Source organism: Poeciliopsis prolifica, unplaced genomic scaffold (assembly GCF_027474105.1).
Source record: "Poeciliopsis prolifica strain line A6 unplaced genomic scaffold, Auburn_PproV2 SCAFFOLD008, whole genome shotgun sequence".
NCBI classification, from domain to species: Eukaryota; Metazoa; Chordata; class Actinopteri; order Cyprinodontiformes; family Poeciliidae; genus Poeciliopsis; species Poeciliopsis prolifica.
The window spans coordinates 686,207-896,034 of record NW_026562383.1 but is presented as its reverse complement, the minus strand read 5'-3'; the positions used below and the strand labels follow the sequence as shown (position 1 = coordinate 896,034).

The 209,828-nt window shown below is 39.2% G+C and overlaps 10 protein-coding genes across 27 annotated transcripts; 7 read left to right on the top strand and 3 right to left on the bottom strand.

The window, feature by feature from the left end:
- Positions 1–6,880: 6,880 nt before the first annotated feature.
- On the bottom strand, positions 6,881–8,835 carry LOC129361613 (growth/differentiation factor 15). Its single transcript, XM_055032565.1, has 2 exons — positions 8,436–8,835; positions 6,881–8,004 (listed from the first exon to the last, which is right to left on the bottom strand). The coding sequence occupies exons 1-2, from the start codon at positions 8,833–8,835 to the stop codon at positions 7,247–7,249; spliced, it is 1,158 nt and encodes a 385-aa protein (XP_054888540.1). The 3' UTR covers positions 6,881–7,246.
- Positions 8,836–17,148: 8,313 nt separating this feature from the next.
- On the top strand, positions 17,149–55,507 carry mast3a (microtubule associated serine/threonine kinase 3a). 10 transcript variants are annotated; one of them, XM_055032540.1, is made up of 28 exons: positions 17,149–17,473; positions 19,516–19,547; positions 25,878–25,966; positions 26,452–26,524; positions 27,878–27,898; positions 28,071–28,152; positions 32,761–32,918; positions 36,078–36,153; positions 36,311–36,520; positions 38,516–38,617; positions 39,549–39,681; positions 41,226–41,314; positions 41,483–41,571; positions 41,697–41,905; positions 42,305–42,443; positions 42,621–42,753; positions 42,851–43,016; positions 43,339–43,440; positions 44,344–44,466; positions 46,299–46,408; positions 46,514–46,695; positions 49,078–49,199; positions 49,277–49,462; positions 49,816–50,039; positions 50,836–50,958; positions 51,735–51,871; positions 51,950–52,134; positions 52,917–55,507. In XM_055032540.1, exons 1-28 carry the CDS (start codon positions 17,414–17,416, stop codon positions 53,705–53,707), a joined length of 4,146 nt encoding a protein of 1,381 aa, XP_054888515.1. In that variant the 5' UTR covers positions 17,149–17,413; the 3' UTR covers positions 53,708–55,507. The 10 variants fall into 10 exon arrangements, with proteins under 10 accessions (XP_054888515.1, XP_054888516.1, XP_054888524.1 ...); XM_055032541.1 differs by having other exon boundaries at positions 49,274–49,462; positions 51,956–52,134; XM_055032539.1 differs by having other exon boundaries at positions 17,150–17,473; positions 49,274–49,462.
- A 1,559-nt stretch (positions 55,508–57,066) lies between these two features.
- On the top strand, positions 57,067–97,683 carry pik3r2 (phosphoinositide-3-kinase, regulatory subunit 2 (beta)). The gene is made up of 16 exons (XM_055032715.1): positions 57,067–57,412; positions 65,957–66,766; positions 77,072–77,164; positions 78,423–78,491; positions 78,810–78,959; positions 83,917–84,127; positions 84,247–84,332; positions 84,420–84,522; positions 85,137–85,235; positions 85,311–85,491; positions 85,590–85,709; positions 86,846–86,988; positions 87,069–87,245; positions 87,342–87,413; positions 87,501–87,671; positions 88,068–97,683. The coding sequence occupies exons 2-16, from the start codon at positions 66,448–66,450 to the stop codon at positions 88,261–88,263; spliced, it is 2,190 nt and encodes a 729-aa protein (XP_054888690.1). The 5' UTR covers positions 57,067–57,412; positions 65,957–66,447; the 3' UTR covers positions 88,264–97,683.
- A 758-nt stretch (positions 97,684–98,441) lies between these two features.
- On the top strand, positions 98,442–103,126 carry ifi30a (IFI30 lysosomal thiol reductase a). The gene is made up of 7 exons (XM_055033872.1): positions 98,442–98,664; positions 100,430–100,618; positions 100,702–100,776; positions 101,845–101,931; positions 102,018–102,170; positions 102,750–102,818; positions 102,909–103,126. Exons 1-7 carry the CDS (start codon positions 98,530–98,532, stop codon positions 102,975–102,977), a joined length of 777 nt encoding a protein of 258 aa, XP_054889847.1. The 5' UTR covers positions 98,442–98,529; the 3' UTR covers positions 102,978–103,126.
- Positions 103,127–104,223: 1,097 nt separating this feature from the next.
- pde4ca (phosphodiesterase 4C, cAMP-specific a) lies at positions 104,224–158,219 on the top strand. 7 transcript variants are annotated; one of them, XM_055032875.1, is made up of 17 exons: positions 104,224–104,282; positions 105,363–105,586; positions 142,697–142,888; positions 145,087–145,131; positions 146,049–146,085; positions 146,727–146,800; positions 146,898–146,950; positions 148,973–149,085; positions 151,373–151,466; positions 152,876–153,042; positions 153,136–153,234; positions 153,366–153,530; positions 153,615–153,714; positions 153,807–153,961; positions 154,042–154,164; positions 154,858–155,040; positions 155,113–158,219. In XM_055032875.1, the coding sequence occupies exons 1-17, from the start codon at positions 104,244–104,246 to the stop codon at positions 155,596–155,598; spliced, it is 2,349 nt and encodes a 782-aa protein (XP_054888850.1). In that variant the 5' UTR covers positions 104,224–104,243; the 3' UTR covers positions 155,599–158,219. The 7 variants fall into 7 exon arrangements, with proteins under 7 accessions (XP_054888850.1, XP_054888851.1, XP_054888856.1 ...); XM_055032876.1 differs by lacking the exon at positions 145,087–145,131; XM_055032881.1 differs by lacking the exons at positions 104,224–104,282; positions 105,363–105,586 and adding an exon at positions 114,479–114,547.
- Positions 158,220–159,223: 1,004 nt separating this feature from the next.
- LOC129361733 (ras-related protein Rab-3A-like) lies at positions 159,224–172,180 on the top strand. Of its 2 annotated transcripts, none has more exons than XM_055032771.1 (5): positions 159,224–159,373; positions 161,030–161,254; positions 165,267–165,385; positions 166,198–166,322; positions 167,565–172,180. In XM_055032771.1, the coding sequence occupies exons 2-5, from the start codon at positions 161,030–161,032 to the stop codon at positions 167,753–167,755; spliced, it is 660 nt and encodes a 219-aa protein (XP_054888746.1). In that variant the 5' UTR covers positions 159,224–159,373; the 3' UTR covers positions 167,756–172,180. The 2 variants fall into 2 exon arrangements, with proteins under 2 accessions (XP_054888746.1, XP_054888744.1); XM_055032769.1 differs by having other exon boundaries at positions 159,233–159,289.
- Positions 172,181–174,929: 2,749 nt separating this feature from the next.
- On the bottom strand, positions 174,930–176,555 carry LOC129361732 (transcription factor JunD-like). The gene has a single exon (XM_055032768.1). The coding sequence runs from the start codon at positions 176,325–176,327 to the stop codon at positions 175,482–175,484; it is 846 nt and encodes a 281-aa protein (XP_054888743.1). The 5' UTR covers positions 176,328–176,555; the 3' UTR covers positions 174,930–175,481.
- Positions 176,556–176,568: 13 nt separating this feature from the next.
- On the top strand, positions 176,569–185,767 carry LOC129361731 (uncharacterized). Its single transcript, XM_055032767.1, has 8 exons — positions 176,569–177,679; positions 180,109–180,243; positions 182,421–182,565; positions 182,638–182,733; positions 183,376–183,520; positions 183,610–183,755; positions 184,080–184,219; positions 185,253–185,767. Exons 2-8 carry the CDS (start codon positions 180,144–180,146, stop codon positions 185,399–185,401), a joined length of 921 nt encoding a protein of 306 aa, XP_054888742.1. The 5' UTR covers positions 176,569–177,679; positions 180,109–180,143; the 3' UTR covers positions 185,402–185,767.
- A 1,431-nt stretch (positions 185,768–187,198) lies between these two features.
- Positions 187,199–192,120, top strand: LOC129362344 (actin-related protein 2/3 complex subunit 5-like). Its single transcript, XM_055033836.1, has 4 exons — positions 187,199–187,474; positions 187,997–188,068; positions 188,734–188,910; positions 191,547–192,120. The coding sequence occupies exons 1-4, from the start codon at positions 187,334–187,336 to the stop codon at positions 191,607–191,609; spliced, it is 453 nt and encodes a 150-aa protein (XP_054889811.1). The 5' UTR covers positions 187,199–187,333; the 3' UTR covers positions 191,610–192,120.
- Positions 192,121–194,391: 2,271 nt separating this feature from the next.
- Positions 194,392–208,797, bottom strand: rnf2 (ring finger protein 2). Of its 2 annotated transcripts, none has more exons than XM_055033366.1 (9): positions 208,726–208,797; positions 204,903–204,999; positions 202,387–202,547; positions 199,133–199,215; positions 198,416–198,566; positions 198,243–198,342; positions 197,953–198,125; positions 197,672–197,861; positions 194,392–197,078 (listed from the first exon to the last, which is right to left on the bottom strand). In XM_055033366.1, the coding sequence occupies exons 2-9, from the start codon at positions 204,987–204,989 to the stop codon at positions 196,977–196,979; spliced, it is 1,047 nt and encodes a 348-aa protein (XP_054889341.1). In that variant the 5' UTR covers positions 204,990–204,999; positions 208,726–208,797; the 3' UTR covers positions 194,392–196,976. The 2 variants fall into 2 exon arrangements, with proteins under 2 accessions (XP_054889341.1, XP_054889342.1); XM_055033367.1 differs by having other exon boundaries at positions 198,416–198,548.
- Between the last annotated feature and the right edge of the window lie 1,031 nt (positions 208,798–209,828).

Here is a 209,828-nt window from a genome sequence, read left to right as displayed (position 1 = left end):
TTACATTTGATGAAACCAATGAACGTTTGGGAAATCTCTTTAGGTCAGATGAGACCAAAGTAAAGCACCAGGTCTGGACCAGCAGCACAGACTGCTCAGACACCATCAGGGTGTAGTGCTGAGGATCTACTCTGCGGACACTGAGTTGAGCATGAACGGCAAAAAATACCAAAGTATAAAACAATCACATTTAATGCAGTCATACATCTAATTTATGCCAGTTCAGCACACCAGAAATGGAAACATGCACATAAGGGCTTCACAATATTTACCAAATGTAGAATTTCTTACAATATCTACACAAAATCAATGGTGCAAAGAACTGCTTGAACTACAGTAAATGTAAAAAACACTTTTGCAAAAACGCTGTGGCTGACATTTTCAACCCAGGATGTGTTTGCTGCTCTACTGCACAGCTTGTCACTTTCCAAGTCACCATGCATGGAGGAACCTTATCTCGAAATTCCCTCTAGATGCAAATCTTCTACAAAAACATGTCTTCATAAGCTATTCTTTGCATAAAAAGAACAGAAAGATACATATTGTGGCATCATTATCAAACTAAGTCGTCTTGCAGTATTTTATGTCATGGAGTCTTTGGAAACCAAATACATTCTCAGATCTTTTTCCAATGTGGAGAGCTGCTGTATCTCTGCCACATTATGATGAAATGCTTTAAGGCTGACTGCAGGGGGAGACAAAGATCCTTGTGAACTCAGCAGCTGTTGTTGCGCTGCTTATTCTGTTTCTTCTCCAGTATTTCCACACTTTAACCTTGAACAGTTAGTACTGGTGATTGTGCTTTTTTGGAATGGCAATCTAGGGTTTGGTTTGCTCGTAGTTTGATCAGAGTTTAACATATCAGTTAAAACAAGAAAAAGAAATTTGTAATTTTACTTTGGAATTGTGATGTTTTTCTTGAGAAAAAATAGGAGACAATTTTAACCTATTTAGGTTATTAATGCAAACTCAAGCAGTCTGGTCATTAGAAATTGTTCCCTGTCTTCAACATCTGCAGCAAATGGTTATAGTTAGAGCATTTTCAACAGAACAGAAACTAATCAATTTTACCACACTCCATGCTTTGACTCAGCCAGCACTGACCAAAATACAAAATAGTATAACTGACAGGAAAGTCCTCACAGATTTGCTAATTGTCATATTTTCCTTTTTTATTCTTAAAGGAACTTGTGGCCAGTGAAGTTTCGGGGCAGTTCAAGATGCTGCATGAGGAAACACAGAAAGAGAAACAAAGGTTGTGTTCAGCCAGTCTCTGATCACAGTTATGCTTATGTTTGTTGCTTTGGAAATCACTTTCTGTGATCTCAGGCATCTGTGTTTATGTTAAGGTGACCCTAAAACTGGGGGATGCCAGCATCTGGATCTGGATACACTGAAATAGTAGACAGAATAAACATTTGATGAACCTTTAAAGATGACAATACTGTTCTTTGTTTTAAAATGAGAAATGCCACATAAGCAAATTAAGGGTAAAATTTCCAATATTTCACTCATCATCTGATGCACAGTTTGCTAATAAAAACTTAGCACCTGTCAGCAACAGTTTATTTTCAGCCATAGCCTTAACAGGAAATCTGTTTTTTGCTGTTTCACCCACTTCCATGATTTCAGTAAAAGGGAACTTTAATGTTGCAACTTTGAGGTCTTTTAGAAAGAAATAGCTCAAAGTTTAGTTTCACTTATTACACGGACCTCGACCTGTGAAGCTGGAACTTGTCCCCGCAAGGTCAGAGTTTTTTCATGATCTTACCAGAAATGTCTTTCACTTATCTGACATATTTTCATTACTTGGAAAGAAAATTTGTACTTTTGTTTGCCATTCCACTTTTGTGGGGTTTTTGTTTGGTCAACAAGAGACTGAAACTTACCTAACAGAAGACGTCTGGGTATATTTTTAATTTTTTTAACCCACTTAAATGTTATTGAACAAGTTCTGTTTATGGGATTTTTTGGTTTAATGGATCAGGTAATAATCAGGAGTTTTGGTTCAAAACACCTGATTTGAACCAAACATATGTTGTTTCATAGAGATGCAATGACAGGCATCTCTGTATCAAAACTGTTACTTTCCACAGGGTATCAGTTTTACTTGAATAGCTAATTAATAATTATAATAATAATTTTTGCCCCGATAAATAAAATCATCTTCTGGAATCAGCTTTTTGTAAGTACCGTAGTCATCGTATCTGCTGTATAACCTTGTTTGTTTATCTGAAACATTTAAATGTGACATAAAAGGAAATTAGAAGAAATCTTCAAGGGACAAATAGGTTTTCTCAGTGATTAATATAAAAGGAATAAATTCTGATTTATTTTTTATGTTTCCATGGAAGCTGTGACTCTTACAAGTCTTCTGAACCCTAACCCTAAGCCTTACTTTGGTTATATTTACATTTATTCAGTAATGGTCTAATAACTCAATCTGCATGAAAAGGTAAATTGAGGAAAACGTTGCATATCAATGAAAACAAAGTCTGACGTTGCAAATTCATCTCAGAATTATGGAACTTTTTTCTTTCTTTTTTTTTTTTAATAATAACAGGGACTTAAAAGACCAAATATTTTTTCCATATCAAACTTGCTTTCAAATTTCTGCCTCTTGACATTAGCCAAAAAGTCATCAGATTTAAACATCCTTTAGCTCTTGCAAGAAATTGTTTTGAAATGCCAATTATTGTCAATGTAGCACAATGTGGTTACTTTTATTATTCCAGATCATGGAAGCGAACAGCACCTGGTTCCAAGAGAACTGCACTGACGCCTGTTTGCATCCCAGGTCCTCCACAGGTGTAGCCGTGGGCCTCTCACTCTTCTTTATCTTCCTTACTATTGTGATTGGAGCGCTTGCCTTCATATACTGGAGTAAAATCAGGACTTTGCTGGAGTCAGTGCAGAGAAGAGACCAGGAGAAGGAGGTTTCTGCTGAAAGCCCACAAATTGATGATAACCAGTACACCAGTATGACCAGAGAACAGCTCCAGGCCCCACCCCAGTCGCCAATCTACGAAAACCTGGGAAAGAAGAAGGCTCCGTTCAACAGACCTGATGCAGAGCAGAGCAGGTAGACTATGTTGTCCATTCTGAAAGATACTGTGAAGTGTGTGCATGAACCAGTTGTGTAACTTTTGAAACTCTCAGACTAGACTCACAGCAGAAAGGAAGCAGATAAAGTGAGTGTGTGTGTGTGTGTGTGTGTGTGTGTGTGTGTGTGTGAGGGGATGTGCATGTGCTTAAAGGTGGGTGTATGGGGTTAATTTCCTTACTTTGGATTGCACAATTTTTATGCAATACATGTAGAAAACTACCTACCTTCCCACATGTATTGATGCATTTCCCACGTGTATTGATGCATTTCAAAGACAACTCTTCTCAGTTATTTAATCATGGCAGCTGATTGCCCAGTCCTGGAGTTTTTTTCCTTCAACGACAAACAGGAAAATCCACTCAGTTTGTGATGTAATGGTGCTTGCGCGTTTTGTGATGAGTTCAACTCTGTTTCTCTAAAGGTTACCTACTCAGAGTGAAGAGGACGTGTACATTCAGTGTGAAGAGATAGATGATGGAATATACAGCAATGACCCAGAGTTTAACCCCAAGCCACCTGAGTCCCTCGATGAAGACGTCTACCTCATGCCTGATTCCTGAAGGGGAGACTTCTGTGTCAATTTGGAGACGTTTATGAACGAATGGATGAATTTATTTTCACTATAGTCATGTACACTGAGATTCTAGTGAGAAAGAGCTTCTGTAAGAAATACAATATAAATACAGCATTATGGGGTATTTATGCTGCTGCGTTTGTTGACTGATTGTAAATAGAAAAGTTTGTGAACCACAATTTTTCTATGAGGTCCTTCCATACATTTTGTTGCCATTTGTAATTGATAGTTGCAGTAGGAACCAGAAGTTTACATACACAGCATAAAAAGGAATGGTCTGTTAAGAAGGGATAACAAATGATGCCTGTACTTTACTCTGATATCCGTTTATTTGTGTTGACATTTATTTTATGGTTGCTCTTCCAAATGCTCTAACTTCATGGCAGTATTTTTTGTGTATTTTTCTTCTCTCCATGTTGTTTGCAGATGCGCTTAGAGTGAACTCACATATTTTAATACAACAATAATTATCATTTTGAGGTCTTTGTGTCAGGATTCAGGGTCATTTTGGTTTTTCTATGTGTTTGTTTTCCTGCTTTCTTGTTCTATTGTGCTGAATCCCAAGCTGTATCTTTTACTTTGGATCAGCCTATTCTTAGTTGTTGATTTATTTAGGATAGATCTGATGGTTTGGTTTGACTTTACTTGTCGTAGTTTAATAAAAGAATAAACAAAGTTATAATGCAGCTTGCATGCTCTCACATTTGTAGTATCATCCAATAATTTACCATCATTGTACTCAGTTATGCTTTAATCACTTTAGATTTATATTCTGCCTATTTCCTACATTCTAAAAATAGAATTTGGGCTGCAGTTCATTCTATGGATTTATTTACAGTAATCTCACTTAATTTGTTGGGGTTTAGTGATGGAAACTTACTCTTTTGTGTTGAATTAACTTAAAAGTTACAAGATTTTAACTTAAAAATTTTCACTTTGATGCCACTTGAAACAATTAAATTCAATGCTGTGTTCATAGACGCCATGACACAAGCTTCACCAGGGACAGATCTTGAACACTCCAATCAATCAGTGCATCAAGTTCAGTTCTTTATTCAAAGTAGTTTGAATTTTTTTTTTTGCCTAATTAAACCCAGCAGATTCCATCAAATTATTGACCTGCAGCATTCACTCCTCCTGGACAAACATGAACCAACAGCAGACAATTGCATGCATTGAATTGTTGCCTTTACAGTAATCCCTCATACCGAGTGTGTATGTAGTGAAGTGGAGAAAAGTCCCCTTTAACAGGACAAAACCTCCAGCAGAACCAGAACCAGAAACTGGCTCAGTGCTACTCTCTATCTGCCACAACTGACATGGGCGTTCAATGTTAATGAAAAGTTAAAAGTTAATAACAGGGAGTTGATTTAGCTTCATGCAAATGATACACAACATGCAGGACCAATAGATGAAGTTAAACTCTGTTTGTGTTCCTCTCTGTCAACATAATGGTACCTGAAAACTTAACATTTACTCAGATGGTGCTTATTAAAATGAATTTCAGAAACTCTGGGCAAGAGACATTTTACTGTTTTAATTTTACTTTATGCTATTTCAGTTTCAGTCATACCAGGAAGCAGGAGGAGCCTGATGTCTTTTTACATTGCATATAGAAGAAGTTTTGAATTATTAAGATGCAACAGCGCTTAATAATGAAAAAATAAATATATAAAAGAAGAACTTTTTATTTTAAGGCATATAAAAATACAGAACAGACTGAGAGTTTCTGTTTTTGCTTTAGCTTTGCTTCTTGCTATGCAGAAACAAATGCGTGCATCAGGTTTTTTTTTTGTGAGACCTGCTGCTTACACGCACATTGTGACATGTAGCCTTTTATCCTAACTTCAATAAGATAAAATGTACTGTTCCTCTTTTAGGTCAGCTGGTATTTCTAAAGTATTACATATCTTTTTGCTGTTGTTCTGACTGTTTTTAAGACTTTAAGCCAGACTATGTTAAAAATGGTGAGACTGAACCTGTCCTGCTAACAAACTGACCATGGAGTAAAAAATTAGAGAATTTTAGTGGTTTTCTAAGTTCAACTGGAACATGAACATATTTCTGATTTCTAAATTCAATGGAATGCAGTACAACTACAATAAATGTGAAACATTTAATCACCATGAGAACAGGACTGGGATTTTATTAATAATTAATTTTATCTATACATTCGGCCATGGCTGACCCTTTGAGGACATTCATGATCTTGATGTGACCTAACATGAAAATGAGTTTGACTACGACTTCAGACTACGACTGGAACCCTAACATTGGTGAAAATGAGAAAGACTGTTGATCTGATCCACTTGAGTAATTTGGGTGATATTTGGCTGATATAATCACCCAAGCAGTTCAGGCTCTTAAAGTGCAGACCTTTTTGTTCTTCCAAATTGTGTGGATGTGTAAGAAGTTATCATTACAACATAAGGCAACAGAATAGAAAGCTGTACATGACTGGGCAGAGGAGCAAATTAAACTGAGGTCTGATATATTTAGTGCCTGTTGGTGATCATCTGTTTGTTTATTTAGTTGTTCAAGGTTATTAGGTATCCTTATCTTTCAGTGCAATGACTTCATCAAAACAGTCGCGGGTCGGTGACCCTCACCTGGACTACGTACTCATTAAAAGAGGCCAGGTTATTACACTGTAAACTTTTCTTTTTCTTTCTGCTACTGCGACTGACTCATATCAAGGTGCCCTCTTTATTGTATTCAACTTTGTTCTCTAGTAACACATCTCTGGCCTTCAATTGTGCAATTGAGATTTCTGTTGGGGATTTCAGTTATTGTTAAACATTATCTGAGCAGCACAGAAAGAAAATAACTGAAGGAAGATTTGATAATATGCCATAAAAATATTGTACAGGTCTATCTCCTGATATGCCAGCTTGGACCAAATTGCTCAGCTGCTTCCTTTTAAATTAATGAATCAAGGCGACGCTTGGCAACCCTTCAAGGCCATTTGAGTGAGTAAGACCTTATCTGGTCTGAAGCTCCCAGCCCCTCCCTGACTTTACTAACCTGAAGAGGTTTATTGTTTACTTCCTAAAACATGTCAGGATGTTGATTTTTTGTTTTAATCTATCAGATCTTCATAGTCATAAATTCAAGAAAAACAGTTCAGTTTTGTTTTGTTTTTTAATTTAAGTTTTATTCATTTTCAATTGTAGAAATATATAAGACAACACTCAGAATATCAAAGTCCTATCAAAAACAAAAACAATCAAAAACAATGCAGCTCAGAGCATCTGGTGTAACGGAGCACAACAATGATATAATGAAACAAATAATAAATAAACAAACATTAAATAAATACCTGTTTTTTCATTTATAGTGAATAAATGTACTTTTAATCAAGTCAAGAATTTAATTCATGAAATCCACCTTTTTATGAACTAACCTACGTCACACAAGATATTCTTCTTGTTTAATTTGAAGCCATAATCCCTAGAAGAGCATCCATGGATGGATGGATGGATGGATGGATGGATGGATGGATGGATGGATGGATGGATGGATGGATGGAGTCTAAAGGGATTGAAACAGTCTGTTGCATGTTCTGCTCAGGCACAGTGACATTTGGTGACGATGAGGTCGTTGAACAGAGTCAGCTTCAGCTTCCCTCTGCTGTCGTAGTGCATCAGCACCATGGGCTCGTACGCTGCTGGCACGCAGCAGGGCCGGGGCATCTCTCCCTTGGTGATCTGGTGCAGGCGGGACTTCACCTGTGTGTGCATGCTGGCCGGCTTGTAGTTGTGGGGGCAAGTGCCGTCACAGTAATGCATGGTGTACTCAGTTGGGGCCACCACCCAGTCCGTCCAGCCAATATCTTTGAAGGACACGGTCGCAGACTTCCGGCAGCACCACCCTTGCTCATCACAGTTGTCTTCTTTGTTTGAGCGCCGCCGCCTGCCACCCCGTGCAGGGACAGAGTCCTTTAGGCCCAGTTCCAGAGTCACAGTTGGCTTTAAGTTGGAGGCTTTCCAGGTAAGTGGAGCCATCCCTACATCCACAACCAGTACTTGATAATCTGTCCACAACCCTTTGCTTGCCTCAGGGCTGATGTCCAGGGTCACTCCTGGGATCATTGAATTGCTGTCAGTGTTGGTCCATTCAACAGAGTTTCTTGGCTTCATCCCATTAATTTTAACTTTTATGTACCTTCTAGTTTTAGGGTTGTTACCGAAACCAGAGCCAGATATTTTCAGTTGCGCTTGTGTCAGAGTCAGTTTAGAGTGAATTTTTGGGTTCTTTTGGAAAACAGCTCGATACCAAACAATGTATCGCTGATCACCCTTCTGCAGAACATGCAACGGCTCGACTAAAAAGCAAAAACAGAAGAAGGGTTTAATGACATGACAAAATGGTGACATTCTGACAGAGGAGACACAAACATTTCTAAAATTTAACTCAGAGACATCAGTGGAAACATGTTAACCTTTCACGCTCATGATTTTTAAAAGCTTGGAGGAATGTCTCTGCTTTCTTTCACAGATGTTTGTTCGTACCAAAATGTTTCTATTTATCCAGAAATCTGCAACGACCAACTCTGACATTGAACTTAAAGACAAAAACCCATATCTTTAAACAATCAGCTTTGCTTGAATGACATTGTCGTTTTTCTAAACCTATTAATCATCTACTTCTTTTCTAATTTAGCGTAAACTGCTCTCAAGGACCTTTGACATCAGTCCTGTAAGCATGACAATGACTAAATCAGGTTAAAGTTTATTTGTAATGTCTTGTGTATACCTGGAAAGAGGACAGTGGACGTGTTGGACTGCCAGGTCTCCCTCACTGACTGGCTGGAGTTTCTCCTCATCTCGTTGACTCTTTCCCTGTAGAGCTTGAACATCTTCCTCAGCTCCCTCTGTGAGGCCTTCATGGCAGGCTTTGGCTCTCTGTCCAAACCCAGAGAACCAAGGATCACCTTCTTCACCGCCTCCAGAATCAGAGCCCCCCGGTCATCGACGTTGCCGGTGTCAATCAAGCCTTGGCGCGCGTCATGCTGGGGTACCGCTGAGGTGGGGACCAACAGGAGCAACAAGGTGTAAGAGGCAAGCAGAGCAGGAGTGTGTGACATGAGCATGGTGAGTCTGCTGGCTAGGGTTGATTTATGAGTGCTCCACCACTGTGGAATGGGTTTGTCCATGTTCTGAGAAAAAGATTCTTCACATGCATTATTTATAGTGCTCCAGTGATGCCACGCCCCTAGTTGAATAAGCCGGTCTGTGAATGGCTCAGTGTGGGCCACATGCAGAAATGAGGCAACATTTTGAAGGATTGAGTTATGTGGGATGAGGATAGATCTGGAAACGTTGAATCCATTTGAATTACATTTTGATTACTTAGTTCCTAAAGAATAAATTATTTATTTAGGTTTTAGACATTTTATTTTCTGTAGCTCTGCAGGTTTTATAGAACATGTATTTACTTTTCTTTTTTTTTTCCACTTAAGTGAATTTCATGGTTCTTTGAGTTTTTTTCATTTAATTTAAATTCTGATGCATTTGATAATTACAGTAGAATTACTGATACATTTGAAATTTCTCAGAACTCTGTTGGAATCCATGGAGATGGCACTGAGTGAGAAAATATTGCTGAGTCATCTGATCACAGCACCCAAAAAGATTACCGGCACTGGCGTTGACAGAGTCAGTTGGGCATTACACCATTGTTCCCAAGGTTACACAGGTGAACCTGTGGAGAGCTCTGTGAAGTTAAACTTTTCTGTTTACATGAAAACCCGGCCAGCTGGGCCAGACGGCCCCGACGACTCACAGACAGACTGAGCTGATGTAATCCTCAATCCTGACGGACCAGGTTCAGGTTGTTCAAATGTTTGAAGAGCCTGACATCAAATCAACCCAAAGAGAAAATAACAAATCACAAAAAAAAGGCGGTGCCTCAATCATATTCATTTTCTTCATTTTATCTGAAAGGGGAGCTTTGGTGCTTTGTCACTATTTCTTACATCATCACAGCTGACTTATAATGTTCCTCAAAGATGAAATGGAGAAATATTTCTATATAAAGCACATCTGACTTTTTAGCCCACAACATTCTTGTGTTATCAGTGACAGACAGATCTGCTAAGCTGCTAAATGCAGACTTCAGTGGTGCAGTGGAGCATCTCTCAGTAGTCATCCATAAATATGTGAAACTTAATACAATGAGGTGTGTCTTGTTTTGCGTGGCTCATGTCGTCATTGACCTCGTTTACAGAACTTCAGAAAATTCCCAGAATCTGCTGATAACTGCAGAATTTTTTTTCAAAATGTTTAGAAAAACATAAATATTAACTTGGTTAATATTTTTTTTACCTGGTGGTTAAACTTCCTGTCTATTCGCATCTTGATACCAAACCTCAAGTCAGCCGAGGTGGCTCAGGCATCTGGGCAGGATGCCTCCTGGATGTCTCCCTGGTGAGGTGTTCCGGGCACGGCCCACCGGGAGGAGACCCCGGGGAAGACCCAGGACAAGCTGGAGGGACTATGTCTCTCGGCTGGCCTGGGAACGCCTTGGGATTCCCCCGGAGGAGCTGGAAGAAATAGCCGGGGAGAAGGAAGACTGAGCCTCCCTTCTGAAGCTGCCACCCGTACGACCCAGAAAATGTGGAAGAAATGAGTAATACACTCACCCACAATGACTTCTGTATACACTGTTCTCACCCAATAGCACTCTTACACCAAAGACTGTAAAGAGTGCTATCCCAATATAAATACATGAGTTTAACTAAACAGGGATACATCACCAGCAACACAGACTTCAGACATGTGACAAGTATAAAGCACATTTGCTAAACTGAATGTGCTTTATTTCCTTATGTTCTTATTTTTGAAAGCATACAGTCAAGAAACCATTAATGCCACAGCGGTCTGAGTTCAGTGACATATTGTGCAAGTTTTATGTGCGAAGTAGTTTTGAAAAGGTGAGACAGGAACATATTTATATCAGCTTGTTATGTTTGCTGTCTGTCTAATGTCTGATGTGTTCAAATTAATGGCGATAATAGCAGCAGCCCAATCAGGTAACACTGCTCTTCAACCTGTGATGAGAGTGTGCAAGTAGTTGTTCTATAATTATTTGTGAGAAGTCATTTATTGTCTCACAAGGTCTGGGTGCCAGTAGGTAGCTGCCCAAAACCGGTGCAGAGAGGGGGAATATCTGAGCGGTGAGTCACTGAGGTGATGAAACAGTCATGTGCTCCAGCAGGTGAGCTCGCAGTGTGCGAAAGGTTGACACAAGAAACACGGTTTAGGGTGTCATGTAAGGCTCTCACTTTCCTAACAAGTTCCTCTTTGTGTTTCATGTCATGTAGTGTGAGAGACGGGGGAGGAATTAAAAACCCAGATATGACTTCTTCTCTCATAACGGCAGACAGATTGTCTCTGAGACATTTTTGTCAGACATACCGCATTGTCTTGCCGGATTAGAATATCTTGAATTATTAAATAAAGATTTGATAAGTTTTGTTGTTCAGACCCCTGACAGATCTAGATTTAAAATAATTTTTGGCCAACAAGTTTGTTCTGTCCTGTGGTAAGGTCTGGAAGTCCTGAAGAGAATAAGCTAAAGAATTAGTAGAGGAGCACTTGACCAGCTATTTTCTCTCTTTAGATATGCTGTGTTGCTAAAGGTATTTCCTAATCCACCTTCAAACAAATGGCATCCTGTTCTTAATCCATTGGTGTTTTATATGTCAGCCAATCCTTAGAAGCTCTCACAGATTTAACTCCTCCAAGAAGCCTTTCCACAACTTTAGGAGAAAACATAAGACAATTTTTACAGTAACTCTTCTGAGGTCAGACAATGATTTTGGATTAGAATACCAATATTGATTTGTCTTCTCTAATCTGTACCAAAGATGTTCTGTCAGGTTGAGGTCAGGACTCCAAGCCATTCAGGTTGCTCCACAACTTGTCTCTGTCACCTTGTTTTGAGTACAGTCAAACTGAAACAAGGCAGTACCATCTTTTATATCATCCATGGGTTATAGCAACACACTAGTCTGCAGATACAACATCTCTCAAATGTTTTAGTACGCTGCAGCATTAGGAGCTCTTTTCACTGGAACACAGCTGCACACTATAATCCGCTCTTCACCAAATTTTACACTTGACACAATGAAGTCAGACAACTGCCAAACCCAGACTCCTGCTTTGGATTCCCATTGATTCATCTCTCCAGAAAACAATGTCTCCATGTGAAGTGGAGTGGCAACTTAATTTACAGAATATGATCCAATGCTTGCATTGCACCGGATGATGCAATGCACAAAATGAAAGTCAAATTAAAGGTTTGACATCCCAGCTTTTTTGAAAACATGAGAACGTACTGAGAGCAGCATGAAAGTTGAAATGAATCAGGAAGGAAAACAGAAGAGGTCGACAGAGAACACATGAGGGGTCACAGGCTTTGACAGCAGGGCAGTTTGTTCCCCCTCTGCCCATCCATGGTTGGAGGGACACTGATGTCCACGACGTTGTTGCCTGGAGAATCGTCGTGCACAGATCTGTCTGATATTTGCCTCTGAGATACAATCCGGTAGATTTCTGTGAGAATATTCTTGAATGCTTCTTCTACATTAGTGGAACATGGTTGCAGCCGTTCAGTCAAGAAAACCCAATCTGTGAAGCTTTCTACACAGTGTTCTTGAGCTAACATGAAGGCCACATGAAGTTTGGAGGTTTGTACTTACTGAGTCAGCAGAAAGTAGGAGACATCGACACACTGTGTGTTCCAGCATCCTCTACGTCTATTCTGTGATTATAAGTAGCATACTGCTTCATGGCTGACAAGTTTGTGGAACAAAGTCTAATGGCGCCCTCTTGTGTTTCCAAGGTAGCAAAAGTCTTTCAGTTTGGATCCTGAACTGAACAGAAAAAACTTTTCAGAGTTTCTGGGTTTCTGTCTGATATACTCATGACTCTGTGAGGCCTGACGTTCCTGAGGTGTCTTCAACATGTCTATCTTTCTGATAAGTTCTGATAAGTTTCTAAATAATGACTAAAACATCTCAAAATCTTTCATAAAATGTATATAAGATGTCAGTATTTACACTTAATCTTTTTTCACAACTTCTGTAATTCTGGATATTGTAACTTCTGAATATGCTGAATATTGAGTTCTGAGCCAAATCCTGACTGTTAGTCACCCAATTTTGAGTTCATCCCAGTTTGTCAGACTTTGTTTACCCAGCTGCCTTGTGGAAACTGATCACATGTTCTCAGTGGGGTAAACTCTGCAGGAAGCAGGGTTCCATACTTTTGACAGTTCTCAAATTAGATACTAGATTTCACATGGATTGTTGAAGAATCTAATCCAACTTCTCTCTGAGAAGCTTTCTCATCCTAATGTTTACTCGTGGCAGTTCTGGGCCAACAGGACATGCTCTCTTGGATGATAGATGATAAACAAGATGCTTCTCTTTTGGTATTCCTGTGTCTAATAACACATGAGATCACAGCCCATGGGCAAGACTGGGGTCATGTTCCAAAGTCAAAGATAAATGTTGAGAGAATAAAAATGCACGGCAAAGATTCCTGCAGCGGAGCATAAAGGTACTTAAAGCCACAGAGTGAGCGGGGCAAAAATAGAAAAAGGTTGTGTCATTGTTTCCTCTTCAGACAGAATGCCCATCATATTACTTCCTGCAGAGTCTCCTCTTAAAAAGGAGACAGTGAGGTCTTTAGTTGACATTCCTGGAGGTACTAAAGCATACTTCTATTCTTTCTGTCGGTCTCCTTATTCAATTAATGGAGAAATTTGCACTGCTGATGAGGTTAATAGGTTATTCTGTACCAGGAGAAAAATACACTGAAAATGGAGTTTGTTTTAAAAGTAACTGTTAAAGCCTAAAACCAAAGCCTTCAGATATCTGTTAAAGGAACTAAACAGGAACTCTGTTACTAAAATCTGCATCCAATTCCACAATAAAGTGACTTTATATATCAAAGTTTTGGAATGGCTGAGCCAGAGTCCAGAGAATCTGTGGGATCTGGACAGATCTGTGTATAACAGATGTCCTCGCAGTGTGGAGAAAGATTTGGAAACGTTTCACAGGACAGAGTGGCAGTTATTGCCAAGTCAAGTTAGCATCCTTTGGTAGGAGGCTAATAGCCTCCTACCAAAGATGATGGAGTGAAGAAATTGAAATAAAAATTGGTTCAATCAACTTTTAAAGTGAGCACATGGAGTTGAGTTATTATGTGCTATCATTTTATCTACCCTCTGAGGTGTGTGTGATTCAGTTAAAACACATAAAACAAAATTATTTTTTCTTACATTTTCTTCTGTTTTCAGAATAAACCCTTGCTGTTTGAAGACTGAATTATGATTTTGTTTTCCTTGTTTTGGTGTAGCAGAGACTCACTTTAACAAGAACGTTTGCAGTTTGACTTCAGTGGGATCCTCCCACAGTCCACTTCCTTTAACACCTGAGCTAAAACTGCTTCCCAGCAAAAATGCTTTCAGTGTCCAGACTGGGAAACAACAGCTCTGACATTAATAATGCTAAATAACTTTTGCATTTTTAAGCCAATTCATTGAATTCTTTAAACGTGCCGTCATTATTATAGTTACACTCCACAGACAGCACACTATTTATCTAGCAGTTATGGCACTTTGCAGCTTCATGGAGCCTCATGGAGTTATACACTAAACTGATTTGATGCTGTCATTGTTGTCACTTTTTATGTTTAGCTTCAGAGAAGAACAAAGGAAAGCTCACATCCCTGATGCTAACATATAGGGACACGTGACATCACTGGAGAAGAAACCTGCTATTGTTTTTTATGGAAAAAGCACATTATGGCGCCGCTGGGTGACATGAACGGATCAGGCAGCACCATTCAGCGCGCCTTCAAAGCACAGTTGTTCCATCCTCTGATCGGTATTCTAACAATCCTAGAATTGTTAGATTCTAATATTCTGTTCTTTTCTGATTTAATCTGCAGCATAGCAAATCTATGATAAACCATGTCAATATGCGTATATTCATTTGTCTCAATATCTATCAAAAATATCTTTGAAAAAGAAATGATTTCCCTTCCTTGTTCTTTCAAGACAAGTATTTTTTAAGCATATTTCAAGAATATATATAAATCAATTGAGGAAAACTTCTTTTCTCTAATGGTTATTTCAAAAACCACTGGGAAATGATTAATGCAACAAAACACTTAATTTAGTCCACTAAGGGACTAGCAAGGAACTCATGTCATTGGGATGTCTTGGTAGTTCAGTAACTCATGATGCAAACAAAACATCCACCAAACCAGCCTGACTGGCCATGACTGTCCGGATTCTGACCCTATTCTGGAATGCTTGTTGAGGTTAATGGTTCATTTATTTTCTTTCTCTCTGAATGGATGGTAATGCAGTTCTGGGATATGAGTAATCCACCAATCAGAAGCAAATTTAGGATAAAGTCAGTGATGCGTCACCTTTTAAGGTCAATAAAAATTGATTTCTTTTTAGACAGAGAAATGTCAGCAAATCTCATGAATGGGTTGTTTTTACATGCAAACAAAGAAATATTCGAGCTGTTGAATACTGTCAGTAGCTGGGATGCTCTATGCTGTTTACAGATGTTTTGATAAATCTTTTCAGGTTGACTGTTTTGTATTACAGTTGGATTTATTGGGTTTGTATGAAACTGCATTTCAACCTGACTATGGGGACCAAATCCAGTCCATGTGGGCCGTTGTTCCTGGAGTTTTAGGTGAGTATGTGGAATGATGGAGCACATCCACAACATGGGACCCAACTGTCAAGTACTGCAATTTGTTCTCACTATTAATGTGGCTGAATAAATATTGACTTAATTGGATTGTACATGATTATATGTGAACTGAATACAAGTATAAAATTAACTAAACTGCTGCTCATGGTCCAATGGCCAAATGAGGGGCTTTCAAGTGTGCTTCCCATAAATGAGCAATTATGTTTAATAATTCCACTTTCAAGTTCTGTTGAAATGTTTTTGAGCAGCAATTATAACATTATTTCAAATTCTTTGAATATTTAAATCTATTTAGTTGGAAAAAATGGGGAAGAATTTAACAGCTTGAATCAGTCAGACAAATATTCAGCCTTATAACAGTCAAAATGTAATATTGCTAGGTCATTACTTGTTAATCATTACTGCAGCTTGTGTCCATGCTGGTGTCCTAGAGTGACTGCAGACAATTTCCTGTGTGTGTTTGAAAACACAGCCAATGACTCCCTGACTCCACTGTGTCATTATTGGAATCTTGTTTTCCAGCTGCAACACACAGTGAGATAGTCAGAGAAATGAACATCTCTTCATCATTTATTTTATACTTTCATTGCCATAAAATGATCATGATTATTACTTTATTTCTTGTTATGTAATAAATGATTTTAAAATTAGGAAGTGATGCAATTCCAGAGTGGAAGTATTTAATGTTGTTTGTGAGAGCTGATGACCTCCACTGGGTGTGGAGAAGCAATCTGTGTGCATGGCCCAGACAGAGTCAGTGTGGTTGTTTAGACTGGTTCCCTATTTTAACTGCTTTTGTTCGTAACATATTGAACTCACATGAATGACAATTTAGTAGTTGATAATTTAACTATTAAATGCATCGTAGCCCCGGCCTTCCAAGAAATGCTCACCAAGGTTAAGATTGTTGCTTTCTAAGCCACATCTTCGCTGCGTGGGACGAAACATTCTAGAGATTTTTTAGATTATTTCCAGGCGGACAGATTTTTCCATTCAAAACAATACTTAAGCAATTACCAATGACTAAAGGTTGAACCAGAGTCCTAAAAATAATAGGTAAATAAAAAGAAAAAAAAAACATTTTGTGAGTGATATAAATATATATTACTCACAAATCTAGATAGATAGATAGATAGATAGATAGATAGATAGATAGATAGATAGATAGATAGATAGATAGATAGATAGATAGATAGATAGATAGATAGATAGATAGATAGATAGATAGATAGATAGATAGATAGATAGATAGATAGATAGATAGATAGATAGATAGATAGATAGATAGATAGATAGATAGATAGATAGATAGAGGTGATGTAGTCTGCCAGGCAGGAAACACTTCACTACACACATACAAACAGCAGCCAACATTTTCAGGAGACAACTATATTTTTTTATCTTCTAGTTCTTGGGTGCTCGTGCTCCACCCCTTTCTGATGCCACCCTGGGGCGTGTATATACTCTAATTTATATTGTCAATTGACTTTTGCATTTGTTCTCAGGGGCCCATGGCCCTCCTTAGTGGAGCTACTCATGCAATCTGCTATGAGCAACTGAGTTGGTCCATAGTTAGAGTCTCTGAAATGACAATACTAAAATGTCTAATATGACATGTTTAATGTGAGCCGCATTGGATTCGCACCTCTCCCTTCCCCCTCCCCTACCTGTTGTCTCTGTGTTCTCTTGTTAATTGAGGTCAGCTCCGCTCCGCTCCGCTCCGCCCCCTCTTCCGTTTCCCCTGCTTTTGTTTCATCCATCTGATCAGCTAATTGAAGCGAACACCTTGTTGGCGGTTTAGTGCTGCTGCTCTCCGCCGGGGGATGAAGAGGAGGAGGAGGAGGAAGAGGAAGAGGAGGAAGAGCGGGATATAGTGGCAGCTACTGGTGGTGCTGGAGCCTGAAGCGGCCGAGCAGCAGCAGCATTAACGCGGCTACAGCAGAGTCCGAGCTTCCGGACAGCATGAGCTGACTGACTGACTGACTAAATGTCTTTTTGTTCTTCTCTGATGGATGAGCCGAACATCCTGAGACGCCGCGGGCTGCAGGTAAACACAGCCTCGGATCGATTCGGTTCGGTTGTTTCCAGGCAGACTGAATGGTTTTGGTTCCTATGCTGGGTGTTTGGACTCATCTTTTGTACTCAGTAGTTCAGCAGCTCACTGACAGTCTATCATTAGATGTTTCAGAAATGTTCATTACAGCAGCAGATCATGATTCTCTTCCGGTCATCAGAACAAATGAAGTGAATGAACGGGTTCACAGTCTGATTGGGGTAAACAATGACATGCATCAGACAGGTCTAACATTGTTTTCCTCCTTCATTCTAAAATGTTCCTTGTTGCTTTCGATGCTGTGGTTGCCTTGGTAATTGGGGCACCCCCCCCCCCTCCCAAAGGATCCCTGAAAGAGATTGATTGAAAAATCCCTTTTATCTTTTTGCTGGGTGCCATGTCACTGGGTGCATTCTTGATGGGAATCCTTGTTTCCTATATTCATGTACATGTAGATGATCTATTCTCCAGAGAGAATATGGCTTTGTGATGAAATGCTCTCTAAAACTGGATTTTCCCACCCATTCACTGCATTATATTTAGAGTAGGTGAATGTGGATGGTGGTTTGAGTCCAATCATTGTCTCTATGCAGAAATACCTTCATTTCAATACATTTAGTCACAAAGTAAGATGGCCTCAAGCAGCCATTGCTAAAGTGTCATAACCAGGAAAGTCTCATTTAATGTGTCTGGACTCGCATGCAGTAGCTGTGGAGTATGAAAGATTTGTATTCATGTTACTACTGGCTACAAGGCTCACTTGTTCTGAAAGGAACTGGGTCGTGATATTTACGCTGCAGCAGAAGGAAAACAAGAGGGCGTGACAGAAAGCAGCCATCTGATGAATAAGCCCAACTTTAGCTTTTACTGTCTTTGACTCAAATTCATTTTAAAATGGGTTAATGGATTAAAATATTAGGAAAAAAAAACAAAATTATAAATTCTCATAAAAATGGATTTAAAATGGCGGTAATATAAATGTATTAGAAACTGAGTAATGAAGTGTTTCTGCAGCCAAATAAAATAGAGAGGAATTACTTCCTTTAGCCAGGTTTAAAACCTCCTGCCAAACCAGCATCAGTGTGCAGCTTTTTTTTATTATGCAATGGACTTGATTTCTTTGTTTTGATTAAGGCTGCAAAATGTTAGGAAAACATTCAATGTCATATTATTGTTGTGTCATGATTTAGCATCACAGCTACTAAATTCTATACCATGTATACACACATGGGGCAGGGATGTCTACCCAATCCACTGGATATATAATTACCATGCAATGAAAGTATGAACACATCACATGTCGAATATAACAGCCTATCAGAAACTGCATCAATGCAGTTCATTGTGCAATAAATATTCAATCCAGAGTATACAGCTTCTGGTGAGCTTAGGGGCTACTCATAGATTTGTAACAGCTGTAAGGTTGAAATGAGACAACAGAATGAGTGATATTGTGCCCATGTGCAAAGCAAAGAACAGCAGCAGCTGTAACAACGTCTGCAGCTACAAATGGATCAAAGTCACTGGATGTTTTTTCATGGCCTGTCTAATCGGAGCCAATGTTTTCCAGAAAAATCAGCTGCAGGCAACATCATGTTGAAGATACAACACAACTTTAACTACTTCTAATGATCTGAATACATCTGAACAGCATGCATTCTTAGTCAAACTTAGAGCACATCCCAGACATGTATTGTATGCTCATTGCTCAGGTGCATGTTGGTGATTCATGGAGATGTTGTATGTTATTGTTTTCATCTGGAAATGTCATGCAAGTGAACAATACTAGAGGGGAAAATACTTTTTTTTTTACTTTCCATCCATAACCACACTGCCACTGTAGAACAATCCTGTTAACAAAATGAAACCTGGAGATTATTAATTTAGTGAAGTGCACCACAGCTAAGGTAACGCAGAAAAACATTGAACTCAGAACCACTCGTATTCTTATTTCTATGTCGGCGATGCTATTTTTTTCTTTAGAAGATACTAACTTTTAACTCTTTCATCCTTTTTCTTTTCAATCATTATTCCAGAAAGAGCTGAGCCTTCCACGCAGGGGAAATGTGTAAGTATTGTTGTCTTGCTTCTTCTATACACCCTGTCAGCCTCAACTGCCCTTTCTGCCCCCCTCAAACCAGATCAGCCAGATCACTATAACTGTCAGATTTCTTGTGATCACTCACACCAAGTATTTGTATACTTGACCCTTTGGTGAGGCAGGAAGGTTTGAATGAAAGATCAGGTTGTCTTACTGCCCAAACAGGTTTCTGCGAACGGAGGGAAAAAAAATCTAGAGCAGAACATCTTTGCTTCCTGCAGTTCAGAGATCATTTTATAATAATAAGCTCAGTGTTTTGTTTTTGCTGAAAATCAGTTGCTGGATGTCTAAATCAGATAGATGCAGGCGTATTTGCTCTTGAAATGCAATTACAGTCATCAAAGCTGTGGGTTTTCCCAAGGCTGGTTCTTGTGTCGGAATTCAACTTTGCATGTCAGGATGAGAACAATGACGTATGTAAGCAGCATGAAGGAAGTCACATGTCCATTTGTTGCCAAGCCAGTCAAACCTTGATGTTTGAGCTACCTCTAATCTGAGTAGAGCGTATAACATCAGATTTGTTGCACAGCTCTTCTGACACAATAGAGATATTACAATTGATGACCTAGAACACCATGTTGATTTTTCTATACCGTTTTGTTTGTTGTAACTAGGCCTGAAATGATATCTTTTACTGGATGATAGATTTTCCCAGTTATTATTGCAATAAATTTTAAGTTGTATTATGATAATTGCATAATGATGAAAGTTCACCTTTAAAAGTTTAATATTAATAAACTTTTATTTGGTAAAAACCACTTAACACTAGAACTAGAAGATACTTTACATACCCTGAAACAATAAAGAAAGCAATCAAAAACAATAGATAAAATGGAAATAAAAACCACCTCCCTCAAACTACAAACTTTAGTGGAAGACAATATATTATTTTTACATATGATGCAACTGAAAATTATTTAGCTTTTATTTGTCCCTTTTATAACCTTAGATAAAATTGAGTACGACTGACAACGATGAAAAACTGCCTAGTAAAAAAACCTGCATGTAGTTCAGTTTCAGTATAAATCCAGATGTTCAGAGGTTTTTTCAGCATCACGAAAACAAAAAAACACAGCAGACAGGTCAGGGAGAGAGTTGCGGTGAAGTTTTAATCAGGGTTAAGTTGCAAACCCTATCTCTCGCTTTTGAAAATATCACCAAGCTCTGTTCCATCTAAAGATCCAGTCACCCATTATTTGAAAATGGAAAGAGCATGGAAATATACACAATTTTATGCAGCAGAAAATTAACACTGCACACCTTCCTCATGGTGAATGATGGCAGTGGCAGCATTATGGTGTAGGAATGTTTTTCTTCAGCTGGGGAAGTGAAATCGCTCAAAATAAGACGGGTGGAGCTGAATACATGGCACACAGAAGAAAACATGTCAGAAGCTACAGATACCTGTGCTGTGAGTTGGTTCAGCCTTCAGCAAAACAAAGATCCACATGCTGCCAGAATGGTATTGAAATGGTTTAGATTCCATATTCATTTGCTGAAATGACTGAGTTCGAGCTCAGACATAAATCCAGTTTTTCGTCTTTGACAAGACTTGATTTTGATGTCCCAGACACACTCCATCTAATGTGACTAAATTTACAAGTATTTTTGTAAGGATTGTGTAAAAATAAAAAAATCTGTTTCTAGATACATCAAGCCTTAAAGACTTGCAGTTATAACTGCTGCAAAACATTGTTCTACACAGTACTTAGAGGGACTCAATGCATATACCCCAATTTTCAGATTTGTAATTAATAATGCTAATAATTGATAATAACAGTGCTACATTGCTTTAGACAGTTTTAGTCAGTTGTTTATGACAGAAAACCTAAAAATGCTTTTGGAAATGAATAGTTTAGTAAGAGACTATTTATAATGTGTTTATGTTAAATTTGAGTCTGTTCGAAGCAAAGACGGATGCAATTTTAACAAATAAAAAGTATCTTTCAGTGTTCTTGTACATTTGACAATTTCAAAGCCATAAACCTTTTATATCTATTTTATATCTTTTATATCTATTTTAACCTTTTATATCTTTTAGATATAACCCTTTTATATCTTTTATATCAAAATCAGCCTTCTATCACCTGAAGAACATCTCCAGGATTAGAGGACTAATGACTCAGCCAGATCTAGAGAAACTCATCCATGCGTTTGTCTTTAGTCGCATTGATTATTGCAACAGCATCTTCACAGGCCTGTCCAACAAATCAATCAAACAGCTGCAGTTGATCCAGAACGCTGCTGCTCGCGTTCTCACTAGAACCAGGAAGATAGAGACATAACAGCAGTTTTAAAGTCCCTCCACTGGCTCCCTGTAGCTCAAAGAATAGATTTTAAAATACTGTTGTTAGTTTACAAATCACTGAACGGTTTAGCATCACAATACATCAAAGATCTGCTGTTGTTGTATCAACCTTCCCGACCTCTCAGGTCTTCTGGTTCTAGTTCTGCTCTGGATCCCCAGAACCAACCAAAAGAGGAGAAGCAGCTTTCAGCATCTATGCACCAAAAATTTGGAACAAACTTCCAGAAAACTGTAAAACAGCGGAAACCCTGACTTCCTTCAAATCTCAAGTAAAAACGCACCTGTTTAGAATTGTATTTGAAATGTAATAGCCTATGTATGGATTTGAATTTGTGGATATGTATGTAATCTTTTTTTTTTCCTGTTGTGGGCAACGGCCCGGCGAATACCCGTGGTTAAACGGACGGTGGAGTCCAGCGGTAACAGGCGCTTAAATTCCGTGACAAAGGGAAAAGGGAAGAAAGGGAAAACAAAACAAACAAAAAAAAACCTTGGTATTTTATTCTATGTTGCATGCATTTGTGTTTATGATGTAAAGCACTTTGAAATGCCTTGTAGCTGAAATGTGCTATACAAATAAAATTTGATTGATTGATTGATTGATCTAGCTTTTCACGTTATCGCGACCTCATTTTAGCTATTAGGATCTGTGGGCTCGTCAAACTTGTGTACCATAAAAATACCAAATTACAAAAAATACTGTTTTGCGCGATTAATTTTTTGTTGAATAGTGGTGAATCCAGTTTTTCAAGTAGCTCCTGAAAGCACCACTAGACCCGCCTCCCCGTTCTCCCTGGTCTCGCGCCTGCGCAGTTCAGGGAACGGTGCTGCTGAAGGAAAGTTTGTATCCCTTTCCGAGCTGACGGACCCATTGCTGTATGATGCTGCATTTCTCGGAGGACAGAAACAGCGTTACTGAAATTCTGCTCACGAGAAGAAAACCGAGCGACATGGCCGCTAAGGTCGCTCAGCAGAAGCGAGCTTCCCTGCTGTGGGTCTGGGGTCAGTTTGTCCCTGAGCTGAATGGAGTTTCCGCTGTCGGACTCTGCGTAGTGGCCTAACCACGGCCAGCAACACAGTCACGGGGAGAGACTGTTAAACATGACGCTCCCACTGTAATGAGAGCACACTGATTCTCATATTTCCACTGGCTTAACCACCAATATGTCCGACCAAAGCTACTACTGGACCGTTCTGCCCAGCTACAAAACCAGTTTTGTGACTGGAGCAATGATGAGGAGGTCGAAAAGGTAACGAACGAACGAATGGCTGTTTGGGAATAGAAATACGCGGTGGTCTATGAAGCGCCGCTGCGCCGTATTTACAAGCCAATTGTTGAACGCTTAGCTGATTCACAGCTTGCAACCGCAGCATTTTTACCATTTCTTAAGTGTTTTTCTACATTTATCAAATGAACGTTTATTGGGAGTCGTTCAGTGTCGGTTACATCCGCCCTATATCTTGTTTCCTACGGAGAAACGTGGCCTGTTAGGACGTGTGTGTGGGTGTGTGTGTGTGTTCATTGTCTGCTGCCAGCTGTCGCATAAAGCGAAACCAAGACTGAGAGCTGGTCGATATCCGTCGCTGATGCGGTTGCAGAATGTAGTTTGGCTTTTAATTGTCAGGTAAATGCGATCAACCTTCATCGTCTGGCTCGTAATGCCTGAAGGACCTGCCTGCCTTTGTCAACAAGAGAGGATCCTCTTTGTCATTATCCCTGCTAGATTTCTTCATCTTTGTATTTACTGTCTATTAGATTCCATCATCCAATGCAAATGACTGATTCTATAAACTGCAGGTAATAAATAGAGCTCCCTACTTCAAGGAGACACAAACGTCAAATTTAAAGATACTACCCCTATTTTTCTTTCCAATCTCTCATTTAGATGTAGTGGCTCACCAACATGCCATGGTTTTCTGTTCGTTTTGCTGTTGTGATTTAGAAATCATTATCAATTCAAGAAAAAGTCTGCCTCTGATGACATCACATTAGGCAAATGTTGGGAGTTCCTTATATGTCTAACTGTATTGAACGCAAGAATACTTTGTCACAACGGAAAATTAAATGTCATAACTCGCATCATCCAAGTATCTTCAAAGAGTTGATGTGGATGAAGACGCTGTGGGCAGAAAGGATCTTTGGTAGTAGTCAGTCTTGGAACGTATCTGTAGAGACCTCTGACTGAAGACTGTTGCTGTATGACAGCCATATGCTAATAGCTCAGCATCCAGGCAGCGGAGACTGTATTCCACTGTAATGTCCTGGAGGACATCATCAGATGGCCAGTGCTGCTAATCCACCTTATTTGCTTTTGCTGTTCTTCCTTAAATCTCTGCCTGGATTTACGACCAGAAAGCCTTGCTGAGAGGCGGAGTCTAGAATATGATCCTTACCTGTTATGATTGACAGAAGAGATGATTTGAACTTCCTCCTTCTCTCTCTGCTCTGCATCTACAAAGCTTTCTTTTCAACTCTTCTCGGGTCAAAGTTCAGGTATTATTTGAGCTTTAGAGATGCTAATTAGCTGCTCCTAGCTGTGAAAATAATACAATGAGAGCAGACTCCTTCAATCTGCACAGCATCCAAAACCAGAGGGAATGGTTGTCCAAACATGCAACACGCCAACTAAAAAAAGTCAAACAAAAAGAACAAATCAGAGCTAACACAGCACAGCCACCATGAGCACCATAATTCCAGAACCTTTTTATTGTTCTGTCCTCTTTACCTGCTTGTTTTCACTGATTAAAATGTGATATTTCTATTATAAGACACAGAAACAGTTTGATTAGTACGGCATATGGGAATAGTCATTTCATCAAAGATTTTCAGCAGTAATTTTGAGCCAAGTCATCAAACAATGATGTGATCCACTCTGATTATTGTGAACCCCCCCCCCCCCACCCCATGTTCCTAAAGTATTACTGCTTCACCTTTGTGGACAGTGAGAGTTGTTAAGATGCGCTAAAGTATGGGTTCAGATCTACTGCCAATCGAATCTGAAATCTTACTCATCACCAACATTATTGGCCTTTTGTGAGGATCCCACAGTCCAGTGTTGTGTCCAAATGCAAACAGATCTAGAAGTGCTAGCTGCTAGCTGCTCATGTGGTCTGGGTGTGATACAGCACTGCTACTGCTGCACATTCTTGTCTGTTTCTTTATTAGGACTGACCGTTTATTTTATCTGATAAGAATAAAGTTGGAACAAATCTTAGGGAAACTCAGGCTCCTGATTGGCTCATTTTTCTCCAACCTTTTTGGGGTCGAGGCCACATTAAGTGGCTGAATCTCCCTCGGCATCGACCCAGAAACGTCGGACTCTGTTATCGTCTTGTCGGCTCAGTAGTTTTAGATTGCCACCAGAGTGAAAGAAAGCCAGCATTGCCAGGATAAGGAGCAGAAAGCAACATGGAATTACACCCAGCCTCTTTCCATGAATTATAGCCAAGCTGAAATGAAGACGATTTGGAAGTAAGATGAGGACTAATGTACAGAGCTAATTCACAATTTCTTTGAAGCATTACAAAGCCTGCAGGCAGAGCATGCTGTGGAGTCATGCAGGAAGTGGACAGTCACCTTTGATCTGAAGGTTACTGGGTCAAAATTTTAATGGACTAAATCTGGGTAATTTCAGCTAAAAGAAATACATTTTTGCTACCATATATATTGGTTATTGTTTTTGTTTTTTTCCATTATCCATATATCGAATGTTTCTCAGAAAAATGCCGTTAAAGGCTTCATTGTAGTCCATGAAGAGATAATATGATTATATTGGTTCTCCAGTTATGCATGTCTATAAATGTAATTGCAGGTCTCATAAAAGCGGCTGGTGTTTCCCTTTTCACCATAACCCACTTCAGTTCATAGGTTGACGCCGTTTTATTTTGCAGCGCTGATAAGATGGGTGAGCACCGCGTGCTTCTTGTTGATCATCAGCGGACCATGAGCTAACTTCCTCTGTCCTCCCTGATTCCCTGCTCTCGCTCAGTTCCCGTAACAACAAGAGGAGGAGTTTGGCGGTCGGGACTCCGTCACCCACGCTGTCGCGACCTCTTTCACCTCTTCATCTTGCAACAGGTATTTGTTTATCTACTCTACCCTGTGCGCGTTGATGTTTAACAGTCTGGAATGAATGGATTAAGGCATTGATGTGTGCTGTCGCATACATTCTCCCTAACTTTGTTTTGATTCCATGTGTCATTCTATGTGAATCCTCCTCATGTTGCTTCTGAAAACATGAGGGGTGTTCCCCTTTCTCATTATCTTGTTTTTCATAACTTCCTTGAACACACTTGCTCACAAATGTAGCTGGTTAACTTATGTAAATATGGTTTGAATGCAGCTTTTCTTAGTATCAACAAATATTAAAGCTACAGTGTCCAAGCTGAGATCCTGCCTCACAGAGCTCTTCCCCGCAACTCAGCTCCTTCAGACTAGCTGGTCTGCAATCAGATAGCATTTTTATGACAACTCAAGTTAGCATAGTTACTTGATTATGCACTATGTGCCTGGAAAATAGATAATACTGCCTCTTTAAATAAGATTTGATGTGTCTGTTCCAGCTGGAAGCAGTCCCTCAGAAAGTCCCAGGAATATTTCCACTAGCACGTCTTCCAACTTCCAGTTTGCCCGCAGGTAAATCAGATGCTTTTATTCCAGTTATGCAAATCCACATCACTGCAGCAAGTTTTCTCACAGTTTAAACTGGGAATTGGGAATCAAGCAGTTCATTCAAGAATAAGCCACTGGTAAAATCACCCCTGTGTTTCTTACCAGAGAAAAGCGCTAGCTGGTTGACCAGAAGATATAAAGCCATCACCAATACAGGTTTTCCTTTCTTGGTTGGTGATGGTCTCATGAAAATCTTCCAAAGAAAGTTAGCTGGCTTTCATATCACATGGCTTTGCTTCATTTCTCTTTTACACATGTCTTTTCTTTTTCCTCATCTTCTCAACTTACGGATAATAGCTTTGCACCAATGAGCAGCTGGCAGTGTTTCAGTGGAACTTCACGATTCTGGCAGGACTAGTTTGGAATCAGTCCTGTTTCTTATTAGCAATGAAGTCTGTTAGGCTTGATTGATTTACCTCTAAACTATAGTGTTGCCAACATTGAAGGGTGTGGCTCTTTAACTTCTGACACTGCCAGTGTGTGTGTTTTTCCAAAGTAATATATTTTCAGAATTCTAAATTTGTCCTTCTGTAGTGAGGGGGAAGTTTCAGCCAGCTGAGTGGCAGATTAAATGTCTTCTAGACGCAACCTGCCTCAACGCCAGCTGTTCTGGTTTGTCACACACAAGTTCTGCTGTGATTTTGTTATGCTAGGACTGATTAGCCGAACATGTGCTGGCTTGCCTAAGCGGAGGGGAAAGTCATGTTTTAGTGCAAGAAAAAGAACTAATGAGAGACGCTGTATGTAGTTACATGCATAAGCATAAGTTTCAACAGAAATTGCTGGGAAACTTATTTTAGCATCTAGCTTTGGGTGACCAGTTCAAACATGCAAAAAGCTACTGAGCAAATGGATGAAGCTTTCAGTGATATTTGTCAAATATCTTCAGAAGTTGGATTATGTAAATACCTATGAAGGATGGAAGCAAATGGAATGCACATGAACAATCTGAATTGAGCCAAATGTCTCCACTGTAAAACCTTCAAGCTTATGTCACCTTGGATTAGATCAGTGAGTGAAACTGGGTCACATCCTCAGAGTTCAGAGTAAGGAAAAGTGAGAGGATATGTGCAGAAGATTTATTGAGGGCAGGAAATGCTAAGAATTAATTTTCTGCGTGTGTTTGATGCAGTGTTAAACCATGAGCTAACTGAGTGCTGCAGTGTGACAACAGCTTGGGTGGGTGTTGAGAAGCTGCTACATCAGCCAGCCACTGGCTAAGAGCTGGGACACACTGAACAACACAGTGAATGCCACTACCATGAACACTGTTTAATTTAATTTGTTTGCATCTTCCTCCCTTGTTTATGTCTGTAGCCAGCTGGCCCGCACCGAAAGGTAAGAAAGCAGCGAAGGGTCGGCGCACCAATTGCTGTCTGCACGCAGCCTAAACCTGCATGGAAAGATGGTTTTTCAGAAATGCTTCTAGTTTTTGAAGTGCAGAGCATGAACAGGAAGTGAAGGTTTCTGGTGCGACCACTGAGCTGCTTGTTGTGTTGCTTTTTTTCAGCAGGGCGGATGGGCGACGATGGTCTGTGGCGTCTGTTCCCTCCTCTGGATATTGCACCAACGCCCCCAGTTCATCAGTTTCTGTAAGCTCAGCTCCACACATCACTCTGTGTCTGACACTCTTCATCAGATATTCAACTTATTTAGCCAAACTGCTACCAGGGGAGCATTTAGCTCCTGTTAGTCACACTTATTGCAACAATCAGATAGCTGGGCCATGGTATCTTGTAAACCTCTGGTGCTTATTGGCTGAGCAGTAAATCTCCTCCGATTACTCAGTAGAAAAAGAAATCTACCAAGAAATATTGGCTTATTAACTGTAGAGTACATTTACAGACTAGAGTCTCTCTTTAAGGAATGAAATGATCAATGTTTTTCCTATAAATAGGTCATGGATAGCATTTAAATATCAAAGGTCAGTCATTTAATATGTCACATATTAAATGACATATTAAATGTCTCTATGTACTGATGTCTAAAATTTTGTAATGATCTGAAATTATAGCTGAATGTCAGTTTTCTTTCTGGAAGCTTTTTACAGCTGTTGTACTTAGTTAATTTTCATTCCTTCAAGACATCTCTGGTTGTTGGATAGTAAAGTATAAAATAATATTTGCTTTTTCACTGATCTTTTAAAATTTTTTTATTATTATTATTTTTTCTCATGGAAAAATAATAAATTATTTACAAAAAACCCAACGAGGGCAGATATTTCTGTAGAGCAGATCTGAAATATTCCCAAGACAATGCAGCTTGGGAAGCTGAAATACATAGGCTGAACATTACTTGAGAGACTATTGGGTGGCATCTACAAAGCAGCTGGTGCAGCAGCACCTTTTATTTCTTTTGGTGCTGATTGGCCGAACCCTAAATAATAAAGATAAGCAAGACTAACAAAAGATATTAGCTTCTGTGATGGTGCTGAGACGGTTTCCACTCTGCGTATTTGGGTATATTGAATTATATTTGGTGTTTCAACTGTGAAAATGGGTGGTTATAAACATTTTTGAGATAATCCCAAGTATTTGCAGCTTTTTCAGCATTTTGTAGGTAGATGCAGTCTCTAACCGATGAGAATACTGGGAGAACTAGGACACTAAGCTCTGTTCTTTCAATAATTTCTACTGATCTTCAACAACTTTAAGAAGCTGATGATTTCTTGTCCTGCACTTAAACAGTTTGGACATCGGCATTGTCATGGAAACTGTTAACCAGATGGACTCAGATACTGACCTAAGATAATGTGCCATAAAATGGGATTTACATCAGAATTGGTCAAACTGTGCATTCCAGTGGTTCTTGTGGTTCTTGTGGTTTGGTTCTTGTTGAAACAGGACATTCTTTTTTTCTCCTCATTGTGAAGAATTGACGTTGACAAACATGCTCTGCTGTATATCACACTAAACATTGCAATGGCTGCTGCAATAGTAAGTCACACATTTCTAATTTGTGGAACAATTAAAATATTTATTAATCTTTTTTTCTGCTTGGTAAAAGTGTTTATGAAAATATTTAATTTGAGCGTGTTTGCAAGCACCACTACTGCACACTTCTTTCCAACATTGTGAGACTTTGTGAACGGGACTTGACTTCTTGCCCTATTTCTAATTTTTTTTTCCATCATTTGCCTCCCACTACTGTTTTGTTGGATATTCACTTACCAGCCACTTTATTAGGTATGTTCAGGTTAAAGTTGATTACTTTGGGAACAATACAGCGCTGTTCCCAGCATCAACATTGGTGTTCACTAATGTTTGTTATTAAATAACTCATCAGTTTTGGTCCAGTTTGTAAAACTGGGCCCATATTAATAACCAAAGTTTATTTCTATTGTGGTGCTTCGGTTACTTGAAGATGTTCTTTAAAATGTGTTTGCAAACATTATACTCATCTCTCCATATTTGGCGAGTTATTTTAATACGTTTGGTTTTCTATGAATATAAATAATACATGAAGTTATGTTTTATTTATCTGCAGTATGTGCCGATTTTTTTCATCTGATTAATTGTTAGAATAATTGATTCCTAAAGTAATTAATTGCAGTCTCGCTGATAAATAGTGGTTATTGATCAGATATATCATATTCCCATATATGATATATCTCATATGGGTATCGGTTCAAATAATCAGATCGGTGCATCCCGTCTTGAATATACTCTCTATTTGACACAATGTCTCAGGACATTGTGTCGTGAGACATTTTCTCAGGACACAATGAGACAATGATTTAGTTCCAGAACTACTAAAGAAAGTAGTTCTGGAATCTATTTTCAGTAGTTTTTATTCTGACCCTGGGTCTGGCTTGACACAACTAGATGTGATTCTGCTACTAGAATTTGTTTCAAAGAAGGTGAAACTAACTAAAGCTAACCGGAGGTGAATGATCCTGGTGTCCTCAGTTATTCATCACAGGACATGATGCATCCCTTCAGAGATGACTGGTTCTGCTATCAGCAGCCATCCCAAATGGAAGGAAACAGGAATTACCCCCGTATGTTGGACTGACTGGAATAATCTGAACATGAATGCAGCAAAGTTTCACTCGAAGCTAAAACGTACACCATTTGGTTTTTTTTTTACTCAAACTCAACACACAGCAAATCTCCACAAATTTTTATTCAATAATAAAGACAGCAATTTAGGAAGTGAACTAAATGCCTTTTCCACAATGACCAGAGAGGAAATTCCCATGCTAATCAGTGAAATAACTTGGCTTGTTTAAATTCCCTGCTTGTTTTTCCTGGATGACCTCACAGCAAAGCAGAGACTGCTGAAGATTTCACATTTCTTCTCTCAGCTTTTACCCTGAAGGAAGTAGAACAGGGTGCTGCCCAGACACTCCCATTAGTCATGGTGCGAATAGTTTCTATGGCGATTATCTTGATTGCACATTGGTAGTTTTCTCAGAAACTTCACTAAGTTGTAAGAAAACAATGGCCGTGTCCTGTGTCACTTCTTTAACTCTGCCTGGCCAAGAGCACAGCGTAGCGATGGTGAGGTCAGTCCTTCCCCTCACAGAGCCCCTTTCAGGCTTCCAGTCACTCAGCTCTGGTTCACTGTTGACACGTCTTTAGTTCCCTCCCAGGTCTGATGGCTTCTCCCTCTCATCTTGCTTTTGCACATTTCCTGTCACGTCCTGTCTCTTCTCTTTTTGTGTTGCTTGCTCCAGTTTGTTTTCTCTCTTAAGTGGCAAAACTTCCAGCTTTCCTCTAGCTCCTCTAATGCTGTTGGAACATGAGATGAGGTTTCTCACATATTCCACCCTGCATGTCACATGTTATAGCTCTGGGGGAGAAACATGGCGATGTGTGACTCTGCCTGTGTGGAAGCCTGCTGCAGCAGGAGAGGATCTGTGGTGGCAGAGCAGGAGTTTTTTTGGTCTTGTATTTTTTGCTTTGACATCTTGCCTTTTAGACTTTGTTAATGTAAATGTTTTATTGACCCCTCTCCTGTTGGTCCCTGCTGTGAGAGGGAACTGACTGACCCACCCACCAGGTTACTTCTGCACAGTTAACGATAATCACCCCACTGCTGCCTACTCTGTCACTATATTAAGCAATTTTTCAGACAAAGAAAATAGGTATCGGTCAAGATCAGAATCGGATGGTCAGGGTTTTAGTGATGGTGATCAGCCAGAAAGCTGCAATTGGTGCATCACTAGTCTAGATATGTACGAGGGGCCGCGTTTGCGTAATATTTTTCATATTTGACCGTTTTTTGGAGAGCTTTTTTGTTCTTGTTTTTTATATTTTAAATGACGGAAAAATTTGAAGCTTGTTCTTCATTTTGACAAATTATAATTAACACCCTTGACTAGTGCACATGGGCAGACATTATACACTTCACGCAAAGAGTTAATCGCAGAGGTAACTAAAAATCAATCAATAAAAAAATCCTTTCTGAATATCATCTCATGGACACTGAACTAAATGCGTCTTCCTGACCAGAAACTGACAGCGTGTTGAAGAGTTATGAACAGGACGCTGTGGAGCTTGTCTGGGTCAGAAGTGCAATCCAAACCTTTTGTTAAAATGGTGCCTTTAATTCCAGTCTCTGTTATACACAGAACAGAGAAAATTCAAGAGAATGCAATGTTGTGTTAATCCATTTGTAGTCTAAACAGATTAGCCGGCAGTTTATTCTGAGGAAATAAATAACGATGGAGATGTTCATCAGAGTTGTACTAAAAGTTGCATTAAAAGTCCATTAAAATGGTCAACTTGGCATTATTTGGTAAATAACACTTTTAATGCAAAATTCCATTAAAACATTCATTAAAAGTGTTAGCTTTGCATTATACGTGTCTTTATTTACCAAATGACACTTCATGACAACAATTATAAACATTTATGAAGATTCCTTTATATTCATAACAGGTGTTATCATTTTCATGACAATGTCATGTCAGTCTTATTCACACCCCTTTGAATAAAGTGTGACCTCATTTTTTGATTTGATGTTCATTGCAACAGATTTTCCCTTAATCCTTCAGCCTGATTATATTTGGTTGTTATTGGTGTGCAGAGGCCTTGGGTCTTTGAGATATTATTTAATATTTTATATATATATAATCTGAACACTGAACTTTTACATTTTCTCCTGCCCTGTCTGCTGCTTTTTAAATTTGAAAAATTTTGTTTTTGTTTTTTTGTTTTTTGTAAAAATGACTCTGTTCTTCCCCTGCCACATAGTCCTCATCCTCCCATGAGTTGCTGCACCAGCTGCCCTCTCAGCCCACTCAAGATGACCTTCACGTCCTCTTCAAACATTTGCGGAGCTCGGAGAGCGTGGTGGACGACGAAGGAGCTCACCCAGTGCACCATGTCAGGGTCCGCTCACGCAGCCTCAGGTACTGACTTTCACTTAGAGAGCGACTGTGTTTAACAGCTTTATGGATACCATGATATTTGTAAGAATCCTGTAATCGTTTGACTAGAGAAACCCTGGCACCCACTCCTCATTTGCTCATAAATTTGAGAAGTAAACTCAAGTGTTTGAAAGTGTCAATTTTATTTTATAATATCAATACATCACTGTGTTGCTTTTACAGATAGATCACTGTGACTCACAAAAACCACCTACTGTATTGACATGTGGAACCACTCTGCTACAAAAGCTGTAAAAACTTCAGCATAAAATAGTATAAAAAATAACAGCTATTTTCATTTTTTCTTATTAATAATGTCCCCAACAAAGGAAAAAAAACAAAAAAACAGTAAAGACTTTTTTTTTCTCCCCACAAACAGCAACACAGGTAACTATAAGTAATGCCATAATAAATATGGAAGCTTACAAACATTAACATGGAGCCGAGAATTGGCCATAGGAGCCAGACTGTCTCCACTGCTGAGTTTGAATGAAAGTGGAGCTAAGCTCACAACAATTACAGAGGATGACATAATCCCAGGTGTGAACGGTGACTGTGATTGGTTTCCCTTCTTGTGAGGAGCATAGTGTGTGGCCAATTGCATTTAGGTAAAAGAAAACCAGCAACGGCACAGCAAATTGTAAAGCTATGCTGAGCCAAAATTAATGAGCGGCCACAAGTTTCTGAGAAATGTCATGGAGTGTAAAGTCATAAGTTAACCAAAAATAAAACCTCAAGTAAAGTAAAGAAGACAATCGGCTTGCCCAAGACAGGCCGATGAAGAGGATGGTCAGGGTTGTCTTTAATTTTCTTAATTTTATGAAGAATCCTTCTTTCCATCAACATCTCCAGAGGTTCCCTTGTTATCAGCGGAACTGGAACAGAACCAGCCTTCTTTGTAATGTTGTTGATAATAAGGTCCTTGATTCTGATGCTGCTGCCCCATCAGATGACAGCTTTAGAAATAACACTGATACAAGACCTGCAGCATCTTGCTGCAAATCTAGAAGGATCTTATCTTCTTCAAACGTTCAGTCTGCTCTGTCCTTCTTATAAATGCTTCACTGTTGCATCTGGAATCTAACTTCATGAGTTACAACATTTGATTTTCCTATGGGATTAATAAAGTATTTTTGAATTTGAAGTCTGAAGTGTAGAGAGAGAAAAGGAATGGTGTGAGTACATTGTGGTGCTCCAGGTTAGACACACAGTCTTTCTGTGTCACAAACTGTGGTCTGGCTGTCAGAGAGTCATAGATCATGGTGATTGTTGAGGCCAGCACTTGTGCCTTCTGCAGTTTCTCAAAGAACAGATCAAGCTGAAATGTGTTAAGACAAATGACATAATCCTCACAGAGCTACCTGATTTGTCCAGATGACTATGGGACATCAACTCCAACTCTACAGCGATAAGCAAACTGTAGGGCGATAAGCACATGTCATTATAACTGACATGTGCTTGTCAGTTATAATTGTAATAACTGAAGCTGTGAACTTAAAAATAAATGCTATATATAGCATTTTTACACATTCAAGTAACAGTTAGTTTACTGACACTTGAAAATGTATAACACTGGCTTGAAAATGCCTAAAAAGCATAATATTGCCCACATAACACTGCCCCTGTTATAGAGCTAGTCCTCCTGCCATGCGATATGTCCACTTAGACAGGCTTCTGATGTTATGTAATTACTTTTTGTAATTTAGGGTATTTTAATGTTTCCTTTTTAGATGGAAGATGTAAGTTTTTGTGGATTGAGGTCAGTCATTCTGACTGACTGAATATTGGGACCACAGCAGCGAACTAGATTTCATGACATGGAACTGCTGTAAACAGAGATATGCTGACAATAAGTGCTGCACAATATATGAACTGAATTTCTATAGGAGTTTTCCAGGCTTGTTGACAGCTGTAAGCACAGCACAAAGCTGTCGGATGGCTGAGTCCCGGTCTGCCTCCTGAAGCACAGCCAGCGTCTTCTCCTCAAACATTCCCTTCCTCCCAAAGAGAGAAATGCAGCCCCTATTAAACCAGAGCCTGGTGAAATAATCATTTTGAGTGGCTCTGGAAAAAACTTGTGCTATGTGAGGATTATATACAATGACATTACCATATCACTGAGCAGTGCTGAGACAATCTTTCTAAATAGATCTAGTGGTTGGGAGCTAGGAGATTTTATGGAGGGCGGCTGAGGGTGTTGGCAGCATCTTGTTCTGGTTGTTTTTTTTGTGACACATCCTTCCCTGGGCCGCACACTCGCCGCACATACCCAAAGTTCTCCACACATGCCTGTAGCTGCACATGAGGGAAAAAAACCCCGACAGTTTTGTTGAGCTTTAATGAGACTGAAATCACTAGAGTTGTTCCATACAGCAGCACAGCACAGGTAAATGTCTCTCCTCTAAAATGATCCCAGAGGCTGAACAGAGCCTTCCTACCCCCAAGGTCTCACTTCCCTTAAGGTTAGCTCCTTAAAGCAGCCTCAGATGAAACCAGGCTGCTTTAGCAACTGTTTTCACACAGAAATGGTCAGTGGAATGCCACACACTGATCATCTGAAGTAGGTAAGCAATTCTTCAGAGCTCTTTGGCTCCCTGTTCAGATGTAAACTTGGTTCAGACATGAATTTTAATAACTACAGATTTATTTCAGATTGATCAGTGATTGGAGTCAATGATCTTTCTGAAACACTGGAAACATGAACAGATAGAATAATACTTTGCTCCAATCGGATGCTTGAAGAACGGATTAAAAATAAGTAGATTGGTTGTGTTTAAGGATCAACCAGTAATGTGGAATTTAACAAACTTTTTAAAATTTAGTTAAAAAAATGGAAGAAATCTGGAAGGTCAGACTTGGTTTAAAAAAAAAAGCTGGGGAAATATATTTTATACATCTCTTTGGAACTCAACAAGTGAGAAAAATGAGGGTTCACTGTAAACGTGATGCTGATGAGTACACTTCTGATGCTGGATGTATCAGTAACTTAGACCACAATACAACAGATGAATATTTTTAAACATCTATTTTAGTTGAATATGAATATAAGCGCCTGGTTTGCTGTGTAGAATAAAAATTAAGCATCAGGGATTCTTTCACTAAAAGTTTGATATTTGCTTGTGTTGTCTGGTTTTCATCTAGCCCTGGCCGGACCTGTGGAACATTCGACAATGAAATTGTCATGATGAATCATGTCTACAAAGAGCGCTTTCCCAAGGTGAAGTCATCGTTTCACCTCCAGCCCTGGTTTTCTGCTGGCTTTCTGTTGAAGCTCATCTGTTCAGACCACTTGGAGATGTTTAGTGATTCTTCATGTTTGGTGTTTGTTAAAACATGTACATATTTATATCATGTCTACCATTTTGGTTTCCCAGGCAACAGCTCAGATGGAGGGTCGGCTGTTGGACATCATTTCGGAGTATTCTCCGGACACCGCTCTGCCCCTGGCTGACGGTGTGTTGGGATTCATTCAGCACCAGCTGGTGGAGCTGGCCCGGGACTGTCTGGATAAGTCCCAGGACGGCCTGGTCACATCCAGGTATTTTGTGGAGCTGCAGGAGAAGCTGGAGAAGCTGCTGCATGAGGTGAGTCTTCCTCCCAGAAACTTGCACACTGAAATGTATATAAGACTGAATGCACAGATTACAAAAATCTGGGCTGATATTCATATTCAATATTAACATTGCTGTTATAGTTGACGGCCTTTTGACGGCTTGAAAAAAAATTTACTTCAGCAATGCTTCTCTGCTTTAGCTAAACTCCCCACAATCCTGTGCTGCACCACCATCAGTCACATGACCAAACGAACACTACATGACCAACATCCTCCATTCCAATTCCAGAAACTAATATATATCAGCCATTGATGTTGGTGCTTATATATCTTACATTCTTGTTTCAGATGACATGTGGTGCTGCAGGAGAGAAAGACCTTTGGTAGCTTAGGACTTCCTCTGTGACACTGATACTACGCAGCAGATTAAACTGGGAATGTCTCTGTAATTTGTTCTTGTTGATTCTGGTTGTTGCCCATCCGTCACAAAGTTATCACAGATTTGCCCTCAAAGTGTTTGGTTATGCAAGAGACTGTTGCTTCATTTTCTCAGTAATAATTTAAAGAAGAACATGTTGTCTTTGGTTAAACAGGTTTTATCCTTTGCTGGTGACATTTTTATTTCACTCCACCAAATGTCTCAGCTAGGTAGAGCAGGTTTGATCATTATGTCTGCTTTTGCAGTCAGGTTTTAGGATTAAAAAGGGAAAAGGTGTAAATGACAAGATGAAAGATGAGTGACCTGAAAGAAGGTTTCCATTCATTTCAGAACACTCATATAGCGAACTTCCAAAATATCATAGGGTGAGAATGACCAATTATGAGAAAAATATTCAGACCTTTGAATCTAAGAGTGAATGTCTTTAAAAAATCACCACAATGTTGGGTCATTCAGTGCTTGGAAGCTACAAAACTCTCAACTTTGATTCCATTCATGTATCATATTTAACGTCAAAGATCATGATGACCTCATTAGAAAAGAAACAAATGTGGCGTTGGAAAGGTTGCCAAGAGAAATACTTCTTTTAAAAACAACCTGGATGTTCGACATAAGTTTGCAAAGCCTAAACTACTTCTGAATCCATGTTTGAAGAAAATGCAAGATCACAGTGGATATTAATAATGCATGGCTCTATGGCTAGAAAAAAAAACAAATACCACACACCAACTGACAAACTTGGTGATAAAGGTTTGATGATTTGAGCTTATTTTACCACCACAATCCATTAATCTTCCTGAAGCTAATCCCAGTAGCAGTATGGAGCTAAAGCTGTCTCATAATTCACAGACCAAGATTCACAAATGCAACAGATTCACAAATACACAGAATTAGATCCACGAATGGATCTTGTCCTGTGATCTCCTCTCACAGTCCAAAACCATAACTGTCAGGTTAATTGGTCTTTCCCAAATTCTCCCTAGGTGTGCGTGTGTGTGTGTGTTTGTGTGTGTGTGTGTGTGCGTGTGTGTGTGTGTGCGTGCGTGTGTGTGTGTGTGCGTGTGAGTGTGTGTGTGTGCGTGTGTGTGTGTGTGTACGGTTGTTTGTTTCTATGTTGCCTTGCGACAGACTGGCGACCTGTCCAGGGTGACCCCGCCTCTTGCCTGGAACGCAGCTGGAGACAGACACCAGCAACTCCCAACCCCAATAGTGACAAGGGTGAACAGATGATGGATGGGTGGATGGAAGGATGGATGGATGGATGGATGACCACAGTGTATCAGCTAATCTGAGCTGCCCCATTGAGGATTTCTTTCCTCAATGGTATTATTGTATTAGAAAAAAAATTTGAAAGAGGGTGTATATATTTTCAACTATAAATGATGTATTACTGATTAATAACTTAATGATTTTCTTTCTCTACTTCTGCTGTTTCACGGCTCTTGTTTAAGATGTGAAGGCAGTGTATGTAGAAGTCTAAGCCAGACTGAACTGCCTGTCCTCAGATCAACCGGTCCGTCCCACAGCCTGTATCATTCGGATTAAGTCCCAGTAATAATCCATCATGCTTTGTCCTGTGTTTGTCAGGCTTATGAGCGTTCAGAGAGCGAGGAGGTGACCATCATTATCAAGTTGGTGAAGAAGATTCTCATCGTCATCTCCAGACCTGCCAGGCTGCTGGAGTGTTTGGTAAGAACCACTTACCAAACACAGACTGACTTATAATCATATACTCATGACTAGATGTTATTTACTGTCTTGAAGACCTAAAGATAATATTTCTTGCCTCATCAGCATGTTATGTCAGTGAGTCATGTTTACTGATAACATGCTGTTAGTGTAGTAATGAGCAGTTGAAAGCTTTGTGTTTTACACAGCATGCTGTCAACATGTACCTGATGCTACAGCTGTAGTCGGCCCTAGAGTGGCCCACATGGTTTCTACACATAGAATATTCTTTTAACATAGAATATTCTAGGTCTTGATCGCCATAGATAAAGACAATTGTTAGAAAAAATATTATCAGAAATATCATTTTTCCAACTCCTTCCTATTGTCCTTCAACCCTTCTTGGTTTTTACACTTTCTGTACTTCAAGCTTACCCACTGTAGAAGTATCTGCCATATCTAATCTAATATTCTATCTGCCCTATCTTGAAGAAAGTATGGTTGCTGAACCAGTTTGTTTGGCACAGTCCATTCCTTCTAGATAATTTTTTTTATCTGTTACCAAAACAAGTTTATTTTTGTTATTACTTTATAAATATTATCTTCCAAATCTGGTTTTCTTCTTTGCAATAAAATCAAAACATTTCCAATACAGCATTTTTCTGCTGCACACGCCTGTACTGTGCAACACATGCTTTTTCCTTCAGGTCACCAATGCTGCAGTCTGTTTACATTGATGTAATTCTGATGATAACAGTGCTGCTTTCTTCATGAGAGCGTTGTCTGTTAAAGTACCGCTCAGATCACTGAGGTGGGGAAATGCTTTGCTTCTTATTCCTCCTAACTCCTTGTGTGTCATGTTTTTTTTATTGCAGACTGCAATAAAAGAGTTAAATAAAGCCACTGATGTTTCATACATCATATCTGAATGTTGGGGTTATTTTCTCTGCAGGAGTTTGATCCAGAGGAGTTCTATCAGCGTTTGGAGGCTGCAGAGGGCCAAGCCAAAGTAGGCCAGGGCATTAAGACTGATATTCCCCGATATATCATCAGCCAGCTTGGCCTCACTAGAGATCCACTGGAAGGTGCTGCCGAAATCCCTACTAATTATTAATATATTAATATATGAAACATGATGGTTTCCACTCATATTTTAATGTGAAATGTTAATGTTATTAATGCGGGTGTCTGTTATTCTTAGTGACAAGAAAAGTATGTATTTGTTTAGTCTGGAAGAAAAAAAAAGGAGAAAATTTTCAGAACTTTTTCTTTATTCAGTTTTCTAATAAAGAACATCAGAATTTCTGTGAAAACAGATCTGTGTATATTCATTGATTTAGATTGAAGTATTTTCTATTTTTTTAACACAGCAGAGCAGCTTAGGTCTTTTGTCTTTCTGCAAATCATTGTTTTTATTTTCATGAGAAGCCACAAATATGCACTGTTGACTTGGAGTTTAGACCCTTTTTAGATCATGGTTTTAAACAATTTCTGTTTTATATGGCAAACAAAACAATGTTTCATCAAAACCAACTCTACAAATTGGACTTTAAAAATGTTTAAGTGAAGAATGACCCTGTCCCGATTTGGCAAATAAAGTGGTATAGCTCTAGAAAAGGAGATGATTGAATCTAGTCCACATGCCCAAAAAATAACCCTTTGCCACTCTGCTGGCATGGAAACCAGCATTGGTTCACCAAAAGTGAGCTAATGACTTTTGGAACATAGAGATAATACCTGACCAGGTAAATGTTTTGTCCTGAACTGTGTGGAATGTTTGAAAACCTGCTGGAAAAATTTGAAAAATATGATGTTTTTAAATGGAATCTTTACAGGAACCCTGAATACTTGGTGTGTACTTTTTTAGCTGCCATATTTAGTGCCATTTCTGGCATATTTACTAGCTTCTGAACACCAATAGGTCTTATAGGGACCAAAACTCCGTCCTGGTGGAAAATATCTGGATTAGGCATAAGGGCAGATATTAAAATGAATGGATGTGGGTAGAAATACAAACTTGTGTGTGTACTTGTATATGCCACATATATAAGTGGCATATTTTTTGTTTATTTTAGATCTTTTGTGCTCTTCTTGTTTGCTTTAGAGGTGAGGAGTGAATTATGATTAGGAATAGACTGAAATTGTCAGGATGAGGGAGGAATGTTAGAGTTGAGCATAAGTGTAGTGACTGAAATAAAAAGTCAATACTTGTACTTCTTATTGGTCGCCAGACCAATAGAATACTTGGTCTTCTGAGGACCAACACCTGGTCCTAATGCAGTGGACTCACATGTTCAGGGTATGGGGGCAGGTTTATGGGTATGGGATGAATTAGGTTTTGGATGTAAATGCTGACAGTAAGTGTTAAGTTTAGGGATCAATAAAGTTAATTACAATGCCAAGTCCTAATACTGGGAGAAACAAATGTGTGTGTGTGTGTGTATTAAACACTAAACAACAATATACTACGTTTAAAGCTGAAAGAAAGAAATAGTTTTTTTTATCCACACATTTAATGGCTTTGCATAAAGAGTTGCTTACAGATGTGCATAAATTGCAAATGTCTGCATCCAAATCCTTGTTGTCCTGAATGCAATTAATTGATGCAATTTCTCCTCTGGTCCTGCAGAGATGGTCCATCTGGAGCAGCAAACCAGTCCGTGTCAAAGGTCAGCCAGTAGAGAGTCTGATGACTCTGGAGAGGCAACACCAGTGCAGGTTTGTTGTCGCATTGCAAGCTAAACAAGAACTCTCAGAGTGAATGAGTTGTGATGATGAAATGTATTACATTGTAATCAGTGGTTATAACTAAAATCCTCCAAATGACTGGTTGTTGCTTCAGAGTGACACAGTTGCTCGTGTGTTTTCTTTCCTTTTTGGATGCAGAGGGGTGCAGTTGCCTGCACCCCTCCTCGTCGGAAACCCCTGGAGAGTGACTTTGAGACTATTAAGCTCATTAGCAACGGAGCCTACGGGTGAGCAACACCAGTTTCATCTGAATGTTGTTGGGAAGCTTATTAGTACTTATGTCTTTTCTTCCTGTCTTGTTCTGCATCCTGTCGTCTTTCTACTCTCATCTGTCTCTGTCCCTGCCATATAGGGCCGTATATTTGGTGCGCCACAAAGAAACCCGCCAACGTTTTGCCATGAAGAAGATTAACCGACAAAACCTGATTCTTAGGAACCAAATCCAGCAGGTGTTTGTGGAACGCGACATCCTCACGTTTGCTGAAAATCCGTTTGTGGTCTCCATGTTCTGTTCTTTTGAGACCAGGAGGCACCTATGCATGGTCATGGAGTATGTTGAAGGTAAATGGATACCCAGGACATCTAAAGATGCATACTAACATGAACCTACTGACATTTTGTCACATTTCCTCGACAATTCATTTGATTGTAGAACAACACAGTTCTTTTGTGTTGTTTTGTACCAGTTTTGCTTATTTTAAGACTGATGAAGATATGGCTTGTGGAAAACTTTAAATGGAAATTCCTATGGCTTTCTTCCATCTATAGATTTATTTCTATCAAACTCAACTCTTCCATAAAGTCCAGAGTTGGGCTCTTTAATAGTCCTGTCAATAGATTTTCTTGTGGATGTAACAAGTTGTCTCCAGAGGCATGAAATTAGCATACATTGATTATATTTCACTCAAAATGCTTAAAGGTGTGAAAATATCTGTTTAGCTGACCTGCTTTCTGCTTTAGGTGGAGATTGTGCCAACCTGTTGAAGAACATCGGCCCCCTCCCTGTCGACATGGCCCGGATGTATTTTGCAGAGACCGTTCTTGCCTTGGAGTACCTTCACAACTATGGCATTGTGCACAGAGATCTCAAACCTGACAAGTGAGCTCCCCGACAGCTGTGCAAAACAAACCTTCTCCAACTTGCTCTTGCTTTCACACAATTACTTTCATCTACTTTAGAGCTTTTTTATGTCTAAACTGAAAACTGAGGTTATTTTTAGATGTAAACTTCTCTTAGAGCTCTAACTTATTCCCTGCTTCCTTTCTTCTCTTGTAGTTTGCTGATCACGTCCATGGGCCACATTAAGCTGACGGACTTTGGGCTGTCAAAGATTGGGCTAATGAACATGACGACCAATCTGTATGAGGGACATATTGAAAAAGACACCAGAGAATTCATAGACAAACAGGTGTGGGTTTTGTCTCAAGATTTTTAGTGGTGGTTGTGAAAATGAGCTAACTCGTAGCCCTCCTTTTCTTCCTCCTTTCCTGTCATCATTGTGTCAGGTGTGTGGCACTCCTGAGTATATCGCTCCTGAGGTCATATTGAGGCAGGGTTATGGCAAACCTGTGGACTGGTGGGCCATGGGTGTGATCCTTTATGAGTTTCTGGTTGGCTGTGTGCCTTTCTTTGGAGACACCCCAGAGCAGCTCTTCGGTCAGGTTGTTAACGGTAAGCAGACAGTCAAAGTCAAAATGGTAAATTGCTTTTCCATTAATCACATAATTGCAGCTGATGTTACTGTACCAAAAACGTCTTTAAAATAAGCAAACAACACTTAGCCAGGAGAAGGGCAAGTAAAGCCTGGTTGCCCCCCAGGTTAGGGCACTTAATGTAGTAACATTACTACTCTGTAGTAACATTAACTTTGAGTGACGAGGCTTGCAGTCAAGCATCATTCTTGGCTCCAGAACATTCTTCATAGTGGAGAAAAACACCATGTCCAGTGATTGCTGGACATGGAGCAATCACTGACGTCATCTTCCTGTTTAAGATGACATCATCTGGCCAGAAGGGGAAGACGCTTTGCCAGCTGATGCTCAGGATCTGATCACCCGGCTGCTGAGGCAGAATCCTCTGGAGCGCCTGGGAACAGGTTGGTGGAACATTGAGACTTGTTCTCTCTATGTGCGGAAAGGACATGACACTCTCCCAGACAGCCACATAGTAAAGACTTGAACCTGGCTGATGTGCTAGACAATGAAAATGGATGTGATAGATTCCCCAGCAAAAATAGCTGCAGACCAAATAGATCCTTTTATCTATGCAGATCTGTGTTACCAGATCAATGCAGGTCTGGTAACATGGCATGGAAACAGTTCTGTTTCCGATTTGATTGTAAACTGCTGTTGTCCCCCTCTCCTCGTGTTCATGTCAAGAATAACTCTCACACTCGCTGTAGCCCTTAACATGGAACGTAAGCTCCATGTTGCCTGGTTAAAGGTTAAAGGGGCAGTAATATGTAAAATTGACTTTTTTGAGCTTTACATCATGTTATGTTATTCCCTCATCATAAACATAACTGGAGTGTTGCTTTGATTCTTTCATGTATATTTGAGAAACCCTTTAATCTCCATGACAACTGTGCAAAACGGCTGGGTGGAAGCGATGCTTCTCCTCAGAGCTGGTGTTATGAGCTTCTTCCTCACAGAGCAGCTCCCACTCAGCTCCTTCAGACTACCCAGCAGCAGATAGCAATCTTCTCAGTGCAGTGCTGGTAAAATATTGTTAAAGGATTCATAAAGGAGCCATATTGTGATGACTTCCTGAAGTTGAAGTTTCCAAAAAAGCAGGAGTGTTTAAAGAGAGAGGCCCAATGTCAAGCTGTTAAATTACAAAGTAGAATTTGTAGGATTTTAGAACAACTGAAGGTAACATCGTTGATGCCGCCATAAAGTGACAGAGTGTGCCTGGAAAATATATAATACAGACCTTGTAAGTGTTTTTGGGGCACATTTAACCATTTGAAAGAATAATGACTGGTTTCTTTTTACTCTAGCTGGGACCACGGAGGTGAAGAGTCACATGTTCTTCCTGGGCCTGGACTGGAACGGCCTCCTGAGGCAGAAAGCTGAGTTTGTACCTCAGCTGGAGTCTGAAGAGGACACGAGCTACTTTGACAGTGCGTAGATAATTTCAGAAACACATTTGAACGTGGAGATGTCAAAACAATTTTCAGGCCTGGTAACACAGCATAGATCCAGTTCTGTTTCTGATTCTGGTAAAAATACCTTATGTTCACAGCTACAAACCTTGGTCTTAAGATGGACAGTAATTTTAAATTCAACAATCAAACAAACGCCACATTTAAGTCTAGTTTTCATCACTTCCAAAAACTAGCAAACGTAAATCTATTCTTTCAAGGCAGCAGAATGAAACAGTAATTCATTCCTTCATTTCATCACAGTTGTGATGAAATTAAGCTGACTCCAAATTACTTTGATTTTAAAGTCAGCTGGTGCAAAATGCTACTCCGTCTGCTAAAAGGAACATTTGAGAGAGAACATTACCTCTGACCTGGATTCTCTCCATTGGCTGTTCGTGTATTTTAGAGTTTATTTTTTAACAGAACTCCTTCTGGGTCTGCTGACAAATTTCTCATGGTCATTCCCAGTTGCTCCTGGTCATTCCCAGTTTTATTCCCAGTTGCTCCTGGTCATTCCCAGTTGCTCCTGGTCATTCCCAGTTGCTCCTGGTCATTCCCAGTTGCTCCTGGTCATTCCCAGTTTTATTCCCAGTTGCTCCTGGTCATTCCCAGTTGCTCCTGGTCATTCCCAGTTGCTCCTGGTCATTCCCAGTTGCTCATGGTCATTCCCAGTTGCTCCTGGTCATTCCCAGTTGCTCCTGGTTATTCCCAGTTTTATTCCCAGTTGCTCCTGGTCATTCCCAGTTGCTCCTGGTCATTCCCAGTTGCTCCTGGTCATTCCGAGTTGCTCCTGGTTATTCCCAGTTGCTCCTGGTCATTCCCAGTTGCTCCTGGTTATTCCCAGTTGCTCCTGGTCATTCCCAGTTGCTCCTGGTTATTCCCAGTTTTATTCCCAGTTGCTCCTGGTCATTCCCAGTTGCTCCTGGTTATTCCCAGTTTTATTCCCAGTTGCTCCTGGTTATTCCCAGTTTTATTCCCAGTTGCTCCTGGTTATTCCCAGTTTTATTCCCAGTTGCTCCTGGTTATTCCCAGTTTTATTTCCAGTTGCTCCTGGTTATTCCCAGTTTTATTCCCAGTTGCTCCTGGTTATTCCCAGTTTTATTCCCAGTTGCTCCTGGTTATTCCCAGTTTTATTCCCAGTTGCTCCTGGTTATTCCCAGTTTTATTTCCAGTTGCTCCTGGTTATTCCCAGTTTTATTCCCAGTTGCTCCTGGTCATTCCCAGTTTTATTCCCAGTTGCTCCTGGTTATTCCCAGTTTTATTCCCAGTTGCTCCTGGTTATTCCCAGTTTTATTCCCACTTGCTCCTGGTTATTCCCAGTTTTATTCCCAGTTGCTCCTGGTTATTCCCAGTTTTATTCCCAGTTGCTCCTGGTTATTCCCAGTTGCTCCTGGTCATTCCCAGTTTTATTCCCAGTTGCTCCTGGTTATTCCCAGTTTTATTCCCAGTTGCTCCTGGTCATTCCCAGTAGTGTGAGCTTCTCTGTTTGTTACTCTGAGCTCTGGAACTCTCTGCCTTTGCACATCCATCAGACCCTTCACTCTCCATCTTTAAAACTTGTCTGAAAACTTATTTTGACTCACCGACCTTCAACCAACTGAGACTTGATTTTGCTTCATCTGTATTGGTATTGTTTTTATCTGTTTAACTGTGTTGTTTTATTGTGTTTAATTCATTATTGTGTGCTTAGCTTTGTCACTATTTTTATGCATTTAATTTCTTTATTACTGATGCTCAGAACTTTGTTTCAGTTGTGACTGGTGTTAAAGCTCTTTAGTTGTTGATGATGATGACACTGTATCCTGCAGCACGGTCGGAGCGCTACTGTCACCTGGGCTCAGATGATGATGAAACCAACGATGACGAGTCGTCTCTGGAGCTCAGACAGTTCTCCTCTGTGGCTCACCGTTTCAGCAAGGTACATCTCGCTCTGCTAGAAACGGCTGTGTATCAGTTCCTCTTTATGTAAGGACGAATACACCTATAGGCTGTGACAGATCGCATGTTTGTTTCTGATGTGTAGGTGTACAGCAGCTCGGAGCACCTGTCCACTTCCACCCCATCCAATCAGAGCCTGTCCTCGTCAGAGCGAAGCCACAGCGAGGAGAAGGAAGACCGCTGGGACGGCAGGGGAGTCCTCTCACCGGGAGACGGACACAAGAACTTGGCTGCTGGAGACAGGAGGACAGATGGACCGAGAGGGAGGTGAGTCAGTGAAACCAGTCTGATGTTGAATCAGTCAAACCTCCATATTGGGTCTTAGCTGTAGTTTTATTCTTAAAAGATTCAAAAGTGATGTGCATATTTTTTATAATGTATATATGAACTGAGTAGAACTACAGTCGTATTGGTTTTTAACCACACACATTTTCACATATCAGAATGCTGAGCAGTACTTGGTGTCCTGCTATAAATATGATTTACTTCTGCTGAATATTTCATTTTGGCCTTGAAAGTGATTTAAAACGACAGTTTCTTTCCAAGTCTTCTGTCATTTTCCATTACCCAGAACAAGCATCTGATTCTTTGCTTTTTAAATAAAATTGTTCAGTTTGATCTGTTCATATTAATTGCATTTGAAATATGGATCTAAGCTGGATAGCAGGATCAGACTTTGTCTACACTTCTTTTCCCAACCTAGATAAATGTGTTCCCATATGCAAACCTAGATTGGAAGGGATTTTTTTATACAGACACTTTCCAAAGCAAATTTATCCTTAACTATGACTGCCAGACAGAAAAACAAAAGTGCATAATGACCCACATATTATGGGTCATTCATTATAAATCAATAAAATGATCTCAAGCTGTATGTGGCTCATGACATTTCTGATCAATTTAGAAAATTTTAGAGGAAACTTAAATTAAAAAATAACTTAACCTCTGAAAAGAATCAGTTTAGAAAAAACTAAAAGATCCCTTCAGATTTGTGTACTTTAGCCTTTAAAAACTGGAGAACACTCCAGTTGAGAAGTGAATACTATAAGATGCTTGTTCAGTCGGCTGCAGGTATCGTTTCAGTGCAGGTGTGTTGAGAAGCAAACGTGTTCAGTAATTGTTTTTCTCTGGGTGCAGCTCAATTCAAGATCATCTCATTTTGGCAAACATACCCAGACATGTACCAGAGTGAAAAACTGACCATGTCATCCGAACCATGACAGGGAACCTACAGACTACATGATTGAAAATGATGTTAAAACAGATTTATCTGAATAACCTAGCTGGTCATTCTCTGAGGTTCTAGAAGTATCATTTATTTTATTTTTGTTTGTTTTTTTAACATTTCTTTTCACGTGTCAAAAATACACACAACCTAGAAAAAACTAACTGAATTATTTCAGAAATAGATACTAAACAATACTTAAAACCCTGTCAACAGCAAGAATACAAGATAAGGACAAAAAAGTGTCGGTGGCAGTTATCAATCAACTGATTAAACAACAAATCACAACTGCAGAATTAGAGGCAGATCTCCAACCTTCCATTCATCAGCAAAATTATTGAACAAGTTGTTTCAACATTTAAATAGTTTCCTAATGATGACCAACAGCTCTGATGTCCTTCAGTCTGGTTTCTGTGGTTACCACAGTACTGAGAATGCCCTCATCAAAGTTTCTTTGACATTCACATAAATACAGGCTGTGGAAGAACCACAGTGCTGGTTCTGTTGGACCTCACAGTACTCAGCTGGTTCAAATCTTGCATAAAGAACATGGATTTCTTTGTTTCAATAGGAAACTTCTCATCAAAATGGATAGAAGTCACATGTGGAGAACCTCAAGGCTCAATCCCAGGACTCTTCTTTTTCAATATCTATTTGCTCCCACTCAGGTTATGACAGGAATAAGATTAGCTGCCATCACTATGCAGGTGATAAAACAACTCTACAGGTGACTCTGAACCATCCAATCACTGAATAGATGCTTAGAACAGATAAATGTGTGGATGTGTCATATCTTTCTCCAGCCTAACAAAACTGAAGTTATTATATGTGGATCTAAAGAGGAACAATCTAGAGTCAACACACATCTTCAGCTGGAAAGTAGAGATTAGACTGAAACCTGGGTGTAGTGTTGAACTCTGACATGAAGCTTCAGAGTCACATAAAGGCAGTTACAAAGTCAACCTTCTATCACCAGAACATTTCCAGGTTGAGAGGAATAATGTCTCAGCAAGATCTTGAGAAACTCGTCATCTGTAGTTGCATTGATTACTACAGCAATATCTTCTCAGGTCTGCTTAAAAAAAAATCAATCATCCTGACTGGGACCAGGAAGAAAGAGCACATCACCCAATTCAGCCAATTCTCTAGATTAAACTTTTTTTATTATTGGATCTTTTTCACTGTCCTGTTTTTTCCCTTGTTATTAAATACTTAATTTGATTTAGTATTACTGTTGTTTTAGTCTTTAGCTGTTACATTGTTGTTATGAGCCTCCCAATGCCTTTTGAAATAAAGGATCACTCTCAAAAATTTGATTTCATCTGCTATTTCCATTTCATATTAATTTTTAACAACAATCTTGTACCAAATTCCTCCTGATGTCACTGAAACCGTAACATTTCTGCTTCGCATTGTGTGCGCAGTCTTCGTCCTCGTGCTTCCTCCAGCTCGTCACATTCAGAACGCAGCGGCAGCCCGCTGGTCATGAACAGCACGCAGAGCCTGGACGCAGCGGCTCGCATCGCCATCCCCACTGAGGAGGAAGGTAAAGCTCCTTTCTGTTTTCACCTCTGGCTCATTATTAGAATGTCCGTGCTCATGCCCTGCACCGGCTCCTAGAAGGAATTGTCTCCAACCTGAGGCGGATCCGCCTGCGGAGCAATAGCACGGGGACGCGGCCGTCGTTCCGCAGAGGCACGTCGCGGCGCATCGCCCACCAGCTGGAGACCCCAGAGAAACCCAGGTCCTCTGCTGGAAACGTCCCCAAGTCTGCTTCCATCTCTGGTCTGTCCCTCATCATTACCCCAGGTAGGACCGTCAGGTTGAGACGCTGTACCTACTGCCTGGCAGGGAGGATATGATACCACTGTGTGGAACAACTTCTGCATTCCATTGACCAAATAGTTCCGCAAATTGAAATTACGACAATAAATTTGCTCAATGGAAACGCATCAGTTTTGAAAAACACATTTTTTGCTAAAGAGTTTTTGTCTCTGGGATGAGGTGGTCTAATATAGACAAAGAATATAGACATGGTTTAGCACACACTGTAATGGAAAGATAACTGGTGATAATATAATAGTGCAATCCCTGTTAGAGTGACATAATCATTTCAGATTTTTTTTTTGTTTGTTTGTTTTTTGTTGTTGTTGTGTAACCAGATGACTCAGCTGGTCCTCCTCTAAGTCCCAAATCATCCCTGTCCTTGTCGTCCAACCCGTCCTCCCGGGACTCGTCCCCCAGCCGTGACCTGCCCATCAGCATCAGCTGCCTCCGGCCCCCGGTGGTCATCCACAGCTCTGGCAGGAGGTTTGGCTTTGCGCTGCGAGCCATCAGGGTCTACATGGGGGACAGCGATGTCTACACTGTCCATCACATGGTCTGGGTAGGTGGTTTTGCCAGGACAGTCCTCCTCTGAAGTTTACATGAACTCATCATCAGTGTTGAACACCAGTTATGTTTTGCATTTTTAGTGATGCATTTGAACCATTTTTGTATGGTTACACACAACGTCAGAAAAGACGGGCAATAGAAGAAAAAAAACAATAGTTGAATTTATTCTGGACTTTATCAAATAGAAATTGAATCAAAATGAATCCATTTTGATCAGAATCATAGAAATTCTATCCATTTCAATCTGGTTAGAGTTTCGGGGGATAATTGTTCAGTTGGAACATCCAACTGAACAATATATATATATATATACTACAGATACTGTCGATATATATATATATATATATATATATATATGAGACAAATAGTCTAAAAAAATGGAGCCCCTGTGCTTGCTGCCAGTGCCCCCAGTCCTAATCAGAGTTAGCATCATCACCGATGATGTCAGAGAAACTTCATCAGTGAGTTGTTTCTCATTTATCGGTGTCGTAGCAAACTGTCACCACAACAAATATAAAAAAAAAAACATTTTTAAGTTACGTACTGCAACTTCAATGGAACATTCATACAGTATGTTATAAAATTTTATGTAGATGTTAAAATTTCAAATCAACGACATTGTTTTTTTTCCCCTTTTTTCTGAAAATTAAACTCCGGTGATGCAATAACAGGCAAGCAAAGTGGGCTCTATATTCATGTTTGTTTCATATCATGAGATTTTTTTAGTGTAGGATCCTAACAGAAAGTGACAGACTAATTGTTTCTGTTGTGTTTGGGTTTGAATTCAGTCCGTTGAGGATGGCAGTCCAGCACACGAAGCAGGACTGAGGGCGAGCGACCTCATCACCCACGTCAATGGGGAATCAGTCCAGGGTCTGGTTCACACCGAGGTGGTGGAGCTTCTGCTCAAGGTATGGGAACAACATGAAGCTTTAGAGTGTTTTAGGTGTTATTCCTGCAATAATGCAGCATCCTGTTTACCTGGAACTCTGTTCCAGCTTCATCCTGCTCTGGTTCAAGTCACATTTTATGCATGAAAACCCTAAATGCTATGTTCATAGATAGATGTAGGATTGTGTGCAGCTGATTCAGAACTACCATTTGTGCAAATGAATAATTTATAATTTTACTTGTTAAACATCCAGCAGCCATAACATTTCATGAGGATGTTGTCCTTGGTGAGGAACAGTTGGTTTTTAGCACTTTCATTTTTTACAGAAGCAGCATCTTACTTTGTAAAATGTTTTCTTCCCTTCTGGATATTTGGGTCCAGAGTTTTTATCCTGCCACATTGAAATCTGATTGTTTGCTGCTAGTAAAAGGGTTAATCATTTGCCATCCACCAAAATAATCTCAGCCCTTCTTCTAATTTGTACTTTATTATCATGTTAAACCAACATTGAAGCCTTCTGGTGTAATTTAGATAATAGTAGTGTAATTGTTTAGACACATATTTGCCTTCTGAGATAAAGCTTTGAACTTCCTTCCATTGTTCACCATTAAATTACTGATCTGTTTTATATTTCTGTGTAGGACTGTCCCATCTGCAGGTTTTTGGCCGATCGTCTATTGGCCAAAAACCTGGCCAGTTCCCTTCGTTCCCAGGATTTTAAGTCCCTTAACAAACACAGCTAATAAAGCTGGCCTCCAATCACTGCTTTCTGTTTGCTATGCTCTTTTTGGACAGAGCGGCAACAAGGTGACTCTGCAAACAACTGCGCTGGAGAACACCTCCATCAAGGTGGGCCCAGCCAGGAAGGCCAGCTACAAGGCCAAGATGGTGAGGCGCAGCAAGAAGAGCAAGAAGAAGGACGGGCAGGACAGGTGGGCGACTTCACCTGTTGTCTGGGAAACACTAAACAGTCAGGCTGTTAGCACGCCTTAACTTGTTGTTTCGTCCAGTACTAGGCGTCGCATCTTTAAGAAGCTGTCAAAGCACACGGCTCCGCCTCCGATGCAGAGCAGCCGCAGCTTCTCCTCTGGCTTCCCCCAGTCGTCCAGCGACAGTCTCTCCGGCTCCCCCACACCGAGCCTGTCACCGGGACCCTCCACGCCATGCCGCTCCCCAGCCCCTGACCACTCTGGAGGTGAGAGCTTTAGGCTGCCTTCCCTTTTTATTATTATTTTGCTAAAATCCAACTTTTTACTTCATGCTACTAGTTAAATGCGGCTGTGTAGTCAGACTTCTGTGTGAACGGTTTCCGACCCCAAAGCGACCTGTGTGCACAGATGAAGAACTTAACAGTAGCACTTTGTTTATGGCAGTAAAGGTGACCGCCGCATAACATCTGGATGGATGTTAAAGTTGTTTAGAGCAACAGCATGGTGAGCAGTTAGTCACCAGAGGAAGGAAGCTGGTAAACAGAAAACCCATCTAACAGCTACGGCCTGTAGTGGAGCATTGACTGCAGCTTCTGACCCACTTCTATTTGATGTGGCGGTTGGGATGTGATGCGTTCACTGACTCTGACTCCTTACATCATTTCATTATTATAATTTTCAACAACTGTTTATGTCCAGATTTATCGTCTGACTTCTTCTGGTGCAGAATTATGACGCATATCTCACATCACCGACATAAAAGTCAGAAGGAACGTGACGTGACTATTCAGACTGCAGATTGGACACATAAATCTGATGTAGCTCCACATATGGAAGTGGTTCAGATCAGATTTGGGGTGAAAGTATCGAAATTGGTCCATTCAGCCTGTGGTGAAGAAGTCTGAATTTGGTGATTGGTTTGCTGCGTGAACATCGCCTGAGTCTGCGTGTGTGTGTGTGTGTGTGGGGTGTGTGTGTGTGTGTTGCTGTAGAGGAAACATTTCTGCTAAATCTGATCTTGTTCTTTATTTCTGTCCTTTTTCATCAGATTCCAGTTCATCTCCGAGTTCCAGTTCTCCCAACTCGCCGGTGCCACAGGCGCGCCCCAGCTCCCTCCATGTTCACGGCCGCTACGCCAAAGCCGGGCGCTGCAAGTCCACCAGCAGCATCCCCCCGTCCCCTCTGGCCTGCATCCCCCCCCCCCAGCCGCTCTCCCCTCAGTGCTCTCCATCTTGTCTCCAGAGCCATCCCAAGACCCTGCAGGGCTTCCATGGGAAGACACTGTCCCCCCCCATGGTTGCTCGCCACTCGGTACGCCCACGCAGCGTAGAACCGCCGCGCTCACCCTTACTCAAGAGAGTACAGTCTGCAGAGAAGCTGACGGGAGACAAGACGGGTAAGGGAGGTTACCATGGAGACAGGAAGGCATACAGTACCCGCCGCCACACCATGGAGATGCCACTATCGGAGGGGGAGGGCCTGGAGGACGAAGACGGGGACACCACCACTAGCTTTGTGTGTGTGGGTGAACACGGCCGGCAGGGGCTGAGCCTCGGGGGGCAGAAGGAGGTCCATGACCCGGCCGGCGCGGGTGGGAACCACCAGAGGCTTGCCACCAGTTCGCCTCAGCACCGTGGCGGCAGCCACCATCCCAAGGAAGTCATGAGGAAGCTGGCTCTGTCAGAGCGAAGGGATTCGTTTAAGAAACAGGAGGCAGTGCAGGAATTGAACTTTGACCTGGAGGAGGTGGAGGAGACGCCGAGCCTGAAGCCAGAAGCATTTACAGCATCCTGGATCAACCCGTCTTTGGCGGAATCTAAAGGGAAAGAAGGGTTTTAGTTCTCCCTCAAACGACGCTTCACATGGCCTTGCATGAACCCAGGAAACTGTGACCAAGTCAACAATATTCTATCAGAAGACAAGAAATCCATCCATCCATCCATCCACCCATCCATCCATCCATCCATCCATCCATCCATCCACCCATCCATCCATCCATCCATCCATCCATCACACCACCCATCCATCCATCCATCCATCATCCATCCATCCATCCATCCATCCATCATCCATCCATCCACCCATCCACCCATCCACCCATCCATCCATCCATCCATCCATCCATCCATCCATCCATCCATTCATCCATCCATCCATCCATCCATCCATCCATCCATCCATCCATCCATCCATCCATCAATCACAATCACTGGCCCTGTACAAGACGGACGGACACAGACTGCTAAACTGATTACTTCCTCTCTTAGTTCTCAGATCACTGTGGCACCTGTAACTGATTTAGACTGTAAATATTTTATTTTCATTGAAGAAACTTATTTATGGCCTTCTAGACTTGTTTCTGTTTTTTAAGGCCTTTGATGTTTCAGCCAGACAAGGTTGCTGGGCAGCGCAGTCAGGAAAACAGTTGCTTCTCTTCACATGTTGCACTATAGAACTTCACAACATGCTTTCTGCCTCACATTCAGATCCGTTAATCCTGAGTATTGTGTATGCATCGCCATGCCATGTTGCCAAAGCTAGCTGTAGCCTTAGCATGGTTTTCAGAAGCGATACTATAGTCTGGATAAAGGCTCTTCCTCTGGAGTTGAACCTGCTGCAGCTCTCTGACTGGGAACAAGATGGGATTGTGTGTGTCTGTGCTTCCAGCCTGCTTCTCATGCCTCGACACCATCAACATACATGGCTTAGTTGACTTTTATTGAGTTTTTAGCGTGTTTTTATGAAAAAGAAGTTTACATTTTCTGCCAAGTCGTCCTGGTTTCTGTTCAGTCATAGATGAGTCTTCAGAATTCCACAGGCGGATGAAGGAACAGGTGAACTTTTGTATATTTTGCTATGGAACTATCTTGTTTCAGTGCTAATAATAACCTATGCTATTGACTTGTACTGTATAATGGTGGACCTTATAGCAGCTGTGTTCTAGTGATGTTTTGTGGCCTTGTGAGAGTAAATGGAGTCAGATAAAATCAATCTTCTTCTGCCGTTCAGTTCAGATTTTTGTCACATCTGTTTTTCTACAGTTTTATGTTTAAATGTGTGAAAAGGTTAGTCACCATTCTGAGATATTGATTTCAGATTTAAATTTTTTGTATGTGTGAACACAAGGGACTTGGTTGATTTTTCTTCACCTATCACTTTTTCTTTAAATTCAGAAAATGTTTAGTTAGTCCTGTCTAATAACCTTTTTTTTCATAGTAAAGGGAGATTGAACTTGGATTGGTAAAAGAAGCTGAACTCGGGAGAAAAGTTGCACACGATTCAGGATTAAATAAACTTTTGAATTTTTCACAGTTTAAGAGTAGAAATTGATGAGAAGTTCTTCGGTAGTATTCATTCATGTTCATCCATTTGTATTTGAAGTATTTTATTTTATTTTTTTATCACTTAGTGAATTAGGATCCGCGGAGTCTCCTTGTTCCTGGAACATGTTTATTCACACAAAACTTTTCCACTTCAATGTTTGTGAATTAAATGTGCTCCTCCTAAATCAACTAATAGCAATTGGGAAAGCGTACCACATGGTTGTCTGCTTCAGACTGGTGTGATATTAATTATTCTCGTATTAAAAGTGCTCAAAATAAATTAAATGCAAAGGACTCAAGCCCTGGCCAAAACAAATGTTTTGCCTTGTCGTGTCTTCCTCTTCTGATTATTACTGTGCTTAAATGATGCTTTTGGTTGTGTTCACTTCAAACATTATAACCAGAATGTTAACATGGCTCTGCAGGAGTTTTCTTTTCTAAAGCAACTTTATTTTACAATAAAGTTGCTTTAGAAAAGTAGGAACTCGTTGCTACAATGCCTCCAAAATTGAATGCTATTTTTCCTGATGAATTGACACTTGCCTGACAAGAACACAAGCTAAATAAAATTTTTTCTTAATTATGGAGTGACAACAGAATGGAAACAAAATTTGTACTTCAAAAATGATTATTTCCATGTCCTGTCTGGCAGTGTGGCACACAGAACTGTATGAGGAAGGAGTAGAGGACAGAAAGAAGCACAAAGAACACAAGTCAACACCGCAGCAGAAAGAAAAAAGAACAAAAGAGAAACCACAGCAACACAAATATGCATCTATAAGTTGTATTTAGAGGCAACATAAAGAATCTGGAAAAACATCTGAATTTCTTTTTTCCTTTCACCTCAAGAGGCTTAAATATAGAGCTGAGCACTGAGGTTCAGTGAGCATGTAGCTAAATGACTAATTTGACTGAATACAACATCAACAGTTTGCATTACGTATTTCAGAGTGAAACTTACATCTTATTACACACACAGTGAAGTATGTTGAACTTGTTTCTCATAATGTGCTGATAAAGACCAACAGATTAAACACCCAAATTCAGTGCATCTTTAAATTGAAACATTACCTTAGACTGAAGAAAAGGACATGTCAGTGAAATTCTATGCACTGAATACCTGAGGCTCCTTTTGCATGAATTACTGCATCAATGCAATGTGGTGTAGAGGGAATGTAGGGACTGAAATATGAGAACAAAATGATCTTTAAAATGTTAGAGTAAGCCCACAATGACAAATTTAAAATTCAAGCAAACTTAGAACATGTTTATTCAGACATGCAGTAATATTACCGTTTTGGAATGGATCAGTGAGAGATCAGACATGAATTCATCATAGAATCTGCAATAGGAGTAAGGATCACCTAATGATGAGGGTGATGACAAAGAAGAGCTCCAACTTTAAGAGACTTGCATACCCAACTAAAACCTGTTAAGATCTTTCTGCTTTAGGTTCATTGCAAACATAGACCCCAGATAATGAATATTCTATCCAGTTACAGGAAAACATAAGGGACAATTACCTTGTCAATACCATGGTGGCTTTATTATTAGAAGGGTTTATGAAGCTGCATCTGGCTCTTCTGTTTTGGCCAAGAATAATCCTACTGAAAATATATAGGTGTGATTTGGGGATAAAAACGAAAATCACTTATTTATGATCAAATATATTAACATGTTTGATTTTAATTTCAATTATTTTAATAGTTATAATTGAATACTCACAAAAAAAGAAATCAGTTTTTCTTTTAGACAGGATTAGAAATGAAACATTAAGAAAAGCGAGAAATTGACCAAAGTTTATCAAAAACATACAAACAGTTGCTTGTAGAACGAGGCAGTTCACATTGAAGTTAAATAAAGTACAACTGCAGATTGATTGGCAGGTTCAGGTTTCCGGCTCAGAAGATGAGCTGTCTGAAAACGATCGTTCTTTTCCGCGTGGTTTCGTTCGTTTTCGTTCACAGCTCAGTCGTTCCCACGCACTGTCGTTCCCTGCGCCGTGCTGAGCTGGAAAATGGCTGAGCGCAGGGCCAGGCAGTTATGAAGCGGAGAGGTACGGCGCAGTTCAAAGTTAAATCAGAGCTGTCGCTTGGAGATCCCGACACACCAACAACACAACCGTCTGCAGGGGGGACCCAGCGGGCTTCTCCTCGGAGGCTTCGACTCTGTTAAAGCCCCGCTGCAGGAAAAGCGAGAAGACCCAAAAAAACCATCCGCGGTGAGTTTTTCCTCAACTTATTGCACATTTCCAGTACAGCGGGGAAGGCAGCTGCCAATGTACTGGAAAATGGTGGAAGTTCAGTTTTGTCAGTGTGCCGTGTGGACGTAGAGCCACGCTTCTGTTGTTTGTCAATGCTAAAGTTTGTTTTTCATATTTTTCCCCAATGTTTTTCTTTTTTCTTTTTTGTGTGTTGCTCTGAATTTGTTGCTGGAAAAAGCCTGAACTCGGTCTGTTCGCAGTTCTTGCTGCTCGCGCTTCTCCACAGTGACGCGAGTAGAATGTTGACTTACAGTCAGTAGCTTAATAAAATACTTTAAGTACATTTGAAGTTAAATGTTTAGCTTGTTGAGTTTGTGCATTTCTATAAGCGTGGCACTAATAACCAAATAAATCATTAACCGACTGTAACTAGTTGCTAAAGTTGCCTGTTTAGTGTTTGTTCGTATTTTTCCTCATTTTGCTAACATTCAGTTTTTTGCTCTTTGTTGCGACGGTAAAGTTACATATATGCTAATCCCAGTAAGTCAGCCTGTAGCGCGCGTGCGTGCGCGTGTGCTTGTTTTACACTAAAATGCGTGCACGTACTTGATGCGGGAACATGATGCAGGCCCCGCATCGTACACAACATGATTGTTTCTTGGATATGGTTTCCGTCGAGCAGTAACAGTGACTCTAAGTCGTGCTATTTTTTATTTATTTTTTGCCTAAGGAAACCTGAGCTGTATATAAACCCCTTTATATTTGTCTTAATTACCGAGTCAGCCAGAATGCAACCAAAAAGCTTCACTCTGTTCCCTCTGACTGCTGTCTGTAAAACATGACCTAAGGCCAAACTTAGTTTTGTCTTGATGTTTAAATAACAGAAAATTTAACTTGTTAAATTTTGAAATAATTTCAAATAAAAATGTATTATCTCTTTTGGCAGTGACAGACATTTTTTGCTTCAACATTTTTTTTTCTGTGTATAAATGGGACACTGAAGATTATTTAAAAGTTGCACTGATCAGGATTTGTGGCAGACTGTCAATCTCAATTTTATAAAGTTTTGACCTTCCAATATCAATTTTGTCATATTCTATTTTTTTAAGAACTATAAGAAAAACAATAAACAAATGGCATTAAAATCTTTTTTTCTCTCTCTTTCTGGGCATGAGCACTGAGCAGCTATCTATACGTGAAAAATGTCTGAGACTTGCTCTGAAAAGGGTTTCACAAACAAAGAATTGGTCACAGTGTTTACATTTAGCAATTTTTACCATTTCAGATTAGCGGCTAGCATGATTAGCAATAGTTTTTATATGTATTCCTGATAGAATTTAGATCCTTAACTCTGAGGTGTCCAATATTTCATAAGCGACAAGTAGGCCTGACGTGATAAACGATAAATCAATTAATCGCACAATAAATTAAAACTATCGACCTCATTTTAATTATCGGCTTTTCTTCCGGACTTTTTCTCTTTCTGTTGATGACACAGAGTGAAAACAGGCTCAACTCCGGTGCTCTCCACTGACCCTCCCTTCCTTATTTCCTTAGTGTAAAGTTCAGTACGTACTACACAATCTTCCGATTGTCGGCCCATTTTCAAAACCTGAGAGACCACATATTAGCCAACCGAAATCCTGTGTATAACGGTTCAATCAGGTTCAATCCTGCCTTGTGGAGTCCAACAATGGGCACAAAAATAATGGCTTCAAGTCCAATTAACTCATTTTAAAACCAGGCATTAATCAATGCTTTACTACAATCTACCTGCAAGGCATGTGGCTGGTGTCAGTCCTGACTGAAAGAATATCATTATAACCTATTTCTGTCACGTTAACGAAGAACAGCTGAAAGGTTACCAGGTTTATCAACTGAGGTAGCAAATTCGCTTCAACTACTCCCCTTGTCATTTCTATATTCTTTGCACAAAATGTTGAATAAACGTTAATGTTGTTTCCACACATCATCTCCAATGTCCGCTGGATTTCGGGTTGCACCGTCTCTGCTGTTTGGGATTCCCCTTATTGATTTCCCCTCAGAAAGTACAGAGGCTACTTGTCACATTCAACAGGCTGCATTAAGGCTCCCAGTCGGGGAAAATCCCTGATTTAGATCGGAGCAGCAACAATGATCTACCGTAATACACCACACACTCCAGGATGATTGGTTACGAAATCACAAGCGACAATCTTAGAACACCCAACATTCTAAGATTGTTGCAAGAGGACAATCGGGGTAATGTAGTGTGAACTGTTGCCTCAAGCAGTCGGATGTGCCAGTCTCTGTTGGAGAATCGGAAGGTGCAAAACTCTTGATTATATAAGTAAACAAATAATACTCATAGACGAGTCCTTCACTGCCAGCCACGACGGGTCGGGAGATTTATTATCACTTCTACCACGGATGCATCAATACAAAATCATTGTTCCAAAAAGTATTTTCCCAAAATCTCCTCGTTCCTTATCATCAACCCCTTTTTATAGGGACCGTTATCCCATTGGTCAGCATTGGGAAGTCTTGACCGTGCATGTATTGCTTTGGTTTTACGTCAACATTCTTGCAGCTCTTACTCTGGGTGTTGGACCTTTTTACTAATCTAATGATTACTGAAAGGCAATACAGTATGCAGACTTCATAATCTGCACACTTTTGGTTGAGTGCAGTATTTATTTCCACTTTGGCTTTATGTTGTTTAGTTTTTATTCAAGTACATTTTTTGTTAATGGAGACTGAGAATCCATTTCATTTTTGTTTTTGGTTGTTTTATTTATTTTGTTCATCAGTTCCGGTGTTAAATGGTAAATGGTAAATGGACTGAACTTATATAGCGCTTTTCCAGTCATTTTGACCACTCAAAGCGCTTTACACTAGAGTCACATTCACCCATTCACACACACATTCATACACCGATACGCAGACCGGTAGGCAATTTGGGGTTAAGTGCCTTGCCCAGAGGCACATCGACATATGGCAGGAGAAAGCTGGAATCGCACCTACAACCTTCCGATTGCAAGACGACAACTCTGCCACACAACCACAGTCGCCCTAAGTGTTCTTTTGACAAGAAAGTCTATCTTTGGCAGGAAATCGCATGTATTACTACGTTATATCGATTAAATCAGTTTAAAATGGTCTTCAAACAATATTATCATTTATCACAATAATTTTTGAGGCAATTAATCGCTCAGCAAAATTTATCGACAGGCCTACCCACAAGTTTTACATCTCCACATTTTCAAATTTGAAAAAGATTTTAAAAAATCATATTTGCTGTACTCTGTTCACCCTTTTTGTTTTCTGCTGTACGTCTTGTGCTTTTTAGCAGCCTGGACGTGTTGCAAAAAATATTTTTTATGGCATCTTAATACATTTTATTAACTCACTAACAGTATATGGACATTTTTGACTGAGGCCAACATGTATCCATCACCAAGGGAACATAAGGATAACAAAGCAGCTACCTAATATTTTGCTTATAAAGTTAATGACAGTTTTTAAGTTAGATCATTTGGTGTTAATTACATGCTGTCTTGTATGTTGTGATGCCCAGATTAGTAATATGTAGCAAACTGGTGAGGTTCATCATGGCTGGTAGGCGCTGACTTCTTTGTAGTTGGATGTACAAATATATAAGGCCCAACTATTAAAATTTTGACCTTAATTGAAATGCTTAGTTGCTTTGATACTTCTAATTAAGCTTTAATCAATTCCATGCTATTTAACAAAACAATAGAACACAAAATATTTAATATTAGGTCATATTAGGTTATTTGGCTCTCTTTTATAAATTGAAATTTATGTAAACTCTAACCTTCATTTGCATATGCATATCTGCCTATCCTCCATGTACATCATGAAAATCCTCCATGTTTACCTTCATTTTTCAACATCTGAATGTTTCAGTGGAAATGATTGCCATGGAGACCAGTCCTCCTGGTTGGGTTCTATTCCAAATATATATTTTTATATTTTTCTGATTGTTTTCTGTCTTTTCAGTGTGCATGGGGCTCATCACTGCCCCCTACCAAGGTGGCACGGTATTTTCTGCTTTACCTTGAACCTTGTCTCTTCCCATTTGTGGCCAATCAGAAATTCTAAGATGTCACACACATTCATTAAATTTGTTAAACAGATTGTGGAACTCTCAGTCGAAAATGCTTCATGAAGAGAAAAAACACAGGAAAACTAAAATAAATGCAATTTCATAGTCCAGAAAATACGGAACCTATTTTACTTGTCATTCATGGTGACAGGTGAGTCTCCCTTAAATTTATGTTACTGATGTAGTTGTTTAATGAAGGCCTAAGTGTGTTTATCTGAGATTTTAAAATAAGTCACCTGTTCTTGATATCCTGCTGCTCTTTTTATATTATCTCAAAACAGACAACAGATCACCATCTGTGCGTACTGGAGCAGTTCCTGCAATGCTGGCATTCAGTGGGGTGCACTGAGGTGTTGGTTGGGTGGCTGTCGTTCTGGCACAATACGCCAGAACGACAAACAAGCCTCCAGCCACAAGTTGGTGCTCGAAATGAGCTGTGTAAAAGAAACAGAGCAGACTACACAGACACACTGGTGTACAGAGCTGACAGATGAAGGTAGAGACGAGAGGTTTGTGACATTGAAAAGAAAAATGGCGGCGGCACCAGAAAAATTGCTATCAGAAAAATTCCAGGAGATACGAGAAACTTTCATAACCTTGGGTGTACTGTGAATGTAAAAAGGTATTCACTTTTCATCTCTTCTGATAATCTAAAAAACAAGCAATATTGTTGCAAATTTTGCACAAACTTTTTTTAGGTAAAATACCTTTTTTGAAAATAAAAGAAACGAAGAAGCTGACAAGTAACCAATGTTGACACAGTTTTAAATGTAACTCAGTTTAGTCTAGAAATGAGCATCCCAGTGAATCATTAACATATGTTCTTCTTAGAGATTAAATGTTACAAAATTAGTTAATAAAATGACATTAGAATTTTCTTTAGGACTTAAAACAATAAGCAGAGCTGCAACAACTTAAAACTTAAATTAATTTTAGAAATTCTTTTGATGATCCAGTGATTATATTCAGAGTGCTGGTACCTGCTGGTTCTGCTGGTCCTAAACACCACACAGCATCTGAGATGTGACATTACACTGGTAGTCTCATAAAGGTCTTTTGATCAGAAGAATTCTCCCAACAGCTTTGCTGTATGGTCCATTCATATACATCTGAATGGTATACTGGATTTGTAAAAAAAAAAAAAAAAAAAAAGAGCTACTTTAAGCTTGTCCTTAAAGTAAAAAGAATCAAAACTGAATCTCCAGTCAGTTCTGCAGCAGCCAACTTCACTCCTACAAAATGCTTTTTTCATTTCATATCCATGCATTGTCTCCACCTGCTTATTGTTGCAGGTAGAAGAGCCAGCTGGGGGCTGGTGCCTATCTCCAGCAGTCATTGGGGGCTGCTCCTGTTAACCTAACAGTCTGTGTGACGAAGCTGGAGAACCTGAAGAGAACCTGAAACAGAACTCACAAATGCCTGGGTGAAACATGCAAACTCCACACAGAAAGGCCTCTGGTATTTAATCCAGTTAACTTACTGTAAGTTAACTGTACTGTCGGCTTCATGTCTCATACTAACCAAAATTATGAACAAATGAACATATCAGTCTGTGTCTCAGACTGGTAACATTTTTTATTCTGCACATATTTCCTTGGTTTAGTTTTTGTACCTTTTTAATTAGCGCCTTCCGCCTTGGTTTTTGTGCTTAGAGGATACCATGAAACAGAAAATCATCCAGTGAAAGAGAATAGTTAAATCTCAAGAATATTGTTATTTGAAACAGTTGATCCCTTCAATGAAACACAAAATCCATTTGCTATTCATAACAGCACATTGAAAAAGATTCAAGCTTGGAGTTTATAAAATTATGAGAGTCTGAAAAGCTTTATTTATATTATTCTTAAATTTGATCTCTTACTGATTATTTGTGCAGCATTTTTCACTTTACTGTTACTGCAGACATTGTCTATTTGCCCCTACAGCATGACTCATGAGGATCTCTCCAATCACATGAGTCTTTCCATGTTTTGTTTCACAATACTACTAAATAATACTAAAGTCATGAGCTGTCACCTCAAGTCTTTCAAACCTTGGTTTGAAAGACTTGAAGAAGCTCAGTTTGGGGAAAAAACTGGAGTTCTTTGGCTTGGATGTTTGATCACTGCCTAGAAACATTTTCTAATATTAGAACGTTTTCTTGATTTGCCCCGCTTCTTTGGTGACTGTGGAGCACATGGCCAGACCGTTGACCAATCAGAGTGCAGGACTGGCTTTCCCTCTCTCTAGCAACAGTGAGTTACTTGCTGCCTATTCATTATTTATTTTCCTGTGGTCTCCCTCTGCTGCGTGGACTGTGCTGGTAGGAAAGTGCTCCGTTCGTCTCCTGCTCTGCCGTTTTCCTGCTTTCTGCTGCTCTCCACCCAGACTGAAGGTGTCTAAAAGGGAATGGATCTGCGGATGGCGAGCTGACCAGCTGCTGTACTGACCTGTAATGCAAAACTAAGACACCTGGACCGTAACAAAGTCTTCAACCTCGCAGGACTTGTTTTACTCTGGAACTTACTATTAAACTTATGCTCAGCTATTTCAAAATCTTTGATTTTTTTTTTTTGCCTTCTTCATGCTGCATTTCATTGAACGTAAACAAAACATGGCAACTGGAAAAACAACAGGACTTTTTCTCAGGATGACAGCGAAGGGAGGGGGGACAGTAGGAGGCTGGACTTTTTGCATGTTTTATGGGCTCGGTTTGGGGGGTGAGGAGCAGGTGGAGAGATGAGGCAGAGGAGTTTTGGCTCTGGCTGGGTGGGGGGGGCAGGGGGGTGGTGTGAGGATTGCGGGCTGTGGTTGGGTATGCCAGTGCCACGTGTCTAGCCTGGCACTTCTTGCTTGTCGATCCGGAGGATGTGGGACTGAGAATCTTGCTGAGCCTGCCCAGCTTCTCTCTGAGCAAAAAGTGGGGTGAGTTTGCACGATCCTGCATCTGGGTATCACCCTAACCTTAAACATTCTCTTTCAAATCCAAATATTGAATTATTTATATATGTATTTTCTTATTCGCAAGGCATTTTCAGTAAACGTGCGCACGCATTCGGAATGCCATGGGGAAGAGAGAATAACTAGTCTAAGGTTTAGAAGCATGCACTTCTGGATTCATGCATGCAGACTGGACGTTTAGCTGATTATTTTGTGCACCATCACTGCACATGTTGTCTATTCATGGAGATTTCTGAAACGATGGCATACACCAGGCCTCGCAGACAAGGCCTTCGGGTTGACAGATTTAGCCATTTTGGAAAAGACCCCAAATTTTGTTTTAGCAAATAAACCAAAACAACCGGATGATCGCAGTCACTATTCTGCCACTTCCACTTTTTATTCCTTCTTGTTCCTGCTCCTCAGACATCATTTCATTCTGTTTAGACTTTAATAGGACCGTTGTCCTTGCCAGGTCCACAAACTACAGATGTCGTGCTTAATCTGGAAATGGTAATCTCTCATCTATCTCATAATTTTTGTTTTGAAATGCAATGAGGCACCAGTTCGTACTTAGTCTCATTCTTGGATTGCGAAATAGACTTATGATTGGTCCATATTTCACCAGAGATTCTATAATATTGTTTTCAGTCTGTGATGTTTAGACTGATAATTTCAAAATAATCGCCTTTCATTTATTAGACAGAACAACAAAGAAAAGTCCTCTTATTTATGACAATAAACAACCTATTTAAGCGGTTTTCTTTCGCATGCTAATGAAATGCTGTGTGCATTTCATTAGGCTTTGCAGTTATTTATATTGTGGTTTTCAATTACACATAATACCTGATGATGTATTTGCTGCATTTGTGTATATACATTTTTATACATTAATGACTATTTGTTTTTAACTAGCTTTATCGTGTGTAGAATAAATGTGATAGAGTGTGACTGAAGTGTTTTGACTAAAGCAAACCAAAACAGGTCTGAATCAACTCAGTTACTGCTTTTCTGTCCCATGTAGGAACAACTGTGGCAAAACGTCCTGCCTTTTTAGGAACATTCTGCCTAATTTGTGGTTCATGTCTTTAATTGCATGCTCATAATGCAAAATCCTTCCTTTCACTTCTGTTCGTCAGGCTTGTTGATGTGCATTTTGAAAGAACAATTATTTCATAGTGAAACTTGTTCCTGTGGAAGGTGTTCTGCGGGGGGAGTGAATTTAGCTAAAGCTCCAGTCCAGGATCCAGTCTGCTGTTGGCTATGACGCAGCATCATCATCCGAGCTCTCTTTCCTAAGTGTAGACTGCACAGATGCATGGAGCTGTCGCAGTTCGCCATTTTCATGCATCGCTTTAGCTTCGTTTCACGTAGGTCTGCGCTGCTTTTCTTTGGGTATTTATCGAACAGCATCATCCTTTTACCCGTAACTGTTATTATTTTGTAACATCTTTTTTTATTATTATTTTCAAATTAGCATGACTTGTTTAACTTATTTTTGTTTCTGTTCTTTGTTTCTTGTTTTTGTTATGCAGGTCAGTTATTCCTTCTGCTACATTTCAGCAAACTTAAAGGATTTAAAAGCTCTCTACTCCAAACATTTTTCCTCCAATCCATCTATTTAGAGCGTGGAGATCCACCGACACTGGGCTGTTGGCTTGGCGCAAGCTTTCATCAGAACACAAAACTAGGACCCGTCTCAAGGTTTTTTCTGCTTACAGGAGTATGTTGCCGACGCTCTCCCTCTGCTCCATCATTTGGCTGAACCGCGGTATCAAACTGAGGAAAGTACAGCAGTCCAGCAACACTGGTCAGCTCTGAAGCAGCTGCCACCACAGCCATTACAGCAGCCACCTTATAAACTAGTAAAAATGCTTCTAAGCTTCGGGTGACTTTCCGTCCTTCCTTCAACCCCCCAGCCTAGAAACCACAGCACCAACACCTCCCTTTAGTGACTCAGCAGCAGCTTCAGTTTCTGAGCAGGATTCCATTATCGACAAAAAAAGGAACTCCTCCACTCAACAAAATGGCGACAAATGGTTTCCAATATCGTGTGCTCTACACATTTACCAAGGACCAGGAAGAGGACTTGGACCTGCAGCCAGGGGACCTCCTGACCGTCAGCAAGGCCTCTCTGATGTCAGTGCAGACCTACGAGGAGGGCTTCGAGGAGCACCCGGAGCGTCTAGGCTGGCTTCTAGGATACAACGAACGTACCAAGCAGAGAGGCGACTTTCCAGGGACCTTCGTCAAATTTGTTGGTCCCATCAAAATGGCCCATCCATCAAGTCAACTAAGGTCCCAGCGACCTCTCCCGGCTGCTCCCATCCCAGAACCATCTCACGGTAAGATCTTTCACGTTATTTTAGATGTTAGATTTTAGTCCATTTCTGCTTGATGCCGGTGTTCTGTTGGTTCGACATGCCATGTCAGAATAGCATATCAGAAGTCCAACAGGTTTCTTCATCAGCCAACGAACTGATGTTTGTGAGGAGATATGCTGTTTTGAAGTATGCGTACACTGAACACGTTTACAAGCTACTATATCAGTGTATCTCACTGAAACAAAATAATAAATAACAAATAAGTAATAATTTATAGTTTACACAATGGTTGGTTACCAGGGCCAGTTAGGTTGGGCTAGTTTGAGGAATACATGGAGTAGGGGTGCGCCGATTTATTGACCAGCCTATTTATCAGTATCAATTTCCTTTATTTTGGAAGATCAGTGATCAGCTGATACTTGCATGTGAAGCCGATCTTTTCCACTGATCTTATCTGCCTCATCAAAGTTGTAAAAATGAACTACTGTCATCTTTTGTTCTCTGTGACAGAGGTTTGACTAACAGGCCGGCCCACCAGGTCATGTCTGCACATTTGCGGTTAACAATAGTCATCCCCCTGTTGCCAGCAACTTTCTTGCTATATTTAGAGACATTTCAGATCAAAAAAATCAATATTGGCCAAAATTGGAATCGGTAGGCCAGACTTTTTAAAGATGCAGCTCTAAAGTAGAGAAAAGAGAAGTCTTGTATATGAACAATAACTGATACTTGCTAAATAAGACTTCCAAGGTTTTGAGTATTTTACAAATTTGTTAAGCAAAGAAAAACAAAAAATCACATTTATGTAAGTATTCACAGCCTTTGGTTAATACTTTGTTGACTTAATGTTTCTTAATCGTTGAATCTGGTGCCTCCAGATCATCTCACTGATCTTTTGGCAGCTTGACACCTTCTTCTCTGCACTTCCTCTCCAGCTCCATCAGGTTGGTTGGAGACATAGATCTGTCAGCCATTTTCACATCTCTCTAGAGATGTTCAGTCCAGTTCAAATCTGGCTGCAAAAATCTCAAAACTTTTTTTCACATCGTCATAGTGGTGTTATTGGGGTATTTGTATGTAGAATTTATTTTATTACATCATTTATGTAATATTTCATATTACATAAATGATGTAATATGTTGAATGAGTCTGTAACATAATAAAATGTGGAAAAGTGAGCACTGTGAATCCATATGCACTGTATCTAAAACTTACTGTAGAAAAATTAAAAATGAAAAGAGATTAAAACATATTAAGTTAACTTTCAGAGAGGTAGATGTAAAACACCAGTATTGTGTGACGCATGTCAAAAAGTACGTCCCTGACTCTGTCTCTCATTGATCCAGTGCTTGGCAATTATTCTTGGTTTTGTTCCTTTTTCAAACATCATCAGTTGTAAAGAAACTATCTTATAGTTCAATAATCTGTACATGCATCTGTTGTTGGTGTGCATGTGGAAATGACCCATGTAAAATTACGCAGTACACTGAAAAGCAGAGAAGTTCCAGGGTGTTTTTGCATCTACCCGTCCAGAGATGACACACAGTTCTGCAGTGTTTGCAATGCTAATGCATCGCTGTATTGCTACCATGAAAGAAGAGCAAAAGCTCCAGCAGTTTTATTGTCAAAGAACAGGTTGGGCTAAACCTTAGTGTAGGCAAGTATAACTAAAATATATCATTTAGACAAATGTTTGGTTTTAAAAAACTGTTTAATGTTAATGTTTAATTCAACTGCCTGCTGGTTACTGCATTTCATATTGACCATTTAGTTTTATCCTGGTTTAATTATCCATGGTAAAATTTCTTGAGATCAAATTTTCTCTATTGCAAGAGAATAGTTAGTTACAAAAAACAGTACAATATCAAACTAACCTAATATTATTACTGCTGCAAAGCATGTTTTTGCTACATAGGGTGTCTCCAGGTTCATGGCCTGTGACATTTGAAGGACCTGGCTTACCTTCGATCAGTTCATCAGATTTCTTCCTGTACCACTACTTGAAGAAAGTGTCTTATGAAAACAGTAGGCAGTATGTTTGATTTTGACTCCATCTTCAACTCGAAAAGGTCCAACTAGCTCATCTTTAATAAGACCAGTCCATACCAGCACCCCTCCTACACCTTGCTGGCATCTGATGTGAAGTGTAGCTCTGTGCCCATTACTGGATCAGTTCCTCTCATCTCATCAGTCCATAAAACCTTTGAAAAGTGCTGGTCTTTACCTTAACCATGTATTTGAGATCTGAACATCTTGTCTTTCTGGTAACTCCAGGTAGGTTGCAGTTCTAGAATATGACCGCACTGGAAGATGATGGAGCCTGGTAGCTTCACGTTTTATTCTTAATTCATTTACATCTTTTTTTTCAACACGTCTTGTAATCCTTTTGACTTTGCAGCAAAATGTTTGATGGTTGCCTCAATATCTTCTGAAAGACTTTTTACATATTTGGACCTTTCAGTGACACTTACATTTTTTTGGGCCCCATTTTGCCTGAGGAAAAGAAGCTGCAGCGGGATTATAGAATTCACCAGGAATTACATCTTGCATCAGAGGATGTTTGAGGAGTGGGCCAAAATATTCCTCAAATTTTTCCTTAAACCTTTCTCAGAACATTGTTAGAGACTTTTAAATGACTACAAGAAGCATCTCACTGAATTATTTCAGCAACAGGGGCTGAGACTAGCTTTGCAGGGATAGATTTCTTGATGTTCTCCTCGGTTAGAATACACATTTTGCTTAATTCCTTTGTTTAATGAGTAAAGCAAGATTAATTGTACAAGGTGCTTTTAAATCAGTTTCGTGTCCAGAGATAGGAAATGAAATCAAAATCAAAATGACATTTCTTATCAAAGAAATAAGTATTTAATGAGAAGTTCCAACTTTTTCATAAGACTGTGCCACAGTAGGAAAGCACTCACTTCCAGACTTTCTTTTTTTTTAATTGGCAAATTTGAATCCCCACTCAGACTGTATTGTACTGCCTCCTTTACAGTGTCACATTTTCTTCCATAAAGAGTTTTGCCTTTTTGCCATGCTTAAATGTTTCAGGTCTTTTTAACACATTCTATTATCAGACAAAGATGACTTCAGTCAAATCAAAAACTTATTTGAAAGCTTATGATTTATTTTATTAGACAAAAAATATCACCCCAAATCAACCTAGTCTGGGTCAATAATTTAATAGCCTTGAAAAAACTAGTACGGTTGTGGACAACCAGGACACCAGCAATAGCTGCCATTATGTGGTGATGTTAACTGGCAGTATCTCTCTCATATTTGATGTATTTTGCTTGATAATTTGGATCAAGGCATTTTACAGAATGTAATGTTCATTGCTTGTTTCATAATCGATGACTGTATGATTGTTTTATGATGTAGATTTCTCTGCTTTGTTGCTGAAAATGTGCTATACAACTTGATAGATGTTGTCAGACAGGTAGTTTCTGAAACTTTTTAATTTAGTCTGTGGTCTTACTGCTGAACCTGGTGAACTACATCTTTAACTGTCACCCTCTAATTTCCAGTAGTTTTAGAGGGTACTCCCTTTTGGCTGTGACCGTGGGTTAACCCTTTAATCTTTTCTTACGACACGTCATAAGCCTTATCTCTTTGGAGGCACAGACAACCAAACTACTGAATAATAAAGGGCTAATCCATCTGCTTACTGAAAAGTACTGGACTGTAGAGATCTGGCATTGATTCTGTCCATCCGTGGGGCCAGTCACATTAAACATTAACATGTGTCTTTGGCACCCAAAGTTATTGTGAACTTATCCGCACAAAAATGTCTGTCTCTCCTTTGCCATGAAGTGAGATTTGATTTGAACTGCTTTACATGCCATATGACAGGTGTACCCAGTGGCACTAAGCATGTTGGCTGTGAACTCTGATTTACCTTTGCTTTAACCCTTTGTCTATTCATCATGTTAACGCTAAGGCTATTACTTTAAGCTAATGACCTGTGTTACTCAGAGATCACTTGGCTGACACGCTAAGCTGTCCTGAGACTTTATCGCTTAGTCTATGTCCACTATGTTAGCTATTTACGTACACTGGAAGGATACATCTAGGAACAGTAATTAATATATTCGACTACAGTAAAACTGTGACAAAATCTCACATGCTTACAACTACCTATAACTGTTGTGTTTGAAGTGGAAGAGGTGATGTAGAGGAAACTAAGTAGGTAAAGAAACAGGAGAGAGCAACTCCTACAAAATGACAACTAGAATGGGAGAAAGACCAATTATTTTTTATTTCATTTAGTCCGTCTTTACTTTGACCTGGAAGCAGGACATAAACAATATTCTTACGAGTAGGCTGAATGGAACTGTGTGAAGCTGCTTTTTTGCGCATTCACAGATCTGGTGTTGGAAACATATCAGGTGTCTCACGTTTGCAGAGCTGCTCCACCTCATACACATTCCCCAAGATTCCTCAGTACAGACTGTACTGTTGGAGCTTCCTAGTAGCTGCTGTTTCAATCCAGCAGCCAGCAGGAAATTATTTTGCACACCTTGTAAAAAAGTGTGTTTGGAAAGGTCTTACTGAAGAAATAAATATTTCAAAATTTCATATAATATTTCAAATATTTATGAAGTAATGCTGCAAAATCAATTATTTTTATTGCAAAAAATTACAAATCACAAAATCCTTGCAATGAGGGACTGGAAGTCAACATTTTATGGTCATTTTCTCATGCCTTATGACTGGTCAGAGATCCTGGTCTGTTTTTTTGATTATTTCTTTGCAACATTTATGACGCAGTTCAATAACAACAAAATCTGGCAGTTAATGTAAATTGAACTGTTTGAAATTTAAATTGAACTTGTCTGTAAATTTAACAACAGACGCTCTTTACCTGGCTAAGCATTTCCACCTTTAAGAATGTCCACATTTCTTTGGTCTTAAAAATATTGATCTTTCATCTAAGTTTTATTATTCTAACAGCATCATGACTTTAAACCTTATTTTAATACCATATCAATCCAAAACTCTCTTTGACTTTAAGCTGCATCAGTGGGTGTGATCTGGTTTGTCACCACCATCAGTTTTAGGTGAATTCACCACCTTCCCTTCTATATCTGAATGTATTCCACCTCCCCTGGCCTGTTGCAGTGGATCCAAACAATAGATATGCTTATCATAAACTAAGAAATAAAAAGTAGAAATGTATTTGAAATAAATTCAAATTCTGTAGGTTTGTTATCATGGCTGTTCAGGGAGACATATAAAGATGCAAATAACTACAAATTGTACTAGTTGGATTATATTTTCCAAGGTGGAAAGGGCTGCTCAGATTATATTTTCAGATCTATTCAGATTATATTTGAATATTTCTATGCTTTGTTCGCTGAGTGATATTGTGCTTTATTGTTTATTTCATTATTCCTAATTGGACTTTCTAAATCATTTCAAAGAAGGTTTGTGAGAGGATTTGGGTTTTTTTGTGTGTAAATTTAGTTTTTGTCGCCTTCTCTGCCCTGATTGGTCCCAGCTGTGTCTTTTGTTCCCTGATTACCTCTTGTGTATTTAATCCCACTTGTATCTGTGTTTCACCGCCGGATCCTTGTCGTTGCTGTTGTATGTCGTGTTGTTGTCTTGTAAAATGTACCAGTTGCTACCAGTGTCTGAGCTCCAAGCTTTTTGCTCACGTGAGTTACCTGGACGTTTGTACTCGCTTGAAATATTAATTAAATCATCAAACTCAGTTGCTGCCTCACTTCTCTGCAATAACCGCAAATCATTTGTTGTGGTTTGTTTTTTACATGTTTGATAGTGAACCTATTGTTTTGTCTGTTTCTTTATCATTTATTTTACATTGGCTGTTCTACTCCTAATTGGAGTACTGAACAAGTGAAAGTTGTTTTTCCATGTTTGACCAAACTTAGTGTATTTAAGTGTGAGGTACCAGTGCAGTTACCAAATAAATGTGTAATTCAGTGCATTCATCTCTGTGTTTTAAAAAAAGAAACATTTAAGTCATTCAGAACAGTTTTTCTGTATCAGATCGGTATCAGCTGACACTAAGCTTAAGGTATCAGTATCGGAAGTGAAAAAAGTGGATTGTGCATCCCTACTGCCAACAGGCTTCATTAAGATAATTTGCTGGGTAGAAACCTACCAATTGAGAAGTTGCCCTATAATAAGTGACAATTATGCCATGCAATCATCTTATCTCTCTTTTATAGTTCAGTGATACAGGCATTTTCGATACTTCTCATAGCAACAGATGTTGTAAATTTAACAACCCAACAGTTTGACTCTACAGAAACAGTTTTAGTAACCTAGGGAGAGCTGTTTCCTCTCTTTCTCCCCTCTGTGGCCTCCCTCTAAATGCCTGCTGAAGTGAACCATGCCTTGGCATTTTTGCAAACTCCTCCCTTTGTCCTCCTTCTCGCTGCCTAAAGCCCCCTCTGCCTAACATGTTCCTCTCTTTCTTCTGTCCTCCCAGCTCTCTCCCTGATTCACATACACACAGCCTGTACTGTCTCTGGGCAGCCCATAAACCGTGTTAGCAAGGCAGCGCTCTGAAAGGAGAGGCCTCGTCTCATTCTCCCTGTTCTCCCTGCTCTCCCTGTTCTCCCCACGCTACAGAGAAAACATTTTCAAAGAGCTGATGTAGGAGGCTGAGAGAGGGTCATGAGACAGTAGAGACAGAAAAAAAACAAAGGTTATACAGAGAGGCTTAAAGGGGAAAAGACTAGAGCTACAGTGTCACCCACCTACAGAACCAGATGGATTCAGTTTCCCAGCACACCGCTATATAATTCTTCCTTAGTTCTGTATTTTTAGCATGTCACAGACTGCAAAGGCAGCAGTAAATAAAACCCCTAATTATTGCATACACATAAATATTGTTTATATTTTGGATGAAAATATTTCTAAGAATTGTTGAAATGTCTCCACTTTTACTGTTCACTTACATGAGCAAGCAGCGTTTTAGTGTGCATTAATTGGGAAGCAAGATTCTGATTTGACCCAGCACAAATCTGGAACAAACTTCCAGAAAACTGCAAAACTGAGTTTTAAATCAAGGCTAAAATCCCATGTCTATTAACCGTTTAACAATGTATTTACCAATGTTGCTCTGAGATGTAGCACCTATGATGAGCTCAGCAGACATTCAGTTCCACCAGCTGTTTCGCTAATAGCTGCTGGCTAGTCTGAAGGAGCTGAGAGGAGAATCATAAGGGGAGGGTTTCTCTATGAGGCCAAAGCTCAGAATCTTGGAGGAGTTGCAGTTTTGCGAGGCTGAATGGTTGCCATGGGAGATTAAAGGATCTCTCACACATTGATGAAAGAATCAAAGCAACACTCCAAGTATGTTTTTGATGAGGGAATAAAATCATAACAAAATGTACACAATATCTTGTGTAAATATACCATCATTTTTAATTACTAACTCCATAAATAATCTGATTTTAATTTATTTTTATTTCATTTCCTTTTTAATAGAATCTGAAATTGGGAAATTTATTTTACTATGGGTTTTTAGCAGGATATTGATTTTTTTTTTTTTTGCATATTTGTAATGGAAATGCAGCTACTAACTCTCTCTAAAAGATTATTAAGCCGAGCATTGAGATTTTTTGTAACCCTCTTCTCTGTGTTTGCCACAGTTGTGGAGTCTTTTTCCAATGTCTAAGGGATTTAATGTATTCTGTGGGGTTTTACAGTGTGCCCAGTCATTGTCATGGATTGCCTGTCGACATAGTTGGGATGTACTGAAGACATGGAGTAGTGAAATCTGAGCATCAGCATACACAGTGTTAAAAACTGTCCGTGAACCAGACGCCAACTGGTCTTGTCACCACCTTACATAGAGTCACTGACATGGTTTTAAAATGCTTGGCAGGTTTTATCCTCCTTTCTGTGTTTTACCTATTATTTTCTAAGTCCATGTTCTATAAAAAGCCTGAAAATGTAAACATTCTTAGCTTCTACAGAAACCAAATTTAGCACCTGAATATCATGACTTACAGAGAAATCAAAATTTGAACTCCTAAATGTTTAGATTGATATCAGAAGACAAGCTCAGATATGGTTATTTAAATGCCACGAACAATAAAATTTAATAGGTTAGAATAATGTTCTAATGAGACTCGTATATTAGCTTTTGAATATAAGTCATCACAGTATTGCACATCTATAGAGCAGAACATTTTGTGCAGTCTTTCTGTAAAATAGTTCAAGTTATAACTCATTGGATGGAAAGCAATTGTTGAGTCTCAGTACAGATTCTGAATTAGATTAAGGTTAGGACTTTCCTGGGATGCTTTGGTCTCTAAAGCAGTCAGACTGTAAACTCAGGGTGTTTAAATACAAAAGTTCAAATATAAATACAAAAGTTCCAACTCAAGATTTTTAGAAGTAAAAAGAAAAGTACAATTAGTTGCATTCAGATTTTTAACGTGTTAATATCTATGTAGTTAATAAATCAAAAGTAATGTGTTAAACTTCTGTCCCTACTTAAGTTTGCAGTTAAAAGCAGAGATGATCCAATATTAATATCTGTGTCGGCCCTGATATTGAAAACAATTCTATATTGGGTATTAGTGACTATATGCTAAATCCATAGAGACAAATCTATTCAATCAGTTTCTATGCTTTGTGATCTGGGCAACACCTGCTTTATTATTTATTTTACATTATATTTAGAATTCAGTTGCACTTTTTGAACCATTTGAAAGAAGGTTTGGTGAAGTTTATTTTTTTACATGTTTGACCAAAATAGTCAACCTGTTGTCTATTTTCAATTCTTCATCTTTTATTTGACGTTATTTGTCATACATCTGACTGAACAAATAAAAGTTGTTTTTACATCTTTGATCAAACTTGTGAAACTGTTGATGTATTTAAGTGTTGTAATTCTGTACATTTATGTCTGTGTTGTGGAAAAAGCCTTTTAAGTCAACCAGCAGTTTTTCTGTATCGGCTCGGTATCGGTGTTGATTGATACTAAACCTCAGATATCTGTATTGGTATTGGAAGTGAAAAAAGTGGACCGGTGCATCCCTAGTTAAAAGTGTATGATTCTTTGGTTTCCTGTGTTTTGCTAACATTGAGCAGAAGGTATTATACATCTCGAAGCATATTCTGTGACATGAAGGTGAGAATGAAATGAGGTCTGCTGTGAGGCAGAGGCTGTTCAGAGCAGAGTTTTCAGGGTTAACTGGCCAATATGTATCCAGGCAAAGGGAGCGGCACAAAGAGGTAAAACAAGTGAAAAAGAAAATGAAATGAGAGAGGCCTGAAGGGGGTGAAACAGTGGAGGAAAAAATCTACTGAGAACAAGTGTGCAGGAGAGTGAAAGCAAGATGACGGAGAGATGCTGGAGAACAAGACAGAGACACTCAGGAGGGGCTGAGGGGGGGCTTTTAGAGAGAGAGACAGAAAAAGAGAGAGAGGATGTGGAGGGAATGTGCTGACACGACATTACTCCTCTGAACTCCCCAAATTAATAATCAGCAGCGGTTTAGCCGAGCCAGGAACATTCGTCGGCTGCCAAGCCTCGGCCAGGCCTGAAAATCCAGTGGAACAGCCCACTCCCCCCACATCCCTCCACCCCTTCAGCCCAAACTCCTGAATGGAGCAGGAGGCTTTGGCTGTCCTGACTGGGCCAAGCCGGGCCTGGCACCGGGCTTCTGCTTGTTCAGTAGTTTTAATCCTTTATTGTGCTCCACTCACGCAAAGAGCTGAGGTGAAACCCCGAGCAGGATGGAGCGCTGGGGAAGAGAGACAGAAAGCCAGAGTGGATAAAAGAGAAGAAAGAGGAGAGGGGGAAGAATTGGGAGAGAAATGAGATTTCTCTATATTTTTTCTTCCTCTTTCTTCTTTTCTCCCTGCTGGTGAAAAGGTTTGATTTAGTCCATGGGGAGTTGTGAAGTAGATAAAGTTTTTTTCCACCAACTGCAGTTTTTTCTCTCTTCTTCTCCTGCTCCTTATAGTTAGAACTTGCTTCTTCCATCAGTTTAAGTGCAGCAAGCAAATTAGCTAGTCAAGTAAATTAAATTTCCCTTTGAGATCAATGAAGTAGTTTTGAATTTGAATTTGAAGATTCGATTGTTTGCTTCGTGGACATTAGTTCATTTTAATGCATTGTCATTGTTTTTTTTTTACCATGAAAGGTGCTGATATAAAATCCAGTTTTGTTCAAATGAAATCCAGTGTGTCCACCTCTTTCTTAAGGAGAGAGAGGGGACACAAAACTCTCATCTTTCATCTGTTTTTCTCTACAGGGACATGGTCTGTGGAAGTTGTGATGGTGAGCAGCAGGCTCGTGCAGGCCGAAGTGTAACGAGGTTTGTGTTGTTGTTTCAGCTGTTCCGGTGCCAGACCTCAGCCAACAGTTCACTCCACCAGAGACGGCTCCCCCAGCCCTCATCAACCTCATCCAAGCCATCGAAAACAGAGGTGCATCCACGTCATCCAGTTGTCCATTCATCCTGTGACCAAGGATGAACGGTCACAGGACCGTTCATCCTATGATGATAATGATGTCTTGGCTATTGGTTTTATTGAGGTAGCATTGAGCCTTCTGCTTCTATTGGTGTTGTGTGCTAGCTTTTAGCTTCCTCCTGGAGGCCATAACCGTACTGTGTATTTTGAATATAATTATTTGGGTTTGTTTTTGTTGTTTTTGCCTTGGGGAACAGATGACTCAATGAATTCAGTGATGTTCTCCTGTTAGCTAACTCCTTGATTATGTTGAGGCTTTGTTTACTTCATCCATATTATGTTGGCATTATTATTTTAAAAGGTACCTGACATACATTGACACTATAGTTAAATTATGTTACATAAATCATCAATACACCTCAAACATACTGATCAATGGATATAAGGCAGCTCTAAACAGTCTAGATTAAGTCTAGATTTAAAAGAACTCATTGTTTTGGCTGTTTCGCAGTTTTCTGAAAGTTTGTTCTAGATTTGTGGTGCATAGAAGCTGAATGATGCTTCTCAATATCTGCTCTTGCTCTGCCTTTCCTGAACTGGAAGACCTGAGAGGTCTGGCAGATCTTTATTGTATTCTGATGCTAACACAGTCAGTAATATTATGTTAAATAATATTGCAGCTCTAATAGAACTAAAGCCACAAGCTTCTTACTGTGATTTCTTTCTATAAATATATCTAATGTTTATTCAGTACACTCTTGTTACAAAGCCATTTTACTAGCATTTTGTGCAGATAATTTTGTTATCCCATGTTCCCTGTTGCTCATTCTAGCAGTGGTAAACTGGAATTATTGACATTTAGTAAAAGAATGACAGAAAAGCTGTCTTTGAATGGAAAGCAGAAATAGTAGAGCTGCACTGTCGAACTGCCTCTTCCACACATGCTGTGTGCTTTTCACTCCTACCTGACAGACAGACCTGTCTCCAGGAACTGCCTGATAGATGCAAATTGTCTAAACCAATTCTTTTCATGCTAGTCTGTCAGAAATACTTTCTGGTCTATTAACGTTGTCAAAAGATTTGTTTCTCTCTTGAAGCCCTATTGTGTACACTGCTGCATAACCACCAGAGGGAAAACCACATGTCCTGGTTCCATCTTTTTTAGAAGATAACATGTTAAACTATTCCAATTCAACTCATCTCTTCTTCTTGAGCTGATCTCTCTACTTCTTTCTTTGAACTTCTACTGATGTGCTCCTTCTGTTCTTGTTAGGTCTGGACAGCAAAATATTGTACAGAACAGCAAGCACATCAGACAGCTCAGTGTACACCTTAAGCACTGGTAAGTACAGTGATTGGTTGGAAAATATAGAAATGAATATATGCTTACTGAAATCTCATTTTTGGATTTGGAGGTGCACTGATCGCAGTTTTCTGACCGATCTTTAGAAAGCTTGAGTTGCCAATAGCAACAAAGATTCTAAGTTGCAACAGCAATATGAATATCGTTCACTGCGCAGGAGAGGATGTGACCTGGTGGCCAGGTCATAGAGAGTCAATGAAGATGTCACTGAAGCTCTAAGATTCTGTCTCATGTTTACCAATAGTCAGACATAAACTTCTTTCTATGATAGTTTCACTGACATTTTGTCTGCTTCAGAAGGCGATGCTGCTCAGAATGACGTGGGTTTCCTGTCTGAGAGCATCCTGTGCTACCTGAGAGACCTCCCATCACCTGTCATCCCTGCATGCATCTATCTGCAACTTCAAACTGCAGTCATGCAGCAGCTGCTTCACCAGCAGTCTCTAGGTGGGTCCGACACTGAGTAGACATGCTGTATATGATTCTACTGATGGGAGTTCCAGTGTGAAAAATTCTTTTGGTTTGGAAAACACCATCTTTTTGTAATATACAAGGACTCTTCACTCATTCTGCTCAAATGAGATACATAATTTTATACATCTAATTATCATAACATTTGATGCATAACACATTTTATCTGCTAAAAGTGTTTAGTGATTTTAGTGATTTTTTTTGGATAATAAGCAACACTGTGCAGCATTTGATAAAGTGAATCATGAGATTTTACAGAGGTAAAATCTTTGGAGCGCAGAAGCAAACTTGATCTTAAAGGTGTCGGACAAGGCGGAGACTATGAATGGACTTACTATTTCATGTACATATGTGAAATTGTGCAAAGTCATGAAACAAAGTGGACCGTACCAAAAAGAATCAGCTCCTGTTGAGTTCTCTTCTGACCATCTATGCAATTCTTTTTCCATTTGTACTGAAGAATTTTTTTAACTGTTGCAAACCCACAATATAAGCTTGTTTTACCGCTTTAAAAATATCTTTTCCTGTGTCAAAAAAACAAAAAAAAATATCCAGCAGGTTATTTTTTTTTGTCGTTTGAAAATGCCAAGCTACAGTACAAAACGCTTCTGATTTTTAAAGAATCAATCAATCAATCAAATTTTATTAATATAGCACATTTCAGCAACAAGAATAATAATAGAAACGTACACTTTATTGTAAATTACTTTAACAGCTGGTATACAGATGGAAACGAGTACTTTATTACTCGTCTTGTCTTTAAAAGAATAGGCAACTCAAACTCTGCAGTGGTTTGACAACTGTTTTATAAATTGTTTAAGTAGGAGGTTTAACTTCATCTTGGTGTTCCTCAGGGATCAGATCTTGGGCCGCTTTTCTTCATTATAAAACAGCATCTAAAAGCGCTGGTGATATATACATGCTGGTGATACTTTTTAGATGGTTCTAGTCTCTTATGTGTTTTTAATCAAATAAAGTCAACTTTTGATGTTTATCAGATAAGTCTTGATTAACTTAAACTTGTTTTAAATGTAGATACGTTAAAGATGATGGTGTTTTCTAATGGGTCGTTTGAAAGTAAATATCTTCCAATCATTACTACAGCTGAAGATCTGAAAATGGAAAAAGTGACACTAAAAAGAGATTTTTAACCCTTTAAACTGGCGGTATCTCATCCATCGGACAAATCTAGGTTGTCTGAATTCTCTGCCTTTTTCTCCTCTTTAAACTCTGCTCTTTAAACTCTTTAAAAGTGTCCAGTATGACACTTTTATTGGGCAGCATAGAGGCCCCCATTTGATTGACACCGCATTCAACCAGTAATGTTATGAAATGTCTTTTTCTGAGCCAATAATATCCCGAGAGCGACATGAGCTCATTTTGACATGCCTTTATTCTTTCTGGAATATTTTGACTGGTCAACTCGGAAACTCATTGTACCAAGGGGAGGAGGGGATATATTACTGCTAGAGTGCGGGGGGAAAAGAGGGATAATGGTAATTTCTAATATCAGTAATAATGTGTCGATCCGAGGCAGGCATGTGCAGGGGGGAGGGGGAGTAAAGGGGGTTTGAGCCCACCTTTTATCCTTGATGCTCTGGTGCCCTTTGTGATATTTTTTATTGTTTTAATTTAAAAAAAAATATTTTTAATCTGTACATCAGAAGGCCTGCTTGTGCCCCTCAGTCTAATAATGACTCTCAGTTTCTCTTCCTCCATGTTGTTCAGTCTTCAGGCCCATGGTGAGGAGGAGAGGGGTGGATCAAATCCTCTAACTATAAAATTATGGGCAAGAATATTTTTTAATACACTGGAACAATATTAAAACGAACTAACTATGAAGTGAACACTATAAAAACAAACTAACTATGAAACTAACAATATAAAAACGAACTAACTATGAAGTTAACAATATAAAAACAAACTAACTATGAAACAAACAATATAAAAACAAACTAACTATGAAGTGAACAATATAAAAACAAACTAACTATGAAGTGAACAATATAAAAACAAACTAACTATGAAGTGAACAATATAAAAACAAACTATGAAACTAACAATATAAAAACGAACTAACTATGAAGTGAACAATATAAAAACAAACTAACTATGAAACTAACAATATAAAAACGAACTAACTATGAAATGAACAATATAAAAACAAACTAACTATGAAGTGAACAATATAAAAACAAACTAACTATGAAGTGAACAATATAAAAACAAACTAACTATGAAACTAACAATATAAAAACAAACTAACTATGAAACTAACAATATAAAAACGAACTAACTATGAAGTGAACAATATAAAAACAAACTAACTATGAAGTGAACAATATAAAAACGAACTAACTATGAAGTTAACAATATAAAAACAAACTAACTATGAAACTAACAATATAAAAACGAACTAACTATGAAGTGAACAATATAAAAACAAACTAACTATGAAACTAACAATATAAAAACGAACTAACTATGAAGTGAACAATATAAAAACAAACTAACTATGAAGTGAACAATATAAAAACTAACTATGAAGTGAACAATATAAAAACAAACTAACTATGAAGTGAACAATATAAAAACAAACTAACTATGAAGTGAACAATATAAAAACAAACTAACTATGAAACTAACAATATAAAAACGAACTAACTATGAAGTGAACAATATAAAAACAAACTAACTATGAAACTAACAATATAAAAACGAACTAACTATGAAGTGAACAATATAAAAACAAACTAACTATGAAGTGAACAATATAAAAACAAACTATGAAACTAACAATATAAAAACGAACTAACTATGAAGTGAACAATATAAAAACAAACTAACTATGAAGTGAACAATATAAAAACTAACTATGAAGTGAACAATATAAAAACAAACTAACTATGAAGTGAACAATATAAAAACGAACTAACTATGAAGTGAACAATATAAAAACAAACTAACTATGAAGTGAACAATATAAAAACGAACTAACTATGAAGTGAACAATATAAAAACAAACTAACTATGAAGTGAACAATATAAAAACAAACTAACTATGAAGCGAACAATATAAAAACGAACTATGAAGCAAACAATATAAAAACGAACTAACTACTACATGAGCAATTAAAAAAACACCTACCTAACTAACCAACTAACTAACTGACTAACTAAAAAGTCACCCAACTACTGCAATCAACGGCTCCACAGGTGTGATCTCATCAAACCAGAGCTCTGGCTTGAAATCCTCTCCCATCGAAGTCTTTGCATGAACGAAGACCTCCCTGGGTGTGATTTCAAACCTTGACTTCAGTTCTAATCGATGTACCTGAGAGTCTTTGGCTGACGGCATCTCTGGATAGTTGTCAAGATCTATGATATCTGATACATCATCTGGAGGAATGTAGGCCCTCTACACGTGAGATTTCACACCTGGCCTCCACTTCCAATGAAGGAATCAAGGTTGCTGTCGCCTGGGCCATGATGTGAGAGGTTCCTGGGTTTTCTGTTGGGTTCACTGGAGCAACCCGTGATGATTGTTTCCCAGTGAACTTAGTGAAAAAACCCTGGATCCTTCCTTTCAGGCCTTTGAGCAAAGATCTTTGCTCAACTGGGCGGACAATGGCTTTCTTGGACTCCTTACTCGATGCGTGCAATCTGACAAAAATATCCTTCACCATCACTTTGACTTCGTCAACCATAGCGTTGATTAATTCATCAACTTGATTGCATGCCGTTTCCTCAGAGTTGACTCTCCACCACGTATCAGACAATCAGATGGTTTAGATTGTCAGTGCGTTCTGTTCGGACTTCTCCGCCAACCTTTATGACCTTAGCAAAGGCTTCTGGCAACTTGTGGCCTACGATCGCTTCAGTCTTGCAGTTGTCGATAGGAAGATTCTCCAGAGCGTTCACAACAAACAGCTCCAAGATGTCTTTCAATATCCTGACCAGAACACAGGTGGTGGTCCGTGCGGGGTCCCCGGTTGGCAGACGCAGGTACTCCATCCAAGTTAAGTTGGTAAACAGTGGGTGAACCATACTCCTCAGGACGTTGTCTGTGACTCTCTGGGTCTCAACAATTGGAGAACGCATTCCACTTGCCATACTCGCTGGTTTGAAGAAAGGTTTGCTCTAAAAGTGAGATGAACGGGAACTGATCCAGACTCTGAGACAAACAAGGGTGAACTGAGGTTTAGAGAAGAATGAAGTGCGAATAAACACCCTGATGTTTATGATGTCATAGACATCAAACCCGCCGAATTCTATGTTCTCATGTAATGAGTCACGGTTCCTAGATTTGTGTTAAAAGGTGTGTCCGAATTCTGGGTCTGCATCCGGGTCCTTCGAAGACCGCGAATATCGACGACCTGAAGAGAGGAGCTGTGAACATCTTGAGCCTCTAGCTGGCAAACACAACCAATGTTTTCCTTTAAAGCTAGTCAAGAAAAAGACAATAGGTGGCCTAATATTCCTTTTATTCACTTTATTTCACTTTAAAAATTTCATCCTTTCCATGCAGAAATGGAAAGGATGAAAACCAACCATGTCATTTTATTGCGTAACATTTAACGAGGCAGGCACGAGCGGGGGGGGGGTCAAGGGGGCTTGAGCCCCTGCCCCTTTTATCCCCTGATCTGAGGATTCCTCTGGTCATTATCTTTCATTAGAACCCTCATTAATGACTGTATATTGAAGCACTGACTTACAGACATTTGAAGTTTGTATATCAAGTGTTGTCCTTTTCAGTCATTTTTGGTGATTTTGGTACTGCCACTTAAGGGGTTTATCTTGATGGGATTTTTCTGGTGAAATAAAGGCTTATGATAAAATAATCTTCTGATAGTTTAAAAATCATTTGATCAAGTATATATACACAATAAGTAGCTCTACATAAAGTAATTCAGGTTTACTGAATATCTGGCAGATGGAGCTGTTGCTGGTAGCCATGACAGAGAGGTGAGTCTGGTTCTGGAGAACTCCACGGTGGTCCCGCTCCATCATCGTCTCACCTTGCAGTACCTGCTCACACACCTGACCAAGGTGCTTCAGGCTCAGGCCAGTAACGGCCTGGACACTCACACTCTGGGAAGGATCTTTGGCCCCCTCCTGATTAGGACAAGTGCCTCAGCCCAAGGGTGAGCTCTTTTATCCTGAATTGAAGCTGATCAGTATATTAGATTGGGCCTCTGTGCTACTGTAAGCAAAGCAAAGGAGGTGAGATAGAAGCCACGCTGACTGACTTGTTGACTGTCAGGTATTTATGGGAGGAGGACTTTCCCGTCCTGGTGGTAGAGAGGCTGCTGGTGGAGAGAACTGCACAGCAAGACTTCCCTCCTCCTGGTAAACTCTATCTTTAGCATATTGGAATTAATTGGGATTCCATCAGACTAACCAATTTTCAATGGGAATTTCTGCTTGTTTTTCCAGTTCTTCCAGCGAAACCAACCAAATCAAAAATAGCCCCATCAGATATGACGGACACAAGCAGCCTACTGAACGATGCTGAGTGGTACTGGGGAGATATTTCCAGGTAAGCCAGCCAAACATATATTTATGATGTTATTGGTGAAGTGGAAGGAAATTAAATATTTTGATCTATAAGTTGGTGGTGTTCTTATAAGACTTTTCTATCATTTCCATGGGGCAATATGATAGAGGTTTCTTCTCACCAGGGATAAGAAAACTGGTCAGAGTTGTTGGAACTTGGATTGAGCTGTTATAGGATTCACCTGACTTCGAGGGGCATTATTATGCAAAATTTATACTGTAAAAACTTTGTCAAAGGATGAATAGAGCAGCTATATTGTGATGACTTTATTAAAGTGGAGTTTTGAAAGAGACAGGCCCAAATTTCAAGTGATTTAATGTAAAAGTCAAATTTCTTTTAAGACCTATTTGATATCTACAGCATTTTATAACAACTGGAAGTAACACAGTTACTTGATTGTGCTATAAAATGGCACTATGTCCCTGGAAAACAAAGCCTCACCTTCCAGCTTGGCAACGACATTGAACATACAACCAGAGCTGCAATAGAATGCGTTAGATCAGAGCATGTTCATGGGCTTAGAGTGGCCCAGTCAAAATCCAATCCAATAGAGACTTTGTGGCAGGACTTGAAAACTGATGTTCCCATGTCTGCAGAGAGGAGGTGAATGAGAAACTGCGAGACACTCCAGATGGAACCTTTCTGGTGCGAGACGCTTCCAGCAAACTGGAGGGCGAGTACACTCTGACTCTCAGGTAGAGCTGCAGAGATACACACACATCCAAGGTTCAGTTCCATCCTGTTTACCAGATTTCTGTCTCCCCCTGCAGGAAAGGTGGGAACAACAAACTGATCAAGATTTATCACCAGGAGAGTCGCTATGGCTTCTCAGAGCCTTTGACCTTCCAGTCTGTGGTGGACCTCATCAATCACTACCGCCACGAGTCCCTGGCCCAGTACAACGCCAAATTGGACACCAAGCTGCTCTACCCCATCTCCAAGTTCCAGCAGGTTGGTTCATTTACTGACTGAAGTTTAAAGCACACATTTAGATTTTCAGCATTGAACCACTTTGATTTCATCTTCTTCCTCTGCTTTCTGTTGCTCAGGTGGTTAAGGAGAACAGCATAGAGGAGGTGGGAGAGCAGCTCAAGGTCTACCATGAGCAGTACCAGGAGAAGAGCCGCGAGTACGACTCTCTGTATGAGGAGTACACTCGCACCTCACAGGTAGCACTTGTTCAGTGAACTCCAATGAGTTCCATTGTCATCTGACAGATGCTTACTGAGCTGTTTAGAACATTCTATCCATGTAAAATATTCCCCAAGATATAACACAAAAGAGAAATATTATTCTCTCTGAGTCTGAGGCATGAAACCCTCATTAGTCCAAAATCTGCTGAAACCACCAGAGGGAGCTGGTGTTGGCTCAGTAACAGAGTAGCCAGCAAGATTTCTTTCTGTGTTTTGCTCTTACTTCCAGTTGTAAATATATTATTTTGTACATATATAAATTCTGACCAACAAGATGTTGGTCCGATTCACTCCAAACAAAGGAAAAAAAAGATTTTCCTTATTTACTATAGTGTATTAGTGAATTTAGAGTAAAGAAGTGGCTAATAATGTCAAGCCTAAAGAATCTGTTCCTTAACGGTAACTGGAAGCACTAAATAAAGCGGATAAATTGAAGAGTTGACTGACAAAACACTTTTGCATACAGTGTTATCGAGTGATTGATATCCACAAATACACACCTGTCCAGCTGTTGCATTTGTGCTTTTATAGTTTTTCAGTTTCTCCATGCAAAACAAGCCAAAACTGTCTGCTACCAGTTAATTAACAATCAAAATTTTGCTAATTGTTTCAATTTTTACGTTTTTTTTTTTTTATTTTATTAGCTATATTAACCTATCAAACAAGTGTAACTTTTCTGAGAAATCCATTTAGACTAGCAATTAATTTCTGTGCAGTCATTCAAACACAACAGCAAAGATTTATTTAGTTTATTTGATTACATATGCGCTAAAATTCGGTCACTATAGCAACACACGTTGTAGCAGTTTTCTGTCAGTCATCTGTCAACACCAGGAGAGTTTAGTTTCATTTATAGATTTATAATTGTTCTGACATTTACACTAGGCAACAACAAAACACCATCATTTTCTCCTCATCTTTGATAGTAAACCTTTGTGCTGTATATGTGTGGAATTAAGGGATGGATGAAGACTTAGTGACCAGAGTAACTTTGGTGACTCCAGAACTTTCTCTGGCATTTCAGCTGAAGTCTTGAAATCATTGTGTGGTGGAAAATTTCAATGATTCTAAAATTGTAGCTTTTTGAAATCCTGGTTTGATACTTCCTGCAGGAGCTGCAGATGAAGCGAACAGCTATCGAAGCCTTCAATGAAACCATCAAGATCTTTGAAGAACAGTTTGAGACCCAGGAGAAATACAGCCGAGAGTCTTTGGAGCGATTCCAAAGAGAGGGCAACGAGAAGGAAATTCAAAAGTATGTTCAGACTTGCATTCTTATTCATCCTCATCCAGCTTGTGGTTTTAGGCAGCAATTGTGATATCCTTTCAAATCAGGATTCAGAGCAACTCTGAGCGTTTGAAGTCCCGCGTGAAGGAAATCCACGACAGCAAGCGAAAACTGGAGCAAGACCTGAAGGAGCAGGTATCTGACAACAGAGAGATTGACAAGAAGATGAACAGCCTCAAGCCAGATCTCATGCAGCTTCGCAAGATCAGGGACCAGTACTTAATGTAAGCGCCAGCTTTCTTCTGACCAATGAGGGCGTGCAGGAGACACATATACTGCAGACATGCTCAGCAGTCTCTGGGGGGGTTTCTGTTTTTCAGATGGTTGACACAGAAGGGAACAAGGCAGAAGAAGATCAATGAATGGCTGGACATAAAGATCGATGCTGATGAGTAAGTGATCCAGCTCAGATCTGGCTGCTTAGTGAAACCAGCATCCAGAGCGGCTCTTGAACACTAATGCTTGACTTTTTTGTTCAGCTCCTATTCTCTGGAGGAAGATGACAGCTCACCTCACCATGACGATTGTACCTGGTATGTCGGTGACATCAAGCGCTCCCAGGCAGAGGAAATGTTGAGAGACAAATGTGATGGAACCTTTCTCATCAGGGAAAGCCAATCACAGAAGGGTTCCTATGCCTGTTCAGTTGTGTAAGTTTGTGTTCTTCTAAATAAGAATGTATTTCACATCCTTGATCTGACACTGAGATCCAGTGTACTAGCACATTAAAGTACAAAAAATAATAACAAAATGTGAAACACCTGGGTGGACCTAGCCCCGCCTTCAAGATACAGCTCCTCCTGTAAGATGCTGTTTCCAAGCTTCTGCCTCACAGAGCAGCCCTCCTCCATGACGCCCTTATAGTTAATTATGCTATAAAATGATTCTATGTGCCTGAAAAACACATAATGCTGTCCCTTGAAATACTTCATGCAGAAAAATCTTTTATGAATCTTTTGTATTGGGAACCGAGAAACTGCTTGAGTTTAGTGCTCCTGTACTGCACCGTTACTCTAACCTGGTAATAACTCTGCTCTTCTTTTCAGTGTTGATGGCGAAACAAAGCACTGTGTCATCTACAAGACAGCCACGGGTTATGGATTTGCTGAGCCCTACAATCTGTACTCGTCTCTCCAAGAGCTAGTACTCCACTACAAAAACGTCTCCTTGGCCCAACACAACGACCATCTGAATGTAAATCTAGCTTATCCAGTCTTGGCCCGCTCCCAGAACCTAAAGTAGAACCAGCAGCCCAGATGATCTGTAGATCTACCAGCAGTGGGGCTTCGAGCCTCTGGAGCCCAGGACAGTGTCAACTGTTTCAGAGAAAGTGTGTTTTTGTCTGGAATCTGATGCATCTATAGTTCCCTGACAGAACCCAGTCCATTAAAAACACTCCTCCCAAAAACCACACCACTACTGACACAGAGCCACTGGCTGAGAGGGTAAACGGGAACCTCTAGATTAGCCAGTCACAGCTCTACTGGGTAAAATTTACAAAAGGCCCCAAACATCCACAGGAAGGTAGACTGGACACAGAGATGTTAGAGACAACATGTGTTAAAGGAGAACAAAATAAGCACAAACAAGTATTTTTAAGGCTGCACAAATGAGATGCAAAAAGCATGTAGTGAAACTATTGAAAATATGTAAAGCTTTTTTTTAATACCTTGAGCACAAAGTATCTGTGTTTAAACAAATGTCCTATGTGTAAACTCCAGACTCTCTGGAAACACTGACAAAAGTATGCTTTTTAATTCCATAAAGGAATGGCTAGTCACTTCCCACCTGAAGGTGGCTGAGAGGATCCAGCAGGTTGGGGCTGGGCTGAGGGATTTTAAGGGTTTTACCTTCCAGAAGCACACAGGAATTCTAGTGACCGAAGTGACCACAAGCTTCAGTCACTTTACATTTTAAGGGTTCAAAGGAGAGGCTAGGAATAATATCAATGTGGCTACAGCTTTAAAAGATATACAGGCAGGTATATTTTTATAGACTCATTTATATCCATCTGCTTTGCTGTGTGGTTCTCATTAGGTCTCTCTTTGAACTAATGAGAAAGAAATACCCATTAAACGAGGAATAGGAGCAAATGCATGGTACATATTTGTTATTTTGTCAATGACAGAATATATAGCAACTTTCCTGCAGGTGTGCTGTGTCAGATGCCTCTTCCTTTTTTTTCTCTAATACTGTAGCACACGTAGCTATTGACACTCTGCACTGTTAGTGCTCTTCTTTTGTGTGTAGATTCACTGCGGTACCAGCGCTTGTTGAGTATCAACCTCTTTGATTCTTCGACAGTCGGTACTAAATTAGTTTCCTGTAAAGTTGGAGTAGACTCCCGGTGGTGTGATCCCCTCTCAGACAAACGTTTTCATTTGTTTCTTTGAGGCAGAGTTTTTGATGGTACATCTCTGCTGCATCTGACTGTTCATTTCATCTGATGCTTGATTCAGAGCTGGAGAACATTAATGTATAAAAAAAAGATAAAAGAAGGCAGTAATATATGTTGTGTACAGTATATTTTAGACCCACATGCTTTAGATGTATGTGACTTTGTAGAGTTCCCTAGTGTCCTTTATGTTTTCAGAATATTTGTTGTTTTCTTAGGTTCTGTTTGAGGATTTGGATGATCCTTCAAATGTGAGCCCAGTGAAGGATGTGTTCTCATGTAGCACAACAGGAATAAAAGAACACGTCCTCTTGCCATTCAGCTGAGAGATTACCTGCTATAGCATGTATTGAGATCTTCATTTGTTTTTGTTTCTTTTATTTTTAATCAAACAGATGGTTGAAAATCAGTTGGCATGTAGTGATTACTCCAAGGTGTGTGGTACTCCAAGCACTCTAAATTTTATATTGAGTCCAGATCAGTAGATACTGTTCTGTACTGTGTGCGTTTGGCTCGAGGGACTAATTGTTGTCACTTCCATCCCTTTTAAATCACAGTTGTACAAATACAGAGACATGCAGTTCCTTTTATGGTCAGTGGAGGCACTGCAGAGAGACAAGTTTCAAGGCTGCTTTTAAACTTGATTCTCAAACAGACACAAAGCTTTCATAATTTCTTACACAAATGACTGAGAATGGTAAAGAGAATATGTATGAATATATATTTTTATATCCTGGAGCAGACAAGTCATTTATGATGGAGTGTTTAATACTCTGCTTCATGTGTTTTTGTCGGGGGTTAGAAAAGTTTCCAAAATGTGATCTTCACCAGTTTTCTGCTCCTAACGTCATGTGAAGAGGTGGCATCAGAAGTTGTATGTGAAGACCTTTGCTTCGGACTAGAGCACAGCTCTTTGAGTGTCGCCCCTTACTGAGCTGAATTTAACCTGGGAAGCTCGGATAGAGATGGGTTCATTGTACTATAGAGTCATTTGCACAGTTGTTGGTATGACGTTGATCCCTGAAATGAAAGCAGAGGCGGCAGCCCGGCTTCTGGTTACAGGTTTACAGCCCTGAGGGAGGCGACTACAAGTGCCTTCTGTCATCCTGAGGAGTTTGTGTTCTCCTTGTTGTCACCGTTAGACGGTGCCATCGCCACCATGTTGTTGTGCCACACATTTGCCATATCTAAGGTTAAGGAATATCTGGCAAATGAGCCTAGTTGTTGTCATTGTGTGAATGTGTGTGAATGTGTGTGGGTGTGTGTGTGTGTGTGTGTGTAGTGCACAGAATGACTGGTTTTGCTGTTACATCTGAGATTGTTACATTCTTTGTTTGGTTGCAGCTGTACAGTAGCTTCGTTCTCTGTTGTGTACTAAAGTTTTTGGTTTTTTCTATATCTATCTGCTATATCTGTAATGAAATGTAGATGAGTTAGAAATGAGAACAATATCCATTTTTAGCCTGGTGCAGTTCTTTACTAGCCTCCCAAGTTCCAGCAATATATTTTTTTTCTTGAATATCTTGAAGTGGGTTGTGTGAAGCACATGTGACAGCAAAGGACTGACCTGACGTAGACAAGCAGCAGCAACATCCCAGTTTGAAGAATAAATAAAAATCTTTCTATCCATCAAATATACATCTTATAAGCTCAGCATTGGTGAGAATAAACTGCCTTGCATGCATTTCTTTAAATTTGATCTTTCTATCAACATTTGTCATTCAAAAAAATCAATGATTTAAAAAGACGTTTATTGACTTATTCTTGTTTGACTGAAAATTCTTTACAATCTTCTTCATTTTTCTTCGTCCAAAAATGCTGATTCAAATTTTTTTTCTTAAAATATGAAGATTTCCTTTTCAAGTTATTAGAAAGCTATACTAATGACCTGAGTAAATAAATACATAGATAAAGATTTTTCATTTTGTTAAACTCTGACCTTCTATAGCCAATTAATGCTATTTCTGATTTCTCTTCATTTACTATTAATGTACTACATATATTTTTCTACTTGGAATAACTGACAGTTTGACTGTCTTCACAATAAAATGTTCATTTTTAAATAAAACCAGGATTACCTGCAATAATCAGGTTTGCTTTTGTTTGTGAAGTATAGAAATATATGATATCATCCTTCAGTATGAGCAAAACCCAACTAAAAAGAATTCTACCAAATGAGATTTCTAAGACAAATTGTAGATCTCTAAGTTAATTATTTTTTATCACATAATCAGAATGTAAAAATGGAACATATATTGCCATAAATCATCTTCAAAGTCCTTTGAAAATATGCAGAAAGACAGTAATTTTTTGTTTACTTATTGAATCGTAGTCTGCATGTGATCTGCAATATGATTGCAGATCACATGTTTTCCATGCAGCCTTGCTTACTAGATCTTCTCCCTCCAGCAACAACGTCCACTCTGAAGAGTGTTGTCAGTGCAGTCTGTTAGTGACATGGTGCGCTCTCTGTTCTGGTCACCAGCTGATGTTCCATGCCTCTGCTTAAACATCACCATGTCTTAAGAACTCTTTTGAACTCTTTCAGCTGACATCTCCCAAGGCTGCCTCTGCTGGCACACACACACTGTAACTAGAAGAGCTGGAACAATGCCTTCAAACAAAAAAAGTAGCACCTACTTTCAAAGAAAAAGCATGGATGAAATTCATTTCATACAATCCACCCTGTGTGGACTGGGGGCCACAAAAAGGCCTCATGCTCCAATGGTTTACATTCCCAGAGGTAGAAATCAAAATGTAAGAAGTTTTAGATGTTGTCAGTTCACTAACTCTGCTGGTGCCTCCCAGTTCGATAACAGGTGACAAATCTTTCCTGATTCTCCGTACTGGGATGGTGATTACTGTTGTCTACTGCAGGTATTACAGATAACTTGCTGACTGCTCAGAAGTTCTTTACGCATGAACAGAACCCCCATGATGCATGGAGCCTTCCTCAGCCTTTTACTTTCTAAGCTTTGTGAGCAGAACTTTTGCTTAGTTTAGTTTGATGGACCAACACTTTGTGATTGCACATGTTTACTTCTGCATCACACAGTCCAGCACTCTGAAACTAACACACAGCAGATAGGCTTTATCAATAGCATGTTTTACTTCACAATGTTGTATACAGTATATTTCCAGTATCAGACATTTCTTTTTTTTATATTGGAGCATATAATGTACAGTATGTGCTTTTTGCTGTTCTGCAGTCAGTAGCTGTTTTATAAATATTTTGCTTTTGGCCGATTGCATTATTTTTCCTCAATTCTACCAGGCAAGTTGTGTCAAAGATGTTTTAGTTTTCTAACAAGCTCAAAGGAGAACTGCTGGCTCATTTCTGCAGTTTCTGTTAATGGTAAAAGAATATTTCCTACAGATAGTTGTGTTTTTCTCATGTCATTTACATCAGTTTTATTGTAGCTTCTTCTCATTGTCAGAATTTGGTTCAGATTCTGTATTTCCCTGGGGAATCACTTGCAGTGCTGAGCACCAAGTTACAAAACAACAAAAAGCGCTGATTTGGATGTAATTCAGGAAACATAATACCAGTAGAGTTATTTGTTGGCACATTCAAAATGGTTAAAAATGGCATAAAAGGTGACTTGAAGTTTATTTAATTGTATCTGACTGATTAAGCTTTGTAACACACACAGCTTTTTGTACAATAAAGATGAAATATATTCCTGGAAGCTTCATCAACATCATTTCACAGACTTTCATCTGTTTTATAGATCGCTCCGTTATTAACAGTGTGAGGAACTCTTGCAGCAAACGGGGTGAAATGGGCAGAAACTAGAGATATTTTTGAGTCTTTGTGACAAATATTTTCTTTCAAGACAATTGATACTCATTTTCTCACCTTCATGTTCAAAGCATATCTTATCAAGTATGAAAACTATGAAAAGTATTTGTTGTAGAATTTCAATAACAAGATTTAGTAAAGAGGCTACAGTTAATCACTTAGAAATCCTCCTGTTTTAAAGGACTTCATTCTTCTTTGGTGTGTGTGCTTTAAACAAATCAGAAACACACGCCGATGTGAGCTAATGGTTAGAACTTCTTCAAGGCTGCAGAAACCCAAACCTCACTCCTGTTGGCCCGCCGGTCAGGATGAAGAATCCCTGTGGGAAACGACCCATCAGTCTCACTGATTCCTCATGTTAACAGACATGACCATGTGCACATTAGTGAGTGTAAACACATTAGCTTATACTACTGTTTAGGGGTTTTAGAACATAAGATTTATTGTAATAAATGAACCCTATCAAAAAATAAACCAGCTTTAATGTATTTAAACTGAGAGTGCACCAGTTGATCGCTGATCTTTAAACAGCCCAACCAACTGATTCCGATATTGATTTCTTATTTTTGTCTGGAAAGTCAAAAAATATAATGACGTTTCTACGTTGACAACAGTAGGGTGACTTGTTGACGGCGCTGTGCAGATGTGACCTGGTGGGGGCGCTGTCAGTCAGTCCTCACTGCAGAGCAAAAGGGGGCAGTAGCTGATTTTAAAACTTTTGTGCAGGTAAAGACCAGTGGATAAGATCAGCTTCACATTGCAGATCTCACACAATGGAGGAAAATTGTGCACCCCTGATTTAATTAATAATTTAATTGTTCATGCATAGTTAAGCCATAACACTTATAAAAATATGTACTATATGGCATTGTTGTAAAATTGGTGACTAGTTTTTGATTAGTCACTTGATGCATTTATTTCCCACTGAGATTACACACCAAAATTCATTTTTACTTTTAAAGAGAGATTGAAACAGTTTCAAACTAAATACATCGCTGTGCATCAAACTCCACATTCTGATGGTTGTTTTTGATGATTTGATATTTTGAAACAAAGAAAAATGATTCATCTATGCTATCTTTTTATTCTGATTAAAACTCATTTGAAACGTCTGTAAATCAGAGAGGAGTGTTGTGAGGAAACCAAAGGTCTGGAAAGGACTGGAGGATTCAGCCTTGGTAGTTCTACCCAACAATTGCAACACCCACCAGTATGGTGGTCGGAGCTCCTGTAGGATTTGTTACAACTGTAACAAATATGCATTCTGGGGATGAAGTGAGCTCATGCTTACTTAATAATGCTTCCTGAACAGGCCTGTGTGTTTGGCACAGTCCCGGCTGCTTTGCATTTCTTAAATATCAGAAAAGTGTTTGTCGTTTTCATTTCTTATAGCAAAGAAATTAATTTCTACTGCGTTTAAACGATTCAGTTTTTTTGTGAGTAGAGGCGGTTTGTGAGTGGCGCCATGCTGCGTCTCACCTCTCCAGATGTTTGTGATTGCTGCAGGCCGTGCACTGTAACAAAGAACTCTCTAATTTATAGTAAATTACTGTCAATTTTACTGTATTTATACAGTACAGTTCTGGCAACCACAGCTGCTGATGTTTTACCATGAATTTGAGACGTTTTATTTTTACAGTGTAGTGTCGGGTGAACTCAGCAGGAAGCAATAATGGCGTTAGAGAGAGATGTTTCACGGTGCTTGAATATATTTTTGCTCTCATTAGTTGACTTTAAAAAGAAAGAAAGAAAAAAGCTGATATATTTGTCTATCCATGTGTTGTTTTTTTATACTAGCTGTTAACAGTAAACTTACAGAACCTATAAAGAAAAAAATAAGCTAGCTTGATATTTTTTTTCCTCTATACAGAAAAAACAAATACAAATGTTTACAAGATGTAATTAACCAAATAGTAAACGTGAGCTTGAGAATCGATCTGTCTGTCCCTCCATGTGGCTGTGATAGATTGTTATGTATTACTTTTATTTCATGGTAAACTTGAAGATGTTATGACTAGTTTTTCTCTTTTCTTCTTTAGCTTTGTGAATCCTCTGTTGTTTTCAGAATAATAACTCAGCCGTCTGTTTTCCTCTGCTCTTCACGAGTCCGTTCGCTCTGCCTGCTGACTACTTCAACTCACACTGAACCTTTATGTGCTTGAACTGAACTTGAGACCCTGTTGAATCTCTTGCTGTTTCTGTTGTTCACGATCAGGTAGACTTCACTGCGACACTGCCTGGTGGATTTTTGATAAAGGTCACTACATGGAATTTCAGGAGCTTGTACAGAAATGTTGTGAACAATAAAAGGCGCCACTTGGCGAACATACTTGAGTACAAATCCAGTACAATAATCGTAAATTCAGGAATAACTATCAGCGATCTATTGTTTATGTTTGCACTATAGGGCAAAGGATGTTCAAATGAAAACCTGAATTAGTTTATCTTTTGGTTCCATAGCTCACTCCTTAAGACCAAAATTTAGCCATATAATGTCACTTTGTGTGTAAAAATATGATGACAACTGCACTTTCACTTCCTGTTTTTCTGCCTTTTGCCAGTCTTTATTTTTTAGGACAGGAAAGTTGCTAGTCTGTAGGTTTGAGCCGATGCTCAGTGCTCTGAAACAGTGTGGGTCCTCTTACAGTTCTCCTGATGTAGTTTTTTCACAGATTTAATGATCAAAGATCTGAGTAAATGAAAAAAGAATGCTTCAAATCATTTCATTTGTGTCAAGAAAATAATTGATCCAAAGCAAATTGGGCACATGTGTAAAACCCTAAATCACAAATTCACAGTGATTAGAAAGCATTGTTTGGACAAGTGAGTGGATTTGAATAGCCACAGTGCTGTCAAACCTGTAGAATCAAATCACATGCATAAAATCTGTCTCATAACACAAACTAAATGAATAGATTTTAAACAGCACACATGATCTAAAGAACAGCATCTACAGAACTTCAGGCCTCATTTGGCCCAGTCAGTCAGTCAGTCAGTCAGTCAGTCAGTGTTCCACAGAACTATAGGAGAAAAAGGTGCAGGTAAAAATATACATAAGGATTAGTGGTGACACTTGATTAATTGCTGAGTCTATAATTAATTAATCGCATTTTATTCGAAAACTACATAATGACAAAATAATATTTTCAATTCAAATACCCCTTTGCTGCTAAATCATTGAAGAATAGACATGACCTAAACAACAAAGATGCTTATTGTTTTAATCTGTTCTTCAACCATCAGATTGGAGTAAAGTGTTATTTCGTTTTTTAGTTCCTCAGGAAGTTATAAATGTGACTGTGTGTACACAGACATGAGCATTTGAGACTTTTATGCTAATGCTTCATGTTTTGCAGCTGCACAGTTTGGGCTTGGATAGCTTCACTGATAGGCTAACTCCTTTTAGCACAACTTGAAAACAACAATTGTCTTTTCCAAAATTCCATCATTTATTTGAAGCAGAATTGAACCTCAGTGGTCGTCCTTCTGCTGGCATGCAGGCCATCACTTTATTAGCAGATGCTGCTTGTGCGTCAAATATCCAAGTGTATGCAAAGGTTCCAGATTGGGACTTTTTTGCATGTAAAAATTATTTTAATTAATTTTGTTAATATTTTTAACTCGTTAAAGTTCTAATAAAGATGCACCTGTAATTGGGATTCACTTACCATAATCTGACTGAATTGTGTTCTGTAGTGGGACAGATATTCTTAAGTTATGCAGCTGGACGGTGATCCAAAGCCCATCATCCAGTCCATTCTGAACAGCTAAAATAAAATAGTCAAAATAAGGACCTGACTCTGGTTGTGTTTAACAGTCTGTTCATGCTGGAAAACCCCCCAATGTGTCTGAATGAAAACCAGAGTGTTGCTACCCAAAGGTGGCAAATCATTTGAAGCTGCTTTTTCAATTTACTCAGATTGTCTAATATAAAGAAAAGAGTCTGATGTCCTGAAACGTTGATGCTTTTTCACAGCACTGTTAGTGTTCTGTTGTTACCCGCGGTCAGGAGCAACATTTTCAGCTTCACTTTCAACTCTTATGTTTCTGCTTTGGTTCTAAGGCAACACTGTTCAAATGTGGGTTATCATCAGCAAGATCGAAGACTAATAACACAATAGTAATAATGACACCTACTCATTAGCTTGAAAGACTGATGAATGGAAATGGGTGAAGCAGTCACATGAAGCTACTGTACACCAAAGTGCAATTGAATGCAGAGGGAGAGCTGTTGTTCCAGAGGCCTGTTGCTGCGTTGTGCCAGCCATGATGCAGACAGCTGTTCCTCTCTGCTTGTCCTCCTGTTGGTCTGTTTGAACTCAGATGCAACATTTCCTTCTTTCTCGCTCGTGTACAGCTTGCCACAGACTTGTGTGTCCTCAGACAGGTACTTTTTAAACTGTATGGATCTTTCTGTAGGCTAATGCAATGATTTCAAAAGACAATAAAAGATTTTAAACTGAAACCTGGTTTCTCTGTATTTTCTTTTTCACAACTTATTTATGGTTCCTTATTTGTTATGTATTTATGGTTCTTTAATGAATGCAGCACTAATTTTTTTCCATTAGATACCCTTGAAATTAAAGGTTCATTCTACCAATTTTAGTCCTATTTTGGCAGTGCACAAAAACTGCTCTAATGAAGTCACTTCCTGTTATGGATGTTTTCAAGCTATATTTTCAGACAACACAAACTTTTTCCCAGAGTTTTTGTGAAAGCAATTTAAGCTCAATACAACACTCAAAAGAAAATTTTTGACAAGATTATTGAACATGAATTAGAAATTTTACCAACTGAGTTAGGCAAAGTCCCAAACTTGTTTTTGTGTTGTTTTTTTTAAAGTTTTATGATTGCTCCAGAACGAGGAAGTAAGTTGAGATATAAGCATGTGACAGTGACTTGCATGCTGCACTCACAACTTAAACCTTAAGATGTGATAAGTAGTGAGGATTCAGCTGACTCAGGCAAAATATTAGTTAATCATTCATTTGCGTTCAGTGAAAACAGCCGAGTCATTAAAAGTACATGGACCTCAGGAAGAGTAAACATGCAAGATGACCAAGCTATTCAGAGATGTGGAAATTTGCTTTCTTGGGGAATTCTCACTTCTGCAGAGAAGCAGCAGAGGGGAGGGCAGGCTTGATGATTCTCTGCCAGTTACAGATGACGCTGTGGGCTGCAGCCAATCAGATAATCGAAAGGCTTCAGGAGGAAGCGCCGGAGCTGTATTTAAAGAGGAAAAGTTACAGTTCCACTCAGCCGCAGGTTTGAGTTGTGAACCGTGCGTGGAAGGTTTTGGCCACAGCTGAAGATGCTGCTGCTGCTCGTGCTGCTGTTGGCGGTTGGCGTCGCGGTTCCGGTCGGCGGCGGCTCGGTCCAAACCTCCTCCTGCCTCCAGCCTCCAGCCAAGTGGTGCTCAACTTTAGAATCCGCTGTTCAGTGTGGGGTGAGCTTTCACTTCTTCTCTAAAACTGGTTTTGCTTTTGCCTAAATTCTGCTGCAAAGGACAGAGAGAGAAACACGTGGAACTTTTTTGACTTGGGGACAAATTACCCCACACTGCAGCAACACGAAACCATGACAACCTGTCGGCTTGGTCTGCTAGCTTTTTATGGCTTTAAACATCCAAGTTTCGCCCTGTGGTTTCTGTTCGAGTGCTTGAAGTGTTTATTGTTTTATTCAGATCATGAAGTCAAAGAGGAAGTTCTGAGAAAAATAACCTGAAGGGGAAAATATGGAAAAACGAGGAAGTGAAACAGGGCAGCCTTGCGCATGCGCGTTACAGACAGTCAAGTTTTGAAAAGTTAAGAAATTCTAAACAGAAATGTGTCAAACTCCGAAATGCTGCCATAGTGTCAATGAATGAAACCGGTTCTAACAGGACATCTTGGTTCTGTTCAGAAGCATTCATATTTGATTCCTGTTTGGTTTTTTTAGTTTAAGTTTACATATGTTTATAAAATAGTATGGCAACATCAGGTTGAAGAAGAGAAATGATGCCATACATAAACCATGACAGTGTGAGCCTTTTGCATTTCAGTAAACATCTTTAGAAACTGATGAACATCTCGCATCCAACACCAGCCAAAGGTCTGACTGAATAAAACATCTTTAAGGACCACGTAAAAAGAGACATATTATTCTGTAATAATGACATGATACCTCAAATAAACCAGGTGTTTCTGGAAATTACAAAAAAGGATAAAATAAATACCACATCTTTCGAAGTGACTAAGAATTTCCTTAGTCACTAAGGTTTCAATTCAGCTTATTTTTTGTTGATCTGATGTATTATTTTAATCCTAAACGTCATAGTTTCAATAACTGTCAGAGCAAAATCATCATAATTTTGCTCTTAGGCTTTCTAACATTGATTTGTGTGTAATTAATCTATATAGAGTGTGTCACATGATAATATAGTTCCTGAATTAAAAGGACTTTTTAATAATAATATAATCTAAAGATCTATGCACTCACCGACTCGTTTCTTTCAGCTTATTACCACTAACTTTTTACTAATTTAGTAGCCCCAAAGCTCATGTACTTATTTATAGTTGATTAATATATTTCGATTGATTAATTAAGCATTTTGTATTAATAATTAATAATAAAAACGATGTTTAAACTGGATGTGAAATTTAATTTCTCCCCGTTTTGGTGAGTCGACTCTTACAAAATCTGAGCAATAATGACCCTCGATCAAACCAAAATCATGCAGTGAAATTAGTGTTATTAGTTGTAGTTGTAGGGCTGCACTGATACTGTTAAATATTGGTATGGTGATATCAGGTCTAATAAATTACCTTCAAAACATCAACTTCACTTTTGTAATTCTGATTCTCTCTGTGACCCCTGGCATCTGTGTCAGGTGGGATCATCACCTGACACAGTGATGGGATCATCACTGTGTCACTGTGATCATCACCTGACTCTATCAGGTGATGCCACTGTGTCAGGTGACTAACTCTGCTGCAAGTGAAAGCTTAATCACTGACATTTCCTGAATCTATACAACATGTTCAAATATGTGGAAAATATTATTAGGAATGAACAATCAAAGCCTACATAATTCTCAAATTAAACAGCAGCTGTAATGTGTAGGTTTGATAATCATCAAACCTCGATGATTATAAGCCCAGAGAAGCAAAGCAGGTGCTTGCAGACATTCTCACCCAGATTCAGACTCCTCTGCCTTGGCCGTCCTGCTGCAGGTGTTGAAGCAGTGCCTGGAGTCTGACTTCAGGAGGAGCCATCAGACCGAAGAGCCAGTCCATGTCGGGTTGTACTATGAGAGCCTGTGTCCTGGCTGCAGGATGTTCCTCACTGAGATGCTCTTCCCCACCTACCTGCTGCTCAACAGCATCATGTCTGTTACTCTGGTACCCTATGGAAATGCACAGGTAAGCAGCTGCTTAATAGAAATATTTCATATACATAAAACTTGTCTGTTTTGTGACGGATTTTAATTGTCTCACCACGGCAGGAGATGCCTGTCGCTCAGAAGTACACCTATGAGTGCCAGCATGGGAAACAGGAGTGTTTGGGGAACATGATAGAGGTAATCTCACCGCCATGGAATCTGCTGCAGACAGACAGGGTGTTTTATTAATTTGATTATTTAATATGTAAAGGCCGAGGCTCTGAATGGGGCCACAGGTATCATCAGATTCCTGCACTGTCAGGATATTTTCAATGAGAAGTCAAACACAGCTTAGAGTAATGCAGTGCTGCCCCTCCTGCACATGTTGCTGCGTGTTGCTGTTCAGCTGGCTGAAACAAATTATGTAAACTTTTTCTCACTTACATGATAGCACTACTAATTAAATCAGCTCATTTTACTCCCAGATCAATGAAACGGTTGAATATTGAATCAAAAACATATTTGCTCTACATGAGGCTCCAGTCAGGCTGGGTATTCATGTTTTCAGGATTTATTCTTTTATTTCATTATTTACTTATTTTTACATTTTATAATGGTGTTTTATTTTGTGAGACTTTTATTTAGTAAAGCTACTTTACATCAACTTTATTTTTAATTTCAAATTAAGATAAATAGATAACTGAAATAAAAACAAAAAAATAAAGCTATAGTTAACTAAATATGCACCCCATGAAACATATTAATATTTATTTAGTTTTTTCTTCATATGGACATTTGATAGTGTTTTTATAATTTTTGAACAGCTTTCCATATAACTGCTGCTTTGCCAATTAACATTTTTACATTGAAAATATAAATAACATACATAATGCCATCATATTTTTAAAAATTTATGCTTTTTTTTTTAAACATTTTTTTTTTATTCAATAAATTGAAACAGTTTTATTATCAGGATGAATAATTTTGGTATTCATGATCTTTGGAACATCTGGTATGTTGGTTATTCATTGGTCAGTTTTTTCTCCCAATGTTGAAAAAATCCCAAACAGCTCAGAGATTTATCAGTGAATTGACATTTTGGGAATCACGAGGAAGTGATATGTTTCAGGTTGTTTCTAAAACCGTTATTGGAATATTTTGTAGGAATACAAATAAGGCTTAAAGGTGAACATTGTTACTGGTGCTGTTTCTGTTACTCACCAGAGTTGTGCTTCCCCAATAAATTAGTTCCTCCACTTTCTCTAGACCTGTATAATGAACATGACTGACATGGCGTTCCCAATCATCTTCTGCATGGAGTCCTCTGCTGATGTCATCGGCTCAGCTGAAAGTGTAAGCAGGTTTTTCTGAGTGAATGTTTCTCTTGCTTGGTTGTTTTTGTTCTCGTTTTATCAATAAATTGAATTTCTTGTTTGTAGTGTCTGAAACTCTACGCTCCTGTTCTGAGCATGGACAAAGTGATGAGCTGTGTTAATGGAGACATGGGAATGCAGCTGATGCACCAGAATGCCTTGCAGACCAAGGCGTTGAACCCTCCCCACCAGTATGTGCCCTGGATCACCATCAATGGGGTACGTCTTTCAAAAGTCCAGGATATTATGGATAACTGAAGAAAGTCCATCAGTTCTGAAGCCAGCAGTTTGATGCAACTCAAAGCTTTACCAGATAGATGCTGTCTCTGCCTCAAGGCAGCTGAGAGAAAGAGCTGCTTATTTCTTGCAGAATAGCTCAAGTTCAGTCAGACTGGATGGATGGAAATCGTCTCTGGACAGCAATTTTCAAGTCTTTCCACAGATTCTCAATTGAATTTAGGTCTGGACTTTGACTAGGCCATTCAAACACAAATTTTTGTTTTCACCTTGCAAAGTGTTGAGGCATCTTCTGTTGTTTTGCAGAAGACAACCAGGCACTGACCCAGCAGCCAGTGCCTGGTTGCTCTTCATTATGTCTATTCATCTAACAGCTGCAGGACCCGGGCCTTCCAGGCCTGCTGCAGGGCTGGGTCTGAGGATGTTTAAGAGCTAACCTCTTGCTCTCCACTGGGTTATTGTGGAAAGCTTCTATTTCTTAGTTCTGATTGACTTAGTGGATTAATCTATTTTAAAGCCAGACTCTACAGTTTATTCAAAATTATATTTATTTTTTTACAGGTACATACAGAAGACCTGCAGGACAAGGCCATGTCCTCCCTGTTCACGCTGGTCTGCTCCATGTATAAGGTACAGTTAATGTCTCTGATCTGACTCCTCATCATCTCTTTCCTTACAGTGAATTAACATGTTTTGTTTTTGTTTCTCGGTTACTTTCAGGGGACAAAACCTGCTGCCTGCGGAGGGAGCCAGAAACTACACTACAGAAGTTACTGCCACAATGAATGAAGAAGCAGCTCAATGCTGCACCCTCTAAACTGAAAAACTCTCTGATATTTTTTTTTTTGTATCTTCATTTTGTCTCTAAAAACATGGAAGATTCTGTTCACTTAATTTTTAAAACTTGCACAAATAAATGAAACCTTCTTTCTAAAATATCTGGAATCTGATCTGTTGTTTGACGCTTTTTCACTTACACAAAGCAAATGACTTTTTGGTATCCCACCCTTTTCTCCATGGCCAGTAGGAGGCGCCATTTCATACAAGTCAACTTTAGCCAGCCTGCCTAGAGTAAAACATACATCAAGTTACATTCAAGGTTAAAGGCAAAGAAGTCACTGCTGGTTCTTAAAATAGTGATATAGTTGCTGTCATTCTAAACCACCATAGTCTGCTGCATTACTAAGCTATTAAATGAAGTTTATCTGATCAGAACTGCTTTTGACTTGTGATAACTGGAACATTCAACATATTTGATTTGTATTGATGATTTTGATAATGGGAGTTGATAAAATGAATGTTTTTGCTGGTTTCACAATTGGTGACTATATTGTCTTTATGTCTTCATGATCTAAAGCACAACTTTAGAAAATGTTAAATACATAATGTGACAGATTTTAACATATAATACAAGTACAAAGTAGCATAGAATCCAAAGACAATCAGTTAGAGCTGACATTCTCCTTTGTTTTGTATTTGCTTTTCAAACTGTGCTTCATGTACGTACGCATCAGAAGCAGGCAGGGTCATTAAAGTTCAACACACAAGTAAGCAGAAACTCAAAACTAAGACTAGTGAAAGATAAAGCACAGTTCTGAATATCACCTTGCCTTATGAAACCTTTGTCTGTGAGGAACGTAACCTGTAGGACCAGTGCTTGATATCAAGATCTGGCCTCCATATACACACGAATGAATGATGTCTTGTCATGCAGGTCATGAGGTTTTTCTATGCTTTCTTTTTTTACACAAAATAATCCACTTTTTTTTCTTTTTTTTTAAAAAAAAGAATGTCTGCATGTTGCAGGCCTGATGAAGTCATGGCGTGAGAGCTGCTGCTGTGAAGCACTGAGCCAAAAGTGGTACCATGAGTGTTTATCAGCGGCACAAGCTGACGTCTGAAGAGGCGGGGACAGCGTGACGTGTTGAGTGACAGTCAGAAGACGGATTGGTGCCACAGACGAGCTCCTATCTGATCTTAAATGGGGTTCCTGTATCCTCCTCTTTGGCATTTCCTTCCAAGCTCAACTGTTCCCATGACAGAGTGGCTGAAAGTATGAGAAGAAATAACTCCAGACTTTTCAACGTTACAGAGGTAGGAAAACATTTAAAGACAACTTTTAAATCCATTTGCATATAAAGAGACATACTAGGCTGTTTTGTCTTTTTTTCTGAACTAAAAAGAAACTTAATCTAATAATCTTAACTAAAACAGGATTTTATTTATCCATTTAAGTTGTATTTAAATAGTCATGTGCCATCTGCTCAACTTTCTGCTTTGACAAAAAAATTATTGGTGTCAAAATAGGCAACAGTAATGAGGAATCAAACTCTCTCAACTTAAATGAATAACAATTAAAATCCACAATCGCTTTCTATTTAGCTTCCTGTCATTCTCATCTCATTCAGCAATGGTGAAGAAAGTAAGAAGGCTGTTGACAGTTGTTTATGGAAAGGTGAAACATCCAGGCACATGAAGTGATAGGGTCATGGGACATGGCCAGAAACACAGGCTGTTATCTGCAGGCCCCTGGCACTGACGCGCTAAAACAAAGTTGCCCTGAAAGCTGAATCCTGAGCTCTGGATTTGTTAAGAAGCTCCTATTGTGTCTGAGCCAGGACCGTGGGGGTCTCAGGACCTGCAATCAGATAAGGCTTCCAAAAATAACGCCCGACCGGTATTCTGAAAGGCTCGTCACAAAACCGGCTCTGTTTGCTGCTTACCTTTTGAAACTATTGTAATATGTAAAATACAGTCTTTTCCTGGATTTTCTAAATATTTATATGGAAACACTTCCCAATTCTTTATGAAATCAGGATAATCCTGCAGGTGCTTTTTTTCACATGCTCACAGTTTAATGTAGAATGTTGATTTTTTTTGTTTGCTTGTTTTGTTTTCTAAACTTAAAAATTTAATTTATTGTCTTTAGTCATAAAAAATTGAAACAGCAGAATCAAAGTGAACAGCTGAATGGTGAGTTATTTTCTGAAGCGTTTTCACGATGGAAATTATATTGTTTCTTAAATCGGTTTTCATGGAGCATCTGGTTTCAGTTTGGCATTTAGTGATCAGCCTTAATTCTTTTGATCAAAGCTAGAACTTATAGTTTTGACCAAAGTGACCCTGCAGAATTCCCCCTTCGCCTCTTTCACACGCTTGTCCTGTCCCGTCCAGAGACACTGGGACTCCTCGGAGCCGGCCTCAAGCGTTGAGCTCCTCCAGGATCCTGACGTCAGATATGCTGTGAAGAGGGTCTTCTCAGGCAATGTGCAGCTGCCACGGCTTTCCTGCAGACCCTCTGCGCAGGAGAGGGCACAGGATGGGGCCCCGCCGGAGCCAGCGGCCCCTCCAACACGCAGCATCAGACATTCCAGGAGCCTGGGGACCCTGACCAGCTGGTGAGTTGGTGATTCTCATGTCTCTAACAACATTCTGCTTATTTTTTTTCTGTTCTTTGGATTTATGTGTAAATTTCACAGGCTTATTTTACACAGCGAGACAATCTAATCCTGATTAAGGGAAGTTTTTCTCAATCCAAACTTTACTCATAGTGGAGCGCCTTTCTAAAGTATGTACACCCCTGAAACATATTCACGTTTTCTTCCACGAGAATCAAAGCTTTCAATGTATTTTATTGGGATTTTATGCAATTGTCCAATAGGTGGTGGTGCTACTATCAACTGGAATAATTCAGATTTTTTTTCAGTTGAACACGCAGCATGCAATGGCACTCTGTTTTGAGCTGAAAAATGAATCAATAATTTTTATTAGGAACTGACAGACTATCAGTGATTGAGAGAACGATGAGATTCTGGCAGTTTGAGAGGCAGCTACTCAGAGATCGAAGCAGGGGAATGGCAGCACAGCGCAGCTGCAAGGAGTCGATCACTACGGGGTGAGGCAGAGCCATTACCCCAGCAGCTAGCAATGAACAGCTTCCAGCCATGGCTAACTCCAGGAGCCAAGGTGGAAAAGCTGTTTCCCTATAGTCCAAAAGACTTTTTTTACTCCAAAATGCAGCCACAGTATGTCCAAAAGAAAAACATTAGTGTGATCATTTGCATATTGAGAGTCTACAGAGGCTGATAATCTCCCCACTCGGCTCCTGGATCACTGTGGAAACTTTGTCAAATCCACATGAATTAAATGACAGAAACTAATTTTCTCACTGCATCTTTGAATCGTTTTCTCCAGCTGAAGACTGTTAGACTCTGTCCAATGAGAGCAAGGTATTGTGTAATTGGTGCTTTTAATCAGTTTTCAGTTAATTAAATCCAAGGCTATGGAACACAAAATGTCGCTAAAATAACTCTGTTCTTCTAAAATCTTTCAGAAAATCTTAAAAGTGCATCGAATCACATCTAATCATATCGAATTGTATCGTTTGCCAAATATTGTGATACACATCATATTGTGACCAGACTATTGTATATTGTATTGTATCGTGAGGTTATTGTATCGCTACACCCCTAGTAGTTTTAAACCAGAGTGAATTCAAGACGCGGAAGGTACTGAAAAATGAAATGGAATCGCACTTTATCAGAAGCTGGAATTGGAAACTAACTTCAGCTTTGTGTCCTCTTAAGAGAACAGTTTAAATATTGGGAAAATAAAGACATGATATTGCCAGAAGAGAGTCATGAAATTAAAAAACTTTGATAGAATGACATGTAATGTGACCCGCTCAGTAAATCTGGATCTATATATCAAAGTCTTGGGGCTGAAAATTAGCTTCCGATGTGCTAAATCCTTTAGTATTAACTCATTTGTGTTTGTGTGACAAAAATTATGATTCGACACAAAATAATTAGGGAAACACTGCTTTACAGCAATCCATCAACTGAGCATACATTTAGCGACAGTGGAGAGAGAAAAGCCTCATTTAACAGGAGGAAACCTCCAGCAGAACCAGAGCCAGAACCTGGCTGACTACAGTGGGCTTGAAACAATAGAGCAAAATGCACAAGAATAAAACAAAAAAAGCAATTGAAAAGTGTCTCCTTCATGGTGTCTAATTTTTTTTTAAATCTGATGCCCCTAAGACCAAACTATCGGTAGCCTCCACAGGAAAGCTGGTCAGAGATGGGAGGTAAATACAGGGCAGTCTGTGAAGAAAAGCTCTCAGAGGCAACAGAAGTTCACCTTCCTGGAAGATTATGATGTTAACATTGCATTGTGTTAACGTCCCAGTAAAATATATACTGGAGTTTTGGATATTGTGTATCATTGTGTGAAAAAAGTCCAGAAGTGTGAAATCTTTTGCAACTTTTTATGTGAATTGCTCTTTCGGACAGTGCTGTTGTCTTTCTGAATAATCAAACATTTGAAATAAGAAGATATTGGGCTGAGCACAATAATTATGAAGAACATTCACTGCTGTTCTTAAGATATGGAGAAAAATTAGCCTGAACAGAGTTATGCTCGAGGCATTAATCACTCTTCAAAACAATCATCAGTGGAAAAAAGTAGCCTAAGAAAATTCTGATTATTGCCAAAACACGAGTGAAACTGCTGCTTCCAACCCTCCTGTGGTTTTTGTCCCTCCTCTTTAAAATGTGTGTGTGTGTGTGTGTGTGTGTGTGTGTGTGTGTGTGTGTGTGTGTGCGTGTGTGTGTGTGTGTGTGTGTGTGTGTGTGTGTGTGTGTGTGTGTGTGTGTGTGTGTGTGTGTGTGTGTGTGTGTGTGTGTGTGCGTGTGTGTGTGTGTGGGTGGGTGGACACGTGCCCACTGCTATCTTGTGTTTATGTGCTGCGAGAATGAAACCTGACCTGTTTGATAGCAGGTGATCAGATATAACTCAGTTCTGTGACGAAGGCGATGTCTTATCACTTGACGCTTTCATCAAGCTTTGCTGTTTAATGAGAATCAAACTGAAGCTGAAGAAAACAACTGCAGAGTTGTTTTCTGTCAGAAATTTGGCATTCTCTGTCAGAAATTTCCCAAGCCAGATACAAATCCTCACCAGAACTAAAAGATAAAGAAATCCAATTCTTCTGGTGATCTCAGGTCATTGTGACGTCACAAAGATGAGTCTTTGCTACAACAGAGACACCTCCATCTGTACTCTGCTTCATTCCTTTCTCTTTGACAGGAGCTGATCCCTGCAGGGGGTCATGAACACGGCAGCTGAGTCTCTGCCTCCAGGTCTTTATAAAACAGACAGTCAGCATTTTGTTTGGTTTGAAGTTGGGTGAAGCCATGTTCACAGCATCCGAGAAAGACTCCAAGGGGTTATCAGCCATATGTTGTTCTCTGCTACAAACTATAAGTTTGTAGCAGAGAAGTGTGTAGCAGAGAAGTGTGTATTACAGTCTTATTTAGTGATACTTGGAGGCAATCAGACAATAAATCCCACAGACTGAGGTCCAGGCAGCCACCGGTAGGCATGTAGTAGCGCTGCCTTAGATCTAACTATAGAGTTGTTTGTGAACTAAAAATTCTTTCACTGTTGCTCCGGCTCGCACAGGGCCGCCTTGTGCTCTCTGTATTAAGCTGCTTGAGGAAGTTGGGGTGCCAGAGAAAGTGTTCATGAAGAAGCTGTGAAAAATGTTCCATCCAGAATCTGCCACACATGCCCAAAAAAATCTCTGAAACTTTAACTTTACTATTATATAGACACAATATTATGGATTCAGCTAAAGAGATTGTGTTGCAGGGAGATGGAAATCCAGCAAGTAAACACAATAGTACATCCTTTGAGTTTAGGATTGTTTAATTGGAAATGCATCCATTTAAACTCTATGATCTGTTACCAACCTCCAGTTTTTGTGAAACTTTTAGCAGTCAATATATATTTTATCTGACTGCATTATATTTAAATTACAATAACAATGCAAAATATTTTTTGGAGGCCTTTTGTACCAATTCTGAAGGCCCTTGGCAGGTTAGGCTGCCCCTAGCAATGCACAGAGACTGAACTCTGATTGGTCAGAATGTTGATGATCCACACAGACATGTGGGAAGCAGCACAGCCAAGATAAAAAGAGAATAGACTATTGGAAGTAAATCATAATAATTCAATTGAAAAAAATTATAATTATGTTACAAATATATTGTTATTGATTCTGATAGTGACAGCCTACCAGGGGACCCCAAAGGAATTCACATTTAGTAATTCACCCATTCACACGCACATTCACATTCTATTAATGGATTAAAAGTTTGAAAGAAATTTCAAGGTTTTTCTTATAGCCCTATAATGTTTCAAAAGCTACAGAAACAGACTTTGGAAATGTCTCTGCAACGTAATTTTTGTGGAACAAATGAAAAGCATCAACCCTCGCTCCTAATGTGACATGCTGAAGCTGCGTCTTGATGAACTTGAACAACCCTGTTTCCAAGCCAGAGGCTTTTCGTACGAAGGTTCTCTCTGTTCTCTGCTCCCAAAACTCAGTCGAACTGCAAAGGCCTCACCTCTGCCTACGTTATCCACATGACAGGAATGATAATCTGCCTCAGGGCCTGAATCGCTTTGAGTCCTGGATTATCCTCAGATCAGTTCAAGTTGGGATGGGGAAACAAATTTACATATATATAAAAAAATTCTATTGTTTTATTTGATTCCATTATGGTTTAGTTTTTGTTTGTGCTTATTTATCAGATGTTTACGGTGCTCATTAAATAAAAATGTCTATGGTTGAATATACAATAGTTTCAGAAAAAAACAAAACATTGAGTTTGGAGCTGTATTGCTCCTATGAAGAGATCGCGTTCTGATCATTCAGCTCAGCTGCTCTTTAAAGGGACCTTCCAGCATTTCAGCTTTGCTGAAATAAGAAAGCTTCACTTTGTTTTGTAGAAAAATGTTCAGATGCTACATACAATACAGTTGGAAAACTAATCTCTGTTTCACTAATGTGAAGGTGAGACACACTGTAAAAAAAAAAAAAAGCTACCAGTATTTTACAGTAAATCAGAGATGTTTTTTTATAGATTTTTTTTTCAGGGGCGATATGCACTGCATGTAAGATACTGACTACTCATAAGAAACTGATCCTTTGTGTCCTATATTCTGATATTTATTATTATCTATTCATTTATCCATAAATTGTTTATATGTTCACTATTTCATCTTTTCTTACTACAGTTACCTGCCCATAGCTCAGGTCTATCATTTTATATTTACATATTTACTACAGCACTATAATTTCATATTCTTGTGTTTCTCTTGATATTTTGTTGAGTTGTATTGTAGATAGATCTCTAATTTGTAACCACATTTGTACACTTATATTTTATGAAAAATATGTTCAAGATGTTAGAAAATAATTATTTAAATAACTGCATTTCTCATTTTTTTCCCTATATATTTACTGTAATATGGGAATCTTTAGCAACTTATTGTGAAAACTCTGGCAGGTAGAAATGAATGACATGGTTTATTAGAAACGGTTGAAAGAGGCATGGGATGTTGAAACCGATAGGTACAAACCGAGACTTAGTCATTATGAAACGTCCAGCAACAAACATGTTGGAAGAATTGTCTGCACAATAATCAGCAGATATGCTGATGATTGGTTCCCTCCTGTTGCTTTTTTCTCTCTCTGTCTTGGTTGTTTTTCAATAGTTAGAACTAGTTTGACTTGTCAACTGAGCAACAAAATATTATATTTTTTATTATTTTGCAGATCAACTGTTTGATTGGCTCATTGGCTCAGATTGATTGTTTCCAATCAATCTGTTGCAAAGCAACAAGGGCCATCAGTCTGTTTCACAAGCTCCCTGGACAGATCACTTTAAAAAACGTATTTACAAAACACATTTTCTTTAGGGAGAGTCTTCAGGATTCATTTTAAGAGAAGATAACAGTTCAGTAGATTTAATGTGTTCATATTTTAGTTACACAGCCACTGTTCACAGGTCTGGTAGACCTGCCGCATTTTACCGTTCAAATTCCACACACAATAGATTAGTTGTATTTAAATAAAAAATAAAAAAAACATGTTATAACTGATTTTTGCCTTTTAATTTTAAAAGAAAGCATTTTAAGAAAAAACACGTCACTGTTTGCTCTGACGAAAACATGCAATTTTAAAAAGGACATAATTTCAATTCAAGCAAGGTAAACATTTATATTTATCTTCAAACTTACCTGAAAGGCTTTATGATAACAATCTGTTTTTATCCTTTTTTCTACTTTTATTATAAATTTCCACCAAAAAGAACATGATATGAACGCAAATCAGCATTGTGTTAGTGTAGGAATGGACAATTTGTCAGTTGTGAAACTTTTGGCTCCTGCACATTGCAACAATGTTTCAGCTACAATAAGACAAAATTCACACATATAAACTTTCCTGTATCTCTGTCAGTCCAAAGACTTTGTATAGACTTTGATTGGTTTAGTATTTATGCTGCACCCAGACATTTTCCTAACCCTAACCTTTACCAAAGCTTTATTCACTCTATACCTCAAACCAAACCAGCTGAGTTCAGTACAAATGAAAGAAATATAAATCATGAAAATGACCTCAGATTTCATGAATGGAAACCCTTTGTTGATTAAAATGGTTATACATGTAGTTTATACAAGCATACACAAAAACATAGAGGAACTCTACCTCCCTTGCCTCCTTCACACATACAGACACACCCACACACACTCGCACGCACACACACGCACACACACGCACATGCACACACGCATACACACGCACACGCACACATACACACACGCACTCACACACACATACGCACACGCACACACACCCGCACACGCACACACATACCTTTATTTGTTTTGCTATAGTGAACAGTGAAACAGGTTCCACAGACCCATTGGTTAAAGTTGCTTCATGTTTAGCAATTTCCTTCTGAATTATTTCAAGTTAAAATCAGAATTAAAATTGTGTGATAAAGTAAAGCTTTTCACCTAAACACTATTTTTCTTCCGCTCCTGCTACCAGCTGTTGGTCATAGGTTCAGAGCTGTGTCAGATGTTCCAGCTCCCTAGGTCATCAGCGTTTCCCTCGACAGCGCTGATGTTTGGCTGTGTATCCTTAATCACAGGAGGAGCTTTTCTTACCCCCTTTCCAGAAACAAAGACATCGGGTTTGGATTAAAACGAAGCTGCCTCCGGTCACAGATAGAGAGCGCCATCGTGACAGCACCCATGCTCTCCGTAGCTTTTATCTACCTCTGCTTTTTATAGTCAGAGGCCGTTCATGTGACTCCTCCCGGTGCACTCAGAGCATGTGAAAAGCATGAGGAAATGGCCAGCTTCACAACAAACAGCACCCAGGGGAACAGAGGAAAACCCTGAGCTTGCAAAGATGGGACGAGAGTGAGAAAGGTAGAAGTTGGAATCTGAGTGAGAGTGAGAAAGGTGAGCTAGAGGCAGCAGACTCTTGTATACACTCACAAGGAAGTAATAATGGGACACAGATTGAAGATGATGAGAAATCTGTTCCTTAAGCTTACAACTGACGGAAGCAGGGATGTCAGAGGGTCGGAATGAGGGGAAGAGAAGCAGAAGGAGCTGTCCGCTCATGACTCCCCTCATGGTAAATCAGACGTCCATATTTAGTTAGAGAGGGAAGGCCCATCAGTAATGTAAACACAGCCTGGGGGCGGGAGGCAGAGAGACTACATCAACTCCAACACTGGTGTCCATTGCCCAGTACAGCTGTGATCCTGGTCATTAGGAGGAAGTGAGGAAGACAGAGCCAAACTTAGATTGAACTAGATCATCTGGAAGTTCCTCTGTTGTGTCTTTCTTTTTCCTTTTTTTTTTTTTTTTTCGGGGATTGTTTAGATTTGTTGAGAGCGAGCTTGGGTTAGTGTTAGCCATGAGGTGTGAAGTATACCCTGGACTTTAAAATGAAAAGTCACAGCCATGGGAACCGAAGCCCTGCTGCAACATAAAACCTCACAAAAAGTGCTGTAAGGCAGAAGAACGAGATACATTGTTAGGTTATCTGTACACAGGAAGCAAAGGGTAAAAACGACCTGACAGCTGACTGTCCATCGTCCATCATGAGTGACCTTTGCTCCGAGAGCTCTGAAGAAGAGCTGGCTGAGGTCGATGAGATGCCATGGAAACAGGCGGCAGGCCGGCTACCCATCATCCAGCTGCTTCCGAGGTCCAAAACCTGCTCAGGAGGGGGATCCCCAAAGGTATCACCCAAAGACTCCCCACGCGGATCCCCTCGAAACTCCCCACTGCTCTTCAGAAAGCTGCTCATGAACCGCAGCATCAACCTCCAGAGACGCCGCTTCACGCTGGCTCACACACCCAGGTACAGGTTTCCATAGGGGGCCACATGGCGAGGGGTACAGAGTTCAGCTACCGCAATGGTGCTAGAGGTCATGTTCTTCTGTTTATCTACTTCCATTACTGATATGTGTTGTTAATTTCATGAAATGTAGAATATGAGAAGAATAACTTTAGATTTGCCACACCAGTTCCTAACTGATCTGATCTCTCTTCAGCTCTCTTTTTTTCCCTCTCACTTTTGTTTCTAACCAGTTTATCTCTGATGCAGATTAAGTGTTGTCTAAAGTACACCTGCAGGTTTTACTAGTCTTCTGGGATATCTCAGCCTTGTTTTGTGACAATTCATGATGAGGTCCTCTTTTAAGCCAATCTAAAAGAGGACCTCACTGACCAGAGCAAAGAAAATGTGAAATGTTTGTATTAGAATAGGATGAAACATAAATGTCTGATGTGTTTCTTGTATTGTTGGCAGTGATTGCTTCTTGCACTAGACATGGAAGTTAACTCTTCATAGTCAGAAAAATCCATTCTATTGTGAAAAATAAAATGGCCAGAAGTGTTAATTTATGGATCAGAACAAATACTCTGAATAAACATGCAAGTTTGAGTGCATAAGACAATCTTTAATCTATCAACTCCAAACTCTTGTCCCTCAGTTGTGTTAGGATTGTTATAATGATACTTGATATATATAAGTTGTGAATATTTGCAGGATACCAAAAGAAACATAGAGAATAATAAATCATAATATTGAAAACCCAATTTAATTGAGGAACTTGATCACTAAAGGAAACGCGTTATATAGATAAACTGCACACAGATGAATGTTTGAAGGACTTGTTATTCACATTTGCTCCAGGCAATTAAACAATAACGATACAATCGCGATAGACATGTGATCAATATGAACAAAAGATATATCTGACAGAATTCTGGGGACATCGACAGAGGAAAGTCTTTAAGGCAGTGATATATCGATGTTTTTAGCTGACAGCTCAGTGACAGGAAGCATCTACGGTTATACAGTTCTTCATAGATCCTTATCGCTGGCTTTGGTTACCTAGCAACAACTTGTTGTGTAACCTGCGCAACATCGGACTCAATGCAGACTGGAAGGAGATGCCTAAAGTCAAGCTCGTTGCAACGTAAGTTTTTCAATAATACCCGCGGACGCTCTGACGCTCTGACGCGCACAGGAAACTGCTCGGCAGGAAACTGTTCGGTGCCGTACTGTTTCTGTACGACACCGAGCTGAAAATGTTAGAGTCGTCAAGCAGGACGTGACTGCCGCTCTCTGGTCTGGAGGCCAAGCTAACTCTACAGCAGGGTTAGCTTAGCACCAACAAGCTTATCAGACTCACTGGTATCTATTCGGATAGTTATGAAGGCATTTTGTCAACAGAAATGTAGGCAATGTGTACAGTTGACAATAAAATGTCAACCGTCCGTGGACAATGCGCAGAATACAGAATACTGTGTGTCTGGTAACATAAAACTGTCTGGGAGCAGTTTCATGTTTTACCACATAACTGCTGGACAAAGAGAGAGATCAGGGTGGAGTGGAGGAATAGATTAAGAGGCACTTGTTTGGCAGTATTATTGATATATATATATATAAAAAAAGACCAATCAATATGTATCAATATAAACTGAATCAAAGGATCACGCTCATATTTTAAGCAGGAAATATACCTGCAGCTCTATAGCTTAATTACACACAATTAAGCTGTAGAATTGCTTTTTCTTTTTTATATCTTAAACAAGCATCATAATCCTTGTCTTTGTGCACTCAACATAATAATGATCATCTTAATTTTCCACACATAATTTGGCCTTTCCAACTTTATTATAGTTTTATTTAAAATTTTTTTATTTTTATTACATTTTTTTTGAAGAACTCCATTTTAAAATTAAACCAGCAACAGAAGTGCTGTTTTCGCTGAGTAGATTTTTTAGGACATTGCTCTTAAATAAAAGAGAATTAAACTTTTTACAGTTAGTTACTTTACGAAGACAATGTTCATGTAGGTTTATTGGGTTTTTATGTGACAGACTAAAACTAAATTGTACATCATTGTAGCCTGTAAAAGCCAAATCCTTTTTGTACATTTTACTTTGTCCAAAAGGTCCTTCTCATTCTGTTTGCTGATTGGCCCAGTAGAAAATTTACCGAATGAATCCAAGTGAGTGAGAGAAAACACAGACTGAGTTATGACTTGGCTGTGAATTGAATGGAATAATGTAGGAAGTCAAAGGTCAGGTTAATATAATTGTAACGTAATGTATGTTTTTAAATTTGGCCTACAATTTGGTTTAAAAGTTCTGTTTTCAGCCTCCTTGAGTCAATGCTGTAAAACCTGTTGCAGTCAGTGCTGCAGGGCTTTTGCTGTCTCCACCAGCTTTACACAAAATCACTTGCTTACAATCAGGTTGGTAAAAACTAATAATCAGGTGCTCTCCATTCAAAAATGTACATAAAAATATTTAGGTTAAATTGTCTTTAGCTTGCTCAACTTTTGATTTTGAGATTTATGTGTGACTAATAGTTGACATATTGATTAATTCTCCCACCTGAGCTATGGATTTCTTCAGTTCCTCCATTCACCAGGGGCTCTTGACAACTTCTCTGATTAAAGCCCTCCTGGTCCAGCCTGCTAGCTTTAGGTGGACATAAGTGTTTTTAGGTCTGTGTTATTCTGTCCTCATCCATCTTCAAATAACAGACTGAACATAGTTCTGTGAGAAGTTCCCAGCTTTGTTTTATAACCTAACTCTACTTTAAGCTTCTCCACAACTTATCAGGAAGGCATCAAGATAGCTTCAATACCAAATAGTCAAACCACTTCACCTGGTCTTTCCTACTTTGGAGGACCTCAGCTCCAAAGTAGTTTTTAGTAGTAGTAGGTTAATGTTTTCAAATGCTAAACCTCTCCCTATAACTGAGAAAGCATCGTTCAGCTGCTTGTAGGCACAATTTTATTCATTTGGTTGTTTACCACAGCTTAATGTTATGATTGTTTTTTTGAGCAGGACCAAAATGCAGGCCAGAGGAAGGCAGAATTATAGTGAGAATTATAGTGAGGTGGAAGCTTATTAGGAGGCACAAAGGGAGCTGATCAGGAGAGACATCTGACATAAAGAGGAGGATATGACAGTGACTGAAAAACCTCCATAAAGGATCAAGTGTATATAGACAGGGAATGAGTTATTACCTGTAAAAAGGACAGGAGAGAGTAAATAACTAAATGTGGAACGGCCATGGGCACTGAGGGAAAATATAAAGCTAAGAAAACGTTGATGATAATCCATATGAAACGAGGATTGTTGGAACTTTTACTAAGCAAACACTGAACTTACACTAAACTCTGAAAAACTCAAAGCAAATTCGAACAATCATCCTGACATTAGTTCAGGGCTTTTACATAAATCCATCTGAAAACTGAGCACTGAGGACTTTAGTTCAGCTCTGTCTCTACCACAACAGACCTGAACTCTACCACAACCTCTGCATTGATCTCCACCTCTGTCTTGATCCTGGTCTTAAGCAGGTCTCTGGGATACTTACCCCATAACTTATCTTGTTTCTGAAGATAAACAGCTGGTTACCTGCATTTTTTCACACTTTCATCTAAGGCTGACTTTTCATTCACATCCTTCTCTCGATCCTGTTCACTCTGTGTTCCCACTGCAGAGGGTGTTAGTGAAGCATCCCTCCCACTACCTGACGTCCCTCAGGGTCAGTTTGACACTCGCTCTAAATCCAGCCATAAATCTATGAAATGTGTATGTCTATTATGCAGGGAACTCTTAAAACCCATGAGATTACCGCTGTTAGCAATAATTAGGAGATAGAAACAAGCACCAACCTCTAGAGCACTGCTAGAACAACATGGCTATGAATCAGTGAGTAGCCTGCAAGCACTAGAAAGTACAGGCAAAAAGCCCAAAATAACAATTAAACAGCAGATGAAAAGCAGGAGAAAACCTCTTTATTGCTCTTTGGCACCAAGCTGCTAAATCAAACATTGTTGAAGAAATATGATCAGAATCCTGAAAGCTCATTTTAGAGACAGCTAAAAAAGAAATGATGGTTGAACATCTTGTGGATCTTCAGAACATTCCAATATTCCCTGCTGGTTTATATAAGGAACTGCTTAATTAGTGCTTAGTGCTTTTAGATCTTTTCATCCAGTTAAGTGGTCATAACTCTTGTGTGTGAAGAGTGCAGTGGTCGGCCAGCCTCGCTCTGGGTGATAGCTTCAGTTTTATGAGCCGCAGTAAACCAAGCAAATTAAACATTTACTTGGTTAACAACGTTAAAGCTAGACTTGTATGATGAGCATGGACATACAGTATGTTATTCTAGCTTATTTAGAAAAACATACTAATAAATTAGTATGTTTACTAGTAAACATACTAACTTATGTTTGTACGTAGCATAAGTTAGTATGTTACAGCTACTGTTACTGTATGTACTGATAAGCAGTTAGTATGTTACATCCTGATAAACAGCCAGGTTTCATCCTGGCTGTTTATTAGGACAAACAGGCTGTTAAACCAGGTGTGGTTTAAATACTGCAGTTTCTAACTTTTACATATAAAAAAAAACCAAAACAGGCGTTTTTACATATTTGTTAAAATTATTACGGATGAAAGTTAGATTATCTATGGAAAAATAGCCGTCACCCAGTGTTCCCAGTGTTCCCAGTACTAACAAATAAAAGTGTATTTGTAAAAGTCACATGCTCCAGCTTTATGCAGTCAGTGATGTTCTCTCTGCGGTTCCTTCAAGGCCATCGTGGAAACATTCTGAGCACAGTGAAACTAGTTTTATGCACGTCTTCACTGTTTGTCTGTGTTTGCCTTTGATGGTCACATTCAGGTGGCCAGATGATCAAATGTGTTCGAACTGCACTTGTTGCATTCGTTGAGAAACAGAAGTTAAGCCTGAGAAACAGGCTTGTCTGACCCTAAGAGCAGACGTTTTAGCATCGTAAGTCAAGCCAGCAAGTTCATTCACCTTTTAAACTTGCACTGCGTTTTTGGCCTGATAGACACGTTTTTCTTTGAGAGTTTACTGAACTATTTAAAAACTGTTTCATTAATTTCAGAGTGTCTGTTGAAAATCTAAATATTAGCGCGCCAGAGCTGAGGAGCAGAGGGGATTTCACGGTTGAATCTGGAAAGCCAGATGTTGGCAGCGCAGAGCAGATATTCAACATGACAGGTTTTTATATTACACAGCTCTAAAGTCCGGCCATTTAGGAAGTTTCCTTCTGCACACTCTGTGCAGCAATGTCCCATAATGTCAGGCCTTAGATAAATGAGAGGAGATGAGTTATTACAGGATGACTGGCAAGGAGGAGGAATTAAACAAACATGGAGTCCAGTGGAAAAATAAATGTCGGAGTCAGGTCAGTTTTAAAACATACCCTCAAGGTTATTTTCCCTCAGTGTTAGAAACTGAAGATTGTTTTCAGTTTTATTTTCAGGTCTAACTGATAAAAGTGAAAGTCAGAATTGCATGACTGTTATTTTTATATCATGTTTTTTATATTACAAATACAACCGACATAATAATAATAATACTGATGATGGCATCGGTGCAGATAATCAAATGTTGTGAGAGGAACGATCCCAATGCTATCTTACTGTACTTTTCCTGTGTAGGCAACTATATTCAATTGTGTTGCTATATGTTGCACAGCTCATTATTGTTTAACATTAATAGTTTTCATTCTTTATAACCTTTGGAGCATGAATATGTTCCACTGTGTGAGCTTCTCAGTCTTTCACATTAATGTGGAGGAATTTTAGCCCATTCTTCTTTACAATACTGTTTAAAGAGGACCTACTATGCAAAATTCACCTTTTGCATGCTTTTGTCCTTCCGTTCGGGTCTCTAAGAAAACGAGCCATTAAAAAACGCCTCAATTATTAAGTCACAATCCGCAGGCACTGCCCTGTTACCTAGCAACACAAGACGGGATCTGGGGGAAGCATGTTTGGTCAGCTGGTTTTCCTGCTGTATGCGTAGTACAATAGCTGGAAAAGAGGATGTGTTTTGTTGTTGACTTACCATCCAGAAACCACTAGCTGCATACTTGATGGTTGCTCCACTTCTTCTTATGGGTCTGATTCAGGGTCAAAGATGTACAGTTCTACAATTGCACATCTGCATCCAGCTATTTTCACGTGGATAAAGTGCAACATTAAGTTGGAGGATATTGCTCCAACTGTCACTTTTATTTGCATAAAAGTGACACAATTTTGTGCAAAAATGTAATGAACAGGTTTAAAAAAGCTCATAGACCTTATCCAAACTTGTTTCAAAGGAAGCATAGTAGGTTATGAGTTATGATCTACCAGACAATTATGTTTATTCAGTCTAAGGTTAGACTGAATAAACATAATTGGGCCATTTCAATGCTTTTGTCCTATTTTTTCAGCCCTTCTGTTGTTGATTTGCTGTGTGCTTGGTATTATTGTGCTGCTGAGTAATTCAATTGCTTCAAAGCTTAAACTTTATTAAATTCACGATTAGCTCAATGGCTGCAAAGTGCCCATGTTCTGTTGCAAAACAAGTAGTGGAGGAGTCGTCACTGACTCCTCCTTGACGTAATTTTGTTGATATGATATCTTTAGCTTTTGCCAGACATGACAACATGTGTGATAGTTAGCTATCCCTGCTTTTTCTGTCCAAAGGGCATTGTTTCAGGTGATCTGAAGTTTTTTTTTCCGTATTAAACCATAACTATGCTGAAATGACATGATCTTGTTTCACCTAGGTACCGTGTTTACGCTTACAGACAAAAATCCTGCCGAATACAGCTGTTCACATCTGACTAACAGGCTGTTAATGTCCGTCTATGTGAGCTGTAAAAATGGCTTCGGTTTGAGGTCCCCTTTAAGTTCATTATGATCTGCTAATGTCATTCATATGAAACTGTCTCTACTCTGTTGTAGGATCCAGAAGGAAACAGATTTTTCTGTTTGCCTCAAAGAATAAAACCTTAAAGTTAAAAGAAAATGTACAGCTCTTTTATAAACGCTGAGGTCATATTTTCTCTCTGATAAATTTAGAGCTTTTAACTAAAACCTATCCCTTTTAATATCATTTCTGTATTAGTTTGTAACTTTTTTTGATAATTAAATCAAATTCTGACACAAATAGTAAATGACATTGTCCTACTAAAGTTTTTTTTTTTTCATTCGCAGCCAGTCATTTAAATCCCATGATCCAACATCCTGGTGGATTTCTATGCAAATGCTGACAAGCAGAAATACTTTGTATGAACATAATGCATTTGCTGATTTGTACCACCAGAGGCTGCTGTGGTGTGTGACATATTGGAGCACAGAAGATAGTATTTGATTCTGATATATAGGTTGGTCAATAACTGAGTACTTTGTCTCACTCCTTCCATACACTCAACTAACACATACAAATCTACTTCCTATTTGATTCCTTTCTGTCATAGTTAACATTTTTGTTTTGTATTAATTGAATATTTCTTTTTACCAAAATGGATAAATTGTGTCTTCCTACCTTTGGGTTCTTTAGTTTGGTATTCAAAGCAAGTTGCAGGAGCCATGTTCACATCTGACTAACAGGCTGTTAATGTCCGTCTATGTGAGCTGTAAAAATGGCTTCGGTTTGAGGTCCCCTTTAAGTTCATTATGATCTGCTAGTGTCGTTCATATGAAACTGTCCTTTGTTTGCTTCCCTGTGTGGCCAAACAGGCCAACAAACCCAGAATGTGTTCAGAGAGTGAATTTTGTTTTAAGCACAGTTCTGCCATCAGGAGTTCACATCAACACCTCAGCCACTTCACCAAATTGGACTTTTGGTTTTACATGAAGATTACATTCACATTTGTCCTCATTTTATTGCGTAACATCCGCAATTCAGTGGACTTTAGTTTGGTTTTATGTTGTAAATGAACACAAAGTAAAAGTGAAGTGGAAGAAAATTACCCATGTTTTACAAATAAACATCTGCAAAACGTGGTCTACATTTGTAATCAGCTTCTTAACTCTACCACCCCTAAATAAAATTAAGTTTCAATAATAAAGTTACTAAAAATATTATATGTATTTTAATGTCAACTGTTTTGTGAAGGCCTCAGATGTTCATTGGAGAACCTTAGAGAAGAAATAGCATAAAAATCAAGGAACAATCCCAAGAATCTGCTTTTGTTAAAGAGTAGCAGAGATCTGTTTGAAGTTCACAACTGGCATAAAACTCCCACAACACAAAGGTGTAGAGGGAGGTGGTTAGATGAGGCCAAAATATAGTGTTTTAGAGTACGGGCTACTAATAATGTACACACACTGCACATCACCCTGGACCCACTATGCACAGTGAAGGGAATAGTAACATAATGTGGGGATGCTAATGAAAAGATGGATGGAGCAAAATCCAGGACAATCCTGGGTGAAGACCTGCAGAAGAGTGGACCCTGGAGCTGAGCCTTACAACCCTAAACATCCAACTAGAGCTTTAATGGAATGTTCTAGATTAAAGCATATTATTGTGTAAGAATGACCTAGTCAAAGTCACAACCAAATCCAATTCTAAATCTTTGACAATACTTTGAAATGTTGTCCACATTTGCTTCCCCTCCAATTTTTACTTTTAATCGGAATAGAGCAAAAGCTGGCTTAAGAAATGAAATATTTATGGCAACAAATCAATAATCCGTGGAACCATACTTTGTTGAACTTTGTAAGAGATGTGAAAGATCCTGTTTGACTTTTCTCCGCTTCAAATAACGATCTCCTTTGTGTCAATCTATCACATAAAACCCCAACAAAACATGTTGACGCTTGTTGTTGTAGTGACTTGAAATGTGGAGAAGCTCCATAAGTGTGAAGACTTCTGCAGGGCACTGGATACGACCCCTGCTGCAAGGCACAGCTAGAATTTGTGCTCTTTATCTCTCTGAATACCATCAGCTCACATTTAGTGTCTCACTCCTGACCAGCAGGCGCCCCACCCCTCACCTCCCCCTTCCACAATCTCTCTCTCTGTCGCTCTCGCTCTGTGTGTGTCTCTCTCCGGGGAGACAGAGTTGTTTGTTGTTTTAAGCCCGAGTTTGGTCCCACCACTCTCAGGAGAGACAAGAAGGAGGGCAGAAGCCTGTAATGGCCCGCGCTGACAGGGACTGCATGGGACGGCCCACTCCAGGGAGCATCTGATGGGATTAGAACACTCTTTCCAGTTCATTTTTCCGCACTAAGAATAACTACACTCAGTCCGCTCACGATGTAGCATCACAGAGGCAAGTTTACGATGAGAATGACTGCTTTTTGTCAAGGACCTGACTTTGGCAGAGAAAGAAAACCCAGGGAGCTTTTTTGAAGGATTCCGTTTTGTAAGTTTCCAACGTCATCCAGAAGTATTCAAGCTTGTTTCCTATTAAACAGGAGAGGAAGAGAGAAGAGAAAAAAATCCTTGATCGTGGGGTCTTCTCGTAAGCTAGAATGAGAATGAGATGATAGCTGACACTTCAGACCCTTTACCTTCCCTCCTGAAGTGTTCCGCCTGCTCTTTCTGTGATTTGGGTTTGACAGTCAAGACTTTGTCTTCTTAGGCTTCTCATCATCCACAAGAGTGTACACATGCATTCTGAGGGGATTGAGTCTTCTACAAAAAAAAAATCAAGTGAAGGCACACTTACATCTGGAACTGAAAAGTGAAATCGGACTTTTCCTTTGACGCACCTCCCAGCCTGAACAGGACTGTGGTCATCTTTATTTTTACTCCCACCAACTATGACTGGGGCCCTTGCATTTTGCTGCTTTGCATCTTCAGGTTGCTTTGCATTTGCTGCTCTCGCTTCACATTTTCCTGTACCGTCCTCTCAATGAAACTTGTCTCCTAGTTGCCAAAAGTGTGGACTGAGATCACACTTAGGAATTGGGACTGATTGAAGATCCATGACTCCATGGAGGTACTGGTTACGCCGCAGAGGTTCCGCTTCATTGGCCCCCTCCCAGAGATGCTTCTTCGGTGAATTTCCACGCTCAGCCCAAATCCTCTTGAACCTGCAGCTGACATGATGAACAAAGACGCCCGCTTTTCCCGGAAGACGCATGGCAGCTTCTCCACACGCAGGCACTCCTGTATTGGGTATGTACCCTACTACATATGAGGAGCCTTTTGATAGAAGTCAATGCCAGCAATTATTAAGAAGTGCAATGAGCACTTAGACAATACATGACACAAGAAATCTGTTGTTGTAGAAACAGTAAAATCTTAAGGCTAAATTAAGTCAGCAATTTAATGTCAGTATAAATGAAGCGGTTACGTGAAGAATTGAGAGATTTGTTGGAGAACATCTGTGAACCTGGAGCATCATGAAGACCGAGGAGCCCAGCAGACATGTCAGGGAGGAAGTGATGGAGAAATTTAAAACAATTTCCCAAGATTTGGCCTTTATGGACGACAAGTAAGACAAAATTGTTAAGAGAAAGTTATAAAAAGTCCTGTTGATAGTTTTCTACAAAACAGGTCGGGGACAACTTTATGGATTTGTGAAAGGTCAGATAAGGTGAAATTGAACTTTTTGACAAATGCGAAACAATCTTTGGCACAAAACTGATCCTCAATTCCTTCTTGTGAGGCAGCTTTTTTGTGTGGAGATGCTTTTCTTTAGTAGGAAGGGAAGTTGAGTTGAGGAGAAGATGGATGGTGTCTAAAGAAAGAGCCATTCTGGAAGAAAACCTGTCAGAGGCTGTAAAAGGTCTTCCAACAGGACAGCCACTCTAAATATGCAGCTACAATGGAATGGTTTGGATCAATGCAGATTAATGTTAAAATGATGATTTCAATTTATTGCCTTTGAACATCACAGCCATGGAACGACAGAGGAAAACAAGCCTTTTGCCTAATTATAGATTTTTTTTAACTCATGAATTGTCATGTTTTTAGTTAAATTGCAATGTCTTCTTTCAATGAAGTAAATCAATCCATTGACGTCTTGTTGTGAGACACCACAGCAGATACCTGCTAACAATCTAATGTTCAGGAAGGGAGAATTAGTGTTGTGTTACAGTTACACAGAGAAGCAAATGTGCAGAAATTCCTCATCAGATGTGGTCTAGGAAACAAAGACAGACAAGCACAAATGGTGTGGCAAGTTGCCTAAATGTTAATGCTGATTACACTGACTGACCCAGTGTGTAACATGGTCATCTGAATAATTGACAGTAATCCGGAAAAATCCCTGCAGCACTCGTTGCTACAGACATCTACAGATGATTATAGTGTTTGCATGAATCCATTCTGATTCACATCCCACAAACATGCAACACAGCAGGACTGAAGTGATGACTCTTTAGAAAAATCCTCTAACTGCTCCATAACCTGATAAAGAGTCAGAGTTTGACTCTGAAAGGGCGAGAGAAACATTTCAGTGCAATATGTGGTGAAGCAAACATTTCTGAACCCTGGGCATGAGGCATGTGCCTCACGAGTGTCATCAGAGCTGTGAGCCTTTTGGATCATATGAGGAGATCAAAGCAGGTGATTTTATACCACATCTAGAAATTCAAAAGTGCAGAGATCAACAACACAAGCCTATGTTCTCTTCTTACCTGATTGGTGGATGTTGCATTCAAGCAACATCCAAGCTAGAAAGAAACATGGAATCAAGACTTGATTTTCTGGATCTGTCATTTGTCTTTCGTGCAAGTCATTATTCTTTATTCTTGGATTTATTCTTGAATCCTCATGGTGTCGATAACAGTTGATAATTATTTGTTATAATAGTATTTTTACGAGAAGTTGAACTCTGTTAGAAAAATAGTTTCCTCTGAACTCTAACAAACTGAGTACTCACTCACACACATGTACACACACACCCACATAGACAAAGCTGTGTTTGTGATCAGACTGACACCTCCTCTGCCCAGTTGTACCAACAGTACCAAGACACCATTCATTCCATCCAACTGCCACAATAAATGGCCTTGATATAATACCCCCAACCTTTTTTTACATTTTAAGGTACAACCACAAATTCCAGTGAATAAAACTGTGCAGAGGATGGGAAAAAAGATAATCAAGATGTAACTGCTTTTGTATTCACTCACTTTTAGGTTGCAATTTCATCTGCAGATGTTTGCAGTTTATCTTCAGCAGCCCAAACGTTTTCCCATTTCCTGGGAAAAATAGCTTAAGCCTAATATGATTGGATGGAGAGTGTCTGTGAACATTCTTTTTCAAGTCCGCCCCCCAGATTCTGCATTTAATTGGGGTCTACACTTACATCAATGCACATAGATATATGCACTGATGTAAACCGTTCCATTTCAGCTCCGGCAGCACGTCGAGGGTTTCAGTCCTAATGTGAGATGAACCTTCATCCAAGTCTCATGTCCTGTGCTGTCTCTAACAGATATTCCTCCAAAATAATTCTGTATTAAGCTCCATCCATCTTCCCATCAGTGCTGACCAACTTTCTGTGCCTGGTAAAAAATATCAGTATCCCGCAGCATGATATTGCCATCGCCATGCCGTGTTCAGGGTGATGTGCAGAGTTAGTTTTCCCTCTAACATCTTGTTTTGTATAAAGAAACTTGTAGAGTGGACCACAAAATGAATAGCAGTCATGTTGGCAGGTTCTCCCACCTGAAGTGCGAATCTTTGCTGCGTCCATGTTATGATGGCTTCAGCTCTGTCTTGATAGGTTAAGAGTTGAGCCATGCCCTTTCCTTTCTCAGAGGATGGGTGGAATAGAACTCTGAGATATTTAGTGCTTCAAATATTCCTTTATGACAAAAATATTCTCCCTTAACTCTCTGTTGTGCTTTCTTTGAGGTCTTCACATTAAAGTTTGTTATAAATAAAGATAAAAATAAGCCCACTAAGTAGGTGACTTCAGGGGAAGTTTGAGTGCACTTGATTTTATTTACTGGATTCAGAATGAAGAGGCTGATTACAAATGTGCTGCTGTTTGCATTCTTTTATCGAAAGCTTAAAAACTATGAATCATTTTGATTCTCCTTTTACACTCCTGCACCACTTTGAGTTGGTGCAGGACCTAACAGAATCCATTGAAGTTTGAGGCTATGATGTGACAAAAGGGAAAAAGTTCACCATCAAGGTGAAATGCATTGTTCTGGGTGAGGCTGAGCCTGGCACTCAGCTGAGGGCTATTGGTGTCCGAAATGTAGTCCAGGGGCTATTTGGAGTAGTTTTGCCCTGGATGCTGTGGAGGATCCAGATCCACTTGGGAAACCAGTGGTGTCCAAAGTTGATCTTTAGCAGCTTAAGACCGGTGGTGTCCAAAGTGGGTCCTGTAGGGCCGGCATTCTGCATGTTTTAGTTCTCTCTTTTTATGACCTTTCATGTAAAAATATTATGTTAATTTGTTGCTGAGCAGGTGAAAAGAATCCACAATTAAATGATTTTGCATTTGTACAAAAATAATTTAGACCCTTGTGGGTTTTAATGTACAAACGTTTGTATACCTGTTTTAGACTGTGTCATAGGATGACCGTCAGAGCTGCAGTGGCCGTATCCATTTATCTGAAGTGACAAACGATAGAGAGAGAAAACAGTGTAGTGGAGAAACAGAGGTAATGAGTGAGTGGTAAAATGAGATAATTGAGACAAACTGGGGAAAGGGTGATGATGCAGTGTCATAGTGGGCTGGAGCTCAGATAGGGCAGCTTTCAGGGCAGAGATAAGGAGTGGCTGCAGAGACGGCGCGGCACTGCTGTTACCTTGGAAACAGAAAATAGAGAAGTACAGTCTGGACACAAAACAATAAATTGTGATGTAAAGAACTGAAACAAAAGTGTCAAGTGAGGCCATTTAACCAAAGGGCAGCAATCTCAATGTCAGAGGTCCCAATATAGCTGCCATCCCCCTCCATTGGCAGCATTGTCCCGGTTCAGTCGATTCGGCCTGCGTGGGGCTGCGGCGGGTCGGCTGCTGCGTGCGTCACAGCCCCACTCCCTATTTTAAGCATGACTGATTTCCCCAATTGCCTTCAGAGCCTCATCGATCCATAGCAGTGGGCTGGGACGACGGGTCCAGCTTCAGAACCAGCTTGTTTACTATACTCCATGCTCACTGTGTGAAAAACTCCTGGATTCAAAGATCAGCTTTGTGCACAAGTTATAATAAGTCATTAATTTTAATTGAAGTCTAGAGATGAGAGTCCAGAGGACAGTCCAGTGATCGCCTCTGAGCCATCAGCTCCTGTCTGCAATGGCATCAGGCTGAATATATTCTCACCACCAGAGGGAGAAACTAATCCAGTTATATTCACACACAGGAGAGCATATGGGAGTTATAAAGTAAAGAAACAAACTCAAAATATTCTGATTCTTTTTTATTTTTTAGCAGCTTAAGATTAGATTTTTTTTAAGCATTTGAAATGATTGAAGTCAGTGTGTCACTGCAATTCTTCCTCTGTTTTACGTCTACATCATGTCTCGTCAATTATCTTTATACTGCAGTCTGTAGCATATCTGTACAATTTGTTTAAAGACTCTGGAAGACATTTAAACAGTTTTTTTAACCTTCTTTGAATTCAAATTCAAATTCAAAAATACTTAATTGATCCCCCCAAAAATTAAACGTTGTAACTCATATTAATTCAAATTCTTATAGGTAGTTTTGGCTACAATAGAGCTCTCGTAACAGTTTGTATTGCAGCCAATAGACACAGATGTAATTATCAACCCCTTGACATAATCAGTAACACTTTATTTGACGGATTGTGAATGAGACTGTCATGAACATGAATATTTATGACTGACTCATAAAGTGTCATTCTGTAATAATGACACTTTTAATACAAATTTGACAGAAATGTACAGAGATCTCCTGGATAATCTTGACAGTAACAAATAAATCATGATTTGACATACATTTGTTATAAAAATCTTACTGATTAAACTTTAGCTTTAATAACATACAGCTACATAATTTTTAGAGTTTAATCAGTAATACTTTTACAACAAATTTATGTCAGATCATGATTTCTCGGTTAATGTCAAGTTTATACAGGAGGCCTCTGCACATTGCTGCAGTCATATTTCTTTAATGATTCCTGCTCCTGAAAAACAGCATGATGCTGCCACCACCATGCTTTACTGTAAAGATGGTATTGTTATGGTGATGAGCCATACCTGGTTTCCTCCAAACATGGTGCCTGGCGTACACACTAAAGAGTTCAATCTTTGTCTCGTCAGTCCAGAGAATGTTGTTTCTCCTGGTGTGAGATCCTTCAGGTGCCTTTAGGTAATCTCCAGATGTTGTGAGCATTACATTAAGGAGTGACTTTCATCTGGCTGCTCTGCCTTCTAGGTCTTATTGGTGGATTGCTGCAGAGATGCTTGTCTTTCTGGACGGTTCTCCTCTCTGCAGAGAGGAAGACTGGAGCTCTGATTAAGTAACCAATAGGTTCTTGGTCACCTCCCTGACTAAAGGCCCTTCTTTCCTAAACGGACAACAGCACTAGGATCCCAATTGCTGGTTGCAAAATTCTTCCACTGACCAATTATGGAGGCCATTGAGCTTACTGGAGAGAATTCTCTCTCTCAGGTCTACAAATAATTTCTTTGATTTTATGCTTGGTGTTTGACCAACTGTGGGACCTTCTCGATAGGTGTGTGTCTTTCAAATCAAAACACACACTGCAATCAAATAAATTTACCACAGGTTGACTTCATTTAAGTTGTGGAAAAATCTATTGGACAATCAGTGGAAACAGCTCAATTTTGATCACAACATTAACATTTTTAATAGATTTGCATTAATTTTTATAAGTATGAATATATACAATTGCTATGTTTTTTCACAACAAAATTTGTCTCATAAGAGTGCCACAATTAACCATATTTTAGGATTTGTGACTGGATGTTTTCTTCCACATGAAACAGATTAGACGTTGAAGGAAAAAAAAAATGTTAATTAACAAACCACAAATAAATTATGTATACCCAACAACTCTGACATACACTGCAATACTCCTCAATAACTACAATCCCACTTGCTGGTCAGGAATGCAAACCTTCCTCCATGAAGCCTCCATGAAGAAGATGATGGTGTGAGGCTGCTATGCTAACAACAGGCTAATAAACCCTCAAGTGAAGGGTCATCCAGGATTTATGTCTTGTCATTTTATGAGTTTTAAATGTTTCATGTCAAAGTGTTTTTTTAGGCCTAACTGACCAGGACTTCAGACGTAGACTAACTTAAGTGTAATGTGAAGACACTGAGCAGAACCAAATATTCAGTGCCTGTTTTTCCTTAAATATCACAATGTTTTCCATCATACGGACGCAGACTCATGGAACACTGAGAAACCCTTTGGTGCACAGCCAAGTAAGTGTGTGTTTCAGAGTGGCGGTGCCACAAAGTGTATGCATGTCTGCTTCATTTAACTTAGAATAATGTCATCAAAACATGTTAAGTTCGTCTGTGTGTGAAACCAATTTTGCTTTGTGGAAAAGGTCCAAAGTTTCTACCTCTCCTTTGTCCATCTCCAGTGGGACAGTCAGGGCCAAAGTCACTCACCTTTTCACTCTTCAGTGGCAGATTCTCAGAAGTTATCTAGATTTAGACATGTATAGTAAACAAAATTAGAAATTGCATAATTAATTTCTATTTACTCAAGTTATTTGAAAAGCTTCAGGTTAAAAAGCAATTTTTTTAAGTTACCAAAAATCACTGGACAGGGGTTTTCAAAGTATGAAAGTGCTACCTCCTTCTTGCCCCAACTACCAGTCACAATATTGCTACTATTTTGTGAATTGACATTGTTGAGTTTGTTGAGTTTACCTAATATGCGTAGTGCCATATGAAAAATCCTTCCTGGAATTTGACAGACAACACTGTGGCACTGCAGCATCTTTAGATCTAGAGTATGAAAATCCACACTTTAAATAATCATGATCTTAATTTCTTCTCTTTTGTTGTTGTTTTGTTTTGCCCAGAGTCTGTCTTCGTAAAGCTATGTTTAAGGTTGATTCATTGGACTATGCATGCCACTGCACTCATTGTAACATCTGAGTGGCCATCCAATTTCCCTTGATTTTCATCTCCTTTCAGTTTTCCGACCGGGATTTCTTTCACTTAGTTCAATTTCTCCAGTAGAATTTCAACCACACTGATCAGGGAACAGAAGTTGTGAACAATGGTATTTATTTTCTCTTTGGAAGCAATTAAATGTTCGCATTTGTATTTTCTGCTTTCTGGTATTTTTCTTCTTCATGTAGCAACCCTAAAGAAATCTGGCGCCCCCTAGAGAAGGCATGCTCCACACTGTGAAAACCACAGGCGTAGGACATTATCCAGAGCAAAACAAGACGAACTACACTCAGTCAGTGAATGCTGTTAACAAAGATGCAGTAAGAGAAGAACTAATCCTTGTTCAAGACTAAATAAGAGATGAAATAGTTTGGTTGAATTTATATTGCCATTCAGTCTTCAGAAAGCTCTTTTACTGCAGGTTGTACATCATGTTGTCAGGTCTGATGGTCCCTGCTGATGAGCCTCTTTACAATTCCTTAAATGGAAGTCTTGGCCATGCACCACAGACACAGAAGCTCAGCATCACAACAAAGGATTACAAAAAATATCTAAAGTAGCTTAAACCTTCCTTCATACTGCATGTACTGTTTTGACAGTACATGCATACTGTACTGTCTGTTTCAATGCGGGCACATTCTTCTTTTTCAATTTCAGCTAAAAGAACTCAACAAGTTGTCACATCAAAGGGCCTGAATAATGTGTTAGCTCCATTATTCAGCCATCTGTTTATGAAAGGACAGATCCTTTGGGTGTGGCACCAGGTGAATGATGAGTCCCTGACCTGCAAAGCTGCGTTTGTGTGCTTGGTTTCTGTCAGACCTGGATTTTATTTATTGTCCTTTTCACACCAGTGGCTGATGTTGGCATGGCAACATAATGTGTCTTGCTAAAGTATCCACGCCCCTTTAAACCTTGTCACATTTTGTCAGTGCATTTCTAAGAATTTTATTTGATATTTCTTTCTACATGTTGCCTCAGTCTATTCTTATTACATAAAATCCATTAAAACCTCATTTGTTTGAGGTTGTAATGTGACAAAATGAGAAAAGGTTTAAGGCATATTTATACTTCATGAACTGGGATCGTTGTGGATTCTCCCGTCTCCCGTGGGTCACAGCTTGGCAGGTTGTGTGGACATGTTCTAGGCTGCTGTATGGCTGCACACTGTCACTCTGGAAAAGAGGCCAGATATGAAAAGCAAATTGAATTTAGCTTCAATTGTCATTGCCACAGATATTTTTAAGACATGTTCAATACACTTTCATACTTGTAAAAACCTTTTTTTGGGTTTGAAAATCAATTACTGACCCTCAGTAATCTTTAGAGTCATGGCATCTTTCGTCAGATATGTCCTGTATTTTTGTGAAAAACTCAGAAGGCTGGTCAGATGGGGTTTCAAATGTAGTTTTTACATTCATGGAGTCTGCGGCCGGCAGTGGGGGACAGTATGCTCATGCCTGAGCAAGTCTAGTTGTACATGAAAGTAAATGTGATCGCAGTGACCCGAGTCTTCAGAGGTGCTTATCATAATACCCTATCATACTCCTGTCTTCAATCTCTTTACAGATCTCAGACAAGACTTACTGACACGCACACACGCACACACCCCTACACACACACACACACACACACACACCACATGCACTAACACTAACACACGACACACTCCATCTGGAGAGGATAATATGTCCTCCTTCTGTTTCAGGATCCACAGTGTTTGGGAGAAAGAGAACTGCAGCTAAGACAGGCAGATTCCGCCCCCTTCCTATCCTACACTCCAGCCTCACTCAAAACCTGTTCCATTTGTGTGTGATATACACTTGCTTAGTCACATGCCTATACACACACACATACGCACGCACACACACACACGCACGCACACAAGCATTCACATACACACACACTCTTTCACATATACAAACAGGTTGCACAGATCTGTGCACAATCTAAGGGGTGTGACAGAATATTCCAGCAGAGGACAGGCCTGCGCTAACAGAGAAAGGTCTCGGGTTGTTCTGTGGTTAAAGGTGTAGCAAACAGAGATGAGAGGGAAACATAAGAAGAGAGAGAGAGCAGACAGAAAGTGAGAGAGGGCAGAGTCTGAGCCACATTTAGACTCAGGGCAAAGACAAGATATATATGTGGGGCAGATTGGTGCAGAGTGATAAAAAGCTTTCTCTCAGCCTTTATGGCTATCCAACAAACTCCTGGGAGAGCACGACTCAGAGGAATTTAGTCTCAGGAAAGCAGAAACTCCAAATCTTCGTTTAATCTACGAAGAGACAGATTTTCATCAGCAGATCGGATCGCTCCAGTCGCTCTGGCTCTGTGTCGCTGACACTTTGTCTTAGAGTTGCCTTCCGCTTCTGCCAGGGGGGATGAGAGCCCTGAAGAAGCCGTGGAGAGTCGGACGTCCTGACAGCACAAAGCAGACGAGGGAGTGTTTGGGGTTTTACAGAGATGAGAGCGGCCACAAGCTGAGGAGCACCAAGAGGGGGAGAACAGCAGAACGGCCAAGAAGAGGAGGGTGAGGAAGACTTAAACAGAGTAGTCAAAAGAAAAGATGAGTGTGCCGGCGAACTATGGCTTCTTTTACTCTGTGGAGCGGAGTATATCTGTGCGGACTGGAAACATTCGGGGCTCGCCGTGTGCTGTCAACAGGCCCATAGACATCATGCACAAACGCAGGCGGTAATTAAGAGCTACCTCACTTCCTCTCACTCACTTCTTTTTATCTTCCTTCTTTTTCATCTGGTTTCTGTGATCCGTGTCTGAATAGATGCTCCAGCTGGCTGTGAGAGGTTGCACGTGGTTCTGTTTGTAAAAAAGAAACCTCTTGAGGTCAAAGGTCATTTTCTCTTTAAAAATATCATTTGAAGTGGCTGAGAAACTCATTTATTTCTATATGCCAGTTTCATTAACAGGGACACAAACTTTCTATTTTTTTGTTATGACACTTTCAGAAGTTATGGCCACACTTCTGATAAACTGCTAATAGCAGAGATAATTGTTTGTTTAGCTTTTGCTAACTTTGAAAATGTTTAGCACCCTTATCTTCAGCTAAATCATTTTTCCAGATAAATTCTGAAGCCCTAATTTGCTGAGTTTGTGTTGGATAAAGTTCAACATCTGTGTGGAAGTTTTGGTTATGTTTAGAATACTTCATGTAGTTTGCTGCTTGTTTTAACGCAGGTGAAGACTGTTGACACGGTCGTTGAGTTTCCTTTCCTCATGTTTCCTAACTTTTAATTATATTTCAAACAACAAGTGTACAGGAACAAAATAAAGCACAGACATTAGAAAACAAAATGAATCGTAAATATGTTTGTAAAAGTCAATATTAAGTTGGTACTTGGGGGTTGTAGTCTTATAGTTGTAGGCACATATAATTTTAACTGAAGTTAGCACTTTAGCAACAGTGCAGCCTTAAAAAATATATTTTTAAGAGAGAACGAAATAAGACGCTAGAGGTCTGTTTCCCTAGATTGTTTGACAGATAATGTGCAATAATCTTTGTATTTAATTATGCATGAATAGGAAGGAAGATTTTTTGTGTTTCTAATGTTTTAAAAACTGAATTTCTTACATTTCTTGCCTTCTGTGGGATTCAAACTTTTTTCTACTTTTTCTATAATATCTACAAACTGCTGACTTTTATCAACTGCAAAACTTACAAAAACATCCGTTAATCCTTATCAGATGTTTCACATCAGCATTTCTTAAAATAATTATTTGCCATGTTCCTCTGAAAGACCTGTATGATGGCTTCCAAATTATTCTCTGTTTATTTTTTTATTGCTATTTTAAGAAACATAACATTTTATTTTCTTTTTGTATCATTCCACATTTGTTGCTAATAACACAGAGGAGAGTTAGGAAAAATGCTTGAATAGTGTAAAGAATTTAGCATTTGATTTTACATAAAAATGTGCAGGATCCCTTCTTGTTAGCTGTAATCTGATCTATTGTGTGGTTAAACTTGTGTTTCAATTATATCATTAAACTTGATATACCAAAACAGAATACTGCACAAAAAACTTCAATAAATCCCAAGCAAGTGTAGAGACAGAAACAGAGAAGCTATGCAGCAACAATACTCGCTAAAGAGGGTAGCAACTTATTATTTTATAAGGATTTTCAGCTGGCCTTGCAGTATAAAAATACTTGCTGTTATATAGTTAAAGTTGATGCAACAGTGATTTCTTATCCCAAAGCATTTCATGCCATTAACTTGTTGTTTAAGGCTTGATTAATGATGCCTCCAGGAAGTTATGATGCAGCGATACATTTGCACTCTGTTCCTCTGCCCATTTTCTGAAGCCTCTTCTGTTTATCAGATTTGATGCAGGATGTTGTTTGTTATTTAAAGGTCAGTTGTACCTTCTTTATTTTGAACAACCCAAAGACAAAAACCCTTGCAAAGTCTTTCCCTTGAACAACTCAGACTGTAGAGATTGTTGGATGGGAAAGTCCATTGGCACCATGTTAGGCTGTAACAGATCTTTGGTCATTATGAACACCGTGGTGCCTCAGACAAGTCTAAACATCATACAGAGAACAGCTTCTTTGTTTAGCATGTCTCACAACAATAAATGAAAAAGCAATAAGATTAAAGTAGAATGTTGATCTTCCTGGGTGGACTTCATGCAAGAATCCAGTACAAACTTTACTTTAGAAAACATTGACATTAAGATTTGTTCAGCATATTTTGGTCACACTTTAAAATGAATTGAAGTTCAACAACTAGGTGAAAGTAAGACCATGTTGATGCCAAAAAATCGGTCACAGTGCAGTACTGTTACATGATCCTCCATGTCATTTTGCGAATGCTTTCACCAGCTGTCACTATGCATGACAGCTGGTGCTAGCATGACAGCTGGTGCTAGCACAGCACCAGCTGTCATGCATGGTGGTGGTAGCACCATGCTGTGGGATTGTCCTGTAATAACATTGTACAGAATGGATGAAAAAATGAGGAAGGAGAACTTCATCCAAGTTCTTCAAATACCAAAGAAAAATATTTAGTTTTAACAAAGGCTGTTCACAGAAATGTCCAGTCAAGTTAGCATATGCTGATAAAGTGTGTGGCTCTAGTGCATATCTTAATACAGGATTTTAAACCACCTATTAGTGTGAATGTGTGTATATATTAAAATGTTCGTGTGTAATGTTGAACATTTGTGGATTAGACAACAATGAATTTAGACTTCATTGTGGACCAATTCTGGTTTTTAAAACTAAACTACATGATGTATAAAACAGTTAAAAAGAATCACAGAAAGCCAAAAATAAATGTGCCGCCTGTGCCCACAATGAGCTAATGAATCTGTATAGCATAAAAACCCCTGCTCTAACAGTGATAGTGATGAAGCACAGTATTCTGGGTAGTTTAACCGAAACAAAGAAGCAGTGCTGAGCTCAGCATTGTGAGTGTTTTTTCAATGTATTGAAAAAGAAATGAAATATAGATAATATGTAAGCATATTATTAGTAGACATTGATTAGCATCCATAGCAGTAATATTTATATTGAAACCCGGGAATATGTTGCACTGAATGATTGAATCCAAGCCGTTCCAGGCATTCAGACTGCTTCTGGGCGACTGTGGTTGTGTGGCAGAGTTGTTGTCTTGCAATCGGAAGGTTGTAGGTTCAATTCCAGCTTCCTCCTGCCATATGTCGATGTGCCTCTGGGCAAGGCACTTAACCCCAAATTGCCTACCGGTCTGCGTATCGGTGTATGAATGTGTGCGCGAATGGGTGAATGTGACTTAAGTGTAAAGCGCTTTGAGTGGTCAAAATGACTGGAAAAGCGCTATATAAGTTCGGTCCATTTGCCATTCTGCAAACATTTGTGAATGAATGGGTTAGTCTCAGGAGCTCAGAGGATTCCAGGGACGGGCTTGCTACGAAATCCACTGTGAGCAGTTAGAGAGATTATAACTAAATGGAAGAAATTGGGAATGACCGAAACTCTCCCAATAAGTTGTAAGCCGCATAAAATCACAACATGGGGTCAGCAGATGGTAAGGCAGAGTGCAGAGGTCACCAATTTTCTGCAACGTCAGTACTTCCAGACCTCCAACCTTCTTCAGAAACTTTGCACTAGGAGCTTTCTAGAGTGGATTTCCATAGCTGCTTTGAGAAGTTGGCCATGAGCTCTAAGCTCGGGTGTGAGGAATTCTTAAGTATTTTAAATTCTCAAATAGAACATTCATAAAGACAAGGGTGTGTGAGTATGTTACATGTGAAGATGACTGACTTCCACAGAGTCCTGACCTTAACCCAACAGAACACGTTTAGGATGAATTTGGTGCAGACAGCAAACCAGACCAACATCACTGTCTGACCTCACAAATGCTTTTCTGGGAGAATGGTTAAAATGATTTTGCAGCTTACAAGAAGGACACATTTAGCTGCAGACAATTATGGGTGAAGACAACCAGCCTAATGTGGGCAGAGGGAGTAAAACCTTTATGGACAGCTTGAAAAGGACAAAGATCACATTCACAGGAACATCTATAAGGTTCAAAACTTATAGATCATGCATAGATTCCTTGTCTTGATATCAATAGTTCCTGCTTCTTCAGCCTACTGAGGTTTCCCTTGTTTTTTAATTACAGTTGTTGCATGTTTTGCATTGAGTCTGCAAATTGGATGGCTGGGAATTATGAATGAATAAATGAAAACTTTTTTCTGTGCTCTGGTAGAGCTAAATCAGCTCTTTAGAAAGCTTTACTGGCTGCCCATTAATTCTCGAGTTAAGCTGCAAGTTATTGTTTTTTTTAAATCCGTTATATCCCCAGTGTTTCCCTGAGGTCCAGTGTGCAAAGCGTACCATCAGAACACATCTATTTAAATGGACCATTAGGTGATAACGGCCTTGTGTTACTCCAGAGCTCTGTTATTCTAGCTTTCAGTGTAGAATTGAGTTTTCTTTGATTAGAGGTACAACTGTACACCTGCTTCTCTTTAATTTTGATGATTTCCAATTTATTACAAATATTTTTCATTCTATTTTTTTTTTACATTTTATGTACAATTCTGCTTTATGTCGTTTAGACTTTACTGTGATGCACTTTTGTAATATTTTGACCTGGGAAAACAGCTATATAAATAAAAACAAAATTGGTAGATGAGATTAACTTCACATGTAAGTGTTGGCCGAATATTTACTGATCACCCATAATTGACAAAATTGTGGCTAATTTATCAGTGCACCCCTAACTGGTTACTCTTTGGTATGGCATGTTCACTGACTGGGGGAAACAACTGTTCCCAACTGAGCTTATTATTAATCAGTATAGGTGGACAGATCAGTCCAATGATACAATTAACACAAGCATGGAAAGACTGATATATTAATTTCAGATTCCCTCTTGATTTGTTTTGGGTTTGTATTGTAGTTTCTTTTAGATAAACATATTTCCATGTAAATATTTTTTAATTAATTAATTTATTTTATATTTACATTATGTTTAAATGACTTATAATCTCATACTTAAATATTTTTTGGTAATTTTATATTGTTTATGTTTATATTCATATTTAACTCTTTAAATGGTGTAGCTTGTCAACAAATAAGCAATTTCTTCTTGAGGATCAATAAGATATATTCTGTTCAGGGATGCACAGATTGCAGTTTTCTGGCTGATCACCAATTTCTTTTTGTCTGAAATGTTGCTAAAAATAGCAAGAAAGTCGCTGAGTTGGTAACAGTGGGGCGACTATTGTTCACTGCAAACATGCAGCCCATCGGGCTGGTCTGTTATTCAGACCTCTCTCTGGCTGATCACCGATCGGATCTAAGTTTAGATCTTAGAATATTGAAAGAAATCGGCACCGATAAATCGGTACACCCCTAATTCTATTCTATTCTAGTTCTTGAAAATCACACAGACATTTTGATCTTAAATTGAAGATCAAGTTCTTGCATTTAGATGTTGGCCTCATCAAAACACCTCTGAAATAAATTTTGCCTTTACTAGTTTCTTTTGCTTGTAAAATATGGATAAATATACTATCTTCGTGTGTCGTAAACATACTGGAATTTTTTATAACTGATATAACTAAATCTAAGTAATGATTTCAGTCAGTGTAAAGATTTAGATTACACTGCCAGACCTGAGCTCAGGTCTGTGTCACCTGTAGTAATTCATGTCTCTCCTGAATAAATGACTGAACCAGAAAGGCAAGTTGACTTGGGTGCAACTAATTCTGTCTCTGGCTGTGTCACAGCACAGGCCCGGGAATGATGAATGAAGGTTCAGATGACAGCTTGTCCTGCTTTACAGGCCCGTTTCTCACTCTGCCTGGTAGCTCCAGTATTTTCATGCTCCCCAGATGGATTTGATGTTGCCATGACTGGAAGAGTGTCAAGTATCAGGCTGACAAGCAGCCATCAATCACACTACTCACTGGCCTAGACGCTTTAATAAGAGTGAGAGTGGTACCTCTCACTCTTTTCTGTCTTTTGTTATCAATTGGAATGTCAGCTCAATTTTTTGGGTGGGAAATTAATTAGATCCATGTGTTTGTGTGTCTGGGAGGGATGTGTTGCTGTAGATGCTTTGGGCCAGTTTGACTGGATTCCAGATCCCAGATGCAATAATTATGTTCCACCATGTTTGTTGAATTTCATACAGGTCTCTTTGGTCAAGTATTATGAGGGATCTGTAAGAAGGCAATAGTTTCATTATTTTTGGACCATTAGTCATTGAAATGCACTTTATTTTACTTCCCCCATAGAATAATCTCTTATAGGTTGACTCTGACTGTGCTACAATGTTTGCACCTAAAACTCAAGACAGGACAAACCAAATCCTTGCTCTAGAAGGATCTCTAGTGTTGACTTTATTGAAAGTGTGATGACACTTTATTTATTTGAAGATGTCCTGCAGTTCCATCAAAGGCCAGAAGGGGGATCCTGTCCTAATGGCAAGGTTTGCTGAGCTGACTGAATGCCCAGGTATCTAATTCTACTGAACACTAAACATCATCCACGGGGGTCAGCAAGGAAGTAGTTCATGTTGTTTTTTTGCTGATCATCATGTGCCATGTGTTTTCATTCAGAATGAACAGTGTGCAAATTGAGGCCAATTAGAAAATGAAATGCGGTGCAAAAAGTATTCAGACTCCCTCACTTTTTTCACATTCCAAGATTACTCTAGAGTTTGTTGGAGTATAGTTCTCCTTAAAGAAATATGATGAATTAGCCCAAAATCACAGAGCGTGGTTTGTGACATTTATTCTAATTTGTAAGATGGGTATAAAAGCATTTTGACATAACAGGGACATACTGTGTGTTTTCAGAACTCGATGTAATATTTGATTTCCACTGCTCATCCTGGAGAACCTTTTGAGGACTATTTGGAATCGGACACAAACATCTGAGGCAGTTCATGATCTTATTAGGAGACGTTCATCTTTCTCTGTGGAGGGCATGTCAGAAAGCCTGACTGGATCAGCCTGGAACAGATATGATTAACAAGGTCCGACAAATCCTCACAAGAGCCAATATTCAAAATCATTTTTAATACTTCTGTTAGTATTTAACCAGCAGCTTTGGCAACAGTATGTTGGGTCTGGCTGCTTTCCAATGCCAGAAGCTGCAAGAAGGAAAAAAAGAGATATTTCCATTGTTGGACAGTTTAATTTATTGACACAGTAGATAATAAGAGGTTCCAGCAGCAGATTGGTGGATTATAACTATTATAAACTGTCAAAGGTGGAAAGAACAGAGAGCAAGAAATGATTAACCTGCTGCAAGAACTTTTTGTGCATAGTTTGAGTCTGATTGAGCCTGCATCCGTGGAGCTGCTAGGATGTATACATTTATGTCTTACTGTATAATTTAATTTGTGCCAATATATTTTCTTTATTTTTTATGTGTATTCAATTGTAAGCTTATTTATTTATTGAGCATTTATTTATTCTAATTTTTGGCAGGATTGGTTCTCTACACTGTAGAATCAGTGGAGCTTACCTGAGTATGGTTATTGCTCATGTCTGTCACTAACTGCTCCATTTGGATTAGAATCTCTTAGGAATATTTCTGATGGCAAAAAGGGTCCAATAAAGGAACTAGCAAAGTATTCCTGATAAACTGCTTTATAAATGTAATAATAAAATACCATTGTTAAAAAAGAGCAAAGTGATGCCCACATTAGTTTACATATCATACGTGGTTCTATGTTATCATTTCTATGTGTTGAGCAGATTTTTGATTGAGTGACTCTCCTGCAGCGAGCTCATAGCAGATGGAGGATGCAGAATGCAAAGAGGAAACATTCCAGAGAAATCCCTACAAGCAAGAGATGGGCAACATTTTCAGCCGGGATCTATTTTTAGCTCAGCAGGAGCTTCAAATAGAACCTCCTCCCTGGATATTCATGAATGGAGGGAAGCTTGTACTTGGGGAAGCTTGATGAGTGGGATGGAGGGAGTACGGCTCAGCACTCTACCTGATTCTATTCTATTCTTAGCTTCTCTGCTGCCTCTCTCATCCTGCTCCCCGTTATGGACGGCTAAAAATAGCTGCATGGAAACAGGAGGTTGGTGCAAAAACAAAAATAGAATCTAGTTTCTGATTTGTACATATCTTTATATTGTTGTCTGTCTGAAGACATCATTTGCAAAAAAAAAAAAAATCAAATATTATGATCAGTTCCTGGAGTGACCTTTTTATAAAATACTTTTCTACTCTTACTGGAGTCATTTCTTGGATGACTACTTTAATTTATTACCACTTTGCTTTTACTTATAAGTGAAAATATGTTGAAGTAGTGCTGCTCATACTCGAGTTCAATTTTTGAGAACTTTATCCATCTCTGGAATTAGGTGACTTCTGAAGGCATTCGTTTGCACTGATTTTCATTTCAATGTTTTAGAATGTAGAGGGATGAGGAAACTTTTTAGATATACATTATCAACCATGTCTTCTTTTCCCTGGTCTCCTTCATTACTCTAGGTTGCGACTGGCTGTGTTGGTCTTTCACATAAATGATGACTACACAGGTGAAAGAAATATTTAGAAATTACTGTTAGAAATATCTGTAATTAATTTAAATATTCTAGCTGGATGGATGGGGTTTTCAGCAGGTTCTGCATTACTGCAGAGCTGAAGAGATTGCTCATTAACTACATAAAAAAAATCCACATCCATTAGGATGTCTAATTCAATGTTCTTATGAGGGTAAAACAGCCATGAGCTCGTCTGACTGTTTTCGCAGGACGATGTGTTGGCAAAAATGTCGGTGTGTGTGTGTGCATGTGTGTATGTGTATGTGTCTGTGGGAATATGAGGGGGGGAGGAGGCTGTGGGAAAGCAGGACTTGGGAAGGAGGCAGAGACGTGGTCTGACTGTAAAGACGGCCTAGCTGTGGTGATTTTCTTTGCATGCACCTAGCCTCAGTCTGATCTGGAGGAACTCCACCTTACCCGATCACTGGGTTATTTTTAGACCTCACGTGACTTTATGTCAGTAGCTTTGTACTGATTTTACAAAGTGCTGTTCTGCCTCTTCTACTCATCTCACCTTCATCCATCTAAAACCAAAATCTGATCTTTCTTTTGCAGTGTCAAAAGACTGGGTTATAAAAGCAAAACCATCAACAAATGCATCAAGGTGAAACAAACTGCAGATGGTTCTGCCCAGTTTTTAGTTGTTTTATTTTGTCTGTCATCAGTTGTTGGTTTTTGGTTGTATGATTGTGATGAGAAGCCAGCCATGTTGCTGCCACGCTGTCATCAGAGCTGGAGGCTTTTCTTTGTGGCTCTCATCATCTCCTCATATCAACTTCACTTTAATAAAACAGCTTTTTGTTGCTTTTTTCAGAAGCCATTGATGTTGAAAATAAAGCTGAGCTGATTTTAGCTGACTTCCTGATGGCTCTGTTCGTGGATATTTCACCATCCAATCCCGTTTTCTAATATTTTGGAACGGTAGACATTTTTAACTCCTGCTAGCTCCTGTGTTGTTTTCTGTTGCGTCAGAGGGATCCTTCCTTCTGTTCTACGTATTCTCTTCAGAATATGAATGTGATGAAACCCTGTGAGATGATTATACGTGGGTTATTGTTATAATTACTGGAATCTGTCCATCTGTCCATCTTAACATTTTGACTCCTGGTGCTTATGTTCATGTCTGTCTGTTCTTCTCAAGCTGTTTTCCAAAGGCTGTTGTTGCTGCAATTTAATTTTCCAACTCTCTGATTCTCTGTTCATTTCTGTCTTCATAGTTTTGATGTGGAGAATGGATTATCAGTTCCACGCAACCCCCTGGACGCCCAGAGCAGCTCCAGCTCTGGTCTGGTCCTCCAGGTCAACTATCCTCATAGTCAGAGGCGGGAATCCTTCCTCTACCGCTCTGACTCTGACTTTGACCTTTCACCTAAAGGTCCCTCCAGGAACCTGTCATCAACCAGTGATCTGTAAGTTCTTCTCCTTCGATGAATAACTTGATCTGTTATTTTTCTACAGTAAAATCTGCACTACTCATTGCGTTGTCAAATTTTAAAATATCTTTTTCCTGAGGAACTTCCCTTTCTTTCCTTTTATTGTCTCACTGAGAAAAAACTAAATTATTTGTGTATCTAAAAATCTGAAATCTCCATGATTTTCTATTGGCTCTTCAGCAAAATGTCCTGATGCTGGGATATTAAGATTAATTATTTGAATGAATGTTTTCTTGTTGTAGCATAAATCATGATTTATTGATCCCCAATTTCAGTCTGGGTCATTTGATAATAACCTTTCACTGATCATTTTTCTACTTCTGGGAATGAGGAGTATGCCAATGGGAATTTCTGACCATGCTTCCAAAAGTGCATTTACGAGGTCAGACCCTGATGTTGGACAAGAAGATCTGGTTGGTTTCTGTTCTAATTAATCCTGAAGGTTTTATGTTAGGTTGAGATCAGGACTCTGTGCAGGCCAGTCATGTTCTTCCACATGAAACGGATGCATCCTTGTCCTTGTGGACCTTGGTATGTGCAATGGTATGCGGTGTTGTTGGAGCAAAACAGGGCCATCCAAAATGGGGAATGAAGGAAAAACTCTTGAAAAGGGTTGAAACCATGGTATTAAAGTCTCTTTGCACTGTTCTTGGGTTAATCTGAAGGCTACATAAAATGTCTAGGTCTGTAGTTTTAGATTCTGCAGAACGTTGTTGGCCTCATCAGTACCCATCAGTTACCCTGCTCTGTGATTTTACAAGGTCTATGTTTTTGTGGGGAGTCATCTCAGTTCCTAATCATGTCTTCTTTATTACTATATCCCAAACAATCGACTGTGGAAAATTAAACAATGAGGAAAAAGTCAGTTTGGACTTATTGCACCTGGTATCCCATCACAATACCTGGCTGCAAAACACTGAGCTCCTGAGAGCTACAATTACAGCTTTCAATGGACACGTCTGGTTCTGCTGTTTATTAGTGCTAAGCTAGGCTAGTTTAATATTAGCAATTTTTCTGGCTCTTCAAGTGACTCATTTATAATTTAGTTCATGATATGTTTGGTTCACATTTTTACATAAAAATTCCTTCAGCTTCTTGGATGCATAAATCCCAGAGGGTTGATGGGGGGGGGGACCCCAATCTTGGAAAAATCTAGAATTATATCATTAAAGAAACATTTGCATTTAAATAATATCAATATGAAAAGGCAAAAGAAACAAAAAAAGAAATAAATCTGCTATTTATCTCAGAAAAAAATAATAATTAATTTTTAGCGCCTCCACCATTATTAGGGGAAAAGTGAGGAAATACCTGTTAACTGTAGCTCTGCATCACAAATGAAAACCTGTTCAGGAAGTAAATACTTCCAGCAAAAGACATGTAAACATTTTATTTACTTTCACTGCACAGTGAAAGTAAAAAATCTTTAACAATAAAATCAGACAGATTTTATTGTTAATAAAATCTGTTTTTTGTTAAAGGTAGCAAACATCTCATTCATATTTGCTCTTTAAATTTTAGTTAAATTATAAAAGGTTGAAATGTTAGGGAAGGGCTGAGCAAGTGGACCCAGTTCTGTATATGGGAGACGAGAACAGAAGCGAGAACAGATAGAAAAAGCCATGTCTTTATTTCTCACTGTCTTCAACGTAGAGCCTTTTAAAACCACAAAATGAAATCTGAATATTTTTCTATATAAACTCTTGTGCTTTAAGTGTTATGTTTAAATTATGATACTCCCCATATATTCATTTCTATAAATTTATTTGTTCTCAGTCACATGATGTGCATTACTAGTCATTTTTGGTCCTGCAGCTTGAATTTTAAGTTACATTTCAATGGATCCTCACCAAAACGCAGAAAATTTCTCTTAAGAAATGTTCCTGTTTATGGTCCTCCCCTGTAATGAAATGGTATTTACATCCTTGCTAGCACTTTTTCTTGAACTGCTGAAAATTGACTAGGATTTCAGCTGCTTTCTGTGCAGCTCTCTGTCCTTCACTGAGAGCAGCCTCTTTCTTTTTACATGTTTTAAAGAAAGACTTTTCATCTATGTTATGCTTAGTCTCTCTCAAATCAGGCAATCCCAAGTTCACACTATGATACAGCTTCACATTGGTCCAGGAAGCGGGTCTCAGGTCCCCTCATGCACTCTTGCATATCTGTGTTTAAAGGGAAGAAAGCTTGAAGCACTGGGAGGTCAACTGGTTGTCGTCTCGGTGAGAAGATCAAGCAGAATCAGAAAATCAAACCTGCTCTGTCTCCTAAGTCCCTGCTCTGCTTTCCCTCTAGCCTGACACATCCCAGCTCTGTTCTTTACAACCACCACTAAACTGCAAACTCTGCTGTTGCACTTCCAGTTTTCTTCAGTTTCTTTTAATGTTCGCATGTAACAAAAATATGAATTCCACCTGTTATTACTTACTATTTCAAAATGTGTCCTTCATCCCAATTGTTTCCTTGCCAGCCACTCCTCATGCTTGTTATTTTTGTTCCTTTGCAGATTTAAAAAACAAACAACAGAAGTAATACTTTACACTGAGGCGCACCATGTTTTTTAATTTATTGGCACAGTTGTTTAATGTATTTTAATATTTTAAAGGGGCAATGTTATGTAGAAGCCGACTTTTTTTTAGCTTTACATCATGTTATAATGTTATTCCCTCATCAAAAACATACCTGGAGTGTTGCTTTGATTCTTTTATACATTTTTGAGAAATCCTTTAATCTCCAAGGCAACCATTAAGCTGTGCAAAACTCCTGGGTGGACCTAGCTCCGCCTTCTAGATGCAACTCCTCCTCAGAGCTGCAGTTTCAAAGCTTCCAAGCTTCTGCCTCTCTGAGCAGCCCTCTCCCACAGTGCCCCCTCTCAGGTCCTTCAGACTAGCCAGCAGCTCTGAGCAACACTGGGAAAATTGACAGAAACCCACTTTCACGGCTTTAAATTACAATGGAACTTGTCTTGTGATTCATTTCTAGCATTTTTAACCTAGTCAATGGGTTGTGCTATAAAATGGCACGATGTGCCTGGAAAACACATAAGATTGCCCCTTTAAGTCTTTATAAAATCTTAAAGTGCAGGAATGGTGTATAGTTGCATACATTCTGCTCTTGTGTGCTCTTTTTCTGATTGCAGACACTCAGAAGACATGATTGTCACACCGTTTGCACAGGTGAGTCCACCAAAGCCTTTTAAATACCAGCTTCTAATTGTATTTTTGAAGCCACACACTCCAGCCAGCAGTGATAATGAGATAAAATGATGCAGGCAAAGCCAGCTGGTGTGTGAGCGTTGCAGTGGAACAGCCCTCGGCTCCGGGCCAGGGGGCTGGCTCTGCGACAGAACCAGACCTCCTGCTGGTATTGCCTGACTCTTGCGTGGGACATGCATCATGCTTGTGCTCAGTTTACACTCTGACAGAATGATGAATCGAATACTGCCGGGTGATGCTGTTTCAGATTTGCATGTCAGTCTGTGCGCCCTCCATAAGGGTCACTCCTGGACATGCGATACTCTGCAGGCCTTCTCTTCATGCTGAGTCAGTTGTCAGCTCCTGATAGAAGGACAGTCAGAATGCAGAGGAGAGCTAGTGATGCTATGAAAACATCAGAAGAGGAAAGAGAAATGCCTCTGTGCTGCATGTCAGCTGAGAGGATGAAAGCAATGGCATCAAAGTGAGCCCGGTGATTCAGTACAGGGTCATATTTAATTGTGTAAAACAATAAATTAAATACATAGAGGACAAGGCTAAATCTGTTCTATCAGCAGGGTTACACAGGTCCAGTTTGATTAACTTCCTGTTTCTGTCCTTAGGTCCTCGCCAGCTTGAGGACAGTCCGAAGTAATTTTGCCCTCATAACTGGACAGCAAGACAGAGCAGCCAGCAAGTAGGTGGCCATGGATAGATATCTATGGGTCTGTTTTCTACTGACTTCATGTCACAATCACGCTGAGCTCAGTCGAACTTCTGTGTTTGTTCTGCAGGACGCGCTCCTCAGGAAGCAACCCACCCTCAATGTGTAAGACCAGTCTTGCAGGTTTGTGCCGCTGTCAGAGAGGGTTTGCTGATCAATATCCAATAGTTAACATAGAACTAAATGACTTAGAGCTGGAAGCACCTTCATTATGGAGCTGAACCTGCAGGTTACTGGTATAACATAATAGTGTTTAATAGATTAATAAATGTCACCCTTGATTAGAGCCACAGTGGAGGAAACCCACTGATCAGTGACTGAACCAGAGATATCAATACATTAACAGCACTTACTTTTGTCCTGTAGTAAGAAAGCATGAGCGGTTTAAAAATATAATTCTTGTCCATAAAAACCTTGTCACTCTGTCATATGTGGAATTGAATGTGTTGCATTGAGATTTTATGAAGCTGCTGCATAATTATGAAATGGATAGAAAATTGTCGATAATTTTCTTATTTTTGTATCAACTACAATTCTGAGAAGTGTGCCATACATTTGTATTGAACCCTCTGAGTTAGTACTTTAAATTTGTTCATCTATTTCGCTGCTATGATATAAATTGTAGCACTGATATGACTAGACTTAGACTTACTTTATTGTCATTGCTCAAAAAAACATAAGTAAAATTGGCAATGAAATATCATCGCTTGGCCACCAGAGCACACAGAGAAACACAAGTGTGCCTATAATTACATAATAAACAAATAGTAATGTGTTGCTAAATATATATAACTTAATGTTTTCAAGCAGTCTTGGACAGTTTTAGTGATGGGATTGTTGAGCAATCTGATGGCCAGTGGGAGACGGTTATTTCTGAGTCTGGCTGTTCTGCAGCGAAAGCTACAGAATCTCCTGTCAGATGCTAACCGGACGAGCCCGTCCCTCCATGGTCTCATGGTCTCATGGAGGGATGGGTGGAGTCAGAGAGGATCTGAATTGCTGTGGCTAAGCAGTGTCTGTCTGCAGTGGTATGGATAGGGGGGAATGGAGACCCCATGATCCTCTCCGCTGTCTTCACCACTCCTCACAGAGGCTTCCAGTCTGAGGCCTTGATGGAGACCAGATGGAGATACTGCTGGTCAGCAATGGTTCCTCTGTAGAAGATGGAGAGGAAAGTGCAGGCGCTGCTGTGCCTCTTTTTTTTTTTTTTTACCAGTGAAATGATATGAGGTGTCTAGCTGAGGTTTTTGTAATGTGCCCCCCCCCGTCCAGGAACTTAGTGCTGCTGACAATCTCCACTACTCTGTCGTTAATGAGGAGTGGTGTGTGGTTCAGTCGGGACCTTCTGAAGTCATCAGTGATTTCTTTTGTCTTGTCGACGTTCAGGAGCAGGTTGTTTATTCTGCACCAGTCCACAAGAAGTTGTATTTCTTTTCTATAGTTCACTTCGTTGTTGTCCTGAATTATTCCTATAATTGTTGTGTCATCTGCATATTTTATGATATTATTTGTGTTAAACCTGGGAGAAGAGTCGTGGGTCATCAAGGTAGGCAGGTGGCTCAAGCCTAATCACTTTAATTGTGATCAATCAATTATTAAAGTAATTGTCAACTAAATTAGTAATTGATTAATCATTAACTGGAATATATAGATTCAACAAAAGATTGTTTGTTAAAATAACATGTTTAGAGCAGTAATTAAGCCAAAACTGCACAAAAAGTATACGCATTTTGCATTGAAGTTTCAAAGAAACTTTCTCTATGAAATCTTCTACCCAAAACTCATCAAGTGGCATCTGGTTCACAATCTGGAAAGAAGAAAATCTCATATTAAGCATCTTGTGCATCCAGTTAATCCAAAAATGAGTCACCAGATCAGCCCTGCACTGTATTGATGTTCAGTCCAGCAGAAAGGCCTGATATTTTCGTGTTAGAATGATTTTTGAGTTGTAGATGCATCTTTTGCGACAAGTGATCAAACATTCACTAAACGAATGCTGTTCTTACACTTTAGGTAAGAAAATATTGGTTTTCCTTTTTTAAAAGGGAATTAAATCATTTGTGTATGTGCATCTCTTGATGTATTAATATTGTATAAATAGAAGCTCTTGGTACCTTAATGCCTGTTTGTTCTGATCTGGAACAGAGGAGCCTCACCAGCAGCTGGCCATAGAGACTTTGGATGAGTTGGACTGGTGTCTGGATCAACTAGACACGCTGAAAACTCGAAACTCTGTCAGTGAGATGGCTTCCAACAAGGTAGGTTAACAGAACCCCACCTCTAACTCACGAACAGCCTGCTGGTCTGGACAGGGCCAGAGTGACTAGCTAAACAGAGACACCTGTCAGGAGGTTGAACAGAGTTGGCTGTGCTTGCTTCATGCAGCTAGCTACAGAGCTCACATTCTGTAGAGGAGCTCAGGAAACATGTTTATCTGTTTGCCATTTAAAATAATCAGATTCCAGCTGTGCATTACAATCGGTTGTATCAAAACAATGCAATCATTCTAGAAAAAAAATGATGTGCAGATAAAGTAAACAGATTCATTTCAGATTAAGCTAGGTACATTCAACTCTGTATACGTGTGTACAAGCCATTTTGATGGGACTTGGTGACAGAAGTGGCAGATGGATGGGTCTGTATTTCTGCATCACCATGGCGTGGGACAGGGTGTTCTTCATCTTGACAACAGAACACAACGTTCAAAGAATGATGTCTTCCTCAACAAGTTAAAGGGCATGTTCCGGTCAAGAAAGGATTGCTAAAGTTTTAATCAATGGTACCAATTTTAAAAAGAAATCTGAAAAGATCTCAAAGTGCTTGGTCCTGATTTAATCTCAGAAACTTTCAATACACTTTCAAACAGGCTATGACCTAAATGTGCCTCATCATCAGCCTGCACAGTACGCACACATTTTGCTATATTTCAGATGACTCTAAAATGTAGGGGTTTTTTTGTGGGTATTTTGGTTTCAAATCACAGAAATTAAGAATGGTGTTTTATGGTTTATCAAACCTTTTAACACACACACCCTCTGAACAATTCTTTTACTATAAATGTAACTGGACTATTTTATTTTTTTTATTGTTATTATTTTTTGCATTTAACCACTTATTCCAATTTTCTTTATTAAATTTAACAGATTGTCATGCATCAATCATTACAACAATAAGAACGCAGTAGTCACAGATAACTGAGAGAAAAAGAAGTGCAAGCTGATTTCTCCAAAACCCTACCCACCTAAAAACAAGATAAACAGCCAAAAGAGATACAATCCCTGCAATAGCATCCATTCAGTGTGTCATGTTCCGTGTTTTTCTGTTGTGTTTATTTGAGTTTTCTGTGTCCTGAGTCTCCCCGTTGTCCTGTCTTCCCCTTGATTACTCCCAGGTGTGTCTCGTTCACTTCATTACCCTCAGTGTATTTAGTCCCTCCTGTGTCCTTTGTTCCTGGTTGGGTCCTTGTCAGATTGTCAGTAGCTGTCTGTCGTAAGTCGTCGTTCTTTTGTCTTTGTTTGCCGCCTGTATGACTAGATGCTACCGGTGTGAGCCCTGGCTTCCGCTCAGCCGTGGTGCCTAGCCGCGGACTACTTTGTTGACGTTGTTTTTGTGGACTATTTTCATTAAATATTTTATCATTCACCATACCTGGGTCTCCAGCGCCTGCCTCATCACCTCCAATACACCACTTCATGACACAGTGTTTTCTGCTCGTACTTCCTTTACACTCCATGCACATGGTGCACCTCGCAATCCCTGCTTCCATCTGCCCTACCTACTCCGTGCATCTCCTCTCCAATGATGGCCCATTGATTCCCTAACCTTAGCTGTAGCTGCTGCCCCATTGGCTGCTATTCTTAGACTTTTTTTTTTTTTTTCTGAAGGAGGCAGACACTGGAGTAGGTCTTGCCTCTGTTTACACACGCAGCACAGTGGTTCCTCTGCTTCACATCCCTCTGCATTCTCTTGGCTGCAGCTCCATCCTTTTGTTCTGACATCAGCCTCTATGGTGCTGCTCACAGCTTTGCCAAACTAACTGCTGCACTCTGCTTGAGCTGGATTTGAGCAGGATGTTCTGCTAATCAGAAGGACAAGGAAACTTTTGTCTTTTTTTTTTTTTTTTAATCCGGCTTTTATGCTCAACTTTGTGCTGAGATGCCAGAAGTGAACTCTGTTATCTCTTCGCCATTGATGTTTGCTCAGGTGAGAGGAGGGTGGAGGTGACCCCTTGCACCTGGGTTTAATGTTACTTGTATACAGGCTAAGAAGACACCAGCACCTGCTGGATGAAACATGAGACAGATTTTTCTTAAACATATTCTGTTGATTTTCTGCAAAGTGCATCAATCATTATGCATACCATCTTTGCAACCTTTTGCAAACCTGTCATTATGTTTCTCAGCTGATCACATTGCACAGGTTTTGTTTGTATATTATTTTCCAGAAAAGCCTTTGTTTTAATTCATTACTGAAAAAGTCCAACTGAACCAACTTCACTTTCACTGTTTGATGCGCCTCATGCATGCTTCTTTTGTTTGTTTGTAGTTCAAGAGAATGCTGAACCGAGAGCTCAGTCAGCTGTCAGAGACCAGCCGCTCTGGGAACCAGGTGTCTGAGTTCATCTCCAGCACTTTTCTTGGTAAATAGCTTCTCCTTTTAGGCTGCTCCAGGTAAATGTGTACACTAATCTTTTCTTATGTTTTAATTAAATTCAGTTCAAAGCCACTTTTAAACTGAATTTTCCAAAGGGAAATTAAATGTTGCTGTAACTCATTAATTCAATGTTTTTCAAAGAGTTATGGTAGATGTTGATGGCTGTTGGCAATAAAGATCTTTTATAGCAGTCTGTGTTACAGCGGTTTGAAGAAGTCTGTGACTGAAGACACTGTTTTTCTAAGTTAGTCTTTTAGAGAGGATGGTTAGTGTTGTCCATGATTTTTGCTAAATATAGCAAATTGGTTAAGTCGTCAACAGTGGGGTCACTGGCAGTCAGCTCTCCCTCATGGCAGCAGCTGACTTTCAGATCTTTGCAGAGGAAGATAAGATCAGTTTCACAAGTAAGTATCATTTGATTGCTGAACTCTCAAAGTTCAGGAAATTGGGGTAAATTTATCAGCTGGCTGTTTTATCGGTGGACGTCTAGTAAAACTGTGGTGTTCATTAGTTTTCAGCCTCTTTGAGTCAATGATTTGTAAAACCAGAAATTCACTGAAATTTTCTGCACATTCTTTTTGGCGACATAGCTCAAGCTGGAAGAAAGGCATCTGTGGACATCAATTTAGACTTGGACTTTGATTGGACCATTCTAATCCATTGCAGCTGCATTTTGTGTTAAAATTCTCATTGCTACTAAAAGCAGACTGTTTCACAATCCTGCCCCTCTCTCACTTGCTTCTCACTGCTAGTCAGCTGGTCATAAAAAACAATTATTCTATGCTTTTTACACCTTTTTAACGAAGGTGATTTGGAAATATTTTTGTTTGCAAAAAATGAACAAGGACGGTTATGATGGTTGTATGTTCTGCCTGAAGGTGAACCTTTTCCCCTGTTTCAATCATTTTGCAGCCTCTTGGAGGTTTTCTTCCAGGTGGCTGTCTCTGATGGCCACCTTGTCTTAACCTTTTTCAAGGTTAAGACAAGTTTCCTCTTAGCCTGATGCTGTTGTCATCATGTGTTAAAGAGGCATTGTTTTACTCAACCTGTATTGTTTTCAGAGAACAGGTATATTGAGACTAAACTAATTGACCTCTGAAGAAAAGTGGTCTCTCATTTTTTTTTTTAATTTAAGGGTCTCAGAGTAAAAAGGGCTTACTATTTATACCATACAAAGCTGTATACTCTTTCACTACCTCTTCATAGTTGTATGTCATTTAGTGAATTTCTTTGGATTTTATGTGATTAAAAAAAACAAAATTTGTTTTAGAAATGTGACCAAATATGAGAAAATATATGAGTACATATGAATCTCATAATGCACCGTGACTGCATACTTTCTCATATGATTACTGAGAAATCCCTGGACTAATTGTGTCCAACCTATTTTAACAGAGAAACCAGATGACATGGACATTATGTCTCCTACTACCAAGGAGAAAGATAAAAAGAAGCATCCCATGTCCCAGATCAGTGGAGTCAAGAAGGCCACCCACAGCCTCGTTCCCTCCACCATCCCTCGCTTTGGGGTCAATGTCAGTCAGGAGGAGTTCCTCGCAAAGGTACAAGTTAATCACTTATTGTAAATATGGGGAAAATTCACTGAACCGTGGAGATTGCATGTTCTTTAGTAAAACCTATCTTAACCCTGGCAGGAGCTTGAGGACATTGACAGATGGGGACTCGACATCTTCAAGGTTGCAGAGTACTCTGGAAAACGGCCATTGACAGTCACAATGTACACAATCTTTCAGGTGCCCAAAGTTATGTTTCCTCAGATGATGGCATGGTGTACTAAATCAATGAAATGTCTTTTTACATTTCACCAAATAACCGGCGTCTCTATATCCTCTGAGCCAGTGTCTGTTTTGTTCTGCTTCTGTAGGAGCGTGATTTGCTGAAAACATTCAAGATTCCTGCAGACCATTTTATTAACTTCACGATGACACTGGAGGATCATTACCGCTCTGATGTGGCTTACCATAACAACATCCACGCTGCAGATGTGGTGCAGTCCACGCACGTGCTGCTGTCCACCCCTGCTCTGGAGGTACAGCTGGACAGAAACATGAACAGTAGGATATGTCAAAGCCGAGCTTCATTCATCACTAACTCTCCTGTTTGGCTTTGTAAGGCCGTATTTACTGATCTGGAGATTCTGGCAGCACTGTTTGCCAGCTCCATTCATGATGTGGATCACCCTGGAGTTTCCAACCAGTTTCTCATCAACACCAGTGAGTTTACGTAATTCCACAAAGATAATGCAAGTTTGATTTGGACAAGTTATTCTTCTCATCCTTATCGTTGTCTTTGACGTGTCCATTAGACTCTGAGCTGGCCCTGATGTACAATGATCTGTCAGTGCTGGAGAACCATCACTTGGCCGTGGGTTTTAAGCTTCTGCAAGAAGATAACTGTGACATCTTGCAGAACCTGAGCAAAAAACAAAGACAGTCTCTGCGCAAGATGGTCATCGACATGGTAACGCCAACATCTCAACCTGCTCAGTTTAGAGAGTTTCGCCTCTCAGGTGTATTTTAATCAGATTGATGTGCTTGCAGGTGCTGGCCACTGACATGTCAAAACACATGAACCTGCTAGCTGACTTAAAAACCATGGTGGAGACAAAGAAAGTAACCAATCTGGGTGTTCTCCTGCTAGACAACTATTCAGACCGCATACAGGTGAGAAATGCTTTCTAATAACAGAAGTGAAGAAGAAACAAGGAAAGAAAGAAAATCAGAATGCAGTAATTTCTCTGTGTTTTAAATGTGCATTGTGAAAAATCTCATTAGAAAAGTTTCATGGAAATGGCAAAATTCAACTCCCTTAATGTAGGTGTGCATTAGAATTGTATTTCTTTCTTTATGTCTGCAGACATAAACATCATTGACATGATAGAACAATTACAATTATTCCTGAAAATCTCTCTCTTTTTAATCCATTCTAATTTGCAATGTCTAATTCTTCTTTGTTTTTTTATAGCCAAGCACAACGTCAACATCTGACATAATCATACTTTTTGAAGCCTGGTTGATTCTCTCATAGAAACAAGCCTAACTCAACTGTTTTCTTTGCAACACATTAAAAGTTTTGGATGAAAGACATTTGGATGAAAAACCTGTGTGACTTTATAGGTCCTTTCCAAAGTATTCATGCGTATTCATGCTGGTCTTTTATGTGAGAGATCAACACAAAGCAGTCTGTGATGTTACAATCATGCACTGATCCGTGTTGGGCTGTCCAAGAAAATCCCAATCAAATCCAGAAAAGTGAGGTTGTAATGTCAGAAAATGTAAAAAAAAAAAAGATGAAGATATTTGAATACTTCTCTAAAGTACTGTGTGTATTCAGTCTTCTGCTGTCTTCTTCTACAGGTTCTTCAGAACATGGTGCACTGCGCGGATCTGAGCAATCCCACCAAACCCCTGGAACTGTACCGCAAGTGGACTGACCGCATTATGGTGGAGTTCTTCACTCAGGGCGACAGGGAGAGAGAGAAAGGAATGGAGATCAGCCCCATGTGTGACAAACACAACGCCTCCATAGAGAAGAACCAGGTAGGGGGAGATGCTCCCGCTAGGTCAGAGCACTCAGCCAAGCAGATCATACTGACAGCATGTATTTTCCAGGTGGGCTTCATTGACTACATCGTCCACCCGCTCTGGGAGACGTGGGCTGACCTGGTGCACCCTGATGCTCAGGAGATCTTGGACACGCTGGAGGACAACAGAGAGTGGTACCAGAGCATGATCACTCGCAGCCCCTCGCCCAGCCCCCACGGACAGGGAGGGAGGGGCTCTCTGGAGGAAGCCTCGGCGCCCAGCGAGGGTCCGGGTTCCATGACGACTGAGAAGTTCCAGTTTGCGCTGACTTTAGAGGAAGAGGGTGAGTCTGACACGGAAGGCTCACCAAGAGAGGAGAAGGGTAGCAGGAGCCTAACCAAACACAGCGGTGCGTTTGATTCTGGATCCATACCGACTCGACGGCTCAACAAGATCCTCACCAGTGACTCAGGCAGGACATTTTCTCTGGACTCTGAGAAGGATATGGCAGAAAACAGAGAAACAGACCCAGAAGGCCCTTCTGTGGTCCCACGTTTCAGACTCGGCACATAGCACCAGCCAAAAGCGTCTCCCCTCAGATCTTTTTTGTTTCACTCAGATTGATATCAGTGCCTTGTCCTCTGTTATTGTTCTTCCTTCACTTCAAACGGATGCCAACCTTCTCCAGGTCTCCCCCACCAGGGTGACAGTGTGAAGTTCCTCAAGTGCAGATATTTGTGTGAAAGATGAGGATGGTTCTTTGCACTGAAAAAAACATTGACAGGTTTGAACACTGTTCCATGAAAGACACAAAACAACTTTCCTACCTGTCTGTTGTCTTCTGTGTTTTCAAATAATGAGGATAAGAAGTTAAAAAAAAAACTCTACCAGTCAGTCAAAAGTCTAAAACTAAAGACTGAGGTGTCTTCTGAGAATTTTTGATGAAACTGAGAAAGTGATGAAGCACTATAAAAAGGTCCTTTCATAGATGTTGCCGTGCAGATTAGAAGGAAAGTGCTATTCTGCCTGATTTTTATCAGGAGGTTGTAGCATACTCTTCTCTTATCTCCATTTATTCTCTATTTGAATAGTCAGTAAAAACAGAACAAAGGAATAAAGTTATTACAGTAAAACGACATGTATGCAGACTATGTGTAATATGAACTAAATGTACTATGTTTTCATCGACTACTTCACTGTTACTATACTGGCACACCAACACTTGTTTTTGCTTGAGTTGCAGCATACTTTCTCTTGTGTTCATCAGACAGGTATAATGTTTTTTGGGTCTCCCCCCTTTTTATAATCCTTAAATAGCATAATCCTTAAATATTCATTCAGAATTAAGAAACAAGGCCTGCATCACTGCTGGGCTGTTCAGGAATTACACCCAAAGACTTTCAGGGAGGGCAGATGCTGCCTTCTACTGTTGAAAAAACAGAAATGATTGTCTGGTTCTGAGGCAGGGTTTTCCATTCAAAATCTATCAGGAGTTTTCTTGTACAGTTCTTATTATTTATGTTCCTACAAAATTGTGCATTCAAGATGTTTGACTCAAAATTAGTTTTATGTGGATTTTATTACACTGGTAAAGCCCTGTTAGTGATTTTAAGGGCTTAAGCCAAAAATGACAAATTGTTTCATGACAAAGAGCGATCAGTGCAGGTATCAAGCAGAAACTGCAAAAAAAATTACCAGCTTTGAATACTTTTAGCACCACATTCACATCCGCTTTAGTCAGACAGCAGTTCGATGACTGTGTTTTTAAACGACTCAACAAATAGGATCAATGTAGCTGTAAAAACCCAGGGGGTAACCAAGGGAGAGTTGCCTATGCCACATTTTTCCTCTTTTTTTTCCCTCTCACAGGTCAATATTTTGCTCTTTGGAGGGAAGCAATCAATGCCACCAAACAAGTGCCAAGCAAGTATGACACAAGTAGTACTGTACTTTCCATTTTGCCACCGGCTACTTTCCATCAGCAGCTGATAAAGCTGGTTGATTGTAGTGCTCTGTGTGCCAGCCGGACCGTGATGTCTGTGGTCACTTTGTTCTAACTCCTATTCAGATCACTGAATCTGATGTTGTCTTAAAACAGTCTTTTTTGTGATAAGGTGATTGGGTTGACTTTTTGTTGTTGTTAAATCAGATGCACTTTGAATGGTACTTTTACAGTTGTGCACTTCCATTTCACTTAAACATGTATAACATGACGGTGTTACTGTTTTTGTCTGTTATAGTTGGTGGTTTAATTGCAAGGGCTGGACCACTATAAGTGTTATGGTGTTGATGGTGTCATAGGGACTTCTTTGAAGAACTGTCGTAAAAAAAGAATTGTGTTAAGTTGAAATGTGCAACTTTGTCTGAAGGATTCAAACCACATGAAGAGTTCATTATAGCTTACTTAAGAATTAGGATTGTGTTACATTTGTTTTATTTTATTACCATTTAAAAGAGTAAGTTATGTTTTAATGTTTAAAAAAGCTACTACAAGTTTCTATTGAAGCCTTATTGTAATTTGATACTTTATTTTTCTGGTTAAATATATTCTCTGTCTACAAATCCTAAGCAACGCCAAACCCTCCAACTCTCAAGGGTGCCTTCAACACTAAGGACTATTTAACATCATTTTAACCAGCACACCAATATGCAATGATTACACCTGTCTTCTTTCTGAGTGATTTTGTATTTTCCTCACAGAGATCCATGTGCAATGTATTTTTTTCTGTGCTATTTGTTAGCACAGTGAAGTGAATGGACAATACCTTTATAAAGGCTTATGTGCATTCAAGTTGAATGAGACAAACTGTGACTATTACTCAAATGTTGTTTTCTCTCATTTCTTTTGAATCTGCTAATAGTACAACTTTCTTTTTGCAAAATCATTGCTTTTTCTGCAGAAGTGAGTGTGTGACGGATTTTCTCCTGTTTTCTGAAGCATCTCTGGCCTGTCTTTCTGTTTGCCCTGAGCTCACCATATGGTTTATGATGACCATGCAGTATTTGTGCTTATTAGAGACCTCAGTTTACCATGAAGATAGAAACATACTGTCTGTGACCTGTGTTTATGCACAGATCATAAATGATATGATGAGATGCTGCAGTTTTGACAATCCAAACTCTGCTGTTTAACTCTGGGTGTGTTACTCCTCCTTCCAACTACAACTTCCCAATAAAGACAAAACCTCTTTAAAGACATGCTCTTTTTTACACTAGCAAAGGTGGTCATAGATAAATATGATATATTTATTTATTATATAAATAAATGTCATATTGTATCAACTGAAGTTATCATAGTTACTTGACTGTGCTATAAAATGGCCTTTGACCCAGTCACCAGTTCACCTCTCTTCCTCAGCCCACAAGAGACTAGTCGAGTTGTTTTATTTCTTTGCATTTACAATACCCAGTTTTCTCTGGCACAAACATTTTCAAAAAAAAGAAAAAATAGACTTTGTGCGAGAGTGGCTAACATGAGTAATAGTTTAGTCAAAAGCATTTTCTGCTAAAGTAAAATCTTTACTGTATGTCAGATACACAATGCATATTGATCTGTTTAGCTGACATAAGACTGTGTAGCAGACAGGCGTCAAGGTGTAGAATTAATATCAGTACTGCCATTATGCTGTACTTAGCTAAAAGGTATTCTTGATGGAGGGGTTTATTATTGGTTTTCTTTTTTTCAGATAGAAAAAAAGAAAATCAATAATACTTACACCAGCAAACACTCCTTTGTTCTTATTGACCCTATGAACGTTGAGCTGCTCATCCAGTCGTGCACAAGCTTTGATCCAAGCAAGGCTTTCTTGCTTCTGATTTTGGAAATCTGTGAATTTTACTGCCATAAATACTATCAGGATACCTGACATCACCAGTTCAGAAACCCCACTGACAATAGAGAACCGTTCTGTTTCAATTGTTGATGCGAAAACCGTCTGCAGGCTGCAATGTAGCCTGGCGCTACGTTAACATGTGTTTATTAATGCACGTACTTTAGCTTGTGTTTGTGAGACTGCCACGCACGTGGTAGCCGCGCTACTACGTAAATGGGCATCAGCCAATGAAACGCGGCCACTGTGGTACGGTCCATACTGGAGACTCCTGCATAAACGGGGCGGGGTTTGTAGAGGAGAGTCATCCAAGTCTTTGTTCTGATTGGTCAGCTGTCCTGCCAATAACTCTTACATTCTGTTCGTGCAGGTGCAACGCTGGTTTCTGAAATAGTCGCTGCAGAAAAGCTAAAGAGAAAATCACCCATTTCATGGTAAACCCTTCGCTTATCTTGAGTAGCGGAGCTGTGTTCATTACAACAGCGGAAACATAAAGAACGGAGCTTATCCATTACGAGGTCAGTGATTTAGGTAGTTGTTAATAAACAGGAGTAACCTTCATTTGACATAGCTGGGATGCTTAGCTAGCTCCTGCTGTCACATTTAACTATAGCTGGACTCAATTAGCCATTTACCAGCTTTCTGCTTTGTTGTTAATAATTAATGCTGTAATGGTTATTATCGACGCTGAACGGCGGTAACTAACATAGAACAGACCGTCATAAACCGGTGGGCTTGTGTCGAGCTAACTTTGAGAGTACAGCTACATAATTCAAGCTAAGCTCTGTTACTAGATGGTTGTGGGATTCAGGCCGTTTTACTTAAAAGCAATAACAGAGATGAATGAAACAATGCTTCAGTCTATGCTTTTGTTTGTTTTTGCAGCATTGTGAGTATGTTACCAGCGACTTGGCCTGTCCGGCTGAGGCTCTTGTCATCCCTGCATGGGAGGCGATAGGACAGTCAGTTTAGTCGATGCTTAGTCTGTTAAGCCCTTCTACTTCCGCCCTCTTATCCTCCATGAGGTGAAGGTGTCTGACTGCTGGGACGCTAAAGTACTCCAGGCTGGGAAAGGGAGGATGGCGGAGGACTGCTGTCAGTGGGAGTCACACACAGAGTGTTTGTTCTTCCTCAAAACATCTGTCACCAATATAGGTGCAGGTTGCCTTGGTTACACTGAGCCTGTTCACGTTTTCCATAGATTGAGTGGCAAGCATTTTATTTTCATGAATCAAATATCTACAGTGTCACCACTTTTCCGAACTTGTGTAACTCTGTGCTTTGCTGGATTTCAGCTTCTGAACTGCGTTCTGACTGATGGTGATCCATTCTTGTCTCCTTGGTGCTTGAAGTTGGATTATCAGATCTTTGAGACCTTTGTTCATTTTGCCTTATGACATGGTGCTCCATCTTGCTGGAGACAGATCAGAAGTTTCTATCTGAGGACAGAGATGATGCCTCTGCTTTCTGCAGAATTTTACTTTGTTTTTATTGTCTTCTTGGACAGAATTGCCAACTTTGGTGCTTCTCATCACACGGCTGTTGTCCAAACTGTCCACCCCTCACCCATAGATGTGCAGATGAACTCACACCCTTCTTCTGCTAATAGTCAGAGTCTGCAGTTGTGGCAACCCCATTCTGTAGTGCACCCTGGGGAATAGATAGCTTGGTGCTAGCTTAGATGCTCATGGAAATCCAAAAGCCTTCTCTTTGAAGCATATTTGTTCGTCCTTTATAACAGTTTTTTGCAGCATCACCTGTTTTGATGATGTGATATCATAACTGTACATATGGAAAAGCGAGTCTTGCTATAAAGTTTAAAATGTAAACTGAGATTCATTCTGAATTAATCTGAAACACAATGATCCAACTATAATATATGTCAGCACAAAAACTGAAGCTGCAAAGTTTGCAGAACAGAGTCTGCAGAACAGAGTCTGCAACAGTAAGGCATGTTCTACCTCAAACTCAGATGGTAAAGTCCCAGAGAAAGTCTGGAGAGAACAAATAGAAACATTGAAAACAGCTGGAGTCAGTGGATCCTCTGTGACATAGCTGGAGCATGAGCTTGTTGTATTCAAGTGTTTTGTGTGGTCTCTGTTTGAATGACGGCTTATTGTTTCCTAAGTATGTAAACTTCGGGTGCTAATTGTTGCCTGTTTGTTCATGTATAGATGGCATCTGCAAATGCGACATACGGACAGAAGGAATCCTCGGACCAGAATTTTGATTACATGTTTAAAATCCTCATCATTGGGAACAGCAGCGTGGGAAAAACCTCTTTCCTCTTCCGCTATGCAGATGACTCATTCACGCCGGCGTTTGTCAGCACGGTGGGAATCGACTTCAAGGTCAAGACCATCTATAGGAACGACAAGAGGATAAAACTACAGATCTGGGTGAGGACTCTAGGTTTGAGGAGCACCGTTCAGAAGTTTGTGGCCATTTTTTTTAACACTTTGATCTGCCTATTTGATACCTTTTTTTGTCAATTTCCCTTTATTTCTCTTATTGCTGGGTGGCAGATGACATAATTCCGATGTCACGTTAATGCAGATGGAGGGCAGAAAGTAAATGCAGCCCGTTTACTTTTGTTGATCCAGCTTCAAATTGCCTAAACTCTGTCGTGTGTGTTACAACCATTCTAATAGAGAGAAAGATAAACGTTATTTTTGTGTTTCAAGGGAGTTAATTTTCAAAAACTTACAGAAAAAAGACATGAAAAGTGAATCAACAATTTACATGTAAAAACAGGAGGTGCAAAAGCTAACAATGCCAGAGTTCTCAGCGCCCACTAACTATCGCATCGTTTAAAATATACTTTCAAATATTTTATTGGACATTCACTTAGACAGACAAGCATTCATATGTAAGATAAGATGTATAATTTTTGCGCTCTAGCTTGGTTGAACCATGTTTTCAATGTGGTTTCTGTTGATCGTTGCGAATAGTTTACCTACATTGTAGAATGCAGTATGACTCAACATTAATATACAACTCCAGCATGAATTTGGATTTACAGAAGCTAAATAAATTATTTACAAGCACAAAGAAATGACATGAGTTAGCTTATTTGCATTAGTGATATCATTGTTATCACTAAAGCTATTATTAGCATTAGTGATAACAAATGCTATCATTAGACAACACTAACTAATGACAGCATTAGTTGTGTTACTTTAAGTAACACAACTCACTACTCACCTGGGCAGAAATGAGTGCAGAGCCATTTAATGCTTCTTTTGATCCTAAATGTTTGACCCAACCTGAAGTAGAATAATTGTATGCTCCAGGCTTTTGAAAACTTTCATCTGATGTGTCGTAGCAGCATCAGATTAGTTATGTCGATTGCCTCAACGTCGGGTAAATCCTCAAGATTATATGGCAAGTCTTTTTTACTGAGTAAATATGGATCATGTTCTAAATATATGCATTTGTTTTTTAGATGCCTCTTCTGTACCAGCCCATTTAGGGCATTAGCTTCTCGAGATCCACCTACTCCCATCTGAATTTTGCATGTCACCTCTGTCATGTGTCTGCAACCCAGACACATGACTCTTTGGAGGGAAGCAATCAATGCCATTTATATAAAAGTTTTTATTTTGTTAACCTTCCAGTTGTGAGAAGTTTTTCATTTCTAACAAGCAGAGGCAACATCATGCTGAACACATATGAAACAGAATTCTACTAATATTTTAAAACAAAGACAAAATGTCTGCAGCTTTGTCTTTGGTCAGTGAACAGTCAGTAAACTTGCGAGTCTGTCAGAAGATGGCATCATCTTCTTGTAATACATGGGCTGACTTTTTCTCCAACTGCTCCTCTGAAACACAGGTTTGGTGTAATCAATGATCTGGAAAAGATTGGATTTTTAGGTTTGATGGGTCACAGATAAACACCAATGAAACTTTAAATAGTTTCATGGCGTTCTAGCTGAGAAGTCAGCGAGATCTGAACTGACTTCTCAGTTTGTATTTAGCTAAGCCTGTAAATAAAAAAAAAGAAGACCTGAGGAAAGGCTGCTAATGGATATACAGGTCTGTTGCCTGTTGTTGACATTAAAGTTGCACTGATTTTTCATGAGATAACAATCTTCCCTGGAAAATGTGTACCAACAACTCATTTTCGCATGCGTTAAAATAAATACTTGAGCTTCCCATAAACACATTGAATATAGACTTGTGCAAGCAGCACAAGTTATTGCTTTAATATCATGAAAGATTTGATTATTATAACAATCTACTTGATAACATAGATGCAACCTGAGATCATCCCACTTCCTCATGCTGGAGGTTTTAGTTTAAAAGTAACAATACATAAAGTTACCTTTAAAATTAATCACACAAGTGACATCTAGACCCAACAGTAGACTTAAACTTCTGGTTGTGCGTGTTGATTTTATCTCTGGCAAACTTTGCTTTAATTCTACGTCTTTTTTCTATCTAATCAAAAGAAATCATAGCCAGACAGAGAGAGTTATGAAACAGGAACAGCAGGTTTCCTCTTTCCACCCTCAAGATGTATAAAAATAGTTGAAACTATTCCTTATTTCAAACCATAATAGTTTTAAAGAATGAAATCTAAACATTTTGAATTGAATAAGTAAAATACTTACATTGATATTGGTTTACTTGTGAGAATGCTTGCAAATAAAACAATTACTGTAACTTTGGAATCAAATAATTAGAATAAATGATTATTCTTGGTTTCTTTTCAGAAAACGTCTGTAATGACTCGCATTAAGATTATAATAAGAGTAACTAATCCCAGCAGATTAATTTCACTCGTTAGATGGAGAGCTGGTAGCACATCTCCCCACTCAGAAGAGGAAGTAGAGAGAGAGAAAGGGGAGACTGTTGCACAACAACAATTGCAGTCCAGTGAGTCCAATTCAGATTTCTACTTATATTTGAACTAAATTATTCCTCAGTGAATAATTATTCACTGAGGAAATTATAAAATTGTTTAGGAAATGGATTCTGTTACAGCAAGTCATATTTTGATATAAGTATGCCTGGTAGAGCTACGTTTTAATAGTGACCCGTTTTTATCTAAGAGAATTACTATTTTCTTTATTAAGATTTTTCAGTAATTGGGCACATGATATTAGGATACGACTGATGATCTGACCGAGCAGTAAGATCATTTAAAAGGACTTTATGCATGGCTCAATGTTCTCATGAATAAATGTTGTTGTTTTTTTCATGGACTTTTCATGCTAGGGGGTTTAAATGTGTATGGTTGATTTATAAATGTGTGTGTATATATTAGACACACAGATCATTTTAGTAACTTAAATCTATCCAGTACTTCATTCTGCTGAACAAATGTAGCTTGATTTCCAACACCACCTCTAACTGTGATCCACACCTGCCATCACTGCTGTCTCGGTATTATCCTGAACAGGTTGGATTCTGGTCTGAACATGTCCTCTGGGTCCCTCGAGTGGTCACAAACAAAACTGAAAATTTAGTTTTGTTCATATATTGTAAGAACTTACTTATTATGATTGTTGGATGACAAGTAAGTTCCCTCTCTCTCATTACCCACTTTCCTGTCTGTCCTCTATCAAAAAATAAAGGATACCAGAGGAAATAAAACCTTAAAAAATAAAAATAATATTAAATGAAATTCACATGTTGATTTTGTACATCCCAGCCTTAAACTGACAGTCTCCAACATCCAGCTCATCACTGATGAGTGAGTTCAGTCACACACAGTCACATGTGTTAGACTGACCCTGTAATGCTCATAAGATGTGGACTGAGTTTAGTGCTCTGTAAAGCTATTGCATTTTACAGTATGCAGAATGTACAGCCTGCACCTGTAACCATTAGTTTTATTAAAAGTTCTATTACTCATTATTTTGTCACTAATTGTAGAATAGTTATCAAAATGTAACATTAACTTGTCAGATACAAACAGTCAGTTTGTGGTTATGCATTAAACTGTTCAAATCAGAGATGTTTCATATTTAATAAACGCAAAAGTGTCTCAAAACATTCCTAAGTTATAACGAGGCTCCAGTTTCATTTTTCAACTTTTAAATTCAGCCGACCTGTAAATCCTACTGATGGTCCACATTAACTGTTAACTGACCTTTCTAAGACTGTGTTTTATGACCATGAGGCAAGCTGTCTGGTTAGGTTTGCTGATAACTTCTAGCTATTAAACATTTGCCTCTTTTTTCAGAAACATTCCTTTGTTAGGAATGATTAATGGCAGAACCCTTGAAGCATGCCCGCTTGTTGCATTAGGGACCAGAACATACTGTTAAAGTCACACTTTGGTCATACTGATAGATGTTTTTTATTATTATTATTATTTATCTTATTTTATAGTCACTAATCTTGATAGCTATGTATGCTTGAAGTAATCTATGGAGCATGTTTTGGTTCTATGTGTGTGCAGGACACTGCTGGTCAGGAGCGCTATAGAACGATCACCACAGCCTACTACAGAGGAGCAATGGGCTTTATCCTCATGTACGACATCACCAACGAGGAGTCCTTTAATGCTGTGCAAGACTGGTAAGAGACAGATGCATGTTCTGCTAAAAAGATTAGCAATATCATGAAAGGGCAAATATTGGAATCTCATAGTGAAACTGACATCATGATAAGCTAATTAACCTGCAAGCAGCAGAAAGTTTACGCAAAAACGCTACACAATCTACTGACTGGACAGACGGCCTGAAGACCGTCATGGACACCGTCCACAAGGAGATGAAGACATAGCAGGTCAATGCTGAAGCAGCTGTTTGTTCAGTGTGTTGCATCCAAGCATATTCATAGAAAGTTGAGTGGAAGGTAAAAGTGGGAAAGGAAAAGGTGCAGCAGCAGAATCCCTTCAAGAATTTTTAGGGAGCTTCACAAAGAGAGACCTGAGTCAGAGAATGTCCAGCAGATAACATTTGTAGGATCCTTCTGAGATACTTAACTTTGGGTTTCATGATCCTTAAGCCATAGTTTCACTCTATGTAAAATGAGTCTATATCATAGACAAGTTTTACGTTCTGAAACGAGAGGAGAAATATTCAACTTTTTCATAATTTCTAACTTCCTGAGATGCACGTCTGTTGGAAAGTAGTGACTATATGTTTCAGTTTTTCATTCAGCACTCTGCTGCTTGGACGACCTTTCATCCCTCAGTTTCTGGAAACAGACATGTTAAGCAGAATACATTAAAGTATACATGAAATGCTAATCCCAATGTCTGTTCCACAGAGAGTCATCAATAAATTTATTGATTATTCCTCATGGAAGAAGCTGTGTTTATCCTTTCCCAGGAAGGTCACTGAAGTCTTTAAGAAAATGAAGGAACCTTGTGTTTGTGTTGACAGGTCAACCCAGATCAAGACGTACTCATGGGACAACGCCCAAGTCCTCCTGGTGGGAAACAAGTGTGATATGGAGGATGAGCGGGTGGTGGCGTCCGACAGGGGGCGCCAGCTCTCAGAGCAACTTGGTAATGTGGCCCCTTTAGCACCTCTCAGTACACAGCACTTTAAAGTATGGCTGCAACTAAGCATTATTTTATGTAGTGATTATTTTGACGATTGATTGCATAAAAAAGTTGACACTGCAGTTTTTTAATTTAACCACTTAAGCCTTTATGCAATGTTAGAAATACATTGAAAATACAAATAATTAAATTCCTTCCTTTAGCTAAGAAAATAAACATTTTATTCCCCAAATTTCAACAACAGCATTCTTTCAGTGAACACTTGATAATCTGGAGCAAAGGAATCATCTGCAGCCAAAAATCCTTCAACATGTGAACAGATCAGGCCTTTTTGCTGGACTCAACATCAATACAGTGTAGGGCTGGTCTGGTGATTCATTTTGAATGAACTCATCAATCAATGGATAGCAAAAGTTGCTTGATAGATTTTTATTTATTTGTTTTTTTTTTCACAGAATTTGAACCAGCTCAAGCTAAAACTATTACTAGGTCACAGGTGTCAAACTCCAGTTCTCAAGGGCCTCAGTCCTGCAGATTTTAGATGTGCCACAGGTACAAAACACTGGAATGAAATGGCTTAATTACCTCCTTCTTGTGTAGAAAAGTTCTCCAGATCGTTGCTAATGTCCTAATTATTCTATTCAGGTGTGGTGCAGCAGAGGCACATCTAAAAGTTGCAGGACACCGGCCCTCAAGGACTGGAGTTTGACACCCCTGTTCTAACATATTTACAGACAAGGGTTGTTTTTCTTAGTTGAAGAATGTATGTATTTCTTGTACAACTTTGGCTTGATTACTGCTCTGAGGAGGTGGTTCTTTCAGCAAATGACATTTTTTAGCCTTTATTCTCTATTAATGATTACCTAGTTACTGAATTAGAGGATTATTTCAATAATCGATTAGATCCAATTGTTTCGGCATGACATCAGCCCTACACATGGAACCAGAGCTACAGTTCAGATCAGTATATAGCATGCATCAAAATGGCCCTGTCAAAGTCCAGCTATATGTCCAATTGAGTTTTTGAACATTTACTTATCTTTAACTTTACAACTATAATTATCTTTGAGTTGGTATGTCACAAAAGATTTCAATGTAATACATAAAAGCATGTGATTGTATTCTGATAAATAGTGAAAAACATCTGTCTATCAATGGATTGTTTAACAGTGACGCTTTGAACGTTGTTCTGGAGCTCACTGCTTGTCTACTGTTAACAGTTTGCAATCCATGTACATTTGACAGGTTTTGAGTACTTTGAAGCAAGTGCTAAAGACAACATCAACGTGAAACAGACGTTCGAGCGACTGGTGGACATCATCTGTGAGAGGATGACAGAGACTCTGGACAACAACGACCCAACAGTCATCGGAGCTAAACAGGGGCCACAGCTCAATGAGCAGCCCCAGAGGTCTCACCAAGATTGCGCTTGCTGAATGCACACATACGTGCACACACACACACTGCTTGTCCTGATTTTTCAAGGTTTTTTTAGTCTGGATTTTGCTGGTTTTGTTTTTTTTAAATGCAGATGCAAAACATCCCTGCACATAAACACTGCCATCCATCCACAGCCCCACACCAGCAGCAGTCTGCCCAGAGATGGGCCTTCCAGGGGCTGTCCTTCTGCTCAGCAACATTCCCTGACTCTTTCACACACTTCTTAAACACACTAAGGTGTATGTTACCAGATGTGCAACAGTTGTAATTATTGTCCCTCTGAAAAGATGTTTGTTGCTGAAGTGGGTTCATGCAGGCGTGTTTTGGAGGATGTGAGATCCTCTTTTTAGTGTTGTGGTGGACTTTTAGGGAGATTTTGAATCTAAGTTCGATGTTCAGGCAGAGTTGTTCTTAAATTAAGAAATTATTGAATTAATTTAAATATTTATCTTCAAGACATATATTTACAATAGATCTGAAAAGTGTCCAAACCTTTGTTTAAAATGTAGGGTTTTGTGACTTAAAAGAAGGCCGTGATAAATTATCTCAAATAATTTTTCTTTATTAATGAGACATACATCCTGTATAATCCAACTGAAAACAAATCTGCTTTAGTAAAAAAAAAAATAGAAAGGTGCAACAACCCAGATGCATACATTTTCACACCCTTAAGCTAATATTTTGCTGAAGCTTCTTGTCGTTGACTTTAACTATTGAGTCTTCTTGGCGCTCTACAGCTTGTTTTAGGCCTTGTCCAAACATAGCCAGATATCTAGGGAAAAAGATACACTTGTTTCAATAACCTGATTAAAAGTAGTTCAACCTATATAGGTGTCTAACCAAATGATACTCCTGGCACCACGTTTCTTCCTAGTAAAAAGCCGTGGTTGTTTTGAAGCAAACTGATTCTGAGAAAGGTTGTAGCAATGCGCTACACTGCCCCCTATGGGTTTGGCATGTTTAAAACCAAAACTCACAGACAGATCTGTTTGGGTTCACATAAATGAAATGTTTTCTGAAACTGATCCCACTGATACAATATTATTTTTTAAAACAATTTGGAGGACATATTTGATTTTATAAAGAAACAGCCGCGTGTTTACAAACTTTAGTAATATTTACCCACTTAGATGTATCAAAGTTCTCCAAATCTATCCACTTGTGAAGACATATGTTTTCCACGGCCCTTCTTGGATTCAGATTTACTTCTTGGCTCTGGTGAAGTTATTCTCCTCAGATTAACAGTGATGCTAAAACATCAAATCCACCTCCAACTTCAACTTTCTAGGAGACATTTTGGCATTTTCTTTGGAGATGTGCATAATCTCACTGACTGACAAAACATCTTCCTCTGAAAATAAGCACACCCAGAGCATAATGCTGCCACCACCATGTTTCTTTGTAGGTATGTTGTTCTTTTATTGAAACTTACTGTTAATGTGGCCCAGAAAATCCAGTTGGGTTTTATCAGATGGTAGTGGAAATTCTGGATGTGTGCAGGAGTCTGAGATCCCAGCTCCTTTTTCTGCTTGTTATCACATCTAGAACACACCCTGCAGCTCTTTCTCTGCAGCTCTTTCCATGTTGCTGTTAGTCTACTAACAACCTCACTGACCCAGTGATAACATTTCATCAGTTCAGCATCATAGCTTCATCAGTTCTGGAGAAATATCCTGTTAACAGAACACGGCCGTTGTCTCTATTTTATTGATATCTGTTTTCATTGTGCTGTGATTTGAATGTAGTGCTGAGGATTTTCATGTACCATCTTCTGACTGGTACCTTTGATTTTTTTCTACAGAGCTATAGCTAAAGATGTTGGTAACAACATTAGGGGAAAATTTATCTCCAGAACAGCTGAATGTTATTTACATTTAATCAGATTTACTATGATTTATATAGTGATGAAGTTAGGAAGACTAAATTGAAAGTATTAGTTTCAGTGTTTGCACACTCATGAAACTAGATAATTACATATCTATTTTCCATCTTCCCCTCTAACTGATGTTTGTTTCCAGTTGAATTGAACAGGATGCCTGTTGGACTAGATCTGGGGAAAGTGATCATTTGATCACAGTTTTCTTTATTTTGCACAAACCTAGCATCTTAACAAAGGCGTTTTTACTTCTGAGAGCAAAAGCATATAGTAATCTCTATGAAAAATTAAAGTCAACATTCTGATTGGACCTGGATAAGGAACATCATAACCTGGATGTTTGATGCTTTTAAAAACTCATTGGCTCTAAGTCATACATCACAGTAGGAGAATATCAAATGTCTCTGGCCATTCAAGATTTTATAAATATAAATGTCAATAAATATGCATTCTAAAATGCAGATATTTATAGTATCCATGTAAACTGATTGGGAAGCGGTGGTTGCTGTAGTCAGAGCTGCATGTTTTTGATGTTTTGACGCTTCTTCTGACTGGTTTATTTGTATGTGCTGCTGATTTTACTTGCTTTACTCCCATCTTTCTCACTCCCTCTACTACTTTAAAATGCCATATGGGTGTGAAAGTTTGATGTTTAACTCTCGACACCCCAAAGCTTTTATTCAGTGCATATAGTGGGTGTTGGTCATTCCTCCCTTCGCTATTCCACTCTTCTGCAGTTTTAGTTGTTTCCTTCCCTGCATCAGAACATTTTGTACCAATCATGCATCAATCTGTTCTCAGCCAAGGGTACGTCTTGTACCCACTTTAACAACCAGTAATAGGAACTTTTTATGTCCTGCTGTAGGGAATAATTCTATTTAACTCAATTTAAAAAAACAACTTATTTATCCTAAAAGGAAATGAAATGTCTTCACTCATCATCCAAGTATCTTCAAAGAGTTGTTGTTGAAGGTGATGCTGCAGGCACAAAGGATCTCCAGTTGCTGTCAGTATTGCAACAAATCTGAAGAAGCGTCTACCTGAATCTTGTTGGCTGTATAACATTATCATGGCTGTCATGAGATCCTAACCAGAATCCAGGCAGCAGAGACAAAATTCCCCAGTAACATGTCCTGGATTACTCTATCAGTTGTTGGGAAGCTCTCCTAATCCATCTCATTTGCTGTTGCCACATCTTTTTTTTAGATGTATAGTTAGAAACCGAGAAAGAGAGACATGGTGTCTGGGATACGAGTTCTGTAAATCATTTTTTAAAGAATAATTTCATAAGAACCAAGTGGTCCAAATGGTTGGAAACATTCTAATCTATGAGAGTTGGGTTCCATTGAAAATATTACAGAAATGGTACTGAATTAAATTAGACTACATGTATGATCAGAGCTATATTTTTTTTAATCTTCCTTCCATTATTCTTCTAAACACTTATTTATCAAGAGATATAAAATTATGCACATTGGTCAAGTGGAAACTAAATGGTTGGTTTGTTTCCAAAAATGGAAGTAGGTGGGAAGAAGATGAGGTTCTGATGAAGAGGTGAAGGGACACATTGACCCAGAGACTAATTGGACTATCAGAACCCTAATTGGTCTGTTTGCTTTCTGCAGAACATGTTGGAATTTTTGAGGCTGTCTGGTTTAGTTTATGCCAATGCGGTGAAGGACGTGTCTGCGCTTGTTTTCACTACTAACCAACTGATGCAGTCATAAAATCGCTGAGGCATGCGCCAAGTGTTTCACATGAATTATTTATTTTCTTATTTATGATCGAACTTTTTTGTAGTATTTAAGATTATGCAATACATTCTGCACGTTTTGAGATGTTTGCTCATATTCAGTAGCCTGATGTTTTCTAGCACTTCTGCTTGTATGAGTGTTAGCAGAGCCGCATGGAGGATGATTCCTTTTGGGGGGAGAGTAGAGCATTAAAACATTCCAGAGTGAGAACTTATCATGCTCAAGTAGCTTTATTGAGGAGTATGTTTGTCATTTTGTAACTGCTATGATTGCTATTTTTTTTCTCACACTCAGTTATTAAGAATGTACAACTTAGATTTGCAACACAAGGCGTGTGAGTAAAAGCAACTGAATAAAGAGCATTTTCAAGATTTGTTTTCTCTTTTTAAGTGTTCTGAATAAATGTAGGGTCCAAGTTCCCTGACTGTTGGTTAGAAATGTTCTGTTGAGCCTGTCTGCTGTCAGAAAGGGAAATCACTGCTGCAGGTTACCTGAATACTCGACTTCTTCATCAAAAAGTGATTTTGACTATTTTTGTTCACGTTTGACTTGTTTACTGATTTTTTTAAAATTATTATTATTATATTTATTTATTGTGTTTTGCTACAGTTTTAACTTTGCTGAAGATTAAAAAACATATCAGTCCTGTTCTCATTCAATCCTCCATGGCAGAATTCCTAACTGTAAATAGGAATATCCTTCCTGTCAGATAATAATTGTGTGAACTGTGCTGTAATTCTGTAATACCAGGTTTACTGAAATAAGGAACCAATAAACCGTAATAAAAGCAGGAGGTTTGTGTTGGTTCTGTTGTTGTTCACAAGATGTATTTTTTTTTCATGGAGATTTTGCTGATTTGGGGAAAAAGAACACAAATAAAACTTTAAATTATTATAATCAGAAGGTGTTAATTTGAGTAGAACATGCTGGCATTCCAAAGCTAGGGTTTCTGCAAGTTCACATTGTAATCTAATAAATAATAAATCCTAAAAGAGTTAAATATTCTCTGGCTTTGCATGTTGAGTCTTAAGAAACCTCTATGTCTTAAAATGTGTTAGTTCATTCAGTGTAACTACCATCACTTTTTTTCTTACTGAGAACAGCAGCAGTCTTTTTCCTGTTTTTCTTGTGCATTGCAGTAAAAGTTGAGAAATTTGGGTAAGAGATAAAACTACTAGTTTTAAGATTGACTTGGAACAAACAGCCTTTCAAAATGGATTGTGTAACATTCAGATTTCCTTGCAGATTTGCATGAGAATAAATTCTGGCTCATTTGATGTTTATCCAATAAAAGTGGCATGTTCCTGTTTATCAATTACCTGCTTTTTTATCATTGGAGAGTGTAGATAAATTGAATCACACGATCATACAATAATCTCAAATACTAGACCTAAAGGGATTCTTTGTTTTTTTTTTTTTTCTTACAGTGATAATGAAAAAAATCATTTATTTTTTATTATTTTTCATCAGCTAAAAAGCTGCTTTCTTTTGCAGCTTTTTAATTAACACCTGAAATTTTTGGACAATCATTTGTGTCCAAAATGATTGATATTTAAAACTATTGGCAATTTAATGAATCTTAAAAAAAATAGTTCATTTCAAGTCCTGCTCAAACCACCACCATGTTCTTTAGGTTACTTCCAATGTTAATTGTGTTGGTTTTGTGGCCTAAAATGTCCAGCTTTGTTTCTTCAGACATAATGCCTGAAGGTTTGGAAGATTCTGCTCAGACATGCACAATACAAATAACTTGTCACATGTAGAACACAGCTTATCTGTAAGTTTAATAAGTGGTCCTATTTTCCTTCAGTTATTGTTTCCTGCTGCTATCAGAGATTTAAATGCACCACATCCTTGTTGCATTTCCATGTCTCCAACTTTCTTTCTTGGAATTGAGGCTTCAGTTATTTTTTTCCCCATTCTGAAACTGGAAATGTTGAGTTAGAAGAAAAAACTGCATGTGTGCCAAAATACTTTTTTCGTTTTGTTTTTAAGACAAAAGAAAATCACAAAGGTCAAGTCTTGATGCATTCTTATTCTTTAAAATGTTTGTCAGTTCATATTTTAGCCAGCAGAGGGCAGATGTTTTGCAGACTGAAATTTACTTTAACGTGACCAGGTTTGGGGTCAAAGTTAAATTCGGACACATTTTCTATAGACGACACTTTTTGAAATTTGTACTGGTTAACCATTTAGATTATCTTATTAGCATCAAAGTTGTTCAGTACAACACATTTTTTGTCTCTCAGCAGTTCTCTTGTGTTTTTATAGAAAGTAGGACAGTAGCACCTTTCATAAAAAGACGAGATCCTTTTATGTTACGGATTTATAATGGTTTATAAATTCCTTTAAACAAATGTCCGACTACATTACTGCACTAAAAATGTTGAATATTTAAATTTACATAATTATTTTGCCTCAGTGACCTGCGGCCAGGGGAGGCAAGTGAGGCAGAGTCTCACTTATCATAATGGAAAAATATAATCATCAAATAATTTATATTGCTATTTTTCACCTTGCGGTCTGTACTGTAAAGTATTTTTTTATTGTTATTTACATGAACCAATTTTGATTATTTTTTCTTTAAAATTTTCGCATTTTCCCATTCAGAGCCTCGGAAGTGATCAGGTGAGGCAGCAGCGAGCCTCACCTGGGATCGATCAACCTCTGGCTGCCACAGCATGATGCTCCTGTCTGTACGTCACTAATAAAATTGTAAAAAAAAAAAAAATTAATATATGAACTTATTTCCCATATTTTACCTTATGTATAATGTTTTTATTTATTTATTTATTTTTTGTCACCAACTGTGAGTAACGTGAGCGATCAGAAACGGCGGAGAACAGATTGGAGGTGAGGCAGGCAGTTCTCGTGCCTCACGGCAGGGGGCGCTCATGATCCCAGACATTGTGACTCCACAGCTGCAGAGTAAGAGACAGTAACAGCGAGCTAGCCATACAGTAAAGTGCAGCGATATATTTAGTTTTCTCCTCTTACCACAGCTATCGGTTATTAATCGCAAAATAAACATGAAGTCTAAAACCATACTACTGCAACAGGCTGAATGTTCTGCTCTTTATGTGGGAAATATATTCTGTTTTTTTAGGGACGTTGTTGTCCGTTGCTATGGGAACAATGTAGCCTGGCCAATGCAGAGCGAGAAAAACGTGGGTTTGAGTTGGACTTTGAGTTGGACTGAATCGGTTTTTCCCTTTGCTGTGGAGCACGACGTGAACATTACCTTCATTTCCAAGTTTGATCATTATTGTACCGCAGCAGCGCTGCATGGATGGGATGGAAAGCAATTCTTTTTGGCCTCCATCGTTGTCCACATGTAAACAATAACATGCAGGTGATCTACATTTGTATATCTGATAATGATTAAGTTTTAGCTTTGCACCTCGCCGCATGTCACTCTTCTGCATTTATAAACGGAAAATATATGTATATTTTGTGGCCTAAATGTACTTTATACAGCAAAAGCAAGAAGTGATTCATCTTAACTGTAAACATCTCTCCCCTCACTGACTCACACGATGCTTGAGGTTAAATAATGTAGTGAATTTAATAGATGTCAGACGGACGCTGGTCCAGTACACATGTATACAGACGTTCTCAGTTCATACACATTCATACATTCATAAAAGTATGGCGACTTTAGAGCTGAGCAGCAAACCCTGCAGTGAGCAAAACAATGATGACTGACAACATATTCAACAATGACAGGGCTTCTGCTTACCGAATAAAGAAGATGGAAATAAGACTAAATGTTTCAGTACATAAAATATAGTTATCATTATTAAGTGTTTGTAAACAGGTAAGATATTCTATGACATTGTATTGAGAGCACTTGGTGAGACCCTGGCTGGTGGTCTGCTGGTGGTCTGTTGCACGGCTGGCTGAACAGTCGCTTCCTGTTGGATCCAGGCGGTCTGGGATCCACACCTGCTTCGTTTCCAGGTGATAGTTCATGTCGGTCGCCGTGCAAGTTTGGTTTGTCAAGATCTGTGGGCATGCGCAATAACGGCCTCACCTTAAGTCTGTGGTAAGATCCGTAGTTACAGGAAATGAATGTTGGTGATTATAGGAGCGTCAGTACGCCTGCACCTGGTTTGGTAAAAGCTGGCATCCGCTGCTGACATGGCTCATCACCTTCTGCTTCAGCTGGGCCACTTGCTCCCGCAGCACGCTGGCAGTGGAGGCCAGCTCGGTGTTTTGCGTCTTCAGGGTTTTGACCTTCTCCTCCAGCCTGGAGATCCTCTCCAGCTTCCTCTTGCGACACTTCGAAGCGGCTATCCGGTTCCGCAGCTTTTTCCGCTCCGCCTTGATGCGCTCCTGGTTGTCCATGTCGATGGGGGACAGTGGAGGACTGTCCCCGCAGCACTGCATGTCCGGGACGGTCTGCGGCTCGTCCTTCATCGCGCTGACGGACTGCTGGAGCCGCGACAGCGCCGCCGCGGCGGCCGCCTGCTGCTGCGCGCTGGCCGCGTGGGGAGGCGGTGGCGGGAAGGAGATGGTGTCCGTGGAGTAGTTAATGGCGGCGGCGCCCAGCGGAGCCGCGGCGTAGCCGTTCAGGGTGGTGTAGACGGGGAGGTCCGACGGCTGGAGCCCCGTGGATCCGGCGGTGCTGGGGGATCCGAGGAGCTCCAGTCGGTCCACGGACACGCACCCTGCGTCGTTCAGCTGGTTCTGCTTGTGAAGGTCCTCAAGCGCCTTGACAAAGCCTTCCGCGAATTCCTGCTCCTCACTGGCTGACTTCGGGAACATGAACTGAGAGTTTGGGTGAGACTGAATAATGAGACGCTCCAGGTCCGGAGAGGCGAGTTTTAGGAGTCCCAAATCCTGCGAGTTTATAATCCCACCCGTGTCCCGCAGCGGGTTCGGCTTCAGTTCTGAGTTCTGATCCTCCTGGTTCAGGCTGATCTCCTTCTTCATCATCGTGCTCTAGATGCTGTTCACCACGGGGAACGGGTGGAGAGGTGTTTCCATTCTACACCCTCACATGAGGGGCTGCGAGTCGTTTCAATACAGACAGGATTTGGACACTTTCTCCGTGTCCTCTGTGTGCGCAGTCTCTCTGTCAGCCCAGGTCTTCAGGTGCTGCGCCTCAGGGGTTCTGATGTGTCTCCTCTGCGCGCCTATGACATTGTCTTTTCCCGATGGCACGTCGGCTATGCGCAGCGCCAGACCTTCCTTGCGTTCTACCCCCAAAAATTCCATTATGTCACTGCAGAGCGCAGAGATTGGCCCAAAATGATCTTGGTTTCCGGTTCAATTTGAATAAGGGGGCCGAGCCGGTTTTTGTCACCATGGAGACCTTGAGTAAACTACAAACAGTGCAATGCATTGTGGTTTGATGTCATATCATAAAAAAACGCAGGTTGGCCAGAGGAGAACTGGGCGGGGAAGGTGTAAGAGGCAAAGGCCCAGCAGAGACAGAGCAGGCTGCTCTCTCTGCTGGGCTTGCACAATAGAGTAGAATAGAAACAAAATGCTCATCTGTTTTTGTTGTTTTTGTCTTAATGTGCCAGACCGCCTATAGAACCTTGTCTCCTTTCGCTCCCTCTGGAAACACCAAGTACTCACATTCAGCATTCACACAAATGAGTCCAAAGAACAGAATGAAGGTGGTTCTAAAACTTCAAGTGGGTATGAAGCTAAAAAGGGAAGGAAACTGTGACTGTGAGATGAGGAAAGCAGTCAGTGGAAAGGCGACTGCTCTGCCATGAGCCACAAACACCCTGTGATTTCTGTCTGCAGCGTGATGTGTTTCACAATTGTTTAGCAATTTATACATATCTGTAGCTTTATGAAGGAAAACAAAACTGTTTTATTCAACTTTAAAACATCCATATGTCATAAAGAAAAAAAATCAATAAAAGTGATTAAGTGGGTAAATATTGGAAAAAGAAAATCAACTGTTCCATAGATACCAGTAAGGTAAGCATCAGCAACTAAATGCTGCCTGTGGTGGATACTCCTACCACCAGCACATCATGTTAGTATTTATTTTTTCTTTATATTAGTAACATCTTATAATATGCTCAAGTTAGATATTTCATTTAGACATATATTTTCTAATGGTGCTCACTTTAGATAATGTCTGAATGGTTTATTCACACTTGTTCTTTTCTTTGAGGTGCTGCAATACAAACCACCTGGAGGAGGAAACCTGGAGCACACCATTTGTTTTTTTAAAAAACTTGATTTTAATTAGTTAATTTTTGTTTGCTGGTATCGGGATTAGAGCTGCTGGTGACTGACTCATCTGTTGTTAATTGTGGTAGGAGGTAAGACGTTCAGGGACATGTTAAATATATGCATAATGTTTTCTGTTCCAGGGGAAAACTCCAGCAGCAAGTCGCATGAAGTGATGGTTAGCTTGCAATTAATCAGAGTTTCTCTACCATTTGAGCCACTTTCTGCTTGTTCCATGCTTGTGTCCAAAAACTGAATTGAGGTGGACTTTGCAATTACAAAAAAAACATGTTTTTTTAAACAAAATAATTTTGTTTCAAAGGCAAATGTGATAAAATCATGTCAGATAAACATAAAATTCAAAAACCTAGTATTAATAAAATGTGTTCAAGTTGAGATAACGTGATTCAATTTAGTCAGACTGATCTCCCACTGAAGAGGGTCTAGCGAGAAAAGGCAATCACACGAGATGCTCAGGAAATGATGGAAGATCACGCGACATTTTGTGCCTGGGAAAAAGTAAAGCCAGTTTTAGTTACACATTAAACTACAGATATTTGTTTTTCTGTGCAGGGCACTATTGGCACTAAAGAACGGTACTGTAACAAATGGCTGTAAAAACTACTGAATAAAAATACAGTAAGGTGGCTGGTTATTGAAAATACAGCTTTTTACTGTGATCTGTAAAATACAGAGAAAGTAGTTTTGGGTGTTTGAACCTGGAATATAGTACAAATGCTGTGTTTCATGAAAGCATTTTATGAAACACAGGGTGAGAGACCAAAAAAGTTTTGTCTCAATTTTTCACTTCTTTCGCTGAGACAGAGCTTTTTTGGTCTCCGTTCCTCAGCTTTTATGAAACACAGGATTTAGACTTTGCTGTGGTCCTGAGGCCCAAACCGCTTAAGCAAATTAAAAGCACAAATACAAATTCCAAAAATGCGACATTAACAAAACGGAAAGGGTCTGTCCCAGTTGGAGACCTGAGAAATCACTGGATGACAGCGCTTTTGACTCGGAAGTTATTGTCTATTACTTCTGGTTGGCCTGTTGATGCGGTACGCTTTAGCGTCCGCCAAATTGAATGTGCCTCATCTGCCAGGAAGCTAATCCAAGTAAATGGTCTGAATTTCGTGAAGTGCCATTCTGCAAAGTATTTTAAATTAATCAATGTCACTGATACAATCTCTCACACATTATTATTATATAGGAATAATAATAATAATAATTAAAAAACTAAGGATGTTTCAAACTTTTTTATGTGATTATTTAATTGTTTACATTTGATACAGCTGATTTTGATAAATCGTCTTTACTGATGAACACACAAAAACACACCTTTGTATTCATGAACATATTAACAAAATCCCATAATTCAATGTGCATTTGCCAATTTAGTTACAAAGGACCCAAACAACATAAAGACATTATAAACATACAATTAAGAATTAACAAACATTTAACAAACATTCACAAAAAACATAGTGAAAAGTTAATTGAAACTGGTCCGTGCAGCACGTTCTCTCCACTGTATTCATGCCTATTGTCCAATCAGCGATTTCTCAGGTCTCCAATCAATCAATCAAATTTAATCTGTATAGCACATTTCAGCAGCAAGGCAATTCAAAGTGCTTTACAACACAAAAACACAAAGTCATGCAACATAGAATAAACAATCAAAACATGACATTAAGCAAAGTTCCATCATTACATTTATAATTGAATAAATTTCAAAAGCAATTCTAAACAGGTGTGTTTTTGTCTAGATTTAAAGGAAGTCAGTGTTTCAGCTGTTTTACAGTTTTCTGGAAGTTTGTTCTAGATTTGTGGTGCATATATGCTGAAAGCTACTTCTCCTTTGGTTCTGGTTCTGGGGATGCAGAGCAACCAGAACCAGAATCTGAGAGTCTGGAAGGTTGGTACAACAACAGCAGATCTTTAATGTATTGTGATGCTGAGCCGTTCAGTGATTGATAAACTAACAACAGTATTTTAAAATCTATTCTTTGAGCTACTAGTGTTATGTGGTCCAGCTGGGACATACTCTTTCCGTTTTGTTAAAGTTGAAGCGTTTTTGCTTTTGTAATTGTGCTTCATCAATGTTGTTGTGTTTTTGAATTTGCTGAAGTGGTTTGCAATTCAGGGACACAGTACAAAATAATAGGATTTATAATCAACGCATGTATTTAGAACCATCTAGTGGTGTAATGAGTAACTGCATGACGGGGTCTTCAGGCTGTGCGGTTCCTACGCCTATGTTTGGTTGTATAATGTGTACAACCAAACAATATACCACCAATACATATAATATTTGTAACCAAATCCATGATAAATCTATCATCATATGGATTTAATTCTATTTGGAAGCTCCAAGGCAACATAAGGAAAGTTTCAGAGGAAGAATGAAACGTTCTTCTAGTGTTTTATAACTCTTCACTCAGAGAAAGGGCGTTTCCCGAGCAACACGTGAAGGCAGCTCAGTATAAATAGAGCTCATTTCTGTTCCGCCTCACTTTCCTAGCTAACAGCTACATAGAGCCGCGCAGCGAAGAGAAGATGAACGACAACAGCCTGCCCAGAATCCTGGTGATTCTGCTGTCAACGGCGGTTTACGTCGCTGTTCTGGTCATTAACGCCTTGGCTGGAGCGGGCAGAGGTAAATTCAGCTCTCTGTCTAATTTCGGTGCCAGTTTCTCTTTACGTTCATAGAGTTTACCATTTAAATTGTACCGTGTGCGACATTTTAAGAATGGTTTATATTTTCCATGTGCTTCCTCATTGTTACCAAACATATAGAGGGGGGGAGAGGGCAGGAGATGGGGGTGAGGGCAGGAGATGGGGGTGAGGGCAGGAGGTGGGGGTGAGGGCAGGAGGTGGGGGTGAGGGCAGGAGGTGGGGGGAATTCTGCTTCTGTTTCTGGAAGCTTCTGTTTCCTGTTTCCCCAAAAACACCAATCGTTTCCATTTGCCACTGACCGGAAGTTCATGTTAAAACTGTGTAGCGTTTAATACTTTCTAATTCTCCAAACGCATTTAATGACCGGAGCCATTATTTCGAAATATTTTTGGCACTTAAAGCGAAATGATCTTAGAAATGGAAATGAGTCGGTCCTCCCTGTCCTGTTCCCTCTGCTACTCAAAATGGCTAACATTCCATCAGCATCATCAGAGGTGTGGCATAAAATCCAAACATTTGGAAGAAGACTTTCTTTCTCACTTTACTGTGGTGTGAACAAAAACCATCGAGTACGAGAAAGATCAGCAGCATAAGGGATGCTTATGCTGCTTATGTTTTTATTTATTTGTTTTTGTCTCTTTTTTTTTTTAAAGACAAAAACAAAAGACACAGCAGCAGATGTAAAAGTGTGGCTTAGTATTTGGTGTGGGTCAGGATTAGGCCGATAGTCCTTGCAGGCCTATTTGAAGCCTGCTACTAAAAGAAGATGCTGTCATTCCTAAGGCATGACTGAGTTCCTCAGGCCGTTTTCTCAAGATCTTTTGTAAATGTTTTTGCATCTGTTCCTCATCTGTGTGAACCTGGATCCAATAACTCTTCAGACAGTTTCAGTCAGCCTATTTAGACAGATGGAGCCAAATGTTCAGAGACAGAAGGTGGAAAAATACAAAGCTGTTTTGCTGAGTTTAAAGACGAGTAGGGATCTAAAAAAACTGAAAGAAAAGGAGGAGTCTGCCTCCCTTGTTTCTGATTAATTCTGACAGCCGAGTCCTGTACTATCTGGAGCTATTTGTTGGATGTTTTCTTAAGATAACTGAAGAGATTGCTGCAAAAGTTAAGACTTTTTATGAAAAGTATAAAAAGAAAATTAAGAAGAGTCATTTTTCAAACTTTCATTCCTTGCTTTCTGGGGAAATATTTGCATTTTTTATATTTAGCTATGCTGAAATCATCAAATCACACTTAACAACACTGTTATTCCAAATAAACAAATGTTAAATAATTACGTTATGTTAGAATGTTATGTCATATTCAGAAGTATGCTGATGATACCGTCATCACGGGGTGAATCACACAGGAACCTTGTCAGGGACTTTGTTTTTAATCCCAACCCTGATGCCATAGAAACGACCTATAGCTAAACACCCATCCATTCATTCATCCATTTTCTAACACCCTTGACTGAGGAACTCGTGCAATGAAACTTTTCATCTCCTCACTGGAGGTTGGAAGGAGGGGTAACAGGAATACAATAGAAACAGGGGGACTATTGGCTCGGCCTGTGAAGAAAAAAATGATATAAGTATTGATATATTGTTTTTATATGTTTGTGCTCTGTGGGAGCCTGAACTACAATTTCTCTGAGGGTAAATCCCAAAGGGATGCATAAAGTTTTATCTCTCCATCATCCATCTATCTCTTTAGAATGATGGGATTATGACACCCTGAAGGCTTGACAGGTTACCGATGGTGCTTGTCCAACATTGATACATGTTTGTGTCTTTCTCAAATGTATATTTCTCTTTCTCATAAGCAAAGAAGACACAGTGCTGCATCAGAGGGGGAACACTGATCACCCTGATGCTTCCTTTTGCTTCTCTATAAAGCAAAATGACTTAAAATGTTTAAGCAGTTTTGAAACTTATGTTTTCTTCCCTCAAAGATATAATTGCACGATACCTACTTACAGGTGACATTTTTTAAAGTTATGATCAAACTGGCTTCTGTTATTGGCTGTGAATAGAACTGTTGTCTGGAGTGAACCAGATTGAAGATAAGGGCTTAAAATGGGCTTGTTAGTTTTGATATTTCTTTTTGTGATTTGGCACTTTATAAATTAAACTTTGGATGTTAATATTGATGGTTGTTTGTGTTCAGGGCCCTTTCACGTCAGTACAGGCAATGTGTCGGCCCGCTATGACACTGACATCACTCCAGCTGGTTGGACCTTCTCCATCTGGGGAGTTATCTACACATGGCTCACCCTGATGGTCATTTACATCACTTCATATGTTTTCAGAGGGTAGGTAATATTGTGAGAGTTTTACTGAACATTTAAACAGAACATAACTGAACCTTATCTTTCTTTGTACAGGTCTTGGGCTCAGTCTCTGCTACCCTATGCCTTTTATTTCTCCTGGCTGTCCAATATGCTGCTGAATATGACGTGGCTCATTCTGTGGGACAAAGAGTATGTCTTCTATTTATTACAGCAGCAATGCATAGAGCTCACATTCTCAAAATGTTCTAAAACTTTATGCATACTTCTAAAATACACTAGTTGTAGTTTATCAGATATTTCTTTCCAGAGTAACAAACGTCGTCGATGTGAAAGTTTGATTACATTTTGTATTAGCCACTCTCAATAAATCTGTCAAAAGCAACTTTTAAAATCTGTTTATAAAAGCAGCGCATCTCTATCATAGCTGTACCCAGAACCTGGGTCTGAGGAGGTCCAGAACTACGCAGACCTACAGTTCTTATGTATGATGGATGTTTTCGGTTATTACTCCTTTAAAAAAAAAAAAAAAAAAATTCATCCTTAGAAAACAGCTGTCCGTTATCACTGTGACCACTAAAGTGAAGTGGAAACCTGGTAGTGGAAGGACTGATAGATTGACATCAGAGAACGATACATTTGGGTGTTTATTTCTGTTCACTTGAATGGTGCATTACAAAGCACACACAATGTAGTTTCTAAAAAATTAATGTTACTTTATTTAAAAACATTGCAACTATAACATGACCCTAAAGGCCATCTAAGGTTTTAGCTAAAACAGTAGTTTAGAGGTTGCTAATCTAATCACATGTTCATTTTCTTCTTGTCTTGCAGGTTAATGCTTGCAGCTTTGGTTGTGTTGATCCTGATAGCCTTTACCAACTACAGTGCCTTGTTCTTCGTTTGCTTTGCTACAGATTACTATGGACTGTGGTTACAGTCATACCATAGAAAGGATTTGGCCTGCCTCAGAATCCTGGTAGGTAGTGAATGCTCCATACCTCTGTATCCAAAGATTTTGAGGTAGCTGTGTGTGATCTGAATTCATATGTTTTTGTATCTGTTCAGGTCCAGAACGGCTTGGCTGTCTACACCACATGGAGTTCTATTGCCTCTCTGCTCAATTTCTCTGTGGTTCTCCAACTGTGGGGTGTAGACAAGAGCACAGCAGCAACCATCTCTTTGTGCATTCTTTTTGCAGAGTTGTTGGGATGGTAAGAGTCTCTATTCACAGCTGTTTATAGTTTGGAGTATTATTACTTGTAATTAGAAAGGTGGGGTTCCAGTTTCATCTTCCTTCCCTGATGTTAATGTGCCCTTAATTCTAAGCCTCCTTGAGTACAGCTGGGTGAATGTAGTAACTAAGTTCAGTCAATCTACCAATTACGTCTGACTTTCCCAGAAGCTCAGTTTACCTTGATAAGTTTCTTAACAGATTCTTTTAGTCCTCAGAAGAATAAGATTAGATTTAAGAAAGTACAGTAAGCTTTGCTAAGCTTTAAGGTTTGATCATCTTCTACTCATTTATTTCTGTGCAGGTTTGTCCTGGAGAACTGGGTGCTGGACCGCTGGGTGCGCTACATTCTGACAGTGTATCCTGTAGTTATCGTGGCTCTGGTTGGAATCATCTACAGGCATTTTAACCCGGCTGACCCCACTCCAAACACTGTTTTTATGGGTGAGTTTTGTTTATGTTTTTGTAATAAACCAAACCCTGTGACTCTCAAATAATAAGATAAACTAATCAATAAGTGTGAAATAATTAGCACTAATCTTTTGAGAACAGGAGTTGGTTTAATGGGTTTAATGGTTTTAGAGACAACTCTGAGATTTGTGCGTTTGCAGGGTTTCCCACCAGGCTAAGCATTAATTGTTTTTAGTCTTAGGAAACTAATAAAACAAAAAACATAAAATCACTTTTTTTTTTCTTTTTTTTTTAAGCCAAATTCCAAGTGTCTGTATTCTGAGCATTTCAATGGCGGAGCAGATTTATTCCTAAAAGATGGGTTGATAGAAATTATGTTTGTAGTTGATGCATTTAAAACTGGGAGAGTGAACCAGCTTTAAATGTATCAGTTGGTTCCTCTTTAGGCTCAGAACCCTAATGAGCACCTGGAACACAGTTTATGCTCTAATTTCTCTCAGTTAATGAGAAACAGCAGGGCAACAGGCAGCTCCACGTGCCACTTACTGGTGAAACACTCTTACTACACCCATTGTCATTAACTCCTGTTAACAGCAAATAAAGTAGCTTCTTATCATAACCCATAAACATTTAAAGACACCAGTGGGTATCACATCTTTATGATGAACCAGTTAACAAGCTGCTTTTGGTGGTTATACAGGCTTTTGACATGACATCTTGAAACAGTGATGTTGAAACTAGTCTGCTGTCGTTTATTTAGTTTTCACACCATGACTCCATTATTTGTGGATATGTTTTTCTGAGATGGACTTGCTTTTCTCAGTGAAAGAAATCTGTAGGCTTTTTCCCCAGCCAGCAGTGGTACAGTTCCTAGATGCAGAAGGTGTAGTGCTGTGACCTTGAGGAAAATCTTGGGGGTTTTGAAAACGACTTTTTAAACTTGTTTATACCTTGATAGTGAAGCCTGAATCATGCCTAATTTATATTGATCATAAAATCTTATCCTGGATAAAAGCGATACCCTGATGTTGATGTAATTTTAACATTTTTTGTTTTGCTTTGTTAGTGGTGCAGCTGGTGGTGGCCTGCATCCTGTTTGTTTCCAGAGTCTGCTCAGTCATCTGGAGGAACAAGTGGAGGCCTCTACACTCATCAGGTTCAGCCCGACTAATTATGTCCCCACTTGATGGCCACAAGTTTGGGATCTTTAACTAAGAAAATTATTTTTCAATCTACTTCACTTGTTTACACATGACCATGTCTTCATTGGGGATAAAATGGTCTTTTGCTTGACTTATTTTTTTTTAATAAACAGCTCTCCTTTTGCTCCTAATAAACATGAAACTACCTTTCTCAGTAGAAATGTCTGAAATCTTAATTATTACTATAACATTTTACTACATGTACCACTTTATAATAGTTTTGAAAGCATTATATAATTTGATCCAAATTATTTTACTGCTTTATGTATTGCACTTCCAATGTTTTTATGTTTGTTTATTTGTTATGTTCACTATAATGGAATGGTATATGAAGTATTCAAGCTTTTTAAAACAATAAAAATCATATGTTTTGTATGGATTTTAAGGTTGATTTCTATTGTACAGCACTTTTGATTTTGTCTATGAAAAGCACTTTATGCATAAACTTTACCAACTTCCTTTTCAGTTCTTTTTGATGTGCCTATTTAGTCATTTTGTTAACACATTTTGCTATAAAGTTGAACATTTAAAGCTAACGCCACAAGCTTTATAATAAAGGTTAAAAACTTTTCCCTACTTCTGATATGAGACACTTCATATACGACATAGTAGTCAAACTAAACTTGCTGCAAACATGGACCTGGCAATTTCTGAATTTTAGAAATTCTCTCTACTGTAAGAAATACTTTCTTTCTTGCAAGCACTGCAGTAAAAGCAAATTATACTGACCAATTGGAAATGTAGAGTCACCATCTGCAAGAGGAAAGATTGTAGAGCTGGTTTGTTACCACAAGTCTGAAATGATTTTGTACACTGAGAGGGAGATTAGCTAAAAATCAAATCAAATTTTATTTGGATAGCACATTTCAGCAGCAAGGCATTTCAAAGTGCTTTACATCAAAAACACAAAGTCAAGCAACATAGAATAAACAATACATTGTCACATATTACATTTCAAATACAATTCTAAACAGGTGTGTTTTTACTTGAGATTTAAAGGAAGTCAGGGTTTCTGCTGTTTTACAGTTTTCTGGAAGTTTGTTCCAAATCTTTGGTGCATAGATGCTGAAAGCTGCTTCTTGGTTCTGGTTCTGGGGATGCAGAGCAGACCAGAACCAGAAGACCTGAGAGTCTGGAAGGTTGATGCAACAACAGCAGATCTTTGATGTATTGTGGTTGTACAGTGATTTGTAAACTAACAACAGTATTTTAAAATCTATTATTTGAGCTACGGGAGCCAGTGGAGGGACTTTAAAACTGGTGTTATGTCTCTATCTTCCTGGTTCTAGTGAGAACGCGAGCAGCAAGTAAATATGGTTATTTATGGTGTTTCAGATTTAAATAAAATTGTTTAACAATAAAAAACTGGATTATTCCTGGCACATGCCCAGTACTTGCATTTCCAAACTTGTCCCAACCCATTGTGTCCTTCCAGTGCGCGTTGAGGTTTGAGTGGGTAGCATAGACATTTTAAAGGTCCAGTCCCAACACTTGTACTGCCATTTTACCTGTACAGTGTATATATTTTTGTTTTCAATACTGGAGATATTTTACTTGTTGAATACAGAGCAAACTTCAACTTCATCACATATGTTCAGCAGAGAGAAACAAAAACCCCCATCTTTGGGGGGTTGGTGGGATCTCATCTGTATTTATAATAATAATAATAATGACATTGTTAATAATTTTTTTTTTCTTTAAGAACAAGCATTTTTATAGTATATGAAGCATCTGATTCATACTGGAAGGTGGCAGTAATGCGCCTAAAGATGTTTTCCAATCACCATAAAAGTAGAAGAAGAAGAAGAAGAAGAAGAAGGCGGAAGTGTTGTGATGAGGAAGTAGTGTTTTGGACACCAGAAACTGTGGATCCTCTTTGGCCAGAAAGGGTGTTTTTTTGCTTCCCTAGCATTATATTTGCGCTGCTGTCTCTGTTTCATCCAGAATGTCTAAGAACACCGTTTCTGACCGCTTCAGGAAAGTAGATGTAGATGAATATGACGAAAACAAGTTTGTGGACGAGGAGGACGGCGGTGAGAACCAAGGAGGTCCGGACGAAGCAGAAGTGGACTCCCTTCTGAGACAATATCCTTCTCGGTGATTTATGACGTTAACTGGGTTTACTGGGTGGAAGACGTCTGGTCGGGTTTCCTGGGTTTCCTCCAGCATGTCTCGGCGTTCAGTGGGTGAGACTCGAGTTTCCGGCTGGAGGAACAGGAGGGTGTGGTCCTTCATTCCTTTACTATTTTCTTCTGGTTGTTTCCGTTTGGTTCAACATTCTCTGTAAAGTTGATCAACTTTAGATCCAGAAAATAATTAAACAAGGTGAACCTGTTCCTGCTCGGAATATAACTAGCTTTCAAGCATACATATATATACACAAACCTTTCAGATATTTTAGTCACTTTAAACAAAACGTGACGGAATTATTCAGGTGAATAAACATTTCTCATTCTGAGCTTATTGAACTTTGTTTATTGCAGCTTCGTGACTTTCAAGAATAAGCTGTGATGATCTTTACCATATAAGGTGATCATCCTGTTCTGTGTTCCTCTCTTGCTCCTGATGCCGTTTCTTGTCTCTGTGATTCTTGACTAATCCTTGCAAAGGGAACATGACTGGAGCTCTCCATGCTGTACTGAAGAACCCTCCAATCAACACCAAGAATCAGAATGCTAAGGTATGAACATCTGACATGCCTCCTGCTGCCCTTCTGTGATCACTAGTGAACATGATCAAACACGGAGCACCGTAGCTCTGGTTAGGTCTTTGCTCTGCAAGATGACGACACGTCAGAAGATTTTCACAAACTGAGCTCATGTAGCAGCTGCTCATAAATCAGAGGTGGTATTTGTGATACTGTGTACTCTGCTGTCTGCCAGAGCAGTGATAAATTTCAAAAGACTCTGAGCTTCATTCTTGTTCAAACAGAACATCCATGCATGACCTTAACTCTGGGTGCCATCAGTGTCGAGACATCTATGAACAACTGGTACTGATGACTTGAGAAAAACTTTATTCTTATATCCTGGCATGGAATGATAGTCATGCATGCAAGTTTTAATCAAAACAGTACATTTTTAATCAATTATTTTTTTGTGAATTTTTTATTGAACCCCTCCCCCCTTTGGAGTTGAATTTGGAATTCCAACTTCAAATGACCTTTAGTGTAAATATTTCAACTTAAGTAGTTTTCACCGCATGTGAGCTCAAAATCCAACATGGCTGCTGTGCATATCAAACTTGATAGATGCTGTAAAAACACAGTTTTTAACTCTGTTATGTAATCTTTTTTTCTGCCTGGCTGGTAATGCCTGCCTGCCCCCCCCCCCGGCTGTGTGGCAGGACCGAGCGGAGCTGCTGGTGGTCAAAGTTCTTAGCAGTTTTAAGAGTAGTGACATAGAAAAAGCTGTGGGCGCCCTGGACAAAGCAGGAGTAGACCTGCTGATGAAATACATCTACAGAGGCTTTGAGAAACCATCTGACAACAGCAGCGCTATCCTGCTGCAGTGGCATGAAAAGGTAAGGTGTGTGTGTGTGTGTACATATAGCTCAACACAGACTAGTATGGAAACTTGTAGATTGATTACACAGAAGTCTATGGAATTCTGGAAGCCCAGGCAAACAGTGGCTTGTGAAAGTTTTCAGCTTCCTTGAACTTTTGCCGCCTTTCAGGCTCCAAACATAAAGATCTAAAATGTTTATTATTTTTGAAAAATCAACAAGTGGTACACAATTGTGAGGTGGAACAAAATTTATTAGATATTTAAATCTTTTTTATAAAGCTGTAATTGCAGCAAGAGGTGGTGCTACAAAGTATTAAATCAATAATAATAATAATAATAATAATATTGCACGGCCAACACAAGTGGTTCTCTAAAGTCGCTTGGTTTCGTTTCTATTAGTTTTGCACATTGAGAGACTGAAATTCTTCCTTGCATAACAGCTGGAGCTCAGTGAGGTTGGATGGACAGCGCTTGTGAACAGCAGTTTTCAGCTCTGAATTGGATTCAGGTCTGGACTTTGACTGGACCATTCTAACATCAGGATCTATTTGTGAACCTTTCTATTGTAGATTTTGTGGTATGTTTGGGGTCATTGTCTTGTTGGAAGGTAAATCTCCGTCCCAGTCTCAGGTCTTCTGCAGACTCCAACAGGTTTTCTTCCATTAAGGTTCTGTATTTGGCTCCATCCATCTTAACATCAATTTAAGATGGAGGGAGCTGAAAAAACCAGGCTCAAACCATGATGCTGCCAGCACCATGTTTGACAATGGATAATGAGCTGTGTTGATTTTACACTATATAGTTTTGCTTTGCGGCCAAAAAGTTGGATTTTAGCACCTTCTTCCACACGTTTGGTGTGTCTCTCATTTGTCTTGTGGCAAACTTTAAACAAGACTTTGTATGAATATCTTTGGGAAATGGCTTTCTTCTTGCCACTCTTCCATAAAGGCCAGATTTGTGCAGTGAATGACTGATAGCTGTCCTGTGGACAGACTCTCTCACCTCAGCTGTAGATCTCTACTGTTCATCCAGAGTGATCATGGGCCTCTTGGCTGCATCTCTGATCAGTTTTCTTCTTGTTCCAGATGGAAGTTTAGAGGGATGACCAGGTCTTGGTAGATCTTGCAGTGGTCTGATGACCACTGCAAGATCTACCTTCCATTTCAATATGATTGCTTGCTCATTTCAATATGATTGCTTGCTCAGTGCTCCTTGAGATGTAAAGCTTGGGAAATCTTTTTGTATCCAAATTCTGCTTCAAACTTCTCCATAACACTATCTGGGACCTGCCTGGTGTGTTCCTTGGTCTTCATGATGCTCTTTGCGCTTTAAACACAACCTGAGAACAACACAGAGCAGGTGCATTTACAGGGGACTTCATTACACACAGGTGGATTCTATTCATCACCATCAGTTACTTAGGACAACATTGGCTCATTCAGAGATCCTCACTGAACTTCTGGAGTGAGTTTGCTGCACTGAAAGTAAAGTGGCTGAATGATATTGCACTTTTCTGTTCTTTTATTTGTTAAAAAAGTTTAAAATATCCACGATTGTGTCCCACTTGTTGATTCTTCACAAAATAATGCAAATTTTAGATATTTATGTTTGAAGCCTGAAAAGTGGCAAAAGTTTGAATAGTTCAAGGGGGTTGAATACTTTTGCAAGGCCCCATAGGGGCCCCAGCTTCCTGGTGTTTTAATCACTTCGGGATTGTTTTGATTTTTAGACAGCTTTGTTTCTCAGCTGTTCTATATGCTACACTTCACCATTTGGACTTTAGCTCATTTTTTGTTAGTATCAGTTATCTTTACATTTAGCTTCAAATTTCAACCACCATGAAAAGAGAAGAAGAAAAACATCTTATGCTTTTTGTTTCAACAGATGCTTAGTTATCTGTTGAAAGATATAAACGCTTACATAAAATATGGGTGGGTGATATGAACTTAAATTTATGGAAATATTTTGTGGTTCTATTGGAACCATAGTCGCTGTATGTTTTTTCCCACTATAGAGGAAAAGTTACATATATACATATAAGGTGTGGAATCGCAATATTGCCTAATATTACTTAGACCGAATGAAAATATAATGTGATTGAATGTCGATTATGATCACAATTTTTCACCATAATTTTGAGTCATAATCTCCCAAAATTAAATAGAGCCCGTTTTATCAACAGCTCTGACATTTCCTGGTATTTCTTTGTCATTTAGAAGTAGAATAAAAAAAAAACAACTTTGTCCCTTTGGTCAGTGCTCCCAGCAGATACTGTTAAACGAACACTATGTATCTTGAGTTGGCCTGGCAGACACCAAACCAGCAGTGTTTTGTTGTTGTGTTGAGAACATGATTAGTGATGCATGCCCCAACACGTCATGTCATCTTGTGCCCAAGTTTCTGTCATCTGGGCTAGAATTTAATTGCCATCAAATCAATTTGTATTTGTCTTATAAGCTATGAATGGTAGTTTCAACATCACAAGCCCAAGTTCATTGGTGAGTCGCCATCTTGGCCTCATTCAGGACACCAACATAACATCATTTTTAGGAAACTTGTGGTTCCAGTGAAAACTGATTAAAACTGTGTGGTTATTTGTGCCTATGACAGAATGCTGACTTGGTTCTCTTCTCGTTTTGATCGTTTCCTCAGGCTCTGGCAGTGGGCGGAGTCGGCTCCATCGTCCGAGTCCTGACTGCAAGGAAGACTGTCTGATCCCCACAATCTGCAGTGTTTGTCGAGGTCATCAAGGCTGGTGTCCTTTTAAGAAACTGGAGCTTCTGATGCATCACTTTGTTTTTTTCTGTTTTCACTCCTCTGGGATTCAGAAGGTGCTGGCACCTCAAACTGTACTCTGCCAGCAGTACAGAATCCACTTTTCTTCTTGAACACAAAACGGCACCTTGCTCTGTCATCTGCTCAGCTCCATCACTGAAACACTCTTAACTCACCTCCAGCTTTCCCTCTGCTCTTCTGTGGGTCTGACTCCTGACGATGAGGGGAATGGAAAAGGTGGATGGATTCTCATTGACACATTTCCCCTGCCTGTGCCCCAGTGCATGCTGGGACTGAGCTTCATTTAACCTCAAATTAGAATGTTTGAGGTAAACTTCGAACTTTCAATCCTTTTTTTCTACTTCTGTCTTCACAAAAGCCACATCCATGTGGCACTTTGTGTGAATGCTTTTTATATTTGGAATAAACAAAATAAAGAGCTAAACTTTAATACTGATTGGTTATTTATCGGTCATTAATGCTAATGGTTTTGAGGATGGAGCTTTGAGTTTTGACACAAATGAGAAAAGAAATAGAACCTTCCCTTCTTTGAATCTGTCACAAGTAAACCAAAACAAGACAGTTGTGCAGAGGATATTCATCATATTTGTCATCCTGCGTTTTATGTTGGACAGATGGATAGTTTCCTGAACAATGAAAGCATTCCTAAGGTCTATTAGTATAGGATTCACAAAACTTCACCCAAAATGAAACATTTTTAATGGACTCAAAAGTAGGCCTGGCGGAACAGTTCCCCGTAATGTTAGACAGGCCAAACTGTTCATCCTAGAGACATGAAATTAGGTTTGTTGTTAGACCCTCTTATGGCCCCAAATTAAGAAGAAATTGTGATCTAAAATGGGACATTTACACACCTCAAAATCCTTCCCGTCCCAATGCAGTTCAGAGATGGAGATTTAAATCCTGAGTTCTGGGGCTTAACACGCCAAAGCAAACAAATCACTATAACTTTCACACAGGAAGACTGAAATGTGACAAACATAGCAAGAGTTATCCATGTTGGATGCCTGATTACACTTTGATATGCTGATGCTGACCCATCAGAGCTGGAAGTCACTTATTTTTCTTGATCTGAATTTTTTAAAATGTAGGTAGTTAAAGGTTTATTTGTGCTTTTAAGCACAAATAATTTGGAGCTGCAGTGATGCTGGTACAGTCACAAGACCAATTGGTGACATCACCTTTAAACAGGAAGTCCAGTTTTGATGCTGGGAGTCTTTGATTCATCCAGATTTAAATCTGCCTGATGACAAACAATATGATGTTAAATCCTACTCTCAACACAACTAGTGCCTGCAATAGAAACCCAAATTCTATGCTGTATGCTGTTTGCATGTGGTTGGTTTAATTTGGAAGATGCATCTGTTATTGAGCCAAACTGGATATACAGCACATAATCTTTTACTTCTAAAGCTTTCAATACTGGAATTTGACTCCAGGACGCTGGAGAAGAGTGAATATGATTTAATTTAATTCAAAAATACTTAACAGTCTTAAAGGGAAATTAAATGTTGTAGCTCATTAATTCAGATTCTTCAAAGCTCTCTTGTATCATGTCATTGTAGTTTAACTCCACCCTATACATCAAGCCTCTGACTGAAGATACTGTTTTCTCAAGACAGTCTCATGAAAAAGGTGGTGAGGGTTGTCCATAACTTTTTTGATTTTATGAAAAATTAGACACAATGTATGCCACGCCCACTCAAGATTATTACGCAACTCCTCCCTGTAAACAATCCCCAAAGTGGGTCCTTGAGAGCCTAGATCCTGCATGTTTTAATTCTCTCCCTGATTTAACACACCTGGATCAAATGATGGCTTGTCAGAAGGCCTCAGAAGAACGTTGACCTGCTGGAAAGGTTGTTGGTACCAGGGAGAAAACTGAAACATGCAGGATGCCGGCCCTCCAGGACTGACTTTGGAGACCCCTGATTAAGCCTTACATCGTCTCCACATCCAATAACCGCACATGACGCGAGACTAAAGGAACTCCTCACCAATTCTCTCACCAGATAGTGAACAAAACTCCATTCCATAACTCATCCCACTCCAGTACACAATGATGTGGAAGCTGCTTTAATGTCTTCATCTAATTCTACACAAAACACACTTTCCCCCTTGAGGTCAAGGTATCAGACTACTGTTTTTCATTAGCACAGAATTTTTTTCCTGATCATTTCCAAGCTATATCCCATTGTAATCCTCAGACTAACCAGAAATATTTTAAATTTAAATAATTGTTTATTTAAATTTTTTTAATCCACTATCTAATAAATTAGACAGTATTTAAAACTAGATTGTTAACAATCTAAAAATATTAAGATTACCTGGTCGCAATAGATGCTTCCATAGAGAACCATGACAGAGGAGACCCACTTTCACTCTTCTGTCATTCACTCAGAAGAATGGATGGCAGAAATTCTCCCAAGCTCTAAAAGTTACACAGCAGCAACTTGGATGAATGAAATAAGCAGAAATGCTGCAAGGCTGTTGAAACTTTAAACTGGTATTGAATCAAACATTCAATACCAATACATTCACTTTCTGGTGAGATAATTGGTGAGGACTTCCTTTAATCTCATGTCATGTGTGGTTATTGGATGAACCACAGCCTTAATCAGAAAAAGTGTCAACATGTGGAAGATCTCAGATTTGTATCCATCTACCAGTCCCTGCTTTCTCTTAGACAGTAAGCATTAAGTTTTATGTTAAACATACAGATGAGATTTTATTGTCCAACCAGAAAAGAACCAGTACAGATGCACACACAGACACACTGGTACCAAATCTAACAAGAATGAAGCACATTTTCTCTTTCATAAAGCACTACAGACATTTTCATGAGGGCGGTAACCCTCACGGGTTCACAGTTGGCACAATAATGGATGAAAATAAAATCTCCACAGTAAGGATCCACTTCCAAGTAGTTTTTTCAGCAGAGAAAAAAAAATCTTCCTTTTTAGTCTTCAGTCTGAAAGCTCAAAAACAGAATATTACATACTTTCTGTTCTGCAAATATATTTCTGATATCTGTTCTGATATCAGAAACTCCCAGTTGCATCACACTTTGCGTGCCTTAACAGTCCAGCACTCACAAATATCAGGGGAGATATTCATAAATATCTCCCAATAATTGTGAAAAGGAAAAGTCACTCAGATACATTTTTTGCAAGAAAAATGTATCTGGGTGATACAACCCGAAAACCAGAAAACGTTCTGGTTTTAAAATTCTACAGTGAAGGGAATGTTGGGTTCTGTACAAAATTCAGGTGTCCTTTAATGTGAAAGGTATAGCAAAGAGGGCTTCTCAAAAATAAAAAGTTCTATGCTCATAAATGTTGCTTAAAAAAAAGATTGACAAGTCAAAATTAGTAATAAAAATACAATCTAGCAACATCTTGCTGCTTTACTTATGAAACTGCATTGTTTTAAGTGTATAACTGTGACTTGAAATGGATGTGCCTTCATTGTGCTCAGATAATTTTAGCATCAGCGCTGAGATTCTTCAAAATTACCTTCCAATGAGCTGAAAAAGTGTTTCCCCAAAACTGCAGCTGATGGTTCTGGAAGGAATTGGTCAATTTGCCATTTCACTAATTTGTTCCTTCATTTAAGTTCCTTCACTTGCATTTCATGAACCTTTGTACCCAGGCATTATTGTAACCAATAAGTTCCATGAATTATGGTACAATCATTGAAATGATCAACTCTCAACTTGACAGACATTTTGAAAACATTGTGGCGCACCCTGTTGCAATTGATTGCGGTTCAGATTCCTATTTGGTTCAGATTCCTAGTCGTCCCCCTGCTGGATCTTATTTATTGAAGTCATAACCAGATTTCCTTCTTTGAGTAAATAAAGAAAATAACTTTAGATCGTTCTTAGACAAGTGAAGAATTTCCCGTCCTTTGCTTTCTGACAAACTAGAATTCTTCTAGATTCTCTTTTTCAAGGACTTCCTCGTAAAAGGAAATCCTTTATTTCACACAGAATGCTGCTCTCTGAAAACGTTCTGTGTCACTGTTGAACAAACAACAAAAGTTGTGGAAATTTCTGTGGACAATGAATACTGTAGTGGTCTAACAAAAACACGCCCCAAACCATCCCACCCCTTGAATAATACACACAGCTTCCTTTCTGTGTTACAAAACATTTATAAAAAGGATGAAACACCACAAAATTTAAAAGACAGTTTGTTTCTATGGCAACAGATCAGGACAACAGAAAGGAGGATACTCAAACAAAACAAGTCGGTCTTTCCAGATGACAAATATCAAGTCAGACCTCACACTTTTGGATTTTCTTCAACTTTACAGTAACATGTGACAAAAGAGGCAACCAAGTCATTGCTTCAGCAGACCTTGTTTGATTTTTTTTTTTTTTGTGGAAAACATGTAATTTAAATTTTCCTCAAGAAAAGTCAAACTCACGCAAAAATCAAATCCTAAATTTCACGTCCCAGTTATTAAAATTGAGGTACGACTTGTTTTCATGGGTTCTAACTAATCCCATTTCAGACACTGAATTTCACTCTGAACATTAACTAAAGGTTTGGAATAATCCCCACAGATTCTCCCTAAGAATCTTTTGAAATTTAGACCAAATGTCAAGCAGCTCTTTAAGAAGGGAATTCAAATAGCATATATTCAGAATTCTTTTTCCAAAGAAAAATAAAAATACAGACACTGCAGAAGTAATGCCTGTACTTATTTTCAAAGTACAGACATTAAATACAGCTAACATGCATCTTGCATGCACACATACAGTTTGGAAACGGAGGACTTGGATAATGGAGCAGAATTTGTGTCTTCATTGGGTTTTCTTCTTCATTTCCCAGGCACGAATCTTAACAGTAGTTTCATAATGAAATATACTCTATAGACAAATATGGAAAGATTACAAACATTGCCATGTGTGTCACTGAAAACAAAGCTCACAATATAAGGAGGAAAGATTTGCAGTAATTTTTTCCCTTTAACATTTAAGTCTCCCAATTCAACCAATGCACAAAAACCGTTTTTGGAAAAGCTCTACACTTGCTGTTTGAGGTGTGATCTGCTGTACTGATCTGCTGCTGTCTAACAGGAGACAAAGATTCACGAAATATAAAACAACAATGTTTTTTTTCTATTCATAGGAGTCCATTTGAAGTTTTCCCCAAACCCCTGGTCTCTGTCAGACACACATTCTCCTGCTTGTGTCCAGCTGTTTCCATGTCCATCTGTTCACCTCCAAGTGTGTATGTTTATGCAAAAATGAATGGAGTTAGGTATTCTTATGCATGTTTACTTGTGTTCTTTAGTGGGGGCAAAGTAGAGCTCCATGGGTTTGTTGACCTTCCAGTACTTTTCACTGACCAGCTCCAGGGAGAAGGAACCATTCAGAACCTATGAACAGTTGAACAGTTAAACAGACATATGTTGCACCATGTGAGACCCTGAACTATACCACATGTCCAATCATGGTGCAACAGTTTCTGAAGAAAGAGCAACCTGGAACTAGTCCTTGTTGCAGAGAACAAAACATTTTTCTAGACTCAAAACAATCCAATCCAAACACACTGAGCAAAATTTGGACAGATTACTTTTCATGAAAATGTTGCTATCTTATTACTTTTATTACAGAGGTGGATTTGGTAAGATCACAGGCTTCATGTTCACTGGATACAAACGAATAAGACCAGGACTGACCTGATGCAAGATCAGTTGAAAGATCCTAACAGAACGGGTTGTTCTGTCAGGTTGACCATTTTTGTGGTTGATCAAAAATGACACAACACAGACACGCATGTTGTTGTAAAGGGAACATGCATTTCTGTGTTTTGGTCTTTATGCAGAATATTGTTGTGTGCCATGTATGCCCAACCTAAACCTATAATTCTGTGTTAGGACAACCAAAGAATATAGCAATATTTAGAATTTGATCTTAAGAGGTTTTAAACTGTTTTGTTAGAGATGATCCTGAGCATAAGAGTACTCACAGTAAACTGGTTTCCAGCAGTAGGTATGTAGATAGTGTACTGTTTCTCTGATGCTGCTTCAACATTAACAGGACTGGCCTCAGCATTTCTTCTCAGTTCCTCAAGAGCCAGTCGGACTGCCAGGTATTTAGAAAGGTGATCCACAGTGGCGTTACCAGAGGTCTTAATGTAGCGAGGAACAAACTCCACACTGCAAAGACAGTCAGATCACAATTACCAGTCAAATGTGTGCTGAACACCAACTTCAGAATCTTCAAGCTTCTGTTTTGTAGTGAACACACCTGTTATGACCATCATCCTTCTCCATCAGGGTGGGGTGTGGCCTGAACACCAGCTCTATTTCACTGGCTCCTCCATCAATCACAGAGTCTCCTCCCCCGTTCTCAGCAGCATTGTCCATGTCCAAACCACTGTCATCACTAGTCTTGGTGCGCTTGATGCTCGGTCCTGCCTCCTGGGAACCAATACACAAAACACAACATGTGACTGGAGAACATACTGCAACCATTACACCACGACACATGCCGTACATTTAATTCATACGCATTTATTGCTGTACACCAAGACGTACCTGATTACTGTGGACAGACGCATTGCTACAGTGAGAGGAGTCTCCGTTGTCCTCAGCTCCGCTACCGTTTTCCACTGTGTGTCTCTTGCCACGCTGTAGCCTGACAATGAGACAAACACCTAGTAGCCACCATGTAGCATCTCTGTGCTGTTTGTCTCAGGGATTGTGTTTACCTGGTCATTGCCTGTATCTTCAGTCCCTCTTCTATGCTGTGGGACAAAGCCTGCTGATTGTTGTGTTTGCTAATACGAGCCAAAACCCTCTCCTGGTGAGCTTCATATTCATCTCGGCTGGGATAAATCTTACCTAAAATTAAACAAGAACCTGTTTAATGTGCCACACTGGGGTGTAGCACCTGTGGAGTTCTGTACAGATACTCAGCTCCTGGTGTAACTACAACTCTAAAAAGTCTTTGATAATGTGGCAAGTATATTAAGGTATTAGAATATTATATTTTTTTATGAAGTCAGGATTTTAAATAGAAGTTTTAATGGTCATTAATCAAGTTGCTGCACTTTGATTGGGCTCTTTTGTTAGTTTACTTTCAACTTTTTAAAAGTACAAGAACCTTTGAAGGGTTGATTTACTGAGATTTACTGGCACAATGCAAGTTTACAGAACTTGCCCTGTGAATTCAACTTGCAGAATTAGAGAAAAACAAAGTTCTCCATTTTGAATGGATAAAAGATGTATATCGCAGGCATAATAAATCAATGCATTAAATATAAAATAAATATAAAAAGACAGGCTGTTCAGAAAGAACAAAAATCTAAAAGGAATGTCAGAAAATAAATGTTTAAATCATTTTATAAACACCTTTAGTTCTACTCTAGATGTGTTATTCAAACAGAATTAAACATACAAAGTTGTTTTTCTGTGTGGTTACTTACTAATCAGAGCATCAAAATTGGGGTCAGGACGGAGTGACCTCTTAGAAACAAGCTTCTTACGGCAGGTAGGGCACTCCTTATTCCTGCAAGGACGTAAGGCCAGGACAGCAGTTAACAAGAAATAAATGTAAAAGACAACAAAACAGCTCAACAGCTGACATATTTAAAGGAGGGGATAAGAAGCAACCAGGTGCATATCAGCCCTTTTGAAACTTATATGCACTTTCATATCAGCATGAACAGACCTGCTGTGGTAGGCCTATCATACAGACCTATCACACCACCAGGCGCATAGGCTGACATGTTTTAAGGTGTTTTTCCACTGGCAAATCACGCACCAACCAGTTAATGTGCAGTTTGGTTCTACCCGAGGTAGAGAGCTTTTCCATTAAATGCTTTTTTCCTCTCTATTGTGGGTGGGACATGAGCAGCAGCCATTGCTCAACTCTCATGATGTGTGCAGCAACATTCAGCAATGGAGAGCATCAAGGATCCGGTTCTGTTGGACTAAAATAACCCCAAATATTTCATTTTGTCTTTGCCGACCCAAACATAATGATAAAAATAAGATTCAGATCAGCTGATATTATATTATCATTCTTATTAATATTATGTAGTTCTGGTGTTTCACATGGTCAACATAAAACTGCAGCTCCATCAGAAAGCTGATAACAGCTGCACCGTCACTCTTTTCTTTAGTACAATTTGTATTCCAGAGCGATGAGTTGCTAGCAGTGCTGCTAATTCAAGGTCATTCTGCTACACGTGTTCCTGGTGTTGCTCCTGATTGGTCATAATTAAACTCGGTCCTCGCAGCTCTCTGATAGCAGCTTGTTCAAGGTCCACAGCTAATATTAAATGCTGAACACTAAATAGAGATATCATAGAGCTGGGCGATGTATCGAGTATACTAAATGTATCGCGATATTTTCAATTCACGATGGTTAAAATGGCTATATCGCAATCACTGAGTATAAATTGTCATTCAAATAATAAAGTTTCGCCATCAAATTCCCTTCTATGGTTTATCTGACACCTTATGAATGAATCACTAGTTTCTTCCACTCCCAACCTCAAATATTTCTATTGATCCCGCTGAGCGGAGAAAACAAACAACATGGGGACAGCAAGAGTTTGAGGTGAGCGGCTGAATGAGACTGTAACTGAAGAAGAATCAGATAAACTTGTTTAATTCTGAAGAGAAATAGCACTGAATCAATAATTTGGCAGTGATTTGTGTATTTTATATGGAGATTTCAAACAAAATGCTGTAATTTGTAAAACATGTTATAAAACTATTGCGACAAAACGTCATCACAAATTTATTTCACTGCCTAATCAGACTATTCATTTACATACCGTTCATAGCCGCGTTGCTGTGGCAGAACTATTTTGTTAGAGTGAAACCTGGAAATGTAGGAATGATTCGTTTAGTGACATGCTTTGGAACATGAGTGATATGCTCTGGACGTAGGGATATCAGTGCCATCTTGTGAGGCCATAAACATAACCGACAAAACGACTGTCTCACAGATATTTTTAATTTTTGAATCTAAGTTACTTAAAATTAAGTAGCAATGGTTCGAACTTGCTGCTTTATTGGGTGTAATGTCTGATCACACGTTGCTGCCAGTTTCTAGAGCCGGATGTTTGGAACTGAATGCACTGGAGAAGTCACAAAACATAAATCTCACAGCGTGCGCCTGCTGATCCAGGTGAGTGTATGACGTCCTCAATTCCAAGTCTGGGTTGGTAAGCAAACTGCAAGTGTGGTTGGAACACAGGTTGGAGCAGCTGGAGCACAAGTTTCTCCAGGGTCTTCATGATGTGGGAGGTTAGTGCCACAGGCCTGTATCCCCTGTATTCTGCATTGCTGGCACTTAACAAAGCAGGATACTTTCCACATCACAGGGACCCTTTGAATGTGGAGGTTCATATTGAAGATATTCTGGAGGATTCCACAGATATGGATGGCACATGCTTTGAGCATTCTCTGCTCACACCATCAGGGCCTGCAGTCTTGCCAGGACAGCTATTTTCTAACATCTTTGGCTGTGATGTTTACCGTCGTGGTGACCACCTGAGGGGTGGGAAAATGGTCACTGAGTAGAAGAGGAGGGAAGAAGATGTGAAGGTGAAACTCACATGGGGATGAAGGACTGAGGAGTGAGTGGACAGCAGGAGTGATAGGTGTAGGGGCTGCAGTGTCAAATTTGTTAAAAAACAAATTGAGTTAATTGATTCTGTCAACTTTGCCCTCAACCGCACTACTGCCTGCTGACCTGAACCCAGTCATTACTCTCCAGGCCTCTCTGGTGTTTTTCTGTTGGAGGTTCCTCTCCAGCCTCCTCTTATATTCCTCTTTAGCTCTTCTGATCTTCACCTTCAAGCACTTCTGAATTACTCTAACATCATCCCTGTTGCCATCTCAGAAAGCCCTTTGCGCTTCATTCAAGATGGTTTTTACCCTTTGTTATGCAGAGCTTGTTCTTTGGTTAATAATAACAGTCTCAGCAGGGATGATGGAGTCAACACAGTTCATGTAGTGTGTTATGCACTCAGTGAGCTCATCGATGTCCTGTGAATGTAAACAGTCACCATGATAACATGGGAAGATGGGCAAGTAAAGCAGCTGAAGACCAACCACCAACAGTTTAACGCCCAAGCAACAGATTCACTCCTTGACCGTTATATGAACAGCGGTTGTTTACTAAAATGGCAAGGCCCCCTCTTTTCCTTTTACTGCTCTTGGTGCAATTCGATCTAATGTTGCTTATGGTAGGGGAGAAACAACTTATTACTCCAATTTTTGCATAAACCTTTGTTGTTTCTTCCTTATTGCTCTCCTCCACAGTTTGTTTCCTCCTCTGTCTTGCAGAGGAGGAAACAACTGTTCTCTAATGAAAGTTCAGATCTCTTTGGGAATTTCTGTGGATCTGGACACCATGCCAGCCAGTTTGAAAGTAATCAGTGCTCAGCAGAGTAAAAAGAGTATTTCTACAGCATAGAAAAAGATTATGATTCTCTTAGTCAACATTGTTGAAAATGAACTTCTAGTAAAGTGCAAAAGGAATTAATGTTGTAAAATAATCAATCGAAAAAATAAAAAGGCAAAAAGACAAGCAGGAGTAGTCTGCATACATATGTGTGCAGGCTCAGATAAGTACTACTGTATCTAAATTTCAACAGTAGAAATATAGATAGAGTAGTATAAACCAGCTCATGAATGTAGCCACCCAAAAAAAAAAACTTACCCAGATCTCAAAGCTGTGATGATACAATCAGCGCAGAAGCGGTGCAGACATTCTTTGGTTGTCATCGTGTTTTTCAGCATGTCCAGACAGATAGGACACATAAGTTCACTGTGCAAGGATCTGGGTGACACAGCTATTTCCAGTCCGTCTGTTATTGCCTCCTGAGACAGACAAACATTCAGAGGTAGGTTAGAGCACACTAATGTTCTCTGAGTACATACATTTTCTCAGGACACAATATCTTCCTTGCACTGTTCAAAAACAGGAATGTAACTTGAATTGGTTCCTTTAAAGTGATCTGTAGATTTTTGTGTTTTGTATTTTATACATTGTCATTGTTATTTTTTACCTTATGTTGCCAAAAGGCTACAAAAAGAAGTATATTTGCTTGTGGTAAGTTCAGGACATAGGAGTATGTGTGTGTGATTGCATAGTTTATTCTGTATACATGATGGCCTGGCAACCTGTCCAGGTGTATCCTACCTTTCACCCACTAACTTAGGTTTGTTGAGACCACATCTAGTACTTAGAAGAAATATATTTTACAGACGACAACAGTAAACACCTTATCACTTATTTATGTTACCAATAAATCAATAGACAAAAACAAGATATAATCTGTGTTTCTGTCTCATATTCGTGTTATTAAAAGGATCTGGAACTTTTCCTTTTCCACCGAAAGCACTTTTTGCTCAGTAAATGCCCTTTGGGTGAAATTTTATAGATGATACTCTGATGTCCCATCCTCCAGAAGGCAGCACAGAGCTGCACCACCAGAAACTCAAACTTTGAAGAGAAGAGTTCTGATTGATATAGTTGCAGTTTTATCCGTGATTCAATGTTGCAGAGCACTGTCTTTTGCAAATAGTTCGAAGTTAAACTGGCATTGTTGTGCATGTTTTATCTGGTCATTTTGTGCAATATTTAACAACCAACACAGAAAATGGCTCAGAACTAGAAATTTTTTTTTTTCACTTTGGCTATTGATAGGCCTACCGATTTTAAGTTGAATGTTCATTGCATTTTTCGTGGATGCCTGTAAAAATAATTTACAGGTGAATAATAAAAATTATTCACATGACAAAAGTCATGTGAATAACAAAAGTCTATTCACATAAAATTATTTTTGATGATAACTATAGAAATAACCAAAAAGGGTTAAAACATTTTAACCTAAACATCAACAATAGTGATAGTAATATTAATAATAAAATAATATTCAGTGCAAAGTGGCCTACGTCTTCTTTGATAAGGGACAGTGAGGGACCTGGATAATGAATAGGGGGGACTTGCCCAAAAAAGGTTGAAAAACACTGCACCAACTGCTAGAGATGGGCACCAGTGTCCATAACTGAGTGGACAGACTCACTCAGTTATAATAAAATGAAATTACCTGGTGCCTGAAACTTGTGTGCGCCACTTTCCATGTAAAGATTCTGATTCATAAAAAACAAACTTGACGTGAAAATGTGTGGTCCCTTATGCCAACCTAACATATGCAGAACATACAAGCTTGTTACTGAAATAGGACAAAAATGGCGACAGATTGTGAGGTCGGGAACTGAAGCCCAACTGCATCATAATTCCTTCAGATCTTCAACTACATATCAAGCTATAACCATAGACCAACTTTATCATAAGCATTTAAAAATACAGTGTGGTATATGCTTGCACTGGTGAGTCACCGCTATAAATGAGGACCTTCAAATGAACAGAAAAGGTCTATATAGCAGCCTCAGCCTAAATCCTAAACCAATGCCTGCACAACATTTAAACATTTCATTTAACATCTTACTATCACAATCCTCTCCCTGATGATCACCACTATGAGAGGTACCATAATTTATTTATTTATTTTTATCACTGATTAAGCATAAATTATGACAAGATGTGAAGCATTCAAAGTGATTCTTCAAAATGTCTAAATGCCGCTGAGACACCTGTGTGTAAAGCATCGGTGCTGATGGAAGAACCAGGAGGGAACTTGTTCAGGGTTCATCGAGCTCTTCTGGCTCATAGTGACTGGCTAATAAGCCTATTTATATTCCATTAAGCTTTGCTCTTGCATATCTGTGCTGAACTGGGTCCAGTATTGAAGAGATCGACACACCAGAACCACGCCATTCCTGTACAATTACAGGTGATGTGGGGTTCCTGGCAATCGGCTCCTACCTGCACAAATTAGCAGGAAGGTATATGTTTGATTTAGGCATGGGTGGTATGAATTTATGACGGTATGATAACCTTAGACAAAAATATCACAGTTTTGTCATTACAGCTCTAAAATGAGTTATTTTGTATTTTTTTTAGCGTGCCTTTATATGAAGGCATAGTCACTTTGCTCCTTAAGTGATAATCCTTTATAAGCAAAGTCATGATATATCACCCTCCTTAACTGGGGTAGCATAAGATTGCAGTGCTTTTTGCATTTATGATAGTTTCAATAAAAAAAAAAAAAAAAAAAAAAAAAAAAAAACCTGATGGATATATGCAAAGAGGTCCTGGTGAGAGTTTACCTGTGGTGTTCTCTGTAGTTCATAAAGACTTAGTTCCCAAGTCTTACTGAGGGACTGGACCCCATTCGTCTGCACTGTCTGAGTCATGGCTGCAACACTGAAACACAAAAACAAATGCAGACTAAAATAGAGGAGGCTAAACCAACTTCTGTTCATCTTACAGGAGCATATTACTCTGATGCCTCATCCCAGGAAAATTAGACCTTCTAATGAGAAAACTGCTCTCCAAGTTCTCCCTCAGCTAACTTTTTCAGCCACCTAATTTTTGAGCAAATGAACGACAGAGTGGCTAACCTCGTCATGTAACGTTGTACAATCTTGATAGCAGTGGCGTGATCTGAAGCTGGTGTGGACAAGACGAGCCAGGTTTGGTCTTTCTCAAAGAATGGATCCTAGTTTACTTAGAAATGGAAGAATAAAATGTCCCAGACTGGATTCCAAACACAAGCATGTCAGATCTTCCTCATCAATATTATGTGGTTTTTGAGGTTTTCAGAAATAAAGAAAGGCTGATAACCCAATTGAAGGTCTCTAGACATTAGAGTAGAAATCAATAACATGTTGAGGAAGAACTGTAGGTTCTACCTAAAAACAGTCTTCAGCACTGAGACACATTAATGGAGACAGTTAATGACTGGGTCACATGCAGGCGCTGTCAGGAAACTTGGGCCCCATGACAAAAAATTAAACTGGGGCCCCTGCTGTTACAATTTCTTGAATCTATTTGACCCATAAAAACCAGCACATTTTTTAAGGCATGTAACTGCTTTTCTTTCTTGTCATGACTGTTATGAGACAGATAATCTGTGAAAAAATGAATCTCGTCCAGCTTACCTACTATTGACAGCTAAGGATTGTGATTTATGGCGCTACCTCCTGCCTCTGATTGGTTGTTTCTAGAGAGCACTGGTAGACAGCAGAGAAATTAAATTTTTCTAAGATAATCTCTCAACATATTGAGAGTTAACAAATATGTGCTTTTTGTTAATAAAAGTTACTGCAGCTTTAATGTCACTTATGAGGGGACAGGTCAGAAGGGAGGTGGCAACAGATATCTGTAGATTAAATGCAAGCTAAGGCAGGACTATCTGGACTGACAAGAGGCTGTTTTTTCTTATAATTTTATAAAGATTGTTTAAATATCTGTCACAAACATATTTTTTTATTGTGTAATTGTAAAAAGAGCAATGAGACACATTAAAAATCTACATAGATTCCCTGAAATTGGCCAATAAGTATTTCCCCATATTATAAATCATATAGAATATTATAAACATCACTGTCAGAGATGCAATAAGTTTACATTGGTGTGTGAATGATCTGATAATCAGACTGTTGATTGCATCCAGTCCACATTATAAGCAGCAATAGAGGGCCCCAAAACCAAATTTTTCTTAGGGCCTCATGGAGGCTTGGGCTGGCCCCGATGTAAATTTTATAAATCTCTAACATATTTGTTCAAACTGTCACCATGGCATGAGATTTTTATGAGACAGTCAATCTGTGAAAGGATCAATCTCCTCCACCTGAGCTACTATTGCCATCTGAAGAAATTCACCACTCCCAACCAAAAACAACCAATCAGAGCCAGGAGGAGGGGCTTAATGCTACCAGTCATCCTCATGCACTAACTGCTCAATGTGCTAAGGGCTGAGAAACAACAGTGGCCATGCTAAGAAGTATGAGCATTTGCAACAGTAGGGGTTCCCCCAGAGTATTTTAAGCCAGGCAGGCCACCTAGCTTTACTTGGGCCCCAAACAGGCTAAGGATCGCTTATTTATTTGAGTTTTTAAAAAGTTTGAGATGTTATAGTCGGAATTCAAGCATTAATCTTCCAATTACACATAATTATCACATGATATTTTCTAATTTTCTGTCAAATTTAAAGCACTGGGAAAAGGCAGAGGAGCTAAATTTTTTCCCAGATTGACTGTCCCATAACATACTGTTATGACAAAGACCGTTTTAACAAATATGTAAAAAATATATAGATATTTTCATAAAAGTTACAATGCAGCTTTGATCAGCTCACAATGTTTGGAAAAGTTTTGTTAGCCTGCTGTAATTACTCTATTGCATTCTGCTTAGACAGGTTAATACCCATTTAATACAGTGATAAGGCAGATAACCAACATTTACAGAAGGCATACATACTGTATATACACACGCATTTTTATTCCTACACTTTAGATGCAATGTAAATGTGATCACAATAGCTTCATTGCTTCTCTGCTTCAGTTACACCACATAATCCTGTGCTGCATCACTATCACTGTGATATGAGTGAACCAGCCAATGCTGCTATATTGTGCATCCTTAATAATTGTTATGGATAAAATGATTCTGTCTTTCCTCTGTTTCTTTTATCCGCTTACATGCACATTGCTGGATACTTACAAAACCATATCACATAATACTGCAGACAGTCACACTTAAAAAATGAAACTGATTAACACTCCCTTCAGAGAGGGCGGAGAATGCAGAAAAGATAAAAGCAGAACTCCCTCTCCAATTTTTGCTTTGCTTGCTGTCATCCTTAAGCTGTGCTGAATGGAGCCCAGCACTGATCAGCGAATGCCACTCTGTATCTGTTCCATTTGTATGACTTGTAACATTTGATCATTTTCCACATTAAAGAATGTCTTATACTTAATCAAATCTCATTATTTCTCAGAGTAATGACAATGAGGGGTTTTGGTCTGTCCCAAACATGGTAAACAGTCCTGGGTGCTGCACAGAGGGAAAAATGCACTCAATATATTAAATACCCATTGTGACACATAAAATTTTATGTTTGACAATGATACAATTGATGCAGACTGTTATTTATTGTAAATCAATTGGTGCAAATTAAGAGACATTTCTGAAATATTTAAGAGTTTTTTAAAGTTGAAATTGTTGTCAGTTGTGGGAGAGTGGAGAGTTAGGGTTGTTGTTTGTTTGCATAGGGAGCCAAACCTGCTTACGACTAAATGCTTCCCATCAATTTATTCTTATTTAATTATGAATTTATCAACTTTGAAAATAACTAACCTAAGATCCACTAAAAGGAGCGATTTCATATCGTTTATCGGACGCCATACACAAACCTGAATGTAGGTGAATAAGATCTGTGCAGAAACGTGGAGATGTGTGACCATGCTGCCACACAAGTGACAGACTGAAGAACTAAGTCTTGGTAGTAGCTTTCAACATCCCACGAATCTGACAGATTTGTAAGTTAGACAAAAGGAGAGATATAAATGATGCTCTTTCTCTCTCATTTTATCTGTCGATGTCAACAATTGAAACCCAGTGAGCTCTGATCGCTGGTTGCAATAGAGAGACGTCAGCCTGTTGATGTCTTAATCCAAAAACAACATAAATCCAGTTTCTGATTTTTTTTTAAACAGATCGTCCAAACGCACAAATTTCAGGAGGCTTCAGAGTTCGGCTAAAGCTAACTAGCATCCAGCTCCAGATGATGCTGTGGCTGCTCTTCGGAATGTTAAAACTGAATGGGGACAAAACAAGCCTGAGACGGGACAAGGCCCAAACGTTCTGCTTTAACTCCGTCTAAAGAGCGCAAGAAGATGCACATTGAATTGCGGTCCTTGGTGCAAGAAAGAAGTGGTGGATGTAATGTGTCGCTGACAGAAAGAAAACAACAGAGAAAAGAGGCTCTCGGTGTTACCCCGCATGTCTGCACTGCGAGCTCCAAACGTGCTTTTAGAGTTTTATACGGATAAGAACTCGGTCCAGAAGCCTGGGTTATCTACGAATTCGGACACTAAATAAAAATTGCTTCAAAACTGTATAAAATATCATTGTTCATGTACTTACATGTTCAGTTGTAAGCACGGCCTGATGTAGCCAAGCGCGTTAAGGTGAAAGCAATATGGCCGAAAGGCTCCAAGCGATGCAGTCTGGGAAATGAAGGCCATGAATACATAAATAGCACAGCTAAAATTATATATATATATATATATATATATATATATATATATATATATATATATATATATATATATATATATATATATATATATATATATATATATATATATATATATATAACACAAAAGCAGTTACACATCCTCAAATAACACATCCTAGGTCTGAATGAATGAAATAAATATGAAAATAATTTCCACATGTTGTCTACTCCATTTGCACAACAGCAGGTGATATTGATTGTCAATCAGTGTTGCTTTCTAAGTGGACAGTTTGATTTCACAGAAGTTTGATTTACTTGGAGTTATATTGTGTTGTTTGAGTGTTCACTTTATTTTTTGAGCAGTATATATATATACTACGTCATGTCATGCATAGCCGCGCTGCCGTAGAATAATTCCATTAACTCAATCAAACTTGGACATGTAGATATTATTCATTTCGTGCTGTGCTCCACAACAACAAATGGAGAAACAGTTAAAGTACAACTCAAAACCATTTCTTTCTCGCTCTCTGTATCAGTTAGTTGCCATAGCAACTGACACCAACGCCACAAAATGAAACCAAATTAAGTATTTTCCACATAAAGAGCAGAACATTCAGTCTGTTGCAGTAGTATGGTTTTAGACTTAATGTTTATTTTGCAATTATTAAGTGATTTCTGTCTTAAGAGGAGAAAACTGTAAATATATCGCTGCACTTTACTGTATGGCTAGCTCGCTGTTACTGTCTCTTACTCTGCAGCTGTGGAGTCACAATGTCTGGGATCATGAGCGCCCCCTGCCGTGAGGCACGAGAACTGCCTGCCTCACCTCAAGTCTGTTTTTGAGGTGAGGGAAGAACAGGCTTGAATATTTGAAACAAGCCGGTTCCAAATATTTTGAAAATATTTTGAATATTTTCAAAATATTCACTTTTGAAAATCTTTCTAAAAACATTAATGACGTTGCAGATGAAAGAAGGTGTGTTGTCTCCAAACCTCAGTCATTGAT

Bases quoted from the DNA above. Each gene is read 5' to 3' on its own strand.
- ifi30a (XM_055033872.1), top strand. From the start codon at position 98,530: ATGCTGCTGCTGCTCGTGCTGCTGTTGGCGGTTGGCGTCGCGGTTCCG. The intron at 101,932-102,017 runs GTAAGCAGGTTT...TCTTGTTTGTAG, and splicing joins TCATCGGCTCAGCTGAAAGT to TGTCTGAAACTCTACGCTCC. The intron at 102,819-102,908 runs GTACAGTTAATG...GGTTACTTTCAG, and splicing joins TGGTCTGCTCCATGTATAAG to GGGACAAAACCTGCTGCCTG.
- pik3r2 (XM_055032715.1), top strand. From the start codon at position 66,448: ATGGCGACAAATGGTTTCCAATATCGTGTGCTCTACACATTTACCAAG. The intron at 78,960-83,916 runs GTGGGTCCGACA...AATATCTGGCAG, and splicing joins GCTTCACCAGCAGTCTCTAG to ATGGAGCTGTTGCTGGTAGC. The intron at 85,236-85,310 runs GTAGAGCTGCAG...CTCCCCCTGCAG, and splicing joins GAGTACACTCTGACTCTCAG to GAAAGGTGGGAACAACAAAC.
- pde4ca (XM_055032875.1), top strand. From the start codon at position 104,244: ATGAGAAGAAATAACTCCAGACTTTTCAACGTTACAGAG. The intron at 153,043-153,135 runs GTACAAGTTAAT...TAACCCTGGCAG, and splicing joins AGGAGGAGTTCCTCGCAAAG to GAGCTTGAGGACATTGACAG. The intron at 153,715-153,806 runs GTGAGTTTACGT...CGTGTCCATTAG, and splicing joins CCAGTTTCTCATCAACACCA to ACTCTGAGCTGGCCCTGATG.
- LOC129362344 (XM_055033836.1), top strand. From the start codon at position 187,334: ATGTCTAAGAACACCGTTTCTGACCGCTTCAGGAAAGTAGATGTAGAT. The intron at 187,475-187,996 runs TATCCTTCTCGG...AATCCTTGCAAA, and splicing joins TGGACTCCCTTCTGAGACAA to GGGAACATGACTGGAGCTCT. The intron at 188,911-191,546 runs GTAAGGTGTGTG...TCGTTTCCTCAG, and splicing joins TGCTGCAGTGGCATGAAAAG to GCTCTGGCAGTGGGCGGAGT.
- LOC129361613 (XM_055032565.1), bottom strand. From the start codon at position 8,835: ATGGACAAACCCATTCCACAGTGGTGGAGCACTCATAAATCAACCCTA. The intron at 8,005-8,435 runs GTATACACAAGA...TTTGCTTTTTAG, and splicing joins GTCCACTGTCCTCTTTCCAG to TCGAGCCGTTGCATGTTCTG.
- LOC129361732 (XM_055032768.1), bottom strand. From the start codon at position 176,327: ATGATGAAGAAGGAGATCAGCCTGAACCAGGAGGATCAGAACTCAGAA.
- LOC129361731 (XM_055032767.1), top strand. From the start codon at position 180,144: ATGAACGACAACAGCCTGCCCAGAATCCTGGTGATTCTGCTGTCAACG. The intron at 182,566-182,637 runs GTAGGTAATATT...TTCTTTGTACAG, and splicing joins ACTTCATATGTTTTCAGAGG to GTCTTGGGCTCAGTCTCTGC. The intron at 183,756-184,079 runs GTAAGAGTCTCT...ATTTCTGTGCAG, and splicing joins TTTGCAGAGTTGTTGGGATG to GTTTGTCCTGGAGAACTGGG.
- rnf2 (XM_055033366.1), bottom strand. From the start codon at position 204,989: ATGACTCAGACAGTGCAGACGAATGGGGTCCAGTCCCTCAGTAAGACT. The intron at 198,567-199,132 runs GTAAGTAACCAC...CACATTAAACAG, and splicing joins CAATTTTGATGCTCTGATTA to GTTCTTGTTTAATTTTAGGT. The intron at 197,079-197,671 runs GTGAGTACTCTT...AACTGTTCATAG, and splicing joins CTGCTGGAAACCAGTTTACT to GTTCTGAATGGTTCCTTCTC.
- mast3a (XM_055032539.1), top strand. From the start codon at position 17,414: ATGTCTTTTTGTTCTTCTCTGATGGATGAGCCGAACATCCTGAGACGC. The intron at 26,525-27,877 runs GTAAATCAGATG...TTATGTCTGTAG, and splicing joins AACTTCCAGTTTGCCCGCAG to CCAGCTGGCCCGCACCGAAA. The intron at 49,463-49,815 runs GTAGGACCGTCA...TTGTGTAACCAG, and splicing joins GTCCCTCATCATTACCCCAG to ATGACTCAGCTGGTCCTCCT.
- LOC129361733 (XM_055032769.1), top strand. The intron at 161,255-165,266 runs GTGAGGACTCTA...ATGTGTGTGCAG, and splicing joins GGATAAAACTACAGATCTGG to GACACTGCTGGTCAGGAGCG. The intron at 165,386-166,197 runs GTAAGAGACAGA...TTGTGTTGACAG, and splicing joins TTTAATGCTGTGCAAGACTG to GTCAACCCAGATCAAGACGT.